Source organism: Saccopteryx bilineata, chromosome 2 (genome assembly GCF_036850765.1).
Source record: "Saccopteryx bilineata isolate mSacBil1 chromosome 2, mSacBil1_pri_phased_curated, whole genome shotgun sequence".
NCBI classification, from domain to species: Eukaryota; Metazoa; Chordata; class Mammalia; order Chiroptera; family Emballonuridae; genus Saccopteryx; species Saccopteryx bilineata.
This window is the reverse complement of record NC_089491.1, coordinates 53,561,903-53,850,260: the sequence shown is the minus strand read 5'-3', so window position 1 is coordinate 53,850,260 and position 288,358 is coordinate 53,561,903. Positions and strand designations below refer to the sequence as shown.

The 288,358-nt window shown below is 37.0% G+C and overlaps 1 protein-coding gene across 2 annotated transcripts; it reads left to right on the top strand.

Annotated features, from left to right (window-relative positions):
* The first annotated feature begins 89,799 nt into the window (after positions 1–89,799).
* On the top strand, positions 89,800–286,639 carry RORB (RAR related orphan receptor B). 2 transcript variants are annotated; one of them, XM_066257082.1, is made up of 10 exons: positions 89,800–90,499; positions 230,720–230,805; positions 235,544–235,685; positions 242,931–243,332; positions 261,529–261,650; positions 262,632–262,764; positions 265,920–266,027; positions 267,560–267,670; positions 270,748–270,860; positions 279,847–286,639. In XM_066257082.1, the coding sequence occupies exons 1-10, from the start codon at positions 90,493–90,495 to the stop codon at positions 280,000–280,002; spliced, it is 1,380 nt and encodes a 459-aa protein (XP_066113179.1). In that variant the 5' UTR covers positions 89,800–90,492; the 3' UTR covers positions 280,003–286,639. The 2 variants fall into 2 exon arrangements, with proteins under 2 accessions (XP_066113179.1, XP_066113178.1); XM_066257081.1 differs by lacking the exon at positions 89,800–90,499 and adding an exon at positions 216,090–216,205.
* Positions 286,640–288,358: the final 1,719 nt, after the last annotated feature.

Here is a 288,358-nt window from a genome sequence, read left to right as displayed (position 1 = left end):
GGAATCCCCCGATACAACGCTGCAGAGAGTTCTTCCAGCCCTCGTAGTCTATGATTATTTGATTTAGAATTACTGAAATATGTACCCAGATTCATTAAAATTCTAACTCACAACTTGATAGGAGAGAAAAAAAGAACTCCCCCCCCCCCGATCTTCAGAAGACATCAATATTGAGGGGAAAGGAAAACAGGAATGTGGCATCTCCTTAGCCTTTAACTGTAGTGAAATCTTCATGTACTAATCGCATGCCAAGCAATCATGAACGTGTCTGTTTGACATCCCCCACGTGCATGGCACTAAGCTAGACATTGAGAAATGGACAATGAGGCCTAACTCGTTGCTATCATCACCCAAGAGGATGATTTCAGAATTAACAATACCATTACATTTATTATGTGCCTGGGTCCTGAAAAAGTGGCAAATAGATTTTAAAATGCTAAATCACAATTATATTCCCCTAATAAATAAATAAAATAAAAGAGATACATTTGGGGAAGTTAAAAAATTGCCAGGTATGTCTCTTTTGGCCACACTAAATTAAATGAACAGCAAAATAAATGGCTTATGAGAAAAAGGGATGCTCTAAGTTTATCTATGAAATAAGGTCACTCACTGTGCCCCAAAGGCTCAGATGAGTTGGGCATGCAGTCATTAACTGTTTTATCCTCCTTCTTCTCTTTGTTATAAGAATTCTTGTCCAGAGAGTCACATTATCCTCTAGGTTCCAAATGTAGTTTTCTTCTAATGTTGATGGTATCAGGCAAAATTTGTCTCTCCTGTCACAAAGCTAAAGCTTGTGACCAAGGCCTGTAATCTTTTGATAATGTACCTGGTAATTGCTATTCAATCAATTAATTCAAGAACAATGGCAAATACATAATAAGTGCTGAATAAATACTAAATGTTTATAGTTTTTATAATCATCATTATTTTCGCTTACATTGTAAGAGCCTACTTCTTCATTAGAAGGCTCCCAGTGTTGCTAACCAATATTTTCCAATATGAGTTCACTTTATAGCTAAATACTGGGGAAACCTTAAAGTTCGCAGTGGGAAAAAAAAAAAACAACCTTAGATTATTGAGCAGTATACATGCATCAAAAGAAGTGGATACAGGCCAAGAAGACGGTTTGTGTGACTTACAGCATAGCACTCTACCCGCTTAGTTTGTTCCTGGACAACTGAACTCCATAGCAGCCATAGGTCCTTACATGTTGTAGTGCTCAGTTTAAATCTATTGTCTCAAAATTAGCTCACAAAACCACTAGAAAGTGTCCATTCTCCCTTTTTCCTCCAAATAGGAATTTTAAATCTTAAATAAATTGGGAACCAGATATAAAGACAGAAAGTGATTACAAATATGGAGTGTGGTAGAAGCAGGAGTTTACGAATGAAACTGTGTATCAAAAAAAGTTGATGTCTATTGATTGATTCCCATAACCCCACGTGCTTCCATTTGTTATCACCACTGTCATTATTCAAGTTCACCATCTGCCTTCCCCACTGTTTTGTTAGCAACTTGGCTGTAATTTTGCTCACTGGGAAGCCCCAGACCTTGCAGAGAGGTTAGCACATAATGGGCTAGTGGTACATCATTGTTGAGTAAATAAATAAATAAAATTGCAAGTGGTGTATTCCCTCTTTAACTGTGAATCTGACTGACCTTGTGAAAATTCATCAGGACGAAAATAGTCTTCATGAGCTCAAAATCACTATTCAACAAGAAAGTCCTTGATATTTTTGAGATCTCTCCTTTTATCCAAATCATCAACTATATACCCTGACTCTGAAAAATTCTCTACACTTTAATTTTTTGGAACACTTTTATTAAAGATTTTCATTTGGATTACCATAAGCATTAAGACCTGTTGTAGTTTCAAAGTCAGAAGGGAGCGTGTGATACAAGCAAGGCTCTTGCTTCATGTGTTACTTTTTCTCACACTTACTATAATACCCTAAGTAAAGCAGTGTGATCCCATTGTGCATATGAGTAAACCTAGGCTCCGAGTGGTCAAGTTAGTCTGAGGTTAAAAAGCTAGTGTGCGGAATAGCTGAACTTCAAACCAGATCTAATTTCAAAGCTCTTCCTCATGTCATTTCAAGTGAAAATATACCAATGCAGGTTTATAAATTTTAAAAAAAGAGAATTCTGGCCCTGGCCAATTGGCTTAGCAGTAGAGAATCAACTCAGCATGTAGAAGTCCTGGGTTCAATTCCAATCAGGAATCGGCCATCTGCTTCTCCTCCCTCCCCCTCCCCCTTCTTTCTCTGTCTTTCTCTTCCCCTCTTGCAGCCATGGCTCCATTGGACACATCAGCCCAGGTGCTAAGGATGGCTCCTTCGAGCCTCTACCTCAGGCCCTAAAAATAACTTGGTTGACAGTGGCCCCAGGGATTGCTGAATAGATTCTGGTCGGGTGTATGCGAGAGTCTCTCTCTCTTCTCCCCTAATCTCACTTATAAATAAATAAACAAATAAACAAGTAAATAAATAAATAAGAGAAAATTCTGACAAACATACCATCTAATGATTTAAAATCAAATCCCCCTTAGAATACAAAATTCATTGGCTTTAATTCAAATTATTATTGCTAAATTACCTCATTGCCAATTTGAAAGTATTTTTCCACAATCTGAAAAGTCCAGTTTTGTAATAGAAATGAATAGGATGCATTGTTTTTTTTTCTTACAATAACTTTAAAATTATTTTCTCCACAATTGTTTTTTGAAAATAATCTCTTCACAAGGATAGCATAGAATGACTTTGTATTATGTTTTCAAGTGTAACAAATCAGCTATCATAATTTTAAACTGCCAATATTTACTTCCCGATAAGGAAAGAAAACAATTTCTTCATATATGCTTTCCCTAGAACAATCTCCGAATTAGGAAGTATAAAGAGTTTTTAAAAGGTTGGGAGGTGGTAGGTTGAGGAATGACAAGACGTTAGAGTTAACTATGTACCCAGTGTTTGGATAAAGATGCTACATCTGCAGGATGATGGGAGTTGCGACTATAATAATTATTGAAAGATGTCCATCACCTTCTACACTGCAGAATCCTCTATTGAAATCCTGTTCAGAGAATTGTCTGTGTTCAACTCCCCCACTCCTGGGAATTCCTGCAGCTATATTTCTACAGAGGCAATATTGTGCTTACCCACGGAAAAGAGGAAGTTAATCTGCTGAGCTGTTGTCCTGTTCTTTAAAAATACCAAATCACTGACAGTATTGATTTTTGGCTCTTTAGAAAACTTTAACTCTTCAGAATTTAATATGGAGACACTAATGTTGAAAAAATAAAGACCCTTCTTTCTGGACAACCTCAGTGCTTGAAGGGTAAACAAGTATTTTGTAAATTGGTCCACTGAATGACAAGCCAACAGATTTGAAGCCAGCTGTCACCTTTTATTAGTTACACCCATAAATCTAGCCCAGTACTAGGATTGCTCCCAGTGTCCCTACATCACAGACAAGTTATTGAAGGGAGCCCGCTGAGGGAGGGTGCCATTTCCTTCTTTTTAGAGCATTTTATTTGGAAGTCTGAGGGGACTGCCTGTGTTCTGTTGATTGATGTCCGTACAAATTTTCATAAGGGGAAATTGATGACATATATTATTTTTCTTTCTCTCTCTCAAATTGTCCACCTTTCAATCATCTCTTCAGAAACCAGTCCTGACTAACATTTTACATCTGAAATTCATCAGTCCCCATCAGTACAATACTCCTCTGTTGTCCCTCCTCCCCAAAAGGAGTTCTACCTTCTAGTTAATAGATCTTACAGGCTCGCAACATTACTAAATAATGTATAATAACCATAGCAGAGCCTATCTGTTCTACCATCAATATGAATTTTAAAAGAGTGTCATCAAGAAAATCATCTTCAAAGATATTTTTCTGCGTGCCTAAGTACCGCTGCCGAGATGACGCTGGAGTGACTGCCGCGGCTCTGCCATCCTGGGCGTCTTGGAGTTCAGATTCTTTCCTCACTAGTGGAGCCAGTGAATCTAACACTCGGATTTGCTCTAACAGGCTGACAACCAATATCACACGACCACATCTAAGGGTGGTTTATTACTTTTAGTGGGATTTATTTAATTCAGCCTCACAGCCTGAGGGTGGGGTAAAGATTTAACTGGAAATTAAATTCCAGCAGGAGACCTTTTAATATAAGAAAAATGGGCAGCAGGATAAATGACATGCTCAATTGCAGTGATTTTTTTTTAAAGCCTATATTTAACATGGAGGAAAAAAAGAGTCCCACAAAATCATTTCAGTTGTTTGACAGATACGGAGAGAAAAAGTGCAGATGAACTGGTAATAATGGTATAATGTAAAAGAGAATAATCTAAAGGGAAGTTTTGGACACACTAGAATTTCTTCAATCCATCCAGGAAAAAAAATTTTCCATTTATGAATGCTTTCTGTCAATGTCTGGATAAGTTGATAAGAAGTCCCAAACGTTCTTCTATGGGTTAACATTCAAGTATACAATAATTCTGGATGAAATAATAGAGTTTAAGCACATCCAGGGCAAGAAATTACTCTGATTTTTAACCTGAACACAGAGACTGTCAACACCCAAAAAGCTGGTACATGAAAGTGCTAGTCATTTGTATTATAAGGCTAAGAATAGTGGAGTTATATCCTAAAAAGTAACTGAGACAGGGCCTTGCCAATTAGAATACTTATGGCATATTGGATACTTAACTATCATGGTCATCTGATATCACTTCTAAGGAGAAATGGAGATATTTCATGGTTGATACATAGCTGAACATATTTTGCTTCCTGTGGTAATATTTTGTTGGCTTAGACTTCTTCTTATAAGGAAAAATGACTTTCATACAAATGAGGCTTTGGGGAAATCAATGCCAAAGAAAGGGTAAAATAAAATAAACAGAAAAGCCATTTGCCTTACTATGTATTTAAAGACATTCCAATTCAGTCCAAGCTTCAGATATGTGATTCCAGATCACACTAGGCCCAGGGTCAATCAGCACAGTAACAAACATAGCCTTGGACAAAATTATTAAGGTCATGACCTTTTTGTTCACTAATCTCATTTCACTGTTTTTGCTTCCTCTTCTCTTCCGGAATCAAAAGGTTTCCATAGCTCTCCAAGGAGGCCTTCTTGAAACCTATACCTACTTCTAAAAAGTTGATCTGCTTCCGGGTTCCTCATGAAAATTTGTGCTGTGTTAATAATATCTAAGTGATTAAAGTATTGTTAAATGATTTACAAATAAGTGATAATAGCTTAATGCAGGAGTTCTTATATTATCTTGGTTTATGGCAGCCTTGGGCGAATTTAATAAATAAATAAATAAATACCCTTCTAGTCCCACTTATTAAATACTTATGCCCAAACAACTTAATAAGATTTATGTTTTAAAAACTTAGCACCTATTATTACACAAACTTCTCAAATCATGAAATCAGATTGGACTGCACCACTCTTATTGAAAGGAACAAAAAAAAATGTTAGAAATATTAACTACCTTGAGCTGATAAGTCACAGGATGTCCAACAGATATTACTGTACTTTTCCTGAATTTTAAAATACCTTGCAGTTCCTCTTTATATTTGCAATGGGGTCCCAGGTGACCTCACAGCTCAGTTTGAGAACTATAGGCTATCTCTGTTAATTCTGCATTTCAACAGAGATGTTTATTCTTCATGAACTGACAGTGGTGCCAATTTCATATAAGATGGTAGACTCAGCTAGGAAATATGGAGACATCAATTCTTTTGGTACCTCTGATCTCACCACTCACAAACTTCCTAATCCATGGAATGATGATTAAACCCTGGTCAGACTCTATCACATTTTTATTAGTTTATCCGAACACCTAAGACCTCAATAATTTGAAAGACTTTCAATTATTGACACTATTATTTATAATACTACTGTAATTTCTCAATGACTTTTTCTTTAGAAAGAGTCTAAGCAATGATAGTCAAACCTCTTACCCAATGTATTAATAAGCCCTCCTTAGTAATTAAACCACAAAAATGGCCATGACCATTTGGAGGACAGATATTAACGTCTCTGGCTCCCAATATTTCTCTTCCTCTTTTTGCCTATCCATTCTATCTGGAGAGATAGGATACAGTGCAATAAACATTTTCTTTTGCTAGAATGTGTTTCTATGGGGCTTTTTATCCCTCAGTTTCCCCAGTATGATTCCTCTACCAGTGGCTTTATCTAGAATTTTGTTTGTGTGAATTCAAATTCCTTTGGCTCCATGTAACCTGCTACAAAGTTGCCTCAATCCAATGGCTCTTCATCCTTGCATGAGCTTTTTTCTTGTCTTCCTAGGTGAGCTTCAGCATCAGAGTGGTATCTGCAATGCCTATTGTGGCACTAGACGTCATGACCATGATCAATATTTCCCACAAGAAGAGAGAAAGGGTCATTTCCAAAAGCTCTCCCAGAAAATTGAGGAAAAACTTTCTCAAAAGCCCCTAGCAAACTTCTTATATCTCACTTTATTTTTTTTGGCACAATGATTTTTCCACCCAAAAACACACTAAGTAAATTCATTCAGTGATATTTCAGACAAAAGGTGTTTTTTTGTTTACTAATATTTTTAAGTGCATGTTAAGAGTAGGATAACCATCGGCCAGTCCCCAAGTTGAATAAAGAACTAGTAACTAAAATGGTGCAGAAAGAAAAATGGCCTTTGAAAGAAGGATTCTTTCTATCTCTACTCACTGACCACCAACCACTTGGAAGTCTCATTTCTTTGATTAATTATTACATTACATTTAATATACAAACTATACTTGCTTGCTTTTAAGTAATTTTCTACTATATAAAATTGGTTTCATTGTTCAAGGAGGTTTGTTTCTATTTGTGGTTTGAGATGAAAATTTTCATAAATATTCCTATCATTCCTATCATAATTAATAGAATATAATTTCATTTAATAGCTTTGTACTTAGTGAGAGTTGGGATTTTTGTTTGTTTTTTGTATTTTTTTTGTTTTTCAGAAAATATTTGAAGTTATTAAAGGAATAGGTGTATATTCAAAGCAATTTACTTCTTAGGTGACTTGATAATTGAGATATCACCATAGTTTTTTCCTACAGTGAAGTTAAACTGAATGTCCATCTGCTGATGATTAGCATAAAAAGATTTTAGGTTAATTAGCTCCCAAGTGCCCTATATGCATTTATACCATCAAAAGATCAAAAGGTATACATTTGAGTGTACCTGAAACCAGAACTTCCTTCTATTGAAACCAAGTGTATGCATGTTACTGAGCCCCCCTCCCTGCCATGTACTAGCCAAATGGTAAGGCATGATTTCAGAAATACCGTACGTACCTTCTATGGAAATTTTTGTGTTGAAAGTTATAATAAAGAGTGTGTTCAACATGTTTTCTTATCCTCAAATTCCTGATGATAAATGATTATGTCTTCTAAAAATCTTTATATTGAAACACCCTAGAACATAAGCTATTTGAATGAAAGCAATGAATCTTATATAAAGAATGTGAATTTCAGACCAAAAATTATAATACACAAAAAATGATTTTTGATTTATAGTTCAACTCAACTTTAATTGTATTTCAAGGCCCTTTGCATTCAAGCAGGAAATAAATTAACTTTTATTTATATCCCCAGGAGTGTGTCAGGATCAAGGGGGGGGGGCAGTATTCACAGCCAAGATATTGAGTGGAAGGGACAGATTGTGTCCTTGTATTTTCTAACCATACATTTCTGCTAACATCACCATCATCCCAATACAGGAGCTTTACTGTGCCACGCTGAGGGGCACAGGAATCTTTTTGCAAGCACTGTATATGACATCCTGAGTCCCCTTGCTACTGACTGAAAATAATCTTATCTTTTCCATGCCATGGCTGATGCATGAAAGTGCCTCTGTGGAAGGTTTGTCACATAGCTTAAGACTGAGCTCTTATTAGAATGCAAATATACTTAATAGAAGAAAGAGCTGTAAAAAAGGTAGCCATTTTTTTATGGTGTGAGACAGTGCTAGTGTTTTTCTTAGGAACATGCTCAGGCAAGGAAAGAATGCAGTATCAGGTTTCTAAACATAAAAACAAGCTTCCCCAAGTGCTGGGCTTCCCACATACCACAATTCTCATCCTCCTGGTTTTTAATACACAACTTAGGATTTTTATTTAAAGCCTAATTAACTGCTGAATGGGGATTGTTTTATGTCCTTTTGTCTTTTTTTGTGTGTGAGAGGAACAGATAAGGACAGAGAGAGGAACAGATAAGGACAGACAGACAGGAAGGGAGAGAGATGAGAAGCATCAATTCTTCGCTGCGGCACCTTAGTTGTTCATTGATTGCTTTCTTATATGTGCCTTGACCGGGGGGCTACAGCAGACCAAATGAGCCCCTGCTCAGGCCAGGAACCTTGAGCTCAAGCTGGTGAGCCTTCCTCAAACCAGATGAGTCTGCGCTTAAGTTGGCAACCTCGAGATTTCGAACCTGGGTCCTCCACATCCCAGTCCGATGCTCTATTCACTGTGCTACTGCCTGGTCAGGCTCTTTTTGTCTTTATGTATGTTTTTAACAGAAAGTTTTTAACATAGAAGTTTCTACATTTAATTTATATGGCTATTGTGGTGTAATCAATTCTTAAGGAAACCCAGTCATTCAAATAATAAATAATGAGCCTCATTAATACTAATTTCAGTAGAATGCCATTTCTAAAATTTTCAAATATTTAAGTTTGTTTTCCTTATGAAATGGCCTACCCGTGTATAAGATGTACCCTTTTGTAAAATATTTGAAGTCTAAAACCTGGGTGGGTCTTATACAGTGGCTGTGGCATTTCAAATGCCATAGATGGAACTGAGGACGAGACAATATATGAAGGCAGTGATTCACCATCAGAGACAGATGAATAGAGGACAAGCTAATAGATGGGAGTTTTGACAGTGATGAGGAGTTGTATGAATTTTATGATGAATAAAACTTGAGTTCAATAACTTTATGTAATACATTTTTTTTCAAATTTCAGGCCCCAAAATTAAGGTGCATCTTATACATAGGGAAATATGGTAATTCTTAACATACATACATACACACACACACACACACACACACACACATTCTCCCTCTCTCTCTCTCTCTCTATCTCTCTCTCTCTCTATCTCTCTCTCTCTCTCTCTCTTCTCCCCAACACTTTTTCTCTCACTCAGAAGCCATAAACTAAGAGGTTAAGAATTAACCATGTGGAGATAAATATGAACATGTTTGTTTTTATAAAGGAACTGAAGCAAAGAGAGTAAGTTATGTGTTGCAACTTGCTTTCACTAATGGAGTATTTTTGACTGAAACAGAAAGCAAATCATCTAGGGTACCAGTTGCAATTGGAATACAGTGGAAATCCATTTTGAATAAGTCATCAGAAAAAGTAAAAGAATGTGCAAAAATAATTCATGTTTTAATGTAATATTGCATTTACCTATTTTTTTGCAATTCATACCAGTTATATTGATACATATTTTTGCTATAACCTGAAAAGACTCGTTAAGTCCTATGATTCTCCCTGCCATAAGTTATCTACGTTCAATGCAGCACGTGGCTGGAATACATCCGCCAGAGGGTGGGCAACCTCAGAGTGAGCAACAAGGGAGATCCACCTTATCACAGTGCTGTAAGCATCGCTATTGATTTCACGTTTTTTCCTTCTCTTGCCTCATGTTTGCAGCCCAAAGATTCTTTACACCTTCTGAGCTACTTGCTTATAAGCTGTAAATTAAAGTTAAGTCAATAATTATTTTCTTCATTTCTGTTATACACCCCTACTAGAATTTTGTCTCAAGTTTCTCTATTTTTCTTAGGATTAGGAAAAACAAGTAAAGTCTGTGGAACTATGTGAGAAAGTAATCTTGAAATTAGCTACTCTCTGATTTGGGCTCCACCATGGTGCTGAGCAAGCCCAACCCACAGCTGTAATAAAATCATAGGCAACAACACTCCCTAGTGAGGGATAGGTTGGCTAAGAACCAGGTTCAGAATCATCTGGGGGACATGATGCATTGTAACATTCCAGTTACATGAGTGTGTGTTCTAGAGTTATAGCTTGAAAGTGTCATTACCTTATTGGCCAATTAAAATTTAAATATTCCAGGAACATAAAGGCAATAGCCAAAACAGGCAAATTTTATTTTCAACATGAAGCTAGGTAAAAGGATGGCTCTATCTACAAAAATGTTGATGAAAAAAGGATGTGCTATAACTCAAGGACATATTGAGGAAAGGCATGTCCAGATAAAAGGCTAGAATACAGAGCTATGTACAAGGCTCCAAGGTCAAGAATGGGGAAGTAGAGAAGAAAATGATGGATAAGCTTGACTGAGGGGGCTGTGGTGTCACAAGATAAAAGTCTGTATCTATGCCATTTCTTCATTGAAGCATTGTTCTTTCTGAGCATGCCTGGTACCATTGATGGTCTTCATTGGAACTTTTATTAGCTGGATCTTGATACAGCCCTTGCCCCAACCCACCAGCTTGCTGTACCAAATACAGTGAATTAACTTCGCTTTCAATCCCCTTCCCAGTGTGTAACAGCAAAGTATTTGTCATTTCAAACTGAATATACCACTATAGTAAACTCAGACTGTGTAAATCTAAACTTACAAAGAGAGGCAGGATTTGAAGACCGGAAGGAATTTCAGGGGTAATCTTTTCCTTCAATCTAACTGCTACTCAGAACTTTTCTAATAATGATGTTCTTCCAGTAACCTAGGAAAGAAACTTTGTAGTTCTCACTATTCTTTCTTTCTCACCATCCAATTCAGTTGTTATGTTTCAAGTCTTTTTGCATCTGACTCCCCAATATCTTTTACTATTGTCATTGTTTTGCCATTCCCAGTGAATCTACTCTGGCTTAATTAACTCATTCTTACATACGTACCTAACTTAGTAAAAGATTAAGTTTTTTTTGAATTAAGTAAATTGGAGTCAAATCCCAACTCTTACACTTGCTAAGTGTATGATCCTGGGAAAGTTTGTTCATCGGTCCAAAGTTAAATATTCTCATATATAAAATGGAAATAATATGTTCCTATAGCATTGTTAAATAGGTTATAAAAACTATTTGAGATACAGTCCGTATTCATGTTAAATAGCTTCTGGAGTGGATCTTAAAATACTGTATTAATTTTATTACTTCATTTTTCAAATAGATGACATTATTCCCAAATTACTTTGAAATAGCCTCCCAGCTTCCTCCCTTGCCATCCTAGCTCCTCCACAAAATGTCCCCACTTTCCTAGTTAAGGCAAACTTTCTTTATTCTTTCATACCAGCCTTCAGCTACAGCCAAAGTAGAGTTCTTGTTCTCTCCAGTGTTCAACAGCCTCAATCTGTGAAAGACCATCATTTTTTATCTCTAGAAAAAGAAAACTTTCTCTTTCTTTCTCCACTGCCGATTTCTAGTACACATTGCAAATAACTTAGTACTTCCAGAAGTTTTATTTCTAGATTAAATGTTGTTTCAATCACTTTACTCAAGAATAGTCTTTCTTGGCCCTGGCCAAGTGTCTCAGTGGATACAATGTTGACCTGATGCACCAGAGGTAATGGGTTTGACCCCTGGTCAGGGCACATATGAGAGGCAATCAATGAGTGCACAACTAAATGGAAGAACTAAGTGAAACTACAAGTTGATGCTTTTCTCAATCTTTCTCTCCCTTTTCCCCTCTTTTTTCTTTATTTTCCTGCCCTCTCTCAAATCAATGGAAACAAATCTTAAAGAATATTTTTTCTTTAGTAACTAAATTTTCAATACAGTGTAATAATCATATGACACTCAGTTTGCTTATCTATTTGAAAAAGTTTTCCCAGTTACCTAGAGGTAACTGGGAAAACCTAGAGGTAACTGGGAAAAAACCTGACTAAAACTAAAATATAAAAATTCTATGATACAGAAGGGAGAACCTCAATCATTCTGTCTGAATTATGAGAAAGACTGAGTGGCTAGTCCTCAATCATTCTTCAACATCTGAGACCCTTAGTTTATTTAGTTGTAACTCTAAGACAAGATGTGAGATACATTGTCATTAGAAATACAATTGTATTGGTTCCTGGGTGGGTGTGTGAAATTCACACTGAAACCAAATGGATCCTACCAGGTCTTTCCAGTTTCAGGAGGAATCCACTGCCTCCAGAGACAGCAGCATTCATTCTCCCCTGGAAGGTGAGTACAAGGCTCTCCAGGGCTGTTACCTGGCATGAACGTGTAGCCTGAGCATTAACAATATTACAGCAGCCCCAGTAAGAACTGTAAGACATATAGACTCTGGTAAATTTGGAAGTCAAAGTTACCTCATAGGTCATGGTTAGAAATCCCAGACCACTGAATTGATAGTAGAAGGACAAATCAATCATCTACAAATTTAGTTTACAATACATCTGTAATCTTTCAGCAACACTAGTTCAAATCTTAAGTTTTTGCCCAAATATTAGTGGTACCTCTACATTCACAAACTCTGAATATCTTGTCTAAAGGTAACCTGTGAACTTTTTATTTAAGGAAATAATAGCCATCAAGGTTGTGAAAGTGCTAAGCCATGTTCCAGATACTGCCCCAAAATATTGTTTTTCAAACTGTAAAAGATACTATTTCTCAACCTAGACCTCCTGTTATACCAAAAACTGAAGGATAAGCCATCATTTGCCTCATTCCCAGAAGCTGGCTCAATTCTGGATAACCAACTACTATATCCCATGCTTTGTGTCTTTGTGTTATACAGCCAGTCTCCAACATGCCCCAGAGAATCTCTGGGGATTACAAGTTTTTAATAGAAAGAAAGGGTGGTTATTGCTTACGGCTATTGACAGAAATTTAATTTAAATCAAAGAAAGAAACTGTCACATGGCATGTCACATTTTCATTCATTTTTCTCTCAGAAGGTTTACAATAGCTTAGACTTTATTTCTTTCAAAAAATAAACTCTCTGACTTCCATGTTGGGTTCTTTGACTCCCCTAGGGGTTTGCATAGCCTTCCATTAAAAACTTTAATTTAGAAAACAATAGTGTAGATTGTAAATATTTGTTTATTTATGAGAATCTCTGAGACTTTCTATCTTTTCTGACTAGCATTTGAAACTATAATCTTTGGGGGACTGCTCCAGTTAGCTATAATTATGTATTAACAACTATATTGTATATATAATTAGCTGTATAATAAACCACTCCAAAATTTAGCAACTTAAAATTATAACCATATTATTTTCTCACTATGACATGTGTCAAGAGTTTGGACAGAGGTCATCTAGGCTATTTATTTATTTATTTATTTATTTATTTATTTAGGCTCTATGTACGAGAGCTGAAGTCTTGCTGGTATTGGCTGGTGGGCGATAGGCTAATCTCGAGAATCCAAGCTAGCCTCTTCTTTTTCCTTTTTTTTTTTTTTTTTTTTGTATTTTTCTGAAGTGACAAGTGGGGTGGGGGAAGGCAGAGAGACAGACTCCCGCATGTGCGCCACTGGGATCCTCCCAGCATGCCCACCAGGGGATGATGTTCAGCCCCTCTGGGGTGTTGCTCCACTGCAGGGAGCCTTTCTAGTGCCTGAGGCGGAGGCCATGGAGCCATCCTCAGCACCCGGGCCAACTTTGCTGTAATGGATTCTTGGCTGCAAGAAAGGAAGAGAGATATATAGAGAGGAAGGAAAAGGGGAGGGTGGAAAAGCAGATCGGCGCTTCTCCTGTGTGCCAAAGCCAGAAATCAAACCTGGAACTTCCACATGCAGGGCCAACACTCTGCCGCTGAGCCAACTGGCCAGGGCTGGCTGGCCTCTTATTTGTCTGATGTCTTGGAAGGGATGGTTGAAAGCCTAGTTTCAGCCTCAGGAGTGCTTATAAATGGCCTCTCTGCACAGTGGTCTTAGGCCACGAGGATGTCTCAGGGCTCCCAGAATAACTGCTTAAACAAGCAGAAGGAAAAAATCCATGGCTTGTTATGACTTAACCTCATCAATCCCAGACCACCAGTTCCATCTCATTGTCTTGTTCAAGCAAGGCACTAAGTCCAGGCCAGGTTCAAGGGGAAGAAACTCAGACTACACCTCTCAAAGGGTAGAAAATAAAGAATCTATGGTCATTTTTAAGAACTTTCCTTTATTTATTGAAGTCCCATATAGTTATTGTACTTATTGGAACCCCCTTTGTGCCAGGCATTGAGTTAAGCAATGGGGATAGAATAGTGAACAAGAATAAAAAATAAAAAAAGAGCTGCTCCCCCATTGCTCTTCTGAAATTCTCTGCACTCCAGCACCAAGCAAAATTTATGGAATATTATAGATGCTCAATGAAATTTTGAAAGATGTAACAGGGGTTGTGTAGCTACAGGGATGAACAGCACTTCCCTTCAGGAGTATTGAGAGTGAGGTGACAGAGAGGGAAGAATAATCCCAACTTTATCATTTTGACCCTTTCCAGACAGTTGTCACATCTTTTTTTTTCTTTTTTTTTTTTTTAACAGAGACAGATAGAGAGTCAGCGAGACGGATAGATAGGGACAGAAAGACAGAAACGAAGAGAGATGAGAAGCATCAATCATTAGTTTTTCATTGCAACACCATAGTTGTTCATTGATTGCTTTCTCATATGTGCCTTGACCGGGGGGGCTACAGCAGACCAAGTAACCCCTTGCTCAGGCCAGCGACCTTGGGTCCAAGCTGGTGAGCTTTTGCTCAAACCAGATGAGCCCGCGCTCAAGCTGGCGACCTCCGGGTCTCAAACCTAGGTCCTCCACATCCCAGTCTGATGCTCTATCCACTGCGCCACTGTCTGGTCAGGCAGTTGTCACATCTTTTAATGTGTTTAATGACATTGCCAACCCAACCAGGTCCACACTGAAAGTTTGCCATTCCCAATTTATTACCTATTATAGTGTAATGTATATCCTAAAAACATCTTTGTGCTTTAGATAGAAGGAGCATTTGACATCCAATTCTACTCTCATTTTTCCAAGACTTAACTACCTTTGTTTTAGTGATTACATTCAGAATGTTTATGAAACCTCTCCTCTTCAGGACAAAATCACCAGAGTATTAAATCATAATGATAGCATTCCTATCTACCTGAGAGAATAAACAGTGTACATATAGCCTATTTAGGGTGTTCTTGGTGCTTTATTTGTTTTATTTGTGAGACTTATCTTAGAATGACTTGGGGTAATTACATACAGTTTGGGGAACAAGCTCTCAGTTCAGGTTCCTTCCATATTTTTCTGAAATTATATATTTCAGCGATAATACAGTCCCCCCCCCAAAAAAAAACCAATTGCTATGACAGCATGGACTCAAGACACAACTTTAACCATTTTGCAGGGTATGATGGGATGTATAATATAATGATAGTAAATTACAAACCTTTTCATAAATGTCACATCATCTTTGTAAAAGATTATTTTGAGTAAAACTCTTTCAAAAGGAATTTACAAAAAGCAATCTTTTTATTACAGTAGGGTTTCTTTATATAGGCAGTTTTTTTCCATATAGTGAGCTGTTACCACCAAAGTAACACTCAGTTCAATCTAGCTCCTCATTTATATATTTAAGACACACTTGCAAATAATAATACATGTTGACAAGGTCAGTATATATACTTTTTTTTTAGTTGCTAGTAGGTTGTTTAGTATGATGGACCTTGACATGTCTTCTTGATTTCTTTTTTATTCAAAAAGCATATGAATCTAACCAAATTAATTTTTCTAAGAAAAATATTTGGGCATTTAAACAGTTTGTCAAGTAGTGATGCACTTTTCCAAGAGAAAATAATATTCTATTTTCTAAATATGCTCTTTAAAGAATGCAAAGAGAAAAATCTAGTGTTAAAAGCAAGCTCTGCAAAAATGGATGTTCAAAGAGCTTTGATTTATAAAACCATATGAACAAGATTGCTTCAGAGCCATTCAGACTTGTAGTAAATGAAACTGTATATATATTTTTTCTCTATTTTAACAACTCCATTTTACTTTTTATCAGCTTTATAGAAACATTTTAGTAGGTTAATAACTTCAAAGAAGAAAAAAATATTATTTTCAGAAGTTATAATTAACTAGAACCAAATGTAATGCAACAATATAATATATTATCATTCATAACCTCTATTACTTTACCTCTGAAAAAAATGGAAGTAAAATAAAGTTCTGTTCATTTTATTTCAGTCTTGTTTTGTAAGTTTGCAGCAACCTAGAAGCCTCGTATAAATACTATGAAACTTATTAGGTTAATTCCCACTATACATTTGGCATGAAAATTGTAGACAGTAACAGATAAAATAAAAAAGAATTTGAACTTTTGTTTATGAAGAATTAAAATACATGTGCAACTTTACAGAAACACTAAAATTAAGGTCTTGTCACCCATAAACGTTCCAAAAGTATCAATAAAGTTTGTCCATCAGCAGAATATAAAATGAAAACAAAGAAGAAAATAAAATAATAATGTATAATCACAGAACTTTTTAAAAATGTGTTGGTAAATTTAGTCAAACGTTCACTATAAGGAACAAATATGTTCGTAATTAAAACATTTGTTCTTATAAAACTTGTGGAGAAAGTCTAAATAAGATGTAACATGTTATTTATTTAGTAGTTAAAACATAAAACATTTCTTATATTATTCAAAAAGATGAAGATAATTAATAATTTTGGACCTTGTTAAAAGTGTAATAGCTAATTGTGTATGCTAAAAAAATTAAAGTACTCAGTTAAAATATAAACTATCTGATTTCCAAATTAGCAAGTAAATGGAAAAGAAAAAGTATCCATCCAAATTAACTATGAAGATATTATATATCTTAAATATTATTATAAAACAATTATTTGGTAGAAATAAATTCAAATATGCATCAGGAATCTCAACATATTTAAATGGATTAACTCATTAATAAAAATCATAAAATGATAAGACTATCAACTTCATTTTATAAAAATCTAGTTAAATTTTTATAAGAATCTTACATAAAACAACAATGTTAAAATTTAATGTGGTATAATAAGTTATAAAAAGCAAATGTCAACCAAAAGAAGATTTATGTAACAAGAATTACAGAAAAATGGAGTCTTTTTAATTTTTTTTAGACAATTAAATTTAAAGGAGTGACACTTATCAATAAGAGTACAAAGGTTTCAGGCAAACATCTATAACATTTGAACTGTTTATCATGTTGTGTACCCATTACCCAAAGTCAAATCATTTTCTGTCACTGTATATATGTCCCTCTTTATTCCTCCCCACTTTTCTCCCCCTGGTAACCACTTCAGTTTTATCTATGTCTGTGAGTCTTGAGTCTTAATTTTATATCCCACCTATGTATAAAATCATATAGTTCTTAACATTTCTGATTTACTTATTTCATTCAGTATAATGTTCTCAAGATCCATCCATATTGTCGTAAATAGCAATATGTCATCATTTCTTATAGTTGAGTAGTTTTCCATTTTTATATATGTGCCACATCTTCTTTATCCAATCTTCTATAGAGGGATACTTTGATTGTTTCTATACCTTGGTCCCTATAAATAATGCTTTAATGAATAGGTGGTTGTATGTGTCTTCACATACCAACATTTTTGAGTTTGGGGGGAGGGGGGTAAATACCCAGTAGAGAAATTGCTGAGTCATATGGTAGTTCTATTCTTAATTTTTTGAGGAATCAACATACTGTCTTCTACAATGGTTCTTCTAGTTTACATTCTCATCAGCAGTGAATGAGGGTTCATTTTTGTCCACAACCTCTCTGACATATGTTATTATCTGTCTTGTTGATAATAGCCAATCTAACAGGTGTGAGATAGTATCTCATTGTAGTTTTGATTTGCATCCCTAATAGCTAGTGAAGATGAGCATATTTTCATATGTCTGTATAGCTAGCCTGAAGAGGCTTGCTTTTCTGCATTGTGTGTTTTTAGCTCTTTTGTTGAAAATTTGTATGTCCTTTTGGGAGAAGGGTCTGTTCAGGTCCTCTCCCCATTTTTTAATTGGATTGTTTGCTTATTTGTGCTGATCTTTGTGAGTTCTTTATATATATATTTAGATATTAACCCCTTATTGGAGCTATTGTTTATAAATATCACCTCCCATTTGACTGGCTGCCTTTTTGTTTTGTTGTCAATTTCTTTTGCTTTGTAGAAGTTTTTTAGTTTGATACAGTCTCATTCATTTATTGTTGCCTTTACTTCCCTTGCTTTTGGGGTCAAATTCATAAATTATTCTCTATAGCCAAGGTCCATAAGATTAGTACTGGTGTTTTCTACTATATAATTTATTGTATCAGATCTTATATTTAGGTCTTTGATCCATTCTGAATTAATTTTTGTGCAGGGGGTTAAACTATAGTCAAGTTTTCTTTATTTTTTTTTGCATGTGGATTTTAAATTTCCCCAGTACCATGTATTGAAGAGGCTTGCTTTTCTGCATTGTGTGTTTTTAGCTCTTTTGTTGAAAATTATTTTGTCCATATCTATGTGGTTCTATTTCTGGGCTCTTAATTCTGTTACATTGGTCTGTATATCTGTTTTCTGCCAACACCATGCTGTTTTGATTATTGTGGATCTGTGTTATAATTTAAAGCCAAGTAGTGTGATACCTCTGGCTTTTTTTATTTTTCTCAGGAATACGTTAGCTATTGAGGGGTTTTTATGGTTCTGTAAACCTGAGGACTTTTTGTTTTATTTCTTTAAAAATGACATTGGAATTTTGGTGGGGATTGCACTAAATTTGTACATTGCTTTGTGTAACTATGTTGATTTTTCTAATCCATGAACCTAGAATATTTTTCTATTTCTTTGTGTCTCTTTTAATTTCTTTCAATAATACTTTGTAGTTTTCAGTATTTAGGTCCTTCACAGTCTTTGTTAAGTTTATTCCTGGGTATTTTATATTTCTTTTGTAATTATAAAAGCAATTGTTTTTTTGAGTTCATTTTCTGAAGTTTCCTCATTTGCATATAGAAAAAGAGTAGACGTCTGTATATCCAGTATGTATCCTGTGATTTTACTGCATTGGTTTATTGTTTCTAATAAGTTTTTGGTAGAGTTTTGGGGTTTTCTATATACAGGATCATGCCATCTGCAAAAACGTGATACCTTTACTCCTTCTTTCCCAATATAGATGCCTTTTATTTCTTTCTCTTCAATGATTGCCCTGGATTAAAGCTTCCAGAATCAGGTTGAATAGAAGTGTAGTGCCTGACCAGGTAGTGGTACAGTGGATACAGTAATGGCCTGGGACACTGAGGACCCAGGTTGGAAATCCTTAAGATCACTGGGTTGAGCATGGGGACATAGTCATAACCTCATGTTTGCTGGATTGAGCCCAAAGGTCACTTTCTTGAAGCCCAAGGTTGTTGGATTGAGCCCAAGGACACTGGCTTTAGCAAGAAGTCCCTGGCTTGGCTGTAGCCCATCATCTCTGGTCAAGGCACATATGAGAAAGCAATGAATGAACAACTAAAGTGCTGCAACTATGAGTTGATGCTTCTCATCTCTCTCCCTTCCTGTCTGTCTGTCCCTGCCTGTACCTCTCTTTTTCACAAGAAAAAAATTGGCGATAGTGGGCATCCTTGTCTTGTTCCTGATTTTGGAGGAAAAGCCTTGATTTTTTCACCATTTAGTATGATATTAGCTGATGGTTTGTCATATATGACCTTTGTTATGTTGAAGTACTTTCCTTTTAAACCCACTTTATTGAGTGTTTTAAACATAAAGGGGTGTATCTTATCAAATGCCTTTTCTGTATCTATTGATAGAATTGTATGATTTTTGTTCTGTTTTTTTTGATGTGGTGTATTATGTTGATCAATTTACATATGTTGAATCATCCTTGTGCTTCTGGAATGAATCCTACTTGATCGTGATGTATTATTTCTTTAATGTGTTGTTGTATTCAATTTGCTAGTATTTTGGTTAGAATTTTACATCTCTATTTATTAGAGATATTGATCTTTAATTTTCTTTTTATGTGTCGCCCTTGCCAGGTTTTGGTATCTGGATTATGTTCGCCTCATAAAATCTGTTAGTAAGTATTGCTTCTTCTATTTTCTATAAGACTTTGAGAAGAAAAGGAACCAACTCTTCTTTGAATGTTTGGTAGAATTCACTAATGTAACCAACTGGTTCTGGAGTTTTGGGGGGAGATTTTTGATAGTTGTTTCTATTTTTCCCTGCTTATGGGTACATTTAGGTTTTTTATTTTTTTGTGACTCGGTCTAGGAAGATTATATAGTTCTAGGAATTTATTTATTTCTTCTAGATTGTTGTGGGTGGCATATAATTTTTTGTAGTATTTTATCATAATTCTTTATATATCTATGATGTCTGTGGTAATTTGTCTTTCATTTCGGATTTTGTGTATGAGTCCTTTTTCTTTTTTCCTTAGTCAGTCTAGCCAGGGATTGTCAATTTTACTGATCTTTTTTAAAGAATCACCTCTCTGTTCTATTAATTTATTCTATAGCTTTTTTTTGTTCTCTATTTCATTTAATTATGCTCTATTACTGTTTCCTTTCTTCTGCTGACTTTAGGTTGCCTTTTTCTTCCTTTTCTAGTTCTTTACTATGTGATATTAGGTTGTTTACTTGAGATCTCTCTTGTTCCTTGACCTAAGCCTGTAATGATATAAACTTCCTCTAATTATTGCTTTCACTGCATCCCAGAAATATTGTTATGTCACATTGTCAATCTCATTTGTCTATATATATCTTTTGATCTTTGTTTTAATTTCTTCTTTTACTCAGTCATTTTTTAGAAATATATTCTTTAATTTCCACATTATTGTGGGTTTCTTTACTTCTTTTTTACAGTTGAATTCTAATTTCAAAGGCCTATGATAAAAACAATATGCTTGGTATAATTTCAAACTTCCTGAATTTGTTGATTTTAGTTTGTGGCCCAACATATGACTTGTCCTTAAGGATGTTCCTTGGGCCTGACCAAGTGGTGACGCAGTGGATAGAGCATCAGACTGAGACACAGAGAACCCAGGATCAAAATCCCAAGGTGGTAAGCTTGAGTGCGGGCTCAGCTGGTTTGAGCAAGGCTCACCAGCTTGAGCCCAAGGTCGCTGGTTTGAGCAAGGGGGTCACTCAGTCTGCTGTAGCTCCATGGTCAGGGCATATATGAGAAAGCAATCAATGAACAACAAAGATGCTGCAAGAAAGAATTGATGCTTCTCATCTCCCTTCCTATCTGTCTGTCCCTATCTATCCCTCTCTCTGTCTCTTTCTGTTTCTGTCCCCCCAAAAAGGGGGGAATGTTCCTTGGGAAAAGAATGTATAATCTGATTTTCTGGGATGAAATGTCCTGTAAATATCTATTATGTCCATTTGGTCTAATGTGTCATTTAAGGCTGATATTTCTTTATTGATTTTCTGTTTGGATGATCTATCTAAAGCCATCAATGGTGTGTTGAATTCTCCAAGTATGATTGTGTTTTTGTCTGCTTCTGTTTTTAGATCAGTTAGTAGGTGCTTTATATATTTTGGTGTTCCCTGTTTTGGTGCATATATATTAAGAAATGTTATATCTTTGTGTGTGTGTGTGTGTGTGTGTGTGTGTGTGTGTGTGTGATGCCCTCTTGATAAAATATCCCCTTTATCATTATAAAATGTCTATCTTTGTCCCTTGTTATCTTCGTCATGTTGAAGTCAGCATTGTCAGACATTAGTATGTCAACACCTGCTTTTCTTTGGATATTATTTACTTGAAGAATCATTTTCCAATGTTTCACTTTGAGCTTACTTTTGTCCTTGAAGCTTAGATGTGTCTCTTGAAGGTAGCATACAGGTGGATTTTACTTTTTGATCCAGTCTGCTACTCTGTGCCTCTTATTGGTGAGTTCAGTCAATTTACATTTTGGGTAATTATTGATGCTTGAAGATTTCCTATAGCCATTTTATCTTTTGTTTTCTGGTAGCTCTGTGTCTTGTTTGGTTCTTCTCTTTAGTGTTTCTGTCAGTTGTTTTTTTGATAATATTCCATACTTTTTTCCCTTGTTTCTTCTTTGTTTAAACTATGTGTTTTAGAAGTGGGTATTTTGTGGGTGGTTACCATTTGGTTATTAGGAGAAAAACTGTCATATGTACAAAAGTCATTTGTCTTATGAGTGCTTTGGCACTCCATCCTTCTTTGCTTCTATAGCTTTTTATCCTCTTCTTTTTGTTATTGTCACAGATTCTTCTTGTTTTTATTGTGATCTTCTTGGAACTTTTATTTATATAAGGTCTACCAGAAAGTTCTGTCCATTTTTATCACAACAAATTTTGACACATAAGCACATGTTTAGTTGGCACATGTGTGCCTCTCTATTTTTATCACTTAATGTATACATACTGACGTAGCAAATTAACTAAAACAAAGTTGATTCATGTTAGTCTTATGTGTGAAGTGATACTGTACCCATGGCTACTGATAAAGTTCATTTACACTACTGTAATTTTTATGAATTTCAAGAAGGAAAAAATGCTACAGAAGCATGTAGAAATTTATTGAAAGTGTTTGGTGAAGGAATAATACTGACTATCACTTTTTTTGTCCTTACAAAATTTTTTGAAGGGCAAAAAATTCAAAAATGAAGAAGATATCAAACAAGCACTAGTTCAATTTTTTGCATCAAAAGATAAAACATTTTTCAAAAATGGGATATACAAATTGCCCTCACACTGGCAAGAAATCATTAATAATAATGGCAATTATATTATTTAATAAAGTTTATTGACAATAAGAAAAATTTGTATTTTGTTTTATTCCAAAAATGGATAGAACTTTCTGGTAGACCTTATAGTTTTGATTTGTTTTGTTCTTTGTTTTTTTTTTTGTTTTTTTTTTTCACTATCCTAATTATTTTATTTATTTATTTTTTTATTTTTTTTATTTTTTTTATAAATTTTTATTAATGGTAATGGGATGACATTAATAAATCAGGGTACATATATTCAAAGAAAACATGTCTAGGTTATTTTGTCATCAAATTATGTTGCAAACCCCTTGCCCAAAGTCAGATTGTCCTCCGTCACCCTCTATCTAGTTCTCTGTGCCCCTCCCCCTCCCCCTAACTCTCTCCCTCCCTCCCTCCCATGTCCTCCCTCCCCCCCACCCCTGGTAACCACCACACTCTTGTCCATGTCTCTTAGTCTCATTTTTATGTTCCATCAATGTACGGAATCATGTAGTTCTTGTTTTTTTCTGATTTACTTATTTCACTTCTTATAATGTTATCAAGATCCCACCATTTTGCTGTAAATGATCTGATGTCATCATTTCTTATGGCTGAGTAGTATTCCATAGTATATATGTGCCACATCTTCTTTATCCAGTCTTCTATTGAAGGGCTTTTTGGTTGTTTCCATGTCTTGGCCACTGTGAACAGTGCTGCAATGAACATGGGGCTACATGTGTCTTCACGTATCAATGTTTCTGAGGTTTTGGGGTATATACCCAGTAGAGGGATTGCTGGGTCATAAGGTAGTTCTATTTGCAGTTTTTTGAAGAACCACCATACTTTCCTCCATAATGGTTGTACTACTTTACAGTCCCACCAACAGTGAATGAGGGTTCCTTTTTCTCCACAGCCTCTCCAACATTTGCTATTATTGTATCTGGTCAAATAACCCTCTTGAGTATTCCTGCAGTGGGGGTTTTCTGGTGATAAATTTCCTCAGCTTCTGTATGTCTGCAAAAGTTCTTATTTCTACTTTATATTTCAAGGATAACTTTGATGGCTATTGTATTCTTACTGGTAATTCCTCTCTTTCAATACTTTAAATATTTGGGTCCGCAGTCCTCTGGCTTATATAGTTTCTGCTCAGAAGTGCAATGACAACCTAATGGAACTTCTTTTATATGTTCTGTTCTTCTTTTCCTTAGCTGCCTTGAGGATTCTTTCTTTGTCATTGATTTTTGACAATTTTATTACTATGTGCCTTGGAGAAGGTCTATTTGGGTTGAGGTAACTCAGTATTCAATTTGCTTCTTGGATTTGAGGCTTTGGCTCTTTCTATATGCTTGGGAAGTTCTTGTCAATTATTTGTTTGAATAAGCTCTTCTTCCCTTCTCCTGCTTTTCTTCTTCTGATCTACACATTATTTTTATATTGCTTTCTAATGAAGTCATATATTTCTTATAGGGCTCTCTAATTTTTTAATCTGTGAGTCTCTCTCCTCTTCTCTCTGTGGTATCTCTTATTATCTGTCTTCAATGTCACTGATTCTCTTCTCTATCTGGCTTGTTTTATTAGCTGAACTTGCTACCTTAGTTTTCAATCCATAAATTAAGTCCCTCATCTCTTTTTAAAGTTTTAGTCTATTTGGTGAAGCACTCATTTTGCTTATTAATTCATTTTTTGAGCTAATAAATTGCCTATTAGTGTTTTCTCACATCTCACTGAGTATATTTAGAACTTCAGTTTTGAATATTCTATCATTTAACTCCAAGGTTTTCATATAATTGAGCTTGCTTTCTGGTGATTTTTAATTTTTTTTCTGAACTATGTCTCTTTTTTGGGTAACCATGGTATTTGATTTCTTCTTTATTGTTGGCATTTGAGAGTCATATTGTTAAGAATTCTAACAAAAAACAACTTTAGTCCATTTAGTGCATGGATTTTCAGGCAGGCCTGTGAGCCCAGCTAGTGTTGCTTTGCTGCATTATAGTTGTTCACTTTCTTGAAATTTCAAGGGGAAAGATTGGGGTATCTTTCATGAGGCCATTATTCTGACACCATCTGGATTTGTTTTTAAAAGCAATAAAGATAAGGAGAGACAGTAGGTTGGGCAAACAATTGTGGTGTAATTGTGTTAGGCTTGCTCACTTGTATTTTGACTAATTGACGTATGAGCATGCCCCAGCACCATGTATGTATAGTCTATGTAAGATTCCAGTTGCTTGGCTTCAGGGCAGCAGATTGTAAATTGTGGATTTTCTGATGCTGTGGGAAGGGACCATTGTTTGCTACTATTTGCTACAGAAGGGTTTTTTCCCCTGGCCTGTTTTGATTGTGAGTCCTAAGAGAGTGAAAAACAGTTTGCCCCACCTGCTTGCTTGTTCATTGTGAAACTCTAAACCAAAAGGCCTACCATCCTCAGGCTCCAGAGTTCCTTTACTATCTTCCCAAATCAAATGGGAAATTGCATGGCCACAACCACCACCTTTACACAGTATTAATAAAAAGAGAACAATCTACCAAAAAGGTGTAACCATTATGAATTTATGTATACCTAAAAAAATTGATTTAAGATATTAAATTGGTTTAAAATATTTTTTAAAAATGATAAACATTAATATTGTAACAGTACCAAGAATTTATATATAAAGCAAAAAGTAAATAAATAAAAATATAGAAGATTGAAAGAACCCAATTAATAAATTTTAGTTACTGTGTACATAGCAACATAGCAAACAAATAAGAATATAGCTGTTGTTTTTAAACTTACATGAACAATTATAAAACATGAGTATAAATCAAGACTTAACAAAGTCCAGCCTGAACTGTGGTGGTGCAGTGGGTAAAGTGTTCACTTGGAAGGTTGAGGTCACTGGTTCAAAACCCTGGGCTTGCCTGATCAAGGCACATATGGGAGTTGATGCCTCCTGTTCCTCCTCCCCCCCCTCTGTGTGTGTGTGTGTGTGTGTGTATCTTTATCCTCTATAAAATGAATAAATAAAATCTTTTTTAAAAAAAGTCCAAGGCCCTGGCCGGTTGGCTCAGCGGTAGAGCGTCGGCCTGGCGTGCGGGGGACCTGGGTTCGATTCCCGGCCAGGGCACATAGGAGAAGCGCCCATTTGCTTCTCCACCCCCCCCTTCCTCTCTGTCTCCATTAGAGCAAAGATGGCCCGGGCGCTGGGGGTGGCTCCTTGGCCTCTGCCCCAGGCGCTAGAGTGGCTCTGGTCGCAGCAGAGCAACCTCCCGGAGGGGCAGAGCATCGCCCCCTGGTGGGCAGAGCGTCACCCCTGGTGGGCGTGCCGGGTGGATCCCGGTCAGGCGCATGTGGGAGTCTGTCTGACTGTCTCTCTCCGTTTCCAGCTTCAGAAAAAAAAAAAAAAAAGTCCAGAGGATCACTATCATATAGATCACATTCTCTTATTTTCAATTTTAAAACAATTGAAATAGCTGAACTTGACAATTAAATACAGGGCATCTGGTAACATCTGAACTTCAGATAAGCAGTAATTGTTAGGATAAGCATGTTCCATGTGGTATTTGAGATATGTTGTAGTAAAAAAAAAAAGGGGTCTTTGTTTATCTGAAATTCATATTTCATTGGGAGTCCTGTGCTTTTATTTTTTTTTATCTGGTAATCCTAGAAGTATTTATCAATAAAAAACCAAAACAATGTTAAAAGGAGACTTTTTTAAACTAAGAAAATTACTCCCAATTAGCAATTAGCACATGGCCAAAAGAAAATAACAAAGAAAAAATAAAGTATCTGAAGGTAAACAAAATGGGGTGGAAGGAGAAAATATTGTCTTTACCAGATATCCTAACCATTGTAAGGTTATTTGTTTTTTTTTTAAAAAAAAAAAAAAAAAGGAGAAATGGTAGTATTGTTGCAAAAATAGCCACTTACGAAAGTGGAGAAAAATTCACAAAAGATGTATTCCTTTTGTGAAGGTTTGATTCTTAGAGAGAGGGTATTACAAGTCAAAGTCAATAGATGAGGTATTCAGTTAAACTCATATTGACAGTTAACATTCTAAATGAAAAATAAGGCTAGGTTATTTCTCAATGCTATATAAAAAAATTTTTAGAAATACTGAAAAGAAATTTTAAAAATTAAAACTTAGAATATAAAATATATATTTGAACATAGGTTAAGAAAGAATTGTCTTATGTAAATTACAAAAATAATAAGCATAGAAAAAATATTAATAACATCTATACTGAATATATTTATAAAAATTAAATTAAAAACTAGCAACTGACTTTCATTATCTATAATCAACTACTTTCATTATATATAATCAACAAGAAATGATTAGTATCTGAAGTATATAATGAACACCTACAAAAAATAAAAGAAAAGCAAGTAACTCAATTAAAAAATAGGCATATGATATCAAAAAACAATTCAATGGAAAGGAACTTAAATTGCTAGTAACTGAAAAGATGTTCAATCTCGCTAATGTTTAGGAAAATGCAAGATAACACCTATGTTATAGACAAAGACAAAAAAAATTTTTTTCTGAAGTTAGAAGCAGGTTGGCAGTCAGACAGATTCTCGCATGCACCAGACTGGGATCCACCCAGCATGCCCACCAGGGATTGATGCTCTGCCCATCTGGGCCATTGCTTTGTTGCAGCTGGAGCCATTCTAGCACCTGAGGCAGAAGCCAGGCCAACTTTGCTCCAATGGAGCCTTGGCTGCAAGAAAGGAAGGGAGAGAGAGAGAGGAAGGAAAGGAGAAAGGATGGAAAAGCAGATGGGTGCTTCTGCTGTGTGCTCTGGACGGGAATCGAACCTAGGACTTTCACATGTGGGGTCGACACTCTACCACTGAGCCAACTGGCCAGGGCCAAAATAAATTTTTAATAAAAACCTGCAAATAAGTATTGTCTCATTTCAAAATCTAACTTTATCACTTATTAGTTATTAGACTGTAGTGAATCATGTAACCTTAGTGTCAGTTTTCTTATCAGTAAAATGGAAATATTATGTATGCCAAAGAATTATGATAATGAAATGTGTTAATATTTCAAAATTCTTAGAACAGAACCTGAACACTGTATTATATAAATTTTTGTTAAATAAAATAAATATTGGCATGGATGTAAGCAATCAGAACTCTCTATTACTGTGAGCAAAGGTATGTATGGAACCCCTATATTGCAGAGCAACTCGGCAACATCTAGTAAAGGTTGAAATGTGTATATGCAATTTGCATTTTTAACAAGCAGAATGTGTCACAAAATAACTATGTTTTCTCTCTTGTGACAAGTTTCATAACTCAACTAAACATTCCTGATAAAACTAAAGTCTGCTGGTTAAGAAACAGAGACAATGACATTTTAGTATTTAATACTTGAATACTGTACACTTTCTACAAAGTTATTTATCTCTTTTATCTGAACTCCAACTCTAGCCTATTGTACGGGAGGAGACTGCAATGGAAAAAGAAGAACTTGACCCTTAACTTCTTTTTCTTTGTTATTTTCTTTGTTATTTTGTTTCTATGCTTCCTCCCTCACTACCCGAATGACAAGGGTATTTTTTCTGGGAAATAGCTTTGTACTATTGGGGTTGAAGGGAAGAGAGACTGACATTTTGGGTCCCATGGGAAAGAGAACCCAAGATAGAGTTGGAAATCCCAAAGATGTATTGGGAATAACCCTTGTGAAAGATTAAAAAAGAGAAGAAGAAGGGGTAGGCATAAAAAAAATGTTTAGACTTTAATGTTAAAAAATATTTTTAAAAGACAAGGAAGAGAAAAAATATTGAGAAGGAAGCGATTCAAACCCTGGTGGGGATCCAAAAACATCTTGGCAAGCCCAGTAGAATGCTCTAGCAAAAACCTGGCTGTTGATGAGTTCCTCTATAGCAGGGGTCGGGAACCTATGCTTCACGAGCCAGATGTGGCTCTTTTGATGGCTGCATCTGGCTCACAGACAAATCTTTAATAATTAAAAAAACGTTAAAAATATAAAACATTCTCATGTATTACAATGTGGGTGGAGTGCAGAACACATTCCTAGCAGCTGTGGCTGATGCAATGCTGTGAGAATACTCCAGCTCCCAGAAGCCTCCTGGGCATACCCAGGAAGGTAGCTAGCTCACTATAAGGAAGTGACTCAGCACCAACCATACAGCTCCCTGATCTTTTCAGCCATTGGCTATGAAGGACATGCTGTAACATTCTATTGGCTGAAACCATGTATATAAGCTAGCTTACTTCCTGAATAAAGTGGATCTGCGTCACTGAACCTGGTCCCCAGAGTCAGGTCTTTGCAGCTCCATTGTCCTCACCCCCGGCAGGACTTGTCCACATTACAATCCATTCATTTCCTACAACTCATGTCCATGGTTGCGGGTGGCTGGAACCAATCACAGCTGTCCTTTGGGACAACACCAAATTTTTTTGAATAATGCCCCTCACATGGGTTGTTGTGAGGTCATGAAGTAAACTTCCTTCCTTTTAATCAACTAGTCAGCAAGCTAATTGCAGAAACCCTTTTGACAAAGAAGATAGCTAAAAGAAAAAAAGATGAGTATCATGCTTTTCAGCAGAAATGGACAGAGAAATTCGCCTTTGTGGAAAGAGCAGGTTCTGCAATGTGTCTAATATGCAATGATAAAATTGCATCAGTGAAACAGTCAAATATAAAGCGGCACATCGACACACAGCATACTACATTTGCATCAAAATGTCCAGCAGGGGACAGCAGGAAGAAAGCATGTCAATAGCTACTGTACAGAGTGCAAGCTAGTCAGCAGCAACTCTGTGTTTGGACACAACAAAGTGACTGGAATTTGGCTAACTTTGCTGGTGCTTTAGTAATTGTAACAAACGGAAAGCCATTCACAGATGGGGAGTATGCCAAAACATTCATGCTTGATTTTGCCAGTGAACTTTTTGACAACTTTTCAGATAAAGACAAGATAATCAAACGAAAAAAAGATATGCCTCTCTCGACAAGAACTGTTCACGATCGTACCATCATGATGGCAAATCAAATTGAGGCAACACAAGGGAAGGACATAAAAGCAGCACCATTCTTTTCTCTCGCTTTGGATGAGTCAACAGACATAAGCCATTTATCCCAGTTCAGCGTGATTGCAAGGTATGCTGTCAGTGACACACTATGTGAGGAAAGTCTTGCTGTTTTGCCTAGGAATGAGACAACAAGAGGGGAAGATTTATTCAAGTCTTTCACTGAGTTCACTAAAGAAAAAAATCTACCGATGGAAAAACTTATTTCAGTGTGTACTCCGTTCATGGTGGGGAAAAACAGAAGATTCATAGTGCTTCTTCGTGAACATGAATAGAGACCCATCCTAAGTTTTCACTGCATCCTACATCAGGAGGCGCTTTGTGCTCAGATGTGTGGCGAGCAGCTTGGTGAGGTGATGTCGCTGGTCATTCAGGTGGTCAATTTTATTGTTGCCTGAGCTTTAAATGATCACCACTTTAAATCACTGCTGGATGAAGTTGAGAATAACTATCTTGGTCTGCTTCTGCACAGCAATGTGCGTTGGTCGTCAAGAGGGAAGGTGATCAGCCGTTTCCCAGCTTGTCTGGGTGAAATCCGGACTTTTCTTGAAATGAAAAACATCGAGCATCCTGAGTTAGCTAACACTGAGTGGCTCCTGAAGTTCTACTATCCGTTGACATGACTGAATATCTGAACCAGCTCAATGTGAAAATGCAAGGCATCAGAAATACAGTCTTATCCCTTCAACAAGCAGTGTTTGCATTTGAAAACTAGCTGGAACTCTTCATCACCAACATTGAAACAGGTCGTTTACTACACTTTGAAAAACTGAGAGAGTAAAGATGCATGCACAGCAAGTGACCCTGCTCAACATCTTGATCTCCAGCAGCTAGCGGGCTTCACATCTAATCTCCTGCAGTCATTTAAAGCACGCTTTGGAGAATTTCGTGAGCGCACTCATCTTTTCAAGTTCATCACTCATCCACACGAGTGTGCAGTGGACAGCGCCAGCCTGAGTTACATCCCCGGTGTCTCTGTCAGAGATTTTGAGCTACAAGCTGCTGACCTGAAAGCCTCAGACATGTGGGTGAATAAACTCAAGTCACTAAATGAAGATTTGGAAAGACTTGCACAACAGCAAGCAGAGTTGGGGAGCAAACACAAGTGGGGAGAAATGAAAAAACTTCAACCCGCAGACCAGCTGATTATCAAAACTTGGAATGAGCTTCCTGTCACATACCACATACTGCAGCATGTGAGTATTGCTGTACTGACAATGTTTTGTTCTACGTATGCATGTGAGCAGTCTTTCTCACATCCAAAGAACGTTAAGACCAACCTATGATCATGTTTAATGGATGGAAGTCTCAATACCTGCATGAAGTTTAACCTCACCATGTATCAACCAGACTACAAAGCCATCAGCAAAACCATGCAGCACCAGAAGTCGCATTAATGGTATGAAGTACTTTATTCATCATTGGTTAGCAGCAGCATAACAACGTTATTAAAAAGAATTCAGAGACTTATTGTACTTTAAAAGTGTCGATCTTACATAAAATGCACACATTTACTTGTATTTAGTGTTAAACATATTGTATGGCTCTCACGGAATTACAGTTTAAAATATGTGGCATTCATGGCTCTCTCAGCCCAAAAAGGTTCCTGATCCCTGCTCTACAGCAAGGATTCAGCACAGATGCTGTGGGAATTCTGAAGACAGTGCAGCTCAAGGCTGTCATCTAACTATGCTTCTCACACCAAGTTTCTCTGGAAAAAAGATCTGAGGAGACAGATCTCTATCATGACTCCAAAGAGGGGGCCAGAATTGGACTTACTTTACTAGTACCATCATGAGTTGTCCATGCTCTCTAGTCTACACAAGCAATTAAAGTTAACTCTATTTTTCATGGGAGCTTTTGTGAGTTCATCAGAGACCCTCATGATGGTACTGTTCATCAGCAAGTCTGTTGTCTTGGGACTTCATCCCATGCTGAGATAGCAAAAGTCCCATTTAACATCCTCTTCCATCTATGCTTTTTACACCTAGTAATTTCATTTCCAGAGAAAACATGTCCAAGAGTGTTCATTAAAGCATTACTTGTAATATTGATAAAATGGAAATAATCTAGTCATGAATATGAGTGAATAAATAAATATATATAATAGAATAGTATGTAGTAGTGGTCCTTTAACTTGAACATACACATCACCTGGAAGGTTTATCAAAACACAGATAACTGGGCCCCAGCCCCTGAAGTTTTTGATTTAGTATGTCTGGGATAGGATCTGAGAATTTGTACTTCTAACCAGCTCCCAGTGATGTTAATATTGTTGACTCAGGGTCCATATTTTGAAAACCACTGTTATATGGCAATTGAATAGAAAAATGAGATCCCTCTGTACCATTATGAATAAATATTAAAGCAAACAGGTTTCCAAATGATGCATTTAGTCTAACACTAATTATTTAAAGTTTAGAAACAAAGTAGTTTTATGGGCACACAAATATATAGCAAAATAAAAAACACAGTCAAGAAGGACACATGCCAGCTTCATAATAGTAGTTATCTGAGGGAGATAGGATATTGGATTAGAGACAAGTTGAAAATATCTAAGGTTTTACATCATTTGTAATTATATGCAAAGGTTAATATTTGATAATACTGAGTACAAAAGAACTTGTTACATTCTTTCTCTGTGGTTTTCTCCACATTTGAAATATGTCATTAAAAATAACAAAAAAGATATTAATTTATTTTTAAAAAACACCCTATTTTATTCACAATTTCTTCATTTACTCATTCATGTATTCACACCCTATCTTGTTCAAAAGGGATTTAATGCAGTTGATACATAATGAAAGTGTATAACAGCAAAAAATCATTTAGTATTTTGTGAAATAAATAATTACCAATTATGTGGAATCTTATTTAATTTGAAGGAAAATTCAATAAAACAGGCCAACTGAGTTTATTAAGGAAATATTTACAATCATATTTAAGTAATTGAAAATAATGATGATATTGCCATCATTACTAATATTAATATTAATAATATATATCATTAGTTATCCTTTTAAAGCAGTTCCATAGAGATGAGGCTGAGGCAGGGGAAGCAGCAAGTATCACAAGTGGAATGCCTAAACTTTAAATTACTTTGTTCATACAGAGATAAGTTTAAAGAGTCTTTCAAAATATGAAGTTGTTCATGGTTTCTTTAGAGTATTTATTTTAATGGACAATTGCTGAATGGCAACTCTGTCAACAGGAAAATTAAACTTAAAATCACTGACATTTACTTGAAGCACATATTTTTATCAGTGACTGCAGGAAGATCTGGGAGTATCAATGGCAAACAGGCTTGCTTGCTCTAAAACTGTTATGTCTTTACCTTAATGTTATGGATGGTGAGAAGTAGGGGGATCAAATTTCTGAAGAGATGGGTATATTTTCTAATTTTCCTAATGATACTGAAGCCTTTAATATTTCTTTAGAAAGGGGTAAATGTACAACCTCCTTCTGACTAGGAGTGTGTATCTGAGGAAGCTAATCTACATCAATCTAATAATGGCTGTGACACTAAACTGTATGTGCTGTTATTCATAGCCCTTTTAAAATGTGAATAAGAATTCATTAACTTTTTCAGTTTATAGCTCTATCTATTGCATTATGTCAATTTCATTTGAGAATACAATTTAGTGGACGAGTCTATCAGAATCAGTGGTTCACCACAATGTATTTAGTTATTTGCATCAAACAATTTGTTTACTGGCATCCTGGAGACCTGGTCAATTAGAGATTTTTTTAGTGTTAGGTATCTACTTTTCCCATGGTAAAGAAAAAACAAGCTCATCAGACATAGCAATTTAATTAAACACTATTAAGTACCAATTCTTTCTAACTGAAAAAATAATTTTTAAAAAAAAAAGTTTATAAATAGATGACTTCTCACTTAGCTTGCAATGAAGCCACATTCAGTACTAATAATAAAAATCACTGTTTAACTTCATTAAAGACCATTTACCTTCATATTATATTCTGAATCAACTGTTTTAATTGTGTTATCTTGTTTTAAACATCTGGGATATTGCTGGTAACATTCATCAACTATATTTTTTTAGTGTTTTCCACAACTTATAATTATGGAATAATTCCTTTTTTTCCTATCCAGAAACTAGTAGGACATTTCTGTTGCTTTTGCCTTTTACTCCAAGACTCTAACTCAGCAAAAAGCAAGGCGGAGCCACAGTAGGGTATTTAACTCAAACTGAAAATGGAGATGAGAAGAGAGTTTGGATTGGAAGTAAAAACATGAAAATGTTTCACTGGCTTTTATATTAACTTCTCCATTAATTAAATTCAGCTTCTTTCTACGAATTTACTTCCTTGTTGCAAGTGCAGAGATATTACCAGACAGAAACCAGTGTAAAGCCCATGCAAATGACTTTTATTGAACATGAATTGTGCACATTGTAGGATCTATATTCTACCTAAATAATACAGGAGCATGTGATGCCTGCCAAATCCCACACAATGTAGAAACTCCAGTAAGTGTTTTATCTTTAAAGAGAGAGCTCCGCGCTCTTTTGGCAGCTGATGAATTCAGATAGAAAACATGGCAGCAATGTGGACTGATCCATTATTACACACACACCCCTGCCTCCTCAGATGCCATAACATTGGCAAGCAGAGCCCAGAGCTCTTTAAGAACAAGAAGCTCATAAATAATGGTTGAATCACACAAGAGATAATTAAATGAGACAACTGAATGCCAGTGGACTCCCCAGCAGAAAATACTCTTCAATGAGGATTATCTCCACCTTTTTTTCCTTTCTTTTTTTTTTATTTTCTTTTTCAGTTTTAGTTATGACTATAAGTTCATTACTATTGATACTTCTCAACTGGAAGTGTTTTTAAAAATTGTGAAACTCTAAAAAACATTTTAGACATGTTCATATTTAGGAGCATATCTTCAATGTATATAAACATGTAGGCATTGTCTTGTTTAAAAATTTTTTCAGCTTTAATTTCATCATTCTAATGGCATATACTTTTCTGACAAGCCAACAACAGCTAACACTCCTGAAAAGCAAAAGGAGAAAATTCCAAAATGTGCGGAATCTCACTGAGCTGTGCATCCTACAATGTGAGAGGAATTCATTCATTCTTTTCATTTAGGATAAATACACATCAATGTTATAGCTGCCTCCTCCTTAAAAAAAAAATGAGATTCACAATGAATTTCAATGTTTCTTCACCAACCTCCTCCAAATTCTTTTACAGAAATGCTTAATGTTTCTGGCTTGACTGCTTTGTGCTCAAGGTTGATGGGATATTTTTAGCATCCCAAATATTTTAAAGATTCAAAAAAAAAATCTAGCACTGGTTTGCTTGTTTATGAAATACATTTAGCAGACAATTACAGTTGGTTTAATATGCATTTATTGCTGTCTGAGGGGAAAATGCCTTCAGCTTTACTATCAAAATAAAGAGAAATGTGCATTCTGCTACACTGAAGCCCTTCAGAGTAGGGCACACTCACTGCTCACTGAGGACTATACATGTCGCAGCAATAAAAGGAAGGAACCAAACCTAGGATAGAGGAAATCCTAGCTTAGCTGTACTCTTTGATCAATACAAGGAGTCTGGGGTCCCAATCCTGACCCATTTTAATTTAGTAGCAACAGGATAATCTTGCCTACCAATGAGAAGTTGCACCTTACTTTCAGGAAAGGCTCTGAAAAGTTATGTGAAAAATCTACTGTGTCACTTCAGTCAGTCATCCAATATTTATTTAGCATCTACAATGTACCAAGCCCGGTAGTCAGTTCTGGAGCTAAAAATATTAAGTCAAATGATGCTTGTCTTTGCCCTCTGGGTGATTAGTATCCATCAAGGAGAACAGACAAAGAAATAATTCAAAGATCAAAGATATCCCTGACATGACATAGTGTCACTTATGCATTATTCCAGCCTGAAATACAGAATATAGATTGTTATAACTATGATGAAACACCAGACAAAAGCAAAATGATATGCATTTATTTAAAAGGAAGATATAGACTGTACTCTATAAAAATTTCAATTACTTCATAGACAAAAGAAAGGCTGTGGGAATTTTCTGAGTTAAAGAAGATTAAAAAGACCCTGGCTGGTTAGTTCAGTGGATAAAATGTTGGCCAGCGTATGGACATTCTGGGTTTGATTGCGGTGTGGGCAACAGGAAAGACTATCTGCTTCTCTCCTTCACTCTCTCTGACTTCTCTCCTTCTTCCCCCTCCCACAACCTGTGACTTGATTGGTCCTAGCATCAGCCTCAGGCACTGAGAATAGCTCTGTTGATTTGAGCACCAGCCCCAACTGGGGTTGCTGAGTGGATCCTGCTCAGGGCATATGCAGAAGTCTGTCTCACTATCTCTCCTCCTCTCACTTAAAAAAAAAAAAGAAGAAGACTAAACAGAATGAAATGGGCCTAGACTGCATCCTATCCTAGTAGATGAATTAACAAAAAAGATAGATAGATAGTAAAATGGAAAAAATTTAGTCTACTGCATTCTGTATAAGGAAAAACAAAGTTTTTCCCTACTTTGTCTTTCTTTCCTGTGAGTCTCCTTTACTATTCATACAAAACGCTTCTTGTAGGTCACCAAGTATATGAAGGTTTCCCCTATACCACCAAGCAATCCTTAGATATCAGCTGGATGTCCAAGAATTCAACTAAATGTTGACACTATCTACCCAGAGATAACATCAGATTCCACAGGTCGAGGGCTCACCAGAAGGTTCCCCAAATTCTATCCCCTACACACGCATACTTCAGATACAAGTAGCAAGCCCAGGATATCATCACCTGTGCTTTTGATCAACTGGCTATAGATTGGGGGTTCCAACAACCCCTTGCTTGGGTTCAGTTAATTTGCCTGTCGCACAGAACTTAGAATACACTTACCAGTTTACTAAATGATGTGACAAATGATTCAGATGAAGAACCAGGTGGAAGAGCAGCGTAGGGTAAAATGTGGGGGAGGGGGAAGGGTCTCTTACCCCTTGGCTGGTATGCCACTCTCCCAGTACCTCTATATGTTCATCAACCTGGAAGTTCTCCAAACCATGTACTTTGGAGATTTTATTTTTTTGAAGTTTATTAACTTTTTAGAGAGAGAAGAAGGGAGAAAGAGAGACAGAAACATTGATCTGTTCCTGCATGTGCCCTGACTGGGCATCGAACTGCAACCTTTGTGCTTTGGATGATGCTCTAACCAACCGAACTATCCAGCCAGGGGGAAAGCATGCACTTTGGGGATTATATAAAGGCTTCATCATGTAGGCATGATTGATTATACATTCCATTTTCAGCTCTTTTATGGAGATTTCAAAAGAATGAAGCTAGGGCTGAAAATTCTAAGCTAATTATGGTTTAGTCTTTCCAGTGACTAGCCTTCATCCAAGAGCCCACCCTGAATAACCTCAATAAAACAAAAGACACTCCTATCACCTAGGAAATTACAAGGGTTTCAGGAACTCTGTATCAGGAACAGAGGTCAAGACCATATTAGAACAAAAGATGTTCCTGGTGTTCTGATCACTTAGGAAATTACCAAAGGTTTTAGAACTCTGTGCCAAGAACTAAGGAAAAGACCAATTTCCATTTTACATTATTGCCCAGATGCTAATTAGATAAAAGTAATATAGCAAGGTTAAGTTTACTGAAGCCAGTAGCTCTACTGTGGTTATAAAAGAAAGTATCCTTATTCTTAGAAAAGACATTATGATGTATTTAGAAATAAAAAGCTATGGTACATACAACTTACACTCAAGTGGTTCAGAAAAATAATATATTTGTTTGTGTAGTTTCTGTGTGTTTTTGTGTGTGTACGTGTGTGTGTGAAAGAGAAAATGTAAATGATAAATAAAGCTAATTGTATAAAATATTGACAATAGGTAAATCTGGGTAAAGAATGTTCTATTTACTATTCTTGAAATTTTGAGTAAGTTCAAAATAATAAATTATATTGTGCTTGCTTTGCCAACAAATAGACTAAAATTAGAACAAAGAAGATTAGCCTCTCCTTTGAATAAAATGATAAACTTCTAATAAAATAATAAAACTTACAATAAAAGGCTTTTTAAAAGATCTTTGATGCAAAGGAGTTGCATATGATGCAATGAACATGTATAGGGTAATAAAGCTTAATCTCTAAGATAGTTTGCCTCAGAAAGTAATATTTAAGATGATTCCTGTAAGAGAAAGAGAGATCCAGGGTGAAGTAAGGAGATGTTAGGAAAACATTCTAGACACAAACATTGATGAAGCCTATGAGGTAATTAACTATTCAAAACTAGTGAAGTCTAATATAGCTAGAGCACTGAGTGGCAGGAAATGAATGAGTTAAGAGGAAAATGGAAGGGTTAGAGGAACCTGATTAAATAGGGTCTCATAAACCATGTCATGAGAACTGAGAAGTCCAGGAATGGCATGATAAGTAGTGTGATATAAGTCAAGCCTGAAGAAAGAAACAAAACAATTTTTTAGTGTAATAAAGAATAGGAAAGATAAAGGTGAAGATCTTCAAAGAGTAAAGGTTTGTTTTAGTAAATCTAGCCTGACATCCCAAATGGTGAGGGTCCAAGCGTACCCCCTCTCTCCTATCTCAGGATCCAAAGCACTCAACTCTTTCCACTGCATCTTTCAGTGAAAGTAAAAGTAAGAAAAGCTCCTATGCTAGAGTTGTTTGGAAGGGTCATGGGAGGAGGGGATACAAATGAACAGGTGATTGGAACCAACTGGCTGAGCAAGAGGAAGGAGCAGGGAGAAGCTACAAGAAGGATGCTCTCAACAAACCTCCCCATGATATCCTCAAAGAATGAAGGTTTATGGTTACAAGCCCACTTGTTTGTTTTAGGGAAAATTCGGAAAGAAAAATGAAGCTATCTCTTAAATTTCTGTGAGCCTAAATTTGACTGCATCACTTGAATGTGAAAGACTGATTTAAACACTCTCTAGTGTTCCTGCGTGTTTCACCGCCTAGATGTAAGACCTCTGTATGTGTCGCTTTTTACTCCCGTGGATAACAGGTTTAATGTGAGATTACAAGTATTTTACAAAGATATCTTGACCATAGTGAGGAAAATGCATTGTAATGGGGGTATAGAGATGAAAGGGGAAGGATGATTTCTGGAAAACAAGTTAGAGAGGTGCTGAATTATCCAGATGACAGTTATCCATGGATATCTTAGTTGCACCCATTGTGACATTCTGTTGTGATTACTTTGTAAGTCTTACTCATTTAAATATTTATGAGAATAATCTGCTTTCATATTTTGAAGTTGCTTAAAATAAGATACACTTAATTAACTTCTTAACCTCTTAGATTTTAATACCCTGTGACAACTTCACTTAGGTACCATGTATATAAGTAATCTAGATCCCAAGAGCATTCTGCTAACTAGGATTTCCTCCTTACTGAAGTAAAACAGAATAGAATTAATGATTCCAGCAGTTATGCTGACAAGCACCAAGTCTTCCAGAACCTACTTCATACCTATGTTGCTTTTCCTTAAAGATACAGAAGGGACCTCAAGATAAAAAAATTCCCATGGAATTGCTACAAATTAAAATTACCCTGACATCTTTTAAATGTTCTATGCATTTCACCAGGGATGGGCTCTAGACAAAGCTCACTAAACCCAAAACAGGTACTAGATTGACAGTCCCTTTCTTTGATTGTTCATAGAGTTATTAATTTATTTGTCTGCAGTAAAAATTAATTCACTTAAAATGTTTTGAGTTATAAAACCAAAGAAACTATACATCTTTTTTGAAATCAAAATCAATGCTTAAATCATACATAAATGGAAGTGCTTTATGTTCTCCAAAGTTAAATCTAAGAATCTTAGTAAATTTTTTACTGTTATCCTCATGACAAGGATGAAATGTTAGCAAAATTGGGGGAAAATAATTTTAATAATGGTACTCTAAGACTCATACTAATTGTTAATTAGCAAACACACAAAACAGATACTTAAATCATCAGTATATCTTTACATTGTCTTCAATTTGCCATTACCTCTAAAGGACTATCACACTTGCATTAAATAAAAAAACACAAGCTAAAAACTTATTTCAAAAGGTCAAGAATTTTTCTATTTCACATATGAAATGGCCTGCAAATTGTTCAACTCATCCTCATACCTTGCCATTGAGATAGAGATAAGCTAGATAATTTTGATCATAAGGACAGAAGGCACAATGTGATAGAGAAACTGGAAACAGAATAGCAGAGTTGTCACTGAACAAAGGTAAAAACCCAACTCTACACATTTTCCTCTTTAATTTCTAATCACTGGGCTTTGATAACACTCACACAAAGAATCAATCTTTTAACTAGAACCTCACCTCTTCCCTGTCTTGAAAGAAGACCACAACCATTACACGTAGGCTAACCACCTTCTCCTACCTGTCACCAGACTAGCTCATTCTTTCCCCTGGAAATATTTGAGTTACTCCATCTGCCTTCTCTTGAGTTCTTGCTTCTAGCCTGAGTAACTGAGATAATCTGAAGCTGGTGAGCAACGGTAGGGTTCAGCAAGAAGAGGCTAGACTGGAGAGCTATTCTACATGTATCTGTGGGAATCTGTGTTTTGAGGGGAAAAAATATTTAAATTTGTTTAAACAATAAGGAGAATTTACTAGTTTACTTAACTCAATATTCTGCAGAAGGCTGGCCTCAATTTCTATAGATCCAGAGCTGTCTCTCTGCATAACTTTGTTCTGCCTTCTATGGTGTTGCCTTCACTCTCAGGTTCCATAGGCTATTTCCATAGCTCAGGAGTCTCGCCATCAGTTGCACACCTCATATCAGGATGGCTGTATTAGATTGCTAGGGCTGCCCTAACAAAGTACTACAGACTGGGTGGCTAAAACAAAATAAATCTTGATTCTGAAGACTAGAAGTCTGAGATCAGGGTGTCAGCAAGGTTGGTTTCTTCTGAGGCCTTTCTCCTTGGCTCATAGATGACTGTCTTTTTCCTTTGTCTTTGTATGGTCATTCTTCTGTGTTGTATCTTCCTCTTTTTATAAGGAGACCACTCATATTCGATTAGGGCCTGCCCATATGACCTCACTTTACCTTCACTACCTTTTTAAAGTCTTATCTCCAAAAATAGTTACATTCTGAATTATTACGAGGGGTCAGAACTCTAACATATGAATTTTGAGAGCACACAATTCAGTCTATGACGATGGTACTTGTGATCAAATGAGAAATTAACACACATAGTATGAAGTTCCTGGAAAAAAGTGATGATTACCTCTGGCAATTCTTATGAAAGAGGGAGTTTCACTTTTTCAGAAGTCACAGCAATCACGAGATCACTGATCTCATCGATGGTTTGGTATGATGGGCTTCTTGAAGCACACATTATGGCAGAGAGGTGAGACTAAACTGCCATCTGGCCCATCCTTAGAACTGAGAAGGAGCTACAAACCAGATGGAGGATTATAAGAGAATAGTGATTTTTCCAAAGGAAATTTGGAATACTGGTAGGAAGGGGCAGGTATATCAAACAACCCTAAACAAAACATATATACAATATTAACTAAACATAAGAATAATGGCAAAATACTGCAGACAATACAAATAGAAAATCATTGCATTGCATCCACCATAATAACTATTAGCTCAGGCAAGAAAACCAATGGGTATGAAAATGTTGGGAAACAAGATATTCACTGTGTCAAAATACCATTTTATAAACTATAAAATAATTGCAATGGAAAAGTCTAGTAGATATTACCTGAACCAAATGACTGAATTTAGCACAGAAATCATAATACCACCTATATAGTATTTCTGCCCCCAAAATATTCAACTTAAATTTAATTATGAGGATATAATCCAAAATAAGGACATTTGTCAACACAATTAGCCAGATGTTTTTAAAAATGCCAATAAGTAAAGGACTCAAAAAGGCTGGGTAACCATTCTAGATTAAAGAGATTTAGAGAATTGAGATTAAACTGTCATGTTACATGACAAGGGAAATGTAACATGATTCTTGGTTGGATCTTGAATCAAGTAAAATAACAACTGTCCCTATTGGGACAATTGGGGAAATTTGCATATGAACTACAGTATATAAAAGATGATAAAATTGTCAGTGTTAAATTTACATAGCATAGTATTTTATTCTGTTTATGAAATAAAAAATCCTTGTTCTTGGCCAATATTTGCTGAAAGATATTGGCGTATATTTAAATGCTAAAAATCTCATGTGTCCTAGTCTTGGCTTATTTAAGAAGTGAGATAGATGCTATTTTATCAAAAATAATAAAGGCTTTGATGTTTATATTCTTGAAAGTTTCAGTCTTTTATGATGTCAAAAAGCTATTGATACTGCTTTGGTTCCTTGAATTTTTCTTCTCTTTAACATGAAAAGTATATAAAATATGAAAGATCTGTCACTTTTTAAAAGTGCACTATTTTCACATCATAGAGAAAATAAAAATTGGGAGAACCTGTTTTTAACCTCCTCAACAAAATTTATATTTCTTTATGCCTAAAGTAGATATGGAAGTGAAGAAAATTGAAGCGTACTACAAAAAGAGATCTAGATTTTTTTTAAATGCTAGAGACTCAGTATTTATTTCGCTTGTCTCCTTTTTAATATATGTATATTTTGTTTCTTTTCCTCCTTAAAAAAACAAAAATTCTCTGTTTTGGCGATTTTTTAAGCAATAGTTGCTGACATCTTCTTTGTAATTGACTAGAAATCTTTTCTATTTTTATAAAATATAAACAAAGGAAATGACCTTAATAGATAGAGAGGTATAAACTATGTTTAAAGAACTAGTTGTCAGATTAAGTGCCAGTTTAAGAAGTCTCACTTCTTGGAAAAAAAGGTATAATGACTATCTCCTATAGATATTTTGGGTATGTACTCAGGAAAGGTGAAAGAGGATTTTAACCAAATAGTTTCCTACTTTGCTTTGAAAATCTATAGGTATGTGGCAACTGATAAATATTAAGATTCTGACATGTTTCCTGATGTTGTAAACATATTTTGTTTTTGAGAAATTTAACAAAAATAGACTCAAAAGTATACCTAAACTATATAAAATACAATGTCCTCCCATGTTTCCTTCTGATTTTATAGTATATGTCAGTTTTATAAGTCTAATTCACTAATATAGCATTTACCTTACCTTCTTACATGAAATAGTAAAGGTATTTGTTATAAGTCTATATTTACATGAAAGCCCCATGTCCAGAGAAGTGTATAATTGCATTAGAGAGCTCACAGTGTTTCCAGGGGGTTTCAATTCTTTTACAAACACCAAATAATTTTAATCCATTGTTACTTTCATCAATCAATATTTGACTTTTTTTCTTCTTAATATAATAAGAATTAACAGAACCTTATCCAGTTATTCAGCATTATATTTCATCACTATTTTAAAAAAGAGGGGCCATTCATGTATTTATTAACCCACTCATTTCTTGAATGCCAGCTACTGTTTTAATGAACTATATAGTATTACAAACTACATCAAAACTTTGTGGCTCATCCTAAGAATCCTAAAACACTAATTAAAGAAGATATGCACCCCATGTTCATTGTAACATTGTTTACAATAGCCAAGATCAAAAAATGGCCCAAGTGTTCATCAGTGAATGAGTAGATAAAAAAAGCGGTGGTACATTAACACAATGGAATACTACACAGCTGTAAAAAGAAGGGAATCTTACCTTTTGTGATAGCATGGATGGACCTGGAGATTATTATGCTAAGTGAAATAAGCCAGGCAGGGAAAACAAATACCATATGATCTCATTTACAATGTATGTGGAATCTAACACAATAAACTGAGGAAAAAAATAGAAACAGAAGCAGGGTCACAGAAATAGAAGAACAGCTGTCAGAGGGAAGGGGAAGAGGGTATGGAATTGAAGAAGGTGAAGAGATTAGCCAAAATCATATACACATATATACAAACAACAGGGTAGCAATAGCCAGAGGGAAAGGGGGGTGGAACATAGGAGAAAGCAAAATGAAAGAATGGGGGTGGAAAGAAACTTTGTGTGGAGCATGGGGGACACAATGCAGGGGTGTTATATTGAGTGGGAAACTTGAAACCATGTCAACACAATAAATTAAAAGTAGAAATTTTAAAAATAGCTTTGTGGATCAAACTAAAACAACCTTTTATTGTCTCTCACAGTTATGCAACATAAGCTGAGCTAAATTGAGTGGTTCTTGCATTCCACGTGGTACCAGCTGGTAATGTAGTCATTATGATCAACTGCACCATGCTCAGAATGGCCCATTCACATGACTAGCAGGACATACTTCTTGTGAACTGAAAGTTCGGATAGGACCTTGAACTGAAATGCCTCTATTCTTCTTCAGTTAGGCTCTCCAAGTAGTTTGGGCTCATGGCATAATGGCTGCCTTCAGCAAATTCCTTTATTCTAGCCTTGGATGTATACATTTTTGTGTGTGTGTGACAGAGACAGAGAAAGACAGAGAGAGAGAGAAAGACAGGGAGGGAGAGAGATAAGAAGCATCAATTCTTGCCCTGGCCGGTTGGCTCAGCGGTAGAGCGTCGGCCTAGCGTGCGGAGGACCCGGGTTCGATTCCCGGCCAGGGCACACAGGAGAAGCACCCATTTGCTTCTCCACCCCTCCGCCGCGCTTTCCTCTCTGTCTCTCTCTTCCCCTCCCGCAGCCAAGGCTCCATTGGAGCAAAGATGGCCCGGGCGCTGGGGATGGCTCTGTGGCCTCTACCTTAGGCGCTAGAGTGGCTCTGGTCGCAACATGGCGACGCCCAGGATGGGCAGAGCATCGCCCCCTGGTGGGCAGAGCGTCGCCCCTGGTGGGCGTGCCGGGTGGATCCCGGTCGGGCGCATGCGGGAGTCTGTCTGACTGTCTCTCCCCGTTTCCAGCTTCAGAAAAATGAAAAAAAATAAAAATAATAATAAAAGAAGCATCAATTCTTTATTGTGGTACCTTAGTTGTTTATTGATTGCTTTCTCATATGTGCCTTGACCCAGAGGGGCCACAGCAGACCGAGTGACCCGTTGCTCAAGCCAGCAACCTTAGGCTCAAGCTGGTGAGCCTTGCTCAAACCAGATGAGCCCACGCTCAAGCCAACAACCCCGGGGTTTCAAAACTGAGTCCTCTGTGTCCCAGTCGATGCTCTATCCACTGCACCACCACATGATCAGGCTAGCCTTGGATGTATACAGTGTCACTCTGTTAGTCAAAACAAATCATAAGCATAGCCCAAAACAGAGGGAATTACAGAAACAAAAAAGCATAGTATTTACTATCATATATATTTGTATTCCTCCTAACTCAATATATACAATACATAATAATAGCATATAAGAAGTCAGAAGGTAGATATATATAATATATATTATATATGTAATAGTAAATACTATATTTTCTGTTCCTATAATTCTCTGTGTATCTCATGACAAACACACACACACATATAACTATAGATTAACGCATAAACACAATAGTATATATGAAGTCAGAAAGGATAGAAATGTAGTTAAAATGTCTTATGTTCCTTACATTATGAGTTAGCTCAAGAAAAAAGGCTGAAAATAAACTACCTAAGCATCCATCTCAAAAGATTTTTTTTCTTTTTTTTTTACAGAGACAGAGAGAATCAGAGAGAGGAACAGGTGGGGACAGACAGTAACGGAGAAAGATGAGAAGCATCAATCATTAGTTTTTCATTGTGACACCTTAGTTGTTCATTGATTGCTTTCTCTTATGTGCCTTGACCGTGGGGTTACAGCAGACTGAGTAAACCCTTGCTTAAGCCAGCGACCTTGGGTCCAAGCTGGTGAACTTTGCTCAAACCAGATGAGCCTGCACTCAAGCTGGCGACCTCAGGGTCTCAAACCTAGGTCCTCTGCATCCCAGTCCAACGCTCTATGCACTGCACCACCGCCTGGTCAGGCCATCTCAAAAGATTTTAAAGATCAGTAAGTTACATCCAAAGCAATAGAAGAAAAGGAAAAATAAAGAGCAGATAGTAAATAAATAAACAAACATAAGACAGAGATGATAAAAGCTGGTTCGTTAAAAATATATATAAATAAATAAATTTCTGAAGAAACTTATTATCAAGAGAAAAGAGAAGAGTCATAGATAACCAAGAAAAAAAATGAAGAGGGCGCAAAGTCATAATTCTAAAGGCATTACATAGCCAGTGGTCGGCAAACCATGACTCATGAGCCACATGTGGCTCTTTGGCCCCTTGAGTGTGGCTCTTCCATAAAATACCATGTGTGGGCACTACCTTGATAAGGGATGTACCTACCTATATAGTTTCAGTTTTAAAAATTTGGCTCCCAAAAGAAATTTTAATTGTTGTACTGTTGATATTTGGCTCTGTTGACTAATGAGTTTGCCGACCACTAACATAAACTAATAAGATAATATTATAATATCAGCACATTGGAAAAGTTATGATAAATACATATACTCAGACAAACACAACATACTAAAATTAACCCTCTAAAAGCAGGAAATCTGATTAGTCATATGTTTACTACAGTTCATGAATCTATTTTTATAAACATCACCACACTCATGCAAATACATAAAACTTTCATAAAATTCAGATGGCTTTACTAGTTAATTTTGAACTTGTCAAATATATAATAAAAGAATAATACTAATCAATAAAACACTTTCAGAGAATTTTAAAAACCAGGAATAGTTTCCCATTTATTTTATGAGGCCACAATAACCTTTACAAAACTCCTGACAAGACTTCTTAAAAAAATTTTATTGATTGATTCATTTTAAAGAGAGAGAAAAGAGAAGGAGAAGCATATATTTGTTGATCCACTTATCCATGTATTCATTGGTTGATTGTTATATGTGCCCTGACCAGGAATTGAACACACAACCTAGCATATCTAGATGATGCTCCATACATCTGAGCTATCCAGCCAGAATCTGACAAAGACTTTTGAAAAAGAAATGTTCCAAGTTAATCACATTCATAAATATAGATTCAAAAATACTGAAAAAAGTTTCAGCATGTTGAATTAACATATAGAACTCATATGGTTAATATATTAACACTGAGTATATACATGTAATTGTATGCATATGTGTGTATGTGTGTTGTTATAATTTAAAGGGACCAAGTGTAATTTATTCCAGAAATGCAAGAATATATGTCAAGTTTAACATTAGAAAATTAATCATTGTGTCACACTACATTAACAGAAAAAAATCTAAAAATCATATATTTACCTATTTATCATATTAACAAAACAAACAGAAAAGCTCAAAATTTTACAAATTTTTATATGACTTCATGATTTAAAAAAGTCTTAGACACATGCAGCCCCATGTTCATTGCAACATTCTTCACAGTGGCCAGGACATGGAAATAACCAAAAAGCCCGTCAATAGATGACTGGATAAAGAAGATGTGGCACATATACACTATGGAATACTACTCAGCCATAAGAAATGATGACATTGGATCATTTACAGCAAAATGGTGGGATCTTGATAACATTATATGGAGTGAAATAAGTAAATCAGAAAAAAACAGGAACTGCATTATTCCATACATAGGTGGGACATAAAAGTGAGACTAAGAGACATTGATAAGAGTGTGGTGGTTACGGGGCGAGGGGGGAGAGGGAGAGAGAAAGGGGGAAGGGGAGAGGCACAAAGAAAACTAGATAGAAGGTGACAGAGGACAATCTGACTTTGGGTGATGGGTATGCAACATAATTGAACGACAAGATAACCTGGACATGCTTTCTTTGAATATATATATCCTGATTTATTAATGTCACCCCATTAAAAAAGTAAAGTTATTTTAAAAAGTCTTAGAAAACTAAGAAAGAAAGGAGAATTGGTTAATCTGATAGAGTGTGATTTTTTTTTTTTATTTTTTTTTTTTTTTTTGTATTTTTCCAAAGCTGGAAATGGGGAGGCAGTCAGACAGACTCTGGCATGTGCCCGACCGGGATCCACCCAGCACGCCCACCAGGGAGCGATGCTGTGTCCATCTTGGGGCGTCGCTCTGCCACAATCAGAGCCATTCTAGCACCTGAGGCAGAGGCCACAGAGCCATCCTCAGTGCCCCGGGCAAACGCTGCTCCAGTGGAGCCTTGGCTGCGGGAGGGGAAGAGAGAGACAGAGAGGAAGGAGAGGGAGAGGGGTGGAGAAGCAGATGGGCGCTTCTCCTGTGTGCCCTGGCCGGTAATCGAACCTGGGACTCCTGCACGCCAGGCCGACGCTCTACCACTGAGCCAACCGGCCAGGGCCTGATTTTTTTTTTTTTAAGTACAGCAAACACTGAATGGTGAAATGGTAAAAACCTCCTTTCTGAGCCTGGGTATAACACAGAGATACTCACTATTGCCACTTCATTTAACAATGTATTGAAGATCTCAGACAATGAAATTAGATAAACAGTACAGAATTTAAAAATGAAGATTTGTAATATTTGCAAATTGTTTGATACTTTACGTAGAATATTTAAGACAATCTATAGAAAAATTATTAAATTACTGAAAGAGTTTATCCAGACACCAAGATATAAGGCCAATATCAAAAATCAATTTATTCCTACATATCTACTAAAGAATTTGAAAAATAAATTTTATGATTATGCCATTTATAATAGCATCAAAGATATTAAATATCTGGAAGTAAATCTAACAAAAATGTTAATACCCTAACAAAACTATAAAACATTATTTTAAAAAGCTCAGTCCTGGCTGGCTAGCTCAGAGCATTGTCCTGAAACACCAAGATTGAGAGTTCTAGCCTTGGTGTGGGTATGTATAGAAACAACAAATGAACATACAACTAAGTATAATAACAAATAAATGCCTCTCCCTCTCTCTCTCTTTCTCTCCTTCCTTTTCTCTGCTTCTCTAAAATCAATCAATAAAAATAAAAATAAATAATAAAAAAGCTAAATGAACAAATGGAGAAATATATCATGTTTATGGATTACAAAACAATAGTGTAAAATACCAACTCACCAAATTGATCTATTCAATTACAAACAAAATCCCAGCATACACAAGTGTGTGTGTATGTGTGGAAATTGACAAGTGAGTACTAGAATTTGTATGGAAATGTAAAAAGCCAAAAATAGGTAAATCAAAACTGAAAAAGAAGAGAAGAGAGGTAAAAATTGCTATACCACACATTAAGATGTACTTATAAAGCTACAGTAATTAAGAGTGTGGGATTTGTGCAAGGATAGCTAAACCCATAACAAAAGAAAAGAGTTCAGAAACATATGAACACATATATGGACAGCTGAATTATGATAATAGTGGCACTAAAAAGCAATACAGAAAGATAGTCTTTTCAATAAATGGTGCTGCATTAATAGTATCTACATATGGGAAATAAAATCTTAATCTCTACTTCACACTATGCATATAATCAATCTCTGATGAACTGTAGAATTAAAAGTAAAAGATAAAGAGAAAATCACCTAGAATACAACCTGTTAAAGCCTGAAAAAGCTTGTACCCACTATATATAAGGAACTTCAGTAAAAGACTAACATTGTAAAGAAAAAATGAGCAAAAGACTTAAAGAGGCACTTCACAAAAGAAGATATAAAAATGACCTGTAAACACGTGAAAGAGTACTTCACTTTAACAATCATCATGGAATTGCAAATTAAAACCACAAAAAGATGACAGTACACCTCCACCAGAATAGTTAAAATTAGGAAGACAGACAGACTGACACTGCCAAGTGTTGTTGAGAATGAGAAACACCGAGCACTGGGAACTATCATAAAGGGCTGATGCAGAATAAATTGATACAACCACTTGGAAAATTGTTTAGTATTATATATATATATATATATATATATATATATATATATATATATTAAGGTTAAAAAGTAAAGCATACTTAATGACTCAGCAACTCCACTCCTAAATATATGCCCATATAAATGCATACATACAGGAGTAGGCATAAGGAGGTTTACAATTGTTCATATGGCAAACAACACAATAATTAATAAATAATAATACAAGAATAAACTCTGGGCCTGACCTGTGGTGGCACAGGGGATCAAGCATTGACCTGGAATGCTGAGGCTGCCATTTGGAAACCCTGGGCTTGCCTGGTCAAGGCACATATGATGCTTCCTTCTCCTCCCCCCTTTCTCTCTCTCTCTCTCTCTCCTCTCTGAAATGAATAAATAAATGAATAATTTTTAAAAAAGAATAAACCCTGTTTTGCATACTCACAACTGTAAACTTACTTTTGCCCAATTTTTATGTCTGACAACAGACATGTACAAGACTTTCATAGCTGCATTAATTTGTAATTGTCCCAAATGGAAAATAACTCTAATATTCATCAACAGTAGAATTGTTAAATAAGTTCTTTAATATTCATTCAACGGAATACTTTATAAAAAGGAAATAAACAAGCTAACATGCCACATATGGCAACTGTGGTGAACAGTGAAACAACAGGACTACTTAAAGATCACATGAAGATTAAATGAGATTTTTCCCTGTGAAGGGCCTATTCTATAGATTCTACCTCAATTTACCAATTACATGTTACTGAACAAGTATATCTCAATTACATTTCTTTTCCTTCTTTAATGAAATGGTCTTCCTTGATGTTCAGTCTTGTCATTACTTTATAGCAACCTGATGCCTTCCTCACCTACTGTCCTTACACGAAGGTGGTCTGGGGAAAGGACAAAGAACCCCATTAACTTTGATTATGCAGCAGCTCTGAGTTAGGATCTGCAGTCTAGGACCAATCACAGGCTATAGGAAGTTTCTTGGAAGCTGCAGACTTAGCAAGCTAAAGATCCATCCCACTGAATAGCCAAAGGGCATAGGTACAAGGTATGAGTACCAGAGAGAACCCTAAATGAAGAATGTGTGATACACACAACATGCTTTCCTATTTCAGAGTGGAAACGAAAGTACAGAAAAGTGTTGGAAATGTACAGACAGACAGCTGGAAAAGAAGAGACCTTTCACACACAGATTTGTATGGGGTGTCAACAGCTCCTTTAAATGTGATTCAGACTACGAGTGCCAACTGCAAATGTTCTTTGATTCACATCTGGGGAAGTAAGAGTCATGCACAAGTAACTCAAATGCTAGTCAGACTACTTTTTTTTAAATAATTGAGAGTTTAATAGTTAAGAATATATGCCTTGAAGTCAGAGTTACATTTGTTGCCAGCTGAATATTTCTCTAGTTGTGATGTGACTAGGTTAACTAATTTTTTTAGATCAAGTTTTATTTCCAAAAAGTATAATATCTACCAAACAGGATTATTACAAAATTAAGTGATAATATGTATAAAGTATATATCACAAATAACAAATAACGGTTACTATTATCCAAAAGACAAACATATTCACACACACACACACACACACACACACACACACACTCAAATAGCCCTAAAATCTCAGGAGAGAAGTTAGCACTTAGTCGATGAGAAATAAAAGCAGAATTTTACATTTAATCGAGGCCAGGGACTAGTCATCAATAGATTGTTGTATTGAAGAGAATGGACATATTTGTGGCTCAGGTGGACATATGCTAGAAGGCAATACATGCTATGGTATATCATAATTGTTTTTCCAAATGGGTCATGCCAATTCACAATGTCATTGGCAATGTACAAGTAAACAAGTTTCACAAAAAATACATGCTTGCATAAGGTATCATTTGAGGGGAGTTATCTAATTTTCTGTCTTTTAAGATATATTTAGTTAATTTGTAGGATTTAGAGAAATGTTTGATTAATTTTCATGATTTTTAGAAAAATTTTAACTAACAGGAGCTGTCCAACTAAACCAATCAGTTTTCATCACTATCATAAATTGATGAGGTTCATTAAACAAAGAATGAAACAGCACAAGAAAAATATTTTGTTCTCTAAAATCATATGTACTTTAATGCAGAAGCCAAGTAGTTCTGAAGCTCTTTCACAAAGCATTTGCAATTATCCACAAAATATGCTTCCCAAAAGCATTCTGAAAACTCAAAATTGGGGGTTATTTTCCCCTTCCCAGTGTTTTCAGGCTTCCACTGGTTTTTAACTTAACAGAAAAAGTGTGACAAAACAAACAGAATTTTTTCTTATGAGAACCTATTTGAGAGACCATTGTGCTTTTTGACAATAAATACCACATAGGAAATCCAAGGTTTTTTCATGTCAACACATACAATTCCTTATTTACTCTTAAAGAGTAACTTTTTAAGAAGGTTCATTTTTGTAGTAATGAAATATATCTAATCATCTCAAAAATAGAATAATCATTATGAGTGACAATTATTCACAAAAAGATTAGGCCTTGAGAGAGGAAAAAGGGAGTTTAAATAGCTAGTGCTAAAATATTTTGGAAGTGACATTGTATATATATGGAAGTATATGTGGGTGTATGTGTGTATATTATTGTTACTGTCTGCTGACCATAATATCTGTGATTGTGGTTCTGATATCACAGACATATATAATCATACTGTGATAGTATCTGTCATTTCTTCCATTGTATAGAAGGGGTGTAACAAGGACCCCCTATGTAGCTAATAACTTCCAAGTATCAAGAAACCCATCACAACACTGAATTGCTTTCATTTTCTGTTTAAAAAAAGATGAGAATAAAGAACGGATACATGAAGTATATCATCATGCCCTCTACAATTTATGTGCAACAGCTCAACACTTGAATAATGCATGACCCTCTCTACCACTCTTAAAATAAGTCAAATTCTTATACAGTTATTTCTATTCTGTGGTAACTTACCTACCATTCTTGAGAGAGTAGCACTGAAGATAAGTTTGGTTTTTAAGGTATCTACATGCCTTGTGCTCTAAGTATGGTATTTACTACATCAGACAGAATCCTCTCATAAAGACATCTTAGAAAAATTTCCTTCAAGTTTTGCGCCAGTAAAAATTGACTTACTCATTAATAACTTACATATTTTTATCTTATAAATGTTGGATATACTGTAAATAAATCATTGAATTTCTCTCTTTGCCTTGGCTCACCATCAAATTAATAACCCTTCTTTGACTGACATATAAATAGACCGTACTTCATGGTTACTGTGACCCAACCCTACATATAAATTTTATTTTTTCTATCTTTACTCTTATTTCATTTTTAAATATTTATTAAAAATATTGTAAGTTCTCTTAAGTCCTTTTTAGACAATTCAGGATAGGCATAAATAAAACAGAACTACTCAATATGTTACTAATATATTAATATTTCACTTGTGCATCCATATGATTGATCAGCTACCTTTCTCAAAGAACTATGAGAGATATTAAGATGAATTAAATAAAACTTATGCTTTAGTTTTGTAAGAGACACATTTACATAAATATGTAATAACAATATTAATGTGTGACAAACATAAGAAAATTAATATGTTGTTATAAAAGTAAATGAGATCATGTATTTGGCATAGATTCTACCATAAATGCTCACTATATTTGATCTGAATTCAATAGAGATTATATTAGAACTAGAATTTTGTGGATAAATATTATTTGGATAATTTGATATGAGAAAAAATGTATATACAGTAGTGCATGGAGAAAGAACAGGGGCAAGAAATCATTATACATACATAAATAAAGAATGTATAAAAGGGTTGGACCAGAAATTATAGCACCCAAAGAAAGTCGATTTGAAATAAGTTTGGAATGGTAGGTCTTAATGAAAGAGTTTGAATATAAAAGAACAAAGAGTCACAAGATATCCATAGACAAAAGATGCCTGAGAACTTGGCAACCTTTTGGCTTGAGTGTGCAAAATGGGAGAAGTCAAAGACTGTAGCTTTAAATGTAGTTGGTAATCAGCATTCAAATGTTATCAAAACAGATAGAAAGTTAAGGGAAAAGAAAAGAAATGAAGGTGAGTTGATTCAGATTGAATGGATGGTGTTTGAGATGCCAATAGGATGTGACAGCTGAGGTCTTAAGAAAGTCAGAAATGGGAAGTACTCAGAAGAGGGATAGAAGTAAAGGTAAAAGAAAATGGCAATCATTTGCACTGTTAAACCAGTAGATTAGATGATATTTTATATGAATTCAAAAATAGGTGGAATATAACACTGAAACTCACGGATATAGATAAAAGCGAAGTGGTTACCAGAGGGAAAAGATTGTGGGGGAGGGGGCTGAGGGAGTGGCATAAAGAATGAATGTGAAATAGGGTGATGGAAAATGATTTGACTTTAGGTGATGGGTACACAATATAACCAACAGTTCAAATGCTATAAAAATATTTACCTGATGTGGTGCAGTGGATAAAGCGTTGACCTGAAAATGCTGAGGTTGCCGGTTCGAAACCCTGGGCTTGCCTGGTCAAGGCACATATGGGAGTTGATGCTTCCAGCTCCTCCCCCTTCTCTCTCTCTCTCTCTCTCTTTCTCTCTCTCTCTCTCTCTCTCTGTGTGTATCTCTCCCTCTCCTCTCTAAAATGAATAAGTAAAAAAAATTTTTTTTAAATATTTACCTGAAACCTATATACTATTATTGATCAATGTCATTCCATTAAACTTAATTTTCTAAATAGTTTTTTTAAAGTGAAAATAAAAAAAGAAAAACTAAGAGAAGTAAGGATGAACTCTTGAAGAGCATTTACATTTATGCTCAGTGGCGGAAGAGCACCAAAAATAAGTTGTTAATGAAGAAAGAAGAAAACCAAATTCATTGGTGCAACCCAAAAGATGAGACAGCTCCATTCAAATGATTCCGTTTTTCTTCATCTTTAGTTATTTTTATTTTAATTAAAATGATGTAACTGGGGTAAATTTTTCTTACAAGAATAATATTATTTGAATTTTTCCTGAATATAGTAATTATTATATTCTGAAGTAGTTGGGTTTTTTTTCAGCATGGAAAATTTAACAGAAAATATCTGATTTCATAAGATATGTTTCAAGTTCCATTTGCCATAAATATTACTGCAATAATGAATTAAAAATTTTAAGAGAAACTAAATTAAATCATGACATGTATAGTGTAATTTAAAAAAAAAAGCCCACAACATTTTGGATAATATATTCTTCTTCTCCACTAATTCATTCTCTATTGCATTTGTAGATAAGTACATTGTACTTGTTATCAGATTGTTTTTGCTTCTGTTTGTACATTTTGGTTTTAGAATTCCCTCACTTCTAAAAACTTACTGTTCTCATTTGCATTAGGTAATTCATTGCTGTTAAGATCATCCCTCTAACAGTCTTTCTCTCTTTTTATATTTAACTTCTAGAATTCAGTTAAAAATTTTAAGGAACATTGGTAGTAAATAATTCCTTATTAATGAGACTTAAAAGCTTAATACGCCAGCCAATGGGGACCAATAAACTCATATAAATATTAAAACTCTGATTTCATTGTTCACCTCTCCCAACCAAGTCCCCTAATTATTTTTGTCTCTGTGCTGCTCTTGGGCTCACAGTCCTCTGGTGCTCTTTTCCCTCCTCTCCTCCATTGCCTGAAACTCCACAATGGCTCACAAAGTAGTTGCAGGGCTCTAAGAAAAGGAAGGTCTGCCATACCTCTGATGACCTAAGCTCAAAACTAGCGCATTGTCACTTTGCCACATCTTCTAACCAAAACTGTCAAGATCGGTCCAGATTCAAGGGATGGGGAAATAGACCTCACCTCTTGATGATAGGAGATGTTAAATCACATTGTAAAGATTTAATCAACCACAAGGGTTATGAAACATTATTAAAGCTGATGAGTGAAAACTGTATTGAGGTGAGCAAGAGAACAGACAAGGTCACAAGACAGGCCTCCCCATTGGGATGTCTGGGCTGCATAATGAGAGGTGAGAATTCCTGAAAGACATTTCAAGATTGAATGCAATGACTGGCAAAAGAAAATCATTAATAACTGTTCATTGAGTAAATAAATTATTCTGGAAAATGAACTTTCATGGTAGCTAAAAAATGGTCAATGACTAGCATATTTTAAAAAATTGATTGTATCCCCAAGATGCCTACCATTGATTAGAACAAAAAGAAATAAATTATACCAGGTTATAAGAGTTCAAGAGTATAAATAATTTTTCAAAAGTTAAATGATATACTAAAATGAGTAATATATCTTGCATTTGTTAGAGAGGAATAGGGTTACCTTGCCTTCAAGTCCTCTTGAGTATATTTGCATCGAAGGACAGAATATAGTTAACAGTACTGTCCTATATAATTGAAAGTTACCAAGAAAGTAGATCATAAAAGTTTTCAACACAAGAAAAAAATGTATAACTATGTGTGGTAATATGTGTTAACTGAATTTATTGTGTTAATCTTTCTGCAACATATACATATATTAAAGCATTATGTTGTTCACATAAAACAAATACAAAGTTATATGTCAATTATCTCTCAATTTCAAAATTTAAATAAAATAAAGCAGGCACACAGAATCAAGCAGTTCAGAACTATAAGCAAAGAGCCTGACCTATGGTGGCGCAGTGGATAAAGCGTCGACCTGGAAATGCTGAGGTCGCCGGTTCGAAACCCTGGGCTTGCCTGGTCAAGGCACATATGGGAGTTGATGCTTCCTGCTCCTCCCCCCTTCTCTCTCTCTCTCTCCTCTCTCTCTCTCTCTATCTTTCTCTCTCCTTTCTAAAAATGAATAAATAAAATTTAAAAAAAAGAACTATAAGCAAAGAGCAAAGCTGAAAAATGGATCCAGGCATCTGACTGTATTACATCATGCAGAAAAGAATAATATAGATTCCTACTTACACCATACCAAATAATAGAGTTCAGTTTCTGGGCTAAACCTAAATCCAAACTATAAAGTATTTAAATAACATAGGGGAGAACATTCTTATAATCATAGGGTTAGGGAAACCTTTTAAAAGACACAAAACTCAGAAGCTGAAAAAAAAATTTTAAGTCATTACATAAAAGTTAAATCTTTTACAAGAAAAAAGATACCATAATAAATTAAAAGGCAAATTTTAAAAAAAAAGGTAAATTAGAGGCCCTGGCCAGTTGGCTCAGTGGATAAAGCATTGGCCAGACATGCAGACATCCTGGGTTTGATCCCTGGTCAAGGCACACATGAGAAACAGCCATCTGCTTCTCTTCCCTCCTTCTCTGCATTCTTTCTCTCTACCCCTCTTGCATTAGTGGCTCTGTTAATTTGAGCATCAGACAGGCACCTCAGTTGGTCCAAGTGTCAACCTCAGGCACTGAGGATAGCTCAGTTGATTCAAGCATTGGCCTCAGATGGCGGTTGCTGGGTTGATCCTGGTCCAGGCACATACAGGCATCTGTCTCACTATATACTCTCCTCTCAATTAAAAATAAAAAAAAAAAACTGCAGACAGAAAGAAAACGTTTGCAAGTTACGTTTCCAACAAAGAATTAATATCCATACTATCTGATATAATATTACATCTCAGCAAAAGGATGTTAAAATAAACATAGAACAAGAATCTCTAAGCCCATAAACATAGGAAAGGGTTCTCAACATTAGTAGTAATCAAGGAAATGTAAGTTAAAATAGTAGATTCCAAGTGCTAAACTGAAGAATAATTTTGTGTTGGTGAGGGTAGAGGAAATGAGTACTTGCATATACCAGTTGTAGCAATAAAAATTGGAAAAAACATTTGGATTTTGGCATATTCACCAAATGTTAAATGTTAAACATTAGGCCTAGCATTTTCATTTGCTACGGAAAAAAAGACAATTTATATTATATTATACTATACTATATTATATTATATTATATTACAAATAGTATATATATGTATGTATATACAGACATACATACATACATATATACAGAACAAAAATAAATTACGAGTATGAATGTAAAGTGAAATGTTTTATAATCAATGCATTAATATTTAAATAGTGACTCCTGCCAATGGAAGAGAAAGGAGATTGTAATTTTTATCCTATATATTTTTATAATATTTGCATTTTTTATAATGCATATGTGTTTATGTATCACTTGTGTTATTTTATTTTTTAAAGAATCAATCCTGGTTATTTAAGAAAATGTCAAAATGAGGTTCTCCTGTTTGCAAATATACCTATTTTAGTTTTGCCATTTGCTTTCTCAGTTTGCTTTCCCTGAGACTATTTGCATAATCCAGACAGAGAGCTAATTTAACTTTTTTGCCATATTTACAATGAACCACTTGGGTGGTATATTGCGAAGTAAGGTCAAATCTAACCCAGCTTGTGAATAGTCAAAGGTTTGTGTGGTTTTTTTTCTTGCCTCTTTTCTCTGCAACCCTCTCTATAATTCTGGTATCTCTAGTGCTGTCCCTTCAGTTGTCGAGGCCTGTCTGTGAGTGCCAGGCCAGCTCCTAGCAACACCAAGGCCCATTGACAGCACCAGGCCAGCTCTTTGCTCACAAGGACTCCTTTCTCTCTCTCTGGGAGGACCGTTAGCTGGCATGCACCTTTTGCCCTCTGCCTTTCACTTGCTCCTGATGTAATGCAGTTGGTGGAGAAAATATCTTAAGATCTCCAGGGAAATGGCATCAGGACAAAAGCTATAACCTGTAGGTGTCTAAGGAACAGATAGAAGACACATGTGTCCCTGATGGAATCATGAAGATACCATACTGGCCTGCCTGCCTCTCGCATTCCCTTAATGTTGAAAGAAAGAATGAAAGAAGAAAGAAAGAAAGAAAGAAAGAAAGAAAGAAAGAGGGAAGGAAGGAAGGAAGGAAGGAAGGAAGGAAGGAAGGAAGGAAGGAAGGAAGGAAGGAAGGAAAGAAGGAAGGAAGGAAGAGGTAAAGGAAAGAGAAAAGGAAGAAAAAAAAGAAGGAAAAAAAAGACCCCCCTATTTAATTCATTCATAGTTAAATTGACCTTTCTGTGATTCCCAAACATTGTTCTCATTTATACAAAGTTCCAAATCAAAATTCAAGAAAATGGGTTGGACTGGACCAGGTGGTCAGCTGGGGAGGGAAGGCTGTGACAACTCCTCCCTTCCCACAAGGGTGGCTCTCTTATAACTTGTGTGGCAGCAGCAGTTGGTTCAGGAGCTCTCTTTCATCTCAGGGGAGAACAAATGGAAATAAATGTGGTTTGCTTACTCTCCTTCCCTTTTGCAGTGTTCCTTGGAAAGGGCCACAAGAGGCATCCCTACAGGAATGGGTACTATACATATGCTATTTTGCCTGCCAAACTTGTTTTTCTTTAGGGTAAATTCTCCTCCCACATAACTCCAGTAGGGCTGAACCCTCCAGGGTTTCTAAGGATACCCTCCAGACCTACCAATGAGGCCCATATCATTGGTTCCAGGGTTAGAACATGATGCAAGCCAAGATCTGGGACTTTAAATGAACTGTTAGAAGAGATAGACTGTTTGCAGTGAGTTCAAATAAAAGGTAGAATGAAAGCTAGAACGTCTGGTCGCTGTCTTCACCACCTCCTAGGTACTCGAGAGGGAAATCAACACAGAGTAAGGCGGTTTGGAAAGATCTGAAAGTGACAAGCCTGATGATACTCTGTGAGGTCCTAGATCCAGCTGTGCCACTTCTGGTCATACACCAAGGAATTTTCTGGGTTTTTTTTTCTAATTTGTACTATTTCTTAAGTGTTTGAGTGCTATTTCTATCACTTATAACCCACAGAACCCTGATCATACAGATATATCACAGAATGGCCTTTCCTCAATCATTATAATTTCAGTAAACCATCAACAGGGAGGAACAGGGTGAGAGGAGTTGTGCCAAGAAACAGATGAAGACTCAGATAATAACAACTGAATGCTGGGTGCTTTCATATATGCTTGCATTAAATTCTCAGAGTCCTGTCAGATTGGTACAACAGATGAGGAACAGGGAAGAGAAGAAGTGAACGATGGGCCTCTGACTCTAAGTCCTTACTCTTTTCCTGACCTAATCCTTCCTCTGGCTGAGACCTCGATCCTCACCTGGTTCTTCCAGCACAGGGAAGTGGTTACAGACTGACACGAGATTTTTGATAAATCATAAGCATTAAGATTCAAATTAGAAAAACCAAGATCACAGAAAACATCAATACCTCCGAAGCTCAAAACTGTGCCACTTTTGTGAAAGTCATCAGGGGAGTGGCTAGCATTGGAGTTCCTGTGCGAGGCAGAATTGTATCCCTAGTTGCTGGGTTCTGCAAAACCACCAATTTAAGTACATTGGAGGCCCCACCAGGGGAGAAAACCTTTTCAGCATTTCATTATATGTTACAATAATCTCTATCTATGTGTCTATAATCTCCTATTGACGTCAAGTGTTCTCATGGCAGCAGCTCCGTTATAAAAAGTCTTCTATACAGACATTTCTACAAAATAGTTCCGCATTTCAATATTGGTAATTTTAGTCTATAAAAATAGTTTGCGGCCCTGGCCGGTTGGCTCAGCGGTAGAGCGTCGGCCTGGCGTGCAGAAGTCCCGGATTCGATTCCTGGCCAGGGCACATAGGAGAAGCGCCCATTTTCTTCTCCACCCTCCCTCCTTCCTCTCTGTCTCTCTCTTCCCCTCCTGCAGCCAAGGCTCCATTGGAGCAAAGATGGCCCGGGCGCTGGGGATGGCTCTGTGGCCTCTGCCTCAGGCACTAGAGTGGCTCTGGTCACGGCAGAGCGAGGCCCCGGAGGGGCAGAGCATCGCCCCCTGGTGGGCAGAGCGCTGCCCCTGGTGGGTGTGCCAGGTGGATCCCGGTCGGGCGCATGCGGGAGTCTATCTGACTGTCTCTCCCCATTTCCAGCTTCAGAAAAATCCAAAATAAAAATAAAAATAAAAAATAATTTGCAATATTTGCATTTTCAACTCAAAAATAAATTTTTAAGTTTATTTTGTTAAGAAAACTTTTTAGCTTACCAACTGGTGGCACAGTGTTCACCTGGAATGCTGAGGACCCAGGTTTGAAACCCAGAGTTTGCCAGCTTGAACATGGGATCATTGACATGACCCCATGGTCACTGGCTTAAGCCCAAACATTGTTGGCTTGAGCAAGGGGTCACTGGCTTGGCTGGAGCCCACCCCGACTCCAGGTCAAGGCACATATGAGAAAGTTATCAATGAACAACTTAGGTGCCACAATTATGAGCTGATGCCTCTCATTTCTCTCCATTCTAGTCTGTCTGTCCCTGTCTGTCTGTCTCTCTCTCTCTAAAAAAAAGAGAGAAAGAAAGAAAGAAAGAAAGAAAGAAAGAGAGAGAGAGAAAGAAAGAAAACTTTTTAAAACATAGCATACTTTCATAAATGGAAGTAATTTAAATATTCAATATAGGGAAATGATTACATAAATGATAATATATATAGTTATTTATAATAAATCACATTAAAAACTATAAAATATGTTATAATATTAAACAAAACCAGTGTATAAAATTATATGTATATAATGATAATTATGTGAAAATCTTGCACAGTTAAAAAAGAAAGAGAATATTGGAAGAAAACTAATAGAAAAGTGATAATATTTGTGTGGTTAAATATAATTAGGAGAAACTTGATCCTTTTTTCCAAGCTTTCTCTCCTGATAGGTAGTTATATGAGTTTTATAAATTAAAAATCACTTTTGGTGGTCAAAAGAGCTGAACAGACACCTCCCCAGTTAGATAAACATAATGTAAGGAGGTATATGAAAAGATGTTCAACATCATATGTCATTAGGGACATGAAAATTAAAACAACAATGAAATACCACTACACACTATTAGAATAGTCGAAACCCAGAAAAGCAGCAATACCAAGTGCTGGGAGGGGGTGCAGGAACCGGAACTTTCATTCATCGCTGGTGGGAGTGCAACATGGTACAGCCGCTTGGTAAGACAGCTTGGCAGGTTCTTACAAAACTAAACATCCTCTTACCATATGATCCAGCAATTACACTCCTTCATATTTACTCAAATGAAATGAAAACATGGAATACTCAACTGAATTGAAAACCTGAAAGCAACTAAAGATATCCTTCTTCATTAAGAGAATGAATAAATAAACTGGTCTGTTCAGACAATGAAATATTATTCTGTACTAAAAAAAGAAAAATCAGTTATCAAGCCATGCAAAAACATGGAGGAAACTTAAACATATATCATTAAATAAAAAAAGCCAAACTGAAAAGACTACGTGATGTATGATTTCAACTGTACGACTTTTTGCAAAAGACAAACTATGGAGACAATAAAAAGATCAAAGTTTGCCAGGAATTTGTGGTGGGAAAGAGGGAAGGAGAAATGAACAGATGAGACACAAGAGATTTTTAGGATAGTGAAAATATTCTGTACTAGTGGATACATGTCACTATAAATGTGGTAAAACTAATAGAGTGCACAACACAGAGTGAACCCTAATGTGAACTATGGATTTAGTTAATAATAATGTATTAATATTAGTTCATTAATTTTACATGCACACACTAATGCAAAATGTTATTAGAAAGGAAGATTGTTGTGGGAGTAGAGGGCAGGGGTATGGGAACTGGGTACATTCTGCTCAATTCTTCTGTAACCTTGAACTGCTTCAAAAGGATGAAGTCCATTAAAATAATTTTAATGTGATTCACAAAATCATTTTAATAATTTCTATTTGTGTTTTTTACTTTAGTTTGCATAAATTTTTAGTTTTGGGGTATTCTGTTTCATTGTAAATGAATTACAAATTTTCTACGTACATTTTAAAGCAAAATTATATAAAGTAATGAGGCTTTAGGCTTATGCATATCTTGGAATATTTTATTGAAGCATTCCTAGTTAAGCAAATATTTTATTTTTTAAATATTTTTTGTTTTCTTTATTACAGATTTACTCAAGGTTTGATTTTCTGTTGAAAGATATTGGTTATTGAAATGTCAGATTTTATTTAAATTTACATTTACTGAACGTTTAAATGAATGAGAAACCTACTTATAAATATAGCAATAGCTTCAAAATGTCTGCTTTTAAAAAATAATCCTCTTTCTCCCTTGAGTTTCATCTCAGTCATTTATAACTATATCATCAACATTTTTCTATCAAGTCCAAAATCCTTGCTGGCATGACGTTGCCCACTCATCACAGTCCACAGGGTGAAAACTTGCTCCTTTTTTTCTTAGGCCTTTTAATGTTTCCATTTACTATCCTTTCATTATTGCCAAATTCCATAGTTCTTTAGGGAAAATAATCTTTCTTTGAAGACTGAGAACTTTCTGAAAACTAATATAAGGATCTATTATTGCCCAGACAGGTTAGCTACCAAAGGTAAAAAGATCAATGTGCAACCAGGTTGCTAAAGACTTAGCTATTCCAACATTTAAATGAAACAAACATAGAATGAACCAGAAAAACAACAGAATCTATGGACAGGTAACATATGAGAAATAAAAGACATATTGTAATATACTGACCTTGATTGAAGGCAACAATGAAAAGTAATATCTTATCAGTGTTTCTCTGATAGCTTCTCATTCATAATACTCTAATATAAAACTAAATTGAATAACAACTATTAAAGCAGATAAGTATGGTTGTTTTTGTACATTTAATTTTGAGCTCAATGGGCTTAAAGTTAAAATATTGACTTTCTGGTCTATAATTAGCTCCCTAAGTATGGGAAGGTGCTGGCCCCTTTTATTACCATAACTTCAGTGTGGTTAGGTTCTTTGGCTCCTTCTACTCAGTAGATTTAAGGTAGTTGCTAAACCAGGTCCAGTGCTCCTGACACTAGCAGTGCACCCTCTGCTGGACACTGTTCTTCCATTTCCAAATCTGTCGGGACAGGAAGTGAATGCAACCCACACTTTGGAATGGAAGAAAACACATGCTTATTTGTTGCCTTGAATCCTTCCACTAACTCATTTTATTTATATCCCTCCCGTATCTCCAAAAGCAAAGATAGTAAGGAAAGAGATCTAAGCAAATCTCTACAACTATTTATCAACTTACCTCATGTTTAAATACATGAAATAATACTAACCTTCTCAGGGAACACACTTTTACATGTATTCAAATATGACATCACCAATAGTTTTCAAAGTCATACTTTTCTGCCTCCATTTTGTTGATATAACCATTTGATACTTGAGACCAGCAAAAATTAATTATTTTTTTAAATATTTTTGTTTCTATTTCTACTATACTTTGAGTGTGACAAAGCTATTAAATGGAAAAACCAATGATCCACTTGTATGTATATTATGTCTTTTGTCAGTTGACCGGTACTTGGAAGAATTTTTTTTCCATTTTTAAGATAATTGTATAGCATTATTTTTATTATTAAAGATTTTCCAAATGAACAATATTAACTTTATCAAAATTAAAAAAATACTCTCATAAAACAACTTAGTTAATGGCTATATGTAAACAAAATGCAGTAAACAAAAATGGTCCTTTCTGAAACTTTTATTTGGAGACTTTGGATGTCATTCTGTATTAATGGTTTCATATTTGCATGTTGTTAATAAACTTAAGCAGAAAAGCCCATCACTCCCTTTTCCTATGGTAGACCAAAGTAGCCAAGCTAGGTACTGGTAGCTAACGAGTGCTACTGTGAGAATAGACTTGGGACTAAAGTGCCAAAAATACAATAAAAAAACCAGATACTATTCCTCAGGGAACCAATCAACTCCTATCCTAAAGAAAGTTTTGGCCCTGGCCTGTTGGCTCAGCGGTAGAGCATCAGCCTGGCATGTGAAAGTCCCGGGTTCAATTTCCTGTCAGGGCATACACAAGAAGAGACCATCTGCTTCTCCAACCCTCCCCCTCTCCCTTCTCTTTTCCCCTCTCTCTCTTCCTCTCCCACAACCATGGCTCAATTTAAGCAAGTTGTCCCCCCTGGTGCTGAGGATGGCTCTATGGCCTCGCCTTTGGCTCTGAAATAGCTCAGTTGACAAGCAACAAAACAACAGCCCCAGATGGGCAAAGCATCACCTTGCAAGGGCTTGTGGGGTGGATCTTAGTCTGGCACATGCGAGAGTCTGTCTCTCTGCCTTCCTGCTTCTCTCTTAATAAAAGAGAAAAAAGAAAGTTTCTCCTGTCCCTTGCCCTCTTCTCCTTTTTTAAAATTTCTTTTCCTTCATTTTTTATTCTCTGTCTTTATACCCAAGCCCAATTTTTTTCTTAATCATCATAGAATAACTAAGCTGAAATATGTCCCACTAAATATACAATGCACATTAGTTCACTGTCTATTAAGGACATACCTATACCTTCCCCTTTCTCTCAAGTGTTTTTTAATCCCTGAATTCTCATTACTCTTCTCACACTTTATTTCCATCTCTGATTTTACTCTCATATTGTTTTTCTCTCTTTTTCCTCTAAGTGCTGGCTATTGGGTTGAAAAAAATTTATACTCAAATAAAACATAAAATCTTTTCTCCAGATTTTCATGCCAGCTAACTGAAATTATAAGTGTCCCACAAAGGAGTTGAAGATATACTTGATTAAAATTTTTAAAAAGCAAGGTGATTTTATCTCTTACTTCCAGTATCTCTCCAGAGAGAAGGATGGACTATTCAAAACTGGTTTGGACTTAGACTTTTTTCTTATTAAAATGCTCATCTTGAACCAACCTCTCTTTTCATTTACTAAGTAAATTCTTTAGCCCTTATCTCAGAGAATTAGGTCTCTCTTGTCTGCTTCAATCCAGAAAATCACACGTTCATTAACACAGACATCTCCTGATCTCTGCCAAGGCATTTTAGATTTTCAAATTGTGTATGTACATCATTTAGCAAAGTGTTGTCAGGTCCCAGGTCTGCCAAACATTCAGACTGGGCAATCCCATGGCATATATGTGGATTCATTCTAAGGAAGGCACGGTGATTGTAATCTTGGTCCCTAAAGGAGCTGCCTTTAGCTGTATATTCTTTATTGCAAGGAAAGAAATATTTTAGTAAGTTACAAAAATGAGATCCCACATCTTAAAAAGCAAAATTTAGATTCCAATCTATTCCTTTGAGCAATATAAAAGATATAAACAAAATATTGTACTGAAAAAAATGGTTTAATTTTGGCAAGTGAGTTGAAAAGAAGATAGTGTCTTAGTGATATTGTAAACTTACAGCAATATTCCAGTAACAATGTTGTTTGTGTGGTGGAAACACATAAGAAGTTCTTAAATTTTAATGAAAAGTGCCCTGGGTAATGGTCCATGTATACACCTTTCAACAACTTTTTTTCAAACTCATATCTTCAAAAAATCTTCATCTCTGTTTCCTCTGTTTATTCCAATCTCCTCTGAAACAAAGAAAGATAAACACCACCATAAAAAAGCATCATTTAAGCCATCTAGATAGTCTATAATTACAAAATGTGTCAGAATTCAAAATAAGTAAAAATTCTAAAAAATAAATAAACAATAAATATAACTAACAGATGACATAAATATTGAACAGATGACAAAAATATTGAATCTCTCAAACATGGACTTTAAAATAAATATGCATTTATATGTTCAAGAAAATAGATGACAAGGTAGGAGATTTTACCAGGTAACTAGAACTTATAGAAAAATGAAAATTCTAGGACTAAAAAATATGAAAACTGAAATGTATATCTTAATAGACAGGTTGAACAACAGACTGGAGGACTAGATACAGCTGAGGAAAGAATCAGTGAACTATAAGTTAGGTAAGAATAACATATCCTGGTGAAAGCCGGGAGAGCAAAAAGGCTAAAATCTACATATAAGAGTGAAAGTGCCACATGAGGCACAGGAGAAAATTCTAACATACACATAACACCATCTCCTTTCAGAAGGGAAAAGAGGGTCAATGAATGGGGACAGGGGCAATATGTAAGTATAAATGTCAAGAAATTTCCAATTGAGGAAAGATATCAAGTCATAGATTCAAGAAGTGCTCTAAATTCCAGACCGACAATTGAAAAGAAAGCCACACTTACCCACACCACAGAAAAACAGCCAAAAAGTAATACAGAGAAAATCACAAAAGATCCCAAAAAATGAGGATATATTATTTTCAAAGGATCAATCATAAAAATAAGAACTAACTCTTCAATAGAAAAGATGTAAGACAGAAGACAATGGATGATATGAATAAGATATGGGAGAAAAAATAAGAGAGAGAATCTGGCCACCAATGAAATTATCTTTCAAAAATGAAGCAACATAGACATTTCTAGACCACCAAAGCTTAAGCATAGTCATCAGCAGCAGCCTACATGAAAGGTCATGCTAAAGGCAGTTCTTCTGGTAGAGGTAAAATCATCCCAAAGGGAAATATAAAAATGCAAAAATATTATATAGACTAAATTGGGTGCAAATTTGAATAAATGCTAATTATAAATAATAATATTTTAAAGGATTTAAATATATGTTGAATTAAAATGCATAACAATAATAACACTAATAGCACCTGGAGGGTAGGGGAATGTTAATAGATTTCAATGTCCTGATGTCTTAGCATTGACTGAAATGAGGTAAGAGTACTGACATTTATTAATTCTAATAATCCAAGGACTCATGGTTTATCTGTATAGGAATTTTACTAAAAGAATAGTGAGAATATGTGTAACCATCATGCCAATAGAAGAAAAATAAATGAAACAAACCAAATCAATTAACTCAAAAAGACAAAGAAAAAAAAAAGAGCAGGTCATAAGGCAATAGGGAAAAATCAAACTGAAAAGAACTAATAATATGGTAAATATAAAATTAGTTTATGTTTTGTGCATCCATTGTTTGTTTAGAAATAGCTGGAAAATGTGATGGACAAATAAAGACTTATTAATCTGAACTGAAAATCTTAGCAGTTGAATTAAAAAATATATAGCTATTGCTAATTCATTGGACAAATTTTCCACAAGCATATAATAAAAATTATCAATAGTTCATGATTTTTTCATGATTCTCAAGTGCTAAGCATTGTGTTAGTATATTTCATTTTATCCTTTTGAGTTTGTTTATTAGCCCTATTTTATATATTTTTTAAGTGATTGTCAGGCAGATTAAGTAACTGCTTACATTAAAAATAGCAGAAAGTGGGGGGAAAAGGTGGCGATGAAGTAGGTGGACATTCCAACTGGCACCTCCCAGGACCAAACTGGATTACAACTTAATTAAGAACAATCATCCTGAAAAATCAACTTTGAACTAAACTAAGAAGAATCTATAACCAAGGATCACCCAAGAAGCCACACTAAAACTGGTAGGGAGGGCGGAGACATAGAAAGGGCTGCCCGGCTCCAAGGAGCAAGCAGCGGCCCGGAGGGACTCTCACAGTGGTTTGCATCCTCAGCCCAAGGACTGGATCCCCAGCTTAGAGACCCAGAGCCTAGAAGAGGCACCCAGACAGCATTTAGCTATGAAAAAAGCCGGGTTTCTGTCTGCAAGAAAGAGACACATCTCTCAGACACAGACTCCGTTTTAAAGACCCTGCACAGAAAAGCTCGTTCACAGTCTGGAGCTCTGGTGGGGGTGAGCTGAGAGGACTGGAGTTGCAGGATAAGAGTGTAAAGTTGGCAGCCCAGGGGGAGACACTGTGGAGGATGGCCACCAGAACTCTTGTGCTGAGTCATTCTCCAGTACTGCAGTCACCATCTTCTTTGGGTAAAGCAATCCCCTCTGAGTAGCATCAGCCTGCAGAAAAGCAGCTGTTCCACCCTCAGGAGTCTTACTTCAGGGATGGCAATGGGTCATTCCAAGAGACCAGGAAGCAGGGGACGCATCAGTGACTCAGTTTTATGGTGTTGAGACCAGAGCCCCCCCCCCATATTCTCCTGAGTTTATGACTGGTGCTTCCACCTCACAAGAGACTCAGCTGAAACTGTCCAGAGAGGGGGAAGACCACACCTCTGGGTCTCAGAGGCTACACCCACCAGTCTCCTGGGGCCACACCTTACTGAGTCTGTGGAAAAACTCTGAACAGACTGACACCTGGGGCCAAGGGGCATAGCCACAACCACCACCCTTCCTAATCGCTGAATTGCCACAGGGTCTAGAATCTAGAAGAGATTTTTTTTAGCAGCTGAGCCCAACAAGCAGGCAGCAGACAGGCTGCAGGAGGTGAGACTCAGGGAAATTTGGCCATTCGAGCAGACTTTCTCCCAGGCCCAGAGTGGGTAAAAGCCAGCTTAGGTATGCAGCTGATATTTCTATGTACACCTGGGCCCAGCAAAGGCAGCCACAAACCCTGAATTGCTGTAGCTCCAAGAAGGTTGCTGACGGCCAGTCACAGGCAGTGTCTCCCACTGGTCTGCACTGGGTTCCTGCTTGGGAGACCTAGGACTGGCATATCCAGGGGCCAGCTGCAGAAAGCATTGGTTCAGGACCTAAAAACCCTTGCTAGAGTGGTATTCTAAGGAAAAGCTTCTCACAATGAGCCTAGCTGAGGCAAGTTCTACTCTCTGTGATCAGCACCAGCACAATGACTCATGTGCATTGGATAGGGTGGAGCTACATAGTCAGCTGACCTAGGCACTAGACATTCTGTCTTGCTAGGCTATATTCCACAGAAAGAAAGGGAGAGGAGCCTGGAGCATGGACACTTAAAGTGTGGGTCCCTCTGAGTCTATTGTTGGATCTGGTCGAGGGGCATAGACATCTTCAGGAGGAACACAGTCAGCCCCAGGAGAGGACCTCTTAGTCTTCCTCCTGGAGACCAGGGTCTCAACAGCTGAAAGAACTTCTGCAGAGGGGACTATCAGCCACACTCGGTCTGAAGCTACTGCTCACCTTGTTGGGGAGAAATAAAATTTGAGTATCCACCAATGGCTGAGGGATCAACCTCTAGAGTAGGGGTCATATTTCCTGTACTGAGCTCCTGACCCAGAGTCTCCTGAAGTAGGGGTCCCACAAATGTTGAATTCACACCCAGCTGCCCTAAACCACCAGGCATGCAACCTGTAGAGGGGTTGGTTGGGTGAGGCCAATCTGTGCCCACACTATAGTCTTACTACAGAAGTCTGTGGGAAGACCAGGCAGCTGCAAGAGGAGGAGGAGCTGAAAAGTGGAGACAAATCTTACAGAGCTTGGGGCTTTTATGGAGCTGTTGTCTTCTCTAAGCAGGAGGAAGCTGATCCTTATACAAAGGTTGGCCTCTTTCACAGTACCCAGACACAGAAATGCAAACAGAAACAGCAAAAAGTGCAGTAGCCACAGACTGGTAGCCCACAGCGGGTTACAAACAACAGCTGACATAAACCCAAGAAGAACTAGAGCCAACATTAGTGGTAGTAGGTGGTAGACAGCAACCAACCCTAGACTCAACATACACAAGAAGCACATGCAAAGGCATAGTCTAGTAGGCACTGAGGAGAATAAATATGCCCACCAGGACAGACAATGCACAATATGTAATACACATAAACAAGGTTGACCCTTAGACCCAGCCAGCCTGAAGGAATAAACATACCCATGAAAAGACCACCTGCATCTAATACTCACATTCAACAAGAGGGAAAATAATATTTTCAAGAAGCATTCCTAGAACAAGGGAAATAGGTTGCCTGGAGGACAGTACCACTGAGCCCATCTTCTTCATAAAGACCACACAAAAATTTCAAAGGCAAACAGAGCTACCTAATACACAGACAAAATGGGCAGACAGAGAAATACGACCCAAATGAATCAACAAGAAAAATCCCCAGAAAAAGAACTGAATGAGATGGAAGTAACCAAAACACCAATGCAGAATTTCAAACAATGATTTTTTAGGATGCTCAAAGATCTTAGAGCAACAATAGATGGACATAATGAGCACCTAAATAAAGAGATAGCAAACATCAAAAAGGACATTGAAATCATAAAAAAGAACCAGTCAGAAACAACAAATACAATATCAGAAATGAAGACTGCACTAGAAGAAATTAATACCAGGCTAGATGAAGCAAAGGATTGAATTACTGATTTAGAGGACAAGATAAACGAAAGCACAGAAGTAGAGCAGCAAAAACAAAAGAGGCTCAAAAAGTCTGAGGTAACTCTAAGAGAGCTCTGTGACAACATGAAGATAAACAACATCCACATCATAGGGGAGCCTAAAGGAGAAGAGAATAAACAAGGAATAGAGAACCTCTTTGAAGAAATCATAGCTGAAAATTTCCCTAAATTGAGGAAGGAAAAAGTCACACAAATTCAAGAAGCACAGAGAGTTCCAAAAAAGAGGAATTCAAGGAATCCTAAAGCAAGACACATCATAATTAAAGTGTCAAAGTAAAGAGACAAAGAAAGAATACTAAAAGCTGCAAGAGAAAAACAGTTAATTACCTACAGAGAAGCCCCCATAAGGATGACATCTGACTTCTCAACAGAAACAATTGAGGCCAGAAGGAATGGCAAGAAATATTCAAAGTGATGCAAAGCAAGAACCTACAACCAAGACTTCTTTATCCAGCAAGGCTATCATTTAAAATGGAAGAAGAAATAAAAAGTTTCCCAGACAAAAAAAAAAAAACAACAACAACAAAAAAAAAAACCTCAGGGAATTCATTACAACCAAATCAGTACTGCAAAAAATGTTAAGGGGCCTGCTATAAAAAGAGCAAAGGAAAAAAAATGAGAAAAAGAGGATTGTAGATTTAAAGAATAAAATGGCAATAAACAATTACATATCAATAATAACTTTAAATGTAAATGGATTAAGTGCTCCAATCAAAAGACATAGGGTAGCTGCATGGATAAGAAAACAGGACCCATTCATATACTGTCTACAAGAGACACACATAGATTAAAAGTGAAGAGATGGAAAAAGGTATTTCATGCAAATGAAAATGAAAAAAAAAAGCTGGGATAACAATACGTATATCTTACAAAATCAACTTTAAAACAAAGGATATAGTAAGGGATAAAGAAGGTCACAACATATGATAAAGGGAGCAATTCAACAGAAGGATATAACCATTGTAAATATGTATGCACCTAATATAGGAGCACCTAAATATATAAAGCAGATTTTGATGGACATAAAGGGCAAGATCAGCAGCAATACTATAATAGTAGGGGATTTTAATATCCCACTAACATCAATGAATAGATCTTCGAGACAGAAAATTAATAAAGAAACAGTGGAATAAATGACACACTATATCAACTGAATTTAATAGATATTTTTAGAACCTTTCACCCAAAAGCAACAGAATACACATTCTTTTCAAGTGCTCATAGTACATTCTCTAGGATACACCACGTGTTAGGACACAAAACAAGTCTCAATAAATTTAAGAAGATTGAAATCATATCAAGCATCTTCTCTGATCACAATGTCATGAAACTAGAAATCAACTACAATAGTAAAACTGAAAAGCATTTCAACACTTGGATATTAAATAGCATGTTATTAAATAACAAATGGGTTAACAATGAGATAAAGAAAGAAATAAAAAAAATTCTTGATATAAATGAAAATGAACATACAACTCAAAATTTATGGAACACAGCAAAAGTAGTCCTTAGAGGAAAGTTCATAGCATTATAGGCATACCTTCAGAAGCTAGAAAAAGTTCAAATAAACAACTTAACCCAGCATCTAAAAGAACTAGAAAAAGAACAACAAATAAAGCCCAGAGAAAGTAGAAGGAAGGAAATAATAAAGGTCAGAGTGGAAAAAAATGACATAGAGACTAAAAAAAAATACAGAATATCAATGGAACCAAAAGATGGTTTCTGAAAAGGTAAACAAGATTGATGAACCTTTAACCATACTCATCAAGAAAAAATAGAGAGAGGACTTAAATAAATAAAATTAGAAATGAGAGTGGAGAAGTAACAACTGACACCACAAAAATAAAAAAGATTGTAAGAATATACTATGAAGATCTATATGCCAAAAAATTGGACAATCTAGGCAAAAATGTATAAATTCCTAGAAATATATAAACTTCCAAAATTCAATTTGGAAGAATTAGAAAACATAAACAGACCACTTGCAACAAATGAAATTGAAACAGTTATCAAAAAGCTCCCAGTAAACAAAAGTCCTTGACCAGATGGCCACACAGGTGAATTGTACTAAATATTCAAAGAAGAACTAACATCTGTCCTTCTCAAGCTCTTTCAAAAAAGTCAAGAGGAGAGAAGACTTCTAAGCTCCTTTTATGAGGCAAGCATAATCCTCATTCCAAAACCAGGTAAAGTCACTACAAAGAAAGAAAACTATAGGCCAATATCCCTGATAAACTTAGATATTAAAATTCTCAACAAAATATTAGCAAACAAGATTCAGTAATACATGAAAGAAATTATATATCATGACCAAGTGGATTTATTCTGAGGAGGCAAGGCTGGTACAATATTTGCAAATCAATCAATGCGATTCATCTCATAAAGAAAAGGAAGGATAAAAACCACATGATAATATCAATAGATGCAGAAAAAGCATTTGATAATATCCAGCACCTATTTATGATCAAAACTCTCAGCAAAGTAGAAATACAGGGAACATACTTGAACATGATAAAGGCCACTATGACAAACCCAAAGCCAACACCATACTCAAGGGGCAAAAATTAAAAACAATTCCCTTTAGGTCAGGAACAAGGCAGTTGTTCACCACTCTTATTCAACATGTTGCTGGAAGTCCTAGCCACAGCAATCAGACAAGAAGAAGAAATAAAAGGAATTCAAATTGAAAAATAAGAAGTAAAACTATCATTATTTGCTCATGACATGATACTGTACATAGAAAACCCTAAAGTCTCAGTCAAAAAACTACAACACCGGATAAATGAATTCGGCAAAGTGGCAGGATATAAAATTAATATTCAGAAATCAATGGAATTTGTATACACCAACAATAAACTATCTGAAAAAGTAATTAAGGAAACAATCCCCTTCACTATTGCAACAAAAAAAATAAAGTACCTAGGAATAAATTTAACCAAGGAGGTAAAGGACTTGTACTTGGAACATTATTAATCACTGATAAAAGAAATCAAGGAAGATAGAAAGATGTGGAAACATATTCTGTGTTCATGAATAGGAAGAATAAACATAATTAAAATGTCTATATTACCCAAAGCAATCTATAAATTCAATACAATTTCTATTAAAATACCAATGGCAGCCTGACCTATGGTGGCACAGTGGATAAAGTGTTGTCCTGGAACACTGAGGTCACCGGTTCAAAACCCTGCACTTGTCTGGTCAAGGCACATATGGGAGTTGATGCTTCCTGCTCCTTCCCCCCCCTCCACTCTAAAAAAATGAATAAATAATTTTTTAATTTTATTTTAAATAAAAAATAAAATACCAATGGTATATTTCAAAGATATAGAACAAATATTCCAAAAATTTATATGGAACCAAAAAGAACATGAATAGCATCAGCAGTCTTGAAAATGAAGAATAACGTGGGTGGTATCACACTTCCTGATATCAAGTTATACTACAAGGCCATTGTACTCAAAACAGCTTGGTACTGACATAAGAATAGGCATACAGATCAATGGAATAGAACAGACAGCTGAGAAATAAACCCACGCCTTTATGGTCAATTGATATTTGACAAAGGAGGTAAGAGCATACAATGGAGTAAAGACAGTCTCTTTAATAAATGGTGTTGGGAGAATTGGACAGTTACATGCAAAAAAAAAATTAAATGACTACCAACTTATACCATTCACAAAAATAAACTCAAAATGGATAAAAGATTTAATTGTAAGTCATGAAACCATTATCATCTCGGAAGAAAACATAGGCAGTAAGCTCTTCGATATCTCTCGCAGCAATATATTTCCTGATTTATCTCCATGGGCAAATGAAATAAAAGACAGGATGAACAAATGGAACTATATCAAACTAAAAAATTTTGCACAGCGAAAGACACCATGAACAAAATAAAAAGACAACCCAAACAATGGGAGAACATATTGTCACTACGTCTGATAAGGAGTTAATAACCAAAATTTATAGAGAACTTCTAAAACTCAATACCAGGAAGGTAAACAATACAATTAAAAAATGGGCAAAAGAACTGAATAGATACTTCTCCAAAGAGGACATACAGATGGCCAACAGGCATATGAAAAAATGCTCAACATCACTAATCATTAGAGAAATGCAAATTGAAACCACAATGAGATACCACCTCACACCAGTCAGAATGGTGCTCATCAACAAAACAACACGGAATAAGTGCTGGCGAGGATGTGGAGAAAAGGAAACCCACCTGCACTGCTGGTAGGAATGCAGACTGGTGCAGCCACTGTGGAAAACAGTATAAAGATTCCTCAAAAAATTAAAAATCAAACTGCCTTTTGATCCAGCTATCTCACTTTTAGGAATATATCCTAAAAATACCAAATTACTGATTCAAAAGAAGATATTTACCCCCATGTTTATTGCAGCATTGTTTACAATAGCCAAGATCTGGAAAGAGCTCAAATGTCCGTCAGAGGACAAATGAATTAAAAAGCAGTAGTACATGTACACAATGGAATACTACGCAGCTGTGAAAAAGAAGGAAATCGTACCTTTTGTGACAACATGGATGGACCTGGAGAATATTATGCTAAGTTAAATAAGCCAGGCAAAGAAAGAAAAATATCATATGATCTCACATATATGTGGAATCTAATGAACAAAGTGAACTGAGGAACAGAATAGAGGCAGAGGCAGGGTCACAGGGACCAGAGGGACCAGAGGGACAGCTGTCAGAGGGAAGGGGGGTGAGGTGATGGGATCAGAGAAGGTGAAGGGATTAGTGAAACTATATATACATAACAGAGATATAGATAATAGGACAGCACATCATAGAGGGAGGGAGGGAGGGAGTTAAGAAGAGAGGGGTAAAGGGGGTATAAAAAGGAGCACAGGGGTGAGGCATGAGGGAGTTATATTAAGTGGAACACTTGAATCCATGTAAACACAATAAATTAAAAAGTAATTTTAAAAAGAAAAAAATAGCAGATCTACAAACAGAAAACAATTTTTGTTTGTTTTTGTTGTTTTGTTTTACTAATAAACTATCATAACTATATATGTCAACTGTCTTGGAAAGAAAAACTTAATATTCTGTGCATTTTTTTAATGTGGCAATAATGAGACATGGAGTCATCTTAGCCAATGTGTGAAACAAGTTTTCAGAAAGAAAATAAAAGGAACTATTTACATTGCTCAAATATAATCCAAGTTATCAAATTATTGAACAAACTTTTATTAAGCACGTGTTACATGTCAGGCCTCACACTTGGTTCTGAAGACATAATACAAGTAACATAGATGTGATCCATGACTCATGGGGCAAATAACAATATTAATTATAAATTAATTTATTTTTATTAGATAGCAAGACAAGCAAATAATCATAAATTGTGATATGTACTGTATAGACCACAAAGCAATGCTCTGATAAATATAAATGAGTGTTCTTTCAGGTGGTATCATAAAGACAAGTTCTCTGAGAACCTAACCTTAAAGCCAGCAGAGCTTTAATGATCAGTTATATACTGTTCAGACTGAAACAGTTTTTAGAATGAAAGCGAGCACTCTTAATAGTTTGCCTGGTGTCAGGACAAACCAGAATAGGTATTCACCCTCCTAAGCCAAAACATGTGTGGGAATTTTTTCGAAATGCAACAGTAAGACGTTAAAGTGTTTTAGCAGGGAATATTTATTGTCCAGTTTACATTTTTTTTAATAAATTTTTATTAATGGTAATGGGATGACATTAATAAATCAGGGTACATATATTCAAAGAAAACATGTCTAGGTTATTTTGTCATCAAATTATGTTGCAAACCCCTCGCCCAAAGTCAGATTGTCCTCCGTCACCCTCCATCTAGTTCTCTGTGCCCCTCCCCCTCCCCCTAACTCTCTCCCTCCCTCCCTCCCATGTCCTCCCTCCCCCCCACCCTTGGTAACCACCACACTCTTGTCCATGTCTCTTAGTCTCATTTTTATGTTCCACCAATGTATGGAATCATGTAGTTCTTGTTTTTTTCTGATTTACTTATTTCACTCCTTATAATGTTATCAAGATCCCACCATTTTGCTGTAAATGATCTGATGTCATCATTTCTTATGGCTGAGTAGTATTCCATAGTGTATATGTGCCACATCTTCTTTATCCAGTCTTCTATTGAAGGGCTTTTTGGTTGTTTCCATGTCTTGGCCACTGTGAACAGTGCTGCAATGAACATGGGGCTACATGTGTCTTCACATATCAATGTTTCTGAGGTTTGGGGGTATATACCCAGTAGAGGGATTGCTGGGTCATAAGGTAGTTCTATTTGCAGTTTTTTGAGGAACCACCATACTTTCCTCCATAATGGTTGTACTACTTTACAATCCCACCACCAGTGAATGAGGGTTCCTTTTTCTCCACAGCCTCTCCAACATTTGCTATTACCCGTCTTGTTGATAATAGCTAATCTAACAGGAGTGAGGTGGTATCTCATTGTAGTTTTGATTTGCATTTCTCTAATAACTAATGAAGCTGAGCATCTTTTCATATATCTGTTGGCCATTTGTATCTCTTCCTGGGAGAAGTGTCTGTTCATGTCCTCTTCCCATTTTTTTATTGGATTGGTTGTTTGTTTGTTGTTGAGTTTTATGAGTTCTTTGTAAATTTTGGATATTAGGCCCTTATCTGAGCTGTCGTTTGAAAATATCAGTTCCCATATAGTTGGCTGTCTGTTTATTTTGATATCAGTTTCTCTTGCTGAGCAAAAACTTTTAATTCTGATGTAGTCCCATTCATTTATCTTTGCCTTCACTTCTCTTGCCATTGGAGTCAAGTTCATAAAATGTTCTTTAAAACCCAGGTCCATGATTTTAGTACCTCTGTCTTCTTCTATGTACTTTATTGTTTCAGGTCTTATATTTAGGTCTTTGATCCATTTTGAATTAATTTTAGTACACGGGGACAGGCTGTAGTCGAGTTTCATTCTTTTGCATGTGGCTTTCCAGTTTTCCCAACACCATTTGTTGAAGAGGCTTTCTTTTCTCCATTGTGTGTTGTTGGCCCCTTTATCAAAGATTATTTGACCATATATATGTGGTTTTATTTCTGGGCTTTCTATTCTGTTCCATTGGTCTGAGTGTCTATTTTTTTGCCAATACCATGCTGTTTTGATTATCGTGGCCCTATAATATAAAGTCAGGTATTGTAATGCCCCCAGCTTCATTCTTTTTCCTTAGGATTGTTTTGGCTATTCGGGGTTTTTTATAGTTCCATATAAATCTGATGATTTTTTTTCCATTTCTTTAAAAAATCTCATAGGGATTTTGATGGGAATTGCATTAAATTTGTATATTGCTTTGGGTAATATGGCCATTTTGATTATATTTATTCTTCCTATCTAAGAACAAGGAATATTTTTCCATCTCATTGTATCTTTTTCGATTTGCTTTAACAATGCTTTGTAATTTTCATTATATAGGTCCTTTACGTTCTTTGTTATGTTTATTCCTAGGTATTTTATTTTTTTTGTTGCAATCGTGAAGGGGATTATTTTTTTGAGTTCGTTTTCTAATATTTCATTGTTGGCATATAGAAAGGCTATGAACTTTTGTATGTTAATTTTGTATCCTGCGACCTTACTGTATTGGTTTATTGTTTCTAATAATCTTTTTGTGGAGTCCTTTGGGTTTTCGATGTATAGGATCATATCATCAGCAAAAAGTGATAGCTTTACTTCTTCTTTTCCGATATGGATGCCTTTTATTTCTTTGTCTTGTCTGATTGCTCTGGCCAGAACTTCTAGCACCACGTTGAATAAGAGTGGAGAGAGTGGACAACCCTGTCTTTTTCCTGATTTAAGGTAGAAAGTCCTCAGTTTTATGCCGTTTAATAGGATGTTGGCTGATGGTTTATCATATATGGCCTTTATCATGTTGAGATATTTTCCTTCTATACCCATTTTGTTGAGAGTCTTAAACATAAAATTGTGTTGTATTTTATCAAAAGCCTTTTCTGCATCTATTGATAAGATCATGTGGTTTTTGTTCTTTGTTTTGTTGATATGGTGTATTACGTTAACCGTTTTGCGTATGTTGAACCATCCTTGAGATTCTGGGATGAATCCCACTTGATCATGATGTATTATTTTTTTAATATGTTGTTGTATTCGGTTTGCCAGTATTTTGTTTAGTATTTTAGCATCTGTATTCATTAGAGATATTGGTCTGTAGTTTTCTTTCTTTGTGCCATCCTTGCCAGGTTTTGGTATGAGGGTTATGTTGGCCTCATAAAATGTGTTTGGAAGTATTGCTTCTTCTTCAATTTTTTTGAAGACTTTGAGTAGAATAGGAACCAAGTCTTCTTTGAATGTTTGATAGAATTCACTAGTATAACCGTCTGGGCCTGGACTTTTATTTTTGGGGAGGTTTTTAATAGTTTTTTCTATTTCCTCCCTGCTGATTGGTCTGTTTAGGCTTTCTGCTTCTTCATGACTCAGTCTAGGAAGGTTGTATTGTTCTAGGAATTTATCCATTTCTTCTAGATTGTTGTATTTGGTGGCATATAATTTTTCATAGTATTCTACAATAATTCTTTGTATATCTATGATGTCTGTGGTGAACTCTCCTCTTTCATTTTGGATTTTATTTATTTGAGTCCTGTGCCTTTTTTCCTTGGTGAGTCTTGCCAAGGGTTTGTCAATTTTGTTGATCTTTTCAAAGAACCAGCTCCTTGTTTTATTGATTTTTTCTATAGTTTTTCTGTTCTCTATTTCATTTATTTCTGCTCTGATTTTTATTATCTCCTTTCTTCGGCTGGTTTTGGGTTGTCTTTGTTCTTCTTTTTCTAGTTCCTTAAGGTGTGAAGTTAAGTGGTTTACTTTGGCTCTCTCTTGTTTGTTCATATAGGCCTGAAGTGATATGAGCTTTCCTCTTATTACTGCTTTTGCTGCATCCCAGAGATTCTGATATGTCGTATTTTCATTTTCATTTGTCTGTATATATCTTTTGATTTCTGCACTTATTTCTTCTTTGACCCATTCATTTTTTAGAAGTATGTTGTTTAGTTTCCACATTTTTGTGGGTTTTTCCCCCTCTTTTTTGCAGTTGAATTCTAGTTTCAAGGCTTTATGATCAGAAAATATACTTGGTACAATTTCTATTTTTCTAAATTTGCTGATATTGTCTTTGTGGCCCAACATATGGTCAATTCTTGAGAATGTTCCATGTACACTAGAGAAAAATGTATACTCTGTCGCTTTGGGATGAAGTGTCCTGTAGATGTCTATCATATCCAGGTGTTCTAGTATTTCGTTTAAGGCCACTATATCTTTATTGATTCTCTGTTTGGATGACCGATCTAGAGCCGTCAGCGGTGTATTGAGGTCTCCAAGTATGATTGTATTTTTGTTAGTTTTTGTTTTAAGGTCAATAAGTAGCTGTCTTATATATTTTGGTGCTCCTTGGTTTGGTGCATATATATTAAGGATTGTTATGTCTTCTTGATTCAACTTCCCCTTAATCATTATGAAATGACCATTTTTGTCTCTGAGTACTTTTTCTGTCTTGTAGTCAGCATTATTAGATATGAGTATTGCTACGCCTGCTTTTTTTTTGGGTGTTGTTTGCTTGGAGTATTGTTTTCCAGCCTTTCACTTTGAATTTGTTTTTATCCTTGTTGCTTAGATGTGTTTCTTGTAGGCAGCATATAGTTGGATTTTCTTTTTTAATCCATTCTGCTACTCTGTGTCTTTTTATTGGTAAGTTTAATCCATTTACATTTAGTGTAATTATTGACACTTGTGGGTTCCCTACTGCCATTTTATAAATTTCTTTCTGTTAGTTTTGTATCTAGATTGATTCTTCTCTTTTGTTTTTCTATCATTTGTTTTTGTTTGTTTGTGTTCCATACTTCTTTCCTCTGTTGCTACCTTTTTTAAGTCAAGTGTTTTTGTAGTGGTTTTTTTAAGGGTGGTTACCATTAAGTAATGAAAAGGGTACCTACCATATTCATTGTAGTACCCTATCTTATAAGTATTTCTGCACTTCATCATCCTTTGCTACTGTTAATCTCCATCCTCTCCCCCCTTTTTTTCCTTTGTTGTCACAGTTTAAGTTTGGTTTTATTGTGTTCTTGGTGGAGCTGTTACTTGTGGTGTTGTTTTCTTTTGTTCTTTGAATCTGGTTGGAAAACCCCCTTTAGTATTTCCTGGAGTGGGGGCTTTCTGTTGATAAATTCTCTCATCTTTTCTGTATTTGTGAATGTTTTTATATCTCCTTCATACTTGAAGGATAGCTTTGATGGGTATAGTATTCTTGGCTGAAAGTTCCTCTCTTTCAGGACTTTAAATATTGGGGTCCACTCTCTTCTAGCTTGTAGAGTTTCTGCTGAGAAATCTGATGATAATCTAATAGGCCTTCCTTTATATGTTGTACTCTTCTTTTCCCTGGCTGCCTTGAGAATTTTTTCTTTGTCATTGGTTTGTGTCATCTTTATTATGATGTGCCTTGGAGTGGGTTTGTTGGGGTTAAGAAAACTTGGTGTTCTGTTTGCTTCTTGAATTTGAGGCTTTAGTTCCTTCCACAGGCTTGGGAAGTTCTCGTCTATTATTTGTTTGAGTATATTCTCCATTCCATTTTCTTTCTCTTCTCCCTCTGATATACCTATTATTCTTATGTTATTCTTTCTGATGGAGTCAGACAATTCCTGTAGGGCTTTCTCATTTTTTATTATTTTTGAGTCTCTTTCTTCTTCTCTCTGTTGTGCCTCAAGTTGTTTGTCTTCTATTTCACTAATCCTATCTTCAATCTGGGCTGTTCTGTTAGCTAAGCTTTTTACCTCGTTTTTCAGCTCGTGAATTGAGTTTTTCATTTCTGTTTGATTTGTTTTTATAGTTTCAATTTCCTTGGTAATATATTTTTTGTGTTCATTGAGTTGTTTTCTGATCTCCCTATATTGCCTTTCTGTGTTTTCTTGTATATCTCTGAGTATTTTTAAGATTTCTATTTTAAATTCTCTGTCATTTAGCTCCAAGGCTTCCAATATGTTAAGTCTTTTCTCCATAGATTTTTCCACATCTATTTGTGTTATCTCTCTTTCTTTTGTATCCATAATATTTGATTTCCTCTTTCTTATCGGCATCTGAGGGTGGTCTTATTGATAGCACTAATTAGAATTAATAAAGAGTAAAAAGTAAAAAAAAAAAAAAAAAAGGTAAAACACCCCACAAAAAAAAAAAGTAATAATTTATTATTTCCCCCTTTTTTTCTCTCTTGTCTTTCCCTCCTCTCCCCTCCTCAGGGAAATATCGTGCCTATAATGGAGGGCCTGATTTGGGGTGAAGAGTTCAAGGGGCAAAAAAAAAGGGAGTAGGGACCTACTAAATGCAAAAAAAAAAAAAAAAAGGAAGAAAATCTTAGACAAGCATAAGATGATTTGCTTGTATGTGATGGTCAACTAAGAGATATAATGAGAGGGATAAGAGGGAACCAGAAAAAAGGACCAAAAAAGTATAATAAAGAAGAAAAAATAAAAATAATAAGTAAAAATCTGTTGTATTAAGTGGAGCGAAGACTAAATACAATGGAGACCTTGGGTTGGGAGGACCCAAAATGCCACAAAAATAAACGAACAAGAAAAAAAAATAAAAACAAAAGCAAAAAAGAGAAATAAAGCCAAAAAAAAGCCTTGAGTCCCAAATTAACTAATTTGTTCGTGATTGAGGATTATATGGGAGGAAAGTAAAATGAGAAAAGAAAAAACGAATAGAAAGGAAAAAATAAGAAAGAGAGAAAAACGAAGGAAGAAATAAAATAGGAAGAGAAAAAAAACAAAATAAAGCAAGACAAAAAAAAAAACAAAAGAGGAGAGAGTGAGAGTTAAGTGTTTTGGAGTATAACCTTAAAGGAGGGTGAGGATGAAGAAGAAAAATAAAATGCAACACTCATGGGTAGTGTAGTTCAAGAAAGGGGAAGCATAAGATGGGCAGAGAATAGAAGGACCGAGGTGGAGGAAATAAAGGCAAAAAGATAGAAGAAACAAACAACAACAACAACAAAAATAGTGGATCAAGTTGTAAAGTCTGTGGGTTTTTCTTGATTTTGAGAGGTTAACTTCTTCCTTTTTCTTTTCTCTCCCTCTTCCTGGTCGGTGACTCTGTACCCCAGGCTCTGCCCCTGTGTCACTCTTAGGTAGGGATTTGCAGTTGATGGGATTCTCTGGCAATGTTATATAATTGGCTTTAGTCTTGCTGGAAGTAAAGGCTTGTTGGCGTTTGCAGGGTCCAACGATGAGAGAGTTTGCTTTCCTGGATTCTCTCTCCTAGTCCCCCCTTTCTGAATTAGCAGCCTGGTGATCCAGCTATAAGGCTGCAACTGCTTCTGCCTGGGGAGTAAGAGGCTCAAAGAGCTGGGAAATCCCCACTCTATCCCCACTCAGTGCAAGGCTTTGGGAAAGGCTCTGAGAGTCAGGGCCTCCAGTGTAATCAGGCGGGGGTGGGAGTCAATTGTTGTCAAGGTGACTGTTCAGCGCCTATCATTTAGTTGGACCTCTCAACCCAGGCTTTCCACACTTTGTAGCCTGTTTTTGCAGGGAAGAAGAGGCACTAGTCTCTGCTTACGACTAGTGTAGTATAGACCTTATTATCTGCCAAGTCCTTCTTGTTAGCGTTTATCCCTAAATATGGAGGCTCTATTAATCAGAAGTTGCCCCCGCCCCTTTAGCGAGAGGCACTAAAAAATATCACGCCTCTTGTCTTGGATCGCTGAACTGGGTGAGATCTTATCAATTAGAACCGAGGGTGCGCAGATTTCATGGGTTAAGCTAATTTCAGTGATTGGGTCGCAGCTGTGCTTCCGAAGGTATTTTAGGCTGCCTGAGCGCGCCCCTCCCCCAACGCTTGATTGTTAGCTTGAATGGCTGGGTGAGGTGCCCCGCCCACGGAGAGAATCTCCCAAGCCTCTCCCGCTCGCCCCGCCGCTGGCGGCTGGACCGCACCAGGCGCAGGATAATGGAGCCCCCTGGGTGTGCGGGCCAGCAGGGTGCCCTGGGCGCGTGGAATGCCCAAGGCACGCGCGCGAATGGGGCGCTCCGGGCACCGGTGGCCGGCGACCCCCACTCGCAGTGTGCGGGCGGCAGGGAACGTCAGCGGTGCTCAACCGGACCGGGCGCCCGCGTGGCGGCTCCCGGTGGCTCGCGGCGGCGGCTCGTGGAGGCCGCTCATGGCGGCGGCTCGCGTTGGCCGCTCGCGGCGGCTCACGGTTCCCAAGTATATGGACTGACTCACCACAGGCGCACTTCCTTGCGGTTTGAAAGAATGTCCCTGTGGTCGATTCCTCCACACCCTCGTCTCTCAGATTCAAGTGATAACAGTCCTTTCGCTATCAGTTTGTGTGGAACTCCGGAATGCTCCGAGGATAAATTTTTCTGTTTCTAGTTGATAAATTTGTTGTGATTTAGGGGAGAGCTGTCGGACGCGCTCCTCACAGCGCCATTTTCGTGACGTCACTCCTGTTTACATTTTTAACAAACATCTCTAACTACCAATTGGAAAACATATGAGGTAATGGGGCAAACATGAAGGTAGAAAGACAAATTATGAGAACATGGTACCGCTCTGGGTAGAAAAAAGAGAGTAGCTTGGATTGATGAAGAAAGGATGTAGAGAAAAGTTACCAATGCAAGATAAAATTTGCAGTGTTACACAAAAGTGTTTCTAGACTGCATGATGGACCTGAATTAGGCATTAGATAATTATCATGTACATTTTTCACAATATCTATTTTATTTTCAAGGTCAAAATTTCTTGTTCTTTATATAATGGCATTTAGCAAACAACTACCTTAGTCATAGATAGTGTGGCATTTAGACTGTGTAGACAGGAGTTCAAATGTCTATTGATTTATTCACAAGTGAATTTTAGGCACCTACTATTTACCAGGTAAGATTTTAGGTTCTGTGGGTTCAACACTGAAAAAATAAAATCAAGATAGTTCCTGTACTAGTGGAATTTAAATTTCAGTGCTACATCTTGGTTTGAATCTTGAATCTAAATTTTTAGATTTATGACTTTATATAAGTTACTTAACCTTTCTAAATCTTTGTTTCTTTATCCGTTTAGAAGGGGAGAAAATGGTTGGGGAAGGAAAGGTGTGATATATATTTATATACCATGCTGGCTCTATCAAGAAATAGAAATTAGATAGGCTGATAGTTTATATGAATCATCCAGTACATGTTAGCTCTCTTTTCCCTGACATGTATACTTTGTCCTTTCATAGAGCTTGCCTTACTTGTCTCTTATCCTACATATTGGGGCTCATTTTGTTTTGCCCCATAACCCTATTTCCAATGTATTACATAAAGCACAAAGCTACACTTTTTTAGTATTTTCTTTTTTCATTCTGAAAATTTGTTAAATTTGCATCCATACTTAAAAAGGAAGCAGAACTTAAATTACTAGAACATATAAAGACTCTTCATCTGGGAATAAATTAAGAATAGTAATAAATATGAAAATAACTAGATTTTCCTTTCCTTTGTAATTATGTAACCAAACTCAAATAGTTTTCCCCAAAATTAGAAGGGTTTAAAATGCAAAAAAATATCCCTCTCTCCTTCTCCCTCCCTCTCTCCCTCTCCTTCTTTCTCTTTCTTTCTCTCGCTCTTTTTATTCATTAGAAACTAAGAAAGAAGAGATCTTATTCAGGTTTTTGCTATATTTCTGGTTTATATCCAGTAGACAAAAGAGTAGAATGCACTCATTCAACAAATAATTATCAAGCATCTATTAAGTACCAGGAGATCTTCCAAACTCTAGGGAAGTCCTAGCTCCTGCTCTCACGGAGCTTGCATTCTGAAATATGAAGCACTAGTTCTGCTGTAGCTACTGGGATAATGACAGTAGCCATGCGAATACACTTAGAATTACAGAGGATACTGTAGGTCAGTGGTCCCCAACTTTTTTGGGCCACGGGCCGGTTTAATGTCAGAAAATATTTTCACGGAACAGCCTTTAGGGTGGGGCAGATAAATGCACAAAATAAAGTTATGTGACCAGCGTAAAAACTGTGATATTTTTAAAAATAATTGTCAAACTTACAAGACAAGCATCGAGAGTGAGTCTTAGACAGATGTAACAGGGAATTTGGTCATTTTAAAAAAATAAAACATAGTTCAGACTTAAATATAAATAAAACAGAAATAATGTAAGTTATTTATTCTTTCTCTGCGGACCGGTTCCAAATGGCCCACGGACTGGTACTGGTTCACGGCAGGGGGCTTGGGGACCACTGCTGTAGGAAACCTAGACAATGTACAGCCTAGTTGAGAAATCTGTATACTTGTCTTTCATTCCACCTTTTCTTGGATTCCTTGAGTAACCAGGAGTTTAGTATTTCACCCTTTCCGTTTTTTTAAAAAAAGTTATTATTTTTTTCTTTGTATTTTTCCAAAGTGAGAAGCAAGAGGCAGGCAGACAGGCAGATTCCCGCATCTGCCCAACCAGGATTCACTTGGCATGCCCACCAGGGGGCGATGCTTGGCCCCTCTGGGGCGTTGCTCTGCTGCAATTGGAGCCGTTTTAGCGCCTGAGGCAGAGGCCATGGAGTCATCCTCAGCGCCTGAGCCAACTTTGCTCCAATGGAGCCTTGGCTGCAGGAGGGGAAGAGAGAGACAGAGAGGAAGGAGAGGGGGAAGGGTGGAGAAGCAGAAGGGTGCTTCTCCTGTGTGCCCTGGCTAGGAATCAAACCTGGGACTTCCACATGCGGGGCTGACACTCTACCCCTGAGCCAGGTCTCACCCTTTCCACTTTTAATAAGTTCCAATATTAAAAGTTCTCATATTTTTCTAGCTTTTCCAATATTTAAAGGCAGCTTTATACCTCTTTTTCAACTTTCACAGCCATACAGCTCCTTAAAACAGGCTAAAAACACACAATTTTTAAGTCACTCTAAATGTAATATTGTCAGTCAGTATTGCCAATGTGCCTCCAATATTTAGAACCATTTTATTTTTTATTTATTGATTGATTTATTGATTGATTGATTTTGTATTTTTCCAAAGTTAGAAGCGGGGAGCCAGTCAGGCAGACTCCCACATGCACCTGATGGGGATCTACCCAGCATGCCCACCAGAGGGCGATGCTCTGCCCTTCTGGGGCACTGCTCTGTTGCCACGGGAGCCATTCTAGCGCCTGAAGCAGAGGCCATGGAGCCGTCCACAGCGCTGGGGCCAACTTTGCTCCAGTGAAGCTTTGGCTGGGAGCCTTGGCTGCAGGAGGTTAAGAGACAGATAAAGAAGAAGGAAAGGTAGAAAGGTGGAGAAGGAGAAGCAGATAGGCACTTTTCCTATGTTCTCTGACTGGGAATCGAACCTGGGAGTTCCACATGCCAGGCCAATTCTCTACTGCTGAGCCAACCAGCCAGAGCCCCATAACTATTTTAAATGATTGCTATATATAAACTGACCAGCACAGAATATAGTGAACCATTTCCTTCTATTTTGATTCAAACATTTTTGGGTTGAGATAATTCTAAATACCTTGGTTACCTCAAGTGGTTAGTTTATATTAAAATTTGTGTCCCATAGAATGTTTCCTGTCATTATTACTCTGTAGCCTAACAGCTAAACTTGAGGTATGGTGACATGTGGAGAAAGCAGGTAAGCAGGCATGCCTAAGTGATTTTGTATCATTTCTTGAGATTACCTAACTTCATGACTCTCATTTTAATTTATCAAAATTTATGTATCAACTTAGAACATCCTTCAGGCCCAGAGCCAAAAGTGGAGTTTAAAGCTTACGGGAAACAAAATAGTTCCATGATCATTCAAATAAATTTGCTGACACGGTACTCATGTGAATAAAAGTATTATATTAATATATTATTTTTATGCCACTTGAAATATGGATGTTTCCTGGAAGATGAGTTACAAAAACAACAGGCTATACCTAAGTATTTTATGACTTTAAGCTGATTTCTTTCATTTAAATCCTGAATATTTGTTTTATATAAACAAAATTTTTATTTCATTCAATGGAAATAATTTGGAAGTTATTTGAAATGCTTAAGAACTCAGGTTTTCAATTTTTAAGATCCAAAAAGTACCAACTCAATATAATCAATAATCAACATTTATTCACTCTAAAAGAAAAAAGAACTACTTTGTACCACTATATACATATATATAGTGTGTATATATATGTATGTGTATATATATAAAATATTATAGACATATATGCAACTTTGAAAATGATAAAACATAATAAGTCTTTATTTCTAATTACAAATTTGTTTAAAGTAGGGGATTAGGAAATATGTGATAAAGTTTTAAGAAAAATTATGCATTATTGAACCCACAAAGCAAAGGACATAAAAATGCATAAAAGAAAGAAAAAGCACTTTTCATATATATGTTGACTACCCATTTTAAGAATTACAGCTGCAGTAAAAAGAAATTTTACAATTAAATAAATGTTTAGAAATTTAAGACAAGAGTTAAAATTTTTGAATTAGTGAGAAATAGAAATCTAAAGTAATGACAATAATAATTATAGTGTTTACAAAGGCTTTGGAATTCTCAATATTCCTGGGTCTCTGCTTGAAGCACATAAAATTAAAATGATTCAGTTACAATTTGTTTCTTAACTGTTTTATATTCAGTAATTTTTAATGAAGTAACTAAATTAGGCATAACTTAGTACAGTTTTAATGTAGTTATGATGAATCTATTTTACTTGATTAAAAATGATAAAACCAGGAAGCCTTAAATATTGTCTTAAAAGATTAACTACTGTGTTAATTACAAATCTAGGGGAAAGGTATTTATAAAGGAATAACTATTCTGAACAGTAACTTCCTTTTGTTCATTTAATTTAATTAAAGAGTCAATCAACTTTCATTCTTAATACTAAAATTTTTCTAAATTGCACATTGGCTTGCAAGGAAGGGCATAGAGCAGTCTAAGTCAATTTAACACTAGTAAAGTTTCAGCAAGTAATCAATTTTTTATTTAATGGTGAGGGAGACTACTTGGCAGTGTAGAGTGGTCTAATTAACTAAATAATCACCAATTCTACATTGCATTTTGCATTACATGACATAATATTTATAAATACCAGTAAAAAAAATCAAATTATTTGTGTACCTAAATGATAAGGCCTGCTCTGACAAAAGGTACAATACATTAATGAGTAGAAGCCTGAGTCTATGAGGCAAATATTTTTACCTGTCTTTTAGGGCAACCAATTAACCAAGGTATTAACAAGGTTTCCTACTGTGTAAAGTAGATGTGATCATCAGTATATGTTTATTTTGTCCAGTGAAAGGGGAAAACTTGCAAAGCAACAGTTTTGATCTACACATATTTTTATAAAAATACAAAAAAATGGTCATAGGTAACAACTTTCACTTAAAAATACAAATAGCTTTACCTATGTTTAATTGCCAATCTCTTCTAAATTGGTAAATGCTTTCTCTGAGCAACTAGAATTAACCCTGCATCTTGATCAAATAAACATTACTACCCAATCATACCCTCTGGTCTCAGCCCTTTTGCCTTATCACTAAAGTAGCCACACTGCCATTTAGAGCTATTATCGGTGAGTTATGCAGCCCAACGCCAGGAGATTCTCCAAATGCTAATAAAAATCTATTTCTTTGACAAAAGGAAGCATTAAACATTTTTAAACAATCTTAAAAACAGAAGAGATCTCAGTGTTCTGTTTTTGGTTGTTTTTTTTTTGTTTGTTTGTTTGTTTGTTTTGTTTTGTTTAGGTTTGGAAGCAGGAAGCATTTTAAAAATGGTTTTAAAGGAAGCGGACGGGTACTTGCTCGGGACTGCTTTTTGATTGAACTCAAAGTGACGGAAGTTGATTTATTCTGCCACTAAAATTGAAGCGTCCTGCCCAGGGAAAGCCCCGCCAGACTTAAGGAATTCACCGAAAAAGGACTTTGAAGAGCGCTACCATTAATCCAAAACTCACTATCCGGGGCCCACAGACTTTGTCAATGAGGAACACAACTTGGGACGCCGAGAGCCCCGCGCCTCTCGCCTCTGAAAGATTGGTCAGTGTCCTTTCCCTCCTCCTGGAATAGTGAGTATCACCTGCACATCTGCTCAACTGTCTCGGTCCTTCTCGTCCTTTGCATATAGTTAGGACCGTCTCGAATCCCCACTTCCAGCCCCGGCCGCCTTCAGCTCCGGAGCCCTTAGCCCCCGCCCCTCGCCTCCAGTCGGGTCCCCTCCCCCGTGGTCCTGGCCCTTCCACGCGCTGCCGGGCGCTGATTGGCGGCGGCGCTGACAGGAGGAGGGGCCTGGGAGTCCCGGCCAAACCCGCCCAGTGTATAAGCCCCTTCTCGGCTCTCTCTTTCCATCTCTCTCCTCTCTCTTTCTCTCCCGCTCCCATCCTCCCTGTAACTGAACAGTGAAAATTCACATTGTGGATCCGCTAACAGGCACAGATGTCATGTGAAAACGCACATGCTCTGCCATCCACATGCCTTTCTTTTCTGCTTTCTCTTTTATTTTTTTCGTTGCTCCTTCTCCTTCTTCTTTGTAACTAACAAAACCACCACCAACTCCTCCTCCTACTGCTGCCCTTCCTCCTCCTCCTCAGTCCAAGTGATCACAAAAGAAATCTTCTGAGCCGGAGGCGGTGGCATATTTAAAAAGCAAGCACATTGGAAAGAAAGAAAAAGAAAAGCAAAACAAAACCCAGGCACCAGACAGCCAACACATTTTTTTTTCCACGCTTCCTGAAAACAAACAAACAAACAACCCAACAACCATCAAAACAGTCACCACCACCATCATCAAAACTGTTAACATAGCAGCGGCGACGGCGGCAAACGTCACCCTCCGGCCACGGCGTCCGCCTAAAGGGATGGTTTTCTCAGCGGAGCAGTTCATCGCCGACCACCTTCTTCACTTGGGCTGAACGGGATTTGGGGGCTCTCCGGGGTTCGGACTGGGAGCAGCTTCATGACTACGCGGAGCGGGAGAGCGGCCCCACCATGCGAGGTAAGCGAGCCCGCGGCACCGGGTTTCCACGGGCACTGAGGTTCCGCGGGTCCGGCCAACTCCAGCCCGATGGGAAGCTGGGGGAGGGGAGCGCACCAGCCCAAGGGGAAAAGGTTGCCGGGGCGCCGTTGCCGACTTCGCGTTCTCAGGTGGGCTACAAACGGCCTGGGCGTGGAAAGTTGTAGGGAGGTGTTGATGCCTCTTGGGAATTCAGGAGGGAGGCGGGAGGGCGCTTTTTGGAGAGAGCAAAGACGTAGTTGCTTCTTCCCAGTCCTTGAGTTGCGTTGAACCTTTCTGCTTGTAACTCTGGGGTGCCGAAGCGGACGCGGGATGGAGGGAGAGCCGGGAAAGATGCCTCTCGGCAGGAGCAGCTGGAAGCGCCCCGCGCGCGCCGTGGTCGCCAGCAAGGGTTGGATGCACTGGGCGCACCCGCGGGCAGTGGGGCGGGAGCGCGCCGGCTCGCACTCTCCAGGTTACAAGGCCCACCAGTTTACCGGGCTGGTGACGCGTGCCCTTCGTGGGAGTGGTAGGCAAAGGGACGGTGTCGCCAGGCAGGACGCGAATTCCGGGATCGTCCCCTGCGTGCGTCTGTCGCTCGGACGGTGCGCCCAGGCCAGGTCCGCGTGCCCGAGCCCGCGCAGACTTGGGACGAGCGCCACCAGGACAAAGTTGTGCAGAGAAAGTTCCAGAGGATAGGAGAGCCCGCGCTTCCCGCTATAGGGAACGTTCTTTTGTCAAAAGGCCACCTGCAGGAGGCGGTGCTGCGTGAGCATTGGGACCGAGACCCCCCGCGGCTCCCGCGGCTGCAGGATCCCTGGGCGAGCTGGCGGCCGTTGAGCCGCGCGAGGGTGACAGAGACCAGACACCTGCTCCTGCTGCACTTTGGGCTGCTGGGGCGGCTGGGCTGACCGGCTTTAGGGAGTCGCTTTGTTCGTCTCTTCCCCTCCAGTACCGGGACCTTCAGGTTTTTTACGTAGGCTTTCCCACTTTCCTCTTAGTCACAACTTCACTCTTCGAGAGCAGGCCGGGTGCCCACAAGCTATGCGGATCTGTGCAAGCTTTTGGGCACCCACCTCCATTACCCAGATTTCCTTTCTGGTCAGTCTGCGGCTCTTTTGAGAAGGGAAGGCAATCGCCTCTTCCCTTAGCACGTCCCTTCTGGTCCTGGCAGCAGAAAGTTGGAAAGAGCCAGCTCGGGACCTTCCTACATCCTTGACCCCACGACAGGTAGTTCGGCAGGAATATCTTTGGGAGAGTTAGGCTGCAAACATTGATCGCTTCACGCTCGGCTGTGTTCGCCTGCCACCCACTGCCCCAACACCTCTCTAGGAGAGCGCTGAGGGTGCAACCTGCCTGCTCCCTCTCCCCCTGCTCCGCACGCTCTGAGCCTCGATCCTGGACGCGTAAGGCAGAGACTTGGGTAGCCAGCGAGACTCTGGGATGTGGCAAGAAAGGAAAAGAAGAGGAGGAACGGAGAGACTGTGCAGGGAGGTAGCTGAAGATAAGAAACAGGGACGTCCGGTGGGATGGTCATGACTGACCCCTGCACTGGGAGGGGTTGGTCCATGAGTGCGAGCTGGTTCCAGTTTAATGTTCCAGTTGGGGACTTGGTCACATTTATTTTAGAAAACAAGTCTTTGTTTATTTTGGGGTTTTTTCTAATTTTTGTTCTTTTTCTGTCCCACCTCACCTACACACCCTCTCCTTCAGGTTTCCTCTACTTGCGCCTGGAGCTGCTAGTTTACCCCTCCATTACTTCTCCCCTTCCCACACTCTTCCCAGGGCTTAGTTCTTATGTTTGGAAGGTTTGAAATCACTAGCCACCTCAGCTCCGCCTGGGCCTTAGGACTCGGAGTATGTAAAAGCCACACTCCCTTTAAACAGTTGGAAGCAGAGGAGTGCCAGGGAGGAGTGGATGCAGCTGGATCGCGCTGCTCCTGAAGGAGCGGTTTGCCAGAGACGGTCTGGGTCCTACAGGGCCCTCGCTTTGGGGACTGGAGCAGCTTGAAAGGTTGAAAGTGCAGTGTTCCCCCCCTGCTCACCGTGAGAAGTCAGTCCAAGCCCACACCCACGTTCTAGAGGGTGCCACCCTGGCCTGGCTACTCAGGAGCGCTTACAAGTTGTCATTTCAGGCAGCTCTCAGGCGGCCTGGTGGGACGCTCTGGAGAAAAAGCAAGCTTCAAAGGTGGTGGGGCTCCTTCTCTCACGCTTCTGATCTTTCCTTCCTTGACCCCTTACTGTCTTTCCTCTGCCATTGCTATGTGTTTCCTACAGACCTTGCCTTTTTATAAGGATGTGTTGAGAAAAGAGCCAGACTACTCAGACGTCTTATGGGAATCAGGGTTTGAACTTGAGTGTGAACTTGAGAAGTGAGAGCGGAAACAAATCAGCTTTCTCTTGTGCTTGGGCTGCTAAGCAGCCTGAACTGGGAGAAGGACGGTTTTTGAGTTCAGCTTTCTAGTGTGCACACTGCATTTCTCTAATACAACACACACACACACACACACACACACACACACACACACACACGCTCCACCTCCCCAGGGAGTCCCCATCCCCAGTCAGTACCTCGGCCTGGCGCAGTTTGCAGTTGGCAACTATTCTGAGTCAGGCAGGGAGTCGCAAACTTGGTCCAGGATTGAGTGGTCGCCCTCGGGACCAATCCAGCAAATGCCCTCCCTCCCCATCTCCACCTGCCACCGCCAGGTCTAGGATATTTAAGAGACTTTATTCCGAGAGAAACTCTGGAGTAAGAAAGGGGTTAAAAGGGCTCTGATCTTTGAGGTCATTGTCCTACTCCACAGCAGAACTGAGTCCGGGCTGAGCGCAGTGGCTTACGCTGAACTGGCCTGGGGCAGAGGACATTGTATTTGGTGGCGCACAAAGCATTTCACCCTTTGTCTGCTAGAGGGTACCACATCAGTTTCATAGACGCTTCTTCGTAGATTGCATTATTGAAGAGAATAATTTAAGAAGGCTAAGGAAGGACTTGTAATTGGGTCCATCCATTGCTGAGAAATGAGTGAGGCAAAGTGTGGGTTTCAAGACTCCTTCCTAAGAGTCCTGTCAGCTGTTCATGCCACAGGGGCACCGAAATGGTCGGACTTTTCAGCCCTGCCTCCGCAGAAAACTCAGCTTCCAAAAAACAGGGGCACAGATGTCGTGGCAATCAATAGGTGATTGTGGCTCCGCGGGTTAGAAATCTGGTTTTCTGCTTGCTGTAAACAAGGATAGGCTTGGGTTTCTAAAGCCCAGTTTTCATTTATGATTTTCAGGTAGTTAATTTTTATTAATTGCTAACTTTAGGGGATGGGAGAGTGATTGCTTTCAGAGGTATGGCGACCCTTACGAAATCTGGAGCCGGGAATGTCCTGCTGGCCGGGCCTTCAGATTCCCTGAACAAATTTTCTATCTTAATTTCCTCCACAAATTCCAATGAAATATTTCTAACAAACATTTCGCCTTCCACAATTAAAAAACATTGTTGGAAGAAGATCTCTGTCGGTAGTCCATTACTGATAGTTCATTAAGTAATTATCAGTAAGCTAGCTGTCTTTGTTCCAAGAAAAGTAAACATTCAGTTTAAAGAAAGATCCTAAAGCTGTATTTCAAGTATTGTTGAAAAAATATATAGCCCCCCAATTTTTTTTCTTAAGTGGTTACATCTTGGCCTGCTCTCCTCACCTTCTTGGGTGAATTTGTAACCAATAGGTATTGTGACACAGAGGTGCTTGACAATCTGAGCTCTGGAATACATAATCACCAAGCCTTTTGACTATTCTGTGTTTTCAGAAAATCAGGAATTGGGAAACCAAGATAGAAATATAATGAAAGATATTTCGAACAGCAGGCCTCATAAACATGAAGAATAAAGATTAAAACTCTTTTGTTAGCATTTATTTAAAACTTAGATGTGGATTTTCTGTCATCAACAAGATAGGTTTTGCTCATTAGGAAACCCTTAGTTTCTTTCATCAGTATTAAAGTGATTTATGTGATGAAGTTTTACTTTAACATAAATGACACATTTACTTTATATTCTTAGTCAAATAATGAATATTAACATTTATTTTGGTACCAATTTGTTAAATACTAAGTCGTTAACAGACTTAAAAGCAATCATCCAGGTGTGTATTTGCATATATTGTATTTTAAGCTTAAGTGTTTCAGAGTCATTAAACCTAATTTTACAGCACTAAAGATCTTATAGCACCCAAACAATATGAAGTTTCAAAGTCTGTCTTCATGAGCATAACATTCAAACTGTGTAATAGTAGCTACTTTTTCTCTAAAACTAGCATACGCAGAATGGTCACCAGGATTTTTAAATGATTCAATACAGAAAGTTTTTCTAGATAAAAATACAAGTAAAACTTTTTTCAGCTATTGTTTTGCATTTTATAAACTTGTATCCACCTTTTAGGAAAGTCATGTGCTAATAGTCCTAAAAATAAAAGTGTGACTCACAACACATTGACTAGATTATTTTCATTGTAATAATGAAATACTTCTAACTTAAAGGACATTTCATGGCATTCAACTAATACAGAGTTAGAAATTATTACAGTAAAGTATTAAGTTTAAAAATCCTATACGTGTGGGTCTGCTGTTCTGCAAATTTGTAAATAAAGTGAGGTTTAAAATTGTGAGTAATAACATCAGTGCCACTATACATTGGTGAAATCCAAGCCTTGAAGATAATTATATGAGGAAATAGGAGAATTAATGCTAAAGTAAAGACCATCAAATTCTGAAAAGATTGAAAAAAATAAAAGGTTATGAGCAGGTATGTTATTAGTGCTAAAGTTATTAGTGATTTAGGTGACTTAAAAATATTTTTATTAATCTGCTAGTATAAAGAGAATTTTGAAGAATAAATTATTTCCATATTTATCTTATAAAAACAAAAAAATAAAGGCTAAATTTTATTTTCATTAATTTAATGTGAATGACCTTAACAAATATTGTTATGATAAAATATACAGAAAAGTAAGTATTAGGAATGGGTATTGTGCTTAATAATTAATCTGGCTTTTTAAATTCTACACGTAGTTTTACAATATATTTTATTCATTCTTATCTAAAGATTAGAAATTAAGTAAATGAATGAAATGTCTTTTTGTAATGTGATAACCTTTGATAAAATGAACACTTTGTTCATAAATTATTATTGTAATTTTGTAATCATCTTCCAATTACAGCTTCTTACAAATATTTGTCTTACTTTAAATAGAATTTCTGACTTAACAGAATCTCCAGCAGATAATAGCAGTCTTTGGAGGCGTCTGTTGATACACACTGATACATAATATGTATATGTATGTGCCTATAACCACCCACTCAGTCAAGAAGAATGAATATTTGAGAGAGGAAATCATTCTTATCTTGCTTTCACAATCCAGACTTTCAAATTCAAACATATTTAGAGAAACACAAGCAACTTTCCAGAGCATTCAAAAAGAAGAAATGAATGCATGTAGTACTTGAGTCACATAAAAAAGAAACCGTTAATAGCACCTATTTATAAATAATCTACACAAAACTCCATTATACTACCTAATGGTAATTAGAGGAAAAAGTAATCAAAGAATTCGGGTCTGCCAAATAAATAAAATATTCCCTCCCAAATGAAGCAACAAATTCATAGATAACAAGGTTTATGACATGAATTTGAAGGATGTCTCCTTTGTAGTACAAGACAAAGGGAGCATAGAGGAATAAATATTGATTGAACTAATCATCTGATGAATAGAAATGAGATTTACCAGTGCACCAATATAATAGGCTATGTTAACTAGTTCTTTTATAGCGCATATGCTGCCCTTTCAACCCCTGACCCCATCCATTCACTTCTTAATGAGGGAAACCACAGGTGTTATAACGGCATTTATAGTGAATCAAGCTAAATATAATAACCATGTGGTTAACTAATGGCATTGGAGGAGGAGGGGTGGATTCTCATGAAAGGAAATATTGTGATCATAATGTCACAAAATTATTACGCATTGCAATCCACTTAGAATTGTAGCCTACTCTGTTCATCTTTTAAAATACAGCTATGAGGCCATTAATAAATTTCAAGTCCTAGATTTGTTAGTCTCCATAATAACAATTTTGTTAGTGCTTATATGAGGAGTTAAAATGCTATTCAACATATGTTTTATCTACATTGTTTAATTCAAAAGTAAGCATCAAAATTGCATAGTAAGCATCAAAAACATTTAAAAATAACACAGAAGGTATAATATTTTATACTTAATATAACATGTACTATTCTTGGTTAATGGTTATTTATATTAACTGGAAGTAAAATATAACTTTGTAATAATTGCGTGATAAATTTTGTTTTAAAATTAAATTGGGTAACTCTTGAATTAAGCAAGTTTTTACAAAGGCCAAACGAATGTGTCTTCTTTTGCCAAAATATGAGACTAAACACTTACTTGTTCAAAGCTTGCTCAGATAAAAGAGCAAAGGCTTTGACTTACATGTGTTCACTTCTGTTTAGTGAATACTTTATTAACTGGCTAAGTATGCTGACTTTGCAAATTACTAGACACGGTATTCATTGATGACATTTTTTATGTGATTAGTTATCATATCATGTGGTCCTGAGTTATATTTTTCTAATTCACAAAATCATATACATAAACAAAGAAAAAAATTAATCTTGTTGTTTACTGAGTTATGTTTTTTGTTAGTAGCCTATTAACTATTTTGTACTTATGTAAACCCAATATCCAGGCATCGTGGCACATATGAAAGATTTGGGATGTTTATAGGAAAATGTTAGATAGATTTTAGTACATAGCAAAGCTTTTTTCCCATGCATATTGCAATAAGTCCATTTTAAATCATATTTAAATTTTTTTAAACATTCTCCTTTTTATATGAATTTTATTAGGATGTTATCATGTGACAATGACAGATATACACTATTTTAATTTCAAATTAGAAGTGCAAAGGGTATTCTCTGATATGGGCACAAAATTATCTTTAAAAAAAGAAACATCAAAAGCTTTTTATAAAGGCCTTGACATTTTTAAGCACTACTTGGCATGAAATAAATGAGTGTTAGTGCTAGAAAAAGAATTTGTAAAATATTGCTATGTTTTAGTTTTCTGGATGGTTTATAAGAATATTTTTTCAAATACGAACTTTCTCCTTATTTGGAACCACATTTAATTCTCCCCTATTATGAAAACTTTGTCAAATTCATCAATCAACTTATTTCTAGGAGCCCAAATTAAAATATAGTCTTGAATATAAGAATAAGGTAATCTTCACAAATGTTTTCATTTTCAGTTTTAATTTAGAAAGAGACAAACTCAAAGATTCATCCTTTACAGTTATATATTTATACAAGTAGTAATGTGTGTGTGTCACATTTATTTATTCCTGATGATTTATTTATATACTCAAAGCCAGGCATAGAACTGGGCCCTGAAGATGCTCAAGAAAAAGGGTAGTTAACTGGTGAGGCTAAGATAGTCATGATCAAAGCAAAAGCAGAGCAAAATAGTGGGATGCTGTTAGAATGTCAGAACAGCTCTCACAGAGAGTGACATCTGAGATGGGCCTTTAAGGGTAAGTAGAAGTTCATCTTTTGGTTAATTTGCTCATCATAAATGAGGTTGCTTAAATGATCAGTTGTTGTATTCCTCAGTTGAAATTTATAGTTGGCACTTCGTAAAAGTTTGTGTACTGACATAGAATCATGCCAAAAAGAGCATATTCGGACTTAAAGAATGTAGTAGTATTGTTCTCAAATAAAACTTATACTAGTAAAGTGATTTTAAAGCCATACTTTTAAAACACCTCTAAGGTAATTCTTAAATTACAGAAAGAAAATGTACTGAAGGAGACAAATATTGGTGTGAGGAAGAGAGTAATTTGGAAAAAAAAAATTTTTTTAAATATAACCAGCAGAAAAAAATGGGAAAACACTTTATAATATTCTATATGTTTGTTTTTTATTATTAAAGAAATTCTTAGTTTTGTAAAATAAGGAAGCGCTGATACGTATTGAGTTTCATGTTCTTTAACCTTTAATGTATTACTTGAAAATAGCAATATCTGCTCAAGAGAGTATTTTAGATTACTAGATATCAGGGAGAATAAAATCCGTTAAGTAAAAGGGTATGCCAGCAGTGTCTGAGGGCCACATTAATATTCTTCAAACTCTTACATTCCAATAACTTGGATATAAGATTGAATTATAAAAATTAAACTATAACATAAACCTATAATGGTTTAACAGACATTTGAGCTATTCTCTCTCTTAAGCATATTTAAAGAAGGAAAATCCTGGACTCCTACACAGTAACAAAAATGTGAGTGTGAGCGGTACTATTGGCCGTGTTCATCCCAGCTTTATCTATCGGTACATCACTGATCAGGCTGGAGGAAAAAAAAACACAAAATTCACAATTAGTCTCTTCATTTTGAAGTGATAATTTGGCATTCTACTTTTGTACATTAGTTCTTGTGAGCTTAGTTAATTTGAATCCTCCTACTAATGTCTAATTCACTCTGAAACACTGGCCAGATCAAGTTTCTGACCCTACGAAGCTGAAAAACAGATCTTGGGCTGGGCAGAATTCACAAAAGTAAATGCCACCATCTCAGACATTCAGGCAGCCAAATTGTCACGCTTGGTCATAATCCTCAGCAAAACTTCATCTTCAGATTTCTACATAGTGAGCATGAACCTGAGCCATGTACTTTTAGTCTTAAGAAGGAGATACATTTTAAAAAGATGGTTATTAATTAAAATTTATTGTAACACATCCTGATAATAAAATGGCTTTGGTACTTAATCTGTTTATTTCTTGAAATTATAGAGTTTATGAAATGGCTGAATGATCTCATTTCTTGGGGCTTTTCTAAACAGGTGAAAGGTTGGAAGAGAGGGTACTAACTTCTAGAAGCTTTGATTGAACCATTATTTGATAAGGCAACTGGTTTTCTGGATATGCCTTTCCTTACCTCTTACTGTAATTCCTCTGCTGCTCATAAGTTATATGACAATGAATACATGTACCACTTATGTTATGCCTGGGCCAGAGTGCTTTTCTGAGTAGTAAATGTAGAATGAACCTTTGGAGAACAGTGGTTTTATTTAAAGTGCTGTACATAATATGTCTAGATTTCTACTTTAGTTGTTAATGAAAATATGCCTACTACTTAGTAAACATAAAACCATTATTTTAACCTTTCCAATTAAAAAGTCTTTTTAAAAATAGTTTTGTTAAATAGAATAAGAATGTGGTGTTACCTTCAATTAATTCTGAGAATATACAATTCAGAAAGTATTACTATTCTTATTTGCCTAAATAGTGGAATAGGAATAATTAAAACTAATTACTTTAAAAATATTTAATTACATTTAAAATCTGTTTAATTTCATCTATCCAAGGCCTGGTTCTCAAAAGTGCTTCAGATGGGTTCTGTATGATTGACATGAAAACCGATATTCTGAGTTTCTCAAGTAAAAATTTCATGTTATAGCTGAGACAAAATGAATACTCAAGCCATATTTTACCATCTATCAGCTGCTGGTTTCTAGATTCCATAACCAAACAATAACACACAAGATTAAAGAACTTGTACATGTTGACTTTCTAAAGTATACTTGGCTGTGATTATCATTGTCGAGTTAAATAATAAAATTACTATATAGAACATTTTCTATTAACTTGTACATAGGTTGTGCCTGGTACATAGTAGATGGATTACACACCTTTCTATAAAAAAGAGAGAGAGAAGAAACCTTCTTCCAAATGTCTACAATTTTTGAATATGAGTAAATGCTACACAGTCTGGTTAAATATAAATTTGTTCAGAAAAACACGTCTCATCATTTAGGTGCAGTGTTTCATGGCAATAATTTGTTTTTGTTTTACAGAAATAAAATATTTCAGATAAACTTATTAAGAAATTTTAAGATCCTAACCTATATATCAGTTTGCTCTCAAACAGGCCAATATTCTGGCTTTTTTGTTTTGTTTTGTTTTAATTCTGACTACCTGATAAAAGGTTTAATTCTAAACACTTTTACTTTTGAATATATTTTTTCATTTTTGTGATTAAAAAAAATTAAAGTAAAAATAATGGGGCTTTTGGAATATACTTCCAAGCAAAGCTCAGAAATATCTAATAAGGTAGTGTTAATATCATCCAGTTGTGTTTTTGTTTCCTTTTATTTACTAATGTAACTAAAGGTCATTGTGGACTGCCACTCATTTTAAAATAAATGGAAGTTTATTTTATTGATTTTAGAAAGTGTTCTTTGGTAATGAAATAAATTAATTCTGACTTTCTTTCCACCAAAATGTCATTAATGATTTTGGAAGGGTTATCTAACATGGTTGACGTGAGCATTGATTTAGAGTCAAAAATAGACATTATAATTTTTCAATGACCAAAAAAGTATTTAAAAATTTTTGGCAAATTTGCAGGTGATACCCCCATAATGAATAAAATTTAGATGTGATTCAATAAATCTTGATTATTGAGAACTTACAATGGTGATTCCTTCTAAGAAAACAGTGTCACACACACAAAAGTGGCTTCTTATAAAATTCCTACGGCATTGTTTAGATAATTTTTGTTTTAGTTGAATTTCTGAAGTGTCCAGTGTTTTTATTTCTCTTTTCTTAAATGAGAGAAATAAATGACTTGCCCAGAATTATTTGTTAAAAGAAGTGGCTTCTGACTTTGAGTCCAGTTCTATTTTCATTACTCTATGCTTTCTCTCTTAGGCAGTACTGTATTTTGTCACCTTGCATGAACAGCAGACATCACTAATCAATCACAACATTAATACTTGTTAAGTCCAGATGCTGCCTCCATTATCATTTGACCAGTATTGGAACTTGGATAAAACTTTTTACCAAAACTCTCATGAGTGTTTTGAGCATATAAAGAATAAATAATATTGTAAAGCTATTTATTCAGTAACATGATCCCCTTGAGCAAACCATAGTTCTCCATAGTTTTCATTCCTAAAACAATAATGATATTTACCAATCTCATTTAAAAAATTAAAATAAATATAACATAAAAATCTATAGATCCTAAATAAAAACTGTCCAGTAAAAATAATAATAAAGTCAAGTATATACAGTAATACTTTTGTTACCATAATTATCCTATCAAAGATTCTAAAATATAATTTCATAAACTCAAATATATCTTCTTTTACAGATATTTCAAGTCCAGTAAAATTGAGTAATTATATCCAAATCAATCTGCATCTACTTTAAGGAAGGAAACAATTTTGTGAGAAATAGCTGTGAAGACTGTTGATGTCTCCATAGGACATTTCTCTTTATTCAGTAACTAACATCCACTTGCTAATAGTTTATAATGTTTATCCACTCATTTGTCTCTCAGCTTGTCAATTCTTTCCTCTGGATTTTATGTTTGCTGAGAGGAGGATTATCTATTTTTGACCATAAGCATTTCAAGCAAAAGAATGGGTTGAACAACCTAGCATGCCACCATTTACCTACCTGAATTCAATTAATTTTGTCTGATGACCGGGTTTGAAAGTCTCCTCAGCACACCATTTTATCAAAAGCTTATTATCATCCTGTCCAATTCTATGTTTTGTAGAAGCATAAGATATTTTCTTAAGGAAAGAACCCTGACAACATTAAAAAGGTACCATGTCTAATTGTGCCTAGCAATATAAAATAAATCAATTAAATTTGACATTAATTCTAAATAAATACAGAATTCTGCTCCTTAACAATATTGCAATTTAATGTGTTTTGCATTTTGGCTGAAACATAATATTCCTTGCATTGAGCTATTATTTTTATGATTAATTTTTATGCTTTCATCTTAAGTCCATTCACATTTATTTAAAAGCATATTTATTAGTTCACTGGTATTGAATTTTTCAGACCTCTTCGGTGTATGCTGTGTTATACAAACATAGCTAGAAACACTGACCTACCCCATCATTTATTCTCCAACACTCAAATTGATCTTATTATATAATGGTCCTGACTTCCACAACTCAGCTAAATTTGACCACAAACACTATTAGAAAGAAAATGGACTGATCAGGATCTGCATTGGATTGTCTTCCTCTTCTACTTAGCTATCTAGTATGTTGAATAATACCACGTTGGAAAAAATTGTGAGCCTATCTCAGATGATACTCTTTGTTTTACTTCATGTCAAATGCCTTCTTTGCTTGCTCTGTCTTTTAGAAATGGCAGTTTATTTCTTCACACTCATTAATTCTGTCAGTCTTTGTACTGTGGCTGCTCTTAAGGAAAATTCAGAAAACATGTTAAAGGGGAACTCTGTGAACTTGAGAGGAGCTGACAGGTGAATCTCCTCTTTTTACAAATGTAATAGTAAGTAAAATTAATAATAATATCTGTCTGTGTTTAATATTCTATAGTTCTCGGGGAGCTGCTATAGACACCATCTGGTGATCCACAGAACAATCTTGTGAGATGTGCAGGACAGGTCTGAATAGGAGTGTGCCCTGGGTAGCTAAGCCAAGGACTCCAAAATGTAAAGAGTGTTTTTAAAAAGTTTAAAATCAGTCTTAACACCCCTTAAAACTCAGTCACCAAACAAAACACACACACTTGTTTTATAAAAGAAGGAAATATAAGTGACTAGTAAACGATTGGAATGGAAGAGCTCCACTTCACTTATTAAAGAAATGAAAATATGAATGTTATCTTCACCTGTCAAATTAAAGAATGGTGTGAAAAAAATGGACACCCTTGTATTCTAAAGTAGATTTTTATATTGAAACAATCATTGAGCCTACACTCTTAAGAAGGATCACACTCGCCCTGGCCGGTTGGCTCAGTGGTAGAGCGTCGGCCTGGCGTGCAGAAGTCCCAGGTTCGATTCCTGGCCAGGGCACACAGGAAAAGCACCCATTTGCTTCTCCACCCGTTCCCCTCTCCTTCCTCTCTGTCTCTCTCTTCCCCTCCCACAGCGAGGCTCCATTGGAGCAAAGATGGCCCGGGCGCTGGGGATAGCTCCTTGGCCTCTGCCCCAGGCGCTAGAGTGGCTCTGGTAACGGCAGAGCGACGCCCGGAGGGGCAGAGCATCGCCCCCTGGTGGGCAGAGCGTCCTCCCTGGTGGGCGTGCCGGGTGGATCCCGGTTGGGTGCATGCGGGAGTCTGTCTGACTGTCTCTCCCCGTTTCCAGCTTCAGAAAAAAAAAAAAAAAGGATCACACTCAAAGATCACCTTCTGGGAATCTTTCCAAAGGAAATGAACTAAAGTAGCAAAAGACTGTACCTATAGACCTTGTAGTCTCATTATGACACAAAAATATAGGAAAACTTTCCTGTAATGCTCTTTATGGCACACTTTGACTTAATAGGTACTATTAAACCGCTATGTATTCATTGTATTCATTTAATATATGTCACTAGTATTAAGTGTTTACAAGAACCTGACACTGTAGTTCAGGTTCTAGGGATAGAAAGGGGAGCAAGAAAGATATCATCTTTGATCTCATTAAACTTAAAGACTAATAAAAAGTTAGAATGCAAAATTGTATATACTATATGATCTAAATGGTATAAAATGCACAAAACAGAAGTTGAAGAAAACAGAAAAATGTTAAAAATTACCTTGGGATATTAAGATATAAGGTAATTGATTTTTTATTTATTGCCATTCCTGTACTTTCAAAATGTCCCACAAAGCCTGACCAGATGGTGGTGCAGTGCATAGGGCGTTGACCCGGGACACTGAGAACCCAGGGCTGAACCCTGAGGTTACCGGCTTGAGCACAGACTCACCAGCTTGAGCGCAGGATCATCGACATGACCAAGGTCTCTGGCTTGAACAAGGGATCATAGGCTCAGTTGGAACCCCCTGGTCAAGGCACGTATGGGAAAGAAACCAGTGAATGATTAAAGTGCTCTCCCTTCCTGTCTGTCTGTCTCTTTCTTTTGCTAAGAAAAAAAAAAGTCCCGTACATTCTCTGTAGATAATTCCAAAGTACCAGAGTGAATGCTTGGGCATAGTGATAAAAGGCTGTTCCTTATCAACAACTTTTTGTATTTTAACTCATTCATTTGCCTAAGGTCAGCTAGTATTATAATGCAGTTAAGATTGAAAGTTTAATAGCTCCTGAGTATTTTCTTTTTCTTTATGATGATTGGCGGAGAGGAGAAAGATATATGGGGAATAAATGATGATGGAAGGAGATTTGACTTGGGGTGATGAACACACAATACATGGTACAGATGATGTGTTGTGGAATTGTGCACCTGAAACCTGTATAATTTTGTTACCCAGTGTCACCTCCAATAACTCAATTAAAAAAGTAAATAAGAAAAAAGAAAGTTTAATGGCTCATTGAGAAAACTAACTTATTTGATACTTATGCAGTTTAGAGTTAGTCTTTTTGAAAGCCATAACTATAATTCACAATAAATAATGGAAATAGCAATAATAATAAAATTATAATATGCAGTTTTTAAACTTTCTCCTTGATTAGAAAAAAAAAGCATTCTGCTTTATTAATTTTTTACTAAGAGTAGATTAATATTGCCCCTTTGGCTCTGAAGGCTCATATTAATTTGAGAAAAATATTGCTCTAAATGTTGAAGATAAGGATAGAATACTCATAAAGAGAAATTAATCAACTTGACTATTTTACCTTTGTTAAACTAGCCTATCTATCCCCTGACAACATTGTGGGTTTTCCAACTCTTAGAGACGTTCAAGAACACCAACACAGACACACTCAGTTGTCAAAATATAAGAATCTGGAGGATGTGTTTTTTTCTTTTGGTGGGATTGTGGGAAATTTTTGAATATTTCTATACTCTAAGATAGATGAAGAATCTAATTTGCCCTTAAGGTTATTAGAAAGTCATTGATACTTAGAAGGGCAGAATTCAAATATGATGTTCACTACTCAGGTGGTCTTCAATCATGGGCACTCATACCCCTAAGACATTGATTCAAAACAGGTGTTGATTTTGTCCCCATCAATTTGACATTTTTATTAAATTTATTGGGTTACATCAATTAATAAAATTATATAGGTTTTAGGTGAACAACCCTATAATATATCAACTGCTTATTGTATTGTGTGTTCACCACCTCAAGCCAAGTCTTTTTTCATCCCCATTTATACCCCCTTTAACCTCTTCTACCTCTGCCAACTCCTCTTCCCCTCTGGTAATCACCATGCTATTGTTTGTGTCTATGAGATTTGTTAGTTTTTAGGGTTCTTTTTGTCGGTTTGTTGTTGTTGTTTTGCTTTACTTCTTCACCATTTCCACCCAGCCCAATACTTCTCCCTTCTATGTTTTCTGTGTCTATGACTCTTTCTATTTTGTTTGTTAGTTTATTTTGTTCATTAGTTTTCACATATGAATAAAGTCCTACGGCACTTGTCTTTTCCTGATTGGCTTATTTCACTCAGCATAATACACGCCAGGTCCATGCATGCTATCACAAAGGGTAACATTTCCTTCATTTTTATGGCCAAATAGTATTACATTGTATAAATTTACCACAGCTTTTTAAACCACTCATCTTCTGATAGACACTTTGATGGCTTTTAAATCTTGGGTATTTTTTAATGCTGCAATGGTGCAAATATTCATTTGATTTAGTATTTCAGGTTTCTTGGGATATATTCCCAGAAGTGGACTTGCTGGTTCATAAGGTCATTTTGACATGTTTGGCAATGTCAAGAGCCATTTTTGCTTGTTGCAGTTAGGACAATGCTACAGCATCTAGTAGATGAAGTTAGGAATGATGCTAAACATTCCGCAATGTACAGGACAACCCCCCAAAACAAATTCTTCTGCCCAAAAATATCTGTAGTGTTAAGAGTAAGAAACACTGTCCTAGGAGAATCTGAAGGCTTTCTAAATGGAAACATATAGATCCTCAATTTCCCTATGTATTCTCTGAGAAACCTGCTTCATTTTTCCACCTCCTCTTTGACAATAATCCCACGTCCACTTCACTAAAGAGCGACCAAGCTCTCATTCATTTTAAATAATTTTATTATGGACATGGTTCCTAAGATGGAAAAATTTTCATGGCACTAAAACAAAAGGACAATTTGAAATATTTATTTTAATGCTGAGAAGGTGAATGATTCTAATGAATGGGCAAAACATTTGCAAATCAGGTAGTTTCTATTTCTTTACTTTCAATAAAAAATTCAAGAAAGACCTAATCAAATAGTCAGTTATAAATCTTTAAAAATAGTTTTGATGATAGATTCTATGTGATTTGAGACATATACTTCAGAAGGAGTTTTAAAAAGTGAGTTAATTGCTATGGCAAAATTAGTTTCACTTTCATCTACGTAGTTATGAAAATAAGTTTTTCCACACTTAAAATTTTAATAGCAAAAATAGGAAAAGAAGTGATGCCAAACTCCATTACAGCCTACTAGTAAATAATAGAGAAGCATAGGTAGCAGAACTAGCTAGAAGAAAAGGAAATCCCCATCTGGCTTATTAAAAGACAAATTTTCTTCAAATTTATTTTTATATTTGGTAAATATGCAATTTTTAATAGATGAATGGATTAAGCAAATGAAAAAAGTCATAGATACAGACAGCAGTATGGGGATTTCAAGAGGGAAAGGGGGCTCGGGGGGAGATAGAAGGGGTTAAGGAGGAATAAATGGTGATAGAAGGAGACTTGACTTGGGGTGGTGAACACACAGTACAATATACAGATGATACATTATAGACTTGTACTCCTGAGACCTATATAATTTATTAACCACTGTCACCTCAATAAATTCAATAAAAATAAAAAAATAATTTGTAATATATTTGTGTAATTCTATCAATTGTGATTTAGTGATAACAATAACGATAGATCAATCCAGAGGAAATGTTAACACTGAGAATTCACATTCACGAGGGGGGAGGGGAGGGGAGGATGTTAAATTTAAATATAAATACATATTTTGTAGCAGAAAAGTATAAATAAGTGGCTAATAAAAGACTTTCCAATATGAAAACTTTAACATTAGAATAAAATTGTGTGAAATGAAATGAAAGTATGAATTTAAGGAGAAAATATACGTTGTAAAATTTGTTTTAGAGAAGCACTTATTTATGATTTTCTGCTCAAGTGTATCATATGGATATCAAAACATTTGGATATTTAAATTTTATTAATATTATATATTTAAAAAGTGATTCATCAGTTTTGTTATAGGATGTATAATTTAAAATGCCTCAGAAATTGCATCCTTTGCAGTGAGATAGTATGTACTATTGTCTGCTTTTACACTAGCTCTAGGTTGAAGAGGAATGCTCCAGAATGCATGGTCCCTAATTCATGGTTGTGTGCCATGTTTTATTCAGATCCATATTAACCTGGCATTCTAACTGCTTGCGAACTGCATTAGATTGAGTACCCAGGCAACAACTTGTCCAAACTCTAAGAAGAACCAAGAATAATAACCTGTTCTCTGTGAACTTTTCTGAGATGACCAGGCACAATCATACCTGAGAGGCTTTAGACAATAACCAACTGCTCATTTCACCCAAGTTTCTGAAGTCCCAGTGGTCTGTAGAAGTTCTGGATGACCACCCCAGAATCAGCAAGCAGGATATAAAAACAATATCCTCCTCCAAAAAAGAGGTACTTTAGGACATTACCCTAAAGCAGGAGTCTGAAATTTTTTTTCTGTAAAGCCCTGGAGAGTAATATTTTAGACTTTATGGTCCATGTGGTTGGTCTCTGTCACAACTACCCAACTTGACATTTTAGCACAAAAGCAGCCCTAGCCCGTATGTAAATGAATGATCCTGGCTGTGTTCCAATAAAACTTCATTTACAGAAACAGCTGGCAAGCTAAATTGTGGTAGACAGTTGTTTGCTGACCTCAATACTGGACTGTCAAGTCTCTGAAGATGGGATTCATGTCTTATTACACTTAGTATTCCCATCACCCAGCACAAAATCTGACATTCTATGAATGTTGAATAAATGAGTAAAAATATTCAAGCTTTAAGAGGACAATAATATATTAAAAATATGTCAAAATACAATGCACTACAGAGGAAAATAAGAAAAGAATTGTAAACCTTATATACAGCTGAGGTATTAACCAAAGAGATCTGTTTCTAGAAGTAGTAGGCAGCTTGGCCACAATTAATAGAATGAGGTAGCAATCTGTTATTTATATACATCCTTATATTGAAAATTAATTAAATATAAGTATAACTTATATTTTTATATTATGAACTCCTTGAGGTCAGACATCTTTGAAGATCAAACTTGAAATTCTATACCTTATCCACACATAATAGGTCATTGAAACTTCAAGTTAATTGTTTAAGAGGGAAGGAAATAAAAAATTGCCAAGTAACTAACTAATCAGCAAACATTTGGTGTGTCCAGTATGCTCTAAGCATTATGTAGTTGTTGGAGAAGATGCAATGAATAAAATTTATTTATTAAAAAAGTAAATACTAGCCATGGCTGGTTTGCTCAGTGGTAGAGCATCAGCCCGGCATGTGGAAGTCCTGGGTTCAATTCCCAGCCAGGGCACACAGGAGAAGTGCCCATCTGCATCTCCACCCTTCCCCTCTCCTTCCTCTCTGTCTCTCTCTTCCCTTCGTGCAGCCAAGGCTCCATTGGAGCAAAGTTGGCCTGGGCACTGAGGACTGCTCCATGGCCCCCGCCTCAGGCTCTAGAATTGCTCTGGCCACAATGGAGCAACGCCCCAGATGAGCAGAGCATTGCCCCCTGGTGGGCATGCTGGGCAGGTCCCAGTCCAGCACATGCAGGAGTCTGTCTGACTGCCTTTCCACTTCTCACGTCAGAAAAATAAAAAAATAAAAAATAATAAAGTAAATACTATATAGTGTTTATTATGTGTCCTAGCCAGGTTTAATTCCTAATAAATGCTAACTCAATCTTTGCAGAAAACTTGTGATAAAATAGTATTTATTATTAAATTTATTTGATAGATGAGGAAACTAAGGATACAGAAAGTTTAAGGAACTTGTCCAAAATCACACATCTAGTAAACAGTGAAACTGGGGTTCAGACCCAGAAGTCTGTGTTCTTAACCGTTGCAGAATGCTGTCACTTTTCTTAAGAAGTGAACTCCTGAGGTCTCTAAAGGACAGATGTGAATGGTTAACTAAGAATACAACACAATATGGCATTGCCTGAGGGCTTCTGTAACAGGTAAAATCCGGATGAGTTAAGAAGTGAGAATGTCAATGTTACTGTGATAGGATGAACTTTGTGGGAATTCACTTGAACTTTCAAATAGTGTAGAATTTGATCAGCAAGGAATCAGAAGAAGCTCTTCAGGTTGAAGGAGAGAGTGAACAGAAGCTTGGGGACAGAACTATAAGGCAGAAATTGTATGTGTATTTCACCCCAAATGAAATAAAATGTGACAAGAAACTAACTTTTACTCCACCCTTACTATGTGTCAGATACTGCGGTAGGTCCTTGAACTCATAGGGGACTATTTACAATCTTGGGCATTAAAGTGGGAGGGTCAGGTTCCAGTCCAGCCTCCACAACTGTATGGGTGGCCCTTGGATAAATTACTTACCTTCTCTGAGTCTCAATTTTTTTGTAAAATGAAGATACATACCTGCATCATGGAGTCATTGTAAGGGCCACATTACATAACAGTATGAAGTACTTACATAGTGCCTTGGTATTAGTCTTCATTGAGTGTTTTATTTTTTGTTCTTGAACATATATTGTCACAAAAAAAATGTGAAGTGTTTTTGTTTCCATATTGCAGATGAAAAAGCTAAGGTCCAGAGAATCTCAGACCAACATCTACAACATATGTTTAATTTTTCAAGTAGAACAGGCTTCCCAGAGAGTTCTCATTAGGGAGTAGAGATTTGGTTAGATAGATGAAAGAAGTGAGATATACTAAAATGTCAAATTAAAACCTTTGTTATACTAAGATGAATTGAGAATGTTGAGAGTTTAGTATGTTAGCTTTTGAAGTACTGAAATATATGATGAATTTTTGTTTAAAAACTGATTCTTAACAATATAGGAGTCACTGGATATAAAGAGGAGTCAGACAGTAAAGCAAAGAGGGGGTACGGACAGTTGGTCTGGCAGATGCCAGTATAACAGGTGTAGCTGATCTCTCAACTGCCCCCTTAAGCCTGTCTCATAGTTCCTTGTTCTCACTTTCACCTAACAAGTCTTAATATACTCATCAACTTAATTTCAAAACATTGACTGAGTATATAGCATTGAATCCAATGACAGAGAAGAAATTCAAGATTGTTATGATAATTTGGTATTTATCTTTTTTATACTTAAAAAAGCTTATAGACACAACATTTACCAGATATTAATTGCAATGTTACCCCACATTTCATCTCACTGAATGGTATTATACTCATTATGTTTTTTTTTCTTTTTTGTAGCTATGGAGGGTTGAGCTATTCTTTCGGGAGAGTGTTCTATGAGGGAGCTCACTACTTTTTCAGTGGCAGCTATCCGCTATTTTATTTTACTATACTTAACATGCAATCTCTAAAGATTCCCACCAAGTAGCTAAAATAGTTGAATCTTTCCTCTTCTTCCCGCTAAAAATTTGGTATCCATCAGAAAAACTCCTCAAAAATTTCATCTGAGTCCACCTCAAAATATCCACCTGCAAACTGTATGTATGATTTTTTAAAAATACCTCAAATTTTTTATTATTTTATCATACAACAAATTCTTGTATTCATCATTTCATTTTTAGGATTTTTACTGAGGGGTTCCTAATTCCAATGCTGCTTTCTGCCATAATGGAAGGTACTGACATCAGGAGTTCTAAATTGTGAAACTTATGTAACTTGTACTATACTCAGCCCAGCATCTTATGGTCTAATTAAATACAAACCAAGTCAGTTGGCAGCCAAATAGTGTTATGGTGCAGATATTAACACTTTGTTAGCAGTCCAAAACCTTCTTTCTCAGGCACAACCTATTTCTGAACACAAGGTTTTATATAAATAAAAGCTGTAAGTTTGGAAGGCATTTGATGAACTTATATTTGACGGGGAAAAAAAGTATTTTCTACTGGACATTTGTAATTAGAAAAAAAAGCACTAGACTAGTATTCTTAAACACAATGGGTATATTCCAAAACCATTATTTCACTTTTTAGGGTTCGACTTCTAGAAAAAGTAAAGAAATTTATTTATTTATTAATGCCACTACAAGATAACTGATTATGTGAAATATGTTATCAATATATAAATGTGTTTTAATGTGTTCCCTTAGCATTAATCTATATTTCTTTATCATCATCATCATTGCTAATTTTTATTGATCACTTACTATATGTTGGGCACTGTTTAGAGCACTTAATTATCTCAGTTAATAATTAAAATAAGTCCTTGAAATTAGTAATAGGTTTGTACGTACATATTAAGGATGAGGAAAATGAAGCATAGAAAGGTTAAGTAACTTTTTCAAGGTCACCCCAGCTAGCACCTGGAGGAGCCAGTTGACTCTAGATTTTTAACAGCTGGGCTGCCTCCTCTTCCCAGTACTCACTTATGGTCAGAGGATGCCACAAACTCATTTCCTCCTCTTGTTCTGTCCTGTCTATCTCAGAGGCCCTTCCTGGGGTAGATAACCTTTAGACACCTCCCTACTCTAACCAACCTAAAGCTAGGTTATTGATCTGGGGAAAAGATCTGGTTATCTTTCTTTTGAAATCATGCACAATATTAAAACATCCCTCCTTGGCACCGTTAATGAAACATCTGGAATGAGAGGGTGATTATTCAAAATTACTCAGAAACATGCCTTTCTGTTTTAAATGTACATTTAGAAAAAATGCCATCAACGACCATACATTGCATCTGACTCCGAGGCAACCTGTCTTAATTTGAATATGTGTGGCTCACACCCAAGTACAAGCAATATTCAACACATTGGTAATTTGCTGTCTCCCAGAAGACAGACTATCTTTTGGAGATTCAGTGGAAAGAGTGCTAGATTTTAAATCTGGAGGCAATTCACTGCCCCTAACTTACTGTGTACCTTGGCAAGTCATCTCTGTGGCCCTGCCACCTCATCTCTAAACAAGACTTTCTGTAGGGCCCTCCAGCTCTGAGTCCATGGGTGCGTGCTTTTAAGGATAGTACTTAGATACATTGTTACCCGACTTGTTTTAACATATTTTTATTGACTGATTTTAGGGAGACAGAGAAAGGACAGGGGAGAGAGAAAGAGAGAGAGAGAGAGAAGAAAGAAAGAGAGAGATGTTTGTTGTTCCACTTGTACATTCATTGGTCATGTCCCATATGTGCCCTGACCAAGTATCGGACCACAATCTTGGTGTCTCCAGATGATGCTCAAATGGACTGAGTTAACCAACTGAGCTAACTGGCCAAGGCCTTTCTCCATTGTTTTAGTTATTAAGGAAACAGGCTTATACAGATTAGGTAACCAGTCCAAAACTAGATATAAGGTGTGCACCCTGGGATTCCAGTTCAGAACCATAGGACTCCAAAATCCTGAACTTGGTTGTCCTTTGTGACTCTAAAACCAATAATAGATCTGTCTCCAACAACACACCTGGTTTCCAATTTACTAGAATTAGAGTGAATGTCCACACAGTCCCATAATCTCACAGTACACCAAATAATATAATATTCATTAGGACTATAGTAAGGGTCACAGATATTAAAAGAAGAGTCTGGTTGTTCTTGAATCCTATTGTAAGGCATCTCACTGAGAAATTTAGCCTCAATATCATTTATGCCCTAGTAATTGAATCTACTGAATCCTTTTCCCAGAGATACAGGGAGAGACCTTAAGGGCCTGAAAGCATGAAAGCCCCATCTCCTGGAGACAAAACTGAGATGGGGCGGGCACAGAAGCCCCGTGTTGATTTCAGATGAATATTGTACCTACTGTACAGTTCTGCTGAGGGTTCATGAGGATGCACGAGCGCATGTGTGTCTGTGTATGTGTGTGTGTGCCACACACGGAAAGTATTTAGAGAAGACAGGGCAGATAGCTTGCATGGGAGATCAGGGAATTCAATGGAGGGAGATGCTTTAGACTTTCCTTCAAGTACATCTCCCTCCTGAGTGCATTTACTTCCATCACAATGGACTAGAAGAGATCCTTGCTTAGTGGTGCAGAACCCTTGAGACCTAATTTAGCTTTTATAGGAAATTCAAAAAGAGAGAGACGGCACCAGAGCAAGAGAACAGAACAAAGATATGAGTTTGTACAGGGAATATTGATACTTCTGACCTGCTACTGTAACTCTTTTTACAAAGAAATTTTCTAAGTAAATGCTGACTTGAACGTTTCTGTTAGTGGAAGGCCCGCGCTGCTCCCGCAGAACAATGTGCCGCCCGAATCAGCGTCACAATTCCCGACAGTCCACCATTTCAGGAGCTCGGCATCCTTGGTTTTTATGTTATGAAGGTCAACAAACATTTTTGGAAAAAAATAATTTTCCCCCTTTTAATTTCTTAAATGTGCCCTCACAAGGATGCCCAGAAATAGGAAAGTTACATAAATGCAAATTTAAAATATGCCCGACAAGCTGTGCTTGTTGGTCCTGTTGATCATTTTTATACTCACATTTCACAGAAATTTCCAAGGACTTCACCACATCCTTTGTTAAAACATATCAATTAAAATAGCTCTGAGAGGCAGGTACAATAATGTACTATTTGTTATCCTTCTCCAACAGCGAAAGGCTCACTTTTTACTAACTGCTCTCCGGGAGCACAGGGAGAGGTAGAAGGGTGGGGAAGCCTGCCTTCAGGGATCTCAGAGAAGATGAAGAAAGACATTTTTTCCAGTGCTGTAGGGGAGGGGAACAAAACCCAGAGGCTTTTAACCAGTCAGTCAGTGGAAGGATAAGATCAGAGTACAGATATTCTTTTTTGTGTGTGTGACAGAGACAGAGAGAGACAGAGAGAGGGACAGACAGACCGGAAGGGAGACAGATGAGAAGCATCAATTCTTTGTTGCGACACCTTAGTTGTTCATTGATTGCTTTCTCATATGTGCCTTGACCAGGGGGCTACAGCAGACTGAGTGACCCCTTGCCCAAGCCAGCGACCTTGGGCTCAAACTGGTGAGCCTTGCTCAAACCAGATAAGCCTGCACTCAAGCTGACCTCGGGTTCGAACCTGGAACCTCCCGTGTCCCAGTCCGACACTCAGTCTATCCACTGCGCCACCTCCTGGTAGTGCAGATATTCTTATTCCTTCTCATCTATTGCAGTCATGAAATCTAATAAATTGTCATTCAGAAGCAATTTTGCCACACAAATATAAAAATTTTACTGCAAAGAGAACAAATACTTTTGTGGATGGCTCTGATAGTGTACCAGTGGAAGGCAGACTGATTTTTAAAAAGAAAAACACTGATCTTTGAAATTAAGTGTCTTTCTATCCTATTTACTTTGAGTCAGTTGGGATCATTTTCCTACCTCTTTGGGTCTGTTTTCTCACCTGTTTAATAGGAGAATGCTACCTGCTTCATGAAATAGATATAAGAATTAAAATGGCAATAAATGTAAAATATAGCAGATACTTAAATAGTAATATCACTATTTTCTGATAGCAATCATATATCATGTTTACACTTTTAAAAGTTAACTTTGCCTGACCTATGGTGGTGCAGTGGATAAAGTGTCGACCTGGAATGCTGAGGTCGCAGGTTTAAATCCCTGGTCTTGCCTGGTCAAGGAACATATGAGAAGCAACTACTATCTAGTTTATGCTTCCCACTCTCTGCCCCACCCCATGCCTCTCTCTCTTAAATCAATAAATAAAATCTTTTTTAAAAAGCCTTTTAAAAATAACAAAATAAAAGTTAGCCTTAGGTAACTCCACTGCATTTACCATGCCACTCATATTTGTAGGATTGGCTTGGTTTCTGCATACTATGAACTATCTATGGTTATGTTGATGTTACATCCTATCTGATAACAAGTGCAAACAGTATCATTAACCTTAGAGTCTTTCATATCCTTTAGTCTATTTACATCCATAGTTCCACACCATTTTAGGTCCGTTAGATATGAATACAAAATAAATTGTATAGGAAAATATATCAAGATAACTTCATAGTTTCAAATATCAGCTGTCAACTAAAACTCGATTTACCACTGCATTAATCACCAATCTTAGACACCTGGAAGCTGAAAGAGGGAAGAGGAGTTGGGCAGGGAGGCCATCTTGTTTTTATTCTGGGAAAATGACTTATTCAAAATAATGTTTTCAGTTAGGGGTCTGATCATAAGCTCACAATGATTCAGATGGTGAGGTCCGGCTGTAACAACAGCAGTATCATGCAGAAAAATAACCACATGTATGCTGAATCCCTTGAAAGTTTTCCACAACAGATCTAGAGATGATAAATCATGCAAACTCATCCTATAATTAACTAAAGTGTTCTTTTTCTTTCACCATAATCCAAGAAGATTAGCCCATGACCTTTAGTTGGATAAATCAGGGGGCCATAATTTACTCTGCTGTGCAAAATTAAATTCAGATTGTAAAACCTGACAAAAAAGAATTTCGAAACACATGCAGAAGTGTGCCTTTTCCAAAACTTTAGAACAAATCTTCACAGCAAATAAAAAATTCAACAATGGACAATATCTCTATACTAAACAGCAGATTTCAATAATCTACTTTAGAACATTTTCATAGGAATCTCCTGTAACCTCATGGTCATATTGTGTGGTTATTAAGTTAATAACATGGGTAAACAAAGAGATCCAGCTTTCTACAGTTTATCTTAATCTCAGATTGACACAAGACTGATTTTTTTTTTATCATTTTATCCCTATTGCCCAACACAGTACCAGTCACTTGGGTATCTACTGAATAAAGGCACCCAGAACATGAACCATACTTCATTTTGTTATCTGTAATAGTATGCAAGTAGTGAACATCCTTTGGATGGCTTACTATGAAATTATAAGGACTGGGAAAGCAACATTGTGCAATACTCCAATTTATTAATATGCAGCTTGTGTATTACTTGCAATGTTTCTACTCCTGGCTGCAAAAGACCTTGGTTCTATTCCTGTCTGGCTTTTTTTTTCTATTGTCATTCTACTGATACATTCAATAAAAATTTATTGAGCAGACACTTAAGACCTTTTTTCTCAAGAAAGCAGAAAATGGATGAATGAATGGATAAATAAGTGGACAGGTAACTTCCTTTTCAGAGAACATTTATAATTGCTGTATTTTAGAAGCATACTTTTAATTTCAGTTTTATATTTTCAGCTCTCTTAAAATATTGATTATCCTTGGAGAACTGCATTGTGCTGAACTTGCTGATTTCCAATGAGCATGTTGAATATGCCCATTACTTGATACATCATTAATACAAAAATTAAGATCAAGCATTTTTAGATCCAAAGTAACTTGGCATCAAAAATTCACAAGCATTAGAAAACTAGAAGGTACAATTCACATGCTCTGTATGAAATACCAAAATGATTCTATACAGTGATTTTATGACATTATTTTCTGAATTATCAGTACATAGTTCCAATAAAGGCCAGGAAATTGTGTTCACATTATTAGCCCAGGCACAGATCACGAATTGGTAACACAGCAGTGAACTTGGTGTTTACCTCGATAAAAATAAAGCCTCATTCTTTGATTTTGCCAAGATAAATCATGTAATTCGGAGCATTGTCTGTGACTTGTTTCCCAAGAGGATGGTGTTGATATTCAGTTCTTTAAACTGTTTTCCAAAAGGAGGAATGGCATAAATCAGAATCTGTGTAGGTTATTCTTCACTAGAAACAGCCTGTAAGCTGAAGTCATTGTTTTGCTTTCCGTTGTACCCAGATAATAAACTACAGAATGGAAGGAAACATTTTGATGAATAGGGGCATCACTGCAAATCACTATTAGCCTATAAACAGAAAGAAAGGAGGAGAATGTAAAATGCACGTGAGCACATCTTTTCTAGCTTCCAGATCTGTCTTATCCTTATGAACCTGACACATCACACTGCTTTATAGAGTAAGGATGGTGCCATTTGAGTTGAGATGTTTAACAAGTAACAAGCATTTGATAGGTATTTCTTAAGGTTTCACTTGAGTTGTTAACTATTGACTCAAATTTTCTTTTCTCTAATCATCTTTTTTTTAATGTCTTTTTTTTTTAATTTTTTAAATTTATTTATTCATTTTTAGAGAGGAGAGAGAGAGAGGGAGAGAGAGAAACAGAGAAAGAGAAGGGGGGGGGAGCTGGAAGCATCAACTCCCATATGTGCCTTGACCAGGCAAGCCCAGGGTTTCGAACCGGCGACCTCAGCATTTCCAGGTCAACGCTTTATCCACTGCGCCACCACAGGTCAGGCTCTAATCATCTTTTAATTTGCTGTCATCTTATCTTTTCACCTCACATTATCTTACAAATTTTTATCTTTTTGTTCCATGTCATTTCTAGGTTTTTCATAGCTGCCCCCCTGGGAATTGATTTGTTTGCTCTTTTCATTTGTCATGTTCCTTCCCATACTCTCTTCTTCTTTTTGTTTTCTATTTCTATTCACTTTATCTCAATAGTCTTTTAGTTTTTTTTTTCCCACTTTCTTTTTTCGTTTGCTTAACTCATATGCTCCTCCTTGTTTCCTTAATCTGCCCACTTTCATTCATTGCTTTAAACATCTCTATCTTTGGCAAAAGTTTTCTCAAAAGTGCCATTAAATTACAGAAGAAAAGATCTCAAGATCGCCTTCTTATACTTTTTCAAGGTCAGATACAATACACGAATCCATATTTACAGATCATGGATCTGAACTTTAAAGTATGCTTGTCACATGTCTGTGTTGTTAACATATCACAGCTAGAAAGGTCCAGCCAGAGTTTTCAAAAATTTAAAAAAAAAAATCTTTAGCCTAATTGTTAGTTTCATAATCCAAAGTTAAAAGAAAATGTCACCTGTGATGTTGTTTTCCAAACTAGCTTTCCAGCTGGACTCTTCTTCTAGAGGACTTTGAAACCAAACACTTTTTAAACTTAATTATCTCATTAAGGACAAGAAATCTATTTTTTCCTGTTGAATCTTCCTTCTACAATCAGTATTAAGTGTGGTTTGACAGTTTTGATGAATCGATTATGCATCAGAAGCTGTTTGGGTTTATGTTCAGTCTTTAACTCCTGAGCTATGAAAAACTCAAGAGTACCTGAATGATATTCCACATCAGAGCTTGCAGCATGAAAATTATTGTCACAATTTGTTGATTGGGTCAACTACAAATTTTTTTTTAGCAAATATTGTGTGCCAAGACCTGTGCTAGATTCTGAAAGAGTAATAAAGTGAAAATCTCATCATATACAGAGATCCAGAGATACAACCAAGCAATAACTACAGTGCAGTGTGACATGCCAGTGCAGGGTTAACAGAAAGGGTCCAAGGTCATAGAAGAGGGGACTTCATCTGCCTTGGTCCGGGAGGGCCTGAAGAAAGGTGAGATTTTTTCCATCGGGAGAAACAATTAAGGTACAAGCAAAAACAATGTCTGAAAAAAGATTCAGCTTTACTAGACATGATGGATAATGAAATTGGGGGAAAGCTGGCGGTAATGATTGATACTATGGCTGTAACATTATTATCTCACAGATATTAATCTAAAGACATCTTGAAAGAAATCTAAGGGTCTTGACTTCTGTTGAAAAGCTAATTAGCTTTATTTTTTGCTGACTTTTTCATTTCCTTCTCGTAAGATGAGCTGGTAATTTAAATACATGCATGAAAAGATTCAACTAATTTACAGACGATAATGTTTAAATATTTATTCTATTGTTTGCTCAAGCTATTCCTGTGGTCTCTTCTCTATTTGCATAATGTAAATACTCTTTTTTTCAACCACAGGATTCTTCCCATGCCTGATAATCAAAGTTTAGATCAACCATCATAGTTCAAATATGAAAACTCAAATTAAAAAAATTGTATTTGTCTTTGTTTTATATTTAAATAATAAAAAAGAAAAATAGTATTATATCTCCTATAAAGATCACATCTGAAAACCTAATGATGTTTTTAAAAACTTTTTTGGGAAAATATGTGTTTGATTCTAATTACATATAATAAGGAAAATTATTATTTTTACTTTGAAATTGCTATAGCACAAAGCTAAGGGTATACAAGGTATTCAAATAATGCCCATTAAATTATATTTAATTTTACTTAAAGCTGAGTCTACTTAGTGATCTACATGCTGAATGCTAATAAATAAATACAAAAGATTACCCAAACCATATCACTTTTAGATCAAGAATGAGAATGTTAAACTCCTGGTTTTCAGAAAACAAGCAATATTTCATTTTGTCAACTGAATAGAGAAAGAACAGTGTGCCTATGTTCCATAACCCCTACTGTGACTGATTAAATCCTTTGTAAGTAAAGTGTAGACGTTATAAAGAGTTGCAGGTTATATTGGTTTTTCATTTGTAGCTAAAGGCTTGCATGCCCTGTAAAATGAGTTCTAACATCAAGACAGGGAGAAGTTGTGTTTCTGAGATCCTTTTAAAGACATCTGTAGGAAACCAAACCGTTGTATAGTCTAGTTTATAAAGTCAGGCAATAGGATAATGAAACTGTATTTTTACTCTTTGTTAGGGAAAGCTAGAAATTTATCTTTATATTTGGTCAACTGATCCTTAGTTTCCCATCTTGCATTTCACATGTTATTAAAACCAGTAAGACAAGAGGATACCACACCCACACATTAGAATTTTCTCTCTATCAACACAGCAAGTTGGCAGGTATGTAAGAAACATAATTTAAGTTCAGACATTTCCATGAAAGGATAAATAAATGCACCTGTTTTCAATTTTTATAATAAGTATAGAATTCTACTGTTTTTACTTTCCATCCCCATTCTAGCAGCACCCTCGAGACTGTTCACTTTTGATTCCTGAAACCCACAATTAAATCAGAATCTCATTAAAAATATCCCAGGTAATTCCAACATAGAGCCAGGGCTGAGAGACACTGAGGACACAAATGCAAACATACTTTAGTTGATCAGTACATTTCAAAACTAAAGAAAATATAATTGCAAAAAGACATGTTAGAAAAAACAAGATGTAATACAGCAAGTTTAAGAAAAAATCATTGCTTCTAATGTACAACTTCTCCAATGTTTGTTGACATAATGGACGATCAAATAACTAATTTGCAACCACCCAAATCATGATTAGCACCTGGCTTATTTCAGAACTACCAGGTAATTTATTTAAAATTCAGATTACTAAATCAAAATCTCTAACTGAGAGGCCCATCAATGTAACAAATATCTACTTTAACAAAGACCCTCAAATAATTTTACACTACAGCTTGAGATTCATTACTTTAGCTAACTCACACTATTTCCCCTTAAGAAAACAAAAGCTTGCATTTAATTTTGCACTTCAAGCAATTGATGAGAAAAAGCCTAAAGACTTACCCAGAATCAACTAGACAGTTGGTGACAGTGATTCTTGCTTGGGTGGAGCTTGCATTTCTTCGGCATAGTGCCTCCTTCATCAGATGGCTTCTCTTTTCTCACCTCCACATATCAAGGGCTGTCACAGTTCCATTGGTCTATTTTCTTTTAACACTTGTATCTCATAATTTCTCATGACTTTTCCAAACTACTAAAGATATATATATATATGGCATATCTAATATAAACTTTCTGTCATCTACTAAAAATTAGTTCAAAAAATTGGAGAAAGTATATTTTGTTAGGTGTGTAAATAAAGTGTTAGCTATAATTTGTGGTCTTACTGCCATGATTTCTGGGTGTTTTTTTAAATTATGTAACTATAATCAATTTCAGAATATACATTTGTATTAATAGAAAAGAGGCAGTTAGGGCAAAGTAGGGGATTCATGGCTAACTAGGAAAAAAACAGGTAAATATGCATTTCAAAAAGTTATGCTGTAACACTCCCCTCAAAAACAAGGCAATAAGAAACAAATAATAATAACCAACTTTCTCCCTCCCCCCCTCAAAAAACAAACGCAATAAAGACTAAGTGTTAAAGAAGAGACATTCTGCAACACACTGGTAGAATGAGGGCTGATGAGTCAATTATTAGAAAGCAAAATTTCAGCCCTGGCTGGTTGGCTCAGTGGTAGAGCATTGTCAGCCTGGCATGTGGAAGTCCCTGGTTTGATTCCTGTCTGGGGCACACAGGAGAAGTGCCCATCTGCTTCTCCACCCTCCCCCCTCTCCTTTCTCTCTAACTCTCTCTTACCCACCTGCAACAAAGTCTCCATTGGAGCAAAGTTGGCCCAGGCACTGAGGATGGCTCCATGGCCTCTGCTTCAGGTGCTAGAATGGTTCTGGTTGCAGCAGAGCAATGCCCCAGATGGACAGAGCATCGCCCCCTGGTGAGCATGTCGGATGTATCCCGGTTAGTCACATGTGGGAGTCTGTCTGCCTCCCTCCCTCCTGGCTTCTCACTTCGGAAAATACACACAAACACACACACACAAAAGCAAAATTTTCATTCATAATAAGGAATACTTGTCTAAGAGAGCTATGTTGGGCTCTATTCTTGACATACTCAAACAGAGCTTAGCATGGTTGACTTTTACAAACCTAAACCTAACTGAATGGAAGATTGGGATTAAGAATTGAAATTCCATTTCAGTGATAATATTCTATGTTGATATATTTATAGCTGTTCACAAAAGGCAATTTGGGAAAGACACCTTAATTAATCAAAGATAACCATACAACTTACCACTGGGGTCTAGAAACCATAAGCATGAGCTGTTTACCACTATCCGTTACTAACAATATATCTTTCAGTGTGAAAAGACTTTGATTATTACTCAACTTTTAAATTAGATATTTATTCTCAAAGATTTGTTAGATAGGATGTAAGAAGAAGCTTTAATTACAGTACTCTACTAGAGAAAACAGAATACTAAATTATGAACAGTTGTAAGACTTGTTCATTCTATGAGTATTTATTGAGCATCTATAATATGTCAGTCACTGTTGCAAGATCTGGGAAAACAGCCATGAACAAATGAGACCAAAATGGCTGCCCCAATGGAACCTACAGTTCAGAAGGAGATACAGACAACAATTTAAAAAGAACAAAATGTATAACATTTGTAATTGTTTTAAGTTCTACAAAAGAAAATAAAGTAAGGAATGTGAATAGAAGGACTAGCATAATAAGTTGCAGGGAATTGCTGTTTTTATGTCTATATAATAAAGCATAGAATTCATAGATACAGTATCTAAGAATTCAGTCCCCTATTTTTATGGAAGACAGAACAGAGCCCATGGAAGTTTATGTTTTGTCTAAGATTTCCAAGGCCTGAATTCAAATCCCTCACACATACGCCAGTTTTTCGCAGTGTATCATGTGCACTTCCTAAAAGTTTAGAAATTGTCCTTCAAATCCATTTTGTCACTCCAAATGAGGCCAGACTTTGACTAAGAATATTTTTACTCTTCCAAAATATTTCTCTGTGTGTATATCTCTCCAGCAGCATGTTTATAAGGGAGCCAGTTGACTTCATACACTTGAATATAGATATCTGTTAACACCCTGTTGTGAGTGATGACGTAATTTCACATGATTTCCAAATAGAGTTTCAGAGCTACTCTTCCAAGACTAAGATCTATGTAGACTATCAACAGATGACCATAAATATAGTTTGCTATATTTTATTTTTAAACTATCTGCTTTTAAAAGACACTCCAAATCTGTCCCTTCCTTTTCCCTAAACTTCAGTGACATAAAATGAGGGAAGATCATTGTTCTACGAAGACAAGGATCAGAAAGAACTTAAAGGAAGAAGAAGTAAGCAAGAAATTACCCTACCTGAGTAAACTGGTAATCTATATAAAGAAAGTGGGGGATTCTTATAGTACAAGTGTTAAAACACTTTTAAAGTGCAGTTATTACCAGAAGTAACTGTGAAAATACTATTCTCTTCGTGCAGCTGTTCCCTTCATATTTTCTTTACTGGAAAAGAAAAATGTTTGTTATGGTTAGTAATGCAAGCCTCAGGCATCAATGTCTCAAGTGTCTCCTAACCTCTCCTCCCACGGGCTTGTGTCTGCCAGTGGGAAAGGCAGCAGCCCTCGCTGTTTCAATCCAGGATGTAGTGTGTCAGGCTAATATCGGTTTCCCTTTCTACCTGTAAACTGTGAACAAAGGAGAGAATGAAAAAGACAGACTGGCTGCACCTAAAGTAGTTTTTACAGACTAATTATGGGTATAATTGGGTTTTCAATATTATTTAGGGACAAACTGAAACTTATTTTTTCTGAACGTAATGAGTTGTGTTTTGTTTTGTTTTGTTTTGTTTTGTTTTGTAATATGACTGAGTTTTTCTTCTTCATTAGTCATGCTGTATTAGCACCTATTGAAGAGCTACTAGGGACTGGTTTGATGTCTATGTTCTATGCTTTGGTCCAGGTTTTTGTGCACTAGAGAGAATGGCATGAATATTTCTTATGTGCCTACTCTATCCTGGCACTGTGCTAAGAGATTTACATTGTTATCTAATTTCAGTCTCACAACAATCTCATGAAATGGATACTGTTATTACTGCCATGCTTTAGAAGAGGAAATGAAGCTAAGGGACATTAAATAGCATTCCCAAGGTTACTTACTTACTGAGTGGTGGAACTAGGACTCCAGACCAACAGAATTCACCATCATGAAGGTTCTTTTATCAAAATGTTGACCTAACTATTTGACCATTTTTTTCAAAGGCGAGTGCCATGTTTTCTATCCATGAAGATGGTTAAGGACTGGAGGAGGTATTTTTGCAATTTTCAAATACTTCAGAATTAAGGAAAAAATCTCGTGCTGTGAGAGAATTTGGAAGCATTGGCTTTTAGACAATAAATTTTCTCATAAAGGGAAAAAATATTGACACCAAGAACTTCTGAAGGTTGACTTGTTATTGGAAAATTGAGGGAGGATGGAAAGAAGGGCAGTGTATAGTGGCAAGAGGTCTGAATGGAAGAATAAAGAAGGTAAATGAGCTAATAAATAGGTTAGTTAAGGCAAAGCTAGAAAAAATATAAAACTGAGATTATTTTAACTATTTAGTTGTTAACCATTTAAAAAAATCCTCTGTAGTCTTGTTAACAAAAACTGAGTCTAAAAGTCTCACTGAAAGAACAAGTTTATTGAGCCATATGCTAGCCAGAAAAATGGCCAGGTCCTGGAGCATACAATCTAAACCTCCAACAGCGGGGCTAGATGGAGCAGATATGGAGCTGATGGGGCTCCTTTATAGAATGGGTTGGAAAATAAGCTGTAAGTACTTTTGAAAGAATTTACATTGGCTATAAATAAAGAAGGTGGGAAAAGGTAAAGCAGTACTCATTCTTAGATAGGTACACAACCAGTAAGAAAGTAGTATTTCTATTTCTTTCTTCCAATTGGTTGTGGCCAAGTCCAGAAAGTTCATGCAAAAGCAAGATGCTGTGGTGTCTGGTGGTCAGCTGTTTTGTTTTTTTCATTTTTTAAATAGCCACCTGGAAGTTGATTCAGTTTTAACACACATTCAAATTTGTGAGCCATCATTTGTTGGTTTAAACCAGCGGTTCTGTTAAATGACTAACCTCCTATCTCTTCCTCCCACCCTCCAGCTGGCTATAATTTAATTTAGGACATCTCAGATTTTTCTCTTGTTGTTCTCTGCTCCTTGTCAAATCACTACATATTTCTTCAATATTTAAATCTTTGGAAGTTGAGATTTTCTTTCTTCCTTCCTTCCTTCCTTCCATCCTTCCTTCCTTCCTTCCTTCCTTCCTTCCTTCCTTCCTTCCTTCCTTCCTTCCTTCCTTCCTACCTTCCTTCCTTCCTTCCTTCCTTCCTTCCTTCCTTCCTTCCTTCCTTCCTTCCTTTCTTTCTTTCTTTCTTTCTTCTTTATTTTTCCGAAGTGAGAAGCGGAAGCGGGAGGAGGCAGACAGATTGCTGCATGCACCTGACAGGGATCCACCCGGCATGCCCACCAGGGGACTATGCTCCACTGTAGCCCGAGCCATTCTAGCGCCTGAGGTGAAGGCCATGGAGCAGTACTCAGTGCCCGGGCCAACTTTGCTCCAATAGAGCCTTGGCTGCGGGAAAAGAAGAGAGAGATAGAAAAAAAGGACAGGGAGAAGAGTGGAGAAGCGGATGGGTTCTTCTTCTGTGTGCCCTGGCCCAGAATCAAGCCCCAGACTTCCAATCACCAGGCTGGCGCTCTACCGCTGAGCCAACCAGCCAGGGCGAGGTTTTCTTTGATGCAATTTCTCATCTATAAAATAGGCGTAATAATAGTAGTAACTGATTCAATGGCTAGTTGTGAAAATTAATATACATAGTAAATGCCTTTAAAAGAACAAATATAAAGTATTTTTAAAAGTGCTTTGAATAGTCTCAGTACATACCATGTGACAGTGTCTTATATTAATTTTTGCTTTTGAAGACACGCTAGGTCTTATTTTCAAGGGATGTCTTATTTTTCCATGAACAAGAATTTACATTTATTGTTGAATAAAAAATCAGCATTTATTAATATACTGTAGTCATGTCATCACAAATATCAGCATAACCAACCAAACTCTGAATTTCATCAAGAATTTCTTGTGATTCTATTTCCATGTACAATAATCTACCCTGTTTCCCCGAAAATAAGACAGTGTCTTATATTAATTTTTGCTCCTAAAACACACTAGGTGTGTTTTCAGGGGAGGCCTTACATACTTTTTTTTTCTACAGAGACAGAGAGTCAGAGAGAGGGATAGATAGGGACAGACAAGAACAGAGAGAGATGAGAAGCATCAATCATTAGTTTTTTGTTGTGACACTTTAGTTCATTGATCGCTTTCTTATATGTGCCTTGACCGTGGGCCTTCAGCAGACTGAGTGACCCCTTGCCCGAGATAGTGACCTTGGGTCCAAGCTAGTGAGCTTTGCTCAAACCAAGTGAGCCCGCACTCAAGCTGGTGACCTCGGGGTCTCGAACCTGGGTCCTCCACATCCCAGTCTGACACTCTATCCACTGCGCCACCACCTGGTCAGGTGGCCTTACATTTCTAAGCTTGAAAAAAAATTGCACTAAGTCTTATTTTCACGGAAACAGGGTAGTAAACACTTAAATAGTGGATACTGTGAGATTTAATTAGTACATATCAATATGTAAAAAACATGATACAAGAATTAAAACTAATTCACAAGTTTCTGTCTTAAATATGAGGCCATATTATTAACTCAAATATTATTTTATTTAGCCACATTCTAGAGCTATATCAGATGGAACTGTATCAGACCATAAGTGTGCCCAGACCATGGGCTGTAATGTAAACATTCTCTCAACCGAAATATAGGAGCATCCTTCTCTTTTCTGAAAATTGATCATTCCTTTCTATTTCTGCAAATCTTTGAAATAAATCCAAGTTCCAGCCCAAATATGATGAAATAGAAATATTTTTCAAATAGAAATAAAATTGTATTCCCTATTATATTTCAGTGGTTGGAGAAGAAAACATGATTCTAGTTAAGTCTTTTGAAAGTGGACTAAAAATTCTCTACTTTTTCTTTAGAGTAGCAAAATCAAAGCAATCATACCTGATATACACTGAATTTGAAGCCAAATAAAGCTTCAACAATTAAAGTGAAATCCATATCTTTAAAAGTGGTACCAACTCAGTTAGGAGGCCACTGTGAAATCTTCACATGATTTTCTGCAAGTAAAAGTGACCATGCGGCCACCTGAAATGGAAATTTGATGTTTCTTGTCATGTAAATCCAGGGACTTTGAATTAAACAGAGGAGAATTTGTCTAAACATGTCTATTTATGCTTGGCATCAAAAGGCACTCATCTACAAATCAGACAGCATCACTCATGGTTTGTGGCCTGAAGTCAGTCATTTTCTTTTATCACACTGCTCCCTGTAAGTATAAATTAAAGACACCAACCCTTCCACCCTGGCCTCAAGGTGATTTGTTTCTAATGCAGGCTAATTGTTTATTTCCCAGTGAATACTTTGAACATTTAAAAAAAAATTTATTGAATATTTTGGTTGACATCAGTTAATAAAATTATACAGGTTTAAGGGGCACTATCCTACGTCATCCGTAATATTGCATTGTGTGTTCACCGCCCTAAGTCAGAGAAAAATTTTAATGCCATCTTCCTTCTTATCATTCCCATTTATTAAATGTGACTCTTATCTCAGATATTGATTTATTATAGTACTTCATTTTTCTTTGTTGTTTCATAAGATATCAGACTATTATATGGTTAATTTCAACATTTTCTGCAACATGAGAATAGTGCTCCCTAATAACACTATCGCAGGAAGAGACCCTGAATACCTGAGAATGCTTTGTTAGGGAAGCAGTTTACTAGGAAGCAGAGATGACAGTTGGCATGAGCGAGTTCACACCTTGTTGAAGATATAAACTGACAACCTAAACCCTGGGGTTTCTCTGATTATTGCATCAACATGACAATGACTGATGGAGGTAAAATGCTAATTTTAAGTTTTCTGCTTTTTAAAAAGCAGCCCTAACCCCAAAGCTACCCAGCTTCAAATGGGTGCAGAACTCTACATTCAGACTAGGGCCATGTGCACAGCCTAATCAAAAGTACACCCAAAGCTCCCAGTTGTCAAAATATTACATTTAAGTATACAGTGAAGATGCGGAGGTACCGGCGAGGTTGAATTTCCCTCTGTAAATGAACAACATTCCCGTTTCAGAAATACCAAGCTTGTGGTTTACAAAATCTATCCCCCCATAGAGTATGATTCTATATATGAGATCAACTTAAAAGGCTGAGACATCTTAGGTTCAGACATTTAAACTTCATATATGTATAACCACTGCAAAGTGGCCTTCTTTAAATAGAATAACAATCGTATTTTATTGTTATTTGATTTCTTTAATTCACAAGAGAAAAATAAGCCCTGCATTCTTTATGATATCTTGTTTTGAAAGAAAAGTAAATATAAGTCAACTCAGAATAGCTTTTCTCTTTCTAACCTTTCCCACTAAAATTTGAGTGTAAACATGCTAAATCTTTCATGAGAATTATTTTTTGTAAAGACTGCAAAAATTTTCTTACAGATGGAGTGCAGTTTATATAGAGGGGTAATGAAATCCACAGTGTCAAAATTATTGCCATTTAAAGCCATGTCTTGAGTATCTTTTTCATCAGAATTAATGCTATGTGATGTTTGAAGTCCATGAAAAACCTTCAGTTTCTTTTCATCTAAGCTGACACACTGTCACTGTGAATAAAAATTTTAAAAAATATATAATACTGTGAATTGTTTGCAACCAGAAATTTGCTTTCAAGCTTTCCTATCCTTGATCAGCTATCCATGACCTCTACAGTCAATATTAGTTTCTAAGAATCATAATCTGAATGTTTCTGTAGGCAGCCGAAAAAGTGTTGGTTTAAACCAGTGGAGTCAGACCAGACTTTGGTTCAGTAACCTTGGTACTTGCGTTCTGGCTAAGAATTCAGAGCCAAGACTCAAGCTATAAGTGTTTATTTAGAAAGTCAAAGAGGTAGAAGAAGTGATCTGTAGAAGAAGAGATGGGCTCAGGAAACAAGTGTACAGAGGCAAAAAGAAAAAAAAGAAAAAGAAAAAGAGAGAAAGAAAGAAAAAATCCCTAGGAGTTTAGGAGAGAGAAAAGAGGCACGGAAAATGCCCCGAGGGAAGGGGTGAGGGAAGGCCTGCCTGTGCTTTATGGAGAGCACCGCACTGCGTTCTCTGTCTTGAGGGTCTTTATCTGGAGGTCTCAGGGAGGAATCTCAATAGGATATTCATCAGCTTTGCAAATGTGTCCTTTCATGGTCGTGGTCTCCACTGATTGGTCAGCACCAGGGCAGGGGGTCTTTAGTCCGTGCAGCTGGTTCTGACGTTAACCAAGACATCCTTGTCTGGATTTGCTGCTTTCTTAAGCTGAAACACAACTGAAACCTAGAAGTATTTGATGCAGGTCGAAACCTCATTGTCTTGGAAGCCTAATACTTAAGGGCTATTCTCTGGCCCCCAGATTGTTACCTGTCTCAGGCAGTCTAACCCTCATGACTGTCAACATGCCAAGGGAAGAAAGGTCAGGGGGTCTAAACTGCAGGACCAGCTAAGTGCTAAGGGAGGAAATGTTCCCCTGGGGGCAAGTCCTTGTTTTCCCAGTTTTACTGATAGCTAGGCACTCAGGGCTTTCTGCCCTGGTGGCATTCTATACCTGGCCTATTGTACTGCTGAGCTCATGCTTGTCTGACTGCCTACCATATTTCTGTAATTCTTTCTTGTGCTAGTCTACACATAAGGGAAATGACCAAATGTAAATTCAATCCTATTTCATTTACTGTAAAGATCATACAAAATCTTACAGATTCTCCACCCTCTTGTTTCCCTTTGTCTTGCTGATCAGGTCTAATATTCATCCCCAAAGCACCACTCTAAGCTCAGTTTTTATTTTCTGTCTTCACTCTCATTGACTCCTCCCGGTCTTTATTCCTCAAAATGTGTAATTCTCTCTTGTTTGTACTCTGTAAATGAAAGAGCACGAGGCAGTGCAGTACTCCGAGAGGACAATGAAGAGCTGCTTTCTTTACTTAGTGCCGATCCCCAGGTAAACCTAACAGCCTTTAAGAGTAAAATCCTTGTCCTCAATATTCTAGTGTTTTTCAGGGCATCAACATTGAACTTTTATATTCAGAAAACTCTCAATAAATATGGATAGTATGATGACATATTCCATCCATTACAAATGGCAGTTGAGGTGATAAAACCCACCAACATTTTTTGTTTGTTTGTTTGTTCAGTTTATGCTTTGAGCTCAATTTGAATAAGTGTCCTTACTTTAAAAGCAGGACCACTGGCCCTGGCCTTGTGGTTCAGTGGTAGAGTGTTGGCCCAGCGTGTGGATGTCCTGGGTTGGATTCCTGGTCAGGGCACACTGGAGAAGCGCCCATCTGCTTCTATACCCCTCCCCCTCTCTTCTCTCTCACTCCCTCGCTCTCTCTTCTCCTCCCCTCCTCCAGCCATGGCTCGATTTGAGCGAGGATGGCTCCAGGGACTCCGCCTCAAGCGCTAAAAAATGGCTCTTTTTGCAACCAAACAAGGGCCCCAGATGAGCAGAGCATCGCCCCCTAGTGAGCTTGCCGGGTGATCCTGGTGGGAGCACACGCTGGAGTCTGTCTCTGCCTTTCCTCCTCTCACTAAATAAAATAAATAAATAAAAATAAAATAAAAGCAGGACACTTTACAAAAAACCCAGATTTCTAGTTTCTCTGTAAAAAGAAAAAAAATGTTGGGAGCTTTAGGCCTCCGTTCCCACAGGGCAACAGCTGGAACCCAGAAGTGGCTTCCGCCTTTGGCTGGGTGTTGACTCCATTCTCTGTGCCATGGTCTTGCTTCATATGAGCCACGACCTGCCTAGCCTTTTGAGTTTGCTACCTCTGCTCTGCACAAACACTGTTCAGAGATTTTCTAATCTATTTTATAGAACTGTCTCATAAATGCAGTTTCCCCATGAGGCAAAATGATAGGTGCTTTCCTCTGATCAGATCCAGCCAGTGTCAAAATGTTGTTCCTGTGGCTTTCCTTATATTTCTGCAGGCTTTTGCAGTACTTTTCTTTATAGTTCTACAGGAGTTCTCATTCAGCTGCCCCTACCCTTGGAATATGATGAGATCTGCATTTTTTAAAGTAATGTAAAATAGAAGTTCTGTAAAATGTACTGAAAAATTACTAACAGTGGCAGTGACAGCAACATCTCTACCTAGAAAAATACTAACAGTGATAAGATGTAAACAATTCGACACCTTTGTGTAATCACAATGCAATTCTCCAAGGGTTAACAAGCTTTGGTGCTTATTATTTTAGTTTTTTTTTTTTAATCTATCCCTTAACTTTTCAAAAATTAATTTAATCTGGATGAGCCTGTCAAGCTTACTTAAATTGATTATAGGGCTGAATGTCAGTCCGGGGAGATAATGGCGCCAGTTCTCTCAAGTTTGGCTTTGTTTTTATATCCATGAGCCCCAATGGCTATGACTCTTTTATTAGAAGGAACCTGGAGAAATGATTTTACCTTTTTCTCAATGTATGAATTGCTGTTGAAATAATAGACTTTTAGGCCCTGGCCGGTTGGCTCAGTGGTAGAACGTCGGCCTGGCTATAGAAGTCCTGGGTTCGATTCCCGGTCAGAGCACACAGGAGAAGCGCCCATTGCTTCTCCACCCCTCCCCCTCTCCTTCCTCTCTGTCTCTCTCGTCCCCTCCCGTAGCCCAGGCTCCATTGGAGCAAAGATGGCCGGGGCGCTGGGGATGGCTCCTTGGCCTCTGCCCCAGGCACTAGAGTGGCTCTGGTAGCAACAGAGCGACACCCCGGAGGGGCAGAGCATCGCCCCCTGGTGGGCGTGCCGGGTGGATCCCGGTTGGGCGCATGCGGGAGTCTGTCTGACTGTCTCTCTCGGTTTCTAGCTTCAGAAAAATACAAAAAAAAAAAAAAAAAAAGAAATAATAGACTTTTAAGAATATTGATTTTGTTCTCTTACTGAAAGAAGATGATGACATTCTGGGGAAAAAATTTTTTTTGGCCCAATGAGTTTAGTAGAGAACCCATTAGAAATGGACACTTAACATTTGATTCAATGATTTAGTCATGTAGTGGGGAGAACAGCAATCTATCCAAATAGTGGATGGCCGCTATGGCACCCAGATAACCGTTCTGTTGACAAAATTATTCATTTCTCTCTTAGGTGTTCTGCAACAGACTGAATCGACATATAACTTTTCTAATAAAGCTCTTCCTTCTAGTTCCTAAAGGTCCCTTTTTTTTACATCTGCTGCTTTTGTCCTAATGTTAAAATGCCCAGGTTCTAAAAGGATAAAACATCAACAAAATGCCTTTTAGCACTCTCTTAGGGCGTAACGAGCATCCTGAGAAAGAAGTTTCTCTCAAATTTGGAACACTGAATGGAGGTTGATTGTCAAATGGCACCAGTTAAATATGATTGATAATGGCTTGATATTACTTCTTTGATCTTATTTCTTTTTCCTCTCTTTAATCCACATGAATAGTCATGAACACAGCTGAGTGAGTGAATACAAAAGCAGATAAGCTACTGTGCGCATTTTATACGCTCCAATCTAATAAGTACATTGTCTTTCACATCATTAATGAGTTTTGCAAAATCTGTAATATTTTTATACAACACTATTGGCAGCTTGTTTAAGGGTCATTTGACCATAGTTTGCCCCTGGCACCAAAGTGATGCCTTAATTTTTAATGACAAATGCTAATTCTAACTAGCAGGCCTGAAAAAAGTTGGATTGAGTTCTGTGCGAGCCTGTCTACCTCCTTATATCCCAATGCTAACTTGAACCCCAAACCACAGTATATGAACCCTCTGGGTGGTGCCTGAGAAAAGATACTGAAGTCACTGCTGCCCCCCACTGTGGTGGATATGGTGTCAGAGAATATTTTGATGTAATGATTACAGTAATATTTTCACTCTGCAGTCACTGTACCCAAAAGTGGCTATGTCAGGACATCATTTCTTCTCTCTCTGTTTTCTCAACCACAAAACCAGTCTCACAATTGGATTTGGCAGCTGCCGAGCTACCCTAATATAGCAGCAGACGAATCCAGGCAAAGAACAGATCTATCACTGTATCTGACTGATCTTTCTGCTTATGCACAGTGACAAATTCTCACCTCTCCATATAGATCAGCGGGCTCTGTAACCAGTCAGTCACGCATAAGTTGTGACAGCGCATCACAAGATTGGCACTTGGGAGCCTTGAGAACAAGGTGAAACATGCAGTTATTTTACATGGAAACTGCAGTCTTTTTCAGGGCAACATAGGACTGTGTGTGTGTGTGTGTATGTTGTGTACATATTATAGAAAAAGACATACTATTGTATTCACTTTATTTTGAAAGATAAAGAAAGAAAATGAAAAAAATAAATCTTTGTACTACAAAAAAAAGAATCTGCATTGTCTTTGTATTGAAGATTACCTAGGTTTCTTGTTCCACCTGCTTCTGTTACTCAGTGGCTAAATCACGGGAGCCTCTGGCTAATGATAATATGCGTTCATGTCTCTGGGATTCCAGGGCAATGCTCAGTCTTGGGATAAAATTTTCAATCTTTCCTCTTTAATTCCCAGTGAAATACGGGAAGCTTGTGTTTACCTACACAAACTCAAAACCTCCCACTTTTATCTCTCCACTTAAAAACTTTTAAAAAATAGTTTGGATATTTACACAGATTTGAGAGAAAGCCCTCTTGTCATTTTATGATAAACATATTCATGAAATAAAACTGACTGTTTCTGAAATGGTTCCAGGCATAAGGCAGAAATCACTCCCAATGGTCACTTAAATTCAGAAGGTGGCAACCAGCTAATAAGTCTATTAATGATATGTATACATTGGAATTTATTTAGGTTAAACGTGTACAAATGAAATTATCTTAACATTAGTCATTTATAGGCAACTAAATCTGAGGAAAAATGGCTCAATAAAACAATGTAGGTTTTGGCCCTGGCCGGTTGGCTCAGCGGTACAGCGTTGGCCTGGCGTGCGGGGGACCCAGGTTCGATTCCCGGCCAGGGCACATAAGAGAAGCGCCCATTTGCTTCTCCACCCCCTCCCCTTCCTCTCTGTCTCTCTCTTCCCCTCCCGCAGCCAAGGCTCCATTGGAGCAAAGATGGCCCGGGCGCTGGGGATGGCTCCTTGGCCTCTGCCCCAGGTGCTAGAGTGGCTCTGGTCGCGGCAAAGCGACGCCCGGGAAGGGCAGAGCATCGCCCCCTGGTGGGCAGAGCGTCGCCCTGGTGGGCGTGCCGGGTGGATCCGGGTCGGGCGCATGCGGTAGTCTGACTATCTCTCCCCGTTTCCAGCTTCAGAAAAATACAAAAAAAAATACAAAAAAAAAACAATGTAGGTTTTTAGAATTGTTGATGATAATCTATACATTACAGCTATAAAAGATAGTGAATCATAGTTTTAGGACAATCTCAGGTCACTGACTCAACAGATATTCCCAACATGGAAGCAACCAGAATCTTATCTAAAAACTCAATTTATTGCAAAATCTCATAAAATATAAGAAATTTTCCTGCTTACATAAAGTATTAAATTTACTTCCACTAAAAAAAGATAAAACCTTATTTAGTCTGTGCTTAGTCTAGTTTAGGTACTTAAAAAGAACATCTTGTTTTTAGGCTTAAAAAAGGGGGAGTGAGTTGCTATACTTCCTGTGCTTGAAAGAAATTAAGACACTACATTAAATTTGAGTAGGAATTCAGTATTTGATTATGACAATATGATGATGATAGTGATGGTGGTGGTGATAGAAGAGGAAGAGAAGGAAGACAAAAAAGAAGTAGAAAAGGAGATTAAGGAAGTTGTATTAACTGACAATTCTGTGGGATAATGTATAGAGAGGACACTATATTAACAAATTAGTTTTGTAGTTCATCTAAATTCTTGGAAATACATTGACTAAAACCCTTCACCTCTTTTGGGGACAGTAAAGTACCATTTGTTCAAATATTTGGTCAATTAAGATTATAAACAACTCAAAAATCTCCCTTTCTCTCACTCTTTGCAGCAAACCCAATAAATTATATTATTTAAAACCAGTTACTCCTTCTGACTGTCCTGACCAAGTCAATAACTTAAAGTTTCCAAAAATGGATTGAGTAGCTGGTGTCATTTATTGAATTTTTCTCAGAACATAAAAAAAGAAAAGGAAAAACTCTGAAATTTCAAAGTTGTGAAAACTACAAAGAGGAAATATCAGCTGACTAGCCCAAGGTCACCTCGAGAGATAATGATAGAGACAGCAGTTTAATATCTGTCATTCAAAAGCTTTTAACTGGCATAGAAAAGGAAGAATTTTTAAGCTTTCCTAAAATGTGTGAACATTCCTATCACCCACATAAAGAAGAAGTATCTCTTATGTTGATACTGAACTTGTATTCTCTGCACATGCAGTTCACTTATTTTGAATGGATTCTCAACCATTTGCTGTTATCTATGAAACATCCATTATACAAGTGTGGAAATTGAACCCTAAGAGGTTAGAAACAGAACTGGAAGTCAAATGCTGATCTTTATCCTCCAATCTAAAGTTTCCTAGAATGTCACAACACCTCCTTTTCTGCATGCTTTCTGGCACAAAAATATGTTTTTGCTTGGGGTGTTTGAAGAATAAAGACTGTACATTAGCCTGACCAGGTTCTCAGTGGATAGAGCATTGGGCTGAGATGTGGAGGACCTAGGTTCAAGACCCCGAAGTTGCGGGCTTGAGTGTAGGCTCATCTGGTTTGAGCAAGGCTTACCAGATTGAGCCCAAGGTCCCCGGCTCAAGTAAGCGGTCACTCAGTCTACTGTAGCCCCCCAGTCAAGGCACATATGAGAAAGCAATCAATGAACAACTAAGGTGCCACAACAAAGAATTGACGCTTTTCATCTTTCTCCCTTCCTGTCTGTCTGTCCCTATCTGTCCCTCTCTCTGACTCTCTCTCTGTCAAAAAAAATAAAAAAGACTGTACATTATCTTACTTATGTAGTAAACAGAGGTGCATGAAGAATTAATGTATTAAGCATCTGAGGCAAGCAAAGACTTTTTTTGCACATGGCTTTCTAGTTCATAAAGCGTTTATTTTTTTTTCTATTACTTTTTGTCTACTCAAAAGCAAGTCCCCATAGCGTCTCATGAAACTTGAAAAGCCGAATTTGTTACCTCCACGGGAAACCCTCAACTGTGTTTAAATATAAGAAATCTTCAAGCAGGTGTTTGTTTTCTTAAAAACAAGAAATGACATTTTAACTTTATTCACTGTACTTCAAAAGTAAGCATTTTATTCATTAGTTCAAAATGAAACATTTTCAAAGAGCTTCATTGCTGATTAGTTTTATGCCATTTGAAGTTTTAAATGTCATTTGATGAGTTTTAGCAGGGCAGACTAGAAATAATAAAAAGACTGGATGACTGAAGAAACACACAATATTTTTTTAAAGAACACTTGGATGATTTTAAAATAGTGAAAAAGTTATCATTGTAGAAATTTAAGTGCATTTGCTCACTGTTCAGCCCTCAATTAAAATATTAAAGATGAAAAAAAAAAACTTCTACGATTTCAAAAGCAGAAAAAACATTTTCATGAGACCAACTATTTGACACAACTTATTGTAAAAATGTTTCTTCTGTTAATGTTTTACTTCAGCAATACTATTATTAATACTTGGAACTTAATTATTATTTCAATTATATATTTAACATTAATAATTATTCAATTAGTATCTAAGTAAAATTATAGAATTTTGGGAAGCATTTGTATACATATATATTTGTATTTATTTATTTATTTATAATGCATGATCTATTTCATAAAATAATTTGGGTGGCTTACTATAAAAAACAAGATACAATCAGTAACTAAATAGGGTTAAAGAAAGAGTTAAATAATAAAAGTGAAATAGTAGACTCCAGTAATAATTAAGTGCATGGACTTCAGAGTCAGATAAAACTGGGTTTGAATCCCAGCTTAGCTAATGACAGTATGACCTTGGACAATTTACCCAAACTCCATGGTTTCCAGTTTTTTAATTTTAATCTATAAAGCAGAGAAAATAATGACCACCTCAATGAAAAGAATGATGACTACTGTTGTTTCTGTTCCTGTAATGTCTTTACTAATAGGTTTTATAGAAATTAAACACAAAAACAAAATTCTGACCTACACTCTCTGCCTCTATTCATGATTATATAGAAATGTAAAAACAAATGCTGAACTGAGGTTTATTTTTCTATGAAGTTAGAAAGATCAAACTGGAAAACAAATTCTGTAGAATGACATTCATGAATACGTTTCACATGTTAATGCCTAAGAAAGTAAGCAATCAATTAAGAACAGCAGCAGAAAATGTTAGCAAACTTCAGAGATACCCACATACGTTTATTCTTGAAGTCTAGGTGTGTTTTGCATTAGATTTAATTTAGACGTTGCTGGTTGCTCTTTGCAACACCCCCTGAAATGCAATGTTTTCAGAGAAACTAATTCCATAATATGTTGAAAATGAACATACAGTATCTCACAATTAATTGCTGTTTGGATGAGAATAAATAAAGGAAACAGAAAATGATGTAAAAAAACTGCTCAGTTTGAATATATATTTATATAGAGATTAAATTGGAACTTTTTCTATTAATAACTTCAATAATATCTATTGAAAGGGGGCCACTGTTTCTAAGTGCAATGGGCTACAGCATCAGTGAGCCAGATGAGGTTCTTGCTCTCATAAAGCATTTTATTCATTAGTTCAGTAAGAGAAACAGACCATAATCAAATAAACATGACAACAGAAATTATACAAATGGCAGTTATTGATAAATGTCATGAATTACAATAAAACAGGGTAAAGGAATAAAGGGTGGCCAGAATCCAGAGGCAGTGGGATAAGGCCATCAATTACTATGAATTCCATGTGTACATAAAAATAAAATACATTTTAAGAACAATTCCAGGAAACCTTAAGTTTTGTGGTTAAATTACATGATCATCTATCTAATCAATCCCTAAAAATAAAAAAGAAGTTTATTAAGAAAAACAAAGTATAAATAAATTTGCTTTCTGTTTTAGCCCTTAAATCTTCTCCCAGATACAAAATGAGTTTTCATTTTCTAGTTTAAAATGGTAAAAGAAAGAGCAGTTTATTTGAACAAAATGATTTTTTTTTCTCAATGTGACAAAAAAAGCAAGGCTGGAATAAAGAAGGTTTATAAAATACCCTTTGCAGCTTCCTCTTTCAGCAAAAAAAAACACAACACAAAACCTTACACTGGAAATAACTAAAAATGCTGGACTCTTAAATATATAAGTATATCTATATATATAACCATATATTTATATGTTCGTATATATCAATATTTATATGATGTATATTTATATGCCTATATATATTTATATATAAAACAGGGTATACACAGAGATCCTTTGCTTCTTCCTGCCCTATCAACTCCTCTAGTTTATCATTTTTATTAATTTCTTATGTATCTTTCTACTTTCGAGCTCTGTGACCTTGGACATGTTACTTAACCTTTCTATGCTTTAATTTCTTCATCTACAAAAGTGGGCATAAAATCCACCTATAGGGTTTTAGGGATGAATTGGATTGATATTCATAAAAATCCAAAGGATCTCACTTACAATGGTTTGAGTTAAAATTTTTTGACTTCATGATGGTGACTTTAGGAGAGTGCGAAAATGTGATGCCTTCAGTAGAAACTGTAGTTCAAATTTTGGATTTGGATCTTTCCCCAGGCTAGCAATAGGCATCGATACTCTCTCTCTCGGAAGATGCTACGCTGCAGCAGGAAGTGCCACCCCAATCAGACACAGTCAGGAGGGTGAACCACCAGTACTCCACAGTGTGCTACTAGATGCATTTTCAACTTAAGATATTTTCAGTTTAAGATGTGTTTTGGGGGGAATATAGCCTCATTGTAAGTCAAGGAGCGTCTGTACATAGAAGAGTTCCTGACAAATGAAAAGTATTAGAAACATGTCTGTTAAGTAATAAATAAATCAATACATACAGCAAATAAAATATATTAGTAATTTTTTTATTGTACAATAGGTGGAATACAATATTCTCTATTGTATAATTTTTTTAACTTAGTGCATCTTAAAATATTGCATTATTAGTTCAGAGAACTTTCTCACTTTTTTTAGCTGCACAGTGTTCCACTGAATAGATGTACCATGCTTGGTTTAACTATTTTTTCATTGATGATTATTCGGGATGTTTGCAGCTCTTGCTTTTATAAATGCTACTTCGGTGAACAGCCTCATAAATATATATCACTTTGTGGTGTTCAGGTAAATCTGCAAGACAAATTTCCAGAAATGCTCTGGCCAAATTACTACATTGGTTGGAGTGTGTCCTAAAGAGCAGAGGTTGCTAGTTCAATCCCTGGTTGGGCACATGCAGAAAAGATGGATATTCCTGTCTCTCTGGTTCTCTCTGTCTGTCTCTCCGCCCTCGTCCCCCCCACACCTCTCTCTAAAGTCAATAAATAATGTTTTTAAATTTGTCAGAAGTGATATTGCTGAATCCAGAGGGTAAATGCATTTATTTTTTAAATGTTCTCATACTGTACTCCCACCAACAATCTATGAGAGTGCCTGAGAAAACATCTAATTAAAATATTTTGTTGAGTCAAAAACAAAAGATTTCTGAGAAGAAAAGAAAATGAAAGTGAGACTGAAAAGTATTGGAGTTGATTATTATATTATTATGTTTTAAAAGATAGTTTAAAATGATAAAATATATTTATAATGAAAACTTAACATGGGATACATAGTAAAGAGAGCAATTTCCTTTTTAAGTAACTATCCTATCCTCTAACCTGCCTTATATTTTTTAAACTGAATCTATTCAACCTATAATTTACTATTTTTTAAAACTATGTATTGAACAAATGATGTTTGTTCTAAGAAAAGGGTATTTTTAATTTTAAAATATAAAGCTTTGTGTAGAAAATATACCTTCCCTTCAATAAATTTATAAGCATACCTAATTCAGAATGAGAGAGAGAGAGAGTAGAGAGAAGCATTTAAGCTGACTTTTATCCCTGAGCCATCTGCCAACCTTCATGAGCCTCCATTTTGATGACCATGGGCTGAGGGTGGGGGTAGGAGTGTTGAGAGTTCAGGAGACAGGACACTGATCTTCCCAGAACAGAGACTTGAATGAGAGACCTGCACAAAAAAACTGGAAATGCCCAGCGATGCCTCAACCTTGACATTAGAAGACAAAACATTTTTCTTGTGATTGAGTGACCACAAAGTAGTCCTGCTGTGGATTTGAAGCCCAAATTTATATTTATACTATCTATGTGGGAAGGGGGAAGCCCAATCATCTAATCCAAAATGTATTTGCAGTAATGAGTGGTACTCTCAGATACCTAAAAGAAGAAAAAGCAGTCCTCTCTGGTAAAGTGAAACTTAATCCACACCTCAAAAGATTCACACAGACAGAATGCAAAGGAACATAATTTAACGATCAAAAATGACCAAAACACTAAAGAAAATAAAATATTCTGACATAAACACTTGACTTCAGTTATTAGAATTATGATGTTCAAAATATAAAATAAGTATGTTAACTATGTTTCAGGAGATAAAAAGTGATGCAAAATATGAGAGTAATGAATAGGATACAATAAATAAGACCAGCATATTTGAAATAAAAAAAAACTTATAGGAATGAAAAATATGTTGATTCAGAAGTACAAAAAATTCTGGTTAAAAAAAAACACACTCGTTTGTTTGATGGAAGAGGAAGCAAAAAAGGCACTTTTGAAATGATGCATATATGTTCAAATAAAAACAAATTGAGTCAGTAAATAATATCTCTCTAATCGCTTATATCAAAAGCTAATATAATCCTCTATCAGTGCTCTTTAAAAGAGAGTTGGGGGATGTTTTCCTTTTTAGTAATGTAAAGGAAATTAATATCACTTCATCAGAGCATGAAAGGAAATTACTGAGAAACACAGTTTCAGCTAAATGCATATACTATGAAGCCTGGTTTCTTCTGTATATATAAACTAGGATGTGATGTGGGTTTGCAATTTAATTGAACACCTTAAAGCTAGATTTACACTGCTAGTGAGTTTTGTTTTTCAGTCCCTTAACCTAAAGCTTAAATTGGATGAAATCTTACAGGGTATTTTGCTAGTGACTCCCTTTAGTGGAGAAGAACTAGTGAAATGCACTGTCAGCAGACACAATACCTTTTCACTTTCTTATTTTGTCTTCATTACTCGGCCTCCACCCCCTGCCTCCTGCCAACACTCTCAGGCTTGCCATTTGCCTCTGTGCTTCTGTTTGCTCCATTCTCTATCGTTAGCCTTCTGATTTGAGGATAAAGCTATTGATGTTGATTGCTACCTGGTCACATACTGGAGGCAAAAAAGGCCGACTCTCGACACTCGTACTGCAGCGCGCTCTCTCTCTCTCTCTCTCTCTCTCTCTCTCTCTCTCTCTCTCACTGTTCTTTACTTTCCAGCAACCCCAGAATATCTATGCACAATTGCACAGTTCCATACTGTAAATTGTTAAAACCAAAGATAGGGGGAAGTAATTTGCTCCATTGATTGCTTTATAATTTTTAAATTTGTATACAGTGGGTCTAAATATATAAATCTACTAAGAATGCAGTCCTTATTTAGAGGGCTAGTTCTGTGCTAAATCACCACTCATCTTCAGAGCTGGAAACCCTCTCTTACCTCCCCCCATGCTTATTTTTTCCTTTGCCCTTCACCAGTTCTCCTCTAGGTTTTTAGGGTTTTTACCATGCTCATCCTGGCAAAGGCAGGTACAGAGATTCATCTCTCCTCAATGGGCACAGGGATCTTGAAGGAAGAAAGCTCCCCCCACTCAGCCAACCTGATCAGCTGAGTCAACCCCAGCCTTCAGAAAGATGACAGATGTCATAGCCAGAGCGCCATCATCTGGAGGAGTAGACATAAACTTTGAAAATAGAGCTTTAAGATTTGCAATCAGCACGACCACTAACTAGCTATGTGCAAAGGGTTGGGGGAGGTGATGAGAGGGGCATTTAATTCTTCAGAAGCTCATTTACTTCATCTTAAAATTCATGCACTCCCATGTTCATCACAGCATTATTCACAGTGGCCAAGACATGGAAACAACCAAAGTGTCCCTTGATAACAAATTGGATAAAGAAGATGTGGTACATATATACAATGGAATACTTCTCAGCCATAAAAAATGATGACATATTGCCATTTACAACATGGATGGACCTTGAGAACATTATACTGTGTGAAAAAAGTAAATCAGAAAAAGCTAAGAACTATATGATTTTATACATAAGTGGGATACAAAACTGAGAGTCCTGGACATAGATAAAAATGGTGTGGTTACCAGGGAGAGAGGGTTAGAGGAGAGAGGAGTAAAGAAGGACAATATATGGTGACAGAAAATGATTTGACTTTGGGTGATGAGCATACAACTAAATCAACTGTTCAAATGCTATAGTGATATTCTGAAACCTATGTACTCTTATTAATCAATGTCTTCTCATTAAATTTAATTTCTAAACACAAAATAAATAAGTAAATTGGGGTTAATAAAACAAGATACGCGGTACTTAAATGTGGCACTGTATTGAAAGTTCTTTGGAAATTGTGATGCACTACACAAATGCGAATTGTTCCTCTTCCACATCCATTGCCACAGGATTCTTTGCAGCACTAATTTTGAGAGTCCTTCCCACTGCTTTCAAAGTGATAACCAGCAAGTGTTAGGTTGGATGGAACTCATAGTTGCAATTACTTTTTGCATTAAATGGCATTACCCATATTAAGGTAACAAGTTACTCTAATATTTAGAAAATATTTTCACAAATTCTGCTTGAAACAGCAGTTTCTTTTGGCTGAGATGTGTAAAAAACATATAATTTTAAGGTAATATAGGGACCAACTCTGTACTGGAAATAAACTCTCCAGTTAGAATGCCAACTCTGGGCTCTGTACTTACTTCCTTGTTCCTTCTCACCCTAAACAAGCTGGGCTATGTGACTCCAGCCAATCAGATGCTATCTATTTTGTTTTCTATTCTATTTTTTTTAAGCTTTCATAAATGAAGACCAACTTTTTAAAAATTAATTTCAGAGACAGAGACAGGAAAGGAGAGAGAATGGGCAAGGAGAGTGAGAAACATCAATTCATAGTTTCTTCACTTGAGTTGTTTATTGACTGCTTTCTCATATGTGCCCTGACCGGGGGGGGGGGGGTTACAGCCAAACCCATTACCCCTTGTAATCAAGCCAGTAACCTTGGACTCATGTCAATGATTCCATGCTCAAGCTAGCCAACCTGCATTCAAGCTGGCAAACCCATGCTCAGGCTGCCAACCTCTGAGGTTTAGAACCAGGGACCTCAGCATCTTGGGTCAGTGCTCTATGCACTGTGCAACCACCTGTCAGGCTGCTTTGTATTCTTTATCCTATAAAAATTTCCTGCTCCTGCCCCATTTTTCAGTTGTCCACTTCATGAAGTGTTAAATACAGTTTGCTTGTATCACCGAAATTGTCTTCTTTAACCATTTTTTAAACATCAACCTGTTAGTTAACGAAGGACAAAAGCTCCTCTGCTAACAGTGGAGGAGACAGAATTAGGATTGGAAAAACCAGACTGGAGAAAGTTTATCACAGCTGACTTGGGAAATTTTAATAATGGACCCAAGAGGCTTATGATTTTAAATAGAATTGCCAGACCTCACTGAAATGGTGACATTTGTGCCAAGATTTCTAGTTGGTAAGGGAGTGAGGGAAGTGAATATCTACTGAAGGGCATATTAATCAGAGGGAGCAGTGAGTGCAAAGGCCCTGAGGTAGGAGAGCACATGATGTGTTAAGTGAACAGCAGTGCTCAAGGAGAAATAATGATTTTTATAATCCATGATTATATAGGACCTTTTAAAGAATTTAGTTTTATCTTGTATGAAAGGGGAATCCATTCTACAGAGAGACAAGTGACATGATCTGACTTATATTCTGAAAGGATCCCTCTGGCTGCTGAGAACAGGGGGAAAGAAGGCATATAAGGAAGCAGGGGGATTAGCTTGTAGGCTACTTGATGATCCAGGCTACTAAGTAGAATGACTTGGACCAAAAATGTACCTCTGAGAATGGTTTAATTAATTTTATGGTGAGCTTTCAATATACTTTTAAAATAAAAAATGAGAAAGATTGCTGGTGAATTGAATATAGGATATGTGACATCAGGCAAGGATGACTCAACACTTTTTTTTAGCATGACCACTCAACAATGGTGGGATGACAATGGTGGAGAGGATAGGGGAGGGGACACATCACATATCATGTCTGAGTTAGCTGTTGTTACTGTGATTTTTCTTCTTATCACCTTCTCTGTTTCCAGACATTCCTTAATAAATACTATTACCTTTATTGAGATAACAGGTTACTTTTGTTCTTTTATATTTAGAAAATATTCCACCAATTTCAGCTTCTCTGAGACAGCAGTTTCTGTTTGCTGAGAAGTGTAAAATACATACAATTCCAAGATAATACAGGGATAAACCGTATACCGGAAAAGAGCTTTCTGGTTAGAAAAGATTTTCTTTATCCCATGGAATTCAATATTTTATCGTCTAGATTAATTCTTTTTAGTGTTTCTTATTTTGCAAATTATTTTTTTAGAATAAGTGGATTTACAACATAATCTGAACGGCTGCTGGCTGCTTAGAGCTACACAAACAGCACAAGGCACAACTCCAGGGCCCAGCATTTGCCTGGCAGCCTCCTGCTCCCTGGAAGGGCACAAAGCAACTCTCCTGGGAGCGGCTGAGCTTCACAAGGAGCACCTACTCAAGGCAGAGTGTGAACAACGCAGAAACACATAGAGAACAAAGTTAATTAACACAACGTTAATTAACACTTTGAAATACATTGGTGAATTTTTTTCCATAAATACATACTTTTATTTTTCAAATTTGAGATCATCCTGTAAACAAATAGTATTCTACTTACTACTTACTATCTTCTTTCTCATTTAAGATATTCTAAGGATTTTTCCATGACCTTAATTTTTTTTATAAACTTGCATTATGGCCCATAATAAAGAAAATAAAATATCATATTTGTTTAATAATTACACCATTATTGGATATTTATGGTTTTTCAAATAAAATTCTGTTACAAAAAAAGCATTGTTTCGGGCCATTATTTAAATTTCAAATTCTTTATTTAAAGATTTAACTTGACTTATAGGACCACCTGAACTCTATCTCCAGAAATTCTCATTTAGCAGCTGAGGGTTGAGGCTTGGGTAACTAAATTTTAAAAGCTCCACCACAGGTCTGTTAGCCTAACCAGAGTTGAGAACTACTTTTCTATTAGTTTCCAATGGAAGAGAAGTTTTTATTTCTAGTTCTTTAAATTTCCTCATAATTAGACAATGCTAACTTTTTTTCTCTTTCATCTTTCAATTACCACTTGATAGTATATTTGACAGAAAAGGATATCACTTCAACCCATTTTCTTTTCTCTTCTCTTCTTATATAGCTACTCTGGAAGAAAGCAATGATCAGGTCAGTCTCATAGGCTGGAAGTCATAAACAGCAAAATCTAAAGGGCAGCCCAAAGAATAAATATCTGTTGAACATTATCTCTTCTATAAACATTTAGAAGTGTACGCTTCAATATGGCAGCCACTAGCCAAATGTGGCTGGCTGTTTAGCAGTTGAATGTGGCTAGTCCAGACTGATATGTTTTACAAGAATAAAATAAACAATGAATTTTGAAGATTACCCAAAAAAGTAAAATATCTCATTAACAATCTTCATATTGTTTGCATGTTAAAATGATAGTTTTAGAAATATTGGGTTACCTAAAATAAATTATAAAAATTTTACCTTTTTTATACTTTAAAAAAAATAAATTTATTAGAGTTATGTTGGTTAATAACATTAGATAAATCTCAGGTGTACAACTTTAAAGTACAACATCTGTATACTGTACTCTTTTGTATCCCCTTTGGTAACCACCGTTCTATTGTCTGTAGCTATGAATTTGTACTTTTGCTTATTCTGCTGCTTTTTGTTTTCTGTGTTACATATGAGTGAAATCATACTGTTCTTGTCCTTTTTCATCTGACTTTTATTTTCACTTAGCATAATGTTCTCAATATCCTTCATGTTGTCACAAATGGCAATACTTCATCTTTGTCATGGTTGAGTAGTATTCCACTGAGTATATAGAACCTTTATCTATTCATTATTGCACTTTTTTTTAATGTGGCTACCAAACATTTTTAATTATCTGCAAAGTTTGCATTCTATTCTATTGGACAACACTGATCTAGAGATAAAATATGCCCACTGAGGCAAATTGAATTTATTTTCACATTACTGAAAATTTAGACATCTATAATTATACAATATAATTAGAGGCTTAGAGTAGATCATTTAGTTTGGTGTAATCTGAGGCATATTCACAGTGTATATAAAAATCCCTCAAAATAATTGCAACACAGAAAGTTTGTCCTGGAAAAAAAATGATAATAGTTACCTTTTATTTGATTTTCAAATGTCTACTGTGGAGTGATTTTCAAACATGCATATTTTTAATTGATTTGGTAGAACTAATGAAGTTTTTAAGCACAGAACTTGTTGTTGTTCAAACTACCTTTCAGCTAAAACTTTTTCTCTTATTCCGTTCCTTGTTATGAAGAGTGGGACAAAGGGGGTGGCACAGTTTCATCCCAGGAGGTGGGACTACTGTGAAAAAAAATATTAAAGTACTGTTTCTGAAATAGAATTTCAGTGAAGTTGGATGTGCAGGCAAACAAGCCAGCCTGAATGCAATAAGCCAAGCAGGGTGGTTATTACAAGACCAGCTTTGGATGAAGCATGAACCTGACAACTGGAGTTAGCAGCAAACTCTGCAAGCAGTGAGAGCATGGCAGTGTGGGCAGGCCGTCTGGTTGGACAGGATGTTCCAGGGCCCGCACTGTGATGATCACCATCTGCGGGATGTCCCCAACTCATGGTTACTGTCTCAATGCGCAGGGTAACTGAGGGTGCAACGCCGGAAGAAAGCAATCTCTTTGAGGTATAAATGTCACAAGCATATTTATTTGATCTTCTTCACAGGTTTTTTTCTCCAATAAAGCAATGCATTTCCAATATAAGAACCTCAACTCTTCAGTTTCATACCATTTCGGACCACAGAATTACGCAGATCATTAGAACTGAAAGGAGATTTACTGAGATCATCCAGAGACATTGCTTAGTGTTATAAAAGAAAAAAAGTTGAGGAGGAAGGGTAGTTTTAAATATTAAAAGGAACTCTCTTCTTTTTGAATCTTCTTAAATGCTAATAACGCATTAGAAGTTTTTAAGTTGAGCATATGGGTCTATGACATTTTCCACTAAGGAGAGCCATTGTTCTCAACATCACAATTTAGAAAACTTGAGCTAGTTCTATGCAGTTATTTTCCAGAGAAGGTAACTGAAGCAGAGGAATGTGTAGTGATTCGTCTGTAACTACAAAAAGAGTGAATGACAGAGTCCAAGGCTCGTTCTGTAAGTTCCGCTGAAATAAAGGGAAGCATAAGCCAGAGTGATGCTCAGTAGGAGATTTTAGTATATTGGTAGATAATGTTGCTATATATCTGGAGCTGGTTTTTCACTTTCTGACTGTTGAAAAAATTTTCCTCATGATCTGATACACACACACACACACACACACCATGTACATAAGTGAAACCAAAGTGTCATAACATAGTATTTACTTTACTATGTGTGCTATAATCTCATATTTAACTTTTAATTTTTAAAATGTTGGTTATACAGACAATTAAAATATTTATGAGAATACTGGAAAATATGAATAATGACTGAATATCTGATGACATTGAGGAATTTCTTCTTGGGCAGAGTAGAAATTTGTAGTTATATAAGTAAGGAGTCTTTATATTTTTTATTTTTAGATTAAATGATATTATTTATGCAATTTGTTTCACAATAATGCAGGAGGAACCTGACCTGTGGTGATGCAATAAATAAAGCATCAACCTGAAATGCTGAGGTTGCTGGTTTTCTTAAGGGAAATAGACTAGAGGAACAATCAGTACAGTAAAATGACTAAAATATAACTGTGCAAGAGGCCACTGAAAAAACAAGAAATGGTAAAATTGAAGAAGAAAAGATTCAGGGAGGCAATACTAAGTAGCTTCCAAAATTTGAAGGGTCATCGGAAGAGGAAAGATTAAACTTGTTCTATAAGCTTCAAGGAGTTTAACTAAAACCAAGGAGTGGGAGCAACATTGAAAGACATTTTGGGTCACAGAATAAGCAAGAACTTTTATTAGTGCTTTCACTATAAAAAATGGGCTGATTTTGAAGTAGTGAGGATCTCATCTGTGGAAGTGATCAAGTGTAAGTGAGGTAGTCATTTGGCATGGATTTTTTTTGGACAAAGGGTGACTTATCTTAAGTGCCTTATCTTGCCATCTATAACATAGTGGTTAAGTTAATAGACTCTTTTATTTTAATTTTTTATTGAATTTCTTGGGGTATCTTTGGTTAATAAAATTATGTAGGTTTCGGTGTACAAGTCTATAATACATCATCTGTACATCGTACTGTGTGTTCACCACCCCGAGTCAAGTCTCCTTTCATCACCATTTATGCCACTTACCCTCTTCTACCTTCCACCAACCCCCTTTCCTGCGTGCAACACCTACACTGTTGTCTGTGTTTTTTTTCTTTGCTTAATTCTTTCACCTTTAAAACAGACAAACTGAGTTTAAATCCTGACCATGAACTTACTGGTTTTCTGACTTTAAACAAGTCAATTAAGTTCTCTTGTGTTCAGTTTCCTCAATTCTAAAATATAGAATATGATGATGGTACTACATCTTAAGTTTGTTATGAAGAAGTAAATGTTAATATATTAATAAATAAAGCACTTTGACAATTACCTACCTTGTAGTATACGTAATATAAGTGTTTAGCTAAGTTTAGTGTAGACTCATGTTTCTATACAAAGTGAAAGGATTTCTCCCATATCATGTTTATAATATCATTCATTCATTCAGCAAATGTACATATTAAGTACATTTTAAGAAAAAGAGCCAATATTAAGTCCTATGCATGTGACATAAGATGAAGTGATAGAGTGATTGGGCAGTCATGGAAGATCTTTCTGAAAATCAGAATCAAAAAGTACTTGGTCCAGAGAGCATTTTAGACAGAAGGTGTTAGTGATGCAAAGGCCCTGAGGAGGAAGCCAACGTGGCCAAGGATCAGATATGCAAGAATTAAAAAGAAGATTACTGTAGAGTTTAGGGAGTCATAGAGAGACTATCTAGAAGAGATGGAGTTGTGGAAGAGAGGGAACCTTGATATGGAATTTGGCTTTTATTCTGAAGACAATGAGAAGGCATTGGAGGCTTGTACACAGAGGTGAGCAGAAGCAGGAAGACCAATTTTGGGGCAGCCCTCACAAGACAAGATGGTTTAAGCAATTGTTTTTTTCTTCTTCTATATCTAGAGTTACTAAATGCGATATAAGTAGTTTCCCCCCCTTTTTTTTCTTTATATTTTGGTTCTGAAACAGATCTACATTTTATGTACTTACCTATTGGGAAATTTAGAATCATAAACAGATGTTGTTAACTCTAGACAGGAATGCCCACATGTTACAGATAAGAATTTTGAGACTCAGAGTAGAGAACTGACTCTTCTACAATCATGTTTCATCAATAATAGAACTGGAACCAGAAATACTGTCACATGATTTATCAGTGACTATACAGACCTGTACTTTATTTAACAAGAACTAGAGTCCCATTCTTAACAGTGAGGTGAAATTTATATATATAACAAACATGATTTTCTCGGACATATGTGATACAAAATATTGTACAGGTTTAAAGTGAACAATGCGTTGATTTTAATACACTTATATAGTGCAAAATGATTACCACTATAGCATTGGCCGACACCTGCATCAGATCACATAATTACTATTTCTTTTTTACGGTAGAAACATTTAAGATCTACACTTTTAGCAACTTTCAAGTACATATGAAACTATTATTAATGATAATCACTATGCTGAAATATGTATAAAAGACATGATTTTATATGCAAGCAATAAACAGATACAAAGAGAAAGCACAAATTTTATTAATGGGAATTTATCAACTGATGAATTTCCAACAATATCTTATGGCTCAATTTGTACAACAATTGATAGATTTTCATGTTGATGCTTGTCATCACATTCTGAAATGAAAGATTTCAGAGATAACTGGAATCTTGTAAAATTTTTTTCCTAAAACAATAGAAGACTGAGTCACAGCCACTTTTCAGTTCTCTGGACCTAGACATCTAGACATAAACAAAATACAATAGTTTAAGCTGAAGTAAAATGCTGTATAGCACTTTAGAACTCACAAATCCTTTGAAAATCAAGTTCAGTAGTTCTCACTGAGTGTTCCCTGACCCGCAGTGTCAGCATCACCTGAGAAATGGTTAGAAATGCAAATTCCCAGGCCACACCCCAGACCTGCTGTATCAGAAACCCTGGAGGTGTTTGATCTTGACTTATGCCTAGGTTTGAGAATCACTGATGTAGTTCCAATTCTTTATTTTACCGGTGAGGTAACTGAGAACAAGAAGAGTAAAGTGATTTACTTGAGATGATGCTGGTTAGCATCACCACCAGGACTAGGACTTGGGCCTCCCGACACCTGGTGCGGAGCAGTGGCATCTTGAACTGGACTTCCTTCCATTCTCTGCAGGTGCAACCTGAGAAGCTCTGGTTGGGCCCAGTCGTCACTGCTTTTTGTCCCTGCCCTCTATCCTACATCAGGGAAAGGTATGCTTCACCGAAGCGCCTGGGCTCTTTCGTTTCTTTTTGGACGGTTGCAGAAGTTTGTTGTTTGGAAGCTGCATAAATAATGAGCAGGCACAGCCAGCCCTGTTTAGCTACAGCTAAACCTTAGAAGGGAGTGTAGAGCTACCCAGAGTCCAGCCTCTTGCAGATGCAATTTGAATAACTTAAAAAAAAAAAAAGAATAGAGGTTCATTATCTATTTTCACAAGCATTTATCTGATCATAGCTTCAATACAAGCTTTCTGTTTGTTTGTTTGTTGAGGAATGAATTAATACAAAGGTCCCAGTACAAGTGGAAAGATAGTTGAAATACTAGCCTGAAAATTCAGATGAGCAGTGACTATTTGGTAGCACCCAGCCATAGCAGTGTACCCCCTGCTTTCTTTACTAGTAAGATGGTATTACAAATTCAGTCCCGGCTAAAAAGATCTTGTCATCCTAGAACTTTACCTGGCATCTTCTTTCTATAGTTGTTAATATAGCCAAATACGATACTGTTACCCCAACTGTGGGGTGGTGTTTCTGGCGGGTGTGATTGTGAGTGTGTCTGCGTGCAGAAGAGGCGAGCAAAGGAATTAGAGAGAATGGGCAGAGAAGCAAATCAACACTGGAAATCAGCTATCTGAGGAAATCAGTCATTAAAACGAGGCACATGCTAATTGCACAGCCGGGCCCCCCACTCATCCTCCCTCATGGCCCCTTCCCAATTGCGTTTATTCTCCTAAGCACTGAGGCCACAGCCTGCTGGCCTCTTATGTAAGTCTGAAATCAGTTCTGGAGTGCAATTTGCTTTAGCCTGTCACAGACGCAGGGCACTCTGCTGCCCTGACAAGGCTGTTCAGTGTAGCATATGACTATAAATCTTCTTTTTCATGCACCACAGTGGGGACCTTTGTCCTAGCAGTGATTTAGCAGCTTTTACTAGCCTGAGAAGTAGCCAGTAATCAGGAAACATTTAAAGTGGGAGCTTGCTTATTGCGATGGAGAAGAATCCAGAAACCAACAGCTTTTTAAAAATTACTTTTGATTTAAGAAACGTAAGACCTAAAAAAAATAAAAATCTAAGACTATGGTAGATTTCCATTTTAAATCTATTATTGCTCCAACTGATCCACACCTAATTTAGCAAAGCCTTGGACTCACAGCTGTTATAGCATCTTTAAAACTGCATTTGTCAGTGGGACAAGTGGGAGTTTAACTTTTGATTTTTCAGAATTATGCATTTTGAAAGGATGTCGTTCTTGCATGGCAGCTCTGTGTATGTTATTCGGATTCTGGAAGGTCCACTACTTTTAAATTCACTGTATTTCCAATTACAGTTTGGGCTCACGGGTTGGCAGCAGCTGCAAATAAGTACTAATAACGTTTCATTCCTCTACTTACGTATTCTGCAAATGCGTTCTTGACATGGTAGTTTGCATATGATGTCAGCGTGGGAAAATAAGAAGGTATTAGCATCTTTAAGCCCAGCAGAAATTTCTCAGAGAAGTCACTTCTCAAGCTTTTACAGCTGATTCCACAATTTAGGCAGGCAGTGTTTGCATTTTTTAAAATGTATTTGGTGATTTTTTTTTCTTATTAGTTGAGCCATAAAATATCAATGGCTCTTTATTTGCATGTATTTGCAAATATTTATTTCACTTTTCATTGAGATCAAGTTTTCCACTCAAATTGATGGTCTTTATTACTATCTGCCATTGTAATTTTTATACGCATATAAAATAATTATTCTCAGAAATTTAAATATATGTATGGCCACATAAATGTGAAGGCTTTTGTTGAAGTGATTTCTGTAAGTTTTGGAAACTATCTGTGGGAAGACAGAAGCATTATAGGAATTTAATTCATTTATATCTTATACTTATTCTTGATATATACTATCGTAGAAACACAAGGGCCTCTGCTGTAGGTCTTAGGACCCTCTGGGATAGTGAAAGAGTGTCATATGACACTAAAAGAGGAAAATGCGCTTTTCAAAAGGAACTCTTGCTTTTAAAATGTGGCATAAATGATCTTATCTCTGCAGCAAGGAGTTTGATCCTGATTCACAAAGAGCTGGAGTTATGCAGCCAAAGAAAAATGGAGGCCAATCCATTTATCTGAGGATTTGGGGACCATCCACAGCGACCAGGCAGGTTGTTCAGGAAACAAAGCCCACCCTTCCCTGCATTATCTGATGGCATAGATGGTCTTATATTTCCCAGATAATTGCACCACTCACTGTTTTGCTTTGCTGGGTCATAGCAATTGGCTGATGTGCCATGAGATAAACGGGGGGGCGGGAGGGGAGGGGGAATCACCAGGAAAGTCATTCCTTTAAAAGTATTTACCTATATGCTATTGTGGGTGCTTTGTGTGCTGGAAACAGGCGGCCAGGATGGGGGAGGGAGAGAATGAGTAACAATCTGATAATGGAGCTGAATGGGACCATAGAATTATTTTTACACCAGCTTGCTATTGCTAAAATAACTGAAACCCAGAAATTCTGTGCCTTTCTTCACAGTTAAACTGCTTGTTAATGCCAACCACTGGAATAGATTCTTGGTGTCTTAACTTACGTCTTGATGATTTTTCTCCACTATGAATCTACCATATAGTAGATACTGTTTCTTGCTAATAATATTTATTGCTTCCTTTTCTTCTGTTTACTAGAACATGGCCCTACCCAACTTCTCAACCTGTTTCCCCTAGAAACAAATTCTTTCCATGTAGTGCATAGGACCCAGGGACAATTAACCCTATTCCCAGCCAGAACCTAAATCAAAGTAGTCCCCTCTACCTTGCTTTGAATTGGTTCTGGGAACCAAGCTCGTCACAGGGTGTTCTCTAACATCATTACTGACCCAAACAAACTGATGGGAAGCACTTTTATTCCGTCCTCTGTCAGAGATTCTCGTGTCCTTTCACAGACATCAATAAGGAGGCAGGGAGCCCCAGTTGCTGCTGGCAGCCATCTTGAAACCATGCAGAAAGCCAACTTGAGACACATGCCTTATAAACAGAGGAAGGCAGTCAAAATGCTAATGGTGTTGTGCCTTGTACTTGTCTTGCCTCTAGATGTTTTAAGTGACTTAAATTTTTAATCAATTCAGCCAGTTTGAGTAGTAGTTTCTGTGACTTGCAGTTGAAAACATCCCACCTAATAGGCACTAATGTGTTTAGATGTGTGAATACACCCCTATAGGTAATTTGGCCTAAGGAAAAGATTGGGTTTTGATGGAAGTTCTCACTGTCGTTGTTTAGATGACCTTCTAGAACTACGGCCTTAATGGTGGTAATTGCAGAGAACTCTCTGTGGCATTCCTCACAACTCAAGTTGCATGGAATTCTGTCTTTTTCCTTTATTTTAGTTTAGGTTTTGATTTCTTAACAGGGAAAAACACCATGTTTGATTTCTTTTGGGTTGCTCATATGAAGAACATTTGTTGGTTTATGTTGTATTTTCCTATAAATTTTAACTTTCTAGAACTTAAGATTGATAACTGACTATATATGAAATTGAAAAATATTAAGGCCCCGGCCGGTTGGCTCAGTGGTAGAGTGTCAGCCTGGCGTGCGGAAGTCCCGGGTTCGATTCCTGGCCAGGGCACACAGGAGAAGCGCCTATCTGCTTCTCCACCCCTCCCCCTCTCCTTCCTCTCTGTCTCTCTCTTCCCCTCCCGCAGCCGAGGCTCCATTGGAGCAAAGATGGCCCGGGCGCTGGGGATGGCTCCTTGGCCTTTGCCCCAGGCGCTAGAGTGGCTCTGGTTGCAACAGAGCAACGCCCCGGAGGGGCAGAGCATCGTCCCCTGGTGGGCAGAGCGTCGCCGGGTGGATCCCGGTCGGGCGCATGCGGGAGTCTGTCTGACTATCTCTCCCCGTTTCCAGCTTCAGAAAAATACAAAAAAAAAAAAAGAAAAAAAAAAGAAAAATATTAAAACAGGAAGAAAATAAAAAAAGAATTTATCTTACTCCCACCCTACAAATCAAACTATTGTTGGGTGATGATCCCATTTACTTCTATTCTCTTATCAAAAAATATTTTTTTCTTTAATATCTGTATGTGTTATTTATATAAATATGTATATAAGTGTTATTTTATTTTTATATGATGTGACATCGTGACTAATGTTCTGTTTCATTTGGACTATAACACCCCACAAAGCTACCTTTCCTTTTGTAACTGCTCCTCAGGTAGTGGCATGGTTCTTGGGTGCTCAGGATTGAATGAACAGTGAGTTAGGCCTAAGCAGGAATGGGTGACTCTCAGAGCTTGGGAGTGCTGTTGCTCAGCATTAAGAATCTGCTGTTCTTGCCTGACCTGTGGTGGTGCAGTGGATAAAGCGTCGACCTGGAAATGCTGAGGTTGCCGGTTCGAAACCCTGGGCTTGCCTGGTCAAGGCACATATGGGAGTTGATGCTTCCTGCTCCTCCCCCCTTCTCTCTCTCTGTCTCTCTCTCCTTTCTAAAATGAATAAATTAAAAAATAAAATAAAATAGATACATGTTGAATTTAGAATTCTAGTGTAAAAAAGAGTGACTTTTTATCATAAACATCATTCACTCACTCACTCTGCCTATCCTAGTCTAGAGTGAATGGATCAGAGTATCTGACCTCCATGGTTCCCAGTCTCCTGGGGGAGAAACAGTAAAAATACCATGTGTGGCAATCCAATGTGAGAAAAGTAAGAACACAGTACTGAGAAGAAATAGAAGAGGAAACAACTAGATTCGGCAAACCCCACTTCCTATTAGGAGCTGTTCAAGCTTGCATTATAATGTCATTTAAGACTAATTCATTGTCAGTTATCCTGGGACTTCACCCCTAGAAAGATAGAGACAGAAAAAGATAAATACCATGTAGATCTCACTTATATGTAGAATCTAAAACAAAACAAAACAACAAACAAACAAAAAAAGCCTCAAGCTCAAACATACAGAAAACAAATTAGCCGTTGCCAGAGGTGGGGGGTGGAAAGTGTGAGAAATGGGTGAAGGGGTCAAAACATACAAACTCACAGTTATAAAATAAATAACCCATGGGGATGTAATGTACAGCTTGGTGATTATAGTTAACAATAGTGTATTGCATATTTAAAAGTTGCTAAGGGAATAAATCTTAAAAGTCCTCATCACAAGAAAAAAAAACTGAGTAACTATGTATAGTGATAGATGTTAACCAGATTTATGGTGGTGATCATTTTGCATTATATACAAATATTGAATAACTGTGTTGTACACCTGATGCTAATATGTTTTATGCAAATTATACCTCAATTAAAAAAGAAAAAAAGACTGGTTACTTGACAGTTATTCTGGGCCTTTAGCTCTAGAAAAGATCTGAGTACTTGTATGCTATAATAACAATCCCCCTTGGAGAGAGTTCATTAAATGCAGACACATGTAAATGGTCATTATTAGCAACAATTATGAAAAAAAATTCTAGGGAGAGTATGACTGACCCATTTAATTAAGACTTTAGTCTCTTGAATCAGAGTGTGGTTGTCAACTTCAAAATGTCATATTTGGTAGGCATATTTTCCAAACTCAGGCTATGGGATTTGATAACCACCATTGGCTAGAGGGGCAGAATGTATGAAATCACTACTATATTGACAAATCCAAGGCACTAGATCTCTCTGAAAACCATATTTCCTTGAATATTTGTGCATATTGAACAAGTCATTTTATTTACCTTCTATACTACGTGCCAAATAGTGGCTTCTAAAACTCTGGAAGAGGCAGAATGACTCCTCAGTCATTGGCTCCTGGCTCCAAGGTACAGATATTAATGAGAGACAGACAGAGCTGCTGCTGCCAGAATAGAAGCACAGGTTGTGTTGTGTGCAGTGACTGGGTGCCTACGACCCCTGAAGCCCTTCCCAGAATCCCCAGCCACCATCTTTCCCAGCCTGTTCTTCTGTCTCAGAATTTATATTTTCTTTTTAAAGTAGCCACAGTTTCACCTTTGATTTTGCATATTATAAATAGAAAATGAATAAAATTTGAAAACAAATTCATATTTTTCAGACTAAAATTTTATATACAAAGATAAAAACTTTGGGCTTTAAAGTTAACTCAGGCTAGATGGGGAGATAATGGTAATATTCTGGTTTTCTATGACATCTTCCTACCAAAAAGATGAATGCACCTTGATAGCAGTATTGAAATATTCATAAAATTTTCATAAAATAGATGTCATGCTGTTATCCTACCTTATTTGTAAGGAAACCAAGGCCTACTTCTCCCCCCCACCAAGTGAGAAGGGGGGTTAGTCAGACAGACTCCCGCATGCACCCCACTGGGATCCACCCGGCATGCCCACCAGGGGGCAATGCTCAACCCCTCTGGGACATTGCTCCTCAGCAATCGGAGCCATTCCAGCGCATGGAGCAGAGCCCATGGAGCCATTTTCAGTGCCCGGGGCCAACTTTGCTCCACTGGAACCTTAGCTGCGGAAAGTGAAGAGAGAGATAGAGAGGAAGGAGAGGGGGAGGGGTGGAGAAGCAGATGGGTGCTTTACTTGCCTGTGTGCCCTGGCGGGGAACCAAACCCGGGACTTCCACACACCGGGCCCATATTCTACCGCTGAGCCAACCAGCCAGGGCAAGGCCTGTTTGTTTTTAAAGCATATTTCAAGGTTGTACAGAAAGTGGCTAAGTTGGAACTTTCAGATTCTTTAATGCAGGGACACTGAGGAAAGACTTAAAAATTTTGTGTTATTGTCTATGTCACGTTGCAAACCATTTACAAAATCTCATTTGAACTTATTGACATTGAACAGTCATATGGAACAAATCCTGCTTGAATCACATGCCTCAAAAAACTATAGCAAACGTTTTGAAAAAATGTTAAGAGAAGTGGAGCATTTGTTTCCTCTACAATTTACCCATTTCTATTTACTGTTCTTCGGTGACATATGGAAACCTCATGGTTCTCATACAATGTGTAATTTAAGGGTAAAAATCTATCTCTAGAGGCATCCTTTGGCTATTTCTCTCTACAAAGTTTAAATTGCAGTTCACAACTTCAAGTGCAAGATCTTTTTAATCTATTGTGTGCTTGTAGTGCAGTGTAATGAAAGCATTCAGAATCCAAGGTAGGGCATAAGGCACACACAGTCCCTTAAGTCCTCCAGCAACGTAAGAATGTTATCCCACACAAAGCAAATCAAAGAGCACTGTGGCTCCGTGTATTAACAATTGCTGTGCCCTGATCACCCCCAACTCTAAAGCAGCTTATTGAACTGAAAACATTATGGGGAAATGTATGACTAGGGTTGTTTATTCATAGATGTGAGAAAATACATATATTCTCAGAAGTTTGGGGTTTTAGTAAAAATATTTGAGACTCCAAAGAAAGACTGAGGTTATTGGGTTCAATCTTAAAGCAGAATCAAAAGATTTTGGTCAACCTTTCATAATTTATCAAATAATAAATGAATTTAACCTAAATATCTCTCAGTATTGATAAGATGGTGTTAATGATTACCACAACTCACCTATAATTTCAGAATTACTATACTTGCTCTGCTAAAAGTCAAAAGCAAGAGGCATAAATGGTTTTTTCCTCCAACCATGTGGACTTCGGTTTCTCTCACATGATCTTCACGGAGTCATGGCAATGTGCATTGTTTGCCGCAGTGGTGGGATTCAGCCTGTTCGCACCAGTTCAACAGAACTGATACCTTATTTTTTGTTGAGTTCAGTGAACTGGTTGTTAAAATAGCATTTGTAATCAAGGTTTGCTCTAAGGTGGGCACCCAGGTAGCCACCTAATGTGGAAATCACAAATTTACATTCCTTACTCTTTTTTAACGTTCATTTGCGCAACAGTGTATTCTAAGAACCCATAGTAATGTTCATTCCATCCACAGACGAAAAAAATTTGATGGGACTATGCTTGTAATATTTATTTTTATTCATTCCATGAAACTCATTATACCTTTGATGAGATACTACATTTTAATTCCCTCACATTTGTTACTTAAATAAAAAAACATATAACATAAAGAGAAAAAATGCCAAACAACCAGGGGATGACAAGCTGTCATTGAAAATATTTTAACAGATTTAGTGGGTTTTGTCAGGTATTATTTAACATTTTTTTCATTAATATTTTAAAACTCTTATAATTTAGTTTTTTGTACATCTTTTATTGTCCTTATTTAAGTATTAAATGTGTGAAATAATAAACTACCTTCCAGTATATCAGTTTTTTTATACTTAAAATGGTCAGTAGGGCAGAGAACTGGTGTTTAGATTATTTCAGTCCCACCACAGGTTTGTCAGGATTCTTTCTAAAATACATATTATCAAGAATAAGCCCTGAGAATGCAGACTGGTGCAGCCACTATGAAAAACAGTATGGAGATTCCTCAAAAAAATTAAAATGAAACTGCCTTTTGACCCAGCCATCCCACTTTTAGGAATATATCCCAAGAACACCATATCACTGATTCAAAAAAAGAAATGCACCCCCATGCTTATGGCAGCATTGTTCACAATAGCGAAGATCTGGAAACAGCCCAAGTGTCCGTCAGTGGACGAGTGGATTAAAAAGCTGTGGTACATATATACAATGGAATACTATGGGTCCATAAAAAAGAAGGAAATATTTCCTTTTGCAACAACATGGATGGACCTGGAGAAATAAGTGAAATAAGCCAGGCAGAGAAAGAAAAATATCATATGACCTCACTCATTTGAGGAATCCAGGAAACAATGTAAACTGAGGAACAGAATTAAACCTGAAGGGAAGGGGGAGGGAGCTATTGGGAGGAGGGCAAGGGAGATGTTGAGAGGAATATGGGGCAGGGTGGTTCAATTGGGGTGACACTAGAATCTATGTAAACACAATAAATTAAAAAGAAAAAAATAATAAGCCTAAAACTTAGTATGAGACAGTGATCTTAGCTTTTAATATATGGAGTAGCTATGAAGCTGTTATTCCTCAATCCCTGAATCAAATTAAAGATGACGTTGCTTTACAACAGAAGCAACTTCCCCTCCATTCTTGTGTAAGAGAATAAGTCATGCTCTTCAACATATGCCCAGTGTATAGAACCAGAAGAAGAAATACTAGATCCAAATTGTAGCAATGAAAATTCTCAACCCCTTGGGATGCCTTCACTGAGTTTTATCTAGAAACATAAGAAATAAAATATTTTTGCTAAATTACTATTCCCAGAATATATGTTTCTCTAGCTCTTGTCTTAAATGGCAAACACAAAGAGAATTAAAATATCAGGGGAAATTTTGAATGAAGTGCCACATTCCTTTAAAAATACTGAAAGTAAATATTTTATTTCTGCATAAATGCTATGAGACTAAAGATTCATACTTTGACATCTGTCTATAAGTACCAGTTTAAAATTTAAAACTTTTTATAGTTGGTATAAAATAACATGTTAGAACTTAATGTGCCATGTCTGTGCACAAGATTGGAAACATTCAAGACAGAATTGTAATGGTTCTATTTCTTAGAATGAATCTTGGTGATGTTTTATTTTCTATTTTTTAAAAATTTTAGACTTAAAGAAAGGTGCAAAAATAGTACAGAAAGTTCGCCAATAACCTTTACCCAGCTTCTTCCAATGTTAACAATTTATGTAACCACAGTACTGTGAGCAAAAGCAGCACATTTATATTGGTGCAATATTATTAACTAAATTACAGACTTTATTCAGATTTTACCAACTTGTCCGCTAATTTCCTTTTTCTCTTCCAGGATCCAATCAAGAATTCCCCATTTTATTTTATTGATGTACCTCTTATTTGTGAGTCTCTCACTCTTTCAATGACTCCTGGTGGGGTATTATATAAAATGTCATTTGACTCAGTTTGACTTTGTCTTAAATTTTCTCTTGAATAGGTTGATAATATGATATGCAATTTTGGCCAGCACATCATAAAAGTGATGTTGTGTCCTTCTTAATGCATTACATCAGAGGCTGGTACATGATGTCAGTGTGCCATATTGCTCATGGTGATTCCTTGGATTACTTGGTTAAGATGGTATCTTCTAAATCAATAAATAGTAATCTTGACTCTGCTACCTTAAGCCAGTTGGGTAATCTGTACCCAACTTCAAACCTTCTATATACTGCATATTCGAATCTGCTCTCCTGTTGTATACCCAGTTATATGTTAGGTGTGACTCCATATATTGCCTGTAAGAATATGCTAAAATATTATTACTCTTGGGATACCTCAAAGTTAGATCCAGGGGAGTAGAAATTTAAATCAAAGACTTCATCCTATACTCTGACCCTTGAAAACTTCTCAGTATATGTGTGTATATATTTTTATAGACTGACTACATAACATTATATTACACATTTTATGTTAAGATTATCAGGAATCTTATAAACTTGCATTTATTTGTGAATCTCATCTGAGAGCAGAGCTAGGGCTCTGAATGCCTGGGAGACACCTTGATCACTCTCCTGCTGGTTTACCCCGTTAGACCTTACAGGCTAGGTGGTCATCTTCTCTCCTCCCCAGCCCTTACCACAATGCCTTCTGTGGCTCTTAAGCAATGAAAGGGTGAATAGTGGAATCATCATCCTTAGTAGATGGCAGTTAACATGGATATTCAAATTCTTATCAGTGAGAGACCTGGCAGGAATTAGTGCACTCAGCTAGAATTTTTGGACATTCTTTTAAAATTATTTTAATTGTTATTTGAAAAAGTTTCCAATTTATAGAAAAATTGCAACAATAGTACAAAATACTCCTTATATATACTTCACCCAGATTTCTCAATTGCTAACACTTTATCACTATTGCTTTCTCATTCTCTCTCTCTCCCCACTTGACTTCTTCTCTCCCCTCTCTCTATATACATGTATTTTTTCTGTTCCATTTGAAAATCAGGCAAAGGCAAGATGTTTCTTTTCTTTCCTAAATATTTTTGGAGGGGTTCACATTTTCTCATACCCTGATAACAGTCATTATTAGCATAGCTTTGTATAGTCAATGCTTGCTTAGATTTGTCACATAATTACCAAGTTTTTGGTTCACTTTTGTTTCTTGCTTCCCATTCTTTCTTTTAAATAAATTTTTCCTTACTTCTCTAAATACTTTATTGTCTACTTTCTAGCAATAAAGACATCATCTCATTTAACCACAATGCAATCATCAAAACCAAGAGATTAACAATGATACATCATCATTAATTACCTAATGCAGAGACCTTATTTATATTTCACCTATTCTCCCAATAGTGTTCTTTATAAAAAGATAAATAAAAACAATAGTCTTCTCTGAAGTCAAATCCAGGGTCACACATTACATTGAGGTGCCATGTCTCTTTAATCTCCCTTCATCTGGACTTTTCCTCGGTCTGCTTTTTTCCTTTATGGCATTGACATTTTGAAGTATAACGGTCAACTAGTTTGTAGTTCCTCAATTTTGTTTTGTCTGACAATTCCTCCTGATTAAACTGAAGTGCATTTTTGTCAGTGATGCGTGTTGAAGAGATTCATAATGAAAGGACAATGTACATAGGAATGGGAAGGATTAAAGAAACCAACAAGGGATATAGAGGCACTTAGAACTAGCAAAAGTGGAAATGGTTACACTCCTGGAGGAGACTGTTATGAGACTGAACTGAAACCTTTTGGCAATAGGGTCAGAGGGAACTTGAGACAAGCAGTTGTCTCAGAGGGAGGTAGACACTATGAGAGCTGTGCCAAAGCATGATAGGAGTGGAAGTGGGTGCCTCCTAATGACTGAATTTCCCAACAAGCTGGAAGGTAATCATGCCAGGTGATATAGTTCATAAAATGCCAGCCCCCCTGTGGCTCAAAATAAGCCAAGAAAAACAGAGAATGGATCTGGTAGGCAAATAGAAAATGGTCACAGCAGAATTTAGGACTCTTTTGACCAGGCGGTGGCGCACTGGATAGAGCGTCGGACTGGGATGCGGAGGACCCATGTTCTAGACCCCGAGGTCGCCAGCTTGAGCATGGGCTCATCTGGTTTGAGCAAAACTCACCAGCTTGGACCCAAGATCTCTGGCTTGAGCAAAGGGTTACTCAATCTGCTGAAGGCCCACAGTCAAGGCACATATGAGAAAGTAATCAATGAACAACTAAGTGTCGCTACAAAAAACTGATGATTGATGCTTCTCATCTCTCTCTTTCCTGTCTGTCTGTCTCTATCTATCCCTCTCTCTGACTCTCTCTCAGTAAAAAAAAAAAAAAAAGAAAAAGAATTTAGGACTCGTATTTCTCATTCCTCCTCTTATAATCAACACATTCCATCAAGTTGCAATACATAATGTTCTAGACAATGAAATACAAAGGATTTTAAGGTATGAATCCGAAAACTTAGGCTCAATTGCTAACATCCTCTCCTTCTGGCCATGTCACCCTAGGCCAGAAGCTTATCTCCTCTGAGTTTTCATAAAATCAACATCTTAACATCTGTCCCACTCTTTCACAGTGTCATTGCAAAGATTATCATCAAAATATATTATCAGCGTAGGCCTATAAGGTTAGCCAAAATTTTTTAACTTAGATAAAAAGTAAATGAAGCATAATAATGTTTTTTATGCCTCATGTTCAAAGTGAGAAAGCCTTCCTTCTTTAATACACTTGTTTTCCAAGAAAACCATTTTCTTTTGTAGTGTGCCTACCTTTATTGCATATAACATATTACTATTCCCCTTGAGTGGAATAAATCATAAACTTACTCTAACTTGGCAGCCCACTATTTTCTCCCATGTGGAGATATTGCTGAAAAGAATTGAACTTGTTTTGACTGTTCTATCTCTTGTTTTCTGTTTTTCTTGCTCTTTTGCATTTCTGCAGTCATTTCTCTGTATAGTTGACTATGGTTCTTTCAATAGTCAGTAGACATACAGCTGATAGAAGGTAGAGAGAATGACTATAACCATGGTTTTTTATAAGTATCATTTGAAAAAAAAATAACATCAACTAGGATTTAAAAAGAGTACTTAGAAATGAAAAGATTTCTAGAAATGAAATAAAAAAAAAATTAAAATGGAATGGGACAAAGTACTAATAAGTTGAGATTTAAAGGATCTCAATCTCAGGTCTAGTGCCTTTTTTAAAAGTGTAAAGATGTTAGAAATTTAGACATGGATTGGTGACATTGAAGAGTAGCTTTTTGACTGGCAGCAAACATTCAGAAAAACTTTCCACTTAGCATCTTCTCAGGATGGATTAAGTAAATATTGGTTCTCTGACATCTTTGAGCAGTGGTGACTCTCAAAAGAATGTATCTTTAGTATAATGGGCACTTGTCAAATAAATGAAAAGAAAATAAGGCATCTCTGTAAAATTTCTTATTTTGTTGTTAAATGTCTTTCAGTGGTGCTTTCTATTTTCTGTTACTTGATTTTGGTGTTCAAGGACTAATAACATAAACATCAGATATCAGTATAAGTCTCAGCAGAAAGCACGCACCCTTTGAAAAAACACACCACAATATATACACTCAGAAAAGAGCTTCCCATTTATTCACAAATTTTTACAAATAAAATTACTGTTTGAGAATTTCTGGAGAGAATAAATGAGTTGATTTTACCTGTTTCTTCTTTGGTTTAATGTTTAGCAACCTTAAATTGCTAGTAGAAAAGGAATGAATTTTTTGAGACATACCCATTTCAAAATCAAAAAGTTAATTAAAATCACTTAAATGAATTTAGTCACTGTTCATTGCTCAGCTTTCACTTTAGATGGTTAACATCAGCATCATAAACAACCTGTATCTCAGACATCAGTGTGATTTTATTTTAAAAGACACTCCACTCTTTGGGCACTAACATGACCTTTCAGCATTAAAATTTAGAGAATGTGAAGTCAATCTGAAGATTACTTATCTTTACATTTCTTCAGAAATGGAATGTAGAAAATGGTCTATATTTTAGAAACATGTCTTTCCTTAAAAAACTCTGCTTTTTTATACATTTTTATTGAAAAATAATATTTTTTGCTTGAGTGTTAGTAAAACAAGTCTCCTTCAGGTCATATGTGATTGACCTTTAGACATTCTGTCAATGAGATTTGTTTTATCATTTTTACTTAGGCATAAGTCACAGTTGCCTTCATGACATTCTCTAACATGAATATCACAGTTGCCTAATTCGAATGAAACTGCCCTGATTAGTGACAAGTGCTTTTTGACTAAGATGTTCTGATGATCTCTAATCCTAAAATTTTGCATTAACAAGGTCCTGTAAGAATACTTCACACATCATAATCTTGCTGTCAAGCACTGACAGAGTATTAGTGACAAACAAAATATAGAAATGATCCCTGAAAGTATAGTATTAAGTATTATTGAAAAAGACTGTAGTCATCTATCTATTTGTTACCTACTGAGAGATGTAAAATAATGCCCTATCCAAGGGTAAACCTGTTTGTTCCCTTTCTCTTCTGTCCTCGACCAATCCATCACCTCAAACACTGAAAGGAGGAGTGAAGAAATAATAAAATTCAAGACCAAGGAAATGTATTATCTAAATATTCTCTCCATCAATGTCTTTCATCAAAAGTTTTTATAACTCTTTGACTTTTCCTGGCTTTAAGAAATCTAAACTTTTTAAGTTAGAATCCCAAAATAATTCTGCTTCTTACATCTGTTGGAAAGTTATGAAATAATGCATATGTATTTCCTGTCATGTTTTGAGAACATATTATATATGTTATTTCCCATTCTTTTATTGTATTGTTAGTTTTATTAATTTGTTGATACTATTATCAACAGTTTTATATTTCTATAGTGATTCCTTATCACTTCACCCACATATTCATCTTTCATAAGCCTTCCAGGCTTCTGAGAACGCCTTCCTAAGTTAACTGGAGGAAGGGGGATAAGATGGAAGGCTACTAACCACAATTAAATCAGAGAAACCATGAGTATTTCAGTAAATTGGTCACATGGATATTATCATTTGATAAGAATTCTCTTCCTATGTGAGAACCTAAAATTTTCCAGAAGCTTCTGCTTAAAGGATTACAGTCTAGGAGTTATTTTGGTTTTCCAAAAGCTATTGCTCACTTGCATTATTTAGGACAAGGAGACCATCTATCTGACAGGACACTCTTGTCCTATGAAAGTTGGGTCGGTTCCAAGGAAAATAAAGCAAAGATTAGTCTGAGACAAAATTAAATTGGACCTTCACACATTTTTTTCTTGGTAATTAAGCCCATATAACCAAGATAAGAAAAAAGAGAAGTTAGAGTAGTAATGGCAAGAAGTGAAAAGTAGTTTTCCTCAATGTCATAGCTCTCAGGAACAGGAACTTGATAAATGTGGGGGGAAATAATGATGAGGATCTCCACAGCAGCCATAGTGTTGACGGGTACCATCTTTTCCAAAGTAATGTCACATACTGAATGTCATTCAACACCATAACTTTCCCCATTCTGAAACTTTGCAGCTAGTTTCAAAGAAAAAACATTTCCTCTCATGAAATAGATATAAAGACTCAGCAGTCTTATTTTCAATACTCTAAAACAGCATATCCCTTTCCTTGAGTGAGCGTATGCTTTTATTCAAATGCATTTCAAATGTCCATGCTTCCTTTGGAGTGGAGTGTCATGAAAGAAACACATTTTGACCAATTACAGAGCAAACATCAGGAACTGTCAAATGACCTGTCATAGAACTTTTAAGCCTAGTATCATTTTATTTTTACAACCCAGGGTTTTCACAACTCAGAAGGCTTTCTGTGTATTTGTTAACCATAAATCCGTAATTTAAACATACGAACTCTCCTGTTTAATAATCGATTACATCATTTCCATTAGTTTCCTTTCTTCCTGCTCTCAATACCCCAGAAAGAGTCTAAATATACCAAACTCTTATAACACCTTTCACATGTTAGAAGTGTGCGGTTTTGCCAAACAAAACAAAATAAAATAAAATTCAGCACTGGACAGCACTCTCCAAAGCTGCTAGATTCCGGTGAAAAGTATTGTTTCCACATTGGCCTGCAGCATATATTTATGTAAATGTTCTGAAAATAGAATCCCAGCAATATTATTGAGAGTTTTTATTAGGTCATTACATTTGGGATAGACAGAGTTCACCTAAGAATGATAAAAATTAACAAAAAAAATTTATATATATACAGTATATATATATGAAAGTAGCAATAACTTTTCCTCCCCCAAAAATAAACCAGAAACTTGTTTTTAAAAATGTTAAAATAATTTTAATTAGTATTTTACCTAGAATGAGTGACCAATTAAAATATAAAATTGCATTTTAAATATAAATATATATTAAAAATAAATTTTAGTTTTCTCAGAATATTTATAGTATGACAACTCTACAGCTATGAAAATATTTCATCTTTTACCAAATATTAAAAATTATAAACCTCAAGAAAATCCTCATTACAAGACATATTCTCCTAAAAACACATAAGAGATACAGCCCCAGCCAGACATTACAGCAAATGTACCAATATTAAGGATTTTGTTAGTTGAAGAGATTGTTCCTAGAATGAATGTAAATTATTAAGATGTTACTGTGTGAATAAAGCATATACCAACTTATTTCAGTCACAACACACAAGTGGAAAAAATTTTAATGGACCACAATAAAATGAAATTACTGTAATAGTCCAATATTTCTTGATTTTACCAATGAATGCAATTACTTATTCATCATTATTTCAAGCTTTAGCTTATAAAGCTTGTTCATGTGTTTTTAGTTTTTATAAATATGTAAGATTCATTTTTTGTTGTTCGAAGGTATGAAGAATGTTTATATATTAAAGTTAATCATATAGCCCTAGTCAAGGTTTATTAGTAATAACATTATTATGAAAAAAATGTTAATGCCATTAATCATCAGAGATGTAAATTAAAACCACAATGTGATATCACCTCATACCTGTTAGAATGACTCTCATCAATATATCAAAAAATAACAAGTGCTGGTGAGGATGGTGTAAAAAAAGGAACCCTCATGCACTGCTGATGGGAATGCAGACTAGAGCAACCACTGTGGAAAACAATATGGAGATTCCTCAAAAAATTAAAAGTGGGCCCTGGCCAAGTACCTCAGTTGGTTAGAGTGTTGTTCCAATACTGCAAGTGTGCAGGTTTGATCCTTAGGGCATATACAGGAGTCAACAAGTAAAGTCATGGATGAGTGGAACAATAAATTAAAGCCTTGCCCTTTCTCTTTCTCTTTCAATCTTTTTCTCCCTTTTTCTATTTCCAAAATCAATAAATTTTAAATATATATATATATATATATTTTAATTAAAAGTAGAACTACCTTCTGACCCAATGATTCCACTTCTGGAATATATCCAAAGAAACCCAAAATACTAATTCAAAATAGTAAACGTACCTTTGTGTTTATTGCAGCACTATTTACAATAGCCAAGATCTGGATATAGCTCACATGCCCATCAGTAAATGAGTGAATAAAAAGCTGCAAGACATTTATACAATGAAATGCTATTTGGCCAAAAAAAAGAAAAAAAAAAGAAAAAGAAACTTTTTGGAACAGCATAGAAGGACTCGGAGAGTATTATACTAAGTGAAATAAGCCAGTCAGAGAAAGACAAATGCCATATGATTTCACTTATATTTGAAATCCAATGAACAAAATAAACTGACAAACAATATAGAAACAGAAGCATGAATACAGGGAATGGATGACAGCTGTCAGAGGGGAGAGGTATTGAAGAGCTAGATGAAAAAAAGGTGAAGGGATTAAGCAAGAAACATATATACATAACAAAAAGACACAGACAACAGTGCGGTGATGGCCAGAGGAGAAAGAAAGTGGGGGTAAGTAGAAGTGGGCAAAGGAGGGGAAAATGGAGACAGAAAGAGACTTGGCTTGGGACAATGAGCACACAATGCAGTGTGCAGAAGGTGTTTTATTGAGTTGTATGTACACTTGAAAACTGTTCAGTTCTATGAACAATATCATCCAATAAATTCAATTTATAAAAACAAAAACTTCATCTGGATATAGCTTTACAAAATAAAAAAAAAGGAAAATGGCAATGCTATTATTTGTTAAAGTTCATTCTAATGACAATTTAAAAAATGAAACCAATTCAAGAGTGTTTATTACATACAAAAAATGGTAATAACTTTTTAAGTATATAACATTGTACTTTCTGGTGTCTCTGAGGATACAACTATTTTATAAAAATTGATAGAGCTACATTAAAATAGCATGCAAACACCAGTTAGAGATACTTCACCTCAAAGGTAAAATGTTGCTATTATTGTGAGCCCCTGATCATCCTTGAAATAACTTGGAGACTTCAAAGAAATGGTCTGCAAAATTAAGAAATTATAATATTTTGTTTATAAATAATTTAAAATACCTCAGGAAACTTATAAAGAGAAAACTATGTACTACATTTTTTACATAGGACTCTGACAAATTGTAATACAAATGCAAGTGTCTCTTTCTTTGGCTGTAGGTACTAAAGAAAGCCAAACAGCCAGAATATTCAATCAAAAGTTCAGCTCTATGTTTTCTCTGCCAAATATTTGGAAACATTCAAAATTTTTATTCCTTTTTTTTTCAGGCCTCATTTAAAGTGTTTATTAAGATCTTCCCTCTCCCATAGACCTTAGGAAGGAAGAGCATCTACATTCCAATAGTATAAAATTTCAGTTGATAATAAATCTATATCAATCTTATAATATTAAACTTTTTTGGGAATGACAGAATAATCAACAAGAATTATATAAATATAATTCTTTAGAAGTTAATGTTATTTTTAATAAAAGGAATTTCTATATAAGCTTTTGCTAGATAGCTTTGTTTTACACTTTCTCGCTTTATAACGCAGCATTACATGCTGCTATATGTTAAATTAATAGAACTCTGCATCTAGGCATATATGTGCTGAATGTGTAAATAAATATGTATTTGTCATCTTTAATGTATTTGAATTTGGCTGATGTACCATAAATAAGCTTCCAGCATTTTGCATAATTAAGCATACTATTGTGATAAACCATTTCAAGAAAATAAGTTGATCTTATCATAATAATATGTTTATATTTTTTACCCTTGTATATTCAGAGTACAACTGTGAAAGAAATTGAAAGTAGAGAAGATTGGCTTTGGTTCATGAAGAGAGGTGAAATGTTATTTTAATTAATCTTGTGTTATGCCAAAAAGAGTAATTACATAATAAATATTAAACATGATTGGTATAATTTTGAGAGGCAAGATTATCTTATCCTTTTTAATTTTCACTTAAAATTTCTAGAAGGCAGTATTGATTGGGACCATGGTGTATTACAGCCATGTGTATATGTGTGTGTGTGTGTGTGTATGTGTGTTAAGTTTGTGTTTTATAAATGTATCTATTTCCTCAATTGACAATGAGGCCTCACAAATAATGTTCCATATATATTCTTTGATTAATTCTCACTCTCCCTCTGAATTAAACCACCATAACATATGTAAAGGTAAATAAGCAAGTGGATCTTTTGGAAGGATATTTAAATTTTTTATTATTAATATTCTAAAAAATAAACTTAGAAGTGTGTAAAGTCTGGGAATCATACTATAGTTGTGAACTAATAAGTAATAATATAGGCATAAATTAATGTTAATGTTAATTTTTTGAGCTTGATGGATAGAAAGAAGATTCATGAACAAAATAGAAAATAATTTAACCTACGGGTAAATGAATGCATTCAATTTCTTCCCCAAGGCTCTAAATCAGTACTGTAGTTATTGGTGACATCGTGTGGTTGATGTTGGTATTGACAACAAAGGCAGAGAGTTTTCCTGTTAAATTTCTCTCTTAATAAATTTCAATTCTACAGTGCAATGTTGCTATGGTCACTACATTATACATTAGATCCTCAGATGTTACTTATCTAATAAATGAATGACTGTACCCTTTTTGCAACCTCTCCCCTTTGCCATCCCGTTTGTCCCCACCAGGCTCTTCAGCATCTGGCAACCACTCTTCTACTCTTTGTTTCTGATTCATCTTAAATGTTCTCACATAAATAAATAAATAAATAAATAAATAAATAAATAAATAAATAAATAAATAAATAAATAAGTGAGGTGATGGATGTGTTAATTAACTCAATGCAGGGAACCTTTTCACAGTGTATACGTATATCAAATCATCATGTCGTACAATTTAAATATCTTACTATTTTATTTGTCATTTATACCACAAAAAAGCTGGGAAAAAATACATTTCAGTAAAATAAGAGATATTAAATATACAGTCTAAATTTAGTTTGAAACAAAGTACTTCATCTGTGTCAGGACTAAAAATGTGTCCCTCAGGTTTTATAGACTTATTTTAGAGTAATATACAAACGCTTGTGAGAATTGATGAGTCATAGTATTCTATGCAGAATGCACAGAAGTAATTTCCACTATAGCACTTGCTCCTTTTCATTGGAGAAAAAGTAACATTTATAATTACTAGAGTTGGGTAGTAGATCTTCTTAATAGAATTCTCTATTCACTGTCTCAGACTATATGAAAAAAACCAGGTGCCTCTATTAAAATCATTTTAAAACTTTTATCTTCTCTTTTTTTTTTTTGCTTAAATTACCTATGATATTTTAAATCAAATACTACCATTTCTGGAAAATACTTAAGATCACCCAAAGTTTAAAAGTGTTTTGTCATAATTCCCTTTTCCTTTAATAATAGACAAAAAGTAAAAACTATTTTAAACTTGGAACTTAAAACGTTCTTAAATAAGAGAGCTTGTGTCTAAAATAACTGTCACTTCTGTAATGTCACACTGCTGTAGGTAGTTTGATGAAATGGGAGCACCCTGGCATGGATGTAGCCCCATTCTCCTGAAGGAAAGGCAAGGCCAAAGGGTGGTCAGCACCGGGGTCAAAAGGGCTCGCTGAACCATCTTCCTGCTGCAGAGTGAAGAGGTGATGATTCCCTCAGTCAACATTCCTGGGGTTGTTCCCATCTCTGCACCTCTTCCTCCCACCTGTGGGTCTTACCTGGCTTCCACCTTACATTATATTGTACAATACAGAGCCCTCTGGGGAACATCTGTCCCTACCTGAGGAAGGACTTCTAAATTCTACCATCTCTTCACCTGAGGTATCAATTTGCGACTTTTGCCAGGGTTTAGTGAATGCACGTTCCCTAGAGGAACTCTTACTGTGCCACATGATACTAAATGAAAAGCTTTCTTTTTCTCTTTCTCTCTTTCAAATTCTGGCCTCTAAATTCAATGGGATGGGGAAGCACTGATAACATTTATTTATATAAGTGATTGTCACTGGCTGTAAAGGAAAATGGACGTGATGGCTACTGGTATTAAAAAAAAATGGTATTGTCAGTTATGTCTCAAGTCCAAAGTCACAGAAACACAATCTTTAGTTGGCTGTGAGAGTTTCTTACAGAAAGCACAGGGATGAAAAGTCTTTTTCCTGCACTTGTCTGACTGAGGAAATCTGGGATGTGCCTGGTCCTGTGGTGCAGGCTATTTTTGGATATAGCCAAGACCTGTAGTTGCTTCTCATTGTGAACGATGCCCCACACTGATAGCCGGTTATTGAACTGGCGGCATTGGCAATTGATGAGGTGATGGTATCATCCTTTAAGTGCAGGTCACAGGAGGAAAAAAGGGTGATCATGAGGGCAATGAGATACAAAACCAGCGGAATCACACTGCCATTGCCCAGAGCTAAATTAAAACCGGTAAGGAAAAACCCCTTGGAAGATTTTTCCTTCCACACTTGAGGCCAGCCTTGGGACCAACTAGCTAAATTCTGCTGACATCCCCTTTTCTTCTCACCAAGTTTCACTTAATTACTTCATACATTGCCTCATCTAGGTGTGACATGACAATGCTAAGTTCAAACAAGTTCCAATGCCACTTTCTAAAATATATTACCAATTTTCCCCTCATGTATGTAACACAATGGATGAGAACTTCTAGAATGTGAGGGAATTACTTATCGAAGGACTATTCAAAATTAACAAATTATAGCTGAATTTGAAAGGGTAATTTTAACCCTTTCGAATCTTTTGATTATAGATAACCAACAACTCACCTCTTTTATATTAAATGATTTGGGTAATTCAGCCAGGAGTTCCACTTTCTCAACCTATAAAATATTTAACAAGAGGTGAAAGTAACAAATGTTTTGTGTGTATTTTGATTACTGAAAAGATCGATAAGCTTTAAAATGTGGTTTTCCCACATTTTAACTCTATCGGTTTTACTTTTCCAAACAGAGTATAGGTGCCATTTGGGAGATTTAATTAACTGGTACATCTTGCAAAGAATTCAAGCATGATATGCAACCTTTTTGTAAGGGCTAAAACATCAGACACTGACAAAGGGCCAATCAGCCTCTTGTGAGTGTCATTTGTACAAGTGGATTTTCTCATGACCAGTGCCTCAGTTCACCTTATGGAAGGCCAGGAAAGCACCATGTTCTCTGAGCTCGATGTGACAACCTTCAACCAAAGGCTGAGCTTCTGTTGTGAGAAAAAACTGGGCTTAATGATTGCGGCAAACAAGCCTGGGATTTTATTGGTGTAGTCTATGTGACTGTGACAGTGTTGACATTAAATCAAATTCAATTAGCATGGGCTTGCTAATGACTTACACTGCTTCAAAAAGTAGCAAGGACAAAGCACTTGGCAAAATATCTGGTTACAGCCTGGTCTCTAACTCCTTTTGCTTGTTTTTCAGCGCAGTAACTAATGACCAGCTTGTCCCTGTAGATGAGTGTTAAAGAACTTCACTAATGAAATACTTACTATCTGTGTGTGATAGAGGGACAGAGTAGGGAGGGCAGGGGGACTTCTGTCCTCAGGTGCTCTCAAAGCAATTTCAACAACCACAGTGGAGCACATCGAAAGAAACAGCAACTACATCCCTAGAGGGTAACTTGGCTGGACAAGGTATCAAAGCTGCGAGGGGAAATAAGGTCTGTGGTCAGGATAGTGTTTCAGTAAAGCTAGAGGCACCCTCTCGGAATGCGTGGGAGGCCAGGCCATTATCTAAACAGCATTTTAAAGGAACAGAGGAGCCATTATGATACCTGCACCACCCCAGCAAGACCAAGACGATGTCCATTCTAGATAGCCACAGCTTTGATTGACTGCCTCCCCATTGTTTCTTCCCTGATAGTCTGGCACTCTCATTATCATACCCTCCCCACCCCCAAACGGAGCAAGGGCAGCTTGGAGTCACATGTGCACCTCCCACTATGCTATCAGTGAATAAGCCGGCACTGAGTCAGTTTTAGAAGTGCTCTGCAAACACCATTCTGAATAAATAAAGTATGATCTTCATTTAGAGAAACAGTTTATGAGAGAAAAAGCTAATATCCTGCCATGTTGTTATGTCATTTCAATATTTCAAGCTGGTTTCTTGAATGTTGATCCTCAAATTTTCCTCTCCTTTTCACCTACTTCATAGATATTTTCCCTCAATGTCTTTTTCTATTCACTTAAATATACTGTTATAACAATTGCATGAAGAAGTAGTATTAAAAAGCTCCAAAAGGAAATAAAAGAGCATGGTTTCTGGTGAGAACATGCATTTTGTTTAGTTTTTAGGGACATGACAACACGTCATAGTGCCACCAGGTTATTGTAAAAGAACAAAGCTTATGAAGGTGGAATTGGGCAAAACTTTCAGCTTTTCTGAAACTTTTGTGTCTCATAGAGAAGTTTATATTGTGGAACTGGGACCTAGAAACCCCAGTAAAAAGGCCCAGACTAGCCATCCAGTTGAGAACTCAAGCCTACAGTGAAGTGATTTTGACATTGGCAAGAAAGGGAGGACTCTGTCAATTCTAGTGATATATGAGATTATAAACAAAGAGAAAAAGATAAGGAATGGTGCTCCAGAAAGAAGTATTTATGTTAAGGAATGCACCCCCCCAGATCACCAGTCAGTGATGCTCTTCGGGACTAAGCTTATCTGGGGCTGAAGCCTGGACTGGTTGGGGGCAAAGGAGTGTTTTGTTCAGGAGAAATCTGAACATCAAGAACTATAAGAACTTCAAATTTTGCTGGGTGTCCCAATGCCTCTAAAAGTTGGTTGAGCCACATGAGAATTGAGTCTGGAAGCCTCAAATATATGGACTGAGGCAGGAAGGGCAAAATGTGCCTCTCTCTTGAAAACAACTGCAAGATTACCTTTTTTACACCTCTACTATGAAAGAATCACCTTATTGACTCTTTCAAATTACCCTTAAAATAGATATTATTCCTCTCACTTTACAAATGAGGAAACTGAGCCTGACCTGTGGTGCGCAATGGGTAAAGCATTGACCTGGAATGCTGAGGTTGCCAGTTCAAACCCCTGGACTTGTCTGGTCAAGGCACATATGGGGGTTGATTCTTCCTGCTCCCCCCCTCCTTTTTTTCCTCTCTTTCTGTCTCTCTTCCCACTCTCTAAATTGAATAAATAAAATCTTTAAAAAATAAATGAGGAAACTGAGACTCAGCCTCCAGGGCTTCTCCAGAATTTCTCAATGGAAATGGCCACTTGTAAGAGGCAGTTCCAGGAGAAAGGGAAAGCTGGGGGAACAGTTAGGGCTGTGGTTGCTTAGCAGGTACCCTCTTCCCACTTATATTGATTGTGCATCCTTACTGCTCAGACTTGCTACTCTCTAAACCAGAGAAGGTGAAAAGCTCTTTTGAAGTCCACCCAGTATTGGTCAAACCAGGATGACTGGAATCCATCTGTCTGACATCAAAACTTGTGTTCTTGTAGACTGCTTACACAATGTTCCAACAGTGGTACCTTTATTCACTATTACAAGCTTCTGAAACTATTGTACATGGCTGGACATTTACCCAGGAAATGACTACTGCTCTTCAGAAAAAGAAAAAAAAAGTCAAAAAGGCAAGGAATAAAGAGCAGCCTCTCTACAGAATGGAACATAGGAATACTATACTCTATAGAGGAGGAAGGACAAATTGGACACAGAATTTTGTGAAGATCAAATGAGATAATGTATACGAAAGCACTTTAAATAAAAAGGCACTATGAAATGTAAGCTTGTGTTGTTAATAATATCACACAGGATTTCTCTGCCTCCATTCTTAATGAAATAATGGTCTTCTTCAAGGTCCCTAGAAGCCAAGCAAAAGAAACGTGTTTCCACAGAAACGAAATGTAAAGATAATTGTGGATGTTCAATAAATATTAAACAGCCTCGCTATTTGTGGGAAGCTTCAAGTGCATGATTAAGTTGCAGGTGATGGTAAAGGAAACCAGCATGATCTTTAATTATAAAATACTTGTTAGGTTTGATTCCAGTGAAATGCAATTACCTTGAGACTTCCGGTTATATCTCACAAGAGGTTATGTTCTCGAGATGAAAGCTTTTGTGGGTGAATGTTAGACTCCATTGTTTGGGACCATCTACACCGGTCCTAGCTCCTCTCTGTAGCAGCTAATCACCATTAACTTGGCAAGCCTTACAGGAATTCCCAGTTGTATGCCGGCCATTCTGTGGTCCGCCTTGAAGTATGGAAACATCACAGAAGTGGGGATAAGGGCAACAGTGGCAGACTAGAGCATTAGTTAGGCTTAGGGAGAAAGGGACTTAAAGGGAATTCAAGATTTCATGGTGGACAAAAGAAAGCTCAGTAGGAGGGACAAAATGAAATTGTCCTTGTTCATGTCACCATGGTTATAATGCAAACATATATTTTTTAAAGACTAGCAAGGAAACCTCTGGATTTCATTTAGGAAAATGACCCATCAGTCTGTACAGCTTCATTTTAAATTGAAATTTTTAATCAGTGTCTTTTTTTTGTAACCTACCCAGTGGAAGCAATAAAAAAAAATGTTATTTTGAAAGTCTTTTTTAGTTTCATATTAGTAAGGTTCCAAAAGCCTTTTATTAAGAAACTTTTTATATAAGAATAATAGCTAACATTTAAGTTATTATTTGCTACTTGTCATGTACTGACAAGTGCTTTATATATGCTAACTCAATACTCATAATGAACCCACAGGGAAACTGAGGCACACTGATGCTAATTAATTTGTCTCCAGTCACACAGTCTATAACAGGAAGAGTCAGCTGCTGTGTCCTGGTGGTCTGGAGGCAGAATCCTTGCTTGCAGCCACTGACACCTTACAACCTTGCAGACACGTGCCACAGAGGTTTCAGTTGTGTACAGGTTATGAGAACAGCTATGTGTCTGTGTGTCTACACGTTCTGAGTATTGTGTACACTGAAGAACTGAATTTTTCTGATTTCTCTCTATGTTCTTTAGTTTCTTCTTGTATAATTGGTTCTACCACGCGGATTTAGTCCCTTTGCTAATGTCAGCATGGCTCTTTAGAAGAGCTCCATCTTCCTTTTAAGAATGGAAGAATGGGCTTGATTTTTTTTTCCTTTCCCTTCTAAATTATTACTGCCCTCAGTGAGGGTAAGGAGTTTACATACAGGACGGCCATCCGTCTACTTCTAGAACTCTACCTGGTTTCATATGCCTCATCCTACATTTGCTCTATGGAGCAATAGCAAGCACACTAGTAAATAGGCAAAGTAGCTTCTCTGTTTTTATCTGAGAAAAACTGGGTACTATGGATTGTCAGGTGAGTGGTAGCTCATCTTCGTAACCAAGAGCAAACACTTCCTCAGAGGAAGTTGGTAGGGGGTGACACCTGTTCTGGATATCAAGTGACATTGAGCAGAATCAGAAATCAGACAAACCTGAGTTTAAATCCCTGCTCTCTGACTTTCCAGTTATTTAGCCTGGCTGATCTTCAGTTTCTAACTGTGTAAAATGGGGCAATAATGTTGAATGTAGTTTTACATTCAGAACTGAACAATAGCCTGCACATAGTAGCTGATTAATTATAATGCCAAACAATAATTGTTTCTCTTTGATTTGGTTCCTGGACTAAAAATAACCTTGTAACCCTTCTTGGGGATTGCCCACAGCTCCCCAAGCTCCAAATTGAAGAATCTTAGAAATCCCCAAATATTATCTGATCTGGCCAGATAAAGTATTAATTCCTACCCATGCTCCTTTTTTTTTTTTTCTTTTACAGAGACAGAGAGAGAGTCAGAGAGAGGGATAAATAGGTACAAACAGACAGGAATGGAGAGAGATGAGAAGAATCAATCATCAGTTTTTTGTTGCGACCCCTTAGTTGTTTATTGATTGCTTTCTCATATGTACCTTGACCATGGGACTTCAGCAGACCTAGTAACCCTGTGTTCAAGCCAGTGACCTTGGGTCCAAGCTGGTGAACTTTGCTCAAACCTGGGTCCTCCACATCCCAGACCGACGCTCCATCTACTGCGTCACCACCTGGTCAGGCCCATGCTCCTATTATACCAATAAGGAAACTAAGGATTTGAGAAGGTAAGTGACTTGCTCAAGGTCATATATCTAGCTAGTGATAAATATATAATTGTAACTAAACACTCTACCTTCTTCAGGGGCATTTTTTATTACACTTGCTACTTTTTTTTCTCTGTACTGAAATCTTAGGCCAGTAGGGGTCAATCTTGAGCAATTCTAGTTGCAAATTTTTACCTTTGTTTTCAATGATCACCAAAATCATAAGATAAAAATAAGGATTCTAAGAAGGGCAGAGAAAATATAGATTATGATAGGCCATCAAATTCTCATGTAAAAAAAAAGAACAGTAACAGATTATAGAAAACACAATCAAGATCCAAATTGAACATATTCTATGGGGATGGTCCTTTTATCTCATTATTTGGCTCAGTGAAATGTGTTCAGGTCCAGGGTACGAAGGACTCTGAGAAGTCAGTTATAACAATCCAGCAACACAGGTGTCTTACCAATGGATTTATAAAATTGTTTTTGCCATAAGATGAAATTAAAAAGATTTTCTTTTGAATATGAAAAGTTTGCTTAAAGTAGTAGATTCTTTTAGAGATACTTTATCAATGCTTGAGTTCACTGAAATGGTACCAACCCTTTGTCTTTGCTACACCACTATTTCCTTGTGAAATCTATTAGGGTAAAAAAAATCACCGTTGGAGTTCTGTCTTTCCTCCAAAGGCTGCCTCACTCATTGCACAAGTTCTGATTGCCAGTCAGGATCTCTGCCAGTTGACGTGGAGTTTCAGCATGTCCTTACTCCTTTCCTTCTGCCAGTCCTGCCCCACTTCACTCAGCAGTCAGCGACTGTCTGTCTGCCTGTGAAATGAAAGCACTCGCTGACCTTGATTTTATATATAATATATAAGTGGATGAATACTGCTTTGAAATATATCAGATTATACACTGTATTCATTATATATATCCATAGTATAGATAATGAATACTTTAACTAATAACTAGTTATCTTTTTGTGATTTTCAAATGATTATTCCATTATTTTCTCAACTAGATTAATAAATAACAATTTAGTACATAATAATTTCATAAGAGATTTTTGGTTTTGATTTTCAGCAAGTCAAACATATGGACATGAAACTTAAAACTAGATAGATAATAAATTCTGGGCAATATGATATTTATTTATACATTAATAATGATTTACACATTGCAGACTGTACTTTTATTTTTTTTCTTCTTAAGTTTCTTTATTTTGTTTGCTTTAAGTTGCTGGCAGCCTCTTTTAGCATTGTTAAAAGGCTGATTTCCCAAAGGCTTTCCTCCCTGAATAACAAGCAGGGCTAACTAAACTCTGAGGGGTAAGCCATCCTTTTCTTATTAAAAGCTACCAAGAGTTGGACTAACACACAAGAGTGACATGTTGATGGTAGATAAATGAAAGATAAAAGAGAAATTTTATTTGCCTAAGGATGTAAATTACAATCCTGTACACAAGAAGCACTTTTCCTATAGTGTCTAGTTAACCACAGTGGAAGGGGGTACCTTTTAAACCACCAACTGTAAGAATTTGAAAATACTAGATTTTGACTTGAATTTGTGCCAGTCAGCCTTGGCTCCCCACATCAGGGGACAGTTTGTGTTCCCTTTGGGTAGACTTACTTGTCCACAGAATATTGGAAGACATTTTGCAATAGCTTTGGAAGGCTTTTATTTAGAAGATAAAATTTGGGAAAAGCCTGTAAAATGTGGTAAGCCTCCATAAAAGTGTAACGGGAAGGATAAGGAAGTCATCAGACAATTTAAGATAAAATTCTCTTTAACTAAAGCATTTCTAAAAAATCCATGAAATGCACTTGAATGTTTTCTTATGTTTATCAACCAAGCCAATATTACCTCTTGACAAAATCTGCATGAATATAAAAAAAAATGTGGAATTATTCTCATGTCTTACTCTTTTTTCACCCCAGTTTTATTGAGATATAAGTGACACATAGCATTATGCAAGTTTCAGATGTACAGTGTGATGATCATATACATATATTATAAAATGATTACCATAATAAGGTTAGTTATCACATCCTTCACTTGAGATAAATACCATTTTGTTGTTGTTGTTGTTGTTTTCTGGTGAGAACATTTAAGACCTACTCTTTTAGCAACTTTCTAGTATACCATAGAGTACTATTAACTGTAGTCACTAGACTGTACATTTAATCCCAAACTCATTCATTTTATAACTGGAAGTCAGTACCTTTTCTTCCACCCCCAGCTCTTGGTAACTACCATTCTACTCTCTGCTTCTATGAGTTTGGCTTTTTTATGTGAGATGATATTTGTCTTTCTCTGACTTATTTCTTGGATTTTTTCCCTTGATTCAGATATAGTATTATCTTTCCAAGAATTATTGCCCAGCAAACAGTGTAAGAGCAACACTGAGTGTCTTTAGTATACTAATTCATGGTGGCTGTGGGAAGATTACAGAAATCAGCCCAGTCATGTTGCAAGAACACTCTAGGTACCTAAGATTCATAATGATATCATCTTACCTTGAGGAAGCTGATAAAATAAACCATGCCTCAGTTACTTTCACTGAATAATGGGAATTTCTATAACATCAAAACTTCTCTAGTAACTCCACACATCATGGCATTTTTAGTCAAATATTCCACTGAATCTTCAGCTGTGAATAAAGTTTTGCCCCATCAAGCTGTGGAAAGGAGCCAGAATTGGGTGGGAAAAGAGCCAGACTCCTTCCCTTTACCATAAAGGTTCAAGTCCCTGGTGTTGGTAGCACAAAACTGCAGAGACCTCCACATACCTCCTCTAGGTCCCCAATTGGAATTTAAAATATATTCACTAGCTCTCCTTTTCCCTCCTAAAAATTCACTGGCATCTTGAGAACATCAGCCTGTAGCTTTTTGTTTTTCCAGATTATATTTATTCATTTACTTATTCATTCATTTATTTATTTTAACTAAATTTACTTTTATTAAGGTGACACTCACAGCTTTTGAAGATCTGAAACCCAGAGAAAGGACTCATGTAGTCTCAGGCACCCAAGATGTTGCCATGCCGTATAAAACTGTTTGTGGTCAATGATGAGGCCATGAAATAGGACCCAAAGTTCTGCTCTTTCTTGAGCTATAAACAAACATTTCCTATGTGCTCCACTCCTACATCAGCTGATCAACAAAACTAAGACAAGTTTCAGGATAGAGATGGGAAGAAATCATTTACTAAGGAAATGAGACTTGTTTTGTTTTTTATCACATATCCCAGGAATTTAAGATCAAAGGAAGGCTTCTATTAGCGAGCAAAGTTATCCATCAATGAATTGATTGTTTTCACAACATCACTGAAATGACAGGAAATATCTCCATCTGCTTGAAAGGGAAAAGTTGGAAGACTTCAATGTAAAACACAAAACAACAAAAGTCATTGACCATAAAATAGAGCCTACCCTCTCTTTGGCATTCCACTGTCCCTACAAGTTTATCTGCATCAATCTATCCAAAGGCTCCAGTCTGTGCAACGTGCAATGAAATTCTCTCTTAATGCAGTAATCCTCCCCCCAAGATCCAAACATTAGTTGATATTAAATGCATGACTACCAGTAGGCATTAGAACATGGGCATTCTTTGGATGGATTAGCTCATTATATATTCTATGCCATTATTATTCTAAAACTTTAGAAACTCAAAAATACCTGCTGTACACTTTACACATGTGTGAGTTACTTTACATTAAAATAAATAGCATTGTTGTTTCAATTTTAAAGTCTGTAGTCATGAAGTGAAATAAAGTATTCTCACCCATATCAATCAGTTCAAAGGAAAAACAGATTCCTTGGATTTGTGGCAACAATATAAATATTCCATATTCTATTCAGAGTCTGTTTGCATCTCTTCTTGAACTCAGCAGCATAGATAAAATATTGCATTCCATCAGAAGAAATAATACCCAAAATAGCATTTTACTTTAGGTGGAATGGAAGAAGTTTGCAACTGGTTTTCTTAGCTGATTAGACTATGATATTATTGTGACCAAGGTTTAGGATTGAAATTATGAGTCTGTTAGCCTTTGTAGGGTAATTTTCTCCGTATTTGTCTCTAATATTAATTTCCAGCTGGCTTCTGCTATGTGTTCAAAGAAGAATTTAGCCAAGAGGGAAAATGGACCAGAGAAAGTTGTCATGATGATATTGGAAAAACTGGCTCTGAAAATGGCAGGTAAAGAATGCCAGTGTCACTTAAAAATATGAGCAAATTATTAAATTGAAGAGGCCTACAAAGGTTACAGACTCGCAGCCTGCATGCTAAACACCCTATCAATACTGCCTTTTTTTGACCCCACAGTGTTTTTAAAAAGCACTTAATTAGTTACCTTCATTAAAAGATTGGAAGATACCACACAAAAATCTGGGTTGCCCTTAGCACCTACATTCTTGCCTAGCAACAGTCATCTGAATCTAAGCAGCTGCTGCTCCTTTGGACAGGCCTGTGCTTACGAGGTCACCATGGTTCCCACCACAGCCTTTACCCATGTCTGTTACCCACCCACACCTCAGAAGACACTTGCTTGAGCTTACAACCTTCAAAAACTTCTTATCTGCACAAGATTAAGAGATACAGGATCTGAATAGTTTACCTTTTTAAAATAAAAGATCCACTCATTTGATAGATGTCAAAATTTTCTTTGAAGGGATAAAAAAGTGAGAGCTGCTATATCTTCAAGAGAAGACTCAGAACTGGTACCACTGTGGCTCCCTTGCTCTGGTCTCTGCATGGCATTGTATGTCCTGAGGGCTCTGCTCATGCATAAGGCAGCCAGCTGTGTGGCATGTGGTCTGGTTCAGTTGTGTACAGATGGGAGGGTGGGAAATGCATATCTAGTTTCCTGCACTCATTCCCTTCCCCCAAGAACCTTCCAGTCTACCCACTTCCAAGACTAATACAAACCTACTTTCCAATCCATAAAAGTGAATCTAGGGCTCATGTAATCATTTCTCTCTGGTTGTTTATTACTGCCTCAGTAGATAGTTTATAAAGCAGTTAAAGGACTAAAGAAAAACTGGCATGCATCCACGCAGGCAATTCCCAAAGATGGGAATGATATTGGATGCATGACTACCAGTAGGCATTAGAACCAGTAGGCATTGGTCATCTTCCTGCACATCCAGACTCCCCCAACTCATCCACTGAACCATTTCCTGTACTTGGTCCTGGTAGTTCTGCTTCTCTTCCTTTTCCAGAATTGCTTATATAGCCGGACCAGGTGGTGGCGCAGTGGATAAAGCGTCGGACTGGGATGCGGAAGGCCCAAGTTCGAGACCCCAAGGTTGCCAGCTTGAGCGCAGGCTCATCTGGTTTGAGCAAAAGCACACCAGTTTGGACCCAAGCTCGTTGGCTTGAGCAAGGGGTTACTTGGTCTGCTGAAGGCCCACGGTCAAGGCACATATGAGAAAGCAATCAATGAACAACTAAGGTCTCACAACAAAAAACTTATGATTGATGCTTCTCATCTCTCTCCGTTCCTGTCTGTCTGTCCCTATCTATCCCTCTCTCTGACTCTCTCTCTGTCCCTGAAAACAAACAAACAAACAAACAAAAAACAGAATTGCTTATATTTCCAAAATTAGTGGTACCTAATTGTACAGGTAATTATTGATTTGCCCAACAGTTGTTTTATCTAGACAAACAGAGTTTCATTTGAAGTTGCCCCCAGGTTGATGATCTGCTAGTTACAGAAAACAAGCACAAACCAGCTCACCTTTCCTAGATGTGAGGGCCTTTAGATGAGGTATAGCATCTAAGAAGTCAATACAACTTAGCACCAAAACCTACTTTATGAAACCCTGATGGTGAATCCAAATATGTTCCATGTTGGTCCTGGTTTGCAGTCGACAAGTTAAAGATGTCTTTTCCCTCTAAAAGGCAGACTTCAGCATTTGCCTAGCCAAAAATTAAGCTCACTGTGAAGCCACTTGTGGCGTTTCTTAAGTTTATGCACAATTCTTTACGTGGAACTGGTACAAATTGAAACTTTTCTGTGAGGACTCTTATGAGGGTGAGGAAGCATTTCAAAGGACTTGGCTTATGCTGTCCCTGTGTGTGTTATTCTTGACAGTCATAAACACTCTCCCTCCCCACACTTGAGGCTCTATCTGGACAGGCTGAGAGTTAAAGGCCACTAAAATCACTAAATAGCCTATTACTGGCATGCTCAGTGTAGCAAATCATTCATTATTTTATTTTCATCCCCTGTGCAGTCTTAACAATTATGTAAGTTTTGTCTTTTTTTTTTAATACTGCTGTATCATTTAAGCAGCACTATGGGATGTAATGGTGGAAAGATTTTTATGGAGCTTGCCTGTCTGGAGTTGTACAGACTATGTAACCTTGGACAAAAAGTTATCCTCTCTGTGCCTTAGTTTCCTCATGTAGAACAGGTATGATGAACACTTATAGGGTTATATATAATATAACCACTTATAGGGTTATACCAGTACTATATATAGTTATAAAAGTTGGATAGTAAAGAAAACTGGTAGAAAAAAATTTGATTCATTTGAAGTATCATGTTGGAGGACAGCTCGACTGATACCTTAGACTAGCAGGAAAATGTTCAAGTGGATCTTAAAGCAAAGTGAGTCTGAAATACTGCTAGAAGCAAAAATGACAAAATTAAAGCTGTTCCACTTCAGACATTTCATGAGAAGGCAGGGTTCTTAGGAAAAGACAATGATGCTGGGAAAATAGAAGGCAGCAGGAACAGAGGAAGACCAAATATGAGATGGATTGATTCCATGAAAGAAGCCAGAGGCATGAGTTTACAGGCGCTGAGCTAGGCTGTTGAGGATAAGATGTTGTAGATATCACTTATTCATAAAGTCGCCAAGAGTTAGAGCCAACCTAGTAGAATGTAACACACAAGATTGTTGTGAAAATTAAGTGAGGTAATATATGAAACAAGACAAAGACAATGATTGACATGTAGTAAGCACTCATTTAAATGTTGATTTCTTATTATTTTTCCAGACAGAGTAGTGTACTAGGCTCTGAAGAACAATCTGAAACTTTCACAGTGCCATGCATTGCATTAGAAAACTTATCTATTGATTCAAGAGTCTACTTTCTTTACATCGGGTCAATATCACAAAAGACCAAAGCCATTAAGAACATGCTCAGCTAGACATTCGTTTACTTTACTTAAAGTTATTTTTCGGTGGTAATAAAGACACATCTTTGCAAAAGTTTCATTTCTCTCTTCAGTGACTATTGCCAGAGTCCCTCAGACAAATGTGACTGAAAGTAAAGAAGGCAGGAACAGAGGCTGCCTTCAGAGTGAGATCCCTGCTGGCACCGGGACTGGCTATCAATGGCTATGGAGTTTGTTTCTGGTATAGGGGAAAATCCATGTATAAAAAGTTGCTATGGAATGTGCTGAGAGTGGTGATATACTTAGGGTGCTGGTGGACTAGGTTTTACCCCCTTTCAATCTCAACACAAATGCAGAGGTCCAACCAGAGACCCTCAGGGTAACAGCAGAGTCACCCAACTTATATGTGCACAGAGCGTTGCCTGAACACTGAAAAATATTATCTAGTGCAGATAAATGCGACTGCTTTTTAAATGTAGATATTTTACTGTAGGTATTGGTAGCATTTTATTATTATGACTACTCCCCATCCACAGAGTCCAAAAGTACAACTTAGGATGAATCTGAAAATCCGCCTACCCTGAGCAAGTCTTTTTAGTCCACATTTTTTAAACCATGCACCCTAGGCTGATTTTTATTAATATATTATATATCAGAAACCAAAAGAATAATCTATGGGGCCCTGGCCAGTGGCTCAGTGGATAGGGCATCAACCTGGCATATGGATGTTCTGGATTCAATTCCCAGTCAGGGCACACAGGAGAAGTGGCCATCTGCTTCCTCTCTCTTTCTCCATATTTTCTCCCTCTTCCCCTCCAACAACCAGTGGCTCAATTGGTTTGAGCATGGCTCCAGATGCTGAAGATGGTTTCACTGCAGCCTCAGGCGCTAAAAGTAGCTTGGTACTCAAATATCAAACTTAGATGGGGTTGCTGGGTAGAGCGCACGCACTAGTCTTCCTCACTATTTTCCCTCCTCTCACCTAAAAAATAAAAGAGTCTATGAAAATATAAAAGTGAATGGGTCCTTCAAAAAACCTACATTGACACATCATAATCACCCAAAGTCCATAGTTTACCTTAGGGTTCACTCTTGATGTTATACATTCTATGGGTTTGGACAATGTATAATGACATGTATACACCATTATAGTATCATACAGAGTATTTTCAGAAATCTAAAAATTTTTATCCCTCTCTTCCCCCTACCACATACACAGTACTCCTTTTCACAAAGACTATTAGCATAAAAGATGTTCATAATTTATCAAAGTATTAATGATTTACAGATGCCAAAGGCATATGAAATTCTAAAACTAAAAGAGAACTTACATTTTAGACAAATGTATTTCACTTATTTTTATTAATATTATTGATTCAGGTAAATTGTATATGTATGAGTGTGTGTGCATGTGTATGCGTGTGTGTGTGTATGTGTTCAAATATTTTATTCAGGGGATACTTTTTCCGCTTCTGTGTTCTATCACTCCACATGAACAAAGTTGGAATCTTTTCTCTAAATCTGGTGCATATTTTTATTTGTGTTTTGCCATTTAGTTGAATTTAGAGTAGAAATTATGAGAGAAACTCTAGTGATATGTGCTAGTATCACTCATGAGATTGATCAATTTAAGCAAAAATTTTAACTTGGGCTTAACCATGGAATTAACAGTATAGCCTCTGTCAACGTAAATGCATTGTTCAATTTCTTTGTCTAATGCTCCATATCCATGTCTGATATCCAGTGTGCTCCTAACCAATGTGTCCACTTATTTTGGTACCAACATTAGCTGATAAACCTGGGAGAATAGATTATTTAACTTTGGCTTTAACTTTCTTCATCAACTTCTTCTAAACCAACAGTGGTGTAATAAATGTAGTAATAAGAATACTTCTGAATTAATAAAGATAAAATAATTAAAAGAGTTCAGCCTAGGTGGAACCATGGTATTCTTAGTGGATGGTTTCAGGATTTAGGTCTGTGTTGGTCAGTGCTTCAATGCCCAAATCTGACACTACTCATATCAACACTTTACTGACCAGTTCTCAGTAAAATAGATCAAATTCTATGTTAAAAGTTACTGTTACATGAGAAAGTCTATCATCTCTAAGAATTGGAAGATTCAAATGGTTTAAAATTTGAAATGATTCAAGAATTGTCATACTACATGAGTGAACCTGAAATCATCAACTTGCCTATTTTATGTGTTGTTCTCTGTTTTTCAGTCATATGCTTAAACTCCATCATAAAGTATGGTCCTCATAATGTATGGCCAAATATATCAGATAGATTATGCCTAACAAACTTCTCCAAAACTTAGAGGTTTACAAAAATAAACATCTAAGTGGATCTTCTTATCTGATCCAGTTTAGTTGATCTCTAGTGTCAGCTGAAGACTCATCTAGGGGTGGATGGTCCTGGATGACTTTACTAACCTGACTGGTGGTTGGCAAGATGGTGGTCAAGGGGGCCTCAACTAGAATGGCTTACTCTCCCTCTGATAGATTAGCCTGAACTCCTTCACATGTTGCCTTTGGGTTCCAAAGACCAACAAGAGAGGGCAAGCCCCAAGGTGTATGCCCATGTCAAGCTTCAGCTACTGTCAGATTTGCTTTTGTTCTATTGGCCAAAACAAGTCACAAGACCAAAACCAAAGTCAATATGGGAGGCACTATACAAACCTGTGGATACAGAGAGATGAGCAACATTATAGGCCATTACTACAACACTCTACCAGCCCAAGACAGAATGAGAACTTTCTTCAGTCCCTGGGCCTTGTCTTTTGTTGTTTCACTGAAAAAATCACCCCTGCCCTGGCTGGTTTGCTCAGTAGTAGAGCATCAGCCCAGTTTGTGGAAGTCCCACGTTTGATTACTGATCAGGGCACACAGGAGAAGTGCCCATCTACTTCTCCACCCTTCCCCCTCTCCTTCCTCTCTATCTCTCTCTTCCCCTTCCATAGCCAAGGCTCCATTGGAGCAAAGTTGGCCCAGGTGCTGAGGACGGCTCTGTGGCCTCCACCTCAGTTGCTAGAATGGCTCCTGCCACAACGGAGCAATGCTCCAGATGAGCAGAGCATTGCCCCCTGGTGGGCATGCCTGGTGGATCCCTGGCAGGTGCATGCAGGAGTCTGTCTGACTGCCTCTCCACTTCTAACTTCAGAAAAATATAAAAAGAAAAAAAAATCACCCCAATATAATGTTGCTAAACCTGTCACTAGATTCTGGTCATTTCTGCCCCTTCACATAGGGCTCTTAGGTTACAGTATACTTTGTTGCTCATGGGAATTTTATTTAAAATAAGGTTTCTCTGGATTTAGAAGACAATGTTCATAATAGCTGAGGGCAAGGGGTACAGCGGAAAAAACATTAGACTAGACCTAAGCAGTCATGCTTTTTCACCAGCATGGTGTGGGCAAATGGGATAATTGAAGGCAAGTACCTTCCTTTCAGCAAGAATAAATTTCCAACCTGGCAGGTGGCACTGTAGATTGAGCAACACTCCAGAGCATCAGAGTCGCCAACTGGAACCCTCAGTCGCCAATCCTACAGTCACCGGCTTGATCCTAAGGTGCCGGCTTGACCCTGAGGTCTCAGGTTCAAGTCCCAGTCAGGGCACATGTAAGAAGCAATCAATGGCACAACTAGGTAAAATGAGTTGATGCTTCTCTCTGTTCTCTCTCTCTTTCTCTCTTAGAATCAATTTCCTCAACCTGGAAAATGAGGAATTTGGGCTAAGCCATCTCCTGACTCTGATATCCTACAACTAGTAGAATACAATTTATAAGATGTCTATAGTACAAAAATGATATAAATATATTGCTCTATGAGGAAAGTATTAACCTTGGCAAACTCAGGTCAATAAAAAATCAATAGCCACTTTTTTATGTACACATAAAATAATGCTCTTAAGAGACAAAGCCAGTGATGGAAATGTGTTTACCTTTCATTCTAATAAATGTGTCATATACAGTGTAATAGTATTATAGATCATCATTCATTAGAGTTGAGTATTCTTTGATTTAGAACAAGGGTATAATAATCTTAATTCATCATTCAGTTAGCTTTTCCTCTGAAGCAAAGATTTAAAAAAAAAAAACATTTCTCACTCTTTTCAGGCCATTAGTACATGAAATAGTATATTCATTACATAAGAACACTTGGAGCTTTTAAGCTATCAATGGAATCTTGTTTAGTCAGCTAAAGTACATGTATTACCTTGTTGTATGGGTACAAAGTGATTCAAAGCAAGATATCTTTTAATCCTCTGAGGAAAACAGTTGTATATTTTTCTGGCCTGCCTTCTCTGTTAGCGTTTCTTATTTCTTCTTGTTTTCCTTTGGATTTTGGCTCTGAGCATTAGATGAGGTTTTTTTTGTTTTGTTTTGTTTTTTTTTAGACAAAGAACCGAGAAAAAGGTGAGGGCTTTACATGCATGCTTGGAAAAGAATAATTCTAACTGTAATTTTCCTTAAAAATGAAACAGAGTGTTAACATTCACAGAACAGTACAGGGAGGAATCAGCAGAACTTGGACATCTCATTAGAGAGCATCTCAAAAGCATCCTTTTCTAAAAAAATTGTCCCTGTTAGAGGTCCGACTATTCCTTGAAATCATTTGGTCCCAGTTAGATTCAATCTAAGGATTTAGCAATTTTGCAAATAGACAAGAAGAACAGAAAGTGTAATTAAGAAAGTGGGGGATTTCAGTGATAAAATGAGAGAATTTGTGACCCTAAAGAAATTTTAACTGTGTTTCTATGTTTCTCTAATATTTCTTTCATTACTAGAAACATGACTATACAAGTCCTCCTCCATATTCACCCCCTACCCACCTGTTGACTTAAAGTTTTTTCTTCAAAACAAGGTCCCCATGGCTCAGGGTAAGAGCTCAGACCTGGACTGGATGCAAACCATGACTTTGTCACTTACTTATTATGGGACTTTGAGCAAGTCAATTTGTAACGCTCAATTTTCTCATTCTTTAAATGGTATCAGGACCTCTCTTGCAGGACACATATGAGAACTGAAAAATCATTTATTGTAGGGAATGCATCTGGCAAAGTACCCTAACTCAAAAAAAATGTTAATTTTCTTTTTCATGCCTTCCTTCTTCACCTCCATATCCATGCGACCAAATTTGAAAGGTAATGGAAAAAATCATAGGGGGAAAATATCACGTGGGCTCTCACATGCCCTCCTACACATCCTGCTCTCTCCTGTCTCAAGGACCTGCTGAGTTGGCCCTCTCTGCACTTCAGATCAAACTTTGAGCCTCAGGTCCTCCTCAGAAAATACTGTTCGACTCAGAGATGAGGTTGGTTCTCCAGCTATGCATTCCCTCTTCTTTGCTGCAGTTTTCACATTTGCTAAGCATTCACTCATTGTAATGATGGGCTAAGAACATGGACTTTGCAGCAGGCTGTCCAGATTCAATTTCACCTCCGCCACCCACTACTTCTATGTCCTTGGGCAAGTTACATAATAGTTCTGTGCTTCAGTTTTCTCATCTATAACAGGAGGATAATAATATTCTCTGCCTCGCCTGACTAGGTGGTGTCACAGTGGATAGAGTGTTGGCCTGGGACACTGAGGACTCAGGTTTGAAACCCCAAGGTCTCCAACTTGAGCGCAGGCTCATCCGGCTTGGGCACAGGATCACCAGCTTGAATACGGGGTGGCAGGCTTGAGCATGGGATCATAGATATGACTCCAAGGTCGCTGGTTTGAACCTAAGGTCACTGGCTTGAGCAAGGGGTCACTGGCTCAGCTGGAGCCCCCCCTCCAGTCAAGGCACGTATGAACAACTAAGGTGCCACAACTATGAGTTGATGCTTCTCATCTCTCTCCCTTCCTGTTTGTTTGTTACTGTCTGTCTGTCTCTCTCTCACTTGCTAACATATATATATATATTCCCCCCACCTCAAGGAGGTGTATACAGAAAGGAAGCATTTAAAATCTTACCTGGCACATAGTAAGCTCCAAGCAGTAGTAGTAATGATAGTCATAGAAGTAGTATTAGTGCTAAGTAATAGTAGTACATCATAGTAAGAGTACCAGGAGTAATAGCACTCTTTGTTGAAATGTAATGCACGTCTTTTTTTTTACCACTCTATTCTCAGTACTAAGTTTGTGCATGGCACGTAACAGACATTCAAACATGTTTGTTGACATACGGACTACTTTTAGAGAAATTATGAGTCCTTCTAAAATGTAAATTATTTTATTAGTGATATATAATATTATTTTCTATTAGTCTGGGTTATAATCTAAGAGTTGTAATGCTTGAGTCTATAGTCTGACATTAGCCAAACCTCAGTTAAAGCCACATTGTGTGGCTTCAGGAAATTTACTTAGCCTTCATAATCTTTTGTTTTTTTACCTAAAGTTGAAATTATCATGAGGATTAAATAAGATAACACATATAAAATGCTAAATATATTGACTTACACATGGTAAACTCTTTCTAGTTTTGGCTGTCGTGTTGAGGGACACTTCTGGGCCATGCAGCTTTGTATGCTATCTCTCACAGTCACTAAAGGCTATTTTGTGAGAGTAAATTATTGCTCTTTGGGACTTATTTCTGTTTTCACTTTAGAAAGTTTCTCACCTGAGCAATTGGGTTATTTTAAGGAAAATTTTAGAGCCAAATGAATTGCAGCAAAAATGGAGAACAATGAGGGGTGGCACCTTCTACCAAATACCAAAAAGCATTTAACTTTCTATCTGAATTGAGTTTTTGTAGAAATCAACTCTAATGTGGATTGAATTTCTAAAATTCAAATAGCCTTAGATTACCTTTAAAAAGTGGTCCCACTCTTGAACTGGGGCCATGATATTCGGTACATGTGAATGAATGATTTCCCATGGTATCAGTCAGTCCGTTGAGCAGACAAACATCATGGCTTTCTCATTAGGCTCTTAAGATGAAGACTCTTAGCTTTAAAAATGTTTTAAGAGAACACAAAAGTTATGCACACTCTAGTTATAAAGAAAAGGAAACCAGGTTTATAGCAAATAATTTAATTAAAACAAAGACGTAGACATTTTAATTTAAGGTGAGTAGCTGATTCTAAATGGACATAGATCATAAAGTCCTGGTGACTAGTTTAATTGTTCTATTGCTCCCAGAGTGATATGGTTGAGATAATAAATAGTTGCTTTTATGGAATTTGGAATTGTTTTTCACATAGAGCATGTTTTTCTCAAAGCTGGATTTACCTAAATTCACTGACAGCTGGAAGCCAAATATATTCACATTAAATTGTTTACATCACTGAGATTTTAGCCGATAAAGTACATTTCATTTATTAATGCACAACAGGTAGAAGAGACCATAACTCCTGTACTTAACCAAATAGTTCTCTCTCACCATTTTTATTACTTAGAATGTTACAAGAAGGGGTGTGTGTGTGTGTGTGTGTGTGTGTGTGTGTGTGTGTTGTGAGATGAGATGATGATTGATTGATTTTTGGTTTTGAAAGTGTATCATCATTTTATGTTTGTTTCCTGTCTGGTTTTGCAAATTATAAAGTGAATTACTCTCTTTAGTGGCCCAGATTTTGATAGCTCAGAAACTGACCACAACTATTCATACTCACTTTCCCTGGAACCCTCAGTATCCTGTGTCAGCATTCATATATCCCTGAAAAATGAACAGTGGGAATGCAAAACTTCAAGATGATAAGACAAGGGTTTACTTTATTGGTTGAGAATGTGTAGTACCTGAAGTAGAAGAAATTATTAGAAATGCAGAAATTTTAAAAAGTGATTTGCTTGTACACTAAAGTTTAGGAAGCACTGACCTGGGAAGTGTTTCACACTCTTGGCCACCTCCAACCCCACATTCTTTGTAGTATCCACATGATATTGCTGTAGAATTTGTAGAATTTGAGAATGAGAAATAGCCAAAGGTGTTGAGAAAATGTTTCTCTTACAACTGATGGTCTAGATAATTTATTCTAAGATTAGGTGACTTAAGGCTTTGTGAAATTGTGCAAGTAGAGGGCTCAATGGAGAAAGCAGACACTACGTGAGTGTAATCTGAGAAGCCAGACCCAGGTTTTTTTTACAGTAGTAGCCAGTAATAGTCTCAAAACCCAATGGATGACAGGAGGCACTGAGACCCTATCAGGGACATAGCAAAAACCAAGATATAGGGGTGAAGAAAGATAGACAACTCAGGGCTGTTGTTAGTAATAACCCTGTGAGGAGTTTCCTGAACCTTAGGAAGGTCTTCATCATGTCTGTAGACTGTTTCTTCAGTGAATGACAGTCAGAGCAACTTTCTACCCATGGTTTCGTAAAGGGCTCTCTCTGCTTCTAACAGTGACCAAATGTAGCCTTTCAACTATCACTCACTATCTGGCAATGTCATTTCCCAGAGAGGCATCAGAAATTAAATTTAATTCAATTTAACAAATATGTATTGATTGCATGCATCAAGCACCAATAACTATGACTCAATTTTTAAAAATTAAAGAACCTCCAAGTAACCAAAATAGGCAAAGAAGTTCTAAAGCTCATCATTCTTCTATGGAGAATAAGAACAGACCTAATTCTGAATCTATTTTTATTTATCTATTTCATTCTACTTTACACACAATCCCAGCAAGCTTGATTATATGGATTCCCTGTCCTCCATAGGAGTGAACTAGAGTGTTGGCACGGAAGGGACAGGACAGTTGAGGCCGTTGCTAAAGGAAAATGCATTGATCCTGCCAGAACAGTAATATACTGTCCATAAATAATGGGACAGACACTTATAACTAGAAGACACAAGAGCTTAAGAAGCACTGCTACCTGGAGCCATTTTTGTGTTTTACTAAGACTTTTATGTACCTTACAGGACCTGGGCTTTGGTTTGTTGTATCAGTGCAATAGATCCCTATAAGGGAGCTGAGTTTTCACATAAAGTTAAATCATGTTTAGAATAGTATTTTAAAGAAAAAGGAAAATTAATTCTGCAGTGTATTTTAGAAAGCTCTCTCTGTTAAGAGCCTCCAGTAGGAAAATCATGGCATGTGAAAGAGCAGTCGCAGCACATAGGGAGAACCTGCAGAGGCTCACTCTATAGCATTCTGGATATGTGAGGCTTTTATATGTATTTAAAAGAATAAAATTCACTCAGCTAAAGAGCAATAACTTGAAACAAGACACACTCTTTCTGATGGACCCTAATTTATATTATATCCCTTTGACATGAATGAGGCTTCTGCTCCAGCCGTATATTTTATGAACATTCCAGAACATCTGTCAGTGATACAGCTGAGGACTGAACAGCCAGCACATCCTTCTCATATTTCCACCTTCTTTTCCATGTTCTTGAGGGTTATTTCAACTAAACCTCCCAGGAAGCTCCAAACTAAAGAACCATGACCTTTATATGCCTGCTCTTTAAGGAATATTCAAAAAATAGGGCTATCTGAGCATAAAGTAGCATGGAAATTATATATACAATCTATGTATAATATGTATATTGATATAGTATACTTAATACAAATATATACTTCATAGTATATTATCACACATATTACTAGAGCAGTGGTTCTCAACCTTTCTAATGCCGTGACCCCGCAATACAGTTCCTCATGTTGCGGTGACCCCAAACCAAAAAATAATTTTGGTAGCTACTTCATAACTGTACTTTTGCTACAGTTATGATTCGGAATGTAAATACCTGATATGCATTATGTATTTTCCGATGGCTTTAGGCGACCCTGCCAGGGTCGCGACCCGCAGGTTGAGAACCGCTATACTAGAGAGAGAGAGAAACAGAAAGTTGAGAATATACCATGAAAAAGTTCATAAAACAATACATGCTAAATGCTTAACAGTGGTTTTTCTTTGGGAAATAGAATTATTTGTTCTTTACTTTCTTCTGTATATCTCTGCATTCTATGGACTTTTTGCCAAGAACACACATATATATTTCGCATATATATGACATGTAAAATACCAATATTTTCATCTGGAAAAAAAGAAGAAGAAAGGAAGGAGGGAAATGTGGGAAAAGGTATAAAAAAGGGAGGAGGACTGAGTGAGTTAGGAAAATGGGTTCTTAACCCATGGCTGCCATTCATCCTTCTCCTTTTTATTATGCGGTGCTATCTTGTCATCTCCATCAACTAATCTACACACCCTGTGCCTGAAAAGTTCCTTTTTGGTAGATGGCTAAAGCCCAGAACTGAGGCTAAAGGCAGCCTGAAGCCACAAAGCCAGTTGGGGACCCTCCACCAGTTGGGTTACTCTCCCAGTTGCATAAGGGTCTCTGTGACTTCTTCTGTTCCATATACAGTCTGGTCATCCTTTTAACCAGAAGCACATGTAGGAACCAAAAGACAGTTCTTGGCTCAAAATGACAGCCACCCTGTCACGGATTGGTACAAATTAGGACAGCTGGAGAAAGAGAAGACTTTGGATACAGGCAGCCTCTCGTTCGAGAAACCTTTCCTGAAGCCTATTCATTGTTCGCCAAAGTAAGCAGGGCTTACGTCCTTTAAAGAGGCAGTTTTATTTTTTCTCTCCTAAACATGCCCTGTTTTCATATGCTGTTTAAGTCTAAACAGCATAAAACGGGATTGACATTATGTAATTACTTGCCTTTTACACTGTGCTAACTTAATTTGCTTTTCATTTTCAGGTATTTAAGAGACCATTATTTTCCCATCAGACTTTACTGTCTGCCAATTAAGGCCTGAGATGGATGAAGTAGAGAGATACTATTGTTCGGGAAGGTCTCAGGTAGATACATTGAGAACAGCAGTTTTGTATCACTTTCCTTTTATCAAAGACAGAATTTTTTTTTTTTTTGCCAGTTTACCAATTTATAATACTCTCTGTGTGTAATATGGGGGATTGTTTATTTATTTATTTTTTGGTTCACTTACAAATAAAAATGGCATAACCATCCTATAAGTTCTAGCATTTACAAGTAAATGTAAACTAAGTCTCCTCTCTATGGGAAAAGTAAGTTGATGGGATCAGGTTTAGAAGTTCTAGTTGTTTTGACCTCACACTTACACCCTGGGATGCAACTAAGTTACACAGAGTGTTGTGATGGGTCCATTGGTTTCACAGAGTTGGGCTGTCCCTCTGTTCTGCCAGGTAAATTTCATCAAGAACCACATCTCATAGAACCCCCTTCATTTGCATAACTCCTGTCCAGGGAAACATGGGCTTTGAGTTGTTTTAAGTAAGGTGTGATGACCTGGGACAGAAAATGCAGGCCACTTCTCTTCTTATCCACCCTCATGTTAAATAAAAAGGGTGTGGCAATGAGGTTTTTCCACCTCGTACCTTGAAACCCAGTCATTTTCTTTTCCTTTGTGTTATTATAGAAAATGACTGTCCTTTGGAATTGCAAGAAATTGCTCAAGGTCTATGGCTGGAAAAAAAAAGCTCAAGAGAAAGGTAAAAACATATGTCAGCTGCAGAAAGCACGTTTTAGAAAAGGGAATTAACAAAACAAACAAAAAAGGGAAATAAACAAACAAAATAAAGAAACATGAAAAGAAAAGGTCACCATAAACACTGCCAGAGAGCCTGTACCATTAAAAAATTAATAGACTGTCAGTTATAATTCAAGAGCCAAAGGGAGAGAACAGCTTGTGCATTCATTAATTACAAATATGATTATTGTGTGTCATGGCCTCCTTGTCAGAATTCATGGTTCTACTTCTGCCCTGGAAACGTAAATCCCTGGGTCTTGATCAGGCAGTGGGTTACAGGTTGTTTTGATTACCCTAATCCTGGGCTTGGACACACACCGGGTCAGTGAATCCACCTCCATCTCTGTTCTGAGAGAGTAGCTCTGGAGAAGACAGGGCTGTCACCTATCAGGTTCCCTCTGAATTAACCCTAAACGCACTCCCAGTTTGCAGCTACAATCCCTGCACAGTTACTGAACCTCATGCCTGTAATTAGATAACCAGTAGCCACATACAACTTTCTAAATTTAAATTTAAGGTAATTAAAATTAAGTTGAATTTAAAGCAGTTTCTTATTTACACAAGTGGTCAACAGTCATGTGGCTAGTGGCTACCATATTGAATGGTGCGGATGTAGATTATTCCTATTGTCAAAGAAAGCTCTATCGGACAACGCTGGAGAATTAGAAGCTCTTGTTTTCTTGGCATCCCTGACCCTAAAGAAAAGCCTTCTAGAGGTCCCCAAACTTTTTACACAGGGGGTCAGTTCACCATCCCTCAGACCGTTGGAGGGCCGCCACATACAGTTCTCCTCTCACTGACCACCAATGAAAGAGATGCCCCTTCCGGAAGTGCGGTGGGGGCCAGATAAATGGCCTCAGGGGGCCGCATGCTGCCCGTGGGGGCCGTAGTTTGGGGATGCCTGCGACATTCAGCAGTAGTATCCAAACTTGAGCATGTATCAGAATCACCTGGAGAGTTGCTTAAACAGATTGCAGGGTCCCACCCCCAGAATACCTGGCTCAGATTTATGCGGAATCCAATTTGTGTTTCTAATAAATTCCCAGGTGCTGTGGATGCTCCCTGTCACAGGACCACACTCTAGGAACCACTGTTCTGCGGGAAGTAGGAGTAATACCAGCATAAGTTCAGGGCTACAAATATCAAGCCTTGACTCTGTAGCTGAATAGGAGTAGAATCTAGCACTGGGCTATCTAATGCAGTAGCCACTGGCCACATGTGGCTAGTAAGCACTAGAAAAATGCACCTAAGGAACTGAATTTTAATACTATTTAATTTTAATAAATTATAATTTAAGTATTAAAGCAGTGTAAAATATTTTTCCATTAATTAGTGTTATATTGTTATGGGCCACCTGTGTTAGGCTTACTCACTGGTTTACCCGCTGCATGCCTTTTGCCTGATTAGTGCATGAGCACGTGGCCGTACCACGTGTGTATTACAGCCTATATAAGGCTATGGGTGCTTGTGCTCAGGAAGATTGCAGATGTGCAGATTGCCTGCCCGCCCACCACTGTGAGGGGCCATATTGTTGTTTGTTTACCCGAGAGGCAGTTTACCCTGCCTGTGTGCTTCTCTGCCATTGTGAGACTGTATTAAACAGAATGGTCCAACCCTTTCCTGCTCCATAGTTTCTCTACGGTCCGCCCAAATCCAATGTGAACTTGCCTGGCTTCAGCCACTGGCATTATAATTGTTTTGGTAGGACTATATTTCACTTGAACCGATTAACTTTTTGGTTTAATTAATATCAAAAATTTAATATCAAAATTGAGATATAAGTGTAAGGTATACATCAAATTTTAAAGATTTAGTATGAAAAAGAATACAAAGTAACTCATTACTAGTCTTTATGTTAATTACATGCTGAAATGATAATATTTGATATATATATTAGATTAAACAAAACATCTAATTGCAACTATTTTTACTTGTTTCTTTTACTTTTTTTAATATGGCTACTAGAAAATTATAAACTACATATGTGGTTTTCATTATATTTCTCTTGGACTAAGAGCATCTAGAACTTAACTTTCACTCTCTTGACCAGTCCGTTTCCCGTCAGGCAGTCAGGGTCCAGGGTTTGTAGGGAGGAGTGATAGAATAGAGATCTCTAAAGGCTATATGAGACTATAATAGTCTCTGATTCTTACCAGACAAAATGCTAGGAGAAAACTTGTCTTTTTTTCCTCTGCTTTTCATCAAAACATTGGACAAAACTGCCAACATTTCCCTTTGAAGGCCATGACAACCCACTCTTCACCAGCAGTTTAGAGAAAAAGATGATTAAGTTGCGCTAAGCCACAGAGGACTACATGTCGGTGCCACATACCAATAACACACTTTTCTAATTAGGCTGCTCTTTTTAAACATATCCCTACATAACTAAATGAGAATGGACTTGTTTTTGTTGTGTGTAGTAAAACACTGGGCTCTGGCTCCAAACATTCTTTCCATCAGACACAAAAATGCTATGAATTGAAATGCCAACAATTACTCAATGGCCTCCAAGGTTAAATATATATATATATATATATATATATATATATATATATATATATATATATATATATATAAAATTTACTTATACCACATACAAATGAAGTTTTTAAAAGTTAAAACAATATACCCATGTTTATAGCAACATTATTCACAATGGTCAAAAGGTGGAAGTGACCCAAGTATCTATCTCTGGGTGATTATATAAAGAAAATGTAAAATACTATTTAGCCTTAAAAAAAGAAGGAAATTTTGACACACTCTGTAATATAGATGGATCTTAGAGACATTATGCCAAGTGAAATAAGCCAGTCACAAAAGGACAATGCTATGTGATCCCACTTATAAAGGTACCTAGAGTGGTCAGATTAAGAGGTACAGAAAGAATAGTGGTTTCCAGAGACTTGAGGGATGGGGGAATGGGAAGGTAGAAAAATTTCAGACACAAGGCAGACCGGAAATGAAATATTCTCAGACTTTTGGAGGCATTCTTAGTCAAATTGTGGAAACAACTATTTATCTGCAGATTAAGGTCATATTATAAAGTGAATTAAGGTAAATCACCTTGTTTACCACAGAGATGCTTAGACCATCTTGCCAAAAGGATGTAGAAACCTTACCAAAGTCCTTTCTGAAGGCAGTGGGTATACCTTAGGCCATGCAGCCCATTATTTTATATCATCCTCTAAGCCATGGCCGGTCCCAAATCTGTCATTTGGTGCAACATGAGCTAAGGGTCTCATGCTGGCTGTTGTATAGTTGTTCTTCATGAGACAGACTCAGATATGAAGGCAATAAATAATTTCAGTGACTTTGTAGGGTACATAATGTCAAATTACTATGCTGTATACCTGAAACTTATATAATAATGTATATCAACTATATTTTAATTTTAAAAAGATAGATTTCAAAGATGAATTTCAGAGGCAGAAACATTAATTAATTGAAATAGTTTATTGAAGTACAATTCTTATTTTATCAATACATTATCTTCTGCATTGACTATAGCTCTATCATTCATCCAGTGCAGAACTAAAAGAGGGAAAATTTTACCAAAATCATGGGAAACCTGAAGACTATTTCTACCTAGAGCTGAGATTTCCCTTTAAAATCATAATTTTCTAATAATTCTGGTAATTTTTATTCCACAAACACAAAACATATGAAGCAAAAACTTGTTAAGTAACAAGTAGAAGCCAATCTGAGATAATTTCTTAGCTATTTCTTTTGTAGGAATTTAAACAAAGTAAATAGAAATGTGCATTTTATAATTTAAAAGAAAGAATCTTAGAAACAACTTAAATATTCATTTACAATGAAATTGAATAAATTAAGGCAAACTACATGAGGAAGCATTACATATCTATTAAAAGTAACATTTCTTTGAAAATATTTTTAAAACTTTTTTATTTTTATTTATCTATTTAATTTTTTATTACTTTTAAATTGAATTTATAGGGGAGGGGGATGCAATCAGGGCAACACTGGAATCTATGTAAACATAATAAATTAAATATAAATAAATAAATAGATAGATAAATTGAATTTATTGGGTGACATTGGTTAATAAAATTATATAGGTTTCAGGTGTACCACTCTATAATACACCATCTGTATATTGTATTTTGTGTTTACCATCCCCAGTCAAGTCTCCTCCCATCACCATTTATTCCCCCATACTCTCTTCCACTTCCCCACTCCCAATTTTTATTTTAAATTTTAACTTAGAGGGATCCAGGATGGCAGTGGAATAGGTGGATGTTATACTCACCTCCTCCCAGAACCAAACTCAAGTTAAATTTTAATTTAATTTTGCATAGGGAATATTTGAATAATATATATATATAATATTGATTAGTTCTAAAGGTATTTACTTAAATGTTTCCCTCTCACCTCAAATCATCTGCCCAGAGACAAACAGTGTTGTCAGTTTCCTGTTTATTATGTCAGAGAGATTTTATACATATCCAAATTCTAACATTTGTGAATAAATGTTTGGGGTTTTTTTTAAGATGCTCATAATATATTTGTAGTTTTAAAAAAGATTACTTACTACTCAACTCTAAGTATCTCATTTCTTAATGTAAAGCTTCCTATGAGATTTCCAAAATACTCATTACAAAAGAAGGACTTATATCTATGACATTGCCAGAAACTGTATTTGCCCACTTATCTATAGAAAACTTTAGATTAAGAGCAAAAGAAATAAACGAATTGTATCCATGTGGTCACTTTCACCCCAAACTCCTAATAACTTACTCTAATTTGGTGGGAGAGTGGGAGTGAATTAGTTTTCCTTTTTCTAAGCCTAGACTATAGTCATTAGAAGACTACACCTACTATAAATGGGCAGAACAAGCCAAGTAACCCCCCCTCCAGTCTTGTCACAAGTTACAGTGAGAAGGAAGAACCACATTCTCACTTTAAAAGCAAGAATACACGTTGAATTTAGCTTAGCTCAGGTTAGCTCATGTTGTCCACCCCCAACAACTCTTCCTGCTCTTCACGCTGAGGCCAGGTGCCTAGCTCTATCATCATGGTGCATCTAACCGCCAACTTGACCCTTCGTCAGTACGCTTAGAGGAAACCCTCAGTGTGCTAAGAGGGAACATCTCAAGCCTTGAAGAGCAACCCTCACCCGCTGTCTCCCTGGTGGAATGAAATATTGTCCACGTGGCATTTTTGCTGAGATGTGCTTTTCCCCAGATTAAAATTATAAGATATAAATTTTGTTACAGAAAATAGTTCTTGAACTTCTGGATCTGGTACATAACCACTCAATAATTTTTCAAAGAGATACCTAAATGAATGAACTCTATATTGTTGTTTCAAAGAATATTTTTTAAAGATGCATGTATGATGCGTTGCAGCACTGCATATTATATTAAACAAAAACAGTGCAGGTGGCAGTTGTGGTGGTGAGAAAAGACCATTCGGAGTTGTGCTTGAGAAAGGTTGGATGCAGCATTTGGTCCTAATGCACTAATGATGACAATACACACAATGGCAAGTGGTGTTCTACCCTTTGTGCTGACCTTCCTAACAGATTGTCATGTCCCTAACATTTTGTCTGAACTGAGCCATACACACAGAGTAAAGAAAAAAAATGAACGATTCTTGAATTTCATAGCACCTTTTTTTTTCCTGAAGAACTCCACTGTTTGTTTAGTCAGCAATTCCTTTCCCTATATCTGGTTATTTAATACCTTTCCTTCTGTTTTGTCAAGAAATTCTTCACTATGTAAATTGGTTTCATTTATAACTGGCAAACACATTTGAATTTTAAAACGTGCACAGAAATGTACATAAAAATGTGCCATATAAAGAATTGTTATTTATAACTATTATTGCTGTTATAATTTGTATAAGAATAATAATGTTTATAATGTACTCTCAAAGAAATAGGCAACTGTAGGCTGGATAACACCAGGGAGTAGAAATGAGGATGTGCCCAGGCAGTCAGTGTGTATTTGATAAGAATTTATTGCTGAATTAACTGGTATGTTTAATTTTCCCTGTCATGAAATGATAGGTAGTAAGAACCAGCTTGGGAGATGAGGGCCCCCTGGAGGTAGAAATGCACATGGTAAAGGGGAGAGCTTTTCTTGGCATATGATAATGTCAACTCTTATATAAGAACTCTAGGTATTCATTCCCAAAACATTGCATCCCTTGTGGTGGGACTCTGGGAGGAGTCTCAGCCTACAGAGATGAGGAAAATGCAGGAATCCTGTACACCGAGGGTTGTGGCTTTTCGCTGGCATAGTGCAGCTTGCTCAGTTATGGAGTGGGTAGTTTTCTTGCTTAATGATGACCACCATATGCTGATACCGTTCTGTGTGCCAAGCATGGGCCAGTTATCTCACACAGGATTTCATTTTATTCTTTTGACAACCCTGTGAGATAAGAACCATCACACCAGTTTGATACGTAAGGAAACTGAGATGCAGGGAGATTGATCATCTTGACTAGGGATGCATTTCTTGACTGGACTTAAATATGAGCACAGGTCCAAAGCCCATGACGCAAACCCGTGTTTCTCAAATTGGTATCCCCATTTCACTGGGAGGCTTATAAATTCCTCCAGGCCAGCCACTAATTAAATATTGCAAGTCCTGCCTGGCCAGTAGGGGCACAGTGGACAGAGCAATGACTCAGAGTGCCAAAATTGCAGGTTTTAAACCTGAGGTCACCAGCTTAAACCTGGGATCGCTGGCTCAATGCTGGGATTGCCACTTGGATACCTGGTCTAGGCACGTATGAGAAGCAATCAATAGATGCACAGCTAAAGTGGAGCAACAAGTTGATGCCTCTCTCTCTCTCTTTTTCTCTCTCTTTCTTTCTCATTCTTCTCTCTCTCTCCCTCTCAAAAAAAATTACAAGCTCTTGTTTTTCATTCTTATCCTAGAAAAATAACAATTCTGTGGAGTTTCATTTTCACATAAGATTAACAACAAATTCACTAGTAATTCACTTAGTCGACTGCAAAGTATTAGTGAAATAGTTTACTGATGTCTAATTTATTTTTCTATGAAGAATTCAGACTATCCTATTGTAAATTTGCTACTTTACATATGGAAATGCAGTGATACTTAGAAACCCACTAAAAAGTGGGCATGGTTGGAGTAGGAGCACTGTAAGGTCTTTGCCGTGCTTAAGAGTGCTATAATTTTAAAAGGTTGAGCACTACTGTCATAACCATTATACCACAATGGAAGAGAAAGAGGGCTGTCTAAGTCCATTCAGGTTGATATAAGAAAATACCATAGACTGGGAGGCTTATAAGAGGCAGAAATTTATTTCTAGAAGCTGGAAGTCCAAGATCAAGGTGCCAGCAGGGTTCTGAGGGTTCTGATGAGGTCATCCTTCTGTGTTGCAGACTGCCAACTTTTTATTGTGTCCTTATATGGCAGAAGGAGAGAACTATCTAGCTCTCTGGCCTCTCTTTATAAGAACACTAATTCTATTCACAATAGCTCCATCCTCATGACCTAATTACCTCCTAAGGGCCCCAACTCCTAATACTATCACATTAGAGGTTAGAGTTTTAACATATAAATTTTGGGAAAACACAAAGCCCTCATTGCAAAGAGCTCATTATGAAGAGTTTATTCCATTCCATATTAACAAAACAGAGCATGCAATGGGAGCTTAAGCACAAAATGTTGATTTGTTCTCCTCATATTTCTATAATATACATAGAACAAGATCCTTTTAAAATATGCCCTTTCATTATTTTCTAAGCTAATCACCTAGAATCTCAAAGGAGGCCAGACATATCCAATGCTGATGATTAGCTTTTTCTTAATTCTCATGTGCATTTATTTTTTGAGTAAATATTATTTGAATCCTTTTCTGAGGTATCCTAAAGATTGTGTCTTTTTCATACCCTAAGCAATATAAACTTCTCAGCAAGGTGATTTTGTCTCTCTTCAGAAAATCAGAATAAGCACTTTTCTGAAACATACCTAAGGCGGCTGCTCCTCCAACACATCACCCATCAATCGCCTTTAGCAAACAAGAGATAATTTTTAGATTCTGAGCATTAACTATTCTTGGACCCATTAGTTGCACGGGCATGGGCAAATTGGGTTATTCACTCTATGAGTATTTCTGTCAGAGTCAAAGATACATATTATCCTTTATTTATTGAAATGTTCCTGCTGCATTCATGCTTGACTCATCTAAAAAAAATTTCAGCTGGTGGGATACAGTTCTTAATTTTCAATTATAATACAATAATTCAATGTTTATTCCTCCAGATCATCCAATTACTATTTGTTAGTAAGTGTAGTGATATTAAATAGCAATTATTTCTACCTGGCAATTATATCTCAGTGCAAATGGGAAAGATGCCTAAATAGTAGAGTAGGGAAAGCAATCTTTTAAGTCTTTGACATTTATCACTGAAAATTCCCCAGGCTTTGTTGACCTCCAAAGCAGCAATATTTTGATCATTTTTGAGTGGTTCAAAAATAATTTGAATTTACTACTTAACAGTGCTTAAGAACACCTAATAAGTATTAGGAAGAAAAAACAAAGTATAAATAAAATGGAAGGGCTGGTGCTACTACGTTCACTAAACTGTACCCACATTCAGCATTTTACCCCTTGTTCTGACAAAATAAGGTAAGCCTACAGGTTTTCTATAGGAACCCTTTCATCATAGGACACAAAGGGAGAGATCATGATAAACAGGTGTTTCTCTCCTTTCTTTCTTTCTTTCTTTCTTTCTTTCTTTCTTTCTTTCTTTCTTTCTTTCTTTCTTTCTTTCTTTCTTCAGGAAAACCAGAATTTAAATCTTTCCTTCTGTCCTCGAGTTACTTACAGTCAGCATGAAGTATAGCAAAGGTACTAATGATAATAAGTAAAAATAGCAATAATAAAATGCCAACCCAGTCTCTGTCATGTTTAAAAGGCAAAAAGAGAAAATAAGTGACTTTTTTTCAGACACACAGATTTATGACAGGTAATCAGATTTCATGAGGGTTAAGAGAACCATAGATCGACTTTAGAAGCAAAAGCTCATGGTAATGTTTGTTGGTAAGTGACCCCCAGGAGGGACATGCTGTAGATATTTAACCCCAACCACAGTGGCACGCTCTATTTGACACAGTATGGGCAGTCTGCCCACCACAACCCTCCCCAGACTGCCCCTGGCGAGGAGATAACCCAGTATCTGTCCGCTCCATAGAAACAAAGAGGGAAATGCTTGCATAATGTGTATTTTGTCCTTGTTTGCAGGGACCATCTAGCCCTGCTGAAACCACAGGGGCTAGGAACATAGGCTTTCAGGACTTCTCAAGTAGATGAAGGAAACCTTACTACTCAGTTAAAAAAAAATGTGTGTGTTTTTTGAAGCATTAAATGTCTCTCACTTTTGTGAACAAGTCTATATATTTTGTATCTAATTTAGAGTATGGTCTTAAATGCCAAAACAGACATCATCAAAGCCATTGTTCTCAGACTTTAGCAGTCATTAGAATCAGCTGCAGGGCTTATTAAAATACAGATTACTGTCATGTTCGCTCCTAGTGTTTCTGAACCACACCTCAGTAGATCTGGGGTGGGCCAGAGAATTCTCATTATCTAAGCAGCAGGCAGAGCAGGTCATGATACTGGTGTTGCTAGTCTGTGGACCACAGACTGAGATCGCCCCTGTAGATTCCATTCGTTAGCCCTGTTGCGCCTCAGTTTCTTCACCAGTTACTTGAGAGTACAAACACCTACCTCCCAGAGTTATGAGAAATAAATGAGGTAATGCCTTAAAGCTTTTAACACAGAGCCTGGCACATACTAAGTTCTCAACCCTGCTACTGCTGTTTAATTCTGTGAACCTTACAGGATTCTGCAAATGAAAACAGTAAATGGCTTGATATATTTGCCTTTGATTGCTTCTCAGAATTTTCTGCTTCTGACTAGATTAAAAGAAACTCCTTTTTTTAAATTTTGAGTTAGAAATAAAAGATTTTGTTCTTCAGGAATGCTAAATCTACATTGAGTTTGGCAACATGTGATTTGCTTATGTGGTTTTACATTCTTCATTTGTTTCCCACTCTGCTCAGTAAAATTTTCAATACTTTGGTTGGCTGTAAGATGCCGTAAGATGTCCCAGGGTGAGCGAGGGAAAAAACGTGCCCAGTTCTACCCCGTAAGATACTTCAGAGACAGATTTCTTTCTACTAATGCAAACTCGGCCTGCACACAGAGATAATGCTGCCATTCTTGGACTTTCAACACTTTTAAGTAAATTTACTGTATCTGGTTGTTAAGGTGTCTCTTGGTGAATATGTTCCTTAGAAGATACAAGATGAGAAACTCAATTATTTTATTGAGTTTGTTTAGTACTAATGACTGTACCTGAATTCTTTCTGACAGAATAACCTGGTTCTCATTAAAATAGGATATGTTGTTGGTGCCTTTATACAGAAAGAAAAAGATAAATTTTAATTAACAGCAATAAATGACACAGCCTAGAGATCTAGGGTTTAAAAATCACTGATGTTGCAGGTAAGGGGGTGATAAAGAGTGATGAAGGGAGACTTGACTTGGGGTGGTGAATGTGCAGTGCAGTGCACAGATGTATTATGGAATAGCATACCTGTATTATTCAATGGTACATTTGAATTGGGTAACTTGATTAACCAGTAAAGTCAATTTTAAAATAAATTTGAAAATAGTGCTAATTTTAATAGTGACCTACAAAAAATCACTGATGTTACAAAAGAAAAGTTATTATTTTTATTTGATTGCCACAAAGGAAGAAGACCAGGCTTCTGAGAAGTAGAAATGGTTTTGCTGTAAAATTCTGAGCTAGCATGGGTGAAGCCCATGTAAGAGCATGTAATCATATATACTGCTCACAAAAATTAGGGGACATTTCAAAAATGAATATGAAGCGATAAAAAAAAGAAGCATTTGACTTTTTTTTTTATTAAACAGGAATATCAGAAAAGCAAACAAGTCAAAGAAAGTTGGTTGATTATGCAAATGAGATGCAAAACCAACTTTAATTTCATTGGTGAAAATGCACTATACAAAAGCCTGAAAGTACTGGAGTATCTGAACGTTCCCAGGTGCAGTAGTTTATAGACCTGTGTCCTGGATTAACATAATCAAAGTTTATCACATATTCAACATCCTGTGTTATAACACATGCTAAATTACTGCTGTCTCCTGCCTGGCTGGTTGGCTCAGCGGTAGAGCGTCGGCCTGGCGTGCGGGGGGACCTGGGTTTGATTCCAGGCCAGGGCACATAGGAGAAGTGCCCATTTGCTTCTCCATTCCCCCCCCCCTTCCTCTCTGTCTCTCTCTTCCCCTCCCGCAGCCTAAGGCTCCATTGGAGCAAAGATGGCCCGGGCGCTGGGGATGGCTCCTTGGCCTCTGCTCCAGGCGCTAGAGTGGCTCTGGTCACAGCAGAGCGATGCCCTGGAGGGGCAGAGCATCGCCCCCTGGTGGGCAGAGCGTCGCCCCTGGTGGGCGTGCGGAGTGGATCCCGGTCGGGCACATGCGGGAGTCTGTCTGACTGTCTCTCCCCATTTCCAGCTTCAGAAAAATACAAAAAAAAAAAAATTACTGCTGTCTCCCATTGTCCCAGATAATAGTGGTCTTATTACACAAGCTTATAAAGGACCTTATCTGAAGCCAACTTCCAAGTCAAGATAGCTTGGCAAACAGCTTCGATCGCATTGCATAGTTTTAATAGTGGTATCTCCTCCACTCAGGAGATTGACTTTCAAAGTGGAAGGAGGGACAAGAGTGTGTAATGCAGAGTTGAAGTTCACCTTCAAATAGACGGTTATGAGGGTGAAGCTTGCCACTTTTAGAAAGCAGAATTCTTCGGATGACTGATATAGTGGGGATTACAAATCCTTTCATCTTTGATGGCAATCTTTGAGATTCCTGGCAAAATGAAAAGCTTCCAGAAGATTAGAAATAACTAAAATGCCCCACATTCAAAAACAAAGAAATATGAATTTCGTATGGATATATTACATATGTGTACATAATATACATATATAAACACATACAGTATAGTCAATAGCAAGACTTTAGAATGAATTGGAGACTAGAACCATAGGACTAGGAAGGTAAATGGGTATCACTGGCATCATTTTGGGCACAACAAAAATTAGGTAATGACAAACTAATTCCAAGCATTTTTGATAGTGTTTATTATACTGATAGAACTAATGGAACAATGGAGACGTAGTACTTTTATTTCAGCAAGGTTTCTGGGTATAATATAGACATGCGGCTATATGACATCTTAACTGATCAGAAAGGAAATATAATAATGAAATTGGTTGTCTTGCAAAGTGCTAAATGAGGACCAGGAAGATCTCTTACTCTTCTTACACAGTAGACTTACATACAGATAATAATGGTCTTATTGTACACAGGCCTATGAAGGACCTTAGAGGAAGGTATTGAACTCAGTTACTAGAATATTGTATGCACTCAACAAACATGTATTTGCTGAATGAACAAATGTCAAATTTAACAAGTGACTAGATTTCAACCGTTTCTTAATATTTAAGTCTTAACTCATAAATAGCTTATTTTTTCTGCATAACTAAATATTATTCAGTCAAATAGTGTTTATTGAATATCAAAAAAAATTAAAGGCAAGACAACAGAGACAATAAAAATCAGTAGTTTCTGGGGGAAGTGGGAGAGGAGGAGATGAATAGACAGAGCACAGAGGATTTTTATGGGAGTGAAAATATTCTATATAATGCTATAATGATTAATATATGTCCATTATACATTTGTCCAAACCACCAAGAGAGAACCCTAACATGAACCATGTACTTTGGATGATTATGATGTGTCAATGTAAGCTCATGCTTGTTTATAAAATGTACCATTCTGGTGAGTGATGATGATAATGGGAGAGACTGTACATGGTGTGAGCAGGACTTCTGTGGAAAGTCTCTATCTTTCTATTTCATTGTAAAACTGCTCTAAAGAGTACAGTATTTAAAAATATTTAGCACTTTTTAATGTAAGTAAAAACTGTTCTCCCAAAACTACCTTACATATTTTATCAAACTCACAACTTATATAAGGGAAGGAATCTATTTTACGTGATACTGAGAAGTTATTCCTGTTAATTTTCTTAAAGTTTAAAACTTATGTTAGAAAGAAGCTTTAGGAATGTGTTAGTATATCTTGAACCAAGATTTCTGCCATTTGAATTTTGGGTTATGTTACTAATGTCAACCAATAAGAAAGTTACTAGTCTCTTTGTTTTTCATTTTATTGTCTGTATAACTTTCCCTTGAGTGGAAAATAAGCAGAAGCACTGTTAAGAAAAATGCTTGTCAATCTAAATGGCTGTTTTGTTTTGTTTTGTTTCTGAAGTGAGAAGTGGGGAGGCAGAGAGACAGAGTCCCACATGCCCCCGACCAGGATCTACTTGGCAAGCCCGCTAGGGGGTGATGCTCTGCCCATCTGAGGAGTTGCTCCTGTTGCAACCAGAGCCATTCAAATGCCTGAGGCGGAGGCCATGGAGCCATCTTTATCTTTATATATTAAGGATAGCTGACATTTCCTGAATATGTACTGTCTTAATCTGTTCAGACTTATATAATAAAGTAGCCTAGACTGGGTTGCTTATAATCAAACAAACAAACAAAACTTTTTCTCATAGTTCTGGAGACTGGAAGTCCAAAGCAAGGTGCCAGTCTGGTCAGGTTCTGGTGAGAGCCCTCTTCTAGGTTGCAGACTGCCGACTTTTCATTGTATCCTCATTTGGTGAAAAGCAATTGAGAGAGCTTTCTGGGGTCCTTTCATAAGGGCACTAATTCTATTCATGATTACTCCACCCTCATGACCTAATCACTTCCTACAGGCCCATCTCTTAATACCATAACATTAGAAGTTAAGATCTCAACATATAAATTTTGAGGGACATAAACATTTAGTTCATAACATTTGCCATTTCCAGATACTGATCTCAGTGTTTTATTTGCTTTTTTATTTTATTTTTCAAATGGCATAACAAAACTCTATAAGTATGACTGTTACCACCATTTCACAGGAGCAGAAACTGAGGCACAGAGGAGTTTCTTTGCTCTACTCATATAGTTGTTAAATAGTAAAGCCTGAATTTGTATCTAGGCACTGAAACTCTAGAAAAATCAGAGTTGCAAACTGGGGTCCATTTTGCTCCCCCCCCCGAGCATATTTGGCAATATTTAGAAACCATTTTGGTTTTCACAACTTGGGTGGGTGGATAGCAGTGATATTGTTTCAAGTGGATAGAGGCCAATGATGTTTACAATGCACATAACAGTTCCCCAGAAAAAAAAAATTATCTAATCCCAAATATCAATAATGGCAAGAATGAGAAACTCTGTTCTAGAACCTATATTTTAACATTTCTCTGTACTATCCCACTATAAAATTGGGGCAATATCATGGAAATAATAAATATGACATCTATAATTACTGATGATTAATTTTTTTTTTAAGTGAGAGGAGGGGAAACAGAGAGGCAGACTCTCACATGTGCCCTGACCATGATCCACAAGTCAATTCCCATCTGGGGCCAATGCTCAAATCAACCAAACTATCCTCAGCACCTGAGGCTGATGCCTAGACCAACTAAGTCACTGGCTGTGAGAGGGGAAGGGAGAGGCAGGAAGGAGAAAAAAAGGGGAAGAGAATAGACAATTATTTCTCATGTGTACCCTGCCCTGGGATCAAACCTAGGACATCGCATGTCAGCCCAACACTCTTATCTACTGTGCCAACCAGCCAGGGCCTGATGATTAATTCTTATATACATTTTATCTCACATCTCTTTTATGACAATATTGATTTTAATATATAACAAAATATATACATTTTCTGTACTTCAGAATTATATTGGTATCTTCTATAAAATAAAAATCCCTGGTCTTATAAAAATTCTAACTGAATTGGTCTATCAGATTCTTGGGAATCTGATATTTTAAAATCACACTTTAAATTCTTCAACACTTCTATCAGGTCAGTTTTGCAAATGATAAAACTGAGGCATCAGAAGATTAAATATTTGTCTAGTCCACACACCCATTGCATGAGAGCTGCCAGTTAGCTCTAGCTCCTCCTGATTGGAAAACCCACATGGTAAACCAGTGGCTCTAAATCATGAGTGTGCATCAGAACCATCAGAGGGTAGACTGCTGGATACCACACACACACACACACACAGAGAGAGAGAGAGAGAGAGAGAGAGAGAGATACATATCAGGTTCTGACTCAGGAGGCCTTGGGCAAGACCCAGGAATTTACATCCCTAACAAGTTCCCAGGTGATGCTGCTGACCCAGTTGTGCTGGGGAACTACACTTTGAGAACCACAGTGCTGAACAGGGATAGTTTCTTATAAAACCAAGCTATGTCTCTTTTATGACACTTCTTTGTTTAAGAAGCTTCATCTCTCATTTACCTCCTTCCTAATATTAGGAGATTTTTTTAAAGAACTTTTTAGTCACATTAGCTTAATGTTTGAGCAGTCTAAGTACCACGCTGGTGTGACGAGTGTAGAGGAGCCACCACCTATAGTGGAACAGGGTCAAGGGAGAGTCATCTGGGGGAGAAATCAACTCCCTCTTGCCTTTAATAATAACACTTCTAACCAGAGAAAAACAAATCTACCAACTGGACTGGGAAAGACCTCAACCAATGGAACAATAGTCCAAAGTGACAATGAAATGCCAAACAAAGGGGATAAAAGGAAAAGCAGTTGATGAAGGGAAAACAAGAAATAGAAGTTTTTTGTTCCAGCCTCCTTGCTCCTATACTAGGAACCAATTATAATTAAACAAAGAGCAAAAATAAGAAAGAGCTTTTTTTCCTTAACCTCCTCTCATCTCCATTAAGTAGCAGCAAACAAATAAGCCTACACACCCCAAAGATAAGCAATCAAAGTGAAACACAGAGGAAATGGAGGGAGTAGGTGGTGAGACTTGTCTGTGGTCCCCAGTGCTGTGGTCAGTCAGCAGATATGCCCTTACCCACTGATCAACTCCATGCATTTCACTGCCTCTCGGTGCTAGACACTGGGAGACACACATAGAGGGCTTTATCCCTAAGGAGCTTAGAGTCAAGGTGAAAGGTAAGCATATAAAGAGGATTAATGAAGAATACCAGGACCAAATGAGTGGTGGGGACACAGGAGCCCAGGGTAATCACTGTGGATGGAGTGGTCAGGGATGCTTTGTGGAGGTGGTAGGAGTCGAGCTGGTCAGATGTGGGTAGTTGGAGCACAGTGGAGCAAGACCTTCAGGATGACCAAAGAGGAGCGGGATGTGAGGGGGAAAAAACAGAGAAGGGAGGATTTGGGGGCAAAATTTGAAGGTAGATGGATGCCTCTGGCCCTGGATCATAGGATGAGTACCTAAAGACAGAGCTGACCTAGGCTGAAAAAGCAGGCCACGGAGATTAGGTTAGCCTATGAATCACGAAGAGCTGAGTTTTTAAGAGGGAAAGTGATATGATAAAACTGTAACTCTAGAGAAATCCCAACTATTTCTTCCTTCTTTCCTGACCATATTGTCTCTTATACAGACTGGGTCCCAACCCAGTGCATGTGCTCCAGTCCCAACCCTGCCCCTTGTTTCTGGGGAAACAAGCATTCTCTGTGCATCGGGATGTCAGTGAGTCTGTTCTGATGTCTTAGAAATCACTTCCTTTGGCCAGAGCAGGAGCTGGATAGTTTTCAAGGCTTAGGAGGCATGAAAAGATATAACTTTCTAAGCCTGAGATCTGGCTTTCAGCACCCTAAGAATTGTGTCTATAAATTCTCATGCCATACAAGTTAGTATTTAATATCATTTCAATAGTTCACAGAGAACAATTCTGTCTACTCATTTAAACTATAACACATGAAGCATCTGGTATCACCCAAGTCTGCTTACTTTCTGACCAAAAAAAGGGGGTTTTTTTGTTTGTTTTTTGTATTTTTCTGAAGTTGGAAATGGGGAGGCAGTCAGACAGACTCCTGCATGTGCCTGACCAGGATCCACTTGGCATGCCCACCAGGGGGCGATGCTCTGCCCATCTGGGGCATTGCTCTGTTGCAACCAGAGCCATTCTAGTGCCTGAGGCAGAGGCCATGGAGCCATCCTCAGTGCCCGGGCCAACTTTGCTCCAATGGAGCCTTGGCTGCGGGAGGGAAAGAGAGAGACAGAGAAGAAGGAGAGGGGGAGGGGTGGAGAAGCAGATGGGCGCTTCTCCTGTGTGCCCTGGCCGGGAATTGAACCTGGGACTCCTGCATGCCAGGCCGATGCTCTACCACTGAGCCAACCGGCCAGGGCCCAAAAAGAGTTTTTAAATGACTTTCCCATTCCTCACTTCCAAAAGGTCTTCTGAAACCATTATTTTTTCTAGTATTATACATAAAACTGACAATTACAATGAAATAATTTAAATGGAATTAGATTTACAGGTTTTTAATACATATGGACTATTGAGCTCCATAATACTTATTTCTCATTGCTTAGTATTTGTAGTATTATTAATTTGTTAATCAATTGTACTCGTTGAAGAAACAAATGATAACCAGAGTCAACAGCCAAAATGCATGTGTTGGAGATCAGCAAAGGTAGGCAGTTTCATTTTTAAATATATTTACTGAATTTTCAATATGTACCAGGCTCTGTGCTAAAGACTTTCACATTTACTCCTCATACAATTCTAGTGGGTAGGTGTTACAATCTTATTTTAGAGATATGAAACCTGAGGCACAGAAAATGTTAAGTAATCTACCCAAGAACTCTAAACCAGATGTTTTAATTCGAAGGCCAAGGTTCTTTCCTCAAGCTTTTCCCAAATTTACCTATCACAGCAAACACCTGTGTGCCTTTTATTATAGCTTTCCAGGCCCCTCCTCAGAAGTGTCTGACTCAGTAATTGGTGGGAGCACGAATCTACATTTAAAAACATGTCTCTGGTGATTCTGAGAGACATCCCAATAATCTTCAGTCCTGGTTGCCCATTAGAATCACTTTAGAAATGTTTTGAAACCCCAGATACCTTGGCCCTACACCAAATGAATCAATGGAAGGTAAGAGAGAAATCTCTGGGCATCAGTATTTTTAAATTCTCCAGGTTATTTCAATGGGCATCCTTTGGACTCAGCTCTACAATGCTGACATAATACTAGATGGGTTTACCCGTCCTCCTCTAATCATGTCTCCACGCCTTGCTTTTGTTCTCATCAAAAAGTAGCTTCTGTCTCTCTCTAAAATCAATTAATAAATTTTTAAAAAAAGTTCTAATACAATGTGAGCCAGGAAAAGGGAAGATGTTTAAGAGACAAAAGTAACAGAAGGGAAGGAGATCAAGAAATCATTTGTGACAAGGGATTAGTGAAAAGAAAATAAGGGCTGTCAAAGGTGGTAGAGAGGAGAGGGTAAAGAGAAAGATTTGAGGTTTAGCCTCAAAACAATTTAGCAAGTCTAAGCAAAAGTTAAATAAAGCTAACACTCATGTGAGCAGTTTGCTCTCCCATAAAGGTCATGCACTTTTCTATGGAAGTCAAAGCAATTTTTACGTATTCATGTGTTTATCCTTCCTAGTGACAGGTATTCAGGATCAGGAATTTCTGTTTGTGTGTCTTCATCATTCTTATTTTATAAGTGCAAGCCCTGAGGCATGCTGGGAGAATAAAGTCACTTTAGACCTCAGGGTTGGGACCCGGTGGCCCATCTATATAGTATGAAGTCCCAAACTTATTCCTAGGCGTTGTTGCCACTGCAGCTGTAAGGCAAGCATATTTTCTTTGACTTTAAAATACAGGTACTTGTGTTCATTGACAACTTTGATCCAATATTTGGAAGGACAGAATGTGATAATACTTTTACGCAATCCGTCATCCCTAGACCTCAACAGAAGGTCCAAAATAAATGGAGCAAACTCATCCTGAAGGAAATTAATATTATATATTTAAAATCACAGAGATGACTCTGTTACATGGCATATGCTTATTCCAACAAGATGAAAATAAAGGAGAATTGAAGTGCAGAAATTATATCATATATATACAATTCTGGGGTGAGATGGAGGGGAGTGATGTTTTTAAACTGCTGATTGTGATTTAACAAATGCTGCATTCTTTCATGAATAAGTAGTATCAAAAAGCAAAACCAGCATTCTCCCTCCGCCTTCCTTGCCTGGGCAGCCCTTCACCCTTACTTAATGAAATGGAACAGTTGATGCCTTTAACTCCTCTTTCATTTAATCTCATTAATGCAGTCTGTTGGGATTCTAGTTGTGGGGTAACATAGGGGCAGTTGTCAGACCTCTACTGAAAAGTGCAATATTTTTCAGTTAGACTTTTAATTGCAACGTCAAAATGTATGAGAACGAGCTCAAATCTAAAGCTGATGCCACTGGTGAGTTTTACATTTTCTTCTCTGTTATGACGCTTAGCTGTATGAACTGTTCTCCAGACAAGACAGTAAGCATTTATAAGCTCTTGGCAAAAATAAATTAATGGCTAGGTGTGGGAACAATAAAATGATTTCTGACTTGAGAATGCATTTAATAAAAAGTCACTCAGGCTTTATTTTACACTGGAGAACATATTTATATATAAATATTATCATATCCTGAAGTGAATTACCAAATGCATAAGTTTCAAGATTGAATTTAAGTAGTCATCTGCCACATTAAACTAACATGAAGTTAACAGTACAAACAACCTTGTCACAAGTTTGCAGTTTTTAGTCGTAGGCATTTTTATCATTGTGATCATTTCTAAGTGTTATTTCTTTTTAATTCAGTTTATAAATATATTATACCAGACACTTTCTCGTATGCAAGAAATCTATTTTCAAAAAAAATCTGTTTTGTCGAATGATGATTAACAATGAGATGAATTAAGTTGGTGTTTGTTGTCTCCTAAGTTTTTTCCATGTAAGTTAGTGCGTAGTTCCCTAAACACACATTGTTTCATAACAGACCGACTTGGAGCGTTTGTTTTAAAATATTTCATGGCAATATGATGTATGATTTGTTGCCATTTTTTGCTAGTATTACATAGCAACGAACAGCAGTTGGAAATATTAAAATGTAAATTGATATAATTACTTCTTTCAAATAATATAAACCTTATAATTGTTCAAAAAAGTTACTAGTGAAACTAAAACATCTTCAAATATTATATAAACTCAGACGTACATCCTTTCACAATGCTTAGAGCTTCCTAGTGCATGTATTTTCAGAAAAGAATAGATATTGTTTCAATGCAATTATTCACCAGTTTCAATATATATATGTATTTAAAGATTGTATTGGTGAAATAAGTGATGACCAGCAGATTGCAGTTCTGACTTAATGGAGTCTTTAAACAATTCACCTTCCAACTGACAGATTTCCTCGGGATATCGTTGCTATTGTTTAGAAATTAATAACACTGGACATATTAACATCTATGTACTTAATCCTCTTTGGATTTGAATTACAATTAGCAGAGGCTCACAGGTGAACATAAATGTTCTTCTCTCCACTGATTTGGTGCTAAGGGAAAAAAAAAACCCATAAATTTTCCCTCTCTTGTAAAATTACCTAAAATACAGTGTTTGATTTGAGGAGCTTACATTTCTGTGTACATACACACCACTCTTTTTTTTTAATGAACTGTATGAATAAATGTGTCTTTAAGTTTTGCAAAGAAAAGCAGATATTTTTTTTAATTTTACTGGATTAAAAAGAATACCCTAAATAAAGGTACAGCTCTTTTTAAGTTACGACAGTACAATAATTGGCACTATGCTTAGTGATTTCTGGTTTTCATCAGTCTTTTTCCTCTATTATTTTCCTTCATTATTATTTTTACTGAAAATAAATATCTCTCGTGTTTTAGAACTAACTTAAACCTCTAAAGAAATTACAAAAAAAATGAACAGTTTCTCCTACCAATTTAATCCACCTGATAACATCAAAATGCCTTTGGGAGAAATTTATGTATAAGAAACACAGCTAACAGAGGACTGCCATAAACATCTCCATGCAAATGTTATCAACTATCAAACAATGATTATTAGTTTTCTGCTTGTAGAAAAAAAGTGTTCAAAAGGAGGAAACTTGCTAAAATGGAATTTCAAAAATCACAGTATCTATTCTTACTCCTTGGTCATGTTCATACAACTCCCTCACCAGCTTACATAAACGCTGAATAAAGCTGTTAGGGATTACGTGCAGCATGCTGGATCTGATGGGCTCAAAAATAAGATAGCTTGGGACCAATAATATTTAGGATTATACTAGTAATCTCTTTAGGGAAAGTGTGCAGTATCAGCAGAACAGGCACTTCAGTCTTCGAGGAAGCCATGTACTAATAATTCCACATTTGTTGGGTGGCTAAACCTTTGCCTACATTGATATCTGGCCTGTGTCATTTAGCATAGAGTGACATCATAATAGAGAGCTTCCAGACTGACATCTTAACTTATCATTTTACCCCTAAAGTAATTTCTGGTACTGCATGCAGATGAGAATACCTTCCTTGAAGTTCTTTTTGACCCCTTTTTTGAAAAAGGCCATCTATGTAAGGATGAATAAACCCAAACATCCCGTTCTCCAATCTCTGAACTCATTCTTATCTCATAAGATGAAGTGAAATTTAAGATTGTCCCTTTAATCCTATAGTTTTGTTTTTTTTTTTATTTCAAGATCCAATGTTGAAGCAATGAAGGATGAATTACAAGTTTAATAGAAAGTAGATGATATAATAATTCTTAATGCAAAAACTTGTGATATATTTTGATATTGTAGCACTGTCTCTGTTAAAAACAAAATCAAAGCTCTTACAGACAGTCCACAAAATGATTTTCTAAAACCTGTGTTCTTTTTTTTTTAGATTTATATATTTATTAGAGAAGACTTTGTTAAGATCTGTTATACCATGCTATTTATAGCAACAGAGCATCCTGTTTGAAATGTCATACATTAAAAATATTTTTTAAATAAATTTTTATTAATGGTAATGGGATGACATTAATAGATCAGGGTACATATATTCAAAGAAAATGTATCATTATACGTTAATGGTGTTCTCCTATAAGCGAAAACTCCCTAATGTCACATAGAAGGGCTGCTTCACACAAGTTATTCTCTAACTCAACCCTCTAATGGTAAAGGAAGTCTTTACCTGGTAGTGATAGTGATTGCTCTTTTCCATTTCTGAGAGAGAGAGAGAGAGAGATAGATAAATATCTCACATACATTCTAAATTTTAAGTAAATATTTGTTGCTTCCATAGCTAAGGGCATATTAAAAACAGAAGTGTTTGCCCTGATAGGTGGTGGTGCAGTGAATAGAGCATCGAACTGGGATGTAGAGGACCCAGGTTCGAGACCCCAAGGTTGCCAGCTTGAGCGTGGGCTCATCTGGTTTGAGCAAGGCTCACCAGCTTGAGCTCAAGGTCGCTGGCTCGAGCAAGGGGTCACTCAGTCTGCTGTAAAAACCCCCGCCCGGTCAAGGCACATATGAGAAATCAATCAATGAACAACTGAGGAGCTGCAACGAAGAATTGATGTTTCTCATCTCTCTCCCTTCCTGTCTGTCTATCCCTATCTGTCCCTCTCTCTAACTTTCTCTGTCTCTGCCACAAAAAAAAAAAAAAAAAAACATAAAAACAAAAAACAGAAGTGTTTGTAAATATGACAAAGGACAAATAATAGTACTGTTTAGTTTTAGGCTATCCAAGCAAATTGTAGGATATTATAAACCAGTTAAATAAAGCTATTATTACATTAGGAAAAAATATGTTAATATGATACTAATATTCTCATCTTATGTGGAGATCATCCTCATGGAGAAAATAATCTATTCAGGTATCTCATGAGAAGAGGAGACCTCGCTTTTATTTTACAATTTTTCTCTTTTTAACAACAAAAGGTTTCAAATTAGATTCTGATCATTATACATATTTTGGAGTATATCTTCATCCTTTCCCCTGTAGTCCTATTTTGTCTCTTTTTTTAACATACTTCAAGAAATTTAGTCTTTCTTTGTTACCAAACAGAAAGAAACATGTTTTTCATATTTTCATACTTTCTAAACAAGTGCTGAGAACTTCAGGATGGTCTCTACTATTTCTATCAATGAAGAGAATGAAAAGTAGTATTGCATGCTATCCACCTAAACTTTACTCACTTGGAATTTTATTATATGTGTGTGTTTGTGCATTTAATTAGTGATCCTGTTCCAACCCTTGAATTATCTACTTTAAAATCTATAATTTAATGGCTTTATTTTTATATTTATTAAGTATGTTCTTGTTAATTGGTCAAGTATTCTTGAAAAAGAATGTAGTATAGTAACCACATTTTAGAACACAGTGAATGGTAATACTAAGTTGAACTATATGAAATTGCCTTTGTTGACTCTTTCTTTGCATAAAAAGTGGCAATTTCATATGGTTTAAACCTACATATGACTACAGATAAAAACATGGTAGTTTAATAATTCTAAAAGCATTCTGCTACTATTTACTTTTAATTTAACTTCACTAACTAGATTCCCCCAAATAAATTTAAATGCCTAATCTGAAATTTTACTCTCATACATGGATTTTCCTCTTTAAATCTCTAGTCACCATTTGCAAGTGTGCCCTCTTCTTACGTATTTGTTACTTGAAGCCTTGTTTACTTTTGGAGACTGGACTCAAAAGCCACCTAGGTTGAAATCAATGTCTTTCTCATCCGGGCTCATTTAGTGCTTATCTCAGTCTGCCTGTATTCAGGTTATTCAGACTCTGTGGGGCTGTACAGTCATTGTTTTCATCCTGAAGCTAGAAATCTGGTTCTGCATACATCTGTGGCCTAAAACAATCAAGTATTTGCTGAATGGATTGATTTTAAAGTATTCATTACTATTCAAAAGAGGTCTTAGATGAGGGCATGAGGGGCACAATGTGGGGAGTAGAGGGTGTTATGCTGAGTGGGACACTTGAAAGCATGCTGACACAATAAATTAAAAATAAAATTTAAAACTAAGTAAATAAAGTATTCCTTACTTGTCTTTGCTAGGCTGTCTCAGATAAGCCACACTATCTCCAAGAAGCACTTTTGTGTAAATCAAATTTTCAAGTAATTAATAGTTTTTAGTACAGTTTTAGATTTGCAGAATAATTGAGCAGAGTTGTGTATATCGATTCACCACAACATACACAATGTCCTCTGTCATTAGTATCTTGCATTAGGGCCACATATTTGTTATAATTAATAGACCCGTACTGATACATTATTTTTTTATTTTTTTTTATAATTTTATTTTCCACGAATACTATACCCATCAAAGCTATCCTTCAAATATGAAGGAGAAATAAAAACATTCACAGATACAGAAAAGATGAGGGAATTTATCACCAGAAAAACCCCACTCCAGAAATTACTAAAGGGGGTTCTCCAATCAGATACAAAGAACAAAAAAAAACAGAGCCACAAGTAAAAGCTCCAAGAAGAACACAATAAAACCAAATTTAAACTGTGACAACAACAAAAAGAAAGAGGGGGAGAAGATGGAGGGATAGGGGGTGGGGAGGGGCACAAAGAAAACATTATTTTTAATTATAGTTCACAGTTCACATTAAGGTTCATTATCTGTGTTGTATTTTATGGGTTTTGACAAATGCACAGATATTTATACGTAACTATTTTATATATATATATATATATATATATATATATATATATATATATATATATATATTACTGCACAGAATAGTTACGTTACCCTAACAATTCTCAGTGTTTCACCTATTTCTCCCACCTTCTCCCCTTGAACTGATGGCAACCACTGATTTTTTTACTATCTTTACAGTTTTGCCTTTTCCAAAATTTCATATAATATATAGCTTGTTAAGACTGGCTTCTTTCACCTAGCAATGTGCATATAAATTTCCTCCATGTCTTCTACAACTTGATAGCTTCTTTCTTTTTATCACTGAGTAATATTTCATTGTCTGGGTGTATCATTGTTAGTTTATCCACTCACCTATGGAAAGAGATCTTGTGTTTCTATTTCCAGTTTGGGGCAATTATGAGTACATTTGCCATACTCATTTATGTGCAGGTTTTCGTATGGACGTGAGTTTTCACTGGGTTAAAACCTAGGAGCACAATTACTGGGTCATGTGGTAAGATCATGGAGCATTTAGAAACTGCCCAACTGCTTTCCGAAGTACCATTTTGCATTCCACCAGCAACAAATAAGCATTCCTTTTGCTCTGTACCCTCACCAGCTTTTGGTGGTGTCATTTTTTTTTTAATTTTAGTCATTCTAATAAGTATGTAGTAGCATTGCATTGCTGTTTGAATTTTTAATTCTCTAGTGACATGATGTTAAGCATCACTTTATATATTGATTTGCCATCCATAGGTCATTTTTGGTAAGGTGTCTGTTCTGATCTTTTGACCATTACTTTGCATTTAAAGAGCTCTCTGAATATTTTGGCTATAAGTCCTTTAACAGAGATCTATTTTAAAATACTTTCTCCCAGTCTGTGACTTGTCTCTTCATTCTCTTCATCCAATTTAATTTTTAACATAAAAAGCTGTATATTTTTCATCTTCTGAAAAAGAAGCTGTTTTGCTCTTTTTAAATTTTTCTCAAGAGAATGAACCTGCCTGGTCACTCCGATCATCTGTGTGACCTCATGCATGGAGTTCCTCCATTGCTGCTCTCCATCAGTGAGGCAGGGCTGCATAACATGAGCCTCCTGTTAAAGGTTTCAGCTAAACAGAGACTAGAGAAAGACATTCAGAAACACATTAAGAAACTAAGGAGTGGCAAGGTATTCACGGAAGCAAAATCATTTCTGTTTTCTTCTTTTGATGACTGGGAAAAATAGCTATCAAGTAGAGTCTATGTCTCCATTTTCATATAACATTCTCTTTCAGAGAGTTGGGTTTTGGGGCAGACACCCTAAGAATTAAACCATAGAATGTCTTCCCTTACTTTCTTCCAGATCATCTCAAACTTTACTATGTATATGCATCACAGAGATATTGTTGCAATGAAGATTGTGATGATGTTGGTCTAGGGTAAGACCTGAGTGCCTGCATTTCTATCAAGCACCCTGTTAATGCCAGTGCTGCTGGTCAGGAACCACACTTTGAATAGCAGGTCTAGGACAGCATTACGATAGATGAGAGGAATGCAATGAGTATCAGCATGATGAATACTCAACTCGGTGTTAACTAATCTGCCCCCACGAGCTGGAACAGCTCGCCAAATATTTCATTTCCAGAATTAACATGGATAACTAAAATGAGTTCATTTCTGTTTTAAACATTGCTTGACCTCCTTACCTCCACCAAAAGAAAACTTTGTGCAATTCAATTTTTAAAATAGGAAAACTATTTTTAAAAATCTTTTCAAGGGAGGCTTTTTCACACTGAGTATCTATAGACTGAACTAGCGGCTGCAATCCCAGAGTGGTCCACAGAAGAGAGAGGACATACTGCCACACGGTGTTAGAACGTAAAGCAGCTGTAGACACAGCTGACAATCATCACATCTACAAAGGAAACCTGGTACTGTGGGTGTTAATTACAGTAATGCAAGATGTTTCTGGGAATACACTGGCTTCTGTTTCTCCTGCCTTGTCAATTAATGACAAAAGTTTTTTGGTAACTAATCCTTCAATTGTCTTATTGCCCTTCAAACAAAAGAGAAATGCCTAAAAAACAGTAGCAGAAAGGACTTTTCCAGAATCCTGTGAGATTTTTAATTTCCCCTAATGCCAGGAAACTTAAAAATTCCATCAGGTCTCAAGGTGTCCACACCTGTATTACCGGGGCATCACAGAACAGTTCTCAAATTTGAATGCTATCCTGCGGAGTTCACTAAACAGCAAACACTGGTTCAGTTGGTCTTAAATAAATCTCAATCGTCTGCATTTCTAACACGCAGCAGGTCATGTTCATGCTGCTAGTCTCCAGACCACACTGTGAGTGATCTTAGAACACATTAACTGCTTTCAACCTAGTGATGTCAGATCCTACACACTCATTGTCTCATTACAATGAAAACTTTGATGAGACAAGGTGTATTCATTGGAAATTAATTCATAAATTATGAGTTAAAAACCACTATGACTTCTAAAAGTGATTTGCTTTGTTTCCAAAGAAGATATTTAACTTATCAGCAATTGCCACTAATGATAATACTAATCACTGTTGTTGTTCTTTGTGGGTTACATTCCCTGTTATTTCAGTCTTCTGGGGAGTTAGAATAGGCTGGCAGCACATAGGGAGTAAATGTTCCTATGGAAAAGGTAAATCAGCTTCTCTTCATGATAATCCTATAAATCATGCCTTTGAAAAAAGTTATTTTTTTCCATTATTATATGATAGTAATTTTTTTCTTACACTAATTTTGCATGATACATAAATTAGGAAATTATAATATTATTAAAACAAATGCTAGGTCATTTAGAAGCAATCTACTGAATGCAATAGAGAGTTCACACAGGCTACCACCCAGAATACTACAGAAAAGAGTTTGAGAACAAAGGGAGACCCAAATGCTGATAGATGTGAGGGCATTTTAGCAGGAATTAGAGGGCACTGAATTTCATACACTCTATTTGGTATTTAAGCAGGGAGCTGGGATTAAAATGTTGTGTGTCTGATGAGATGTACATGAACACAAACCTGACCTGATACCTGGAATCTTTTACAATCTCTATATACCACGATATAGAAGCAAAAGCTCAAAGACTTACTTTTTCCTGAGGGATTTATTTTTCCACACTTCTATCACACTTCAATCTTGGGGTTATTTTCTGATAAACCAATGTTACAGTGAAACCAGATCTTAGGAATACTGGCTTCGTCTTTTGGGCTTGTCATCACGTGACATCAGAAGGTATCATATCTAACAGAGAGAGACACTTATCAGTCTGCCAGAGCTTTTAACTTGGATTTGCCAAAAATGATAGATGAGATGCAGTTTGGGTAGAAGAGATGTCACTCAGAATACTGAGACCATGTTCAAAAGGTTTTTTAACCAAAATAGTCATCTTTATTGAAAGTTTTTATATAGATAAATTGCACTTTACTCAGACATTAAGAGTTTTTTCTGCACTGTCCACTTTTAGCATAACTATAAAATCTGAGAAACAGAAACTGAAAGGCAAACCCGGAATGAAAGTTTTTGTACACTAGGTACGTGTTTCTTATTTTTCTTAAGAAATGAAAGGGGAACAGATAACAAAAGATGCCACAAATATAACCTCAAACTAAAGGTCAAGAAACAGAGAAAGAATTACAGGGCACTCCTTAGTATTTTCAGATTCTAACCTTGTCCCCAGATTTTCTTTTTTTTACAGATAGTTGACATGCTAAAGAGAACTCCTACTTCACCTCATTCATTGAATACTGAATGAGGTCTTATCACATATCTTAATAACCCAGGGGCCTATTCCAAGGTACATATCCACCCCAATCTCATGATTCTGATTTTTTCTCCTCACCCCATCTATGGAAAATCAGTATTGCTTTAAAGATCCTTTTATAAATGGGAGCATGTCAAATCTCTTGGCTGTACTGAAAGAGAAACAATTTTAGGACCACTGCTGTAAAGAGTTATAAAAACCTTTTTGGGGGCATGAACAGGCGATGGCACAATGGATAGAGTGCCAACCTTGGATGCTGAGGACCCAGGTTCGAAACCCCAAGGTTGTCAGCTTGAGTGAGGGCTCATCCAGCTTGACCGCAGGGTTGCTGGCTTGAGCATGGGATCATAGACATGACCCCATGGTCACTGGCTTGAGCCCAAGGTTGCTGGTTTGAGTAAGGGGTCACTGGCTCATCTGGAGCCCCCGGTCAAGGAACGTATGAAAAAGCAACCAATAAACAATTAAGGTGCCACAACGAAGAATTGATGCTTCTCATCTGTCTGTCCCCCTCTATCTCTCTCCCCTAAAAAAAAATTCTCTTTTGGGCTCCATAGAAAATATGAAAAAGAAATAGTGATCTGGACCATACCCTCAACAGACTTACAATGTCCAGAATCTGAAAAGGGCCAGGTTGAGTTGTTAGAGATGGAATGGTAGAAATTGAGAGTCATAAGAGCACACATAGTAAAAATGTTGTCTCCAACCAGAAATGCCTCAACAGCCCAGGATTAACTACCGTTCCTAAAGGTTGCTTTTAAAAATTAAGGTATTTTGGCCCTGGTTGGTTGGCTCAGCGGTGGAGCGTTGGCCTGGCGTGCGGGGGAACCGGGTTCGATTCCCGGCCAGGGCGCATGGGAGAGGCGCCCATTTGCTTCTCCACCCCCACCCCCTCCTTCCTCTCTGTCTCTCTCTTCCCCTCCCACAGCTGGGGCTCCATTGGAGCGGGGATGGCCCGGGTGCTGGGGATGGCTCCTTGGCCTCTGCCCGGGGCGCTGGAGTGGTTCTGGTCGCAGCGGAGCGACGCCCCGGAGGGGCAGAGCATATCGCCCCCTGGTGGGCAGAGCGTCGCCCCTGGTGAGGCGCATGCGGGAGTCTGTCTCTCCCCGTTTCCAGCTTCAGAAAAATGCAAAAAAAATAAAAAAAATAAAAAAATTAAGGTATTTTGATGGCTCAAAGTGATAGTCTTGAGTTAATTCATTAGCCTCGGTTAGTTCATCCAACTTGACACCTGCTTTCACAAGCACAGGTTTCTCAGGGAGCACAATAAAATATACGTTCATTTTGATAAGCAGGAAGAATTCAACACGTGGTGGCTTTGCGCCGTGGCAGCAAGGGGCTCTACGCAAGGAAAGGTCTTCAGGAGGTGCTGGGGGACAAAACTGCCGTCTCCAAAGAGAAGACAGATTTTTCACTACTCTAATTGTTAAAGAGGACCTGCCTGCCAGGTCTTGGGGTATTAAATGGATTGTACTTCATAAATTGTTCTAACAAAAGGTAAAACATGAAATACTTTTAAATCTTTTATGACTTTTTTGATGTTGTAAGATTAGCATTTCAAAAAAACGAAATCTGATTACTTTATAAACAAAAAAAAAATTAATTGGTAAATAAAGTTTTAACTAGAGTTTCCACAAAGAATTACCAATAAAAAATATATATATATAAGTGAGAAGGAGATAAAAGAAATGGAAAAGGCCATGGTCGGTTGGCTCAGCAGTAGAGCATCGCCTGATGTGTGGAAGTCCTGGGTTCAATTTCTGGTCAGGGCACACAGGAGAAGCGATCATCCTCTTCTCCAACCCTACCCCTACTCCCCCTTCCACAACCATGGCTCACTCGAGCAAGTTGGCCCCTGGCACTGAGGATGGCACCATGGCCTCGCCTCAGGTGCTAAAATAACTCGGTTGCTGAGCAATGGAGTAACGGCCCCAGATGGGCAGAGAAGCGCCTGATAGAGGGCTTGCTGGGTGGATCCTGGTCTGGGCACATGTGGGAGTCTGTTTCTCTGCCTACCTGCCTCTCACTTAATAAAAAATTTAAAAAAAAAAGAAATGGAAAGACTGAGAAATAAGCAGATCTCAAGCCATTTCTCAGGGTATTGCTGTGCCTCTGGGTTTTTCTCTCAGCGCATGCTATTTTTTATTTAATCCATGAGTCAAGCAAAAGTATTAAAGTTGAACTCTCTCCCCAGTTTTCTTACACACCATCATTATACAGGTGGTGAGGTCCAAGCCACCAAATCCTCCCTTGATGTTCAGTTTAAAACCATGACAGATAGCATGTCACCAGATCTGTAGTCACTGCAAGGCAATTGCACATGAGACTATGGCTGATGTTGTGGTACAACATTTAAAAATGGAAAATATTGGAGTGTTTATGTGACCTATTGTCCTAATCAGTGTCTGAGATTCTCTGTCTTAAAGATGTGCTTTATAAAATGCATAGCATGAATTATGTCGTTGTAGCTCAGAAGCAGTTTATTTTAAACAAGAGAAACGGATTAGTATTTTAAATTATTTAAGTTTATCTTCATCTATAATAAGCCTCACATGTTCTATTTTGCCATAAGAAGTAAAAATGGTCATAAGTTTTCTAAACCAATAATCCCTTTCTACACACAGCAACACACATAGACTCTTTTAAGTGGCTTCTTTCTCTTTAAAAATAACTGTCATAATGTTTATGGTTCTTCAGGATTACATGTTGAGCTAGGATTATAAATATGTATAAATATGCAGGTGCTCTATCGAATCATTTTTTACCCCATTTGTATTTCCGAAGTTGTGCAAGATAACCTTTGTGGCTTTCAAAAACATCTTCTCACATCCCAGGAGGCAAATTACCTCTATTTTCATTTCCTTTAGAGTTAGATCATTTTATAATTAAGAACTTATTGAAGCAGATTCTCCCCATGTGTAAGTTACTCCCTGAGGAGTAATTTATGCAAAGAGCCACTCTGACTTAATATTGTATAAGCCTAACAACTGTACAATAGATACCTGGGATTCTTAGTCAATTTTGTAATCATTGTAAAGAATTTACTGTTTGAAAGGTTAACCCTTTAAAAAATAGTACAAATATCTTATAGTTTTACACATTTGATATTTTTAAAATAAGATTTTTAAGAAAGAAATAATAATGTGGTTTATTATATTTCCTGTCCATAAGCATTAGAAATACCAGCTAGCCATGGTGCTGTTGCTGCTGCTGCTGAAGAGTGACATTTTGTAACTCTGCTATTTACAAGGCACTTCTACATGAAATAGCTCATTGAATCCTCACGAGTCTATGAAGTTTGTCAGCTGAGCTTTATAAACCAGAAAACAAAATCGGAGATCTTATCTTTGCCCTGACCCCAGTCATTAACAGATTAGGGACTGAAATCAAGGGGAACAGAACTGCATAACCTGACATCAGATCTCTCAGAGGGTTTTCCATATCACAAAATCTTGAAAGCAAATACTAGTTCATATAATCTGAAAGCTAAAAGTATAGAAGCAAATAGAAATAGTTTAATAAGAATTTGAGTTGACTTTGTCTCTTCTGATTTTTTCTTTCATTATCTCTATAGCTGATGCTACTGGAATAAGAGAGAAATTTAAAACTGTATTCATATTGCATCTTTGCAAGAGGCAGAACTGAATGAAGTATCAGGAAAATTGGCTAATTTCTGGTTTCCATCCCCCAAGTCAACTCAAAGACATCATTAGCCACCTCAACCCTGTTTTCTCATAGAACATAACACTGAGTTTTTTGCTTATAAAGATGATTTAAACTCACTATGAAATATTTAATTTCAAAAAATTTAATGTGCTCCTAAAGCAAAGTATTATCTTTTTTAAATCTAGAACAATAAGAAAAAGAGGGTGATGCCTTGCATTTATTTGTTTCATATATTTAAGGGTTAGAAACTGCAGAAAAGCATCCAGGTGGCATGTTTATATACAAACATTTTGAAGTATATCTTGCATATTTTAAATTGAGAGTGAGAAAAGTTCATCTTCCTAGTGTATATAATTGTAACAACACTTAGAATAGGAATTACTACAATGTAAGTAAAGTTTATCTCATGAATTCATCTATAACCTCAATGCTACTGATTTAAAATAATCTTTTGAAGAGTAGCAATATACATATGCCTACAAAATATCACACCAAATTATACACACCCAAAATGAAAATCCCATGCCCCATCATAATCCACAAAGTAGTTGCCCCACGAACGTTCCCATTTTTATCAAACCTACTACTTAATCTCTCTCTCCAGGCTAGAAAGCTAAAAGTCACAATCTTCTTCAATTTCCACCTCTGTGTCTTTTCTGTCATTTATCTTCTCAGCTCTTTCTTTGAACCATCTTCCTATTTGCCTCTGTCTTTCCTTTTATCCTGCTACCACTGTAACCTATGCTCATGTCTCCTAACACCCAGGTTAGGCATAGCTGTTTGTTTCCAGTTAGTCTGCCAAACTCAACTTTGTAAAGTACTCAGACCCCCACTTTCATCATTTCTTTCTGCTGTTCACTTCCTTGATTCCTTATGACCAGTAATATCAGCTGAAAATTTCTCTGAATGGCTCCCAGTAGCTACATAATCTGATACCACTTCCTCCTTCAACCATGTGGCCCAGCTTTCCATTAGAGCCACATTGATTGTCTCAATGATCACAACCCACAATCATTCCAGACCTTCTTCTTTCATTCAAGGCCTTCTTCAATCTATTCTGCTTGCTGAAATACCCTTTGCTTCTCTTCCGCCTAACCAAATCTGCACAATCTTCCCAATCAGCCAATCTGTTTTTGTGTCCAGTGAAATGAGTACCCACCTGCTTTATTATTTTTTTCTCCAATATCCCCATATATCAATTTTCCTTTTAATTAGATTATTGATGTCATTAGTGTATCATATCTTATGTCAACAACAATTATTATTTTAGTGGACATATAGAGTATACACAATAATATTTGACTGATTTATCACTGGCATTTGCACAAGGAAACATTCAGCCACATACTGTATAAAGTCACCACTACCCCCTCCAGTTTTGCTTTATTTACCTATTGGAAGAATTATTAGAATAAGCCAACGTGATAGCTCTCCTCCACTTAATGTTTAAAGTACAAAATAAAAATTAAAAAAAAACAAACAAAAAAATAAAAACCAAAGCTTTAGTTCCCAGGGATTTTTGATGCACATTATTTCAAGGCCAAGTTTATAAAACAAGAAATGGTGAAGGCAAAAATTTACAAAACTTCTGGTCCTGGATTATATTTTTTAGTTTGAGAAAAAGAAAGTAAACAAGATGGACCCCCTTTCAATTAGAAAAAACTTAGAACAGCCATTCAAATAGTAGTGAATGATCCCACACCACACCCCTACCTCGATGCCAGGTTCTTTGAACACTGAGGTCATGGCCTGGAGAGGTGGAGAGGGAGAAAGAAGAGTGAAAGTAAGAAGATAAAAACTCTGTGAACTCAATTTATCTGCTTTTCCCTTTCAGCACAAATTGAAGTGATACCATGCAAAATTTGTGGCGATAAATCCTCCGGGATCCACTACGGTGTCATCACGTGTGAAGGCTGCAAGGTATGGCACTTTAACACAGCACTGCCCACAGCACCCATGCTTGCCTCAGGCATCTGTGTACCACATGATGCATGTGGTGACATCTTTTTAAAGAAGGCCTGCTATAGGATTCTTGTGCCTGCTGCTGACATTTGGGAATTCTTGCTTGATGGGTGGGTGGGTTGATTTTCCAGTGCCTTGGCCTTTCACCTTCTTCCTGTTGTCTAACAGGTCAGCAGATGCTTAAAAATGGATTGTTATGTAGAAGTTTGAATTATTCACATTTACAGCGGTATAAATGCTGATTCTTCCTTTTTCAACAGTATTGTCTCCAGTAAACTCCAGGGCATTTATTACTGTATTTGTTTGCCTCAGAAGAAAGCCAATGTAACAGTTGCAATATGCATATGGCCACCTTTTATTCTCACATTCTAGAAAAATTTAAAATAAAGAAAAAAGAAACTGAAAGCATGAAATGTTAGAAGGAAACCAGATAATCTCTAAATTAATTAAAAAACATCTGCCCAACCTCCTCATTTTTCAATGAGGTCCTGAGGTATAAACAAGATTATGTCATTTGGCCAATGTCACTGATCTAGTTAGTGAGAGAAAATGGCCAACAACATGGGTTATTTTACTCTTGGTTCAGTGTTCCCCTCCAGGACAGATTCAACCAATCCTTCCAAAACAAATTAATTCCTATGGGCAGGTTGCTTTTAAAATATAAAGCTGAGATGGACAGACAGACAGACAGATAGATGATAACAAAAACAAAGTTGTGATAGTAGTTAACTAGACCTAAAGTGAAATAAGAGCAAATTGAAACTTACTATTAAGTTTTTTTAAATTAATACTTAGAAAGAAAGAGAGAGAGAGAGATTAAACATCAAGAGAGAAATAAAGACAGTTTCACAACTAATTTTAAAAGGCAGTGTGTGACCAGAACAAATAAAACACGACTTCAGTTTAGTTGAGAAAAGAGATATGCAGGTAAAGTTACTGGTAAAAGCAATTATATTTTTGGTCAAAAATGCAAGAGAGTAAATCATTACTTTAAGATCAGTAAGCTGAAAGTGTATATCACAAAGCTATATGCACAATTATAGAGTCTAAGAACCAACCTTAATCTTAAGAGTCTTTCAAATATAAGTAAAAAAAAAAACATACTATATCTGTCGAGTAGTAGTGCTCTGTGAAAACTTGGCAATGTCTTATCAGATTCAAAAAAAAATAAAAGCATGATTCCTGGAATTAAAATTGGAGAAAAAAAAAGAAATGAATGAAAATAAAATTGGGGGCCCTGGCCAGCTGGCTCAGTGGTAGAGTGTTGGCCCAGAGTGCTGATGTTCGGGGTTCAATTCCCAGTCAGGGCACACAGGAGATACACCCATCTGCTTCTCTGCCCCTCCTCTTCTCACCTCTCTCTCTCTCTCTCTCTCTCTCTCCCCCCCCCTTCTTACAACCATGGCTCAATTGGAGCGAGTTGGTCCTGAGAGCTGAGTATGGTTCCATGGCCTCGGCTTCAAGCTCTAAGAAGAGCTTAGTTGCTGAGCAGTGGAGCAACAGTCCAGATGGGAAGAGCATTGACTCCTAGTGGGCTTGCTGGGTGGATCTCAGTCGGGGCACGTGCGGGAGTCTGTCTCTCTGCCTCCTCTCCTCTCACTGAATAAAAACCAAAAAGAAAAAAAATTTGAGAAGGGATGCAGAGAGAGGAGAATAACATTAATGTACTAACCCATCAACATATTAACCTGCTTTAGAAGTGATTTGCAATAATCCATTATTGAACATCATGAAATGTGCCTTTTGTTCTGTTCTTTACAGGCCCACAATTAAGAATTGCATGTTATCCTCTTTAATGCAATTTTTCTACCATCAGAAAGAACAATAAAGCCAAATTACAAATCAGCAATCTCTTACCCTCCCAAAATAAGTTATTACTACCACTGGGCAGGTAGATAAATAGTTTTCTTCATAAACATTAATAATTTCAGAATCAGAACCTTCTAAAGTTAAAGCATTTCCATCACTGTTTTGGTTTATTGTGTAATTTTAAGAGCTCTAGTCTATTTTACATAGTAATCACACACCCACACACAAATGTTTTCTGGACTAGATTCAAAGTAGAGATGTATTGTGTTTCATTGCATAAGCTCTATTGGAAAATATATGATTTCAAAAGATGAGGATACATTTATGTTAAGGAGCAAAACATTTAAAATAGTAATTTCCAAAATATTTAACTACTGAACAAATATTTTCCAACAGGTCAATCACCAAAAACAAGTATCTAGGCTCCTGTCATTTTTTCTCTTTAAAGGAGGAATCCATAACCAAGGAAATGATGCTGTTATTCTGAAACAAACTCTGAGGTTTTAGTTAAAATGACATTGTACACCACACTATTTTTTTCACTTCATGGAGAAACTCACATTTGTGAATACACTCTATTTTTCTCCAAATAGAAAACTCAAGAAATGTTGTTTCAAATAAGATGTCAGTGTCAGCAATTTAGTATCAACCTCTCAGTGTTCATAATACTGTTTTCCAGTCAACATACACAACCCTTTTTAAATAACATCAGTTCAGTTCAGCTTGTGCACATCCAAATTTCCATTCATTCAATAAAATTTGAAACAGAATTTCTTTTTCATGCCAAAGCCTCATTTGCAATAATGAACAACAGATAAACATGTAATACCTCATAATTAATGTCAAATTGGCCTTAAATTAGAGTTGTAGATATGACTCCAAAAGTCTTTTCTGTCAATTATTTTTTAGGTAAGTGGCACTAGAGTATCCAAAGATTAAAAACTACCCAATTCTTTCCTAAAATGTTAATTCCAAATTATCTTTAATCAATACCAATGGACTGAGATTATGCTTTTCTGACAGTTTTCATGGTATGTGAAATACATCATTTTGATCCCTGGGGGCTTGGTTGGATATGATCTCTCTTTTGAGGAACTCCATGAATTCATTAGAACTGGACAATCAGATATCGGACTCTGCCACCACTCCTCCTTAAATAAATAATACACATGTATTTGTGTGGATGAAACTAGACCTGTTGTTGAATGGCTTGGGGATTACAACCTCAAAACCAGTTGGCACTTCTCTCTAAGAAGATACTTGGCCACACATCCATTCCTGAAGTTCTTCACAAGTTTGGCTACGCTCTCTTTACAGTACTGTGCCAAGCCACATGGGAGCCTGAAACAAAGGGAAATCACTAATTTTGATTCTGTCTTTAAACTCTTGAGAGTTGTTTGTATTAGCATTGATTTGTAACATATTGTGTTAAAATATTATTTATCCTAATTACCAAGTCTTTTGTTGACCCTTACATTTTCTGACCAAGGAGATTGACTCATTAGCCTCACCTGAGTCCCAGCCTTACTCTATCTCCTGTTGATAGTTGAGGAAACACAGAAGCTGTTTGATGGAAGTAAAGTGACCTATCTCACGCCTCTCAGCAAATTGAATATTAGGCTTACCACCTGGAACTTTTCTAGTTTTCTTCTTGGAAACGTTGCTACTGTTGGTTACCTTTCTCTAAAATTTCTCTCAGTAAATCTGTAGACTTTCACTTTGTTGGTAGCATTTTGTTCTTTTGCTGTATTGCAATTCAAGAGCAATGCGTGAGCTTGACCTGTGGTGGCTCAGTGGATAAAGTATTGACCTGGAACACTGAGGTCACTGGATTGAAAACCTAGGCTTGCCTGGTCAAGGCACATATGGGAGTTGATGCTTCCTGCTCCTCCCACCTTATCTCTCTCTCTCTTGTCTTTCTCTAAAAAAAGAATATATAAAATCTTTAAAAAGAAAAAGAATAATGAGTGACTAGGGAAATTAGTTAAATAGGTGAATGATACTTCCCTATCTCTGGAGAAAATGTGTATTTTCCCTAGTAGGGTTTTCTGTAAGGTAACTAAGGTGAGTGATATCCAAAGATTAAAAAAATAATAAACTCAGCTGTTGGTTTATTCATAAAGCTAATGTATGGTCCATGGCCATTCATTTTGTACCAGAAGGATCCAAACTGATTCAAACTGATTCACCTGAAAACTGCCTACATCACTATAGCCTGAGCCCAGGCAGAGAGCACTAATTCAACTTTTACTTATTGTATATTTTTTATTGAACAGTTTATACACCATATTTTTTAACTCAAAGATTTGATTGATTATGACAGACATCATTGGTTCTAAAAACAGCTTTCTGGATGCATTCTGGCCAAATTAAAGTTTTTTTCAAATGGGTAAAATGCATCTTAGAAACTAGGAGTATAGCGAACATACTGAGCCAAAACTTCTCAGTACTGGTTCTGTGACCAAGCCAACAGTCCACCACCCCCACAGCTCCTGACACAAGCCTGTGTTCTTGTCCCTATCAACTTCTGTCATATTTGGCATAGCAGTGACAATTTTTCTGCCACTCTTTACCCTCTTCCCTTCAAGGCAGGAACCCTGCAGGTTTTCCTTTATATAGAAGAGCATAGCTCACAACTGTCTTTAGTGAAACTGGATTGAATGAATTAATAAATGAATGAATTAATTAATGAATGAATGATACCTTCTGTAGATAGTATGCATTTTTCCTAGTAGAAACATCTGTAAGTATTCCAAGGAAAGGTATCCAAATAATTTTAAAAATTAAACTCAGTTATGTTCACTGTAGAAAATGTAGCAAACACATATGTTAATGGTCTCTGTTCCCACTCTTATAAATCTATCTCTCTCCCATTTTTCCCCTCTAGGGATTCTTTAGGAGGAGCCAGCAGAACAATGCCTCTTACTCCTGCCCAAGGCAGAGAAACTGTTTAATTGACAGAACCAACAGAAACCGTTGCCAACACTGCCGACTGCAGAAGTGTCTTGCCCTAGGAATGTCAAGAGATGGTAAGGCATTGCCTTCCTATTTCTTACATAAAGGCTTTCAAACGGATGCTTTGCTGGAGTCCATTTTAGACTATGGAAGAATTCTAGACAAAGGGAATTGAAGATAAGAAGGAAAAAAAGCACGCGCTGATAGTGCATTAAGAGAAAAGTAAAAACGTACAAAAATATAGTACTGTGTATGAAATAGGAAGAAAGGAAAGACTTCACTGTAGCTTATGGAGCAACCGTGTTAACTAGGTTAGGTGAAAGCCACAAAGGCCTAGATTAAAAGGTAACCACCTGTCCAGTTTGCCTGAAAATGAGAGGTTGGTTCTATGGAAACTGGAACCATTCTGTCTCTGAGTAAATATGACTAGTGCGTAAGTTGCTCAGTATGTGGAGGGAGATGTTAAAGAACTGAACACAGTTCTATGAGAAGGCCAGAAGCTCCACTGGCTGGTCACAGCCACACAGATAAGGAAGTAGACTATTCTGAGTCACAATGAAGATCCCAAACAATATAGCAGCACTCCAAGGTTTAGAAGGGTTATGTACATAGTGTCCTTCTCAGAATATGACTCAAATGTGTGCTTCACCTTCATGCCTCAACCAACTAACTGGGTAGCTTGACTCACAACTGCACTTCTTAAATTAATGAAAGAGGACAAATAACTCAAACAAAGAATTTCTTCCAGCTTTTCTTTCATTTTTAAGCATTCCTCTAAACCAGGGGTAGTCAACCTTTTTATACCTACTGCCCACTTTTGTATCTCTGTTAGTAGTAAAATTTTCTAACCGCCCACTGGTTCCACAGTAATGGTGATTTATAAAGTTCAGAAGTAACTTTACTTTATAAAATGTATAAAGCAGAGTTACAGCAAAGTAAAGCATATAATAATAATTACTTACCAAGTACTTTATGTCGGATTTTTACTATGTTTGGCAGAATAAATCTTTATAACAACTTACTATAGTTAAATCTATCTTTTTATTTATACTTTGGTTGCTCCGCTACCGCCCACCATGAAAGCTGGAACACCCACTAGTGGGCAGTAGGGACCAGGTTGACTACCACTGCTCTAAACTAATTATTTTTCCCTCCTGACATTGGCACAGCACCCCTGTATCAGATTATTAGCAGTCTTGAGTCTTGGGGCCATTTCTGCCTTGTCCCCAGGGTCTGGTTAAAAGCAGACACCTAAATGTTTGTTTAATGAACCATGGCATTCTCTTTTACCTAGAGCATGAGACCGAGACAGTGTTCCTGATACTTATTCTCTTTATATGGCACTGTGGATTTTGTGCCTCTGGCCACACTGCCTCTAATGAATAATTGGCATGGACAGTATCTTGATATAAAGGGATTTTATGAGTTATTAAATTAAATATGGGCCTTTTAGTCATTTGGATAAATTCAAGTCCACATTAGTCTTGATATCCAAACATACAAACTACTTAATTCTTTTTTTTCATTCTCCAAATAGTTATATCTTGAATTTTTGTTTACCTTTTCTCTAATCCTTTATCCACTTAAAGTTGTTGACACAAAAGTATACTTATGAGATAAATTTAACTTTGTGCCCTTAATAGCTTATAGGGAGCTTCTAAAGGTACAGAGATGTAAGTTTCTATAACTTTTTATTTACTACCTGTATATTATTTTTCTAGACTTGGTAACTGCATAAATTTACTCCTAGGGTAAACTTATAGCACTATATATGTCCACATAACTAAAGTGAAGAAAGTGGAGGATGGGAGTTAAGTGGTTTTCAAGATTTATTCAGTAAAATTTTATGGGAAATTGAGTTGATGATTTTGTACTTTATTTTTACCATACAGAGGTAGCAGAGTAATTGATAGTATCTGTAAAGCTCCATTAATAATTGTGCAAAAGGAATAAGCCATTGGGTATTTGTTTTTGTTAATTCTTTCTACAGAAAAAGGAAATATCTCTTTTGAAAGTTCAGATCTTGTGGGTCTGTGCTGGTGTACAGAATCATGGATGAGGGATAGTCATTATGGTCCCAGGCAGAATCAGAAGATTGCCTGAATCCCATGACAGAAAAGAAATGTGTTGGAGAAGGTGGGAGAGAGTGGGTGTCACTCAATGGATAGAACCACAATCTATTCGCAAAGGCAGAGAAATATACTACAGCATATAAATCTCTATGCAAATAAAAGCAATACAGTGTCTGAGGATGAAGGCTAACGATCCATCTTAATTTCGGTTCAGAAACCATTTTGAGGCTGCCAGGAACATCTTCCAAAATGCCTCCTGGGCATGTCTTATGTCATACTAATGAGGAGAAATGCTCAGAGATGGGAGTGGTGGTTGGGAATGAGGAAAAGAGGCTCCAGCAGAAGAAAAAAAATTACTTTCTTTAAGAGAAAACAAATTCTTCTTTACTATATTACATAGAAGAAGTGTGCTCTGAACCTTGATTATAAACAGTAATTTATACCAAATAAATTATTCTAATACCAGGGAAGCTAAATAAGTAATGCCAAATATGTGGTATTAAAGGATTAGAAAGCCCTAAAATTATGGTCGTTTAGCTATGTCTAGTAAGGACTCAAGAATGAGAGGTGGGATTTCTCCTGCCACTAATTTATTATAACCACCTTCTGCTAATTAAACAAATATTTTCAAAGTCCTTTAGCAGTAATGCCAGTAGCCAGGGTAAAATGTCCTCACACCTAACTTATTTCTATATGCATTCTACCTACCTTCCCTCAGACATGAAGTGGCATTTTCATTTTGGTATTTGCATTTTCTCTCTGTATTATACCTGGCTCCAAGAATGCTTACTTTACCACACCTGGCCACTGAAACAACATGGCTGCTAGTAGATAGTTTGATGTAACTGTTAAAATCACTGAGCTTTTATCCTTCTGTAGTAGCTTATTAGCCATAGCACATATATGAATAAATAACAAACTTGGCCATAACATTTTGTTCAAATTTAGTTCAAGCAAAGACTCAAAAATCAAGTCTACTTGGAATACATACATATGTGTTTATGTTTATGTGTATAATAAGGTGAAGGTATGCAGGTATATGTGTATAAATCAATACCATGTATATGCAAACTGAATCTTCCCCACCATCTTACTTTTTTTTCTTTTTAACTGGACATTTCAAAAATGTTAGTTGCAGGAATCTTCCATGTAAACTATTTCCAGTTGTATTACTACAAGCAACAGAAAAATACTTAGCATCAGTAGAAAGATATTGATAAACCACGATACCCACTTTCCAGCAGTCAAGTCTGTGTCCTCCCTAGTGACATGCCTCTATGGAAAACTAAAACCTGCCTTACAAGGACAGGTTTCACTGATCAGGCTTCTTGTTCAGAATGGCATTATCCAATATGGTATTCAAATGTCACTACTTACACTGAAATTTGTTAATTAAAATTAAATAAAGTTTAAAATTCAGTTTTTAAGTCATACTAGTTATATTTCACATGCTCAATAGCCATGTGTGGCTTGTGGCTATCCTCTTGGAAAGCACAGAGAGCACCCAATCATCACAGGGAGTTCTGTTGGACAATACTTAAGGAAGAGGATGAGAAAGAATATTTTTAAATTATCAATAGCTTTGAGTAGATTGAATCAGATTTTTTTCTACAAAGCTTAAAGCACTGTAAAAAAAAAAAGGCATATCCTTGAAACTTAAGAGTTAAATTAAGACTAGTTTCCTTAGTAAACAGCAAGAGATAAATACAGAGAACTTTACAACCAAAAATAAGAGAAGATAGTTTACAGAATGACTATGGAAAGTCATAGGTGACAGTTATACAATTGGGTTATATTGAAACCAAAAACTAGTGTCTAGCTATCATGTGGTAGTAAGTAGAAGTCTTTTAAGAAGCAATGACTTTGTTTCATTGTTACTCCAAAAACTCATTCCAGTTAGAATCCCACAATCCAAATAAATATAAAAATATTTCCAATATTTTGTGGGAAACTGTTCTTTGCTAGTTTGAGATCAAAATGAGGGTCAAGAGCTTATCATGAGCAAATACCATCATCACTGAATATTTATAAAGCTCTTGCAATGTATACAGAATTGTGCTAGTTTCTCTGAGAGCTAGCTGTTTAACATAAGACTGCCTCTATACTCAAATGAATCTCATTAACAGAATAATTCAAGTTTGAGAGGAGCAAACACTTAAAATATGTGCGATTGTGATTAATGGTTAGTGGTAAGAAGAATGCTAATATTTGAAAATATAATAGTAATAGAGCTTTTGTTGAAATAGGCTTGTGATTACAATAAATGTATGTATTTACAAATAGTGACAAGGAATTATTTATGATGTTAAGAAAGTTCAGTAACTTTACTTTGCCATGCACTATAATTTTTTCCCAAATATGTCATTATATTTATTATAGAAAGGGGCATAAAACTGAAACACTGGCTAGTCAGTATCTCTGAAATAAATGGAAAATTTATTCTAAAATAGTATTAGAATAATTGTTAGTGAAGTCTGTGACTTAGGATGGAGCCTGATAACCTCAAAAGGTAGCAGTGCTTTAAGTTGTTTCTCTGAAAATATTTTAGTTTGCTCAGTGACCTGATAAGTTAATTTCTTAGAAAGGCATAATTATTCACCATTGAGTTTTCAGACATTCACCAGCGCACAGTTCTTGACAGCACACTTATTTGACATTGTTAGCTTTGATTTTGAGATCAATGGTTAACAGCAGAATACTGAACTGAAAATTGTTAAATACAGGGTTTTCATTGGGCTCATTCATTCATCTGCCAACAACTATAGGTCAGTCTGTGTCTCTTCTGATTAGAGATGGCCTTGTCCAGATGATTGAGGTGGCTCAGCTCTACTTCACGTAGCTTATCCTCCAGCAAGCTAGGTTAGGCATTTCCTTCTCCTGGTGAGACAGTCACACAGGTACTTTGGAAGCCTCTGTTTGTGTTACATATGTCAATACCCCATTGGCCCAGAGCAGGCCACATGTCAAGGGGTGGAGTAAGAATGCCTACACGGATGAAAGGGCACTGAAAATTTACACAGGGAAGAAATGGGAGTACGTAAGAAAAATCAGGGTCATTAATAAAATCAATCCACCACAATGTATATTTTAGCTAAATATAGAATGGATAGAAATCTAAAACAAGGATTCAATGGAAAGGAGCTTTTTTAAAAGGCACTGCAATTTTGTCTTTGTTAGAAGAGTTTCTCGTTATCGATATTTTCTCTGTATACATTCAAAACTAACAAATGCAAAACTATTCTACTAAAGAAAGTCAGAAAGTAGAGATACTTGAGCCAAAATAAAAATCTTAATCTATAGCCATAGATACAAATTTGGTATTCATCACCATAGCTCTGTAACAAAGAGCTGTTCTAAGCCAAAATGGATGTAACAAACAAAGAGTCAGCAAAAAAAGAAGCATGCCACATTACTTTGTTGGGGGGAGGGTATTCTGAATCCAAATATATCGTAGTTTTGTTTTTTTTTTACACAAAGAGGTTTCTTCCACTAGAGAATTATATGTAGTAAGTTATTTATAAATATATAATAAAAAGGTACTGAGAATACTTTCCCTAAAAGTTATTATGGAATTCTATTCATCTATACAAATATCACAGGAATTAGTAAGCAAATAAATTTTTCTTTGAGAAACAGAGTCTAATAAAGTCAGTGACTCTACAAAGTTAAATATAAATATATAAATGATTCAAGACCTTGTAGAAATGACAGCTGAGGTAGAAAGAGGAACTTGGTCTGAATTAACCAGATCAATTGTCTTCATTCAGAAAAATTACCAGATAATTTCCTCTTGTTTTCCAAAGTAGACAGTGTCAGAAAGTAAGAACATAGGCTTTGAAGAAGGATTGAAGAGAAACAGGAGGAGTTGTGGCTTCTCTAAGTCCACCCCTCACCTCCACAATCAGGTAGGCATGAAGGAGGAAAGTGCATGCCCAACAATGCAAAGTATAACGCGGTTACCCAGAACTAATCTCATAGCCACACCTGTCAGTGACAGAGGCTGGGAAATGTAGTCTCCATTCTGAACAGCTGATGCTTAGATAAAATTTGGTAGCCCTGTAACCAACAGAAAGAGAAAATGAATACTGAAGGAATATGGGGAGGGGGGTGAGATGGGAGCTCTTTCACAGAAGGAATCTCTTCTGTGGGTTCTGCATGCTGGAGAGTTCTTCAGCACTTCACCATTCTGATATCCTCAAAAGTTATTCTCATCAACCTTAATGACGAAAACAGGGATTGAACCTGTTTCTACTCTCCACATTTTTGCCTTCTACATTCTCTGAGTTCTCAACACCAACAGGTGATGGAAACATTGTCACTAAAGAAAATAGAAACTCAGAGAAGAACCCCCCAGTTTGTCATAGTTCCCACTATTAACATGAGTTGAATGACATACTGCTTGATGATTCAGACAAGGTAGCCCCTTGACTGGATTTTCACATCCTAAAGTGGAGTTGACAGCTTGTGGGGAAAAATGTCAATATCCACAACAGTTCAGGAGATTAAGCTCTACAAGTTAAGAAACAATGCATTCAGATGATAGCATCCTCATATTACTCTCTTGACTACTCACAGAGCCTCTTCCTCCTTTTTCTTCAGAATGGCTAAGGATTTGTCCAGAAGAGATGGGCAATGTAGAACTTGGGGGTGGTAGAATGAGAGAGGAGGGGTTACTGTTTATTCACTTGCTGGCCACTGAATACACAAAATTACTATTATTTGATCCCAAAAGCCAACTGAAGGCAAATGGATGTGGTTTAGTTAAAATTGTATTTATCACCCTGCCTTGATCTTACCCAACACACTATAGAAAATAGTGAAATAATATGATCCTGTGCAACAATCTAGTAATTCTAATGCTTAGGAGGGGAAGCTAAAAATGAGTTTTGGTTATTTGAATAGCAGGTACTATTTGGTAGGGTGTTTTTTTATGATTGTTTTCCCCACAAGTAAAAAAAGAACAAGAAAGAATGCTTTCTAACTTCATGTCAACAAGAAATATGTAAGTTTTCACATTTCTTCCTAGCTTAGACTTAGTTCTCACTGTGCGCATAAACCAGTACAGACACCCACAAATACAACCTTTCACCAGGTATGGAGTGCAAGTGACTGGACTTTTGGGTTATGGTGCTAGGAGTTTGTGCATTTGATGGTTTAGAAGACAACTATGCCTGACCCTTTGGACTTCAAATGGTTAATGAGAATGATAACCACAAGGGCTGTTTTCTGCTTTTCTCTCCAACCCAGCTGTGAAGTTTGGAAGGATGTCCAAGAAGCAAAGGGACAGCCTATATGCAGAGGTGCAGAAGCACCAGCAGCGGCTGCAGGAGCAGCGGCAGCAGCAGAGTGGGGAGGCAGAAGCCCTTGCTAGGGTGTATAGCAGCAGCATCAGCAACAGCCTCAGCAACCTGAACAATGAGGCCAGCGGCACTTATACCAATGGACATGTCATTGACCTGCCCAAGTCCGAAGGTTACTACAGCGTGGATTCTGGCCAGCCATCCCCTGATCAGTCAGGACTTGACATGACTGGAATCAAACAGATAAAGCAAGAACCCATCTATGACCTCACATCTGTATCCAACTTGTTTACCTATAGCTCTTTCAACAACGGGCAGTTAGCACCAGGGATAACAATAACTGAGATTGGTAAGTGAAGTCTCTTCCAGCTCACTTTTTGATATTCTGCTTTGAAATTGCCTTGTTCCTATTTAGAATGGTCATTTTCTTAGGTCTATTTTGAATTCACTTGCATTCATGTCTTCTAGCAAGAAAACTAATTGATTTTAAAATATAGTCTAATAACTGCAAAGGAAGAAAGAAAATATAAATAGAAAGATGCTATCTGTAAAGAACAGATGCTATCTATTAAATTTGGGTTCGTGACTATAAAAAAAGTTTATCGATATAAACAGGAAAATTTTAGCAAGGATTCACAGTGGTTTAATGTAAAATAATACACTGTTTAATGTGAAATAATTAAGGGTATAGAAATAGTATGTAAAATTGAATGAACAAGGCTCCAACTGTTCCTCTAAGATAACTGGGGACAAACCATAAGCAAATGGTACTTCAGTTTTCTTCTTAGTAAAGGCAGAGGAGTAGAGCAGAAGACCACTAAGTCTCTTAAAAATCTTAATTCAAGCCCTGGCCGGTTGGCTCAGCAGTAGAGTCGGCCTGGCGTGCGGGGCACCCGGGTTCAATTCCCGGCCAGGGCACATAGGAGAAGCACCCATTTGCTTCTCCACTACTCCCCCTCTCCTTCCTCTCTGTCTCTCTCTTCCCCTCCCGCAGCCGAGGCTCCATTGGAGCAAAGATGGCCCGGGCGCTGGGGATGGCTCCTTGGCCTCTGCCCCAGGCGCTAGAGTGGCTCTGGTCTCGGCAGAGCGACGCCCCGGAGGGGCAGAGCATCTCCCCCTGCCCCTGGTGGGCGTGCCGGGTGGATCCCGGTCGGGCGCATGCGGGAGTCTGTCTCTCCCCGTTTCCAGCTTCAGAAAAATACCCCCCTCGCAAAAAAAATCTTAATTCAAGAATTCTACATGGAATAAAGTCTTAATTATGGGCAATGAAAGAGCATAGTCTGAAATGTTACTGAACCTCAGAGCAACAAATAGGCTCTGGTGGGTAGGGCTAGTCACAGGCATGATTGTGTCAGCAACTCAGTCCTCTTTCTGCTGTGATGTCCTTTGATTCCTAAGGAGGGGACTTTAAGGGTGTCCTATCCTAGGATGCTCTCTTCTGACCTGTCGTGACTATGTTTTACCCTATGAAGCTCAGAAGCCTATTAACCACTGATCTTATTAATTTAATTACCATAAAAATGTTAATGTAGGTTTAATACATTACCCTCTTGGGTGACAGAGATGCATGCGTGTTAGCAGTAGCCCAGAAGAGCTAAACAAACAGTGGTTATGCCAGGCTTTGTTGCAGTAGTCAGTGTAGTGGGGAAGGCAGTGTAGCACTCAGGGAACTTTGAGGCCCCTCGCACCCCATCCTGAGAGGTGGCAGAGAAGGAGTGTTTAAGAACCAGGTCACCAGAGTTCAAATCCTGACTCTGTGGCTTATTATTTGAGGTGGAGCAAGTTTCTAAAACCCAGTTTACTCATCTTTTTTGTTTGTTTATGTTTTATTGTTCATGTTTAAAAAGAAGAAGTTATTAGTTCCTAGATCAAATGGCAGTTATAAGACTTGAATGAGTTAATTCTTGGAAAACAGAGCAATGTTTGGAACTCATCTAGCACTCACTAACTCTCGGCTGATATTGCTTGCATACCATGTGCTCAGGCACCTTCTATGTCTACACTGAGTAGGAGCCTAAAGACTATGAGTGTTTTAAATAAAGTTGATGTGAGCACATAATGAGTACATGCCATATGCATCTTGGTCACTTTCACCATCTGGTTGAGAAAGAAGCAATATTATACAACTATAAAACCTGAAACGTTATTTCTCTCTTTTAGCCATTCAAGATGTGACAGTGAGTATAGAAGTTGTTGACAAAACACCTGTAAAAACATTCACATCTGAGAGACATAGAAAACTGAACATCAGCTATAATACAAAAACTAGCTATTTTTACTGCTATCCTTAACCTTGCTTTTAAACTACGTCACAGGCACTTCACATACATTTAATTTTCACAAGTATCTAATAAGATAAGTCAAAATATTATTCCCACTTTATAGATGAGGAAACAGAGGCTTAGAGATATCTCATGACCTTTCCAGGGTCCTTTGGTTACTAAGTGACAGAGCCAGGTTCCACTCCAGGAAGTCTTGATTCCAGAGTTTTTTTCTATGCTACCTGTTGTGGGTTTAATATCCACAGACTACATTGTCAACCAGTAGAAATGGCCTTTTTAAGAGTCACTTAATATTTCTAAGAGAACATGTTACAAGAAAGAAGGGAAGAAAAAAAGAAAGAAGAAAGAAAGAAAGAAAGAAAGAAAGAAAGAAAGAAAGAAAGAAAGAGAGAGAGAGAGAGAGAGAGGGAGGGAGGGAGGGAGGGGAGGGGAGGGGAGGGGAGGGGAGGGGAGGGGAGGGGAGGGAGGGGAGAAGGAAGGAAGGAAGGAAGGAAGGAAGGAAGGAAGGAAGGAAGGAAGGAAGGAAGGAAGGAAGGAAGGAAGGAAGGAATAAATTAGCACCGTATTTTGTTTTTATCCTACTAAATATCTGAGCACAGGAGTGCTATTGATTTGGAACACATTTAGGAACACATGTTCAAAACCTAATGAAACAAAACTCACAATTGTTTGGCCACCTTCTGCCCCATATCCAAAAAATAAAGGATTGTAGGAATTCAAAAATCAGTTTCCTTATCATTTAGAATCATTAGGAAGCACGGAAAAGAGATACAGCCCAAACCATCAGGTCTGGGTAACCCTAGGCAAGTCACTTTTCCTCTCTGGCTGTCAGTCTGTTCATCTCTGACCTGATGCCTTTCAACTAAATAATCTCAAAATACATTGAGATATTCTACACAGTGATACTCAAAGTGGACTAGCATATATATTTTTAATTCTTTCAAGATACCATTAGTCTTTAGAATCTCTAGTTATTCTCTAAACTTTGGAGACTGCTTTCATCAGATGTTTAGGTATGTAATTAAAATGTCCTGCTAATGCTCCCATATCTAGCAGGCTCTTAAACCTAAATATTGACTCGAGTCATTTTGGTTAAAACAGCAATGCCATCTAGTGGACACAAACTCCTTCTATGGGCGTCAAATATAGGTACCTATGACAAACCACAATAGTGGGACCTGCTATTCTTTCCTGCATCATTCGAAAAACTGCCATTCATTTCACGGAAACACTAAGTCCCTAACAGTGTCATTGGTTGGGAAGCACCAAAGGTATAGCACTAGTGGTTAAGAACTTTGGTTCTGGAGTCAGATTGCCTGAATTAAGACCCGGTGGGCCTCTTCCCTTAAGCAATTTACCTAACCTCTGAATCTCAATTGTAAACCTGGGACAATAATTGTCCCTACCTGTGTGTGTTGATGAAATGAGTTAATATTTGTAAGTTCTTAAGACAACTGTCATGTATAAGCCTCATTATTATTAATATTAGTATTATGATGTTATTAATTTCATTATTATTTAATAACATTAATAGTGCTCACAGACCATATAATCACCTTCCATTGAGCACCTACATTGTGCTGAGCAAGGTCCTATGTTTAATTTTTATAGCAATCCTATTATGCCTGTTATGTAAGTATTTGTATATCCATTTTGTAGATGAAAAATTGAGGCTCAGAAGTTATAAAATTTGTAAAATGCAAAGTAAGCATGTAATCCCAGGTCTGAATACCATCAAAACCCATTTTTTTAATCATCATACTATATTTTTGCTCATCAACAAAGGGAATGCTCATTCGCATTCTCACTGCAAAAAATGTTTGTTGCCACTCGATGACCTTCTAGGTCTGTGCTACAGAGGCACTTACAGCGTGAGCACACTGACATTTTGACTTAACTTGATTAACAAGCATCTGTACTAATCAGGCTGGTGGCAAGCTGTCATAAAGAGAACCCTGTACACACAAGATACAAGATCTGAACCAATTCACTGGGTGAATTCAAGGCTATCTCACACGAAAGAATTTTTTTGACACCATTCTTGGCCTTTAGAAATTCAGATCTTCTTCCTCTGGTTTCTGGGGCAATGAAATGTGTACAACCAGGTCATTATTCTGATATTGGGTCATTTTCAAAGGAGTTGTGTTTTAAAACCAGTTTTTTAATTAGTTCGTGTAAATTATAATCTTACAATTTGGAAACTCTTAATAGAATCACATTTAAGAACAAATAAACAGCTATTTAAGTAGCAGTTGGAAGATTCCCAAAAGTCAGTTATATGAATGTTATTCGAGTCAGGAATATTCTTCCAGAAAAACCAAACATGTCTTTCTAAAAGTACACCAAAGAAACTCAGACTTTTTAGGTTAAGGAACCTAATGATGATACTTTCTGTATGAAGAAAGAGGTGGACAGGCCCTTCGTGCATGTTAACCAGTCTGAGCCTTACCATCACCTTCGGGTGGGGGGTGAAGAAATCATCCCCTTGTGCAGAGGAAGAAATTAAGGCTCAGAAACAGTGAGCGATTTTCCTAGACCACAGAGTTAGGTAAGTGGTGAAGCCAAAATTCTAATGTGGGGTTATTGTACTACCTTAGATTGCTAGGCATTCTTTCAAAAACATATTTTTGAAATGTGCCAGGCACTCAAGGCAAGCAGACTGCGATTCCTGACCTCATGATCTAGGAGCCAGGCATGAAAAGAAATAATTGCAATCCAGTGTCATATAAATTCTGGGCCTGATGGTATCTCAAACCCTCCTAGGGGGTGAAGGAAGCCATGTCTCTTATGAGTATTAAGTGTTTCCCATCGTTTTAGAAATAAAAAGTAAAATGTGACTAAGCAAACAGAAAAATATTAAAACATTTTAAGAATTATATCCTCAGGTTTCTCAAAATCCCATTGGAGATAAAGACATGAAATAAGAGAAGGGCAAAAGAAAGCTTCAAATTAATATGTAGGCAGCAGAACTAACTGGGTTTACCTGGCATTTTCCAAGTTAGCATGGTGGATGTGCTATATCTCTGGAAATAAAAAATTTTTCAGTCGTTTTTAAAGGGTGGGAGGCTGGCAAATGGATGCCTGGCAAACAGGCAAAGAAGGAAAGTGGAAGCTCATGTTTTTGCTCCCCTACTATGGCCCTTGGATGAGTTGGGAGATTCTGCAGGAATAAGACTCTTAACGAAAGCTCATTTAAGCTCCGAGATGATTGACAATGTGTCTGTGGGATACCAGCAAACAAGACAATTCAAACTGCCAAACAACACGCTTTTAAAAACAGAAAGGAAAAAATCCATCAAGTTAGCTGTGATGCTAAGGGGATAAATTGCCTTTTACACACATCACCTGGGTTTGCTGTTCTATTCAGTAACTTCATCTCCAGATAAAGGCAATCATTGATCTCTCCCGTGTAATCTTAAAACAGATTTACTTTCATATTCCTTTTGTGTTCTATTTATCGAACCTGGAATTTTAAGCATCAAAAACAGAAATAAAAATTTTTATCTATTACAGAAACTGCGTATTAATAGTTAGAGGAGATTAAAAAGAGGGATTGTCCCAAAAGTGATATATCCCTTGTAGTGTACTAATTTATTCTATCAAATCAATACAGAAGTATAAAGATATGACTAGTGCTCTTTTATTTTGGGGAATTCTATAAAAACTGTTGACATTTCAATTATTGCTTATTAAGAGCCCCAAGTAAGTGCTATGGTCTTCAGAGAAGACTTTTAATGACACTATTCTGAAAATAAATATTTTATAACTGCTTTACTCTGTCTATACATATTTATATGTATATTAGATAAATATGCATCTTCCTATCTATACACATTTAACTACTCATTCAGAAATGGTACAGAAAATAGAACTGAACTCTAGCCGTGCACTTTCTACATCCTCTGATTATACCTGTATCAAATATAGGTAGGCATTTGATTTAGGCGTGACTACCTATTCATTAAAACGAATGAAAGTAGACTGAACTATGAAAAAAATCATTAAAGCAGCATGAGGAAAGGTAAATCCAGTATCTTTAGTTCTTCCTTTCTTACTTTGAATTCACAGCATCTTATGAACTGCCACGGTCATCTGACACCCCCTCCCACCCTTACCCCAACCACCAGTCCTCTGCAGGTAGTTTAGGAAAAGTACATTGAAACTGAGAACCCTAACTGCATGTACTGGCCATATGAACTGGGTAGAAATTAATTCAGCTTTCTGAGGCTCGGTCCCTTCATCTGAAAAATCAGGTGGTTGAACTAAATGACTTTGAAGGATTATTGTTCTTCCATATTCTGGTAGGAGCTTTGGCCATAGGAACACAGATGGATCGGGTAGTGGAGAGGAGGGGATTTGCAGGCAACCAGGCAATCCTGACCTATGCAGAAGCACTTGCCTATGGCAGTAGCCAGCTGGGCTTCCCTTCCAAGGAGCAGGACCACATTCGACACTTTGCATAGGGCAGAATGACTCTTTCATTATTAATAACCACAATCAAATCAGAATTGTGCACCAGCCTCTTCTTTCCAACCACCCTCCTAAAAAACAAACAAATGAACAAAACAAAAATAAGATATCTGATTAAAATGAAAATCAAGGATAATCAGAGGCAGCTCGAGAGGATGGTGACTAATTCCAGAATACCCCAATTCATGGACGATCAATGTAAAAAATTAGCTGCTGTACAGATACAGTTCCAGGGCAAATCCACCTGTCCTCTCTGGCTAACTCCAACCTGATTACCTCCCCAAACCCCTTTTAAGAGATAAAAGGAAACTATAAAATGAGGATGTGTTTTGACTTGTAAGGGACCAACCTTATCCCAGACCTACATAGGTCACTTTGGTCAATGAAGAGGGACTTACCTGACTCCTCTGAAATTTTAACACCACCTTGTTCTTTGCCAGTCACAGAATATCTTTCAAGAGGCTGCTATTTCCAGAATCCTGCCTCTGTCTCAAAAAAAAAAAAAAAAAAGAATTCCCCAAGTACAAGGACTGGGACAATCAACTTGATTTGTCATCAGTCCATGACCATAAATTATTCTAGAGCATCCTAGCACAAAGAACACTGTAGTTCTTTGCTATGATTATTTAAATCCATCTTTCTAGATATCCTTTAAATACCTCTCAAACATTGTCTAAAAATCACCTGATGATATGTTGTGATCACCCTACTGTCATGCTCAGGCAGTGATTGCCCATAACTGAAGTCAATTGCACAATGTGGACAAAAGCATTTTGTAACCAGCAAAGCTCTAAACAAATACGAAGTTGTGATACACACATGCATGCTTAATTCAAGTACTTAAACATATCTGTTGATAGTAGTACTTGTATACATATTCGTCACTACATGCTTGTACCTCTGTTAATAAGCTTTTCTAACTAGGTGAATCTTCTAAATCGCCTTTTTTCTATTTTGAGTTAAAATTGTGCAAAATTGATCTTCCTCAGTGACTTTCCCTAGAGATACTAGTTTGGGATTAATTTTTTACTCAGAATTCAGAATTTCATAAGAAGATTCTAAAATCCATCTACCTAGGGGGGGAAAAAAACTATTGAGAAGCTATTGGAAAACCAATTCCATTTTATACACTCAATTTCAAAAGCCATAGCAGATATGAAATATTCTGCAGTAAGAAGGAGGAAAAAAGATTTCAAGAGGTTCTGCTGTGACTTATCGAGGGAAGAAATGTGTATGCTTGTAAGATAGCCTCTAAAACAGCCCCCCCTGTTGATTTTTTTCTTCAAGGCTTGATATTGGCTCGCTGAAAAAGCTCTGAATTGCTTTTCTATTGATCGAAGTGGACAGGTACTCTCTTAACCTCAGTGTCACGCCTATTTTGGGAAGAGCTGGCTAGGGTTAAAATACCACATGGGCCATGGAATACAGAAATGTTGACTGATGGCCAGGTTGCTGGAGGTCAGCACTTCGTTATTAGCACAGTATTCAATCAAGTTATCAGGTTCCCTCTACCAGCCAATACACTATTTATGTGATGTTTACAAAATTGGGGAAACCTGTTGGGATTGTTCCTAACTAGAAAGACTTTTGGTTTATTTATTTTACTTTTATTTTTGGTTATAAAATTTCCTTTGACAATTTACCCTCAAAACTGAGGAGACACAATTTACTATTTAAATTTGAACCATACTTATGAGGTCTATTATGGCACTACTATTTGGTTTTCAGATAGGTTATTCTAGGAAAATTTTGTGCTAAACTATTTTGAAAACACTTATTTTGAAACATTAGTCAAAATTAAATGTACTAGTTAAATAATCAAGTTACTTTAAAAATTTTAGATCAAATGTTAGAAAATGTAAAATTGCCTCCAGAGATTTCCTCTGAATTAATTCTTCCTAAAGGTCAGAATTACATTGACTAAATTTCCAAAGAGAGGTGGGGTGGGGGGAGGAATTGCCTGTGTTTAAATTAACAGTCAATCCATATGTCAGCAAAATCCAAATAGTAAAAGTCAATCCTAATGATGGCCCTGAGCAATTTTCATAATTAGGTTTTCATCATCTGTGACCCACTAATTGTGCTTCAAGTAGTATGCGGAGGTGGAGGGGTTTTTTGTTTGTTTTTTTGTTTTAATTAATTGAATTTATTGGGATGACATTGGTTCGCAAAACTATACCAGTTTCAAGAGTACAACTCAGTAAAGCACCATCTGTACACCTCATTATTCAGCCTCCACCCCAAGCGAAGTCCCTTTCCATCCCCATTCCCTCCTCAGCCCCTTTGCCCACCTCCATGTGGCCCTTCCTCCCCTTTTCCTCTGCTTATCACCACACTGTTGTCTCTGTCTACGTGTTATGTATATATGCTTTTTGGCAAATCTTTTCATTTTCATTCCTCCAGTCCACTCACCCTCCTCCTCTCAGATAGCTGTCAGTCTGTCTCATGTGTCCATGCCTCTGTTTCTATTTTGTTCATCAGTTTTTAGCCTTCTCTGGATCCCACACATAAGTGAGAGGTGCCGTTTTTAAAAAGAGAGTGGGGAAAGATTTTAATGGGCTCTGGATTATACTATTTTTTGTTTGTTTGTCTGTCCTATCAAGACTCTTCAAGTGCTTTTAGGACTGTGAGCTGTACTGGCAACCTCTGTGAGTCAAAACAGAGAGAAATTTCTGGGTAGACCCTCAGACACAAGTTGTCATGCTTCACAGAGCCCTTAGAAAATGTCTCTGCTGCCAAATCCTTCTGCAGATGGCAAATTAAACCCAAAGAAACTAAGACTTTAAGATGTTTAAGTGACTTCCCAAAGAACACAAAATAAAAGCCTGAAGGGGGTCATACTGGCCTCCTCCATCTTATAACTCACCAATTCTAGCGCACTGAAGTAAGTCAATCTTTGCTGATTGTTCTACAAAGGCCGTCTTTTACTAAGAAAGTTACTAAGAAAGTTTTGAGCTGTAATGTCTTCATAATAGATTCTTTCTCAATTTTCTTAGCTAGTTTGAAGAAAGAGAACGGTAATTTCCCAAAATTAGGCATGTACTATTGCAATAAAACAAAACACTTGGGAGCCAAAACAGCTTGCCATTATTAAATTATTAAGAGGTCACCCTCTTAGTTCATTTGTTTTGTTGTATGTTATTTTTTCCCCTTTGTATATACTCTGCTTAAACACAAATGCTGTAAAAAAAATTTTCAGTTTTTCTTTCAGCTCTCTTACCTTCTATTAAAATGCTCTTACCTAAGCTTTCTGAAATTTGAGAAAATATTGACCTTTCTACTAATTTGTTCACTCAGCCTTTGCCCAGATATTATTATTACTTGTATTAATCTGATTTTTTCATTGTTTTTCTTTATGTTTATATCTCATTGAACTGCATTTTATCACATGGTGATTATTTTGTATAGTTAATATCATAATTTTATATTAATATATTTTACTGAAGAACTCTGAAAACATTTTGGTTTAGGTTTACATGAAGTAAAAGTCGGTTACTTTTTTCTCTGATATAGTAATTGGCAATAGAGTTTGTATGAAAAGGAGACCAGAAGCCACCCTAATTCATTGGTGGGAGAGTAATGAGTGGCTGGACCAGGAAACTGAGTCAACAAATGAGTTATAGTTTATTTTTGAGCCCAACTCTTTCTTCAAAAATTTGAGAAACTTAAATGCTAAAAAGATTACTTTTTTATTGAGTCTGTGTATTATTAAGAGATGGCTGTTTTAAGCTTAAATGTTACTGATGTTTTTATGCTGACAGACAGCACAATTCTATTCATGCTAAAAAATAAAGATCTCTAAATAGAGATTAGAAAAACCAGAAAGGCTTGAAATTGACATTGTCCTCTCTGACATTGTGTTCTATTACCCTTTAACCAGTAGACTTGTTCTATTTAATGAGAGAAAACTTATAAAACTAGTGGTCTATTGTAAAAAAGACAAAATGCACACTTGGTTAAATGTTTCACCTTTCAACCAGTTGTTCTAATATATTATAGTTACTGCCTCAGAGCGTGGATTCTGAGGAATCTTGCTATTCTGAAAACCTAATGCAGGCACTTAAAACTTGCCTTGAGCAAGTCCGTAGAGATATCCTGGCATTAATTCAAAATGAATCTCCTAAGTATTCCACTCTCACACTAGTAGTATAAGTGAAACAGAGAATTGAGCAGTTCTCTAGATGCTTAAGGCAAGTGATAAATTAAAAATTCATTAATCAGGTTTATTGAGGCTGAGATATAGTATTTTAGGAAAAATACTTCCAAGCTAAAAAAAAAAAAAATCCCTTGTGGAGAAAAATGAATAGGGGGTATATAGTTCAAGAAGAAACCATCGTTTCTCATGAGAAAGAGGAAAGAAAAAAGAGGGGGAGGAGAAAGAGTTGGAAGGTTCGATGTAACCCCTTCTAATGCTATATATATAGATATATATAGCTTTGAGTCTCAGCTTTCTCGCCTTGATAAAGTTGGGCCACGGGTGCTCATGGTAATAACACTGAAAGCAGCAGTTTTTAAAGATACACTCAACGTTCCCCACTCTCAGGATGTGGGATTCTAATGAAATCACCCATGCAGTCTGTGGCTGTCTGAGGCACGGCAGCCTTTGGAGCGCGCCATTTGCTGAAATGTCTAGTGAGAGCTAAAATAAGCCCCTTTGGTGGAAAAAACCCGCTGAGTGGTTGAAATCAGAGTTGCAGAAGGTCACTTGCTATTTTAGTAGCTGCAAGCTGGTCCTCATTTTATAACATTACAGTTATAAACAAGAAGTTGTCACCTTGCTTGTCAGTTTACTTATTTCTCACTTAAATAAGCAGGTGTCGCCTCTTTTTCTACATGGAATTAGGTAATTTGGATGATTTGTTTCTAAACTTTGCTTTACTATGGGGATCAATACATCAGAAAAGTGATTATTCATATATTTCTTTAGACATTACTTCAAAAGATTATCTTTACGTTGTCTGATATGATTGACTGTCAAAACTCCATTTACCACTGTGAATTTTATCATATACATCTCAACCTTCCGTAAATGTCTTAAGGGGGCACTTCTTTTCTACTTATTTAATTTATCCAACAGATTACAATGAAGATTGATGAGGATGGGGGAAGGATGTGGAAGTCCTTTACAATTACAGAGAATGGAGACCCAACTAACTTCCAGAATTATTTGGATGCACTCCATTTGGAAATGGAGGAAGGAAGTTAGCTTAGCTTTAGGGTCCTATAATTTTTGCACACACTAATAACAATTACCATTCATTTTATTCCAGTTTTCCCTTCAAAATTTTAATTTCTCTCCTCTTATTGCCCATATTATAAATGGATATAAAATTACTCCTAATTGAATTTAAGATTACACTGCTAGAGAAATTTGACAATTTGAACACTATTTAAATTTTTATTAAGAAAATGATAAAGCATCAGGGGAATGTAAAGTACAGCATAGGGAACATAGTCACTACTATTGTAATAACTTTATATGGTGTCAGTTGGGTGCTGGAAATATCAGAGGCAACACTTTATAAAGTATATGATTGTCTAAACACTATGCTGTACACCTGAAGCTAATACAAAATAATATTGGGGGAAAAATATAGAGCATATTTGCCTATATCAATTAGTTTTTAAATTATTTTTAAATTTTTATTTATTGACTTTAGAGAGAGAGAGAGAGAGAGAGAGAGAGGAACATGAAGCTCTTCCTGTATGTGTCCTGACCGGGAAACGAACAAGCAACCTTTGCTCCTCAGGAGGATGCTCTAACTAACTAAGCTATGTATCCAGTGCTATTTTTAAACCTCTTTACTGAGGTGTTAACAGACAAAAAGCTGTCCATACTTAATGTATATAATTTAATGAGTTTGGTCATAAATATATACCTATGGAACCATCACCACCATCTATGCCATAAACACATCCCGTATCAATTATTTTGAAGACTTCTGGGATGAGCCTACCAGGCTGGGCACAGTGGATAGAGGTTCAGATTGAGATACAGAGGACCCAAGTTCAAAACCCCAAGGTTGGCAGCTTGAGTGTGGGCTCACCAGCTTGAGCACAGGGTTGCAGGCCTGAGCATGGGATCATAGACATGACCTCATGATTCCTGGCTTGAGCCCAAAGGTTTCTGGCTTGAAGCCCAAGGTCTCTGGCCTGAGCCCAAGGTCTCTGGCTTGAGCCGAAGGTCACTGGCTTGAGCAAGGGGTCACTTGCTCTGGGGTTAGCCCCCTAGTCAAGGCACATATGAGAAAGCAGTCAATGAAATACTAAGATGCCAGAATAAAGAATTGATGCTTCTGATCTCTCTCCTTCCTGTCTGTTTATCCCTGTCTGTCCCTCTCTCTGTCTCTGTCACACACACAAAAAAAAAAATTTCTAGAATCATTCTCTCCCTTGAATTCTACATTATCATTTCTAGCTCATAAAAAGTTACTTAAGACATGAAATTACACATTTTATTAATTTTATAAATCTTAAGTACCAATAACCTTCCTTCAAGAAAAGTATCAAAGTCTAAAAACAAAAAACCAATTTTATTTTTAAAAAGTTATATACATTTACATGTGGAAGAATAAAAAAGAGAGAAAATGAGAACAAGCTATTGTTTATTAAATTATCAAACAGAAAATAAGGGTCATGGACTTAATATTAACCTGTAATTACACATCCAACTTTCCATTGCCAGCATTAATATTTACATTCTATCTCATCATGATTGAAAGATTTGACTGGACTGAGCATACTGAACTGTTTTCCTCATTCCTTGACATCTTTTTATTAACTGTCAAAGCCGCCCGCATACTCTTAGTGAGTTGGACAAACCTGTCTCATTGAATTGACATACAAAATGTTAACTGCTGAGAAGATATTAACTACATCTTATTTCTCACTTAAGAACTCTCTAACCTCATCCCTGGTTTTAGGAAGAGCAGAGCAGAATGTAGGGTCCATGAGCATCACCTCTGCAGGTGGTAGGATGTAGGCCATAGTCCGGCTGGACCCATTATCCCAGAACAGCGCCTGCCGACTTCAACATGTGCCTCCTGCAGAACCAAGTTAAAGAATCCAACAAAAACTAGGCTCTAAGAGCAACTGCAATCCAAGTCAGGGAAACGGATGAAGGATATGTGATTGCCCAGAAAGATTCCAGATCCTCTGCTCTTTTACCTCAGTCTCTTTGTTTTGACTTTCTCATGTGGTTGGTCCCTAGAGATGATAGCGTTTACTATTACCTTTTCTATTTTTCCAGGCAAGGACTCTTGGAAGTTCCTTTGGCTCTCAGCAGGACCTTTGCATACTGTATTCATTGTCTCCCTCTTTGTCCCTTCTTTTTTTAAATCTTCCTCTGTTCAAGCAAATCATCCTCTCGGTTGTGCACTTTTCTAATGGAGAGAATGAGCCCTCGGGCCTCACTCCTATGGGACCAAGTCTAGCTTTACCTTGTGTTTATTGACCTGAGGTTTGAGGGGGTCAAGTCGGGTTTTTGCACATGGCTCACCTTTGCACAGAAGACTCATTGAAGGAAGTGGAGGGAGACTGCTTCTGCAACTGTGTCTGAGCTTTCATTGATATTTACAAGTCTTCTATCAAAAAGAGATTTGCCTTTTATTTTTCCCCACAAGAATATGGGCAGTAATTATGCATGTTCCATGTTTGACTTCAAAACCATTGTGAGTGCTTAGGCTTTGGAAGAATTAAACAAAGGCTAAACTAAGCTTTCTAAAATCCTTTGGGAAATAAAGCAGAAAATTGAAGGATAGATGAATGGATGGACAGACAGATGAACAGACGAATGGATGGATGGATAAATGAATGGACATTTTTAACATTATTTTTACTAACTCATCATTTCCTGAGCACCTACTATATTGAATGTTCTCTCGTGTTCACATGCTCTCTTGTTTGAAGTTTCTATGTATTCTCTTTCAGAATGGTCTTTATCTCTATGGTTTTTACCTAGTCCAGAATCTCAGATCTTGCCTGGATTTTCACAACAGCCTGATTTATTTCACATACTCTCTAATGCCATCTCATCTTTGCCACAAACAGGACCACATTTCTAAAACAAAAACCCAACCTCATCACTCTCCTACTTCATGGCTTCTGCAAGCTCCCAGTCATCTGCAAGAGAAGATCCAGAATCATTTCTCAACTATTCAGTCTCTTGTCAATGTTTCCATCCCTACCTAGTCTTATTTCTCCTATCTCCTCTAGGCACTCTGTGTTGTAAACACTATGCTAGAAAAGACAAACTCGGCCCCCTGGCAGGTTGGTTCAGTGGATAGAGCATCGGCCCAGCATGCGGACATCCCAGATTCGATCCCCAGTCAGGGCATATAGGAGAAGCGACCATCTGCTTCCCTTCTCTCTCTTTTTCTCTCTGGCAGCCAGTGGCTCGATTGGTCCATCCGCCCCAGGTGCTGAGGATAGCTCAGTCCAAGCATTGGCCCCACACAGGGGGTTACTGGGTAGATCTCGGTTGGGGTGCATGCAGAAGTCTGTCTCACTATCTCCTGTCCTCTTACTTAGAAAAAAAAAAGACAGACACAATTTAAAAATACCATTTGCTAGCTCTGTAAAAATGAGTCTAGAGTCACTCATTTTCTTCCCTCAGTAAAAGCAAAATTAGTTCTAAAAGGTAAGGTTGTAAAGATGTAAAATTTAATGTTAGAAATTATCAGGTTTATAACTAGTTTTTCTATCTGTGCCTTTGTACTGTCATTCCTTCTCCCTCTACCTGAGGTTCGTCTATCTCTTCTCCATGTAACAAGCCCCTGCTCAGTCCCAGGTCAACAAGCCTCTTCTCCATGATTATTCTTCTGCTTCCCCCAGATTGACTTAGACACTTTCTTCTTTGGGATCCCACAATAACTCAGGGTAGTTATTACATCATGATACAATATGATTGTAAGACCCTAAAGAGAATGTATTTTTTTAAATCTGTACCTTAACCTGGTTGATAATAATTTCTCAAAAACTGTTTGTTGAATGAATATATGAGAGCATTATGCTGGGCTCTCCAGCCTAGTTCTTGAAGAGCTCACAACCTTGAAAGACATGGTACAAACAGAATCCACACAAATGACCATAGTGCAAGCGTGACTAGAATAAGAGTAAATTGGAGGTAGCATCAAAGTGTAAGAGCCACTGACTGTGCTACCTGAGGACACAGGGAACAGGAAACTAGGAGAGGATTTCTGAGTTGAGTCAGGAAACATGCATGTGGATTTAACTTCTAGTTTTGCTTAACCTGCTCATGTGTTTATTATGCCCACTTATCCTCATAGCCCATAAAACCCTAAGCTTTGGTGGCAGATGACTAGAGAATTCTAAAACTTTGGCCAACATTTTCCAAGATGTGCCATAAAGGAACAGATAAAGAGTTTCTCCTACTGCAATTTTGAGTAGCAATCATTGTTTTGCTTATAAACCTTGGAACCTGTAAAGCACTGACAAATCAGCATGTCTTTGAAAATGAAAACAAACGATGCCAAGAAGCTAAAGGTTTAGAACTATAGAGCTATAAAAATCTATGTTTTTATTATATACCTACTGAGGAATAGATATGTGTTTTTTAGATTCTAAGTAATTAGACTGCCCGAGTAAAATTGAAAAATGATGAACCATGACATACCAATCTATTTCAATATGATGTATAGGGTAGTTCTTGTCCTTTTTCACAATAGAGGAGAATATTCAATAAAATTTGGAATATAGGATTTTTTTAAAGAAAGTATTTTATAAGATAATAAGCAATAAAAGTCTAGAAATCCTCAGTGCTGAATCCAACAGAGCATAACTATAATCATAAGTTAGCATGTGTAACCCCTTCTGCATCTATTGCTTTATAGTTCTGATTGAAAAACCCTCGTAAATATTGAAATACTGTCTTTCAGTGCAGCAGTGATTCCAAAATTAAATTTCTCTGTTGGGTTGCCATTGGAGTCATCACATTGCTTCCCTGATGACAAACTAAATATAATATCCTAATAATAGTAATTTATGTAGTCTGTGTTTATAATGTGTCAGGCAATGGGCTCAATGAGAATTTGGGGGGGAGAGTTCATTAGAAGTTTAATAAAATCACATTTTTTTATTCTTTCCATCACTAAACTCAATTTATTTTCTACAATATATACCAGAAGCTTAACAAGGTAAAAAGAAGTTACCTAAGTACTGCTTTGAGTTATCTTAGAGAAATGAAATATGGCTATTTAGAAAAAACTGCCATAAAAGAAATTACATTTGAAATGGCATAACCTGAAACACAAGAAAAATTCCATTTCTGTCTGAGCCAAGAATAGTCATGAGGCTGAAAATCAGTCATCTTCATTCTTCTCACACTCACGTACAGAATTCTGGTGTACTTTGGTTTCCTAAACTATTGCCTTGTTTATGTGTACAATGGCAAATGGGATTATGAAGGGACCTCCTACCAGCTCTGTTCAACATAAGGGGATTCACAGCAGGTTTTTAAGGACAGCTCTTCTGTCTGATTCTTTTGCTCAAATTTTATACCTCCAAACCCCAAATCATCAGTATTTAAGATACAATACCAAATACAACTCATCTGGGATAAATGGCCCCAAAAGACTAATTATGTTTGTTGCTACTGTTTTTATGAATATAATCACTTTCTCTTTTTTAACTCTTTTAAAGAAAAATTTCATCATATAAAAAATTAGAAAGGAGAATATAATGCCCCCATGACTCCACTTCAATAATGATCAACTCACGAGTCCTATTATTTCATCTATAACACCTCTCCTGTTATTAATTACGAACGACATCTACATGGTTCCAAAGTCAAGTCTACAAAAATAATATCGGCAAAGAAGTCTAGTTTCTAACTCTGTCCCTCTATCTTCTCCTTTCATGTAGAAAACTATATTTTTGATTATTACTCAATCTTCCTTTTTAAAAAATATGAGCAAATACATTTATATTTTAATTCTCCCTTTCTGAGATAAACAATGGGGGTCTGTGATTTTCAAATATTTTAAAGAATTTGGAGTACAAATGTCAAGACTGTTAGTGAAATTTGGCTAAAAGCAAGAGACTTAGTAATTTGTATTTATTTTTTAAATAACTAATTATTTGAACACTTTACAACTTGTAAGACCCAGGTATGTGATCAATCAGAGAAGGAAAAGGCAGTAAATGTTTACTAAAAGAGTAAAAATTGAGTGTGATCGACAGTGACACAGTGGATAGAGCATCGAACTGAGATACAGAGGACCCAGATTCAAAATCTGACGGTCACCAGCTTGAGCGTAGGCTCATCCGGCTTGAGCACAGGCTCACTGGCTTGAGCGTGGGGTCATTGACATGACCCCATAGTCGTTGGCTTGAGCCCAAAGGTCACTGGCTTGTCGCTGCCTTGAGTACAAAGTTGCTGGCTTGAGCAAGGGGTCACTCACTCTGCTATAGTTCGCCAGTCAAGGCACATATGAGAAATCAATCAATGAACAACTAAGGAGCTGCAACAAAGAATTGATGCTTCTCATCTCTCTCCCTTCCTGTCTGTCCATCCCTGTCTGTCCCTCTCTCTGTTTCTCTCTCTCTTGATCGCTAATAATAATAATAATAATAAAAAGAGTGAAAATTGAAACTAGGCAATAAAGAATTTGATGATTTAAAAATAGATAGTAATGTTTACTATCTATTTTTACTCTAATACAATTGAAGTACCTTCAAAGGTATTCCCATAGTAAACATACGATGAACAGGTTTCTTTGAGCAGAGTGGGATTTCATTCACAACCCTCAAATTGACTGATATTCTTTCTCATAGATCGGATTGCACAGAACATCATTAAGTCCCATTTGGAGACATGTCAGTACACCATGGAGGAGCTACACCAGCTGGCATGGCAGACCCATACCTATGAAGAAATTAAAGCGTATCAAAGCAAGGTACTCCAGAAAACTACAGGAAAGTTTTCCTGTGCTTTCTCTGTTTCTGGCTTTCTCAGCCTCAGAAGCATTGACACTCTGGCCTGGACAATTCTTTGCAGTAGGGCTGTCCTGTGCATTGTAAGATGTTGAGCAACATCCCTGGTCTCTACTCACTAGATGCCTATAGTGTCCCACTCACACGCAATTATGACAATCAAAATGTCTTTGGGATTGAGGATAAGATTTACCAATAAATGAAATTTTAATAAGAAGGTATAAATGTGTCTGTGTCTAAATATATGATTACAATATATAATGGAACAATTAAATCTTATCACCTTTATATAAGTAAGGATACAAAAGCATAGTTATGGTCAATGAAAACCAAAATCAACACAGTTGGATTTATGTTTCCCATTCCAAAGTAAATAACCCAAAGATCAAAGTACATTTGAGGGAATCCGTATTATTTAAGACAGCATTCTGATTTGATATCTTTTCCCTTGAAATTCATTTTATACCAAAATAAAAAAAATCTCTTTAATTTCTGGAAAAAGAACACAAAATAAAAATATTACAATTACTGCCCATCAGATACATATCACAGTAATAACCTTATGAAAGCCTGTGAATGAAATTAGTATCCCTTACTGCAAAGAGTTTATTTTCACAAAATGGATTAAGAGCTTGAGTTTATATAGGGGAGGAGATGGGAGAAAAGGAGGGAGAAAGAATAAAGAAACTACAACTATATTTACATGCTATTGCACTGTTTCCATTATGCTAGCCTCAGAACCTTTATAATTGTGGTGTATCAAAGTTCAAACAGGTCAAAACAACATCTTAGAAAATATTGTCAACCTCTTTTAAAGGAATCAGGTAAATTCCCACCTTGGTCCCTAAGTGAGAGGTTAGCACCAGTAGGACAACACTGAGTATTTCATTGACTCTCCAAGTTGTTCTTTGTTCCATGTACATTCTGTCTTTTCTCTCTTGAAGTCCAGGGAAGCATTATGGCAGCAATGTGCCATCCAGATCACTCATGCCATCCAATATGTGGTAGAGTTTGCAAAGCGGATAACAGGCTTCATGGAACTCTGTCAAAATGATCAGATTCTACTTCTAAAGTCAGGTAAGCAAAGAGAGGATTCATGAGGTGGGCCTGTTTTAGACCAGGATGTTGTCAACCCTGAGCTGAGCATTGGTTCTAGAAAATTCTCCTTCCAACATATAGCTGATTTTTGCCACCCACACTGTCAGCCAACTCCCAAAGGAAACTCTCAGCAGTAAAAATGCCCTGATACTCATTCAGTTCCCCTTTGAAGTCAAATACAATTTTGCTTATTGAAAGTGGAGCTATTACTTGTGAAGGTTGAGATACCCAGCTTGACAGGCAGTGCAAGTAATTAGCGTGTCAAGGTGGCTGAATTGCTGAGCTGGCTCTAAAATGTACTACTTGCCTTCTGTTGAGGGGGGGGGGGGTAAAAGAAATCCAGGCTAGCTGAGCTCTGACTCTGTGGTCATTTCCAATCATTTTAATGAGGATAGCCTGCAGCCAGAATACACTGGGAGAAACTCTACTATGCTCTCATCTTTCCCTCCCCTTCTCTCACACATACTCTGACACACACACAATTAGGAAGTAGCTCAAGAAACCTCACATGATTGGATTTGCTGATGCTATTTCCCAAACTGAAACAACAATTATTTGTCTTTCTTGGCCCCATTTGAAAATAGAAGATAAGAATCACCATGGTGTACATGTTAACCTTCATGGTCCTGGGTCATATTAATAATAATAGTATACTCCTATCTATAATAGCGTACATATATGTTTATGTTTACCAATGACATCTCATTTAACCTTGTGAGATTGGTATTATTTCCATTTTATAGAAGAGGAAGTGAAGAGTCAGAGAAGTGAAAGGGTGTGTTCAATATCACAAAGCCAATATATAGCAAAGCTGGCATTTGAACTTGGACCACATAGAATTCTAAGTTATTCTAGTTACTGTTGCTTCTTTACCAAATGATACAGTTGGCTACAAATCTTGACTCAAACATTAACTTAATGTATCAGTTACCTATGGAGGGTAAAAACAACTTAGTTCAAACAACAATAATCATTTCTTTTGCTCCCAAAGCTACAATTTGAGCAAGGCTCAGCAGGAATTGCTTGTCCTGCTCATTGAGGCAAGTTGATGGGGCAGACAGTTGGGAGTGGGGGGTGGGGGCAAAAGGATGCATTTTCAAATTGGCTCACTCACACGGCTGGCAGTTCATCCTGGTTGACAACCCAGAATTCAGCCAAGGCTCTGGGCTAGGCGCCTCAGTTCTTACTCACCTGAGCTTCTCCACAGACTGCTTGGACTTCCTCACAGCACTGTTAACTACATTTCAAAAGTTAGCATTCCAGGAGAACAAAGCAGAAATACATAGCATTTTTCTGACTTAGCTACAGAAGATACATAGTGTTATTATTACTGAAGGCAGTCATGAAGACCCACCTGGGGTCAAGGGTAGGAGATATGGACTCTAATTTTTGATGGGGGAGTAGTAAGGTTCTAAAAAAGCATGTGGAATGAAAGATATTTTTGTGATTTTCTTTGAAAAATGAAATCTGCCACAGTTGACATGTGACCTTAAGGTAACCTCTCTAGGTGAAAGTTTCCTTGTTTGTAAAAGAGATGGACTAAAAATAATAAATTCTAAAGTTGGAATGCATCAGTAGCACCAGAAGAGCTTACTGACTGTTCTGAGTTATGGACATCACTTGAGACCCATGGATTCTGAATATCCTAGAGAGGAACCCAGTTCATTGTATTTCTAACTGAGTCTCAGATATAACCAGTCCATGGACTGACATTTGGGAACTATGAGACGATACAATCTTTATCATCTCTGCCTGCTGTAGAAACGTTGGCTCTAATATAAAAGACAGAGTACTTAACCTCTTTAAGCCTCTGTAACTCACCCATAGAAAGGGGCCAATAAAACTCACCTGACATGGTATTGTAAGGAACAAATAAAATAATGACTGTAAGGGGCCAAGGAAAGTGCCTTTCATATTGTAGATACTCAATAAATGGTAACCTATTGTTTTTGTTAGAAAAGCATTGCTTTAGTTAATATTTGCAACCCCCCTCCTATACGTAAGCCCCTATTCTAGGTGACATATAGGGAGAGCAAAGAGAAATCAGCAGAACAAAAAAATAAAATAAAACAGACATAAATATAAAATAGTAGTATAAGAAAGGCACCATAGGTACCTTCGGGTACACCACAAGTGTGACCAAATTACCCATAGGATGTCTTCCTACAAACCTTCTCAGTCTGGCTGTCACCCTCCAACACTCCATGGGGCAGAATTCCATTTCTCCAAAATGTGAAGAAACTGTGCAGCCATAGTTCCTCAGGAGGTCAAACTGTTCAGGGGGAAAAACAAAAGTAGTAAACTGATTCAGTCAATAAATATTTATTAAGCATCTACTATGTGCCAGGGACTTTTTGGGTCATGGAAATATATGAGTGAATAAAATAACTGCAGCTGCCTATGGCTATAGACAAGGGTCCTGTCCTCACTGGGCTGGCAGTGAAGGCAGAGCTATGCTAGGTGTCTTGAGGTTGAACAAGTTCCTCATGTCGGGGCTTTTTCAAGCCTTTGATCTATGATTGTTGAAACTCATTCTTCCATAACCCATTTATCTCTGAAAAGAGATCATCTTCAGCACTTTGCCAAAACTTATTTAATCAAGAAACCCTCATTTCAAAGAACATCAGATATAATGGTACCCCAAGAAACACGCTAAGGGAGTCCCTATTCAAAATCACTGTGGCTAAAATATACATAGAATATGTAAGAAACAGAAGCAGACAGCTAATTTTCCCAATACCAAAACTTCCACAAAAGTTAACGGACTGGGCTTGCCTGCTGCACAGCTCCTTTCTGGGTCCCTTACCATCACTTGTGAATTCAAGAATTGAAACTAATATTAGCCAAAAAGTGGAAAGAAATATAGCTTTTAAAAAATGTTGTTTTGTCCTACTATCATAACCACCCTTAAAGTATATTATATTTTGAATCCTTCACATAAGTGTCGAGAGCTTTATTTCTAAAATAGGTATTTTTTACTGGAGAAAGAATCTTGAAGAATTTCTGTATGTGTGTATCTATAGATGTCTGTGTGCATGTTTTAAAGTTTTTGAAAGTCTCTTGACTATATGCAGTAATAACCTCTTTACGACTGCATATATTTTACATAGTTGGGTGTTATTTTTTACTCATAGGTTGCTTGGAAGTGGTTTTAGTGAGAATGTGCCGTGCCTTCAACCCATTAAACAACACTGTTCTGTTTGAAGGAAAATATGGAGGAATGCAAATGTTCAAAGCCTTAGGTAAGTTTACACTTGATGATATAATTTTATTAACTACCATCAGTTTCTCTACTCAGCTTGAAATTGGTAAATGAAATAGCGTGATTTTTCAATGTGAACTAATATCTCACTTTCTATAAGGGTTGGACTAGGTGAGCCTCCAACATGTTATCTAACTCTTTTGAACTTATAATTGTACATCCAAATATTAAAGGAAGAAGAGACCCATAGACTCAATTGAGACTAAACATGATTCATTCGGAAATTAATGAAGACTGTTTCGAAAAGATCCGGGATTCATAATATGTCATTCTTTGTTGGGTCAGCTTTTTCTTTTTTTTTTTACCTTCTAGCTTACTGCTTTATAAAGTATATTATGTAGAATACTGGTGATCCATGGGGTGACCTCTTACATTTTTTATATAAATTCATGATCATTACTTAAGATACTTAAAAGAGGAATTCCTTCATTTGTTTCTCACTGAGTGAAATGACTGTTTCCCTGTTAATTTGTGAAGTCTGAGATCACAGACAGAGTGGGTGTCAACCTGCCCAAAATAATCTCCAGACCACGCTCGTGAGAGAGCATGATCAGAGTCGGTCTCTGGAAGTATGTATTGTTCACATCCCGTCACCAGCGCAGGGTGTGGATAAGAAAAATGTTAGCAAAGATGGGCTGACGCCAGGAAAGGTTTTAACGACTGACAGTACAGTACCATTTGTTCCATACCCTGCCCACGGATATCCAAGAAGGCCACTGTCCTTTGACCTCTTGTGCTGTTAGGTGATATGGTAGCCAACAGCACCATCAGGGCTAGCGGTGTTTCCTTCTGCAGTTGATACACATCCACATCATCTCCGAGGCTAGATTTTCAAGAAAGAAGGAAAAGCCTTGGCAAGTAACTTGGGTATATTTCCAGCTTCATAAAATAAACATTTACTAGGGATCAGTGTGGGGATAAATGATTATTTTGCCAAAATTCACAATGACTAAGCAACTGACCTGCAAATCATTTATTAGAAGGTAAAAAATAGATGAATTCTTGTTTCTTAATCAAATTTCTAGCTAAGTTACCAAATTGAAAGCTCTCTTCTCAGTTTGAGGGCCCTGGACACCCTCCATTATCAGGTTCAAATGCCACCAAAACTGATAGCCCTCGGCCCATTATACACAAGGTTTTCGGTTTTCCATGAATGCTATTTCTATACTAAAGGATCCCCAACTCACTTATTTAAATTTCTTTAGTTGGAACTAATTTCAAACTTAAATAATTAGATTCAGGATATGTATTCCACCTGGATATTACAGTAGACACACACTATTCTCATCTGCCCCTCATTGGTAATATTAATTTCCATTAGCTGGTCAAGATATTCCCTGATTTCCTCATTGTATAATTACTATTAAATAACTGTTTTATGAATAGAAACTTGGAAATATTTTTTCTATATGCCTAGTAGGTAATACCTTGAATAACTTTTCAATTATGAGACTTTTCTTACTGTTGCCCATTCTGATCAAGTATTTTCATTTACTTTGCCTTCTTTTATAGGTTCTGATGACCTAGTGAATGAAGCATTTGACTTTGCAAAGAATTTGTGTTCCTTACAGCTGACTGAGGAGGAGATTGCTTTATTCTCATCTGCTGTTCTGATATCTCCAGGTACAGAAGTCAGAAATTTTTACTTTTTCTCTTTAACCTGTTTTACTGTCTTTCACATGGATCACACCTACCCTGGCCAAGGTTCTCAAGAAAAACTTCAAAAGAACTATAGTTTCTTTAGTAAGTTTGTGATAATTTTGGACAATTCAAAAGAAAGTAGTCTCAAGTTACATTAAATGGCCAATTTTGTCTCAAAAACAAAAGTAGAGCATATAAGGGTCACTCCAGATTCAAAGAAGCAAAACTATTCCTTAACAGATAAATAAAAACTGATAGTGACTTGTTATAAATTCCACTTTGATTTTAAAAATAAAAGACACAGGGGAAAAAATGTCCAGTAAAGTGAAACTTAGTAGAAATATACCTGAATGGAAGATCCAGCATAGGGACCAAAATAACTAAACCAACACTTTTTCCTCTTTAAATATCCCTTTCTCTGGCTTGTCCATCCAGATTCTTGTCAGTATGCTCATTTCAGGCAAATCAAACGCAGGTGCCTCTACTTTTTTTTTTTTCTTTTTAGCCACATTAGAGCCTTAAAATGAGGTGAGGACAGCAAAGGAAAATACAGCTTCTAGTAACACCAGAAAAGAATCTCTGGTATGGTAGTAGACATTCTAGTACAGGCTCTGTCACCCTTGATCTGTGTGACCTTAAACACTTGACCCCTCAGAGCCTCTGTTTTATCATCTATAAAGTAGGAGGGTTGGGCTTCATAATAATAAAGATCTCGTCTAGCTCTAAAATGCAATAAAATAGCCAAATAGCTTTCAAAGAAGGTAAGGTGTGACATTTATAAATCAAATAGAACTGCAGAAAATGAGATTCTTTGTAAAAATACATGACAGCTGGAAAATGTATAGAATCCTAACACATGTGGCTCTTTCTTCAACCACAGTGAAAACTCAGAGCCACTCACTTAGCTGTCTGTACAGTCAGATTTTGGGTCCATGGATAGCAGTGTCATTAACAGTTCTCTGCTAAAAGAAAGACACAATTTTTACTGTCAAGAGACTCATTCTTTCCATAACTCATTTATCTCTAGAGATTAGATCTCTTTTCTTATACCCTAACATATTTTTTATGGAGACTGAAAGAAATTAGTCCTTCCTATGATGGTATAGTTTGACGTAGCATTCCAGCTCTACCTACCTATAATACCAGCCTCCATACATTTTATCTATCATGTTTTATTATTTTTTTTAATCTTATGATGATTTTTTTATTGGCTTCTGATTTTTTTTTTACTCAGCTACTTTATCAAAAGTGGAAATTTGTTATCATTTGGAGTATTATAACTAATAGGGGTTTTTTTTGTAGCTCTAAATATCAAATTGTTTCTTTTTTTTTCTTTTTTAACCCTAGAATGTTTCCCAAACCCAAAAGCACAAAGATAAATGGAAGAAGTGACAAGGAATATTTACTTCTGTTAGCAACCAAATACTAAATAATTTCTTCCTTTCATTTTATCACTTCATTGCACTGTTCCTATAAAGGATAGTTCAATAGACTACTACTTCTAAGCTTGTAGGCATATGACAAAGGAGGTGTTTTCACTCTGGTTCCTACTTGCTCAAAGGAAGTGTTGCAAAATTCACTGTCCTCTTTAGGTATGTTTGTGGCAAGCCGGGACATTCCTAATAGCAAATTTAAGACATATTATATCAAGTCTAAACAATCCTTATTTAATGACAAAATAACCTAGACATGTTTTCTTTGAATATATGTACCCTGATTTATTAATGTCATCCCACTACCATTAATAAAAATTTATTTTAAAAAAATAAAAATAAAAAATAAACAATCCTTAAAGATGACTACTCCAGAAAGAAGGCAAGCCTGTAACTTATGAGTTAGAAATCAACTGAATTATGAGTCTTTCTCTAGAAAGGATATGCTATGGTCATCAAATTCTGCAGAGTATGGAAGCACTATGTTTGGCTTACTCTACCTAGTGAGGAATCTTCCAACCCTGGTAACAGACCTAAACTCAAAGGCTTTAGCTAATCCAAATACCTTGTTTGCCACTCTGGCCTAGTGCCATATTCAAAAAGAGAGATAGATTTCCAGACTATGTAGGCTCCATCTCATGCCAGACCCCACCTTTCCCCCAGGTTCCTGCCATAATGACCACTGTCTATTCAGCTCCAGATAGTTTAGAGAAGGGAGAGGGAGGGAAACTTAATTTATTCTAACTGACAATTGTCAACTGAAGGCTTTTGTGCTCACTTACGTAAGGGTTTGCTTAAATGTTGGCTAGACTTGTTCTTGCCCTGTCTAGGATTACAGAATTGAGTTTCTTACCTGACCTGAACTGTGTTCAGAAGGATCACATCCAGGTTCTTTTCCATGAGCATTTGTTCAACATTTGGAGACTCCAGGTGTCTCTCCGTTGAAGTTCCAACCTAAAGCATTGATGCTGGGCTCAATTATGTCATCGTGGTGTCTAAATCTTTTAGGAAGAAAGAGAGGCAAAGAAGGTGGAAAGAAGAGAATGAAGAGAAGGGAGGAGAAAAAAAAGGAAAGAAAAGAGGAAAGGAGAAAAGAATAGAAGGCTTCTTCTATTCACCATTTTAAACTACAGTACAGAAAGAAATTAATCAGGATTAAGTTTTTTAAATTGATTCATGTTTATGCTATATAAATGATAACATAACTTATAGAAGGGAAGGGGGATCCCAAATTCCAGACCTATTCCTGTACAATAAATTTTCTTCACTTCTATCATTCATGTCTTCACAAATCATTAACTTCCTCTTTGAAAGAAAACTTCACCATATGTCCAGAATAAGCTTAAGAGATATAAATTGTTGCAGACAATAACAAATGTGAAGGAATTTATTTAACCATTGGGTCCTTACCTCCATCCAGAATACCTGTGTCAGTGTATTGTGCAATCATGTCATTGTGGAATTGCTTATAAAACACTTGTGTTTTCTATAAGAAATTACATGACTTAAGAAGCATTTTAGAGCAAATCTGAAATAGGTCTAAAACTCAGCAGTTGAATATGTAAGTAAAATAAAACAAAGCTCACGTTCCTTCCCCTAATCTTACCCATTCTTTTCCTTTGTCAGACCGAGCCTGGCTGATAGAACCAAGGAAGGTCCAGAAGCTTCAGGAAAAGATTTATTTTGCACTTCAACACGTGATTCAGAAGAATCACCTGGACGATGAGACCTTGGCAAAGGTAGGTCCTTAGACCACAGACCCATTGTCACTGAAGGAGGGGGCCAGGAGCAAAAGAAGCCTGCTGTCTAAAGCAAGAGATATTTCTCAGCAACAACAATTTCTGAAAGTTACTAAAGGTGCAACAATGTTGAGGTGCACATTTTAAAAGGGGGAGTAATGATTATAATAGATTGATTGGAGACTGACGTCCTTAGGGAAGGATGATATTGACAGATCTGAACCCCAGGTATAGGAAAACAAATCGGAGAGTCTGAGGTATTTCATCTGAAAAACAAAAGTTTGAAATAAGGAATCGAGTCTTCAGAATTCATATGTGATACAAGAGGAGACTTTATGGCACTTAGGAGTCAGGTCCGGGAAAAGAGTTAGGAGGAGGTAGATTTTCACACAAAATAAGGAATGACTATAAAATGATGAGGGTTGCTGAACAGAAGGGTAGAGCTTTGTGTGAAGTAATGAGCTCCTGTCATTGGCCATATCCTAATAGATACTGCTTGGTGTTCTCTCGGGTATATTGTAAATGATAGTACTACCCAGAATAGAAGATTAGACTGATTCCTTGTAAAGTTCCCTTCAATTCTAATCTCTTCACTCAAGATTTGCCCTGAGGTTCTTTCAAAATGACAAGTGTCTCGTGGGCAAAAGCAAGCAACATACCATCAGTTTCTTGATTCAGTTTAAGAATAGCGATATTGAAGAAGAGCACTGAGAAAAGTTGTTTACCCAAGTAAAATGATCTTAAAAAGAAACAAAGAATTTTCTAGTAATTTATAGTTAGCAATATTTTAGAGTTTCAAACATCTCTGATCTTTTAAGAATTGGGATATTTTTGAAAGCCAAAATTATTTTGGATTTTTAAGTATCTTTGCTCTCTTAAAAACTGGAGTTTTTTACAGGGCAAGCAATGAGGAAATGGAACTTATTTGTGGTAATGATGTTAGGAATTCTACTCTTTGTTTTTCTTATTATTAAAACCCTCTTGCTCTGCCCTTGAAGATTTTTATTGTGAAAAAAAATGGAAAGACTCTTGGAGATGCTATCAGACAGTAAAATTGAAGAATAAAAGGTATTTAATGACAAGAAAAATAATTAAAACATCGACTATAAGTCAGTTTAATTCTCCTTTTCCCATCTTTAGTGGGAAAAGTATGTAAGTCAACTTTTAAGTTTTTTAGATATAATTGACATTAACATTATATAGTTTTGGGTGTATAGCATAATGATATAATATTTGTATACAGTATATCACAAACTGATCACCACAATAAGGCTAGTTAACGTCCACTCAGTTCTTTTCATACAGAAATAATGTTACAAAGCTGGGGACCAGAGAAAACATTAGAGGAAGGTAATTTCTTGTATAATATTCACTTGATTCAGAAGACAAAGTCTTGCTTCCATAGGTCATGTGTACATATTGAGTTTTGTGTGGAACTTTCCTTGCAACAGTAACCATTTTAATAGGATGTTATTTGAACTAATGTGAAGGGATTGTGAAACAGAATGAAAACTGGGCTCTCATTTATCCCAGCTGTGAACAGTGTAACTTTGGGTAAATCACTTCGTTTGTCTAAGACTCAGATTCATCAACTCTTAGTCACTGGGGTAGAGATGGGTAAATCGCTCAAGTTCCTTATTGCTTAAATGCTTTAAGAATAATGACACCATCGACATATAGGGATATCTTCTCATCAAACCCGCACTCTCCAGAAAGAATAAATGTTTTCTTTAAATCCAAGAAAACTAGTCTACCTTACCACAGAGTCTTCTCATCTTTTCAGATATGCTCCTTTGCCTTCATGGTCATGGAGCTCTTTGGTCTCCACAACACTTCTGAAACAGCGACAATGATTCTGTTTTGTTTTTCTTAAGTGAAAAATGGGGAGGCAGAAAGACAGACTCCCATGTGCGCCCTGAGCAGGATCCACCAGGCAAGCCCCATGGGACAATGCTGTGCCCATCTGGGGCCATTGCTCCGTTGCTCAGCAACTGAGCTACTTTAGCACCTGAGGCAAGGCCACGGAGCCATCCTCAGTGACCAGAGTCAACTTGCTCCAACCAAGCTATGGCTGCGTGAGGAAATGAGAGAGATAGAGGGAGTGAAGGAAGAGGAGGAGGGGTGGAGAAGCAGATGATTGCTTCTTCTTTGACTGGGAATCAAACCTGGAACATCCACATGCCAGGCCAATGCTCTACCACTGAGCCAACCAGCCAGGGCCTGACCATTCTTAATGTATTTATAGACCTCTTAGAGAATCCAGCAAACATTATAAAACCTATCTCTAGAAAAATACACACATACCCAACTGTTCTATTCAAGTCCAGGGGCTCAGGTTAAATGCCCAGTAGTTTGGGATAAATCTGCCTCTGTGTAATGTGCAAAGACTATTTATACTGCCTACCAGTTTGACCCTAAACAAGTATGGTAGGTGCAAGACTCACACATAGTCAGCAGACTTGGTCCTGAAAAAACAGTTTCCTACACACTATCTTATCCAAGAGATCATATGTTTGAGGTAATCACCAATTTTGAAACTACTTCAAAAGATCCAAGTTGGCCAGAGGGGTGGGAAGTGAAGAAGTGGAATACAGCATTCTAAATGATAGGGACGTGATATGGAGGCAAGAAAGTATAAGGTATATTCAAACTATGAATAATAGTTAGATTTGGCTGGATCCTGGACTTGAGAATCCAGGAAATGAGATAACACTGGTCACTTTCACTAAAGCTCCTGGAAACACAGACACACACACAGAGACACACACACACAGACACACACACATTTTTAAGCCCCCTCTGACTAGGGGAGGCAGCCCATCAGTTCTCTGGGTTTTACTTTTCTTGTCTTAGAAATGAATAGGTTGCACTAGATGATCATTAAAGTCCTTCTAGCATAATAATCTTTGACTCAAAAAGAGAAAATCAAGATCTTCTACTGCCTTCCAATGTTCTGTCCAGTGTGGTAGTTTTAAGGACTCTTTAGACATTGTATCATTATGTAAATAGAGAAACAGAATGATTTTACCAAGTCTGGTAGGTTCAAATCAGCAGTCCCTGCACTGTGTAATTTAGTCTAGGATGATAGTCTGGCCCAAAGCGGCAAAATGTACAGTGTTTCTAACGCCTGTGTCCAGAAGTCAAAATTCCTGTCAGGCTTTCTAGTGGGGATCTGTCACCTTGAGATGCAGGTGCTTTGCTGACTCGCTGTGAGGACTGCTCGGGGGCTTAGGAATTTGAAGTGATCATTCTCCTCTCAGTTGAGAATAGCATGAGCATTGACTGCTGTGAGAGGGGAAGGTGGGAGTAAAGCAGTGAATGTTTGAACTACAAAGACTAGCAACAATTCTGTTGCTTGGCCTGTGGGCCTCCTTACTGCAGGTCACTAAATCTGCCATTCTTCTTGCCCTACACGGAGCAGCAGAAAGTAGAGAAAAGGAGTCAATCAATCTAGCTCGTGCCAGGTTGAGTCAATGGCCTCATGGCCAAGGGTTAAGCATAGGTCTACACATCTGTTCACATCCTAGCTTCAGGGGCACATTCCCAGCCCTTCCCTAAGTGCAGCTTCTGGGTGGGGCCATCACTGGAGCCTTCTTTGATGCAATGTTCTCTAGCCCATCAACTCTAGCTCTGTCTCCTGGTGAACCAGAGTGGTAGAATATTGTTAGATAACATATATATAAAATATTTTTCCAGCACTTCTGCAAATATATGCCACATTCCTGAAGGTGTGTTCTTTCCCAAAGCTGGACTGAGAAGTTTGAAGGTAGCACACTCCATAACAACACCTATGTGTATCCAACAGGAAGGCACAGAGAACTCTCAGTGAGTGCCACGCCTTTAATTCACTGCTAAAAACAGCATGCAAATGCTTATGCATTGACATGTACCTACAGGTGCTGCCTCTCCAGGAGTCGCAGGCCACTCGACCCTTCTGGGTGTTTTTAGACCCATAGTCTTTTTTTTTTTTTTTTTTTTTTTTTTTTTTTAATATTGCAGTAAGGTATCTTTTTTTTTAAACATCTTTTTTTTAAATTTTATTTTAATTTTATTTATTCATTTTAGAAAGGAGAGAGAGAGAGAGAGAGAGAGAGAGAGAGAGAGAGAGACAAGGGGGGAGGAGCTGGAAGCATCAACTCCCATATGTGCCTTGACCAGGCAAGCCCAGGGTTTCAAACTGGCGACCTCAGCATTTCCAGGTCGACGCTTTATCCACTGCGCCACCACAGGTCAGGCTAGACCCATAGTCTTATGCTGATAAACTCCTAATTCTTCCAGGATGTGGCTATATCTGTGTGGAGGAGGTATTTTGCTGAAGGTCAGAATTTCTGTCACTCCTCTCTTTTCCTCTACTCCTGGCTGGCCAGAAAGTTACTTGCTTTACACTGGGCTCTCTCTTTTCTATTATTATAAAAAACATTATTCCTTTAAGAAGAGATAACAACAGTGCTATTATTCTCTTTTTCTATTATTATTAAGTAGTCAAGACTTTTTAAGCTCTTGCTGCCCAATGAAGATGCCACACAGTGTCCCTTCCTCCGCAGGGACTAGCCTAAAGTTAGGCCATGTTAATGAAAATGCAATGGAGACCACAGGTTAGCCACGGGAAGAAAATGACCTGGCCGAGAAGAATGGCTGCACCATCTGGTGACAAGTCTGTTCCTTTGAGGCTCATCTCCCCCTCAGATCTGGAAGGCTTCAGCCTTCCCAGGGAAACTGTGACAGGTCACACTGGGAGAGGTACAAGCCAACAGGCTCACTAACTTCTTATTTTCTAAGTCCATCTCTAGCAGAGCAATAACAAAACTGTATCGTCAACATCGAGATGGAAGTTTGTCTTTCTATTATTACAGTGCCAGGTTACTGAATAAAAGCTTAAAAGTGAATGGACTAGTAAAATGGATGTGTTTAGCCTCACTTGTGCCCTGTTTTTATCAGTGCTTCTGAAGTTTCTTATGCTTTGATCAGACTCTTGTTGGTTTCCTGTGTCAGGTTGGAAGGCATCTCGGTGGCCTGGAAGCTCATAGGAGCAAGATCACTAGTTTTACATTCGTATTTCATTTTTTTCAACATCAAATGTACCAGTCAAAATTATGGATTTTTCTTATAAGACTACCCTCTGGAAAGAGGCATAGGATTATTATCTCTTCTCAAACAGCTGTTTTTTCTTCTTGTAGATCCCTGTAGGTATAAGCTAAAGCTTCCTTCTTATAAAAATGCTTGTATAAGAAAGAGATGAGTGTGAAAATGCCTTTTTATGAACCCTCTGTCTACTTCTGCTATGGGGATTATTTAAACATGAAGAAATTTCATGATGATTTGAAAGTGACTACCCCCTCCATCTCCAAGTGCTTCTGGTTCACCTCCCCAGCTGTTTAAAAAGTTATTGAGCCATTAACTGCTGCTGAGGCTGCTCTGAGCTCCCTTTGAAATGGGGGTCCCCCAGCAGTAGTACATAATAATGAGCAGTAAGTGTCTGCCTGCTGCTTGCTCCACCAAGCCCTTCTGGGTTCTGACAAGTGCTGCTGCTGCCTCCAAGTGGCCCTCTGGCCCACCATGCCTCCAGAGTGACGGATGTCCCCATCAGCACTTCTATTTCCACAGCTGATTGGATGCCTTTAAATCAGCCTCTTCTGAGAACACAGAGATGGGGAAGCTCTATGCCTTTCTCCATATTCCTTGTTCAGGGGTCCCAGTGCTCTTTAACAAAGAGCTCTTCTCACTATTCAGCCCATTCTACAGATGGGCAACAGGAGCAGAATCTAAATCCCATAGAACAGGAAAGAATGAGTTTCTGAATGAGATGCCTCTTAAACCCAGTTTAGGCAATAAAGAAGCAAGAGTCCATATTCCTTTTCCAAAACCAAACACACAGTTATCTAGTTCTGCTGCAAATGAACAAATGTTGAAGCGTTTCAGTCCTCCTCTCACACATTTAATTTCCCACACCACTGGTCTCTAAAGGAACAGGAAAGGCTGTTTGAAGAATTGTAGTACCTAGGAGTCTACTTTATGAATCACAGTTTATTAAAAGAACAACTTATTTTAACTGCTATAAGAAAATGAAAATCATTTTGTTGCTTTTTTATTTCAATAAAGGTAAATGGCTGATTTTATATTCACACAGTACACAGAAACTCAATTTTTGGTGCTTGGTAAAGGACTTAGTTGGTTTTTCGCCCTACATCCTCTTTGGCTAACCAAGAACAGCCTTGACTACACTTTTCTCTCCTTGAAGGAAGCATTACCTGTCTCCTGAAAAGGAACTAACTCAGCTACCAGGACTGTTTCAAATAGGATAAAGAATTTACTTTACACTTCTGAAAAACAATTGTCAGTTTGTAAGATTTGATTTTCTGAAGCAGTGTTTCTTAAACTCTATTTAATGGACCTACTACATTCTTATGCTCACGAGATGTTCATTTCAAATGTGGAGTCTAAGCTCCACCTACACTTCCTGGAACAGAATCCTTAGGGGTAGGTCCAGTAATCTGAATTTGTAGGAAGCACTCTGGTGGTTCTTATGCACACTAAAGATTGACAAGCGTTCTAGAGTTCTTTCTGGAAGTTTCAGGAGCTCTGCTCATCAATTCAACTGCAGATGATTATAGAAATCATTCAAAGCCTGTCTGCACTAAATAGCCATTTCAGGGAGAATAGTAATGTATAACAGTGGTACCCAACCTTTTTTGGGCCACGGACCTGTTTAATGTCAGAAAATATTTTCACGGACCAGCCTTTAAGGTGGGACGGATAAATGTATCACGTGACCGAGACAAGCGTCAAGAGTGAGTCTTAGATGGATGTAACAGAGGGAATCTGGTCATTTTTAAAAAATAAAACATCATTCAGACTTAAATATAAATAAAATGGAAATAATGTAAGTTATTTATTCTTTCTCTGTGGACCAGTACCAAATGGCCCATGGACCGGTACCAGTCCACGGCCTGGAGGTTGGGAACTGCTGATGTATAAGAAGTGTTCTGAAATGGTTATAGTCCCCTTCTGTGTGAACCAGCTGATTAAGGGAGCTTGAATAATTTCCCAAGGAACTCTAGTGAAGTAGATACTTGTACATTCTATATCTACAGAAATATTAAAAAGATGCAATTTTCCACCCTGGACCCAAAGTGAGTCTTTCAGAATGGAATTCTGATCATCTTTCTTAAAATCCTTACAAAGACCATAATGTAACTGAGACCATGTGTAATCTGGCCATGCCCACCTCTCCGGCTTTATCCTGGAACATGCTCGCCCACTGTTCACCCACTTCCTTCAGTTCCTCCCAGTGCCCCAAGCTAGTACCATGGCATCTTTGCATATTATTATGGTCCTGGGGCATATTATTAACTCCTGCCCTAGAATCTACTTAGCCCTTACTCTTCCTTCAGAGCCCAGTATAAATGGCATCTTCTGGAGAAGACTTTCCTGGCTGCCAAAAGAAGTCAGAACCACTTCAAGCACCATTCTTCTACAGCACTAACCACAGGTTTTCCATCTGCTTCTGACTGTGTGGCAGCTTTATTCCTATCTGTCTCTCCAAGTTGATTATTAGCAAAAGCAATACCATTTTGTGTCTTCTGCTGTTTATCAGAATGCCTGCTACAAGTTCAAGTAACTCATAATGTTGAACAGAAAACTTTCTTCTCATTCTAAAATTTGACATCCATTTGATAGAAAAAGGTTCCACACTTTTTTATTTCTGTCCCTATCAGTAAATAGCAGTGGAAGTGGAAAGTCTGAACAGCAAACTTCCTTATGTGTTCTAGATTCCTTTATGAATATGTGAACAGCTTTAATCATAATGTTAATGAAAGAGTGGAAATTTCTGATTTCGAAAAGCCATAAAGTAACTAATTACCTATTTCCTCTTTTACTTCAAAGACGGAAATAGATCCTTATTACTAAGTAGGGCAGGGAGCACAGTGAACCTAATTGGTGATAAGATGGGTTTTATTAAATTTAACTTTATCATCACTTTCAAGAGTATGTTTTGGTGAGCTGTATGATCTATCAAGCTTAGCATTTGTAAATCTAGTCTCTATATGAGAATATATCTTATTCCCACAGTAATTGTATCACAATGACATTTTATTCTAAGCCAATTTTGACACTAAATGATGGGTTCTAAGTGTCTGCAAATTATAAGTGTGTTAGAAGTTAGATTTGTTCATCTCCTAAGACCTATATAGCATTTGACAAACTGGACATTTTAAATTATGACAAAACATTGTCTTCTGGGCATTTGAACTCAATATTACATCCTACATGAAATATTATGCATCTCTGCAGGAAAGAATTTGAGAGATGGAGGCAGACTAGTGAGTTTAACAGCAAAGTAGACCAGGCAATTATGAATTATACCTCATATGGTTTAGGTTACACCTTCCTAACATCATCACCTTCCAAAATGAAAAAACCTAATATCCATATCATAACAATCTGTGGGAAATAATAGATAATAATAATATTAGATGACAATTGTGTTTCATGCCTGCAGTGTTCTCAACACTTCCAGACAAATTACCTCATTCAGCCCACACAACAACCCAATGAAGTAGGTACTGTGAGTAAGCCCATTTTACAAATGAGAACACCGAAACACTGCACATGTGGTAGCCACACAGCCATGTCGCTGCTTTGGAATCAGGATGCCAGCTCCATCAGCCTGCCTGCAGAGCACCCACTCCTAATGCTTAAACCAGACTACCTCCCATGCAAACTTTATTTAAGAACAATGAATCAGGAAGCTTGGTCCAGCTTTCTTTCTCTGTCTTTCCTTTTAAAGGATGGGGAGGAGGATGAGCATTTTATTTTGTTTGGTTTGGTTCTAAAGAAAAACCTGAAAGTAAGCCTTCTTTCCTTCTGAACATCTTTTTCCAAAGCCATTTCCCTTCATCTGGGGCCAAGGAGGACACTGATTCAGAAGACAGAGCACTAACGAGCTTACCCCCTTTGTTTCCTTCCCTGTCCCTCCATTCTGCAGTTAATAGCCAAGATACCAACCATCACGGCAGTCTGCAACTTGCACGGGGAGAAGCTGCAGGTATTTAAGCAATCGCATCCAGACATAGTGAATACACTCTTTCCTCCACTTTACAAGGAGCTCTTTAATCCTGACTGTGCCACCGTCTGCAAATGAAGGCAATGACAGAACTGTCTCATAGTCATGGAATGCATCACCATTAAGACAAAAGCAATGTGTTCATGAAGACTTAAGAAAAATGTCACTACTGCAACATTAGGAATGTCCTACACTTAATAGAATTATTTTTCACCGCTACAGTTTGAAGAATGTAAATATGCACCTGAGTGGAACTCCTTTATTTGTTTGTTTGTTTTTGAAATGACCATAAATATACAAATATAGGACACTGGGTGTTATCTTTTTTTTAATTTTATTTGGGTATGTTTTGGGAGACAACTGTTTATAGAATTTTATTGTAGATATATATGAGAACAGAGCGGTACTTTACATGATTACATTTCCTGTTGATTGTTCAAATATAATTTAAGAAAACTCCATTTAATAGGCTTACCTATTTCTATGTTTTTAGATAGTTGATGCATGTATAAATGTGTAGCTTTCTTGGAAAGCACTGTGCATGTATGTAATAAGTATATAATATCTGAGAATATTATATATGACAATTACTTATACATGCACTTGTACTATGGCTTAAAATATCATACCCACTAGCAAAGGAGGTTCAGTCAGGCTCTCTTCTATTATTTCCCTACTGTGTTATATGTTACTTTTATGTTAGACAATCAGAATTTTGATTTCCCAACCAGAGTTTTTATCTATAGTCAACGACAGGATGGTACCGATTCAGAACTAAATCTACAAAGGAATAATAATAACGCACGGCCTCTCTATAAAAACTCTGTTTCTTTCAATGGCATCAAAGCCTTGTCAAGATGGTATATATTGGAGGAAAATTTAAGTATTTGGAGCCATTTTCCTGTTTTCAGAATTAGGCCACAGATAATACTTTTGGACAAAAAAATCCAGGACTTTTTTGACCAAACAAAAGATTTTTACCAGGACACACAAAACACTTTTTTTCTTTGGATTTCAGGTTGTGAAAGGAACTTGATTTTGGTGCTTACTGTGTTTTCAACAGAGAAATACAGTCTGTAGAATATGACCACCAGCAATTTTTTCTAAGAAAATTAGAGTAAAAAAGTAAATCAGGGGCTAGGGTCCCAATTCCATTTCATGTAAACATTTTCTCTCTAACCATTTCTTTTGGCAAAGAAGACGTAGAAAGAAAATAAACAAAGTAAATAAGTAGTTTTTTATAGTGATTCCTTTTCATAAGTTTGTTAGAAGAAAGCAACAATAAAGAGGGAGGCAGGACTTTGTATGTCCTTTAATGTGGAGGATAATTTTTTCCAACTTCAAAATACTGTAGTCAGAAACTATAGCAAAAACTTCTCAGATTAGAAAGAGAGAGTTGAGTTATTCTATGAAACAATGCACCTAAAGCCCAAACTATTTCTTATGCAGTTTGACATTACATTCTCCATCCAGCTTAGAATTTATTTTCTTAGCAACTTTTAAAAGTACAGAATGAAACAGGTGAGATAAGGATTAGAGAATTTAGACTTCCCAATACAAATTCTCATTTCTCCACGTACTCTTCAGTCAAACTGATCACCAAAAGAAGCATAAAGTCTAAGGAATTTGTTCTGCCTGTGCTCTGAGACCTTATGTCTTGGTTTTATTTGATCTAAAATATGATTTTTAAAAAGGAAGGTAAAGGAAAGCTTCGTATATAAAACAATGAAAATTATGGTCCCCTTTAAGTGTTGCCCCACAATCAACTCATGAAGACCAGCCCCTTGTCAAACACACACACATGTGCACACACGCACACCTGCTTTGTAAAGTTTCCATCAGTGGAAACTTTGAGTTCTTGGTCATCTCTTGTGCTAGCCTGAAGTGACATGGTTGAGAGCCGTCTCCACGATGCCATGGAACGCCTCACTGATGATCAAACAGCAGTGCTAGTCTTTGCTTTTAGAAAACAGAGCCTTTTCCCACCTCATGATTGATGAATTCCAAACCAATGGGGAAAAACAAAAAATGCTTTAAAATAATGAATCTCTTTCTCAACTACTGTTATATTCAATTAATTTAACTACATTGAAGCAAATTAACTTCAGTGTCTGTCTAAGAAGACAGCTGTAGACTGCTTATTATGCTGCTACAGGGACTCAATTCTTTTTGGTGTAAATGTCACTCCTGCTAGCTCTTTGTATAAAGAATTAATTCCAAGAGTCATATTTCCTTCTAATGGAAAGATTACTTTACTGATTGCTAGGAAAACAGGGTAATGGAAGGCACTCAATTAAACCAAGCCGTTTCCAAATGCAATGTATGTTTTATAATTGGCTTGTGATAGGCGACGTTTAATGTGTCTACTTGGTGTTTCCCTTTGAGCTTTGAACTTATGTCAAACTTTGTTTTCATTGTTCTGTTGGCCTAGTGTTTTCCATCATCAGCCTGTTATTCCTGCTCAGTTGCAAAGGGGATCATTTGTTTCCTCCAGCTTACCCTAGGGCATTTAAATCGGCTCCATTGATGAAGTGGCTGAGAATTTTTTTTCCTCCCTTGTCCCATGGGTGATATAGGAAAAAGATTGTCCCCCACATTTGCCACAGGAGGTACTGGATTTGAATTTGTGTCATTTCCACTAGTGCAAGCATTTAATTGGGACAGCACAAACCTTTTGAAGCTAGGGGACAGGAAACTGCTAGCGACTAAACTAGAACAGAACAGTGGAGATCAGTACACACACAGCCCTCTTCAGTTGAGAAAAGAGATTTCTGGTTTTGGGGTTTTTTTTTGCCACAGTTGCCAAATCTGTCCATTCAAAGAGAACCACGTCATATTTTCAATGGTAGCAAAGCACTTTTAAAAGCCACCCTTTGAACATCTGCTGTGACTCCATCTCGAGTATTTTGAAATTTTGGTGAGAACAACTCTCTTTACCACGTGCAATCTTTGTCCCTTCCCCATGAACACTCGCAAATGTTCACAACACATTCATGAGAAAGTGTGCACTGGAAAAAAATAACCCATGGTCTGTACTTTCCACATTGTGCTTCGTAAATGACAATCACTGCTTGATGCAGATGTTGCACTGTATCCACTCAGGGATGTTTTATTTAAAAAATAAAATAAAAGGGTACATTCAGAAGGAGGGGGAAAAAAACAGGAACATGACAACAAAATGTAAAATGGCATAAATTATGCCAAAGAGAGAACCCCTCTGACAAGGCTTTCAGCCCGACGAGGAGTAACTTCATGTTGTAAACTGAATTTACTTGTACTGTTTGGATTGCTGACAAGTTGCTCATGAGTAAGGACAACTCAGTCTTGTTTTCTAAAATCTTCTAAGAGCCCAATAATCCAGACGCTCCATTTACAAAACTATTTATCTCTCCGTGAACCCTAGCTTCCTATACAAGGCCCGAGTAAGAAAAAGACAGCAATCTTAGCAGTATTACATTAACCTGACAAGGGAGGTGAGGCTGTACTTGTGGCCTGCAAAAGACAGCTAATTTTGGAAGGAATATGGGTGGGGGGGAGATCACAAATTCACCTAACATCTCACATAGACCCCTCCTGTCCATAACCCGGATCATCCTTGTGTCCCTTTTTTTTTTGCAGCTCCCTTACCCCCAAAGACTAAAAGCTGAAACTGGAGATGTACTCTACAAACATACCCTTCCTGGATTTCTTTTGTTTTAATACTGTCTTTAGGTTCCTGCGCTAAAAGACCACTGATTTTTTTTTAGGGGGAGAGGGACAGAGAATACAGTGGTCTCTTGGGTAATTAGACTCTTTTGATAGAATCTAAGAGAACCTAAATTATAATGAACTCTGAATATTAGCAAGAGGTACCAGGGAGACATCAGTAGTGTTTTCTATCATCGCCGCCTTGTTCAACACATAACTTCACAGCAGTCAAGCTGAACTGTTTGTAGAAAATCATGCCCATGGATAGTCATCTCACGCTTCCTCTCTCCAATCCCATGTGTACCAGGCTTGAATAAAAAAACAATTCTTGTATCCCAATGTAACCAGCATTTTTAAAAAAATGTCAGATGCAAATCATGTGAGTTTTGTTCCATATTCTTTGTGTTCGTTTATTATAGATGCAAGAAAAACTCTACTTCTATTGGAAATGAGACGAAATAATGGTTCCTCTCTTTTTCTCTATAAACTTTTGTTTCCAAGGAAGTTAGAGCAATTGACAATACACTCAGGCAAGGATGTCTGTGCCCTGACTGAACCACCATTCAATAGACCAGCAATAAGTCTAAAGTGTGCATCTGTAGTGAAACTTTGCACTAAGTCCCCTGTATAAAGAGGAGATAGAAGCCCACCATCTGCTTTAGATGACATGGTATTTGATTTTCTATTTCTAACTGTTAGTACAAGCAGCAACCTGATATAGGAAAACCATGTAGGTCTTTAGTTAAGAGCTGACAACCATTTGGGTGAGGAGGTTGGGGGAGGGGTGAATAATCTGCTAAAGCTGCAGTGTGGCCGAAGCTTCTGAACCTTATAGTCTCTTGAGCTGTAAATGATGTCAGTTGATTTCAGAGCTTAGTGCAGTCCCAACAAACTTACCTCTGCGTAGAAGAGGGCTCACAGTTTGCAACCTCTGGTTTAAAGCATAGTTGAATTTGGGGGCCTGTTTATGGCTGGAGAAGTCTGGCCAGATATAATTCTGAATGATATTAGGGTGGGGAGTGGAGATTTTGCCCTCTTGATAACCCATTTGGCTTCTATATTTGACTATCACTACTAGAGGGTACAGTAAGAGGTTAGTTGATAAAACAGCAATCCAAAAATGAAAACAATTTAATGATGGCTTATAAAAGACACTTCTATTTTTCTTGCCCAGACTCCCAGCTCATAGAGCCAGGTGGCTAGATTTCTTGCCACATTTGTTCCGAAAGTCAAATGCATGATTTTCATGCTTTAGGGTTTCAATGTATTTCTTTAAATGTGTGGCTTCAGTACCTGCAACCAGTTTTTATTTTCCCTTGTCTGTATCTAAAGAACTTACTCTAGAGTCATGACAATTAGTCCTCCCTTGTTCTGAAGTGCGGGACCATGGATTCCTATGCAGCAGATGGAGGCTGTCTGTTTGTGCACTTTTTTCCTACGCTGCTGCAATTCCTCCGAAGTGAATTGGCCATAGTGAATATGCCTCCTGCATGACTGTGAGCATGACCTCCAGTGGATCAGAAAAAGCAGCTCAGTGATTGTTCTTATGGCCAGAAATAAAGCACAAGGTTACGGGAATTGAATGAACCCAGTTGAGAGAAGTGCAGCGTGTCTGCACCGCAGCTGGGCAGCACGATCCTTGTATGAAACTATTCTGTTCCGGCAGAGCTGATGGAGAGCGTTTGCATGCCTCCGTCGCGGCCAAATGCAGACACACACTAGGTATGTCTGGAAAGCTACAGATCCCACATCCAAGCACAGTACCGACCGCTCCATCTGATTACCACACACACGAGAATGAAAACTACGCCCACAGAAAACTGAGTATGTATTGTAGAAATGTAGAGGAAAAATAAACATATTTTTTCAAATGTAATTACTTTTAATATATGCTTGTGGAAGGTCTAATACGATGTATGCTGTCTCTGTAATTTTTGCTGTAAATAACCGGAGACAGTGGGATACACTGATTTTTCTACGTCTCTGTTTAAGCATAAGACTTTGTAACAATTTTTTTAGAGGGGGAAGAAAAACAACAAAGAGCAAATATGTACTTGCTTCCTTTCTGCGTGTTGTGTATGTACTTCTCAGAAAGTGGTTGTAACAGTTTAAGCATCTGGACGGGTCATTGGTGTTAACTGTATGCTTCTTTGTGTAATACAGCAGAGAAAGGGACAGGGATGTCAATTAAATCTGCTCCAAAGAATTTGCATTGAAGATTGGCCTAACACCTGCAAATTCTACCTGAACTAGACAATATGAAAAAGGAAGTTAAAAAAAAAAATGTTGCCTGAGTAAGTCATCTTTCCTTGTAGCAATGGCTTTGTCTAAATCCTCCTCTGCATGAAATAGCTTAAGGAAAACAAACTCTGCTTTCTGATGAACAAAATATTTTTGTACATGTTTATTTCTTATTAATAACCTGAGGTCAGACTACTGATTCGCTGAAGCCATAACTGACCTTCACCAAATAAATGCTGTAAAGAACCGGGGAGGGTCAGGAGACTGAGAGGGAGGAAATCAAAGGTGTCATGAGCTGTAACAACACAGGTAGGAGCAAGTCTGATGAACCTGATGCTTTTCCTGCATCCCAAATGTGACTTTAAAAGGCTAGTATTTTATGATGATCGATTTATAATAATAATAATAATAAAAAGATATTTAGATTTAAATGAGACTTTCCAGTATTTTTGAAATCCCTGACAATGCTTCCTTGCTTTTAGGATTGAGAGAAATGATTTTCATATACTCCCAACTTTCAGAGGTTTAATGTTTTTACCTTAGCTCCGGCCTACATGTATAAAGTGAAGAGCTACTCCAAGTCCTCCAGCGGTTAAAACCACAGGCTGTGGGGACTTGGCTGTACCTACCAACCATGACTGCACCCTGCGGAGCCACGTGCGAGTGTGCAGGGGGCCTCTCTTACTAGTCTGCACATTATTGTTGGCGATGCACAGAAGTTGCATTGCCAAATGTACGTAACGTAAAAAGTATTCACTCTAAAAATCATAATAATTATACTTTTTTTTTTTTTAAGAATAATGCCTTCTAGAGTCACCACTGACTTTTCTGGAGCTTAATTACATTATTACAGTGTATTATGATTGCCCTGTAGAGGCGAAAGGCAAACTACAAATAAACCCAGTGACATCTATAGTTTTAAGATCTACAATTTTCTGATCTCTCTCTCCTTGTTTAATATATAAGCCCTAATTTCTGTGTACGTGAGTTAAACTGCAGCCTGAGTCATTTAGGAAGTAAGCATTGAGTTTGTTTTTTGTTTTTTTAATTATAAATATACTAGAATAAAACAGCACTCCCTAACAATTAAAAAAAATTTTATATTACTTTAGAATGTAATAGGTTTTGTCTTTATTTTATGTCCTGTAAATTATTAGTTGAATACTGTTAGCATTCCCTGATAATGCACACATGATTTCTGAATGTTTTCTGTAAATGACAATCAATGTTTATGAAGTTCCCTCTAATGCTGAAAAAAATTAAAAGAAGAAAAAAAACTACTTGCCTACTTGTTTTCTTTCCCCCCCACACAGAACAAGGAGGGGATGTAGAAGATAGGTATAGACTGAGCTTTGAAATACATTAAACTACGGATACGTACCTACACAGTTGCCCCTTTCCCAGTATATAATGGAATTTTTTTTTCTGAAAATTCTTCTTTCCTCATGGATCTGGTTTTAGTTAGAAATGCTTATTGAGAAAAGAAGCAGACTTCCTTCTAGCCAAAGAGCTTACCAAGTTGCAATTAAAATGAGAGCAGCATCTCTCAAAGATAATAGCTCTTCTTCTCTAGAGCTTTCATAAAAGGCAGCCCCAGCTAGCAGAGCCATAAGCAACACCTCTGCAAAAACTGCTTAAATAAATTCCAGCAGGTTTGAAATAGGCGTGACAAGCCTGACCAGGCGGTGACGCAGTGGATAGAGCGTCAGATTGGGATGTGAAGGACCCAGGTTCGAGACCCCGAGGTCGCCAGCTTGAGCACGGGCTCATCTGGTTTGAGCAGGGCTTCCAAGCTTGAGCCCAAGGTCGCTGGCTTGAGCAAGGGGTCACTAGGTCTGCTGTAGCCCCCCAGTCAAAGCACATATGAGAAAGCAGTCAATGAACAACTAAGGAGCCACAACAAAGAATTGATGTTTCTCATCTATCTCCCTTCCTATCTGTCTGTCCCTCTCTCTGACTCTCTCTGTCTCTACCACACAAAAAAAGAAAAGAAAAGAAAAGAAAAGAAAAGAAAAGAAAAGAAAAGAAAAGAAAAGAAATAGGTGTGACAACCCCTTCATCAGATGAAAGCTTTCAAGTAATAATTAATGATTAAGTCTTTAGGTCTGATTTTTTTTTTTTTAAACAAAGCATCACCAAGCTGCTCCACCACTATAATCAATGCCCACCAACAGTGGTGGGATTCAAATAATTTAACAACTGGTTCTCGGCCCTACTGACTGTTTTAAGTATAAAAAAAGATATACCAAAAGGTAGTTTATTATTTCATGCATTTAATACTTAAATAAGAACAATAAAAGAGGTATACAAAACTAGATTATATAAGAGTTTTAAAATATAAAATAATATCTGACAAAAAACAATAAAACTGTTATTTAAGATTTTTTCATATTTCTTTTTGATTGGAATCCTCACTTGCAATGTTTTTCGCCTATGGATGGATTGAACATTACTACAGACAATTTGAATATGCTGTTGCACATTTGAACATTAAAAAAGAGTAAGG

What these genes read in the sequence shown, in the direction of transcription:
- RORB (XM_066257081.1), top strand. Translation starts at nt 216,166, where the DNA reads ATGTATGAGAACGAGCTCAAATCTAAAGCTGATGCCACTG. An exon ending in TCACGTGTGAAGGCTGCAAG is followed by an intron (nt 230,806 to 235,543) that starts GTATGGCACTTT and finishes TTTCCCCTCTAG; the next exon opens with GGATTCTTTAGGAGGAGCCA. An exon ending in GCAAATGTTCAAAGCCTTAG is followed by an intron (nt 266,028 to 267,559) that starts GTAAGTTTACAC and finishes CTTCTTTTATAG; the next exon opens with GTTCTGATGACCTAGTGAAT.